Below are 227,383 nucleotides of genomic sequence, written 5' to 3' on the forward strand. Positions count from 1 at the left end.
AAATAAGTTTACGAGGCAGTAGGGCGTTTGATGTGACTACCCATTACGGCCATCCCATCATCTCATTCAAGGCCGTGACACTGGATAAGCTAAAGGTAATTTCACGTGCCTGTGGGTCGTACCACATGTGGGGCTTCCTTCCATCTCCCACCAGTGGCATTTTAGGTATTACACTGCCCCAATTTTAATTTTGATTTATTGTAGAAATTGATAGAAATGGACAATCAAAATTTTTAAGAAGATAAGGCCTTGTCATAAATTTATTTTTTTATTTAATTTTAATTCTGTATTTGAAGGCAAGAGGTTGACAAATTTCCATTTTCTCCTTGTAATTTGGTGCATTATAATGATTGGTTAGATGGGAGGCTATGTTTTGTAAATTTCTGCATCTAAAATTGTTGTATTGCCAAGTAATTGATGTGCAGTACTTTCTGTGGTCAATTATTGACATTTCCTATCTTTAAATAATTACCAAAGTTTAGGCTAATTTTTTAATATCGATTCAAAATTAAGTAATTTTATCCGAAAAAAAGAGAAAGGTATAGAATAAATTTAAGTTAGTTTAATTCATAATATCAACACGAAGGGAATAATATGTGAGGGTTCATTATTAGGACAACCAAGGAATTGAAGATAAAATATGTAATTTTCTTTTGATTCTTTACATATTTATGGCTCCACATGGAACTCATACCAAATCCTGTTTTTCTAATAGAGATGGGACAATGATGTCCTCTTCCAATCCTCAAATTTTATTGTTTTACATTTAAAGAAAAAAAAAAAAAGGTTAGAGTCGAAATTTGCCGGTCTGATTGTCCTCGCCTAACAAATTCTAATTTGTTGGATAGTTTCCGGTTTCACAATTAATAACTGTGTAACATTTATTCTAACCGATAACGTCGGTGTATGCTTGAACCTCTAGTCACGTTTGAGAGAAATGTTTTGGAACATGTGAACTAAGTAAAAATGTTGAAAACAATGTTATAACCTAAAAATGATTGACAACGATACGACTTTGATAACATATAATCCGAAGAAGTGACGATTAGTCATATCATTACACAACTGTAAGCAGGATTTTGATGATTAGTCATATACCCTCCTGCTATTGACACAACATGAAATAGTAAAAATCAATATAAGAAGAAAGCATGTAAGAACATATATGTAGTCATGGACAACACGTTCTAGACAAATATGATGAAGATGTCGAACATATGACCATAGACAATACACCTTAGACAAACATCACCTCCGAAAAGAGAAAAAGAAAAAAAATATATATATATTATTTCCTAAAATGATGCAAAGAGGTGGTGGGGGAGTCTCCAAAAAGAGAATCCGACTGGGGCGGCAGGAGGACAAGGTGATAGATAGGGCAAATGGGCGCTCAATGAATTAGTCGGCAGACCCAACAATTTTTCATTAACCAAAAATAAAAATAAATAAATAAATAAATGAGAAAAATTACAAACTTTGGTTTAAATTTTATTTGCCCGACAACCACGAGAGCAAAAATTCTGAACCTCAGAGACATCGAGCTAGCTGCTGGAACTAAAAAAAACGTTTTTCATTTCTCGATTTATTATACGTGTGTGTATATATATATATATTAATTATTATGTTTTAGACTTACTATTACCCATCAATTAAATCTAATTTATTTTTACAATACCACCTCCAAAGCCATGAGAATTTATGTTTAAAGTGGACAATATTATACTATTGTGGAGAGTCGTGTTCATCTAACATGGTATCAAGTCAGGCTCATAAACCTAGTTATGTCAATAGAATCCTCAAATGTCGAACAAATAACTCCAAAAGAAAAAGGAGTCGAGCCTCCCACCTCGAAGGCATAGTAAAAAATGACTAAGATTCCAAAAGAAAAAAGGAGTCGAGCTTCGATTAAGGGCAAGACCTCCTATCTCGAAGGCATAGTAAAAAATGACTAAGACTCCGAAAGGAAAAGGAGTTGAGCCTCGATTAAGAGGAGACATACTTTGTTCAAAGAGAGGCGTTGGATGAAAGTCTCACATCCGCTAATTTAGGGAATGATCATGAGTTTATAATCAATAAATACTATCTTCATTAGTGTGAGTCTTTTGGGGAAGACTAAAGCAAAGCCATGAAAGCTTTATATTCAAAATGGACAATGTCATACCATTGTGGAGAGTCATGTTCATCTAACAGTACGAAGAGAGTTTGCGCCAAGTGAAATGACATCACTACCCTCCAAAGCCATCAGATCAGTAAGACGTCGTCACAATCACATTGTGGAGAGTCATGTTCATCTAACAGTACGAAGAGAGTTTGTGCCAAGTGAAATGACATCACTACCCTCCAAAGCCATCATATTAGTAAGACGTCGTCGTCTCAATTCATGAGTTGTTTACAATCACAATCACATTCACTCGAACTAGAAAATTTTGATTTTTTTTTTTTAAATGGGTCTTTTGTAATAATCTTTACATTAAAAATTATATTTTAAAAATTTTATTTAAAAAGGGTTTTTTTTTTTTTTTTTGGCTGACTTAGTTTAATTAATTAGTGTTTTTAGTGAAGTGGATAAAGTTTAGAAGTGCTTGAAAATAAGGAAATTTATGATTATATATATAATTGTATATTTTGATATTGAGATGTTCATGCAGAAAACTAATGGAGCCGTTGGAAAAACCGGTGCCGAAGTCGTCGCCTCTCGCGCCATTTCCACGGGACTCAAGAGGATCGCTCGAGGTTTTTAATCCCTCCGCCACTTATACGTCACGATCCATCAATTCCATTTCACGGCCGAACTCGACGTGGTCCAATTGGGTGGAGCCACGTAGCAGTGCGGAGTCGGACTCGACTAGACTCACCGCCGTTCCGACGAGTAAGACCGGCGAGGATATCACGTCATGGATGGCCTTCAAGGATTCGAATGCTTCACCACAATCCAACTCGCCACAAGCTCAGAAGACTATTTCGGCGATTCTCAGCGACAAATCGCCGCCGAAATCAGCGGAAGAAGTGGACTCTGCCGCCTTACGTGCTGCCGAGTGGGGATTGGTACTGAAAACCGATACGGAAACTGGAAAACCGCAGGGCGTTGGAGTTCGAACTTCCGGCGGCGATGAACCGATTAACAAACTGGAGAATTCGAGAAGAACTTCGAATAACTCGGGGCGGAGTTCGGGCGACATGTCGGACGATGTTGGAAGAGAAAGAGGGTTTCCGAGAGTCTCTGAGGATTTGAAAGACGCTCTGTCGACATTTCAGCAAACATTTGTGGTTTCTGATGCTACGAAACCTGATTATCCGATTATGTACGCCAGTGCTGGATTCTTCAAGATGACTGGCTATACATCCAAGGAAGTTATCGGAAGAAATTGGTGAGTTTCTTCAAGCCATTTCCCCCAAATTTTTCTGTTTCAATTCTAATTTCAACTTTAAATATTACAAAAATTCTACACGACATTATTTCAGAAACGATTTATATGGTTGAATTCATCCTTTTACGGAATTCTTAATAAGCTTCAATTTCAAATCGCAGAAGCAGCAATTGAATTTCTATACGTTTATATTTGAATTCATCGTTTATTAACAGTTTCGAGTTCTGAACTATCTTCAATTTCAAGTAGCGAACGGAAACATAGTTCATATTATGACTAGAACTTGAACTTGGAGAATGAGATTTCATAAGAACAGCATGTTTTCTTAGATAGTTCATATTATGTTTCTTAATGAAGAATCTGTCGGTGATAGAAACTCTTAAAAACAAATCCCAGTTCGTTCTTAACCGTGGGGATTAAATTGGAGTGGCTTTTGCAGTCGATTTTTGCAGGGTGCAGATACAGACCCAGAAGATGTGGCCAAGATTCGAGAGGCTTTACAAGCTGGGACAAGTTACTGTGGGAGGTTGTTGAATTACAAGAAAGATGGGACCCCGTTTTGGAATTTGCTTACTATTTCACCTATCAAAGATGATGACGGCAAGGTTCTCAAATTTATTGGGTCAGTTCTTTATTTCTCTGTTTCTTTAGTGCTTTCAATTGGTCCCCTTGAAATTCTGCAGTTTTTTTCTTCGTCTTTTCCTTTCAATTCACTGCATTTCCTTCCTGTCTAATCTTTGATTTAGAGCTTTTCCTTGATGTCACGAATGAGTTTGTTCTGTGCTGATAATACTGGTCCAACTGCTAGTAAATTTAGATGCCTTTGAAGCCATAAACTCCAATTACTGTATTGTTTTGTTAATTAAGACGAAAAGAAAATTTAGATGTCTTTAAAGTCTCATGAGAATAGTCGAGGTGCATACAAGTGTGCTTGAATAGTGACGGATGTCGTAAAAGAAAGCTTCCGAAGTCATATAGGTCGTGTCGTACCATGTAGGTTGTAATATGTAGTATTTCGTTAATTAAGACGAACGACAAATTTAGATCTCTGTAAAGTTTCGTTTGAATAGTTGAGGTGCATACAAGCTAGCTATACCAACGGATATAGTAAAAGAAAGCTTTCGAAGTCATATAGGTCGTGTCGTACCATGTAGGTTGTAATATGTAGTATTTCGTTAATTATGACGAACGACAAATTTAGATCTCTTTAAAGTTTCGTTTGAATAGTTGAGGTGCATACAAGCTAGCTATACTGACGGATATAGTAAAAGAAAGCTTTTGAAGTTATATAGGTCGTGTCGTACCCATGTAGGTTGTGACATGTAGTATTTTGTTAATCAAGACAAACAACAAATTTAGACGTCTTTAAAGTCTCGTGAGAATAGTCGAGGTGCATACAAGCTGACTTGAATACTGACGGATATAGTATAAGAAAGCTTTCGAAGTCATATAGGTCCTATCTTACCCATGTAGATTGTGATATGTAGTGTTTTGTTAATTAAGACGAACAGCAAGTTTAGATGTCTTTTAAAGTTTCGTGAGAATAGTCGAGGTGCATACAAGCTGACTTGGATATCGTAAAAGAACTTTCGAAGTGATACAAGTCGTGTCATACGCATGTAAGTTGTGATAGTAATGAAAACAGGAAGATGAAAATTGAGATGCTTTTGATGTCACATAGCTATCATTGGTAGGACGTGATGCAGATATGAAGTCACGGGAGTGTGTTTACGGAGAGGGAGAAATGAACTCAATTATGGGAAAATAATTCCAAAGCCATGAATTAAGGAGGGGGCAGTGTGGGTAAGATCTATGTCTGAGGAAGGGAAGATTATAGCATATGGGTATGCCAAATTCAAGCAGTTTTAATGAAAGAATATGATCTGTGCTACAACTTACAAAAACATATCACATGATGCCAACCATAAATTTTCAACCAACTTTTCTTTTAATTGTCTTGCCCACTGGAGTGCTTGTCTTTGTCACTTTCCCTACTGATTCAATGGCTGATTGTGATAGAATGTGGGTCTTTGTTTCTCTGATGAAATCTTCACCCTCTGATCTTTGATGGACTGTGATTTATGATGGAAGAAGAATGTTGGTTAAGTGATTTTATGGTCGTTTTTAGCTCGAACCTCTTGGTCGAGCGTACGCTCGCTTTCGTATCTAATAAGTTCTTAATCTAATAATTTTTAAGTTTGGATGTGACAGAATGCAAGTAGAGGTGAGCAAACACACAGAGGGATTCAAAGATAAGATGGTTCGTCCTAATGGCTTGCCAGAATCGTTGATTCGTTATGATGGTATTATTGCTTCTCTTTCGTTCTTTGTCGCATTCATGGTTTGTTTTGGGACCCCACGATTCAAAAGCCTGGAGCCATCTAATTTAATTTGATGTTATTGGTAGCCCATTGTGCAAATATGTCTGGAAGAGATAAATAAATGAACTTTTTATTAGAAGAAGGTGAATTTTTACTGTTTGAATCTGAAACTTTTAAAACTTTTGTTTCTATCCCAATTAAGAGTGAAATTTAACCCACCATGGAAGCTTCCAACTTCTTGTTGATATTTTCCATGAATATGTAATATCCATTTGTCAGAAATATATTTGGCTGTTAAAATAAATTAATGTGTAACATATGAATTTGGGTCGGATTGGTTGCTGTAAAGTTTGGGTAATTTTGAGATACAATTTGGGTAATTTCATTGCAGCCCGTCAAAAAGATATGGCTACCAGTTCGGTAACGGAGCTTGTGCATGCGGTGAAAATGCCTGGGTCTGTGTCTGTAAGTGAATCTAGGCCACGGGCTCTAAGTGAATCTATGAACCGCCGGTCAGTAAGAAAATCCGGCGGCGGAGATGAGGCATATAGACATGAAGCTGCTATGGTTAGGCGAAAGTCAGAGAGTACAGCAGCTTCAACTGGACGACGTAGAAGGTCGATGCAGCGTATCAATGAGCTGCCGGAGACGAAACCCAAGAAGTATAGCCGTCGTTCATTTATGGGGTACGATTTCTTTTTCTTTATTTTTTTAGGTAAATTATAATATATATATATATATATATATATATATTTTTTTTTTTTTTTTGTTTTGTTAACAGACGAAAGTGGACATATCTGTTCACAATGAAACAATGAATTTGAGCTATTACAAATACCTGATGGAATCACAAATAATTAAAATAAGAATCACAAATAAATAATGATAGGGGTGATTTAATATGTTATTTAAATTTTACATAATTTTCAGCTCTTTTTTTTTGGACTAAATTCAAAATTTCTCATATAATGTCTTCTTATTATTAAGCATTGTGAGGAAAAGTGAATCAAATACTGAAAGCTTCAACATTGAAAATTGTTCGGACGATGATAATGAGAGCGATGATGATGAGAGACCAGATAGCGTAGACGACAAAGTAAGACAAAAGGAAATGAGGAAGGGTATTGATTTAGCGACCACCCTCGAACGTATAGAGAAGAACTTCGTCATCACTGATCCGAGGCTGCCCGACAATCCCATTGTAAGATTCTTACTTCTATTCTTACTGTAACAGCCCGAGCCCAACCCCACCGCTAGCCGATAACACTATCTGCTATAGGTGGGTTAGGCTTAAGTAACACATATGTAATGAAAGTAGGAGTTTAATGTTCATTATTCATTTCAGATATTTGCTTCTGATAGCTTCCTGGAGCTGACTGAGTACTGTAGAGAAGAAATCTTGGGAAGAAATTGCAGGCATGTTCAAGCTTCTTCCTCTTCCCAAAACCTTGCTTCCAAATTTTAGCTTACACTTTCTGTTGCTATTCTGGATGTTGTAGGTTCCTGCAAGGTCCTGAAACCGATCGAGCAACTGTCAAGAAAATAAGAGATGCAATTGACAACCAAACTGAAGTTACAGTGCAGCTTATTAACTACACCAAAACTGGTATGCTTGAATTCCTGTGATGTTTGTTTAAGTTATTTAGAACTTCTTTTTCATATTTAATCTCAATTCAGGTAAGAAGTTTTGGAATCTGTTTCATCTACAACCTATGCGTGACCAGAAGGTACTCGTTTCTGAAGACATTAACTCGTTTAACTTCTGATATCTCACTATATAGATGAGTGTGAGATTCCACATCGGTTGGGGAGGAGAACGACACATTCTTTATAAGGGTGTTGAAACCTCCCCCTGGCAGACGCGTTTTAAAAACCTTGAGAGGAAGCTCGAAAGGGAAAACCCAAAGAGGACAATATCTGTTAGAGGTGAGCTTGGGCTGTTACAAAAGGGTATCAGAGCCAGACATAGGGCAATGTGCCAATGAGGAGGCTAAGTCTCAAAGGGGGTGGACGTGTGCCAGCAAGAACGCTAGGTCCCAAAGGGCGTGGATTGGGGGGGTACCACATCGATTGGAGAATGGAACGAGTGCCAGCGAGGAGGCTGGGCCCTGAAGAGGGTGGATTGTGAGATCCCATATCAGTTGGGGAGGAGAACGAAGCATCCTTTATAAGGGTGAGAAAACTTCTCCCTAGCAGACGCATTTTAAAAACCTTAAGGGGAAGCCCGAAAGGGAAAACTCAAAGATACAATATTTGCTAGCGGTGGGCTTGAGCGGATACCATGAGATTTTTTTTTTTTTTTTTTAATGACTAACGTGACTGTACTTTTGATCTGAAAAGAAAAGTACTTTCGTGTGCAAACAGGGAGAAGTCCAGTATTTTATTGGAGTACAACTTGACGGGAGTCAGCACGTCGAACCGCTAAGCAATTGCATATCGGAAACTACTGCAAAAGAGGGCGAAAAATTGGTCAGATGTTACTTTTGCACAAGAAAAATGCTAAAGAACGACATGTATTTCATTTAACTAAGAGTGTTGTTGGGCGTTTCACTGTCTTGTGACTTGTTTACTGATTGTCCACTTGCCAGGTAAAAGAAACTGCTGAAAATGTTGATACGGCGGCTAGAGAACTTCCCGATGCCAATTTGGTACGTGAAATCCATGTATACATCTCTTTAAACAATTTGAAGTTGCAGTTTCTGACAAGAAATCTCTGCAACCTACAGACACCAGAAGATTTATGGGCAAATCATTCTAATGTGGTCCAACCAAAACCTCACAGAAAGGATAGTGCTTCTTGGAAAGCTTTCCAGAAGGTAATGTTTAGTTTATTTTCACCTCTTTGCCTGAATTTGAATTTTTACCATTGGATCGTAAATAGTTCGAGCCTTCTTGCAATAAGATGTTGAGGATTGTTAGTAGAGGAGTCCCACATCGGCCTAATTAAGGAGTTGATCATGGGCTTATAAGGAATACTATCTCCACTGGTATAAGGCCTTTTGGGGAAACCAAAAGCAAAGCCATGAGTGCTTATACTCAAAATGGACAATATCATACTATTGTGGAGCATCGTGATTTCTAACATGGTATCAGAGTCATGCTCTTAACTTAACCATGTCAATAGAATCCTCAAATGTCGAACAAAGAAGTTGTTAGTCTAGAAGGTGTAGTCAAAAGTGACTCAAGTGTCGAACAAATGGTGTACTTTGTTTGAGAGCTCCATAGAAGAAGTCGAGTCTCAATTAAGGGGAGGCTGTTTGAAGGCTCCATAGAAGGAGTCGAGCCTCGATTAAGGGGAGACTGTTTGAGGGCTCTATAGGCCTCAGGGGAGGTTCGATGGTGTACTTAATTCGAGGGGAGGATTGTTGAAAATTGTTGGGAGAGGAGTCCCACATCGGCTAATTAAAGAGTTGATTATGGGTTTATAAGTAAAGAATACTATTTCCATTCATATGATGCCTTTTGGGAAACCAAAAGCATAGCAATGAGAGCTTATGCTTCAAGTGGATAATATCATACCATTGTGGATTGTCGTGGTTTCTAACACCAGATTCTCACAAATAATTGTAACTCGGATGTAGTGTTTGTGGAATCACGTCTTCCCGTTCCTAGATTTACACATATTTTTAGGCAATATATGTACATATGCTTGTGATTTCTCTACGGGGCTCGTTGCATAATCTGTTCTTGAATTTTCGCTATTGTCATTTTCGTCGACTAATGTTAGTTATCCTCTTATGGTACAGATTTTAGACAGTGGAGAACAGATAGGACTGAAACATTTCAAGCCGGTTAAACCTTTGGGATCAGGTGATACTGGCAGGTTTGTGTTCTTTCTATCACATTTTTATCAGTCTTGTTCTTAAAGGATCGTCGATAATATTGGTTTAGTATATATTTGTGAGATCCTACATCAGTTGAAAAGGGGAACGAAACATTCCTTATAAGGGTGTGAAAACCTCTCCCTAGTAGACGCGTTTAAAAACTGTGAGGTTGACGGTGATACGTAACAGGCTAAAACAGACAATATCTACTAGCAATGGGCTTTGAGTGGGCTTGAGTGGTTACAATATTTACAAGAAGCGACCACAAGTCACTATTTCATTTGTTTACGTTGTTGGCTGCAGTGTGCATTTAGTAGAACTGTGTGGGACTGATCAGTGTTTTGCCATGAAGGCAATGGACAAGGGTGTTATGCTTAACCGCAACAAGGTTTTGAAAAATCTCTCTTTTAATGCTTCATTTGATAAGCAAAGTATTTATAACTTTGGCTATGAATTTCTTCTACTTTGTCTTAGAAAAAACTCGATTTTCTCCTCAGCAATGCCCACTCCCATGCCTTGTTTTGCTGTACAGGTGCATAGAGCTTGCGCCGAGAGGGAAATACTCGACAAGTTGGATCATCCTTTTCTTCCTGCGTTATATGCTTCATTTCAGGTTAGAAAGTTACGGACATTTTCAACATTGTCGACAGCGGGCAGAACAGAACAACTTCTTTCAGCTGTTAAAACGTCACAGACTGTTGACTTATTCTTCTTTGTTTTTTAGACAAAAACACATGTTTGTCTTATAACTGATTACTGCCCTGGTGGAGAACTCTTTCTGCTTTTGGAGAGACAACCTACAAAGGTTTTAAAGGAAGATGCTGTAAGGTAAAGTAAACCAAAGCTTGACTGTAATAATCCAAGCTCAAACCCACTACTAACTGATGTTGTCATTTTTGAGCTTTCTCTTTTGGACTTCTCTTCAAGGTTTTTAAAACGCGTCTGTTAGGGAGAGGTTTCCACACTCTTATAAAAAATGTTTCATTCTCCTCCCAAACCGACGTAAGATCTCACAATCCACTCCCTTCGAGGTCCAGCGTCTTCGTTGTTACTCGTTTTCCTCTCCAACTGACGTGAGATCTCACAATTCACCCTCTTTCAGTGCCTAGCGAGGACGCTAGTACTCGTTCCTCTCTCCAAATCTCCAATTGATGTAGTGAGGTCTCACATTGACATTCTAATGTAAACTTGAGAATCTTTTAGGCCCAATCTGATAACCTTTTTTTTTTTATTCTCTGTTTTAGAAATCGTCGCTTATAAATACTACTTCCTTCCTTCTGTGTTTCTTTGCATTATCTCAAGCCATATTTTGAACACAGATAAAAACGAAATGGTTATGAAACGGAGCCTTAGTAACGTGCGGTGAATGTGGATGGATGTAGGTTTTATGCTGCTGAAGTTCTCATTGCATTAGAGTATCTTCATTGTCAAGGGATAATTTACAGAGATCTGAAGCCTGAGAACGTTCTACTCCAGGGAGACGGACACGTGACGTTGACGGATTTTGACTTGTCATGTTTGACTGCTTCCAAACCTCAGGTTTCCCAAATACTTGTGATATAATTTAGGAACCATTTTTCATCATCAGTCATTTTGGCTATAGAACTTCTCTTGATGTGAATTCTGTCATCTGCAGCTTTTGTTTCCAACGATGAATGAGAAGAAAAAACAATCAAGATCTCAACAGGCTCCGATCTTTATGGCCGAACCTATGCGAGCATCGAACTCATTCGTCGGCACTGAAGAGTACATAGCACCGGTTTGTACTACTTGCAAATACTTTTCCATATCTAAAATAAGAAGATCAAACTACGGCTCAAAACAACAAATATTTGAACTATAAAATTTGTTCGTTTTCACCATATTAGAGTGTATGATTTGAACACGAGAATCTTTGTTCCTTTATACGTTGTGTAATCAGTGAAGTTCAACGACATTGTTATCGTCGAGGTCTAATTTTGTAGGAAATTATCACTGGGGCTGGCCATACTAGTGCAGTGGACTGGTGGGCTTTGGGTAATTTTCATGATGCTCTTATCTGATTGAAAATGTTTTGAGGATTATATTTTGATTTTGATTGCTTATATATGTTCTTGGATGGTTTAAAAATTTAGGTGTCCTCCTATATGAGATGCTCTATGGATACACACCCTTTAGGGGGAAGACAAGGCAAAAGACTTTTGCCAACGTTCTTCATAAGGATCTTAAATTTCCCAGAAGTATATCGGTAAAGACTTTTTATCCGAGCAAAATATTAGTAGATTTATAACAAGTTTCAAAGTCTTGATGTTCGATATTAGGAAACCACGAACCTCCATAATAGTATGATATTGTGCACTTTGAGTATAAGCTCTCGTGGCTTTACTTTTGATTTTTCTAAAAGGACTTGTACCAATGCAAATAGTATTCCTTACTTATAAATGCATGATCTTCCTGATTGAATATACAAATCTATAATGTGAAAATTTTGAATGTTGTGTTTCAGGCTAGTCTCAATGCAAAGCAATTAATCTTCAGGTTATTGCAAAGAGATCCCAAAACTCGATTGGGTTCTCGAGAAGGAGCTAATGAAATCAAACGACATCCGTTCTTCCGAGGCATCAATTGGGCGCTCGTTCGTTGCATGGTAAACTACTACAAACTTAATCTCAAGAGAGCTTTATTTTCTGCTCATGCTCATGAGAAGTTTCCATTTCCTAACATGTCCGGTTATATTTCAGAAACCTCCCGAGCTCGAAGCTCCTCTCTTCCCGACCACCGATGCCGAAAAAGAAGGTAATAAGGCATCAGATTTTGATGGAAAAGATGTTGAACTCAGTGTTTTCTGATAAGTTTCCTTTCTTTGTTTGATTGCTTTAGAATGTCAAATTCTTTTAGGCTTCATAGCTTTAAATATTGAAAGCTTCTTTAGTGTTTATTTAATCTCTACCCAATGTAATAAGAATATTGTAAGGTGGTGGTGATTGGCTAAATAATCTCTTAGCTCTGCTTTCTTTGTAATATATATATATATATATATCGTCTTTTAAAAATATATATAGTCAAGAAAATTAAAAAAATATTTTATAAATTTTGTTTTTATTTTGAGAATTTATCTAAGAAATGAAGTGTTTTTGAGAAAATAGGTGTAATTTCTTTTTGTCACGTATAAAACACGAGGGAATTTAATGAAACTTAAAGATAATATTGTAATTTTTGAAAAAATGTCCGTATTTTTTAAATAAAAGATAAAATTAAGAGTATTTTTTTTAGAATTTAAATCTAAATTTATTTAAAACTATACCAAACTAGTTGAGAAATATATTTAAATTAAAATGTTAAAATAAATATTTGATATATTTATTAAATGAGAAAAATATAATTATTATATTTGATATAATAAATATTAAAATAATTAATGTATATTTATATCTTAAATAAAAATACAGACAACATTCAAAACAGTTAAATTTATATTAAAATCTTTTATGATATTTAAATATAACTTAAAATAATTTTTAAAAGATTTTTCAATTTTCTAGAATTCTTCCAAATTTATTTTTTTTATAAATTAATTGATATATAAATTTAAATTTTCCAATATTTTACCGATTTTATATAAGTATTTATTTATTTATTTATTTCACTTTAAAACCCTAAAATTCGGCGGTGTATTTTTTGGTCTCCCAACTTGACTGGGGGACTGATAAATTCTTCCTTAAACCCTAAAATCGTTGGTGAGAGAGGGCGATGAAGACAATCACCGGAAATGTGGTTTCTTCGAAGCCAATCTCCCTTTCCAAAGCGGCGTCCACTCTCTCCTCCTTTCTCTCCGTCGATAACGGCGCTTCGAAAGCGCTCTGTGCCTACCTGAGACGCGCCTCCGCCTCCTTCAACGAGTTAAAGCAGCTTCATAAGGACCTCAAGTCTTCGCGGTCCGATCGGAATCCCCGATATCACGGATTCGAGGTTTCAAGTGGTTTAGAGGCTGCTGTAGATAGTTCACATCGGATTGAAAACGGTGAGAGGATCAAATCTTCTGTATCTGAGAGTAAAAGCGGGAAGAAGCGGCGGGAGAGTAGGGATCTGAATGAGGACGAGCAGGATGGGAAAACAGCAATGGCAAGCGGTGGGAATGTTGATTTTGAGAATGTAGTGGGTGAAGATGGAAAGAGAAAGAGCGACGAATTGAAGTCTGAAATTGAAGGTAAACCTAGCCGAAGAGTCGAGGTCGATTTGAAATCAAGCGATAGAGATGAGAGCGTTGTAGCAATTGAGAAGAAAAAAAAGCACAAGAAAAAGAGCAAGGATGGAGAAGATGAACGTGATGCTGAAGTCGGGCAAAGTTACGGGAAATCGCAAACTAGTGCTAATAATGGCGAGACTGAAGATTTCGTTGAGAACAATGTAGCAAGGGAAAAAGATAGAAAAAAGAGGCATAAGGACAAGAATACTTTGGGTGATGAGAAGGATGAAAAGAGGACAAAGAAGGACATTGATGATGAAACAGGTCTTGTGGAGCTGTCGACTAAGGATAAGAAGAAGAAGAAGAAAAAGAAGAAGAAGAACAGGGAAGAAGATGCGGACGTTCTTCAAAATAACAGTGGAGAGGCTATAGAGAAAGAAAATAAAAAGAGGAAAAATGGAGACTTGGAAGAAGGGGTAGATGATGGTTCAGAGGAGCAGCAGGGTACAAAGAGAAGGAAAAGAAAGTCATGAGACAAGCAAGGATGAACATGTAACTCATTATTTGTTAGGAGTTGAGGAAGTCTCTGTATTGGAAGATTCCATGTGCTCACAGCTTATTGGAAAGTCTGTTTACTAATTGCTATCAATGGTAATAGTTTTGATGCTTCATATCATCGTTCTATTTTGATTACTTATACCAATTTTATCTATCAATTTGAAGCTTACGAAAATTTGAGTTCACCCTTCTGGCCTTCGGTTTAGTTTGTCATTGATTTTCTCAGCTATTTGATTAATGAAAGCTTTCCATGTTCTTGATTGTTTTTCCATGTCTGTTGTGGGTACTAATGTTTTTGTTTCAATGAGGAGCCCATTGATCTCCGATGTTTATTGCAAGAAGCAAACAACAACTGCGTGGAAGGCAGCTGCTATATGCAAAGGAAATGTAGAAGGTACATGATTTGATGCATATTTATAGTATTGCATCAGGTAACTCCCAGCTGTTATGAACATTGTTTTGAGTTAATGATAAAAGCTAATGTATTCCTATTCGATCAAGAGATGGATCAGCCTGCATAGCCCAAATGGTTTTGTGCTTGTATCTCATTATGAAAACTGTTGTTCTTTGAGTCATCGGTCGCCGACCAACAAGTATACCATGGAGTGTTTGCCCCTCCTTTGAGAAGGGTATTGCATGCCTTGAAAAGAAACCTTTATCTACTGGTGCCCATCTGTAGCAAAGCTTGCTAGAACTTTCACCGCTTCGATAATTAGATGTAACAGCCCAAGCACTATCGCTGGTAGATATTGTCTCATTTGTTGGGCTTTTCATTTTAGGCTTTCCTTCAAGATTTTAAAATGCGTATGTTAGGAAACTTTGGGTCTCAAAATGATTCAAAAACTGATAAACCAGGGTCATTTGGTCATAGGAATAGAACTGGAAGGTCATATAAAGTTCATGTAGTCTATTGAATGTGCATACTTCCTCCCATGGGTGCTAATGAAATAACATTTTGACGGTTGGGATGGAGTAGAAGCTGTGACCTATTCCCTCGGTAAACATATTGGGTCTGCTTTCAAGTGTTCATATTCAATTCGTCAAATCCATATAGGATCCTACTTCTCTCGGAATATCTGGTTTGAAGTGTTCATAATCCATACAGGATCATACTCCTACCTTCCCAAGATTTAGGGGATTTGGGGTTGAAGTATGCAAGTTCTTTGCCTACTCATCCTCGAGACTGATTACGAACTTAACGTTCGAATCCTGGGCCTTAATCGAAGAAACAGAAGAATCGCTCATAAATTCCAAACTTTCTCGAATGGCTTCTCATAATTAGGCATCGGTTGTGGTTTGGGAGGGCGAAGAACAAATCGGGATTATTCGAAGAAGACGTCTTTTTCGGCTCTAATTGCAGCTTCTATGAATCGCCAACACTTTCTAATATAGTGTATTGATTACAAATATGTTAAAACATTTAACATTGATTGGGTTATTCAACACTTCAATATTTATCTTTTTTATAAAAAGAAATTACAATCCTCTTATGAATGTTTTCATTGAAATTGTTTATTTTTAATAATGTATATTTGATAAAGATATTTCTGTAAAAAGAAAACACTTTTAATCATTTAAAATTATTCGAGATTAATTGAATATTTTAGAGATTTAATAAGTTGTCCACTAAATTAAACCTTCCATGGTCGTGGCTTGTTGGCTTTGTGGGGGCGAACTTAGTGTTACTCCTGCAAGTCACAGGTTCGATCTATAAAGGTGCCAAGAACCAACAAATTCCACTAATTATAATGACTGATTTATGTTGAGGTATTCTAAAATACCTTTTAGGAGATTGGTCAGATTTCAAACAAATATCTCGATTATTAATTTTTTTATAATCACCTGTAAAAAAAAAAAAATAATAATAATAATAAATACTAATATTTATTTTTATTGTGAAGAAAACCCCTCAAATTGTGTTGTAAGAAATAAAAATATATAATTAATAATAAGCAATTAATAGAACCGCGTGTAATTAAAATTAATGAGAAGACGGTTAAGATATAATAACAATTTTGCTTGAAAAAATTTTAATTTAATCTAATATAAATTATAAAAAATCTATATATATAAGTTTAATTACTTAAAAGTAATTGAAAGATCACCAAAACTGATCGTAGCTTGTTGGCTTGGTGAAGGAAATAAGCTGGGCCTTATTTATCATCAACGTCTCAGGTTCGATCCGTTTGGTAAAGAGAAAAGGAAGAAAAACAATTCAAGATGTATTTGCCAAGGTATTCTAAAATACCTTTTATTTATATAATAATATTTAAAATAAAAAGTAATTTTTTATATAAAACAATATATTTAATAATTGAATTATAAATTTATGTCTATGGTGATTTAATTATAAGGTTCATTTTAATTGATTGAAATAATTTTGAAAATGTTTTTTTTATTTATAAATTTTAATAACTTAAATTGTGTATAGCCCAAATAATTTTAGAGAATTAAAGATGTTTTTGTAATAAAAAATCTTAATGCATAATTGCACGTTTAGAGAAAATTAGATTTTTTATATTTGTTTTTTGACAAAATAATCCTATAAAAATATATTTAAAATTAATAGAAACACAATTGCAGTGCGATCAAAACTAATTCGAATTTTCTTTAAAATAGAATTAAAGATTTAATAACAATTTTGCTGAAAATAATTTTTCAATTAGTGCTTCCAATTTTATAAATTTTATAAATGAAGAATGAATGCTTGTAGAATTTCTTCGCCCTTAGATCACGTAATATGTCGAATTGGAATATTTGGAACACTGTGATCCTTATCTTCTTTGGACTTTTCTTTTCGAACTTTACCTCAAGGTTTTAAAACATTACGGAGAGGTTTCCACACCCTACTTTATTCCCCTTTTCAACCAACGTGAATTGTCACATTAGAGCTTTGGGTCTCAAAATGATTCAAAAACTGAGAAACTCTTGATCCTATTGTCATTGGAATAGAATTGGAAGTTCACTTAGTGTATTGGATGTTCATACTTCCTCCACAAGGCTAAGTACTAAGATGGGAGGATGTTATCCTTAAACGGTGCTGAGCCACAATTGCAATCTTGTGGTAGAAAGACAACAATTGTGCGACACTTATTCTAACCTAGGAACAAGTCGCTGTGAGAAATTTGGATTTCATAGACAACGTCGACATATGATCAGGTCTTGGGTCATGTTTGCAATAAATGTTTTAGTAAACGTGAGCGAGGAAATATACTTGAAAACAATTTTAAAAAAATTGAAAAAAGTAATGTTATATGGCTATAACCAAATAAAGAACCATCCTGGCTTAAAAAGCATTTAACTCAAGGTACAAAAAAATTGACTGCTAATCGCATCTATCTATAGTACATTTTATGGCATTTTAACTTTGACGGGTGTAGACACGATTTTGGTGAACAGTCAGTCATACACTCCCATATTGACATAACATGAACTAGTAAAAGTCTAGACTTATCTAAGATGAAAGCACGAAAAAAGGGTTTGCAATGGACATGTGACCATGAACAAACATGACTGAGACATTCGATATGTAGACATAGACGATAGGTCTTGGACAATATGGGACTGATTTCGACCGTAACGTTCGAATCCCGCGCCTTGATCGATCAAAGAAACATTTATTGAACAAATTTAAATAAAGCTGTCCAACACTTACAACTTTCTATGGTTGTGGCTTGTTGGCTTTGTGGGGGCGAACTTGGAGCTTCTCCCCCGGCAAGGTCTCGGGTTCGATTCATGAAGGTGTAAAGAACCATTGGAAACCCAAAAAAACAAATATTGCTGGTTTATGTCAGGTATTCCAAAATACCTTTTTTTTTTTTTTTTTTTTTTTTTTTTTTTTTTTTTTTTTTTTTTTTTTTTTTTTTTTTTTGGAGATTGTCAAATTTCAAGAAAATATTTTAATAAATAATAAATATACAACATAACTCAATAATAAATATACAATATATTTAATAATTGAATTAATTAAAAAACACAATTGCTGTGCAATTAAAACTAATTGGCATTTTTTTAAAAAAAAGTTGACAAATTATTTGAAAATAACTTTTCCAAATAGTGTTTATAAACATATATGAAAAATTATTATTTATAAATTAGAAAATATTTAAAGTTACCAAGGCTCGTCGTGGCTTGTTGGCTTGGTAATGGAATTGAGAGAAGTCTTGTTTGATCGCCATGTCACAGGTTCGATCCGTCGTGTGGTACTGAGAAGGAAATAAATAAATAAATATAGGATTATTATTTATAGGTATTCCAAAATACCTTTTTTGGATATTTATTAAAAATCAAAATAATTTTCATTTTCTTTACAAATATGACATCAACATTTTTATTATTAAAAAATAAGTTTATAATAATTAAATATTTTAAAATTTAAATAGAGTACCTTTCGTGGTCGTGGCTTGTTGGCTTTGTGAGGGTATACTGTTGTAGAATCATCTATTGCAGTTCCTAATTAGTCCCGGGTTCGATCCCTAGAGGTACAGATAAAACACCAAAACCCTAATATTATTGCCAGATTTATGGTTGAGGTATTCTAAAATACCTTTTTGGAAATTAAACAAAATTTTCAATATAATAAATATAGATTGTGATTATATGACCCAACTCAATGATAATGGTATTTTTAAAGGGTTTTATTTTAATATGAGCATGACTTAATATATTTTAGTTTATATATTTAAATAAATCAAAATAATTGTTCTAATCATCAATTTTATGGGTACTTAATCTTTACTTTTGTATAAATTTGTAGAGGGATTATTTTTATTATATTATTAATTGATTTTTTTAACAAGAAAATTCTCTAATTATGTAGCAAGAAATACAAATATATTAATAATTAATAAAATCATTATGCAATTAAAATTAATTTATTTTATTTTTAAATTAAGATATAATAACGAAAATAATTTTCGAAAAAATGCTTACAAACTTAAATTTTAAATTTTGTCCAATAAAAAAAATGAACTAAAAATAAAGAGATTATATTGTTTAAAAATAAGTCAAATAACACCAAAACACTTCGTACTTCGTTGGCTTGGTGAAGTTCTTGAGTGTATGCTCAATTTTTCAACAGGTCACGGGTTCGATCTGTTTGGTATTGGAAGGTGGAAACAAAGCAATGTATGATGGTTTATATGCCCAAGGTATTCTAAAATACCTTATTTTTGTTATAATTAATTTTAAATTAAATATTGTATTAGAACTATAAGGATGTTTGAAATAATTTTTGAAAATGTAATTTTTTTTATACCTTAAAAAAACAAATAATTAGCACATAACTAATTTTAGATTATCAAAAGTTCTTTTTTTAATAAATAAAAAAAATGTTAATCAAAGGAAAATGGAATTAATTTTATTTGCTATTTTTTTTAAAAGAAGAAAATTGTAAAATTATAATATTGTTGAATATAAAAGAATAAGATTTAAATATATTTAGAAGAGGAAGAGTGGGAATTAAAAAGATGCTTTCCTCTAATGAAGAGAAATTAGGGTTTGAAAAAAAAGGGAAATGGCCAAAATCCAAGCAACTCTATCTCTGCTTCAGAATCTAATCCCCACTTTTTGATGTTCCCAAGAAAAGAATTGCCGTCGCCGCCGCCGCCGCCGCCTCTCTTTCCTTATATATACTTTCTTCTTCTTTCTTCCTCCTCCTCCCATTCCAAACATGCCGTTTTCCGGCGGAACAGCCCCGCCCTTCTGCGCCCTTCTCCTCCTCTCTCTACTCGCCGCCGGGAACTGCCTCGCTTCAACCCATGAGGTCTTTTCTTCTACTCATTTATGTTACTTTTAATTTCCATATTTATTCCAGTTACCTTAAATATCATATTTATTCTAGATATATGTCTTATCATATAATTATAGTTAAAATCTTGTATCTATTTGTTTTGTTGCTTTCTTTTCATTTATGGTTATTCTCGTATTCTTTGTAATTTATTTTTCTCAACTAAAATGCAGAAAGCTTGCATGTATGCCGTCACTGTGGAAACAACGTGCACAAAGGGCGCCGACACGTCGAACCACGTCAGCCTGAGATTCGGCGACACGAATTCGAACGACATTGTCGTCGGACACCTGAATTCCAAGCACGTGAGGAGGGTGGATTCTTTAGAACCACAAGTTCTGGATGACATGCCAAGAAAGCCGTTTCAAGCTTGCATGGTGGATCACTTCCAAGTCACTGCAAAATGTGTCACCTCGCCGATTTGTTACCTTTACCTGAAAGTCGCCGGCGCCGACGACTGGCGGCCGGGATTCGTCCATGTTCGGCTGTTGGAGAGCCCACATCTTAGCTCAAATAATTTCTATTTCCGACGTGTGTTGCCTCGCCACGTTTGGCATGGATTGGACACGTGTCGTGGTGACGTCACCCCTTTTGGCATCAAACGCAGTAGAAAAGTCTTTGCCGCTAGCAAACATTTTTTAAGGCATAAATTCAATTAAATTCCCCAAATGTAATTAAATGTCTTTTTTTTTTTTTTTACTTAAGTTGATAATAATTAATGATATATAAGCTGTTGTATATAAATTAATTTTAACCAAATTACCTAATTTAGATTTTTTAAATATAAAATTTATTTATTTTTAATTTAATTTAAAAAATAGTTGCGAAAAAGAGGAAAGACACCAAAATTACGGAATGATGACGTGGACCAAAAGGACCCCCTTCATTTTGATTAGTAGACTATACGTCGTCGTTTTCTTTTTAATTGAATTTAATTAATTTTAATGGCGTGATTTATTTTATTTTTAAATAGGTGATGCAAAAATTGAATTGGAATTTTTAATATCCAATACGTATTAATTGGTTGGTAGGAATAAAGCTTCAATTTAAATTAATTTTGCAAAAATAAACATTTTTTTTTTCTGGAGAAATTCAAGCTCTTGCTATTAAACGCGAATAAAGTCTTGTATTATTAATTTGTTTTCTAAAAATTAAATAAACAAATAAATAACATGGCATAATAAAATACTATTTTTTCCTATCCTAATTGGAAAATATACAATTACATACATGATCTAATTCAAAATAATAATAAATATAAACACTTTTAAAATTACATACACATTTTATTTACAAAATTTTCTATTTGTTTTTGCAAGATCATGACAGAGATTTTCCAAAAAAAAAAAAAAAAAAAAATGTTCAGACAAGGCGAATCAGGGATTTGGGCAGGATTGGGGTACAGTCGTGAATAGGGAATATAATCTCCTCATTGATCCCGACCCCGTTTAGCTAACGGTGAGAAATCTCTTCCCAGTCTCTTTTACACTTTATTCGTTTAAACAGGGATTCTTCCTTTGTTCGGGACAAGTCCCCTTTTTAAATTTCACCCTATATTATATGGTTAAATGTAAAGACGTCACTAAATTATATGATTGAGTGTTAAATGTCACCTCATTTGTCGAACTCGAACTCGAGGGGGGCGGGGGAGGAAAATGTAAATGTAAAAGGAAAAGGAAAAGGAACACTTTTAAGAAAGGTTGAAAGAAAATGCAAAGATGGCTTTAATGATGTGATGAAATTCAAAAAAACATAACATTGGTTGTTTTTTTCTATATGCTTTTGGTTGATATAAGTTATAGTGGAGGCTCATTTTTTGCCTTTTTTTTTTATTAAAGATAGATTCAAAAGCAAATGCATTAATCATTTAAAAGTAATTTCAATTTTTTTAGAATAAATATTTGAAGCCAAGCTATTAATTATAAATCATTTTAATATTGGGTTTCACAATGGTAAAAATTATTTAAAAAAATAATTCATATTTATTTAAATGTGATTAGAATTATCAATTAAATGAAAAATATTATTTATTTTCAATTATTTTAATACTCAATGATAAAAAGAAGAAAAAAAAAAGAGAAAAATAACTAAATACGATATATATGATAAGGAACGAACATCAATGAACCATCAATTAAAATAAATTCATTTCTTTATAATAAAGACTCCTCGTGTTTCTAGTCAAACTTTAAGTATATTTTAATATTGTTTAACTAATTAAGACAGTTGTGGATCTAGAAATGGTACGTAGTTACCTGCAAGATTTAATTACAAATTTATTCCAAAAATTTTAAATAAATTTTTGAATTTCGAATTTAATGTAAATATAATAAATTTGATTTTCAATTTTTATCATATTTAGTATTTATTAAAATTTACCCAAAATAGAAAAGTTTATAACTAATTAGATTTCAGTCATTTTTTTAAAATACTTTATTGTATATGAAAAATTATATTTACACATGTTTATTATAATTTTATTTAATTCTAAAATTATTTTTTTAATTATTTATTCTCAAACAATTCAAACCAATTCCACTTAATAATTAAGTATTAAAATAATTTACACTCAAATAATTGGATATAATCTAACAAATATCTTAACCCTCATCCAATTCATAAACACACCACAAAGATTTAATTCATTAAAGTGGAATAGGTAAATAAACAATAAAACAGAACAATTATTGCACAAAACAGAGAAAGCAGCCAAAGTTGATGGGATATTGTACGAACTACTAAGGTGGATAGTGGAATCTAAAGCATACCTCTTCCCTTTTATTGTTCATACGGGAACCCAAGCAGCTTATACTTAGTGGAGCGATCCACTTTCCATCTGGTTGGCAATGGCACACACCATCAAAAGATGACAATAACTTTAAAGCATTTGGTGGGGAGGCTTCTAAAAGTTCTCCTTGTGGAAACGGAACCTTGTTGACGTTGAACCATCGCTGAAATTTTGGCAGTGACCTCGTAATTCCTTCACCGGAGAGTATTCTCCACAGTAAAATACACCTGCAACCGCCAACAATTCACGTGGTTTTACTCAGTGGGATTTCGTTTCTCCATGCTTTTGTAATTAAGGGGTTGATTATGGGGTTATAAATAAGGAATACTATCTCTCTTGTATGAGGTTTTTTGAAAAAATCAAAAGCAAAGCTATCCGAACTTATGCTTAAAGTGGATAACATCATACTATTGATGACAGTCGTGATTTCTAACGTTTGGTATCATAGTCATACTTTTACTTTAGCCTTAGAATCCTCAAATGTTGAACAAAGAAGTTGTGAGCTTCGAAAGTGTAGTCAAAAGTGACTCAAGTATTGAATAAAGAGTGTATTTTGTTCAAGGGCTCCAGAAAAGGAGTCGAGCCTCCCCGAATCTCGCTTAAGGGGAGGTTGTTCGAGGGCTCCAAAGGAGGCGGTTGGATGTACTTTGTTTGAGGGGAGGATTGTTGGGAGAGGAGTAAGTAAGAAATACTATCTCTATTGGTATGGGGCCTTTTAGGGAATGAAACCAAAAGCAAAACATATGCTCAAAATGTTGATTTCTCACCTATTTCAGAACCTTTGTGTACAGATGCCAACCTTGCGAAAACTTTCTCCCAATCGGGTCTCCCAAAGTTGGTCCTTGTCTGTATTAAAAAACATACAACCCCATATGAGTTTCGTTTGTAAATTTTTGTTTTTGGTAAATTGTGTTCGTGATTACCCGGCTTCCAGAGAGAACGTCCACTTGTTCTCCTCTAGATTGCTGAATCTTTTGCAGCATGGTTATGAACACGGACCGCACATCCCCTTCCTTGTAAACACAGCTTAAGTGGATATGCATTTCTATTATGTTCTGCAATGATTCAAATGAGATAAGATGATTAAATGCTGGTAGATTGGGTGTAGATCTTCTTGTTTAAACTCCAAACACCGACGTACGTCTTGATTATACTCTGCAACATCATCCAAGACACCTTTGAACCAATCAAACGATGCCTGTTCCTTTGTCACCCAATAGAAATATGCTTTCTGTGGGAGCTTTTGAGCCCCGGCCTGCATTTGCTTTGACTAGTTAGTTCCCATAGTAACAGTTCTAATAATATGTATTAACAGTTTGGTTCGCTTCACTTACAGAGTGGGGATCATTTGTTTTGATGTGGTTTAATAAATCTTTCAAAATACTGATCATCGGAGTAGCCCCAATACCAAGGCCTATGAGCAACAGAACGTCATAGTCTTCATAGCTCTGTGCTGGGGCTCCATATGGTCCTTTGATGAGGATCTGTGGGTATATGTCACTGCAAATACAAAACCATTCATGGATTGAGATGCCTTGCAAAGTAACTCAGAACAAGGCGAATTTTTACTCACCTTGAATTCGAAGGAAAGTAATCAGAATGCGACTGCGTTTCCTGCCTAATAAGTCCCCCCCTTTTACTTGTACTTTCGGGCACACATATCTGTAAAAATGAATGGAAAAAGAGTATAAACTCACCCACATTCGCTAATTAAGGGAATAATCATTCATGGATTTATAAGTAAAGAATACATCTCCATTGGTATAAGGTCTTTTGGGAAAACTAAGGGCAAAGCCACGAGAGCTTATGCTTAAAGTGGACAATATCATACCATTGTGGAGGGTCGTGATTCCTAACAATGAAGAACTCTATACCAAACCCAACCGAGATAAATAAAGGGCATAAGAGTTTGACAGTAGAAATAAATGGTTACGTTTTCAAATCTCCTTCTGAGCTCTCCTGTCCAGTCTCCTAGTGCCCGTATATGAACACTTAAATAGTCATCTCCTGGAGCAGAAGTGATAGAGAATGGATGCCTGTATCCAGTGAAGAACATCCCAAATCAAGTTATCATACTTCCAAACATCCTAAAACAATCATGAGATATTACCATTCAAATTTGGATATATCCGGACACTTAACGAACAGATACATTCCACTTTTATACTTGAATCCTTCAGGTTTTTCCAAGTAAAGAGCTAGAACATTCCCATTATAAACTACTCCCTGAAAGACCCAACAAAATCAGAAGAATTTGTTTAGTTTGCTCGGCAATGCCTCCCAGAACACATAAATGGCCTGCAGATATGTTTGTACCTTTTTCACATTGACTTTATGGTTTAATTGGTTGAATTTTATAAGAAATCTCTCACACACATACAGAAGTATTGGGACTGCTAGATACATCCATGTCTGCAAATGGAGATTGAGATCGTTGTATGAATGTGTGTATTAACGTTAGATTAATCGAAATACGACGACAATAAACGTACCGTTTTCTTGTACCAGTCCTGAGTTAGGAATATGAAGTGGCCATGAAGGATGAGTAGGATATAGCACAGAAGAAGCAAATGATGTGCATACCAGAAAGCATTGAAGCCTGCCAAATGTTGAAGCAGTGGCGGCAACTTGTGTTTATGCCTCCTGAATAAAGGAGTCGCCAATGTGAAGCAAAAGAACATTATAACGATCATGAGGATTCCAGTAACACCAGGAACACTTGCAACCAAATCACCGTAAGTTGGCTTCTTGAAGTTGAAATTTGGCCCAAGAGTTGCCATGAATCTGTTCTTTGGGCATGAAATCAACCTTGGAAAATCACATGCCAAATGCATAATGGTATGCAGCAAAGTGGCCACTACAATGACAGCAGCCACAGCCATGTGGAAGTGAATATGATCATCAAAAGGGAATATGGAGTTGAGAGCGGTGGATCTAAGAGCGGTCAATGTGCCTCTACAGACAAGAAACAGAATGAGAGCCATATTGAATTTGAGAGTCTCAGCTGCTCCTTTTGCAATACTAACACAATAACCCATCACTTCAAATGATCCCTCCTCCATGAACTCTATGAACTTCCAAACAAACAGACCAATATTTATTGCTACCCACAGTGTCAAAACCCAGACTCTTTTCCAATTCCCTATGATAAACTCTTTTGTTTCCCTCGCAAATCTGCTGTTTGGAGTTTTGCATCTTCCTAGAATTGGGGCTAATGCCAGAAGTCTAGATTCTTGGCTCTGCAACTCTGCAGAGTTCCACATTTCCTTCACTAGAGCTTCCATATGCTCAATCTATTCAAAGCCACATCAATTCTTTTAGATGAACTTAAAAGTGAACAGAAAATTTTCATATTCTTTTTGAAGTACCTCAATAAATCCGTTGCCGTCTGGATCAAGCTCTTCCATGATCAGAGATGAGAGTTTTCCAGATTGTTTCTTGATGCTTCTCAATTTGTTTGTAGAAGCGCTCCACTCCAATACCGTCTTCACTTCTTCCCTTGAGATTTTCCCGTCGCCATTTTTGTCACACCTGGAAACACACAGGTTCTTCAGAATCGTCGATTCGAGTACAGAAGAATAAAGTTATAACATCTAAGAAAGTTTTTACAAGTCGAAGAATATCCGAAGCCGTGAATGTAGGTCGTCTTTTATCAAATCTTCCCAAAACGCTCTCAACTCTTGCAGTGTAATCCCTTTTTCTGCTTTTATCTGTCTTTTCCTCGCCAATACATCATACAGTTCCGCAGCAAAATCTGTTGATTCCTTTCCCGCTGACTCCTTTTTCGTCCCTAAATCAGAATAAAACGCGAAATTCCACGATATTAATATCCAAATCAAGAACAAAAAAATGGAGATTAATCAAAAAGAAACGGTAAGAATTTCACAAATGCAGGCTCCAAATTTGTCGCGGGAAAGTTTTCCATCAGGCGCTTGATGATGAAAACGCTTCTCAATCGTCTTCCACGCTTCCTCTTCTTTTCCGGCAACTGGGACTTCCAGAAACCTCAACATGTTAAATCCCTTCCGTCGTCCTCCACCTCCAACGACCGGCTGAGAAGGCTCGACGACGGTCTTCTTCACCTCGTCACTGCAATTGCTCTGCTTCGAGTCCGCCTGCTTTACATCTCTTAGTTCGTCTCTTTTCTCATCAGCCACCATGTGATCAATTTCGACGCTCTCCAGCACGCATTCTGCTGGATTTTCTTTCACCCTGTTTTCATCAGAGAACTCCATCGACTTCTCTTCAGAACAACCAAGAAAAACAACGAAGAAAGGAGTTGCAGAGTTGAAATTTGGAGTTCTAGTTTCAGGCTATGGCGACTTGAAAGATGAACAGAGTGTTAGTAAGAATGAGGAAGATCATAGCCGGCCTGAAAGTAGCGGTCGACTGAGGACGATGAAGAACACAACTATCCGGTGCGAGTTTTTTAGAACTTAAATGTCTTAATATATAGTTTTAAAATACTCGGAATTGCATTTTTCAAAATAAGAATATTAATAAAAACAATAGTCTAAATTTTAACTAAAGTGATTTATCAGGGTACTTTGTTTTCTTCATACATTGCCATAATAACGTTGTATAATACAAAGTTATAATGGTGTATAAATTTGTCTTAGAAATACAAGAATTTAAATTAAAATATATATATATATTTTAAACCTATCTAAACTAAACTAATAAAAATATAAAATTCAAATTCAAAATTAAAAAAAAAAATCCCAAATAATAAAAAAGCTAATTTATTTGAGGAAGAATAATGTACACTAGTATGGTGTTTATAACACAGTATATTTTATTAACTGACTTTTAATTAGGTAAAAAAAAAAAAAAGATTAGAAACAGATGAACCGGGTTCGCTCAGTAAGTACCTCATTTGAGGTCGACCACCAAACTTGGAATTTGATATAATTCTTTCTTATATTTAAATTTATTTGGATCCACTCCTAAATTAATAATAGAATTAGAAGGAATATATATATTATTTGAGAAGAAACGACGTCGTCCGTCGAAGGGGATGTGATGATTTATATACTAGTATTCGAGACGAAACGACGTCGTCGTAGGGGGATGTGATGATTGGAGATCCAACGGTGAGAGTGGGAAAGATGGGCTGCCCGTGCCCGTCAGTCGGAATGGCGATGCCCGAGTTGACTCAGTGGTCTCTGGTGTGTGTGTGTGTGTCTGTGCGCCCTAAGCTCTTCTTTTCTCTGATGCTATTGCTATCTTCGTCGACACCAATTCCAACTCCCTCACGCTTTCTCTTTCTTCTGCCCCTTTTCGTCTTTTCCACTCCTCCTCCTCCTCTTCTTCTTCTTCTTCTTCTTCTTCCTCGCAATCCGACGTTCCTTCTCCGTCCACGTCATCGTCGTCTTCTTCAATCCTTTTCGACCTGCTCTTCGTCTCCTTCTACACGGTTATATATATATATACACACACACACCACCGCCTTCTGGCTAGGGTTTTCATTATTATTATTATTATTATTATTTAATGTTTTCACGATTTCTTTTCTCTTTTGGTGCCTTCCGATTTCCGCTATGGCTTCTTTGGATATCATCAACAAGTTAATCTAATCGCGAATGAGGTAATTTTTTTTTTTTTTTTCTAAATTTGTGTTGCTTTTGCTTTGATGTTTGTAAATTCGATTTTTTTTTTCCTCTTTATTTTGAGCGTATAATTGCTGTTTAGGGTCTAGACTTGGTTATGTTCCGGTTTGGAGTTCTTGGAATTTGATAGTCGGAGGAGTTAATTCGGTTTTTGTTCTGTGTTGTCTTAGGATTGATTTGGGTTAAAATAAATGGTCCATGGCTATTGAGAAGAACAATTTTAAGGTTTCGAGGTTTGACTATGAGTTTTCACCTGGGAGTAAGAAGAGCATATCCAGTGACGAGGATGAGCTTCACAGACATACCTCTGCTGTGGAGTCTGATGATGATGATGATGAGATTAATGATGTAGATTCTGGGGCAGGGTCTGATGATTATGATACGCTGGAATGGGGAGAGGCAGGGGTGGAATTCTGTCATGTTGATGATCAAACTTGCAGCATTCCTCTTGAGTTGTATGATCTTTCGGGTTTGGAAGATATATTGTCTGTTGATGTGTGGAATGAATGCCTAAGCGACGAGGAGCAGTTTAACCTCTCTAAGTTCCTCCCAGATATGGACCAAGAGACGTATATGCTCACGCTAAAAGAGCTTTTTACGGGTAGCAACTTCCATTTTGGAAGCCCAATAAAGATGTTATTTAGCATGTTGAAGGGGGGTTTATGTGAGCCGAGAGTTGCGCTTTATCGTCATGGTCTGAAATTTTTCCAAAGGCGGCAACACTATCATCTTCTGAGGAAGCATCAGAACAATATGATTAGCAGACTTTGTTGGATGAGAGATGATTGGCTTAACTGTAGAGGATACAGCATGGAAGAGAGGCTCCGTATCTTAAATCTTATGAGAAGTCAGAAAAGTTTCGATTATGAGAGGATCGATGGTTTAGAAACTGACTCATCAGATAGAGTATCAGGGGAAGGATTTCGGAGAAGATTCAAGGACAAGAAAGTGGCTTCTAAATTGCACAACTTTTCTTCATATAATGCAAGTTCTGACTTAGATTTTCCTTTAGGAGGTCGGTTGACTAATCTTGAAGCACCTGAATATGGAAAGCAGAATTCCAAGGGTATATTTAAGTTGGCCGGATCCAAGTTTCCTTCTCTGATGGAACCTATGGTCAGCCTTCCATCAGCTTATCACGATTTAGATATTAACTCAACGCCCTATAGTTCTATAGGTGATCTCCCTCAACGGAGAAAGGTAGGCGGATATTACTCAGGCCCAATGCTTAGGATAAGGGACGAGACGAGGATCGGTAATGCTACTAAAGAAACGACCAACAGAAAGGGTACCCCACGGGATCTAAGGGCCCCACCCGGTGGTGGGATGGAGAAGGGGGTTCTAGAAGCTAGTAAGAGATATGAGGCTTTGAGGGGTAACATTTTTGACAATTTCATTGGACTTCCTTTGTCATCAAAAGGTGATTTATATGGCAAGAACAAGAATGTAAATTTGGTTCGAAAGAGGAGTGTTGTGGCTGAAAAGCCAGTCAGTATGAGGTCATCCTACAATCCTTCCAAAAAAGCCCAGTCAATTAGGGATCAGACAAAATCTATGAAGCCCAGCATTTCTCAGCCTCCACATAAAAGTACTAAAGTTGACTCTGAAGGTCTTGCTGGTTCACTCCGACATAACAAGACTCGAGGGAAGTCTTTTGCGACAGATCCACTGCTTAAAAATGCTGACCGGAGCATTAGGGGCAAGAACTGGAAGACTGCTATGGAGCCTACTGATCTTAACTACAAAGCGTATAGATCTCCCTCTCCTCAGATAAATGAGGGACATGTACCCTCTGAATTAAGAGCTAAACCATCACAAAAGAAAACTAAAGGAAGATTTGTCCAGAAAATGGGATCAGACCCTGCTTCCTCCAAAGGAAACAAAAAGTTCGTTAGAGGCGAAGAAACTGAATCAGAATCATCTGAACAGTTTGAAGATGATGAGGATGGCAATCCAATATTGAGGAGCAAGTTGGCCTATCCCAGTGTAATGGAAGTTTCACAGTTTTCGTCGTTGAATTCTGGTTTAGAAGCTAAAAAGGTCAAGTATGTCAAAAATGATATAAAGGAGCACATTGGTACTCTTGATCCAATATCATACTCCAAAAAGACGGTTAATAAATCTCCTCAACATGGATACGCCTTAAGTGGAGTTAACACTATGAATACAAGGCTGGGCAAGATTCAAGACTCTGGTTCTTTCCAAGACCTATCCTCTAAAGTGTCAGAAAAGAACTACCTCCCAGTTTTGGATACATTCAGTGATGATGAAGATGATGAAGTGAAGAAAAATTCCAAAATGTTTAATAATGGTCGATTGCAATCAGAATCTAGCAAAAGATCACGTAAATCCTCATCTAAGTCCTTCACTGCAGAGGGAAAACGGAAAGGCAGGGGTAATCATGATCTTTCTGCAATGCAGTCCAGAAATCTTTACGACTATGCTGTTGACGAGGAAGGTAATTCCAACGAGATGAGATTATTTGAAGATGATTATGGAGCTGATAGATTTCCACAGGCAGGTTTGCAAAGTGAATCATTTATGGGTATTTCCAGTGAAAGACCTAATGGTTCCCTACTAGGATGTAACTCAGTAAAGAAGAAAAGGAAAGTGAAGGGGAATGTGACAGAAATGGATAAAAAGGATGAAGGTGAATTGCAGAGTGACACCCTCCAACAAGTTAATGATTCCACTCCATTGAAGAAGAAGAAGAAGAAGAGGCAGAAGGCCGACGGTTGTAGTTCTGATGTGGGAAGATCTGAGCCTCCCGCTACAGAAATGGGGACACTGGATATGGAGCAGGAAATCAAGCCTCAGAGAAATTCGTTCCTGTTGATTACACCTACGGTTCACACTGGCTTTTCATTCTCCATCATGCATCTTCTTACTGCAGTTCGCCTGGCCACGATTACTCCACTTCCCGAAGATATGTTAGAACCCATTAAGGAGAAGAAGAAACGGCATGAGGGTGACTTCACGTTAGATCTTTCTCATGATAATAAGGCGGATGTAAATAACTTAGAACAGGCTGAGGAAGTAAATGTTCCTTCGCTAACAGTTCAAGAGATAGTAGATCGTGTGAAATCTAACCCTGGGGATCCTAGCATTCTCGAGACGCAAGAACCACTTTTGGATTTGGTGAGAGGGGTTCTGAAGATATTTTCATCAAAAACTGCTCCTTTGGGAGCAAAGGGCTGGAAGATGCTAGCAATTTATGAAAAATCAACAAAAACATGGTCATGGATTGGCCCAGTTTCTCGAAGTTCGTCAGATTACGAGGCCATTGAAGAGGCAGCATCACCTGAAGCTTGGGGTCTTCCTCACAAGATGCTTGTTAAGTTGGTAGACTCATTTGCCAATTGGCTTAAAAGTGGCCAAGAAACTCTTCAACTAATAGGAAGTCTTCCTGCACCACCTGCCTCTTTAATGCAGTTTAACGTAGATGAGAAAGAAAGGTTTAGGGACTTGAGGGCTCAGAAGAGTCTTAATACTATTAGCTCTAGTACTGAAGAGGTGAGGGATTATTTTCGTCGGGAAGAAGTTCTAAGGTACTCAATTCCCGATCGTGCTTTCTCTTACACAGCAGCTGATGGTAAAAAGTCTATTGTTGCTCCCTTAAGAAGGTGTGGTGGCAAGCCTACATCTAAGGCACGGGATCATTTCATGCTAAAGAAAGATCGCCCTCCACATGTCACGATTCTTTGTCTTGTGAGAGATGCTACTGCACGATTGCCAGGAAGTATTGGCACCAGAGCAGATGTGTGTACGTTGATAAGAGATTCACAATATGTTATGGAAGATGTATCTGATGCACAAGTTAATCAAGTTGTTAGTGGCGCATTGGACAGATTACATTATGAACGCGATCCTTGCGTGCAATTTGATGGTGAAAGAAAATTGTGGGTTTATTTGCATAGAGAACGCGAGGAAGAAGATTTTGAGGATGATGGTACTTCATCTACTAAGAAATGGAGGAGACCCAAAAAAGATGTCATTGACCAATCATCTGATCATGGACTTGTGACAGTAGCTTATCATGCATCTGGAGAAAACATTGGATATGACATTTGCTCCGAGCTCAACACAGATCCCCCGTGTATCGATGATGTTAAAGGAACCGAACAAATTTACAGTGACGTGAGGCAAGTTGTGGAGCATGACATAGATAACAATCATGGGTCCGATCATGACGAGATGTCTCAAAGTCCACAGGTTATGAAGGCTTCTAATCCTATGGAAGAGACCAAGTTGATATGTCAAGAAAATTCCACGAACGAAGATTTTGACGATGAAGCATTTGGGGGACAAAGCCCGGTTGGATTCCTACGTGCAAGCATATCATAATAATTACTGCAGGTAGTCGTCTGTCTGGTATTAACTTTTGGAATTCGGATGTCGTACACCCTGAATTAGAGCGTCCTTAGTATTTAATGTTATTGACTGAATATTTTCTTTCTACCTGGTATACATTGTTTTGGTAGTGGGCGTATCTGTTTTTAATTTTCCATTATAAGGTTATTTTTTCCCCTATTAGTCGAATGGATTTCTTATTTAGACGAAAGAAGATCTTTAAGGTAAATTTAGTAAATTATTGAAGTAAAAAAGAACGAAAATTTACATTGTGAAGTAGTAGATAATTCAAGTAATCTGTGTGTTGATTTACTGCATACCTGTCTTTCATGAAGAATAATAAATTATGATAGAGTAAGATGTTGTTTAGGTAGAGTTAAAATGCAAGAGTGAAGTGCCAGAAAAGATATGTTCTTAACTTGCTCGGATGCTGGGCCTCGAAGGGAGGTGGATTGTGAGATCCCACGTCGGCTGGGGAGGAGAATGAAACATTCTTTATAAAGGTGTGGAAATCTCTCCCTAGCAGACGCATTTTAAAAACCTTGAAGGGAAGTCCAAAAGGGAAAGTCCAAAGAGGCAATATCTGTTAGCGGTGGGCTTAGGTCGTTACACTTGTCACGTGTGAGCATGGAGTGGCATTAAACTTGTTGTTATCTTATTAAGCTGGCAGAAGATTATTTTGATTATGGGAAAGGTTCTTTTCTGATAAGAAGGCAGCAATGAGTTAGATATAAATGTAAAGTGTTGGAACTTGTAGATGTGCCACTGAATATGCTTACTGTTTAACTTCTAACAAAGCTTCCACTTGTTTATGTTGTGCAGAGCTAATTTGTGTTGTTCCGGTGAGGCTTGTGACACATTGAAGGCCGCATTATTTTTGCATTTTACAAGTGTGTATATTGATTGTTCTTGGTGCACGATAGCACAGAAGTGCATCTAAAGCTTAACACAATTGCCTTGACAATGTCTATCACAGGTATATTGATTTTTTTTGAAGTGTAAATGAGAAAACAGGCCAAGTTCATAAATTTGGTTGGTCTTCTACATATTTATACTAATTAGATGCAGAAAAGGAAATTCTTTTGCTCCCATGCTTGTATTGAAGCTGCAAAATGAAAGAGATATCAGAAGCTGTAGATTCTCATCGCCAGCCATTTACAAATAAAAACATGAAAAGATAGACAGGCATTTGAAAGCATGATGATCAAAGCCAAATTAGACAGGTATGATGAACTTATCTCCCTCCAAGTTTGTATGTTTTTGTGTAGTGTTGCTGTTGGTTGCTTTCATTATAAGGGTGTGGAAACTTCTCCTTAGCATACGCTTTTTAAAAACTTTGAGAGGAAATCCGAAAGGGAAAACCTAAAAAGGACAATATCTGCTAGCGGTGAGCTTGGGCTTGGGCTGTTTCATTGGATTTGATATAATTTCTGACATCGGTGTGTCTAAATCCAAAGCTAGATTCCAATTGTGTCACCAACTCAAAGGATAAAATAGAAGAATTCTATTAGATGGATTTAAAGAAAAACGCTCATAATATGTGAATATCTATATGAGTTTAGTGATTAAGGTATCTTTTAATCTCTTACCTGAGCTTAGTGATTTATTTTTGGTTGTTGAAGTTTGAGTTTAATATCTATAGGGTGATTGAATGCTTCGTAGAAGATAGTTTTAGTCTCCGAGATTGAAGGATGTTTGTGATCATTAGTTGTCTAACGAAGGGGTCGTATGGCTACTTTGTTAATTTGGGAACGTTATGATAATATTTCTTTTACTAACTAGACTTTCTCTCTATCTCTCTCCTTTCCTTTTATCTTCTAATAGTTTTACTGATACTACCATCACCAAGCTCCCTTCCATTGGACCATCGGAGGTCTTTAGTTCATGGATGATCACTGAAGGGAGGCTCTCATTTGTTCCAAACTATGGAAGTTTCAAATCTGGAATCATATGGAACAAAGTGATGATTTTTTCATGAAGGGATCCTTGGTGATTGAAGACCATCAAGGACGACGACAACGACGACAACGACAACAACGTTCATAGCTGAATGACAACAGCTTTCACTAGAGATGGGACGAGGAAAAGATAGGAAAAGTTTTAGTCAACGAAAAGATCTCAAATTGATCGCCCGATACCTTTTCGTTAGTCAACTATCAAATGAACTTTGATCACTTTAAACAATTTTTCGAACTGTATACTCAAAGATCAAATAAACAATATTGTTTCTCACTTTACGTTCAAAAATTTGATTGATTGTTGCGTATTTGTTTTGAAAAACGAAGTTTATGTTCTGAAGAGGAAAAGAAATGAAACAATAAAACAAGTTGATTGAAATTATGGTCTACAAATGGGAAAGTTTAATTCAAAGTTGTGATGATCTCCATTTTCTCCATATTCGTTGATGGGTGCCCCATGATTGATTGAAGACTGACAAAACTCCCAAAGGAAAGTGAAATATTTAGAGTTCATTCACAATATTATTTCAAAAAGCATTGAGTTCTTCTCTTTTTCATGACAATGACTCTTATTCTTCTTCCTTATCTTTTACAGGCTTCGACTCGAAATGATTCCTCAACTCACTCGGTACTCGACTCGACTTAGTTTTAAATCATACGCAATTAAATGGGTATCTATCTCAAAACGCCTTTAATTCCGACTAAAATGACCTGTGTTCTTAGTTTCCATTTCCTGATATGGGCATCTCTAAAATTGCCTTTCGAACATATTGGTTGGAGCTGCTGAACAAAGTTTTCGAAGCTTTCTTCCTCAGAGAGGCCCGCCATGGAAGTGGGCTGTACTGCTACAACTTCATTTCAAAGTTTCAATTCCAATTTTTTCTTCATAAAGAAACCTTTTTTACCTGCAAGATTCGAGCTTTGATGCATTTATGAGGACCCCACCATCCATTTTCGTCTTCCTTCCAACCCCGACCGGTTAAATAAACAAAACAAATTCAAACATCTGATCTTTTAGTTGATGATATACGTCTTATTCAATTGATTTATTTTCAAAAGGTGTATATTAATTTTTGTCTTCCTTGGTAAGACCCATTAAATAAACAAAACAAATTCAAATCTCTGATCTTTTGATTAATAATATACATTTTAACCAGTTAAATAAAAACAAATTCTTTATGAATAATTGATGTTTTAACTAATTGAATTATTTTCGGAAGGTGTATATCAATCTTTCTTTTTCTTGCAAGATCCAGTAAATAAACAAAATAAATTTAAATCTATTATCTTTTGATTAATGATATAAGTCTTAACCAGTTGAGTTGTTCTCAGAATATGATATATATATTTCTTTAAACGGAATTGGTACACAAACAAAGTTTAAATGTTAATGGTTTTGTATTGAAAAATAATTTTTCATCCAAATAACTTTCAGTTTTGTTCACAATAAAGAGTATTTTTCTGTAGTATTATATATATTCTAAATAGTTAGAAAAAAAAAAGTCAACGATATTAAAAATATGTGTTTTTTCCAAAGACGATAATAATAATAATAAATACGTGGCGTCATATTCCACGTCATCATCCGAGCTCGCGTGGTACCATAAGTAGTCCCTCAATGGCGCATTTGCAATCTCCAACTCTCTCGAGCCTCCCCTTCCCCTTCACGCACACTCTGATCTTATTCTTTCTAAAACTCACGCGCCGCCGTCCCAATGACCATCTCCCACTTTCTCTCCGCCGCCTCGCATTCCTCCACCGACACCGCCGGTGTTGATTTTGACTGGTTACCTTGTTCCTCCATCAAGCAATGGAACTCTGAACTTCCAGACAGCTGGGGCGACGGTTCACTGACTTCACCGCCGCAACCCCAAACAATTCGTCCACCAACTAACAATATTCTATTTCACCATACTTTTAGCCTCCTTAACCCTTCTCTCAAAACCAATGGCCTTCTTCAACAAACCGGTTCGTCGCCGCCGCCACCGCCGCCCTACTTCGATATCCTCCAACACAAGCTATCCCTTCCCGCCGGTGATTTTCAGGTGAGAGGTTTATCATCACTTCAAGATGACACAATTAAACACCATTCCAGAACATGAAAAAGTTGATTATTTCCAATAATACAATAATTTATTCAAGACTCGAATTTAAAATCCAAAAAATGAGCCGTCACATACCCTTTTTTCATTTAATAAATGAGTCAAAAAGTCACATTATTATTTCAGTTTTTTTCAAATAATTTCTCCTATTAATGGAAATATTCAACCATGATGCTCAACCTCCATGCAAAGGATCATTGAAAAAGCTTGGCTTTTCAAGAACCCAAAGAGTTTCTTTTTTTCTTTTTGGGTCTCGAGTATAATATTTAAATTAATATACAAATGATTAAATGGGGTTTGAGTAATAAACTTAAAAATGGGTATGGCAGAGGAATAATCAGAGAGCAGAGAGTCCAGTTTCATGTGAAAGTAGCATCGCCATTGACGGGATGAGCAGAGCTTGTAGGTACAGTCCAGAAGAGAAGAAGGAGAGAATTCAAAGGTATAGGAGCAAAAGAAACCAGAGGAACTTCAACAAGAAGATTAAGGTTTTTTTTTTTTTTTTTTTTGTTCTCTCTTATATTCTTCTTTATCTTACCCTACTTGAAATTATGAAATAATTCTAAAGAATAATTCATTTCTTATTGTACCTACATATAATTTGATAGATTCTATATGCCAACAACCATAAAGTTAGTAATTGGAAAGATAATTTCTAACCTTATAGTATAAATATAATAATTCAAATAATGTAATGGTTTGATTCTTCACTAAAATAAGTAATTTATGCAAATTTATTGAGTATTGTTCGTATAATTTTCAATCTCATCCTTCATCTTTTTGCTTTTGTCATTCAAACCACACCTTTTTATTTGGATGGTAACCATGGAAAAGGCAGATTTTAAATTTATCCCAAAATTGGTCTAAAAAGCAAAGAAAACATTTGTTGAATCACAAATGACAAAACGATCGATCAATCAATCTTCTTCATATCTTCGCACCATGATAATAATTTTGTAGGTTTTGTTCATATGGCTAAAAATTCTCATAATACTATTTGTGTTCTTTTAGTATGCTTGTAGGAAGTCATTGGCCGATAGTCGACCAAGGATTAGAGGACGATTTGCAAGGTACAACTACGACGTTGCAAAGAATTATCCAGTGCAATGGAGTCATGGGCAAGAGGAAGAACAAGGAGAAGAAGAAGAAGAGGCAAATTGTGATGATAATTGGATCAAGTACTTTGTAGATGCATATTCTACGAATCTTATTCCATGAATCTCTCAAAAGCAAAAAATAATAATGTAGCTCTAGTTGCAATCGGCCTCTTCCATTTTGACCATCTTTCAGTTGCGTGAGAGTTTTACATTGCTTATTTAGGCTTCTCTCTCTTTTCTTTTTCCATGTATGGAACCCAAAGTTTGAGTTGGCTCTAACTATATTTGTATTAATAATGGTGAAGGGTAATTGTAATATTTAATCGATTATGGAGCTCGTTTTCATCTTTTTTGTGAAAAGGATTTGACATAGGTTAGGATTGACATGGGCAGGCTGAAAGATTGGGTGAGCCGTTTGGGGGATTGATTCGAGGTGTGTTTTTAGTGCTCGGGATAAACGCCAAGATAAGTCAAAAAGGTGGAGAGAATTTCAGTCATTGTCATTTGGTAAGACAACAACAAAAGGGATTGCAACTTAGTTTGGTGACAGTCGCCATCTTCACAATATTAGGTTCTTTCCATATTCTATTCTATACGGCCCTCAATAAAAGTTGCTACCTAGCTTTTTTAAGTACTCTGTTAAAGAAACTTATAGATAAATATTTGTTGAGGATGGTAAGGAGGGAGTCCCATTCTGACTAATTTTGGGAATGATCATAGGTTTATAAGTAAAGTACATCTTCATTCGTACGAGGCATTTTGGGAAATCTCAAAGCAAAGCCACGAGAGCTTATGCTCAAAGTGGACAATATCATACCATCGTGGAGAATCATGATTCCTACCAATATTGTTAAAAAAAATGTACTGAAAAATTACTGTAATATCATAAATAGGATGATTTATTAGTTCACTATTCAAAAAAGCAATAAATACTCACATGTATGATTCCATTTCCACCAATGAAGTTCTATGATGCCTCCGTTCGGCTTCACAAGCAGTGAGGAAGATTCATGAAGTCTCAAGCCACACAGTTGGATCCCGGTGAGCCATTTGGTTTGGACTCTGTAATGAGCTCAAACTAACTTCTACACCTAAACACTCAAATATTTTTCTGAGGAGGAAAAAGGAGCAAACTTTTGAAACTCGATAGTGAAGAATAACTCATTGAGACTAATTGGAGCAAAATGTATATCCAGCTATTATAAACAAAATTGAATATATCAATCGAGTAAAACCGAAGAAAATAGTACTGCTAGCTTTTAGTTTTGCGGACCTTCTTGAAGAACAGAGGATTGATTAAGCGCTTGAATGGAAGCAGTAGCGCTGGACGATGTCTCCTCCGTTTTGATCGGTATTTCTCTGAATATGTTTCCTGAACTCTCTTGAAAACCTTAGGATTGGTTAACTGCAGAAGCTTTAATGCTGGATGATGTTGATGTCTCTTTCGTTTTGCACGACATGTCCCTGCATTTATTAGTTTCATAAGAAAAAAAAATCAAGCAATTGATGAAAACTTGACTCGGTTTTCATAGTTAACAGAATCAAACAGGACATAAACAGAGTTCAATCAAAATGGAGGTTTCAGTTAGTGTATCCCAAACTAAAAGAGTTGGGTATACGGAAAGAGTGTTAATCTGTGGAGTTTCAATATAAAAGTGAGCCTCCATGTCTTAAATCTCAGTGAAAATTAGGTACCTGTTGACATTACGCCAGATATAGACTGATCTACAGGTGGAGGTTTGATCTGAGGGTCAGCTTCTTCACTTTTTTGCTCTTCCATCAACACCTCAGATGTTTGTTGTCGAATTGAGATCAAATAATCATCTTTTATATCAATCATACAAGAACTAAGAGGAGAAACCCAATCCTCGACTGCTGCTACATCCATAGGCTCCCCAAGTCTTGCACCAACTAAACATTCTTCAGCTGTAAATGAACCATCTAATACCGTAGTCATATTCATTTGATTTTCTGAAACCAAATTAGTTGAACTTTTGTCCCTCAACACACTTTCTAAACCAGACAATGTATCAGAACTTTTTAAGCAATACTCATGCCGGTGAGAAGCAACATCCTCTGACATTGTAAAAGTTTCTTTTCCATCATTTATTGAAACAACATCTAATACATCTCTGGTAGATGTAGGATAATGCACAAACACATTTGTGGATACTACATTTAACTCGCTACTGGGTAGCGGGTTTTGCGGTTGAACATTGTCAATGTCCATTTCAATAGGTTCTTCCTGCACTGAGGCCTTGGGCTGCACAATTTCTTCAACAGTGCATTTGTCTTCATCAGAATTACTTCCAACTTTTCCTGCATCATCATGTGAACGTGAAATTTTAGGATTTTCAATTACAGAGCATTGACGATCGGATGTAGAACAATGTTTTCCATCAAGAGGACAGGACTGTTGAATTACTCCATTTACTGCAATTGGTGGCTCAATGGCATCAACAACGCACGACAAGCCTCTGTTATCATTCAACGACACTTTTGCCTCAGAGCCTGCTATTACATTCTTGATTAGAAAACCTTGTGGAGGCATGTTGTCAATGACTGAAGTGAAATCAATGGCTTTCACAATTTTTGATTTATTAGTGGCAGCAAAAGATTTTGCTATATCATCCAATAGCAAATCACCTTCGCCACTTGATATAGGATCCCATTTGAACAAATCCACTGACCAAGGGTCATTCGAATCTAACTTATCATCTGATGTTATCCTTTCAACTCGAATCGTCTCCTTGTAGAACTGCTTTCTCTTTAAAGCATTAGCTATAAGATTGCTGAAATGCAGTACATATAAAAACACGTAAATATTCATGGTATTTTTCTCAAACTACAAGGTTTATTTTTAATTCTTTTCTAAGACTCATACCGACAATTTTTTGAAACAGCAACTTTTGCTCGCTCCATAGAGACACCGAGCAAGGATGACAAGTTTGCAACATCAAAAGGTCCTCTAATTTCATTTACAGAAGAGGCAGCACTAGATAATATGAGATTCTTTCCTTTTGTCCAATCCACCAAGACCTGAAAGTTCAACAAGCTAAAGGTCAGATCATAACACAAGCTCGCTCATGATAAGAAATAAGTGTCATTCGTAAACAAAAACAAGAAAATAACACCAAGTACAATACAAAGATCTAGAGCATAACACTTCTAGAAGACCAATTGTCCACTACAGCTTTCTATGGACACCCTCTTTTTTGAGGAGCATAATATTAGAAAGATTTGTCCGAACACACTTTGGATCCGAAAATAAGCATTAATGAGCAAGTTTGACAGAGGTAGTTCAGATATGGATTTTTGCCATCTAACTTTCACGATATCGTCCCCAGAAATGAACTAGAACTTGATGCTTTATTCTAACCTTAGTAGTAGATATCATTTGCCTCCTTGCATGAACGTCTGAAAGAAGATCAGAGTACATAATTTCAAAGTAAACTCCACGCTGTGAGAAAAAAGGACATCGCCAGAACATATAAGTCAGTCGCCACTGATCAAAAGGATGATACATTTATTTATGCCATAATAATTCAAGTAAAACAAAACACGAAAGATCAATAATTGACAAACCTGAATTGCAGATTTTATGTGACCTTGCTTCAACCTGAAAGGCAGTTTCTCCGCAAAATCAATTGCAATTATGTCTATCTACGTGATGAACAACACAGTTAATATGACTAAATTGTGAAAGACAAAGGAAAGTATGATAAGTTCGAATTAGGAAAAAAAAAATGCAAATAGGATTACTAGCTTATGCAAGTATTGTCTCTCAACTCCAAACAAGATCATTGAACAATCTAAGCAAATTGCTAGATTTAACAATAACAAAACAAAATAAACACAAAAATAAATCCGACAAACCTCCAATTTCTCACAAGCCTGCTCAAAAGCATTCTGATTAAGAGGCTTCACGGCAATCAAATCGTAGGTCTTCAGAATGAGGTTGCCAGAATTGACTGCCAGAATCTCCTGCAAACTATTGATACAAATAGTAAGACGCGTGTACTGACGGAAAGGAGAGGACCGCGGGACGCCGAGAAGATTGCGGTGGAACTCCAACGAGGCAGAGAAGGTTGGAAGGATACTTTGAAGTGATGAAACATTAAGGAGAGGAATAGTACAGCGGTCCTTATCAGACATCACTCCTTTGATCGTACGGTTGTAGGCGATTCCGGAGTAGCCGAGCTCCATCAGTTTGGCCACAATCTTGATGCGATTAACCCTAATTGAAGATGAAGATGAGTGCTCGTCGTAAGGAATATTGAGATCGAAGAAACCCATGGCGATGGAGGAGAGAGAGCTTTGAACTGATGAAGCTCAGGGTTTAAGCAGGAAGAACTCAAGAAACGCTCTCCATCGTTGAGGCGCCCCGAACTGAAGGGTTTAACTGATGTGAACGAAACTCAGAAATCGGACATAATGGGACTTGGGCGGCCCGAAGCTCACAAATGGGCCGATGTATAGGCCCAATATGAATTTTAAGCCCAAAAAAAGGACGTGATATCTGTGATTGGGCTTCGAGAGATCCGACTTGCAAGAAAAATACCGACCCGAAATTCCCAATTCTAAACAAAATTTATTATTAAAAGAAAATGTTAATGACTAAGTTAGAGTCTATTACCTCTCTCAAACTTTTAATTTTATTTCTAATAAATTTTTAAATTTTTAATAAATATATAATAAATCTTTTATTTTTTCTATTTTATTAATAAATTCTTCCGATTTCAATTTTGTATATAATAGATTTTTTTATTTATTCAATAACTTTAAAATATAAAAAACCTACTCAACAAAAAATTAAAATGTAATGTATTATTAAACATAAAATTACATTTTATATTTAACAAATCAATTAATTTAAAAATAATTCTAAATATTTTAAACTCGAAAGTGTAGGGATTAAATTGTAATTTAACTTTTTTTTTTTTTTAATAAAATCTAATTAGGATGGTAAATGCCCAATTTTGTGTCCAATTATTACAATGGAAATTGAACTAATTATTAGTATTACTACGTAAAGCTTGCTCCTAATGTAACATAAGATTGGCCCATTGCCATAATTAAAATAAATAAATAAATAAATAAAGGTTGGTCCATTAGCAAACTTTACTTTTTTAACAAAATTTAATAAATCTCCTTTTTTGTGCTATCACATAATTAAAACCCTCCCATCTATAACCATTATATTAACTCTTCTTTAAATAATATGAAATTGAGTGCGTTATCAACTTACATGAGTACAATTTTAAAATTATAAATTTTCAATATTTGATAAAGATAGCTGGAAGCCTTATTTTGAGATCCCACGTCGTCTGGAGAGGGGAACGAAATATTTTTTTATAAAGACGTGAAAACTTCTTTCTAACCGAAGCGTTCTAAAATTGTGAGGTTCACGTCAATATGTAACAGGCCAAAATGGATAATATATACTACCCGTGACTTGTGTTGTTACAAATGGTATCAAATCCAGACACCAGGCGGTGTGTCAGCGAGGACAAAGGGGTGGACTATGAGATCTCACATCGGTTAAATAAGGGAATGAAACATTTCTTGTAAGGGTGTGGAAACCTCTTCCTAATAGACGCGTTCTAAAACCAAGGCTGACAATGATACGTTATGGATCAAAGCGGACAATATATGCTAACATTGCGTTTGAGTTATTACAAAACGCTCCATATAAACCATCTACTTGAGACTGTTTTTTTTTTTTTTTTTTTTTAACACAAGGTTAGAATTATAGCTCTTTCAAGGTGTTATCTCATCAATGGCTTGTTAGAAATCACGACTCCACACAATGGTATGATATTGTCCACTTTGAACATAAGCTCTCTTGACTTTGCTTTGGGCTCCCCTAAAAGGCCTCAGACCAATGGAGATAGGATTCCTTGTGTAACGACCCTAGCCCACATTGGTTGACATTGGTTGGGAGGAGAACAAAACACCATTTATAAGGGTTGACAACCTCCCCCTAACAGACACCTTTGAAAGCCTTGACGGGAAGCTCGAAAGGGAAAGCCCAAATAGGACAATATCTGGTAGCGGTGGATTTGGGCCGTTACACCATATTTATAAACTCATGATCATTTCTTAAATTACCCAATGTGAGGCTCCCAATCCTCAACATGGCTCGAGTCCCTTCTTCACCATCGGCTTAATACGGGTAGGAATGTCGTAAGTCTGAAACTTTATTGGGTCTTTGTATCTAAGTTATATATAAATATAGGAGGAAAAACATTAAAATTGATTCTGGAGGCAGGTCCAAATTTTCAACCAAACTCGATTTATTTGGCATGAAAGCTCTCTACTCTCGATTGATCCAACCCGAGCAACCCGTGTAAAATAGTGTAAAAAATTCCCAAAAAAAAAAAAAGAATAAAATAAAGCCCAAGTTGTTTGGTAGGAGTTGATTGTGAGGTTCCATAGAAGCAAAGCAATAGGTATAATTTGTAAGTATAAATGAAGAAAATGAAAGCAGAAACAGAGCATAGACACTCCCATCATGACTCCCTATGAGTACTCATTTTCCTTTGCTTAAAATGTTCGCAACTTCTTCACTTATTATTTTTTTTATTTTTTAATCTACTCCCCCTACTAAAATTATAATTTTACTTTTTAACTTTTCAACTGCTTCTAGTAAAACTTTAATTTAAGAAATTACCTTAATACTAAATTATATTAATAAATTTAGAATTAAATACAAAATAAATCACATGAAGAAGAGAGTGCCTACGTGTCAGTAAGACTAAGTCAAACTCCAAATCATGTAAATATTTGTTTCAAATTAATTTTATTTCGTAATTAATAATTACTGCTTTAAATAAATTTTATAGTTTTAGTTTGACTCAAATATCTAATTATGGTTTAATTTTTTTTAATATATTTGATAAATAATTTTAAATGGTGAGGATGAAATTAAAATAAAGTTTAAAGGGAAATGTAATTTAATGGAAATGAAATGAAATTAAGGGAAATTTTAATTAAAGGGACCACCAAATCATGCCGAATTGTAGCTCGAACCCATCCGTTTTTATTTTTATTTATTTATTTTTTTATCTATAAATAAAACCGTAACTAATTTCACAAATCCCTAAACTCTTCTTTACCTCCAAATCCGCCATGGCCTCCGTCTGCATATCGAACTGCATCAACGACGCTCGAGTCCCCGTCCGTCCGACCTACATAAACCTCTACAAGTGGCCGGAATCCGACGCCGAGTTCATCCGATCCGTCAGCTCCAAACTGAATCGAACTTCGCGCGTCGTCGACAGCATTTCTTGCCGGCAGATGTATCTCAGAAGTTACACATTCTCCAGAGAAGAGGATAACGTGGCGGAGAAGACGAACAAGTGCTTCGGCAAAGTCGGAATGCGACAGAAAGTTTCTCACCGGAGAAATAAGAAGAAGAAGAAGAAGAAGAAGGCCATGGCGGAGGAGGACGACTCTGAGAAGATCAGGAAGTGTTCGACGCTGAAGAAGGCGAAGGAGTTATCGTGCGCCGCTTTGACGTCCGTCTTCCGGCGGTTGCTATCGTGTACCGCTAAAGTCGACGTGGCCGATAATGCCAGAGAGGTCCATTAGCGATTAGTATTTTTATTTCTTTATTTTTCTCTTTTTCTTTTCTTCTTTTTGGTTCCCATTGGTCTAAATGGCATCCGATTCAGCAAAGCAGGAATGTTGTTGGTGTACGGAAAATATGTAAATTGAATTTTAAAGTTTTTTAGAGAGATAATATTTTTTATTTATAGTTTCCATATTAAAGAAAAAAAATGTGTTGCAATAATGATATATAAGCCTTTTTTTTTTTTTCTCTTCTTTCCTTAATGTAAATTTTAATATTTTCCATAATCTCATATCCCATGATATTAATATCTTTTATAAAACTTTTAAAATTAAATTATAAATCTAAAGTTTCAATTTTATATCTAATAAATCGATTTTGTAAAATAAAATAAAAATTAATATCTCGATACAAAAAACTCAAGTCAAGATATGTAAAGTATTTTTAAAAATTAATTATTTTATTAAAAAATATCTCAAAATTGGTATAAAGGTTGTGTGCTTGTTTGATTATATATATATATATATAATAAAAAAATGAATATTGGAAAATTAAAAAATCCCAAAAAAGTTGTATGCTTGTTTGATTTGAAAACATATAAATAAATAAATAATTGAATATTGGCAAATTAAAAGATTTAATTAAAAAAAAATCTCAAAATTGGTATAAAAAGTTGTATGCTTGTTTGATTTGAAAAAATAAAAAATAAAAAATAAAAAATTTGAATATTGGGAAATTAAAAGATTCCTTAAGAATATTGGCAATCAGAAAATTACATAGAAAAAGCTGACATTGGTGAGTGGCTCAATCTCTTTCGTATTGGAAAAACAGAAAAGAAAAATAATTAATTAAAAATCTGCAAAATCCCATAATTATTGTATTAAATTAGATTGATTTTTAAACCTTCAAAATTATTCTAAAATATATTTTAAATTATTTAAAAATCTGTTTAGATTTAAACTTTTAAAGCTCATTTATTCCGTCATAAATATTAAAATTTTAATGATTTTGAAAATGTTTAAATTCAAAAATCAACTTTTGACTATTTTAAAATCTTATTAAATACTTTCTTTATTTTGTCTTTACTTTTTCAAATGTTTTCAAATTTTACTCCAATTTTGAATTTTTGGAAAATCATTTATTTTTTTAAGCTTATAAACTTTTTTTTTTTTTTTTTTTTTTGTAAGAATTCAATTAGCTAAATATAAAAAAAAAATTAATTATATATTAAAATTCAGAAACTATTTGATGGGTGGCTTTTAATTTTATGTTTTTATAAATACTATTTTTACTAATGAATTTATTTATTTTCTTACCTATTTTTTATAAATGTGCTTTTAAAATTGAAGCCAAATTTTGAAAATTACCAAAATTAATTTTAGAAACTTGTCTTTTCAAATTTGGATAATGAAAGATAAGAACCCTTTTAAAAAATGGTGAGACAATAAATCCAATTTGCAAGATAAAAACCCAATAACCCTTCTAATTCTGATAATTAAAACTATGTTTTTTTTTTAATAGAAAATTTAATTAACAAAATTAGGTGAAAATAATAAATTATATTTTAAATTCTTGCAACAAACTTATCAACTCATTAGTTTCACACAACCATCAAAATTTATGAAACAAATTTATAAAATTATTGTTTATTTGTGTTAATTACAACCAGAATCAACTTTTATGTTTATATTTATTTCATCTACCAACAATAATCTGACGGGTAAGTCTTTAAACTTTCAACTCCCTAAATTTAAAATAGTGTGAGATTCCATCGGTTGAAGAAGAGAATGAAAAATTCTTTCCAAGGGTGTGGAAACTTCTTCCTAATAGACGTATTTTAAAATTACGAGGCTAACGGTCATACACAACAAGTCAAGGCAAACAATACCTATTGAGGTAGGCTTGAGTTGTTACAAATGATGTCAAAGTTAGATACTGAGCAGTTACGATGGGTCTTTAAAGAGGGTGGATTCTGAGATCTCACATCGGTTAGAGAAGAGAACCAAATATTTTTTATGAGGGTGAAAATTTCTTCGGACTAAATACGCGTAACGGGCAAAAGATTTAATCTAATTAGAAATACGATATGAATTAAAAATGGGTGTTTATTTAGGGTTTTGGGGAAGGGCATGTCGGCAAGGAATGATTTTGAAGGTCCAAGCTTTGTCTGTGGTGTCGGGCTGTGCGGTGGGGCATGGCTCCACTGGCATTCTAATGTAATTAAGCGCCTCATCGCACGCAATCTGCTATCATTTCTGGTCATGAGTTTAAAGCATCACATTAACATTATTTTTTTCTATCTCCCATCATTCATTCTCATTCCTTGCCCTTTTTATATCGTCGCAATGCACACGGTATCGATTCTATCTCAATTCTATTTCTTTGATATTAAGTTTAAATCTTACTTTGGATCGGTACTTTTCATACCTTTTTTTGTTTTTTTTTTCATTTTGTATTGTATTTAATTAAACCCTATTTGGGGATTCTGATTTTCAGAAGTGACACGTGTAGTTTAGAGTAAACAACAATTTAATCTTCCACTTTAATTTTCAAAATCTGTCGGTATCTAAATAAGATTTCCTAAAAATTTTCAATTTTTTTTATTAATAAATTTCTAAAATAAAAAAATAGAAGGTGCCCTTGTGGCCGATCGAAGGAGAGTCGTTACCCATAGAAAGGGCGTCGACCCATTGGGGACGAAGAAAAGTTACGAGAGATGACCTTATTTTATGGTTCAAATTGAGAAACGAATCTAATTTTTAGGTGAATCAATCAAATTTCTTTAGTTCTTTATTAGTTGGTAATGGGGCATGTGGGTGCCAAACATGTCTTTTTTATCACTTCATACGCCTTCAAAGCATATACAAAAGCATGCTACTCAAATTATTCTATGTACAAGTTTACAATTATTGTATAGATTCTTTGACCGACTCGGGAATCGAATGAATTCGAACGACCGATAAACAACAATTAGGAGACATTGAAACATGAAAGACAACAATGTATAGCAGTAAATGTTCAGAAACTCAAAGACAACAATATCCGGATAAAAAATGGATCTAAATTGCAGCATGTTCCATGAAAAGATTCAAAGCTAAACACAACGAAGCCTCGACACCGCTACCTACGGAGATCGGGAAGTTCAGGAAAAAACGGCACACCATGGTCATTGACGAGATGTTAGCTGACTAAAAAGAATTACAAGACTAAATGTCTAATGATTCTAGACAAACATGAAACGACGACAAAAACGAATATGTTCGATGAAGGGATGCAAATCACAATCAATCAGTAACGGAGATGCGAACTACCTTGTTCGTTGTAGTTCGTTGAAGTGGTAACAAGTTTGATATAGATATTGCAGAGACTCACCAGCACAGCCCCTTCTGTACAAGAGAAGAACCCAGTATGTTACACATGTAGTTTGGCTCCTCCCTCTGCAAGAGAAAAAATGGCTAATAAATGTGAAGAAACACAACTAGAGATTGTCCTGTTCATATCCAATGAAGCAAGGAACATTCTCTAAAAGTGTGTGCCTACGTCGTTGCCTGAAGTATACAGAACGCCAACGCCACATATTCAGCTGCATCGGCCTAATGCGGCAGCGACATCGGGTCATCGACCCTCAGATTTCACCAGCTGAGAGAACACCCTACTCATGGAGACTCCAGAAAGATCATCCACGCCTGGAACGTCGAACCGTGTAGCAGAGGCACCTGTTTCGATATCACTGAAGTTGTTAATTTGTGGAGAGAGCTCGCCGATCATATTAGTACTGTTATCTTCTGGATCGACTTCGATAATGGCTTCTTGTAGCTGAAGAGCATACTCCAAGTTCCACAAGACGTCTCCCATGGATGGCCGGTCGACTCCATAGTCAGCCAAGCATTTTTCAGCAGTTTCACCAAACTTCCTAAGAGAAGTTGCTCTAATTTTACCTACAAGAGTAGAATCAATGATTTGATCCAACTGCCCTTTCTTCTGCCATTTCATTGCCCATTCAGCTAAGTTTACCATTTCTCTAGGAAGGGTTGGATCTATGACAGGTCTTGCACAAAGAACTTCAAACAAAACAACTCCAAATGAATAAACATCTGATTTCTCTGTCAGTTGTTGCCTCCTGAAATATTCAGGATCAAGGTACCCAAAACTCCCTTTTACAGCAGTACTGACATGGGTTTGGTCTAGATCAGGACCCGTCTTCGAAAGCCCGAAGTCTGCAACCTTCGCCATGAGGTTTTCGTCGAGTAAAATATTAGCGGACTTCACGTCACGATGAATAACAGGTTTGGCATAACCAGTATGGAGGTAATGAAGTCCCCTAGCGGCTCCAATGCAGACCTCAAGTCTCTCTTTCCAGCTCAAACTAGGAAAATCAGAACCATATAGATGACTCTTCAGGGTGCCTTGTTCCATGTACTCATAAATCAGTATCATCTCATTCCTCTCATCACAGTAACCAATCAATGAAACGAGATGCCGATGACGAAACTGTGACAGCATCTCGATTTCAGTTTGAAACTCGGCCAATCCTTGTTGGGAACGCGGATTACCCCTCTTTGCAGCAATTTTGGTGCCATCATTCAAAACTCCCTTGTATACTTTCCCGAACCCGCCAATACCAATAACCCAGCTCTCATCGAAGTTATTTGTAGCCTCTTGAACTGTTGCAAAAGGTATTCGATACCCGTAGTTGGAAGCAGCACTTGTGATCGTGCCATTAGAGTATTTACTTCCCATAGTGTGTGACATTCCTCCAGCTGTGGATATCGAAATCCACGATTTCGTCGGGGCATGATGCATTCCCTTTCTTTTTCGTCTGCACAGCACGAAAAGAACGCCAACCAATATAGCTGCAACAAATGCCCCAATAACCACACCGATAATGACGCCAACATGCTTATTTGAAGAAGTCGAGCCTGGAAAACTAATTACAGAGTCTTCCCCGCTGAGACTGCCAACAGAGTTGCTCATTTTCATGATTTCCAGACCATTTAGAATGGCATTTGGATACACATTGGCTAAGTTTGCTGGGCCAATACTCACAAGAAGTATGTCATTCTTGATCAATCCTGTAACAGAGTCCATATAGTATGGAGTGCCCAGAGCATTAGAAAGTCGAACACTAAGATCCAGATCCCGAACAACCAGCCACGAGTCGACATAAACATTGAAATAAAGTTGGTGTAGAGATTTGCTCACAATGTCACAGAAGTGAAACCGAACAAGATACTGAAACTCGGGATCGACTTTAAACTTCCATGTCACATTGAAGTTACTGTTTGGATCGTCCTTCGAGTTCATCTCCATGAGAGTACCATAGACAACATTTGGAGCAATCTCCGGCGCTGCGCCTTCAGGACTGTATTTAACAGCGGGAATGTTCGAGAAACTTGTTGCAGAATTCTTATTTACTAGAAAGCTTCCATCAGAAACCCAATTCCGTGTAAGAGGATCTTTATCAGGAGCAACTTTTGGGCCACCCACATTAACTCTAGCAACAGTCTCATATGCTAGAGTAGTCAGCCCTTGAAATTTACCAGATGGTTCTAACAAAGTGGCTTCATCAACAATGAGAATGTCAGGAACAGAAACAACTTCAATGGCGTTCACATATGCAATGGAGCCATTAACAGGAGCAAAGATAACTTCAAGAGTATCTGATTTTACATCCACAGAGAATTCTTTGACTATGGGATCCTTCACTATAACCAAATCTCTCAGCAGAACAAAGTTTTGAGTTGAAACACTGAAATTTGCAGCACTCATATTGAAGCTAGAAAACACAAATGGATAGAAATAGAGGCGGATCCAATGCCTTCCGGTTTTCTTTATTGGAAACGTGAATTTTGATGTTCCAGTAAAGATTCTAGCAGTTTCGAACAGCGATGAATCGTTAGAAGAAGAGGCAGGAACTGAAGATGTATTAGCCGAAATGATTTCTGGAGTGGAAAGCAAATTTGAAGCCAAATTATCGGCCATGAAAACACGATTACCCACAGACACATTCCCCGAAGATCCACAGTCAATGAGATAATTATCTACCGGATTAAACAAACAAGAAATGTAAGGAAACAACGAAATCAACAAACCACCCCAGAAGAGTAATCCAAATCGTCTTCTACAATCCATCGCTACAAGTTTCAATAGCTAATCAAGAACAAGGACCAGAAACAGAACCTGATTCGAAGCAACTTTTGAAACTAGGGTTTACAATGGAAGAACAATCAATAGAATGCGTTTTCAATCAGAATCCAAGAAAACGACCGAGAAATTAGCACTTTGTTTATCATAAAAAATCCAAATAGTGATAGGACCAGATGTATATTCCTCAGCAGGAGGCAAATCTGAAGCAAACAGAGAAGCAACAGTGAATCAAAGTACAATAAATCTGAAAAACCACTAACTGGGTCGAAGTTGTAGGTTTAAAAGCAGATAGATACCCTTCCATTACTACTTGCGATAAGAGCAGAACAAAAACAAAAGAACAATGAAGAATCTCAGAGGAGAAAGCGAGCTAGAACGCGGAAAGAGACAGCCAAGTTCTCAGACAGCTGACTTCGTTCTGGCAAAATCCAAAGTAATGAAGTTCATCCCTGGAGGTAAGAAAGTGACAATAAAGAGGTAAAATGAACGCAGAGAAATGGAAGAAGAACAGTAGGGCTTTAATGGCGGGATTGAAAAGTAACAGAAAGATATTTAGTGATTGAAAAGACGAAGTTGCAGAAGTTGGGTGAACTGATTTCAGAAACGAACAAGAGAAATTGGCGAGAAATGAAAAGTTGAAATTAAATTAAGCTTAAAACAAGATCGGCATTTGGCAGCGTGCTAAGGTCAAGAAATTCGATCCGAAGAAATTTTGTTAAAAAATTGAGCGCTCAAGAACAGAGGTTGAGCCGTCCATCACGAGGCAGTCATTTGGTAGCACATGGATTATTCGGTTCTCTGGGTCCGAGTTCTTTCGATATTCAAGCTGTATTGATGACCACACAAGCCAAATCCTTATATTTTCGGAACAATAGGTTGGTTCTAACCCAGTGAACAAGTCAATTATTGAAAAATTTTGATTTCATGGACAATATCTACATATGCTCGAGTCTCGAGTCACGTCTCAGAAAAATGTTTTGAAAACGTGAGACAGGGAAAAGAGATTAGCCAATAACAACAGTTTTGATAGCATATAATTCGGATATGAAAAAGCGACAACTAATCATATCACTCTGTACTACAATTTTTTTTGGCATTTTTAACTATGACAATGCATACATGATTTTGATGACGGATCGTACCATCCGTATTGACACAACTTGAAATAGTAAAGACCTATCTAAAATGAAAGACGGTCATGGACGACACGTCCTAGACAAACATGGTTGAGACATCTGATATGTGGCTATAGGCAACATGTCTTGGACAAGTATGACTGTGACAATTAGCACATGTTTTTCCACTTAGTGAGAAAATACTCTTTCGAACTAAGTAGAGTTCATCGAATCTTTGACATATTTAAAAATTAGATGTTTATCATTCCAATATATCGGTAGTATAAACATGTAAGTTATACTGAATTGTTTCTCTCATATACAGGCTCGTATTGTTATTGACTGCAAATTCGAACACGCCACAATTAATCGTTTGGCTAAATAAAAGGCGAGCAGCTAGAACTCAGTCGAACATTCATACTTTAAATAAATATTTTATTTTATCCATTTATTTTTTTTCCCTATAAATGACTATTAATACGTGGAAATAAAACGCCACAAAAATTTGACAAGAATAATAAAATTATTGGACGAAACAACATGTATGCCATGTTTGGAATAACTCATTAAAAAGTTTTTTTTTTAATATAATTAAAAAAAAAACAATTTTCCTGTAGAACTATTTATTAATTTAAAATTAGTTTCTTATAATAAAGAAATCATATTTATAATTAATAATATCTTTATTATATTGTGCAATGAAATTTTTTATTAATTATTTTAATAGATTAATCATTTATTATAAGTTGGAGTAAGTTACCAACCTACCCAACTAGACCACGTAAATATTAAAATATACACGTGGCTTTTAATTTTTTTAAGCTAATTTTTACACTATTGTGTTTTTTTAATTGCATTACCACCCAACACGCTTTCTTAATATAATAAATATTAAAAGTATAATTCTTTAAAATCCTTAAAATTTCTCGTACGCTAAACTTTGCTCTGTTCATTTTATTAGCGTTTGTGTATAAATATTTCATTAATATGCACGTCGTGTTCTTCCTCAAACAAAATTTACATTTGTTGAAGATCTCGAGAAGAAAAAAAATTCTAATTATTATGGTTATTTGTAATTGTAACATACCGCTAGTAGATATTGTCTACTCTAATCTGGTTAAGATTGTAGTGAACTTCGCTTCCAACCAGACTTCTATGTCTCCATCATTTATCGTGCTATACTCGTGGGTAGCTCATGGATCCGCTCGAAAGAAAGAACGCAACGATCGTGTTTGACGACTTACGTCAAATCAACCATTTTTGGGCAGCTGGCGGGAGTTGCGCCATACATAATGTCTTTCCAAAAAAATGGCCATTTATTCTTTCTTTTGTATTTGCTTTTTTTCTTTTCTTTTTATTAATTATTCAAAGCGTAGAAAAAATATAGCGCAACTGACGGTGGTTTTAAATTATTAAATGCATGTTGAAAAAAGAAAGAAAAAAAACTAAAATCATATTTGTATAATAGAATATTTATGTGTCCATTCTTAATCGAGCTTCGAAGTTGATTGAAAGTTGCAAGGAAGAGGATCTCAAGAGAGAGGATTGTACTTGAAAATGGAAGCTCGAACGACATTCAACAAAGGGTACCTGTACCCGAAACCTTCACGTGTTAAAGAGATATACAACTCTCTTTAAAATTTTTGACAAAAGAGCTGGGTAACTTTGGGAGAAACGATGCTTCCTCGTAAAAAAAGTTGTAGTGACTATGCGGGGGCGATTGTTTACCAAATACACAAATTTTTGTAAAGTCGTAAGATCATGTATGGAAGTTGATGCTTGCCCACATCAAAAGGTCAAGGATGTTGGTGATATGATGACAGAAAAACCGACGATCAAAGCCTGGTGCACAACGATTGTAACTATAACTGTTATAAGGTAGTAAACTTTCTTGCTGAATAAGTTTCGATACACACAAAGTCATAACAATCTAAGCATTGTCTTAGAGTGAGGCTAAGTAAAATAGACATGTACGAGAAAATGCATACTATTTATACCTAAATTGGAATACCTATAAAGCTTAATTGCATTGACTTTGATAATTATATTTAAGCGGTCTCATTATATAAATGTTAAATTAATAAAAATACACTTAAATTTTATATTTACTTAAAAAACTAAATTTTCAAACAAGTCTAAAAATTTACGGTTCATCTAAAAAAAATAATATTGAAAAGTTTGAAAATAATTAATGAAGTATCGATAGACCGTTTTCATTCATATATTAACATTCTTAATTTTTTTTTATAAAGATAAACGATTTAATGTTACTTTTAAAATTTCATGGTATTTTTAATTTTTTTAAAAAAAATTAAGGTCGAGAAACTTCATTTTAAAATAAAATACTAACAATTTCGTCCAAAATTAAAAAAAAAAAAAATATATATATATATATATATATATATTTATTGTTGAAGCTTTTAAAAGTTATTTTTTTTATTAATTTAGATATATTATTCGTGGTGGGGCTGTTTTGAGCATTTTGGAGATTTGATTTGATTGGATGGTGGGTCAGCAGTTATGGTTCTTTGAGGACATTCAACAAACAGGTAGTGGGTGAGACGAGGATGTCAAACGAAGCCCCCACCACGACGGTATTTGTTGGCCTCTTGCCACTTTTAACTCACCCCGCCCCCATTGCTCACTTTTGCCAGCTGAAGTCACCTCCACCGTTCGAGTCGGAGTGATACTTCATGACATCGATCACAATCACTTAACACTCGTAAATAAATTGAATATTAACGTACAAAAATAGCATATATATTTTAAATTAAGGGGATGAATGATCCATTTGAGGTTGATTACAATTAAACCAGATAACCTAAGAAAAATATAAATACAACAAAAAATTATAATGCTAAAATTTGAACCTAATGTCACGTTGAAGAAAAACATCGATCTTCTCATAATGATGTTAGTCGTAGGTTGTAACGGCCCAAGTCTATCGTTAGCAGAGCAGATATTGTCAGGCTTCCCCTCCTAAACGAGATAACGTAAGAAAATAATAAAGACAACCAAAACATAATGCTAAAATCCTTTTTGGGTTTTCCCTTATGAGCTATGTCTTGCTCAACGAGTTCTATTGAAACAGATTTTTTTTAGAAGTCCACATTGTTAGAATTTACTGATTTTCATAATGGTATGATATCGTCCACCTTGAGCATAAGCTCTCATAGCTTTACTTTGGGTGAGTATTATTTGATTATAAACTTATGATCATTCCCTAAATTAGCGAATGTGGGACTTTCATCATCCAACACATGCAAGAATTAGAGATTAATGGGTGATACGTGATTACGAGCCACAATAGATTGTTCCTTTTTATAAATGAAATGAGGCGTCGTATAAAGAAGAACATGTCGTGACGTGCCCTAAATTACAAGTTACGAGTAATTTGGGCCATTTTATTGAGATTTCTATGGTGCATCATCTAATATTTTTAAAGATTTTACCCATGCTCATGGATTTAATTTTAATTTTAATTTTTTTTTATTATAAAAAAAATAAAAATAGTGTATTATTATGTATATAATGCCAAATTATGGATAAATGCTGAAAATAAAGGCCCAAAGAGGTTGAGGAAAGCCCTCTAGGTCTTAGGTCCACAAAATCCTCCAATCGCAAAGCGAAGGGAAAGGGCGAAGACTGCGTTTCGCTGCATCACGGTCGCAGACCGACGTTCTTTTCTTCATCCTATAAATACTGTATCACTTCCCGAATTTTGTTTCTTTCTCTCTCTTCATTCTCCTTCACATCTCTCATCTGAATTAGGGCACACAAACACGATCTTTGTTTCTGAACCAGACATCTCTCCGATCTGCTATTCAGGTTATTTCCTATCTCTGATTTTTCTTATTCAGATTTACTCATTTCGATTTGTTATGAATTCGATTCCTGATCTTCTCCTTCTCGTCACTTCTTCTTCACTGTTCGTCAAATCCTCTGTTCATCCACATTGCCGACCCTAGGGTTTCGGGATTTACTTTCAAGTTCTCGTCGGATGTGGTTCTTTTCTGATGGATTATCAAGTTTGAAGTAGTTGAAACTCGGTGTGGTTTAGAAGGACCAGTACAGAAACACTACAATATTTCTCGGTTTGTTTTTAATGTTCTTGTTTCGATAGTTGTGGGAGAAGAATTCACTGACTGAATATCTATATCTCGACCTCCCCGTGTTTCTCTTGGATTTCCTGAACAAATGCTTTTCAGTAGATGCAGTTAGTCATTTATATGTATAGATGACAATATCGTATTTGTCTATGGAGGACTCTCAAGAGTTTCGCCCGCTTTTAGACATACAATATCTTTTGAGCTACTGATAGGTTTCCTTATGGCTTGAAGTCAGTCGCACGTTACTTTTAGTAGTTACACGGGCCCTCATTCATGTTAAACCCATGTTTTTTTTTTCTTTTTTCATTTCTGTTCGACTTCTCTGGCTGCACGTCTTAGTTTTAGAAGCCGCCTAGATTCCAGTGACTGTGAGATTGCAAATCGAAACTCAGTTCTAAAAGTGGACGTACATATTTGAAGCATATGTGCACTCCTTGTTTATCATATTTTACGGACTCTACAGCTGGGTTTAGTTTTGGAATGTTTTTCTTACTTCTGGGCTTACTCTTATACTATACTGTTATTTTTCAGGGTGTCATTTGATTAGCGATAAAGCTTTACAAATAGCTTCTCTATCTTTTGGCTTCTCAAGACTGGAATGGCTGTTTCTACGAAGGAATGAAATTTTCATAATTTATATTACTATCACCTCATGCCATGTCGGGTTTACTTAATGTACTGTCTGCAATCTACATTTTTCTTTAAGATTGCATTGGAACATGTGTATTGGGTTGAGTTACATATTATTTCTTGAAGTTTATTACAGATACTGTCATGCGTTACGAGATTCTGTGCAGTGGCATTGACCTTTCAGAAACTAAGAAATCCAAACCCTAGTTATTGTTGTTGTTGTTATTTTCAAGTTCATAGTCTAGTTAGGATTTCAGTTTTAATTGGCCCAATATTTTTTTGTTAGGTAAGAACGTATCTCTTTCAATTATAGAAATTCCATTCAATCGTTTCCATTGTTCTCATTCGGTTTTTGGTTGTTCTAGGTTAATTGAATCTTATTTTTATAACAATCTGCTAAATGAGCACGTGCCTTTATTGTGTTAACTTGTTTTGACTTAGTCTTGTGCATTTTTGTTGATGTTGGTGCTGTTTCACGTGCCTTCATTCTTTATGATAAATAATCTCGTCTTCTCCCTTTTATGTTGATACATTGAAATTCTACTGTAAACTTTTGTGATTCAAGTTCAAATTTGCACAATAATACATAATTTTTAAATTTTCAAAGCTCTTGATCTTCGCAGTCATCTGTTAATGGATCAGCTTCAAATCTTCCAGATGGTTCTGGGCGATCTTTTGCTAACTCATTTTCTGGTCAGTCTGGTGCAGCTTCCCCTGTTTTTCATCACTCCGGTAGGTGCATGTGTCTTAGAGTTGTGTAGTTTTCACTCAAATTTATGAAATTGAGAGGTCTCAATTTCAGGATCTATCCAAGGGTTGCACAACATTCACGGAAACTTCAATCTTCAGAACATGTCAGGTGCACTAACTTCAAGAAATTCAACAATAAATAATGTTCCATCTGGTGGGGTGCAGCAACCTACTGGAGCAATTTCCAGTGGGCGTTTTGCATCAAACAACCTTCCTGTTGCTCTTTCTCAGGTATCTTTCAAAGTCAGGCTATTTATTCGTAATTACCATCAGTTGCCCCTGTAGTTTCTTTGAGTTGCATTTATTGTGCTCACAAAAGATTAGCTGCTGCATAATAACATATTTTAGACATTTTATCACTCTGGTAAGCAAAGACGAGCACGCTTATTTATGATTAATTCTGAAGTACTGTTGTAATTATCACTATAGAAGACATTTACCATCTAGTAACTGTGTTGAGGAAGAAATGATGGAGAGCTGCTTTACAAATCAGACATCAGATCATGATTTTTATAATTAGCATGGTATAGGGTTTTCTGGGCATGAAATGACATCTTTAATAGATCTAGAAGCAATGAAAGTGAAACCCTAATCTTATCCTCTCAAAACCCCTCATAATTATTTATTTGCTTTCACTACACTTTGACTGTTGCGTTCTCTTCTGTAGTTATCTCATGGCAGCTCTCACGGACATTCAGGAGTTGCAAATAGAGGAGGTATAAGTGTTGTAGGAAATCCTGGATTTAGTAGTAGCACAAATGCAGTTGGCGGTTCTATTCCTGGGATTCTGTCTACTTCTGCTGCTATTGGTAATCGAAATGCTGTTCCAGGATTGGGTGTATCCCCAATTTTGGGAAATGCAGGTCCTCGGATCACAAGTTCAATGGGAAATATGGTTAGTGGAGGCAACATAGGACGGAGTATAACTACTGGCGGGGGTTTGTCATTACCTGGTCTTGCTTCTCGTCTAAACCTTGGTGCGAATAGTGGATCTGGAAGCTTAACTGTGCAGGGACAGAACCGTTTAATGAGTGGTGTGCTTCCACAAGGTACAATCCCAATCCCTTGAATTTGTGCACAAATGCCTATTTTATGAGGCTATATTGAATGGAAATGCATTCATTACTATGTTTTAGTTAAAAATGTTCTATGCTACTTTTTCGTATATGACATTTTCTTGCTTCAGGATCTCAACAGGTTATTTCTATGTTAAGTAATTCTTATCCAAGTGCTGGAGGTCCACTTTCCCAAAACCACATACAGAATGTGAATAGTCTGAATTCTCTAGGGATGTTGAATGATGTGAACGCCAGTGACAATTCCCCTTTTGACATTAATGATTTTCCTCAGTTGACAAGTCGTCCAAGTTCTGCTGGAGGGCCTCAAGGACAATTGAGTTAGTAACTAGACATTGTTGGTTTTGTTGTGTGTTTTTTTTTTTCTCCCTTCGCCAATTTTGATTGTTAGAAATGTCATGTAATTGTTTCAGGTTCCCTGAGAAAGCAGGGCCTTAGTCCTATTGTTCAACAAAACCAAGAGTTCAGCATTCAGAGTGAAGACTTTCCAGCATTATCTAGATTTAAAGGTGCAAATCCCTTCTTTGCTTCTGCTAGGTTTCATTCATGTAAATCATAAGCCAAAACTTTGTTTACTGCTCTCTACCCTATGCTTCTTAAGATTAAATACAACAATTTTGGATAACTGTTGTTGGGAATTATCTCAGTTGACTATGAGCAATAACTGAAAAGATTTAGTAGAATTTCAGATTTCGTTTTTCAAGTTTTCCCTTGCAATTATTAAGCTCAAGATCATCTTCATGGAGAGTTCTATTTTTCTGTCATCTGTTTGGATTGTAAATTCATAGCACGTAGTAATGTCTTGCATACTTTGAATATGAAACAGAACACTTTCCATCATTGATTATAGTTCTAGATCTTGTGCAGGTGGCAATGTTGATTATGGCATGGACATTCATCAGAAAGATCAACATGAAAATTCTGTGCCTATCATGCAGTCTCAGCAGTTCTCTGTGGGAACTCCTACTCTCTCCTCTGCTGACTATCCTCATTTGGTGATGTGCTGCTTAACAACTTTTCCCTTGTTTTGATCTTCAGATTGGGAGATCTGCTGGATTTAACCTAGGGAGCACATACTCACATCGACCCCAGCAGCAGCAGCAACATTCTCCTGCAGTCAGCAACAGCACGGTGTCCTTTCCGCCTGCTAATAATCAGGATCTCCTCCATTTACATGGATCAGATATATTTCCATCTTCACATGCTGCATCCTATCACCAGCAGGTGTGCAATTCTATTAATGCAATTCCAAAGGAAGTAAATATTTTTACCTTGCAGGCATAATCGAACTGTTCCTTCACTTAGATATTTCCATTCTTGGTGTTTTATCAACTGAAATACAGTCTCAACCTTTTATTCTCAAGTATTAAAAAAAAACTCAATGGGTTTAAATGTTTCGTATATCAATCAGTTGCCTGTATGTCTTAATGTCTTCCCCATTGAATTTTTTCAATATCAACATTTCATTTTCATATTCAGTCTAGTGGGCCTCCGGGTATTGGTTTAAGACCTCTGAGCTCTCCTAACTCAGTGTCTGGAATGGGTTATGACCAACTTATTCAGCAATATCAGCAGCATCACAGTCAACCACAGTTCCGATTGCAACATATGTCTGGTGTTAGCCAATCATTTAGAGATCAGGGGATGAAATCTATGCAGGCAGCTCAATCTTCTCCTGACCCATTCGGTTTACTTGGTTTGTTAAGTGTAATAAGGTTGAGTGATCCTGATCTTGCATCCCTTGCACTCGGGATTGATTTGACCACGTTAGGATTAAATTTGAATTCAGCAGATAACCTTCACAAGACTTTTGGCTCCCCGTGGTCTGATGAGCCTGCTAAGGGTGATCCAGATTTCAATGTACCTCAGTGTTATCTTATTAAACCACCACCTTCTCTACATGTGAGTCTCTTCCCCTTTCCTCTCTCAGTCAACCTTCCTGCAGTTTTTATTTTTCTGAAACTGATCATTGTTTTGGTCGACTACAGCAAGGATACTTCTCAAAATTCACTTTGGAAACACTGTTTTATATATTTTTCAGGTGTGGTATATTTAAATAATTTGAACGTACTAATTTTGTAATCTTAATATATATTATTCTGATCTGTCTTGTTCTTCAGCATGCCCAAAGATGAAGCTCAGTTGTATGCTGCAAATGAACTGTAAGCTCTTATTATATACTTAACTGTGCAGTTTGTTATTTTCACCAAAGTTATATAAAGATAGTTATGGGTAGGATTTCCCCTAAGGGCGATGTTGCCAACATTTTTTTGTTTGGTAGTTATAATAGAGGCTGGTTTTATCACAAAGAACATCGATTCTGGTTCATTCGGGTCTCTAATATGGAACCGCTTGTGAAAACTAGCTCGTACGAGAGGGGATCTTATCTCTGTTTTGACCCTCACACATTTGAAACTGTCCGCAAGGTTTGGAGTTTTTATCTATATATTTTTTCATTGAAATGACTTAATAATAGACCCATCCATTGCTGATGTTGCGTTGAATTGTGTTCAGGATAATTTTGTGCTTCACTACGAGATGGTGGAAAAGAGACCAGCTCTACCGCAACATTAGCCATTTTCTTTTTCCTTTTTATTAAATGTAAAAAGGTAATTTGTGGATTTTTGTGTTATTAGCCATAGTTGTGTTTGTAGAAGTAATATTTTGTTAATTTGATAATTTTATATCCATTATGATGTGGGCCCTTGTTATTGTAATGAGCCGTTTTTGCTTCCCGGAAAAAGACAACTGTAACGAGGCACATATGTTTGATCACCCGTCGTTCTACATGAATGATGATATATTTGGTTATTAGCTTAGTTTAGTTTGTTGAACTTTATCATATTAATAATAATAATACTCAATTGATTAATTACTTTACCCTGTAAACTTTATTTTTCACATATAAATAATTGTGATTATGTGTTTATGTGCATGGATTCACTTCAATATGTATATTCTCACCACTACTCCACAAATCCCATTATGGTTTGTACATTAAATTTATTTTATTTCTAGTTATTTTCTTAATTTTACATTCCTTAGAATTAGTTGAAGAAGAATAAATGAAACGATTTTTCAAAATTCTAATTATTATTATTTTTTCTTTCCCTCTATTTACAATTTCGAAAAATCTTTTTTAAACAAATTAAAAATTCTAAACCCGATATTTGTACTAACAATATTTTAAAACTAGTATATCATAAAATTTTAAATTAAATTGTACTGTAATAAGAGCTAAAATTAAAAATCTTATTATTAATTCCTTGACGAGTTCTTTTGACAAGTCTTAGCTCGAATTAGTTCTCATTAATTAACTTTAAATAAAAATATTTAATTGTTTAATCATTCTCACAACAGAAAAATATGATTTAAGTTAATAGTTTTAACATATTTATTTCGTTGAATAATATTTAAGAGTGAAAAAAAATTAAAATTGTAGTTTTTTAGTTAAATTAAAAAAAGAAAAGTGTAATTAGTATTATCATTTTTTTTTAGAGATAATTAATTTAAAAATATTTGTAGTAATTTGGAAATTTATGAGAATCTAACGTTATTATTACAGAGCAAATAAAAAGAGAGGGAAACTGTTTTGGTGGGTAAAGTTTCCGACTTTCTCTGTGATTTTCTTTCCCTCTCTCTTCCATTAGATTTAGGGCACAGGAACACAATCTTTGTTACTCATCCACACATCTCTCCGATCATTATTCAGGTACTTTTTCATCTCTGATTTCTTTGATACAGATTTATTCCTCTCCGTTTGTCATGAATTCGATCTCCGATCTTCTCTCCTCCTCATATCTTCCACATCCCTTCTTCTTCGTCCTCACCCTTCTTCATTTATTCTGTTCATCTATCAATCTCCATCCATTCTAGGGTTCCACCACATTCTTCAAAAAGTTTCTGTTGTTTCTTGTTCTACTCTGAAGGATTCTTTGGTCCGAAGTAGTGTTGAAACTGCTTTTGGGCTAGAAGAATCAGTGCAGAAACACTGCTGCATTTCTTGGTTTATTTTATTTTTATTTTATTTTTTTGATATATCTATATCTAGAACTCCCCGTAGTTCTCTTGAAGCTCCTGAATATGCTCCTCTTAACCTATATATTTGTTTATGGAAAATTCTCAAGATCATCCGTGTCGCAGGCCGCTTCAGGCTTGCAATTTCTGTAGAGCTCTGATACCATCCTTTGGCTTCGAGTCAGTCTCATGTTACTTTTAGTAGTTCAACAGGCCTTCATTTAGGTTAAACCTATGGGTTTCTTATGGAGGTTTTGTTCTAATACTTTTCATTTCGATTCCACTTCTCTCGCTAGACATCTCAGTTTTAGAAGCTGCCTGTACTCCAGTGACTGAAATTGAATGTGAGATGACAAAAAGATACTCAGTTCTAAAAGCGGCCTTGGACTTGTAATTGTCCTTTTGAGTCTACAAGGGAATGGTAATATGTCTGGAACATATCCGTACTCCTTGGTTTACCCATTATAGGCCCTGCAGCCGCATTGGGTTTATTTTTAGTGTTTTTACCTTACTTCTGAACTAACTCTTAAGTATACTTTTATTTTCAAACAGCTTCTCTATCTTCTGGCTCCCCAAAGACTGGAACAGCACTTGTTTTTGACGAAGGAATGAAATTTGCCTAATTCTTTTTACGCCTACCTTTTGCCATGTCGGGTTTACTTAATGTATTGTCAGCTATCTATGTATCTATTTGTCTATGATTGCATTGGGACGTGAGTTGCAGATAAAAAAATTACAAATGCTTTCATTTCTTATCTGGTTCTTTGCAGTACTCATTGACCCTCACGTATAGATTGGGGACCTTGTAGGAGAAGTTCCAAATCTTGGGGTGTGCGTGTGTGTTGTTTTTCCATTTTTCTTTTCTTTTTTTTTTTGTTTTGTTTTGTTTTTTAATTTAATTTTAACTTCATGTAGGATTTTCATTGTAATTGGTTCAAGATTTTCATAGTATCCTTCTTTGTTGGGCTCTCTTTTTGTATGCCCTTGTATTTTTTCATTTTTTTCAATGAAAGTTTGGTTTCATCTAAAAAAGGTGGTTCAATATTTGCTTGTTGGATACGAATGTCATTCTTTTTATTGTCGAGATTCCATTTTAATTGAATTCCTAATTCTTACTAGATTTCCGACTGATCTTGGTTGATTTAATCTTATGTTTATAACTATCAGCCACATAAGCACGTGCCTTTGATGTGTTAGCTTGTTTTGACGTAGTAGTCTGTTTTATGTGCTGCTCTCATTCCTTGTAGTAAATGATTAATCATCCTCACGGTTTTATGTTGATGCATTATAATTCTACTGCAAAATTGTGTGTCAAGTTTAAAATTGCTCATGAAAACATGGTTTACTTATTGCCAAAGCTTTTGTTATTTGCAGTCATCTCTTAATGGGTCGGCTTCAAATCTCCCAGATGGTGCTGGGCGATCTTTTGCTACCTCATTTTCTAGTCAGTCTGGTGCAGCTTCCCCTGTTTTTCATCACTCTGGTGGGTACATATTCCTAGAGTCTCTATAGTTAGTTTTCTTTCAAATTTATGAAACTTAGAGGTCTCAATTTTCAGGAACCATTCAAGGGTTGCATAACATTCATGGAAGCTTCAATATTCAGAACATGTCAGGTGCACTAACTTCAAGAAATTCAACAATAAATAATGTTCCATCTGGTGGGGTGCAGCAACCTACTGGTACACTTTCCAGTGGGCGTTTTGCATCAAACAACCTTCCTGTTGCTCTCTCTCAGGTATTTTTTCAAGTGCAGGCTATTTATTCATAATTCAATGTCATCTTTATTAATTGAGATCCTGAGCATGAGTTTTCTCTGAAGTTTTTTTGAGTCAAGTTTATGGTGCTCAACAAGAATTAGCCGTTTGTGAAGTTTTTTATATATGATCACTCTGCCTAGAAAATACAATCACTCTTTTATGATTAATTTTGAAAGACTAGACAATTATTGTTATAAAAGAAATTGACCAGTTAATAGCTTTGTCGATGAAGGAATGATTGAGAGTTACATAGCGAATAGGATATCAGATCGTGGTGTTATGATTTGACTTGATATTGGACTTTTTGAGCATGAAGTTTATATTTAACTATGACTTGATATTGGACTTTTTTTAGTTCATAGCTTTACCCTTTTTTTTTTTTTTCTATTTACAAACTCTTGTAATTGTTTATGTGCTTTCACTCCATTTTTACTGTTTTCTTTTCTTCTTTAGTTGTCTCACAGCAGCTCTCACGGGCACTCAGGAGTTGCAAATAGAGGAGGTATGAGTGTTGTAGGAAATCCTGGATTTAGTAGCAGCACAAATGCAGTTGGTGGTTCTATTCCTGGGATTCTTTCCAGTTCTGCCGGTATTGGTAATCGAAATGCTGTCCCAGGGTTGGGTGTATCTCCAATTTTGGGAAATGTAGGTCCTCGGATCACTAGTTCAATGGGAAATATGGTAAGTGGAGGCAACATAGGAAGAAGTATAACTACTGGCGGGGGATTGTCATTACCTGGTCTTGCTTCTCGTCTTAACCTTGGTGCAAATAATGGATCTGGAAGTTTATCTGTACAAGGACAAAACCGTTTGATGAGTGGTGCCCTTCCACAAGGTACAATCCCTTGAATTTCTGTATGAATGCTTTTGTAATTATTTGTAGTAATATTATATCCTCCCTTTTGTACTACTTTTTCTCTAAAATAAAAGGAACATATTGGAAATGAATCATTTTGTTTTGTTTGAAAGAGTGATGTGTGACATGTGGAAGCTATTTACTCATTTTACTTTGTTTTCTAGTACTATTTTATTCTATGTTCATATTTATGTGTTATTATTATTATTAATATTTAAAATTTTACATAAGAAACTAGAGAACTTTATTGAACTGCCAAGCAACAAAAAACAAGGGAGATACCCTTGCTCAGCCAATGGTTACAAAATAGAAGTGCAATTTGCAGAAATATGCACTAAATGCTACAAAATTTATGTGTGATGTATATGTTATTATGATATAGCTGTGCTTGTTTACTTTAGTCTGATTAATATTTTAATTCTTATGCTATACTGAACAAATAATGGAAACGCATTAATTACTATGCTTGTATTTATATATGTATATGTATATGAGTGTATATATACATGTATGTGTATGTATGTATGTATGTATGTGCTACCTTGTATACAAGTGTTCGTTGCTATTTTGACGTAGATGACATTTCTTGCTTCAGGATCTCAACAGGTCATTTCTATGTTGGGTAATTCTTATCCTAGTGCTGGAGGTCCCCTTTCCCAAAGCCACGTGCAGAGTGTGAATAGTCTGAGCTCTCTGGGGATGTTGAATGATGTGATCTCTAATGACAATTCTCCTTTTGATATCAACGATTTCCCTCAGTTGAGTAGTCGTCCAAGTTCTGCAGGAGGTGCTCAAGGACAATTAAGTTAGTAACTAGACATTGATGAATTTCAGTTATTATTATTATTATTATTAAATAATTTCAGTTTTTAATAAATAATTTCAGTTATTATTATTATTATTATTGTATATCTCTGCACCAATTTTGACCATTAGAAATGTCATGTAAACATTTCAGGTTCGCTGAGAAAACAAGGTCTTAGTCCTATTGCCCAACAAAACCATGAGTTCAGCATTCAGAATGAAGACTTTCCGGCGTTACCTAGATTTAAAGGTGCAAATCCCTTCTTTATTTCCAGTCGGATGCATTCATGTAACTCATAAGACATAGCTTCTGTTTTTTCCTCTAATTTTTTTCAAGAATAAGTACAGTAACTTTGGAAAACTATTGCTTGTAAATATCCTAGCTGACCATGGTAGTTATAGCTGAAAAGTTTAAATAGAATTTCAAATTCATTATCCAAGTAGGCAATTGCAATTATTAAGCTCAGGTGGTACTTGGGGACTTCTGACTTGTTTTTCTTTTTTCAGCTTGAATTATCAATTCATCTCATCATAACATACACTAACCTTTTGCGTACTTTGGATTTAAAACACTTTCTTTTATTGATTATAGTTCTAGATCTTGTGCAGGTGGCAATGCTGATTATGGGATGGAAATTCATCAGACAGACCAACATGAAAGTTCTATGCCTACGATGCAGGCTCAGCAGTTCTCTGTGGGCACTCTTTTGCTCTCTCTTCTGCTGACTATCTCATACGGTCATGGGCGGGCTAGTAATTATTGTTAACATTTCTGTTTTGATCTTCAGATTGGAAGGTCTGCTGGATTTAACTTAGGGAGCTCATATGCACATCGACCCCAGCAGCAGCAACAGCATTCTCCTGCAGTTAGTAACAGCTCGGTCTCCTTTTCGCCTGCAAACAATCAGGATCTTCTTCATTTACATGGTTCTGATATGTTCCCATCTTCACATGCTGCATCCTATCACCAGCAGGTGTGCATTTTTATCACTGTAAATGAAGATTTCATAACCCCCCCCTGCATTGAAGTTTTCACTTTGCAGGCACAAGGAATTGATCAATATATTTTTATTCTTGGTGTCTTTATTAACTTAAATCTCTTTTCCAATGAAGTTTTTCAACATCAACATGCCTTTGTTTTTCTTCAGTCTATTGGGCCTCCTGGTATTGGTTTAAGACCTCTGAGCTCTCCTAGTTCGGGTTCTGGAATGGGTTATGACCAACTTATCCAGCAATATCAGCAGCATCACGGTCAATCTCAGTTCCGATTGCAACCTTTGTCTGGTGTTAGCCAGTCATTTAGGGATCAGGGCTTGAAATCTATGCAGACAGCTCAATCTTCTCCTGATCCATTCGGTTTACTTGGTTTGTTAAGTGTAATAAGGTTGAGTGATCCCGATCTTGCATCCCTTGCTCTTGGAATTGATTTGACCACGTTAGGATTAAATTTGAATTCATCAGATAACCTTCACAAGACTTTTGGCTCCCCTTGGTCTGATGAGCCGGCTAAGGGTGATCCAGATTTCAATGTACCTCAGTGTTACCTTATTAAACCACCACCTACGCTCCATGTAAGGTTCTTTACCTTTTACATCCTCCTCCTAGTCTATGTGAAACTTTCAACAGGTTCTTCTCAACTAATAACTTTTTTTGTTAACTACAGCAAGGATACTTCTCAAAATTTACTCTGGAGACACTTTTTTATATATTTTTTAGGTACGGTATATAAATACTTTTAACGCTCTTTTTCTCCTTTTTTAACTTTTGTTATATAAATCTGCTCTGTCTTGTCCTGCAGCATGCCAAAAGATGAAGCTCAGTTGTATGCTTCAAATGAACTGTAAGTCTTATTATTGACTCTGTGCAGTTTGTTATTTTCACCATAAGTAATTTATGGACGTAACTTTCCTCAATAGCTTAGACCAACCTTTTTTTGTATAGTTATAATAGAGGCTGGTTTTATCACAAAGAACAACGTTCCTGGTTCATTCGGGTCTCTCACATCGAACCACTTGTGAAGACGAACACTTACGAGAGAGGATCGTACCTCTGTTTCGACCCCCAAACATTTGAAACCGTCCGCAAGGTTTGTACTCTGTCAATACTTGTCATTGAAATGACCTATACCACTGCTGCCCCGTATTCCCATTGCTCATGTGCGTCCATTGGCTTCAGGATAATTTTGTTCTTCACTACGAGATGGTAGAAAAGAGACCAGCTCTACCACAACATTAATTTTTGTTTTTAATAAAAAATGTAAAGGTAATTCGTGGATTCTTCACATGTAAGCCTTAGTTCTATTTGTAGAATTATAGTTTGTAATTTGGTAAGCGTAATTGATCATGTAGGCCCTTGTAATTGTAATAAGCCGATTTATTGGGTTTCTTCTCTGCTGTTTTACAAGATACACTAGCTTAGTTTGAACATCGTTTATCTTATGAAGAGCTGTCACATAATTTCTATATTGATTTTAAAAAATGAGTCCAGAATAGCATTTCTAGAACTGATGCTCCTTAATTCCAATGAAGTAGGACCCTGCTGTTGCTCGTTTGAACAACCACCTGCCAATCAATGTAAGTCCATTCTTCTAGCTTGTTTTGAAACTGTTTTTTTATTTTTATTCTTTTTGTTTTTAGAACTATTTTTAAGAACTATATATTTGATGACTTGTAAATGCAGCTTTTTATGTTTGTACGTGAATAGAATAACTTTTTTTGATCTGAAAAATAGTGTATTTTTTGTTTTTTTTTTTTTTTTTACATGAACACCCTATAAGTCATTTTTAAAACACATTTAAATGTTTATCCGTACAAGTTATAGATTTGTAACAAATTTAAATATTTTGAAAGTTTTCAATTTTACCTCTAATAGATTTATGAATTATAAAATAATTTAAAACTTTCCAGAACTAAATTTGTTATTGTTTGAGGATCAATCAGACACAAATTGGGGTCGTCGGAGACATGGATGTAGACCGAGAAGACTTTTCCTTTCTCCACCCTGCCCTGTGAACGTCCCTTTTAAATGTGTCTGAAGATGTGGTTTTTATCACTGGCAGCTTGAATGTGTTTGAGATAATGTTACATTTTCGACATATAGTCTAACATCGTTGACTGGTTTAGGGTTCACTACACATGCAGCAGATGATCGAGCTTTGAGCCTCGTTTAAGTTAGTAATTGTATGAATACTAATTTACTAACAACTGACTACTAATTCAAGAGAAATAACACAGGAAATGAAAGAAAATGGACAGTGAAAACCAAAGCACCCTACCACAGAACACTGTAAATAATGGTCAGCCCGCAAAACAGAGAATTCAAAGTCATTCATATCAACTACAGTACAGATTTACAGGTGAGATTATAAAGGCAGAGCAGGAAGCAGGAAGCAGGAAGCAGGAAGCAGCCATGGCCTATGATAGGGCGGCCAATGATATCACTGTCAGGTGCCCATACTTGTGACCCATATGCATTAATCTTGCATCGTATATTTTACTATCATTTATTTTTTTCTTGGTTTAATAATGATGTTTTGCCTTTTATCATTATATAATAGCAACATTTTTTCTTAGGGTTCATGATCGACAAAACTGAAAATTTCAGTTCTAAGATGAAAATGGTGCAATCATCGCCTTAAAAAAAAAAAAAAATATATACATTTTTCTTTACCAGAGAAAATTTTTGAAAAGAACAATTTAATTTCATATTGCATACATGTTCTTGAACTCATTGTTATGAATCTCAATATCAGACATGACAGAGCGGGAACAGGATTTGGATCTGTTCCCCATTGAAGACCTCCTTATGCTCCTCAGATTTGATGCTTCAATTCTATGTTTAACCACCCAATAGCACATTGTCCCCAATGTGGTGGCCATTATGGTGGTTCCGATGAGCGTCACTCCGATCGCCAGCCACCTCTCTCGCTCTCCAACGACCACGAACGACAGCGCCAAGAACGCCACTGATATTAGTACACAGGCTAGCCACATTAGCTTGTTTATAATAGCCATCATCTGCTTCTTGGCTTGGCTTTCAATAACCACAACTGATGTTTGAACTACCACAACTGCTAGAGATAAGAACAGGGCTATTGAATCAAAGATGAAAAATATTATAAATGGAGCTCTCGATGCGATGTTTGCTTCACCGAGCGAGAAGCCTGGTGGTATGTCTTCGGGATCGTCCACATACTGACCAGGGACTGTAAATATGGCTGCAAATGCCACTGTGGCTATAAGAACAGCAACCACGGTTGTGGAATTTATGGCATTGTTTAGGCCTTCCGAATGCATTTTGTTTAGGCGTTTTTCGATGCCTTGGACTCGTCTTCGTGTTTGTCGAGTGTGTTCAAGTTGGTGATGAACTTCATGCTTTATATCACTTACGGTTTGCTTCAATTCCCTTGCTGGATTTGTCACTACTGGTTTGATTGCTTTGGCATTCTGCACACCATGCTCTTTTAGAATCAGAGCAATATCGGAGTTCCCGGTGTTCTCCGCCGTGTCAAGGGCAGTCTCTCCCGACCGGTTTATCGCCTTCGTGTTCGTTTCATTGTGCTTGAGAAGCATTTTAACAATCTACGCATAGTATACCAAAAGTAATGTCACAAAAGCATTCTAACGCTCGCTCATGCGTACACATACAAACTTTGAATCATTACCTCAGTTCTGCCCTTCCTTGCAGCTATATGCAGGGCAGTATTGCCTTTATTCTCAACCATAATCATAGACCGCGAATCCGCCTTGATCAGCTCCTCAACCACCTCAAGGTTCTGCCCTTTCACCGCCATTTGCAGCGCCGTTTGCCCCTTCTTATCGGTCCTCGTCGGGATGATCGGCTCCGTCGTGATGAGCGCTTTAACGACGTCCACATGTCCATTTCTAGCTGCAGAATGCAGAGGAGTTTTGCCATTGCTTCTAGCAATGGTCGCCAATCCGCTGCCGGCTTCCAATAGAAAATTCACAATCTCTGTGTGGCCTTGCGCTGCAGCCGTGTGCAGCGCCGTCGTGTTCGATATGTCGACCGTCATCGCCAATTCCGGATGAACCTCCATTAGAACTCTCAAAATCTCTGCAAAAAACAAACAATTGGGAACTGATTTGATCTTTCCGATTTCGATCAAACAAAGAAAATTGATGAAATTTGATGAGAAATAAAACATACCCAAATAGCCCTGTTTTGTTGCAATGTGAAAAGCATCGAACCCATTTCTTGCTTTGATCTCAGCGTCAGCCAGATCGTAATATTTCAACATTTCTCTTACCATATCGACGTAACCGTACTCGGCGGCGACGTATAAAGCCGTCTCGCCGGAATGATTTTGCTTTGCCAATAATTCCCTCAAGTCAATCTCGTCGGCTTTCGTCAGAAGTTCCATCGCCGCCGTTAGATTTCCAGCTCTCGCAGCGGTATGCAATGGAGTGTCATCCCTTTTTCCGGTCAATTGCTTCGTCATCTTCTTCCTTGGCAAGCTTTTCTCCGCCGCCCGCGGCGGAGTTCTGGCAGTTTCCAACATCAGAATCGACGAAATTTGTTTTTCCCCCAATTCCAATCACCAAATTAGCCTCTTTTCTTCCTTTTCTGAAGAACCCAGATCGGAAAACCTCATTTTTCGTCAAAGATTATCACTTTTTTGTTAGAACAAATCAAGCTCTGTTTTTTTTCTTGTTCTTCTGTGCTTCGATTGAATCCCATTCCAATCCCCACTTCTGAAAAACGTATCACGAAAAAGCCCAATCAAATTAAACCGAATTCCAAGCTTCTGTTTACCCACCAAAAAAGCCTCAAGAAACCCTTTCTTGGAATCAAAATCCCGAAGAAAAATGAAAGAAAAGAAACCCCATTACCTATTTGTAAAGAAAAAAAACAGAGGAATCGCCCAAAAACTCTCCGATGATGAACTCACATGGCTATATATACACAGAAAAACACGAAAGCTTTAGCGCCTCATTAATGGCGAAAAGGAAGAAGACGAAGAAATCAAAAAAGGAAACAAGTTCAAATTTATATTATTATTATGGAAGAGGAGGAAGACAGCGCACATGTAAGCAACCAATCGAAAAACTACTTTAAAGTTTTTGTTTTTCCTTTTAAAAATGTGAATCAAAAGAGACCTTTTTTAAGATCAAAATCGAAACGAAAAGGCTTTTGAAAAGTTGGTGATAACGAAGAAGAAGAAGACGAAAGTTGTGAGATTAAAAATTTGTGTAAAGAATCTTAAATTTTTAAATGTTAAATGGGAAAGAAATTGAAGGATGGGATTGAAATGGAGAAATGGAGCATCAAAATTAAGAATAATAATTAGGAAATTCTTTATATATATATATATTAAAAAATAAAACACAGAATTAAGATAGCCCCTCGCCAAAAGTAATCGTGTTAATCACGCGCCACACATTTTTCACAACTCCTTGTTTTTCAAACTTTTCTTATAACCAATATGAAAAATCATGGTATGGGATCTTAGACAATATTATTTATTTATATCATTTTAACTTAAATTCAAAGTTTGTTTATATTAATATATAAAACTATGGATTTTGATTAATTAAAAGTCAATAAAAGCGTTATCTATTATTAAAAGGATCGTAGGAGACTATTATATTATTATCAGAGTTTAATTCTAATTTAATTTTGGATTATTGAGTTTCTATGTTTTGATTTATAGAGTTCAAATATTTTAGTTCTATCTCGTAATGTTTTTTATTTATTTAATATTAAATTTGACGGTGCAAAATAAATACGTATATAATAGCACAAAATTCTACTTAATTAATACAAAAGGGAAGATAACAAAAATAAATATTTTGTTCGGTACATTTTTATTTTGAAGTCAAATCATAAACTAATTCATAAAAATTGAGGTTAACAAAGAACATAATATCTAAACTCAATCAATTGAAATGGATACCTCAACGGTTAGCAAAGAAATAAATTTCACCATTTATTGAACTTTGAACTAAAATAAAAATAAAAAAAAAAGAAAAGAAAAACGAGAACTGGTTGATCATAATGTAAATTCAATTATAATCTTGATTAAAACAAGAGGAGGCGCGTGAGGAATACGAGCACAATCTAGCGAGTAAGTCAACGAGGTAATTAAACTTGGTGATGAGAAGGAATGAATGGGATCCAACTTGTGGGGACACGCGGTTGACTGCGATTGGGCTTCACTAAAACAAACAAATTATCCTTGTTGGCAATTACAATTATAGCTCTAAATTAAAATTTACAAAAGAAAAAAAATAATTAATTAAGAATTTGAAATTTATTCTATTGTCTTTTTTATATTTTGAAACATGTACTCCTAATAAAAAGTTAAAATTATTATTATTTTAAATGAATTTGATAAATATAGATAATTTTATTGAAAGTAAATAACTAAATTTAGATATTTGGAAGCAAAAAAAAAAATATATATATATATATATATATATATATATATTCTCCAACTATTGCATATCAGTAAACGCCGTCGTTTTAAAAACCCAAACATAGTATATTGTATTGTATGTAGAATCCGACACAAACTGAAAAAAACATGTGGTTTATCCAAACTAATAAAATAAGAGAGTGAGAGAGAGAGATGAAGAAAAAGATGAATTTCAAGTTCCGACCAACTGTACATATAAAAACAATACAAACCACCAAAACCAACCGAATTGCCATTCAATCAAACCTCTCACACTTATTAATATAACATTTTTCTCTCTCTCTCTCTCAATCAAACCTCTCACACCAAAATTAAACACGACTCTCCACAATGATATGATATTGTCCACTTTAAGCAAATCCTACCTCACATGGTTAAGTAAGAGCGTGAATCACCTCCCTTATAATTGAATTGAATGATATTATTTCATAATACAAATATTTTGGTGTTCCACTTGTGATTTTTTTGAACACATAACCTTAATATACTGAATTTATTTGATTCTTGAACGCAAGCATATGCCAAATCACAAACTACGAGAATAAATTATAAAAGAAAGCAAATAATAGTGTGCATATATAGAGGGAGTAGCTAGCAAATGGGACCGAAAGTATTAAATACTTGGAAATAAGGTTCAAAAAGAGAATAGTGGCTACTGAAATTATTGCCAATTATTTAATTATCAAAGTTTTGCATGGATATGTTAGGTATTAAAATATTGTGCCCAAAGGGTTGATTGCCACAATATCTATATTTGTTACGATTCTGATGGGAAAGGGAACGAAGATGTCACATGGGCTGCCTTGGTGTTTGTTTGTATCCAGGTTACCCAATAATTAATTAAAAATGTTGTATTATTCTCACCAACATTTCATTTCTCCTATTACTATTAGTTTCTTTTAAATTCAAAATTAAATAAAACAAAATAATGATAATAATATTTTCATGCACCCAAAATTAACATGAATAAAGTGCAATTTATGCTATTAATTCCTATACTAAATAAAATATACAAAACTAAATGGAATTTAATACAACCTTCACTTTCAATTTTGCATACAAGAGATTGTAAATTTTAAAAATCATCAAATAAATCAGACCCATTAGGCACAAAATTGAAGGTTAAAAAACATTAGATACTAAATTTAAAGTTTAAAATCCATAAATATCAATTTGAAGCTTAAAACTCAACCACAAATCTATTTAGTAATCAAATATTAAAAAAATAAACTAATAGAAATAGACAATACAAAAAAGTAAGTCCGAACTTTTTTTAATTAGTAAAGACAAGTTATATTGTATAAAAAGGAACAAAAACAAATGGGATCCTCAATTGGTGCGTTATGCAACGTAACGCGGAAGGAATCTTTTAAAGGCAACTATCCGCACGTGTGGCATGCTTGGTCGTTCTTTGTATTTGGCCCAATTTATCTCACATGAATGTAATGCCTTGTCCATGTGGGACCCTCCATGCTCATCGATAAATAGGCATTTTGTACAATAAACAAACAAGGAAAAGAAAGTCCACATATGTCAAAAATCTAGTAATGGGTTGTTGACTGTGGACTTTCGCCAATGAATGTAGCTTTATTATACAACTATTTGTCTAATCTAAGCTCAGTGTGAGAAACCAAAATGGTGTTTCCGTACTTGGAACAGTGTAACTTTCATAGTGGTTGATTGCCTGATCAATCATTCTACCAACGAACAAAAGTTAATAACTGCTGCCATATCCTCTTCCCATCGAAGTTTTGACATTTATAACACGACTTATTTGTATGTGATATTTACTGTGGGATGGGATGAAATTATTGTCATTCAACTCAAGACATAGTCTTGATTCGGGGTGATGAAAAATGATGGGCTAAGACGAATGCTGTCATTTCCTCTATCCATCTCAATAGTCAAGGGCCTTTCGATTAGGTTCAATCGAGTTTTGACATCTATCACACGACTTATTCATATGGGATATTTACCCTGGGAAAGGGTGAAATTAATATCATTCAACTCCAGACATAGTCTTGACTCAGGGTGATGATAAATGATGGGCTCATAGGATAGTCAAATGTTTCCATTTTTTTTTTCAAGAAGAAAAACTTAATCTATCAACAGCTAATCTAGCTTGAGAATCCCTTAAATTAAGCTCAATGTTACGACTACTGTATTGACTGGCATTTCCCAAAACGATAGTATTAAATTCATAAAAAGACGTTGCTCAAGAAGCATGGAATTTAATATGAAGCTGACTAATAATGCAATAAAATAAGAGAGAAAGATCAAGAACTCAGCAGAACAAGGTACACCAGAAAAGTTTATTGAGATATGAGGCATACCTTCGTGCTTGGTTTTATCTTTATTGCCTTACTGCAAGCATCAAAACGAGATAAAAAGAATGGTTGATTAGTAAAGTCAAACCCTGCATCACAACATTATCATACTTTCCTTTAAATGGAAGCTAAAATGTTATAAGCAATCTCAAGATAAGCTCACCTTTGGATCCCAAGGCGTCCTTTGATTGTATAAGAAGATCATATGAAAAGGAACTGGAGTAACTCGAAAGTCATCTCTATTGTCGCTATTGGGGCAGAGCCCAACATTAGTTAATGATTAAATCTGCCCTTATTAAACACAATCTATCATAGAGCATTTGCTTGTAATACTATTTAGGGAAAGCTAATTTATTTGACTAATGTAAACTTTGACGAGATGGGTCTGAGTTGCATCTTTTCTAGTATGTAACTTATGTCATAGTAAATCTGGATGGCTACTAATTGAAACTTCTGAAAAAAGATCCCTGGTTGCCAGAAATTTGGCTTTAACTGCTTTCATACATGTTCTCGAGTCTATTCTTGGATAAATTCCCCAATCCATGTGAAAAGGCTGAGAACTCTAATGATCAGTAATGAACTTATCGCCCTTGGCAGCTTGTAACATCAACTTATAGAGAAAAAATCCACCATGATGGCAGCCTGGCATTCTGGACGTCATGTTCTCTATATCAATCTGAAACAGGTGACCTCATAAATCTGAAAATCTTAGTAAATAAACAAGTAAATAATGTTTGATGTGCTCATAATTCTTGCGTCTTTCTTTTATAATCCTAGCCAAAAGTTGTGCACTAAGTAATATCTATAATGTGAAAGAGAGACTGTCAAGTTATGATCCTAGCCAAAAGTTATGATCAAGGGAAAGCATCAATATATGCATCTAAATTTCAACAAGAACAATTGAATTGCACCCTATTCTAGCCTAGTACTTTCTAATCCTTGCCAAGAAATGATGCACCAAACCGAACCTTGTTTCTATGTTGTAGCGAACTATTTGAAATTCAACAACTAGCTTTGCAATCTTTTTAGATTTGACAAGGCGAATGTAGTCTTGATTGAACAATCTTTTTCACAGTTGCATCACTTATGAATTCAACCATAGCCTTTTTGGGTTGAATAGGAGAATTGTAAGCCACCTGGTAGTTTCTAGATATCAGAGCATTTTCTTAGTTTATACCAAAATGGAAGGAGGATAACCATATGAAATCAGTCAAATCTCTGTTAAGAATGGTGATGGGAGGTATACAAGACTCAGACTTGGAAAGAAGCAATGTAGTGCTCTCTTCGTTTATAGCTTGGCATGTCTCATCGTTGAAAGAATCAACTAATTAATATGTGGAGTGATTTCAAGTAGCCCTCATGTGTCCATCAAAGTATTATGAATTCAACTTCTATACGACATGTCTCCCTTCACCTCAAATCTTTCATGGTCAGTCATCTTCACTTCTATCCTTCATCAACCAATTCGTGCTGGAACGCTGAGCCATTTTGAATGATCTTCGAGTACAATTAAATGTTGAAGGGAAGTGGATTTTTAAGCTAGGGAACACGGCGTTTTCTAAACTACAACCATATTGACTTGAGATTGTCAGCTTGGTGATCCGCAAAGTTGGAATCAAGAAACTCTAGTCCTTTACTAGTTTTGGAAAGGATTGGAAACGTAGCCTTTAAACTTGCCCTACCTACAACAGCGGGGAACCAGTGCACCTTCCATGTTTCCCAGCTATAACTCACCATGGGCACCAACTTGAACCCAACACTATTAACCCTCTGCCTGTTTCAGTTCAGAGCCGTGGTCCCATGAATCTGCCACAGTGATGTTTGTATTGTGGGATAGACCGAGGAGCCTAAGATATCAGCAAGGAAGCCATTGTATTGAATTACTTAGGCTCAAAGAATGCTACGCGGGTCATTCATACAGGCAAGAATGAGTGAAGTATACGCTTTAGTAGAAGGGGTGGGAGTCTTTTCCTTAAATAAATTCTGTTAACAACAAATTGAAGCAGTAGGGACACAAGAAGGGGAAATAGGGGCATGAAGATGCCAAGAGGGTGATGTAAAGGAGAGGAGTTAGTTGTATTAGGGACTTCTAGCTTCATTTTGGAGAGCAAAAGGCCTCTCAAATGTCTGGAAGTTTTGCAATTCTTCTTTGTTAATTAAATATTGTTATTGAATTCACTTTTCAAGCTCATCACAATTCAGATGTGTTTCGGTCTCAGTAAATGGATACACTGATAGAAAAAAAATTGTACTAACCGATGGAACTGTATAAAGTTGAGTGGACTCGTAGCCATCTTGTGCATTGGTATACAAATCTTGAATTTCCACAGACTCCAGACTGCACTTCATGAAGAAAAAAGCTGCTGGTCGAACATTTAGTTCTCTGCGGGATATACCAATAAAAACTGGGTTTCTCTGCGTAAGTTATAAGAAGAGCATATTACAAAATGAAAAAAAAAAACTTCGAAAAGCAATTAATTGACTTGCGCCATCACAACAGATAGCTCCTCCCACTTGAGGTTTACAAAAAAAAAAAACAAGATTAGGAGCCTCTTAGACAAAATATATCATCTAAACTTGTAATTGAGCAGATAACATGAGTTGAGAAAGGGACTAAAATTTGGACCGCTAGACTAATAAAAACTACAGAAAGTGACGGGGCTTGTAACTATGTTATTACCATCACACATTTAAATTGATGAAATAAACTCTTATCAGCTTTTCTTATAAAAATAGAAAATTTCATAAAATATAAAACCAAAAAAGAAGGTACATGGATAACTTAAATGATAGAAGACACCAAGCACCCTACTCATCATCAGAGAGACGAAGGGATTAACATACAAGGGATTCAGGCGGTACTCCAATTTCTTCCACAACTTCACGAATAATGCTGTCAAACATCTCCTGTGAAACCTTTCCGTTAATGGTATTGGAATCTTCAAAACCCTTCACATGGTCATGAGATTCTATCCCAAGCTCTTGAGGCTGCAGATTTTGGACATTTTGTTACTGGAAAGTAGATGGGCAGGCACTGCAACAATTTTCAACGGAGGCAGAAAAAAAAGAAAAAGAAACAAATAAACAAAGATTGTGTGCATACAAATATATATACACTGCTTTGACTAATTGAATATCTTTAGTGTATGTGTAAACAAAAAATTGGACCAAATAACGAAGCCCAATGATCTGCTTGTTTTGAGGACGATGGCCATATTCAGAACTCAGCACTATAAACAATCCAAAAGATTAAAAACTATAAACATGACAATGAAACACTGAAATTACAACGGATATACCTCAGGATGACCTCCTGGAAATACAAAGTGACCTGGAAATTCACCTACATTATTACTTCTTTGCAACAGAATTATTTTCCCATCTGATGTCTCCACAATAGCACCATTACCCAGAGGACTTGAGGTGTGCTGACATCGAATACAGTCGTCTGCAGGGAAAAAATTCTGAAAGAAAATTAGTTGCAAATAATCCTACCATTTCAATGGGTTGTGAATTAATTTCCAGAGGATATGCATTCTCGATACTTGAGTTTCAAGTATCCAGTGTTTCAAGCAATGAATAAGGATATAAGCAACACTAACTCTAGCATAAACGGTTTGCAAGAACTTAGCAATGTTCAATAAATGGATCTTGTTTCAAATTATAAAATTATGGAGAGTTACCTTCTGCTGGAACAAGGAATTTTTCCCACAATGGGCTTAAGTTTGTTCCCACAAAAGTCCTAATAAAAGGAATTATGAGATAAAATTGTTAGTAGACAAAACTGACTTCAATAATCACCATGTTCAAATTAGTATCACGCCTTTTTCTACTAGCCACCATTAAAAATATATTCACATATTTGTTTGATTGATATAATTGCAAATAAATTTGCTAAAAAAATGGAAATCTAATTGTTGAAAATAACATAATTATCAATCATATAAGGAACTAAATAACTTGAGAAAGCTACTTCGATAACGGTAGGAAAATAATATTCTTGAAGGTGGAGAAAAAATATAGGTCTCAAACAAGGAAAAAAAAAGGAAAGAAAGAAGACTTCCTTTTCTAGAGAAAAGTATGGCATGAGTTCAACTTCCAATATATTAACAATGGGAATATTGCCAATGGGACATCACACTTTCCTTCCATTACAATAACTTCTGGGATACTTATCAGAAAAAACATATAGACATAATTCCTAGGAAATCAAAGCTCTTGAAGGACATCAAGCATTAATATGAAAGATAAGGGTACAAAATGAAAAGTCCAAACACATATCAAAATGTTAATACTCATCAAATCCTATAAATTTTGTGAATATATAAATGTAACAGAGATGGAGAAAGACCTATAATCTGTCAAACCTAAGTTGAGGCATACATGGGAATCTTCATTTGAACTTCCTCCTTCACTATGCAATGTTAATCCTCCATACTGAAAATCAATTGGAAAGAGTATATATAGTTGATACCCTATTACCGTAAGAAAAAAAAAAGCAAAAGAAGGTCTAATACATCTGAAAAGTGGAGATAAAATGATGAACTAATAGACTAATACTAAACATTACATCACATTCATCAGCTCAAGGATAAGTTTGAGTTCATTCACTTCCATTACAGGAATATATATTTATATATATATAAAGTTAAAAAAATGAAGACACCCGATTAAATAGGAAAAGAGACAAGACAACACAAGTAGTATTGACATTCTGAAGCAGACAGATGAAACAAAATTTAGATACAGACTAATACCGAACATGATTGAAACAAGTGTTAGTTAAGTGGTTTGCGATTACTTCTAAATAATTTCGATTAAAAAGTAGCTTCAACGCAGACAATTTCACATGTCGCAGAACAGTGATATTACATAAATTATGAATCATGTAATCTATCTAATTGTCGGAAACATATAAAAAAAAACGAGTTAAAGCACAAACAAAATAGTGCAGATAGGATTAAATCAAAATAAAAACACGTACTCTGAACTTTCTCCCATTGAATAACGATGAGTTTGTCTGAAGCCGTTGGTTCCAAATCTACGAGAAAAAAGATTAGAAACAATGTTAGGAGGAAAGGAGAACTGAAAACTATATCCACATAGTATGTTTCCAAAAATTTGAGCAACGATAAACTTCTTGGAACCTTCAAAAGAATATATAAACCATGTTTTTGATACGAACAGGATTCACTTGCCTACAAGACTAACAACTCCTAATCGACGAAACAAATGTAGCGTTTTAGAATATGTAAACACTGGAGCAGAACAACTTAGATGCTTCCAAAATCAAGATTGAAACGATTTAACAATTTCAATAGCCTTGTAAACAAATTATCTCCCTAGCAGTGGCTCAAAACGAAATTTCTAAAGCTATAGCATAAGAATATTTATAATAAAACGAACAAGAAAAAAAAATCCAGCGTCTCACCTCGGAAATGGAATCCTCCAAGCTAGAATCGGGATGCGGAATCCTATCGTACCTCTCGCCAAACGCTACAGAAACCTATCAATCGAGAATTACAAATGTGAATCAGAAATTCAATTACGACTGTGCATATGGATTAGAAAAGATATAATAATGCATGGATTCGGAGAAAGAGAGCGGTAATTAGAGGACCTGTGATGGAGGAAGACCAGATGGACATGCGATTAGAATCTTGAACGGGGAGCATGGATCATCTGCCTTCTCCATGCTAGAGGGGCACTGCAGATCACCTGCTTGATGATATTTTCAATGGAAAAGAAAACAGTGCTAGTAGTACGATGCTGGTCGACAAATACAGTCTTGGGAAATAAAGGGGCGCGGGGACGGGAACTTCTCCGCTATTGTTTCCATTTCTATTATTCCAAAATTTTGTTTAAATTAATATTAATATTTATAAATTCATAAATTTCTTTAAAAAATAATCTTAAAATTTTTAAAAGCCTGACGGATTAGTTTTTTATAAAAACAATTAGTATTTTAAACTTTAAAAAATGTTTTAAAAATTATTTGAATTTTTTAATTTTTATTAATATTTTAATTTTTTAAAAAACTTAAAAAAATATCATTAAACTGAAAAAAAAAATTAAAATATTATTATATGACGCCATTAATACTACAATTCATTATATCTATTAATATATTTCATGAGCATTTACTTGTCCTTATAAAAAAATGATTTATTTCCATTTTCTGCAGATATTATCTTTCAAAATCCACTTTTTTGAGGGCTAATGTCTTCACTAGTATATTGTTTAGTGTCTACTAGTGTACATTCAATCCGACAACCAAATCAACCCAACCCAACAAGTTAGATTAGTATTTTGGGTAGAGTTGGGGTTCATTTCTCTAAACTCGAACTGAATCAGTTCGATTTCAGATTCATGGGGAAAAAGTTCAGGTTGACCCGAGACAAATAAGATATATAAAATATATTATGAATTTTTTTGTATTAATAGGTTTGTTAGAGTGGTTCTAAGGCCAGTTCAATGACACTCACCCGAGTTTGACGTTTGTCAAGTACATGTTTACATATTTATATTATTATTATCTATTTGTTACGATATTATTATATTATAATTTTTATTTTTCGATATTTATATTATTATTATCTATTTTTTACGATATTATTATATTATAATTTTTATTTTAGATATTTATATTATTATTATCTATTTTTTACGATATTATTATATTATAATTTTTATATATTTTTATTTTTCGAGGTTATAAATAGGCCTATTTCAATTAAAATATTTTTATATATTTTCTTAAACTAATTTTTTTTTATGGTTTATTTAATTTCATGATCTTTAACCAATTATTAAGAAATGTGATACAATGTTGAACTATGTTAATATGTNACAATTTTCGTGGTTGTTTTTTATTGTTTTTTTTTTTTTTTTGTCAATAATTATAGATTGATTTGTGTTTGTTTGTAAACTTTTAATATATTTTATCTAAGATTGTATTAGAATAATTATAAATTGTAGATAAATAAAACTTAAAAAAAAAAATTGACAATGGGTTGGGTTGGGTTGTGAAAAGTTTCGAGTTGGGTTGGGTTATCAATCCAACCAACCCGAACTTTTGGGTTGGGTCAAAAAAGTCCCCCAACCTAGACCATGTATACTCCTACTAGTGTCTGACTCTAGCACTAAGTGGAACGAAGCAGTGGATATAGAAAACTCTCTCTAATATACGCGTTTTAAAATCGACGATTGACGCCTATAAGTAACTGACTAAAGTAGACCGTATCCATTAGCGGTGGGTTTATTTTTTTTAAGAAAAACATCTAAATTATTAATCAAATTCCCACTTGAGATCTTTCAAAAAACAGTGTAGAGACTAATAATATTAAAATATTATTTTACGAATTAAAATTTATAACGTAAATTAAAAGAATATTATAATTATAACTTTACCATTTTTATGTTGTGGTCCGTAGGAATTTATTTGGGGTTAGAGTAAATGCTTTTGAGATAGAATGTGAATGGCCTGATAGGATATGAACACGTACATTATTGAATTTAGCGACACCGGCTGTGACCATACTACTATCTTATTTCTAATTTTCACCCAATAATGTCTTGCCACGTTTCATCCTTTGGTTCGGCTGTTTAAATACTATGTGACCAATGGGTCACTTTTTTTCTTTTTAAACTCTTAGACTCTAGAATGGTCTCCACTAAAAAAAAAGTTCCTTTTAATTAATTATTATTGTTATTTATTTTGAAAATATTTTCTAATCAATTTCATGTGATTACAACCCAAGATACGGACAACACGTGAACAAACGTCATAATAAACACATATTTCCTTTCGTGTATTCTATAAAAGTTAGATATTTATGCATCCAAACACATGAAAGTAGTATTGTACATATGGTTGGGTCGGGTGATTGGAGAACCGAGTTGAATTTTAAGAAAATAAAAAAAAATTGGTTCAGTTCCCGAGTTGAACTTCTTTTTATTGGGTAAACTCAACCAATTCGACCAAGTAAAAGCTATGGTTTACAACCGAACTGAATTCAAACTCTAAGAATGTTATGAAAATTAAGAATATTTGACAGGTAAGTATTTGATATTATAGTTTTATGAGATCTTAGTTATTAATATAATAATTTTAAAAAATATATTTTTAAGAAAAGCAAAACTCGAGGAAGAACTCCACTAAACCTAATTTGAAAATAAAGAATTGAGTTGAGTTAGGTTTTGAATTTGTAACGGCTCAAGTTCATCGTTAGTAGATATTGTCCTCTATGACTTTCCCGTCTTCCAAATCAAAAGAAAAAGCACATGTAAGGCACAGGTTGATCACACAGCGAATCTCTATCTCTCTCTCTAGATATCTAAAGATGGAGAGAGATGTGAAAGTAATAGTCTTATGTTATGGTCGTCTTCCAACTTACGACTTTTACGCTACTACTAATATGATGTGAGAAGGCACAAACAAAACATCTGTAGAGACATCATCTTATTGTACAGCTAAAGTCATATTTGTTAGATGGTCAAGAACTTCAATGGTTAATAAGTGTTCTCAAATTGGATACGAAGAACTTTTACTTTCATGTACCGCATTGGTTATGATTCCTACATTTTAACTCGACAATTTGACTTAATATGACCTGTTCTTTCGGGGTTCCTCTTAAAATTTTAAAACACGATGATTCATTGCTCTCTAGACAGATAAAATCAAGAACTCATTGATAACAACCATTAAACACAAACTTAAATTAATTTCATAGTTAATATCTCCATTTTCACTTGACTTTAACAATCAAAGAAAACAAAACAAAATTAAAAATATAACAATTAAACACAAATAACAAATTTTGAACACAATCAAGTAGGAGGGAAACGAAGTTACCAAATTATTATTAAAAAAAAAAAAAAAAAAAAAAAAAAAAAAAAAAAAAAAAAAAAAAAAAAAAAAAAAAAAAAAAAAAAAAAAAAAAAAAATCAAACCTTATTCAGGGAGTTTGAAGGTTGCTATATCTTCATGTTGAATCCATCCATATTTTTCAAGAAATGGGTTGGCCAAAGATTCCGGTGGGTACTCATCAATACAATCATCCCAAACATTGCCGCCGTCCAAATCTCTCGCAACCTCCCACAAACAGCTATTGCATTTAAATCCAGCCCCAAAGCTTATCATCAACACCCTCTCCCCTTTCTTCAACCTCTTCTTAGCTTCCATGTACGCCAGAACATACCACAAACTACTCGCCGATGTGTTCCCAAATCGGTGCAATGTCATCCTCGCCGGCTCCAAATCGTACTTCTCCAGCCCCAAACTCACCCCAATTCCGTCGATCACCGCCTTCCCACCCGTGTGGATACAGAAATGATCCACCCCTGTTTTGAAATCCACCGCGCTGGTTTTTGCACCGCCGCTCTGTTTCCGGTTACCCTTTAGTTTTTTCATGAAACTCATGACTAAAAATTGGAGAAGCTCTCTAATGGGTAAGATTTTCGGGGCGATTTCACGGAGGTTGTCGACGAAAGCCCTGGTCGCCGCCTTGGGGAGGTTTTTCCCCAAATGAAAACCGGTGTTTCCTTTGTCGTCCTCTGTTTGGATACAACAACCGTATGATTCATCTCTAGCGCCGTGGTGGGTTCGAATCAGACACTTGAGTTTGAACATTGCTCTGTTTTTCAACGCCGTTTTGTTCGTTAAGAGAATCACACAGCCGCCGGATCGGAATAAGCAATTTGAGAGAATCATGGATTTATCGTTGCCGGAATACCAATTGGGACTTAACGATTCCGATGTTACAACGAGGGCGTTGATGTTTTTGTGAGATTTAAACACTCTGGAAACGATGTCGACGGAGATTAAACTAGCGCTGCAGCCCATTCCGGTGAGGTTGAATACCTTAACGTCGTGCCGGAGTTTGTAATGGTTGATGATTCTAGCGGAGAGAGAGGGAATTGACGACAACATGGAGACGTTGACGACAAGAACATCGATGTCGGAAGGGGAGAATCCGGATTTGTCGAATAGTTTCTGGATGGTGTCGTGGAAGAATTCGTCCATTTCGGAGATCCCATCATCGAGAGTCGGGGAATCTTCACGGGCGGCGAACATGATTCTTGGGCCGTAGGTTTGTTCGCCGATGCCGGAGCTGACGACGGCTTTAAGGAGGAATTTGTACTCGTTAAGACCGAGATTTTTGGTTCTTTTAATGACATCTCCGCTGAATTCTGTGTTTAATTTCCTGTCGTCTGTCGGCTTGTAACATTGGTAGCTCAATATGTAGCATTCTTGGTGTCGTTTTTCATCGAAGTGCTTCCAAATTGTGAAGAGGAAATACAGAAATGAGCAGAAATAGAAGAAACTCAGAAGCTCCATTGACAAACCGATTATGGGCTCTGTTCATACGATGGCTATGTGAGAGAGGAAAAACAGAGGAAGAGAGAGAATGAAACGAAGAACACAAATTATTGGGTTTGGTTTGGTTCGGTTCGGTTTGGAGTACTTTCTAAGCTGGGAAACGCCATCATTTATATAGAACAAATTTAAGTACAACAAAAAATTTGTTTTTGTGTCTAAAATGTTTGATTTTTTTTTTTTTTTTTTTTTTCCCATTTAGGAGGAGACCATGAATCTTCCTTTAAAAAGTTTGGAAAATTTCTTCCTAATAGACTGTGTTTTTAATACCGTGAGGTTGATAGTGATAAGTAATGAACCAAAGTGAACAATATTTGTTAGCAGTAAACTTGAGTTATTATAAATGGTGTTGAAGTTAGTCACCCGAAGGTGCGAGACATTGGTTGGAGTAGAGCTAGACCCTTTTTTATAGTAGACGCGTTTTAAAACTGTGAGGCTAATGACTATACGTAATGATCCAAAGTGGAAAATATGTGTTAGTGGTGGGCTTGAGAGGTTACAAATAGTGTAAGAGTTAGTCACTGGATGGTGAGAGACACTAGTGGGAGTAGGGCTAGACCCTTTTCAAATTAGACGCATTTTAAAACTGTAAGACTAACAACTATACGTAATGGTCCGAAGTGGATAGTATTTGTTAGCGGTGAACTTGAGCTGTTATAAATGGTGTTAGAGTCAGTCACCGAATGGTGCGAGACACTGATCGGAGTAGGGCTAGACTCTCTCCATAGTAGATGCGTTTTAAAACTGTGAGGCTAACGGCTATACATAACGAGTCACAATATCTGTTAGTAGTGGGCTTAGGCTGATATAAATGGTATCAAAGCTAGTCACCGGACAGTGTGAGACACTAGTTGGAGTAGGACTAGGCATTCTTCATAGTAGACACATTTTAAAGCCGCAAAAACGCTGACAATATCTATTAGCGGTGGGCTTAAATTATTACACGACTTATCTCATGAGATCAACAACAGCTTGACTTTACCAGATTTAGTTTCTAAGAAAGCTCGTAAGATACTACATATGTGACACTCATTGTCCACTAGATCAACTTACAACGACTAATAAATATTTTTTCACTCATGAAAGTAGAGGATATTCGAACTTAAGGCATGTGTCCTAACCAGTTGACATACGTTAATGTTTGTCGTGGAACAAGAAAATCAAACATTTTCCCATCCAAACACGACCCTTCTAAATTTTAAATTTTAATAAGAACGGAGTCAACGAAGCCAGGTGGTTGAAATTCAACTAAAAGGAAATTTATTAGACTAAAAATCTAAGCTTTACAGTTAAGCAGCTTACCGAATTTAGTTAGCAGCAATTAAGAAGACAAGCCAGCCGCCGTGCTTTATTTTGTAGAGGGTCGGGCAACGGGCATGGCCCAACACTCGTCTGCCCAATTGGAAAAGGTATATTAAATTATCATTCTAAAATTAAAAAAAAAAAAAAAAAAAAAAAAAAAAAAAAAAAAAAAAAAAAAAAAAAAAAAAAAAAAAAAAAAAAAAAAAAAAAAAAAATCCCTTTTATTATATGGTCTGTCACTCATTTTAGGCATAGCGTGGTCTTCGAGCAACTATATATTAAATACAATATGTAGATTTAAACCAAATTTAGAGAAGCATGTCCACTATATCATAATAATAATAATAATCATATTAATAAATGACAAAAAAGAAAAAAAAAGATGGTAATTATTGTACGAATACGAGCGAGGGCTACTAATCAATAATATTAGTGTTAATACGATATCAAAGATCATCTTAGTTTGCGTGCATCTCGCTCGAGTTGAGGGGATTAAGAGGAGAATTGAGACGTGGTTCGGAGAGGTTTGAATCGTTTGAAGGGTTAAAAAACTACCTGTCTTCGTCTTAGTAGAAGACCATTCAAAGGGGAGATTTGTTAGGGGATATTATTTATGTTAAAAATAAAGCTACGAGAGCCCGCTTAACTTAATCATGTCAATAGATTACGATTTATTAAGTAAATAAATAATTTTTAAAATATAATAATAAATAAAAATCAAGAGGGTGGACTCGTTGACTTTAAAAAGTCTAGTAAACTTATTAAAGTTGGTTTTTATTATTTATTAAGCCAGTTTGTCAAAATGGGAAAAAAAGTTACAAGAGAGGAGGGTAGTTGTGAGTTTCTATAGTCAATGGGAAAAAATTTATTACTCGAAATAAAAATATATCATTTAATAACATGTGATATTCAATATTTACTTTGAATAAAAATATTTTTTTTATTAAAATAAATTAGAATTTTGAATTTTTTTTTTTTGACCCACTTACCAGAGGTTGAATTTTGAAAGTTCAAAGTCAAACCCGAACAATTAAGTTGAAAGATATGTCAACTCCAAAATTAGTGTTTTAAAATTTTTTTTTTTTTATGAAACATCAAATCATTTCAAACAATATATCGATCCTTTGACGTGAATGCACTTGGTAGCTAAAACGTTAAATTATATTTATGCTTAATAGTTTTTTTTTTTTTCCGAATAAATTACGAATGTACTTTAGTTGATTAACTAACTTAAAATCGTTCGATTAAAAAGTTGAAGGTTCGAATTGTTTAACTCCACATATTATAACATGCACGAGTTTAACCATCTAATTCGGATCGGATAAAAATATGAATTTTCAGCATTTTTTTATTTAAATTATATTTAATTGTGGAATGAGACAAGCAAGTCTTTGTCTTGGAAATTTTTAGCCTCCAAATGGTGATATGTCATTGTACTTACAGTTAGTAGCTGGCCAAATACAAGTGCCAACATTAAAGGATATCACAAACTTGTAAGTTTTGTATTTTTGTTTTGAGATATATAATTTCCGTTCGAGGTTCATGAAATCCCGCATCAATTCGAGAAGAAAACGATTTCTAACATACTCGTTTTAAAATTGTGAGGCTGACGACGATACGTAACAAGCCAAAACAAACAATATTCACTAGCAATAAGTTTGGACCGTTACAAATGTATCAAAGTCGATCGCCAGACAGTGTGAGATACTGGTTGAAGTAGGGCTAGACCCTCTTCACAGTAGATGCTTAATGGAAAAACCCGAAAAGGATAGTACATGAATGAGTATCAGTTTCGTTATGTAACTTTGAAAGACACGTTTTATAGCTGACAGAAACATGTAACAGGGTGAAACAAACAATATTTGCTAGCACTGAACTTCGACTCTTACAAAATCTCTCCACACTTAAATAAACATCTTGAATATATAATAATATATAATATTTAAAAAACATATAAAATATTATCTCTAAGTCTATTTCTTAATTATATTTATTTTAATTATTAAATTTTAGGTCTTTAATAGATACAACTGGTGCCTTTAGGATAGACATTTACTTCAATCTAATCCACTTTAATTTTTCCAACAACAAAATCAACCATAAGTCAAACCCTAATTATTTAAGCTTTGAACGTATCATAATCCATCCCCATACGTTTTCTAATTGATATAGCTGAAAAAGGTTGAAAAATCAACGTGCTTGATAGCTACCGAGTTATACTCGTTCATAATCAAGAACTCGGGTGTAGCTCGAGCAAAAAAAGAAATTCATTAGTTATTATAAATATAAACTTATGGGATAATTATTTGATTAATTGGGGATATGGGGTTTTATCAATTTACTTATTTTTTATTAAAAAAGAAAAAAGAAAAAAGAATCCCTTAGCTATTTATGATTGTCTCGTTAAGGATAGATGAAATTTTACTGTGAGATCTTACATCGGTTGGAGAGGAAAACGAAATATTTTTATGAGTTATGGGTATTGATATATAAATTTAGGGTATCGATATCGATATCGATATGGTTCACCGACAACCTAGTTTTGGAGTCGAAAGAAAGGAATAATAAGGGACAAAAGGGAAGTCAAGTTGGGTACTGGGTAGGGAAAAATAGAAATCCAAGTTGAAGGGGGAATTAAAGGAGGGGGAACAAGAGGCAAGGGCATGCGCCAAAAAAGAGGGCTTGGCTTCGACTTAATGCACCAAAAAGCACTTGATTTTTACAATCCCTTTCTTTCTTCTCCCCCACCCACTCCATGTTTCCATCTCTATCTCCCTTCCCATAGCCAGCTGCTTCTTTGCACCCATTACCCTCCTTGCATTTACTCTCTCAGCTTCCCTTTTCTACCGCTTTTATTGTCGTGTCGGGTCTGTCATATTGCTACTGTAACGGTTCAAGTCCATGTTAACATATGTTGTTTTCTTAGGGCTTTTGTTTTTTAATTTCTCCTCAAGATTTTTAAAACGTGTCTACTAGGGAGTCGTTTCTATAACTTTATAAATGATGCTTTGAAAAATCTCATCCTCAATCGACGTGAGATCTCACAATCCAACCTCCTTCTAGACCCCGCGTCCTTTCTGACACACTGCCTCGTGTCTACCCTTCTGAACTCAACCTCCTCGCTGCCATATTGTTCGGTATCTAGCTTTGATACCATTTGTAATAACTCAAACTCATCGCTATTGTCATCTTTGGGCTTTCCCTTTCAAGCTTCCCCTCAAGGTTTTTTAAAACGTCGGCTAAGGAGAGGTTTCCATGCCCTTATAAAGAATGCTTCAAAAATCTCTTCCTCAACATATGTGGGATTTCACAATCCAACCCTCTTTAGGGCCCAACATCCTTGTTGGCACACCGCCTTGTGTCCACCCTCCGTGGTGACACATCGTTCGCTGTCTAGCTCTGATACCATTTCTAACAATCTAAGCCCATCGCTACTAGTTATTATCCTCTTTGAGCTTTTCGTTTAAGGATTTCTCTCAAGGTTTTTAAAACGCATCTCCTCCTAAGGATAAGTTTCCACTCCCTTGTAAATGATGCTTCAAAAAAATCTCCTCCCCAACCAATGTGGGATCTCACAATCCAACTTCGGGCCCAGCGTTCTTGCTAACACACTGCCCTGTGTCTGCTCCCCTTCAAGGCTCAGCCTCATGCTGGCACATCTCTCGATATTTGGCTCGGATAACATTTGTAATAGCCTAAGTGCCTACTAGCAGATGTTGTCATCTTTTGGCTTTTCCTTTCAAGTTTTCTATCAAGATTTTTAAAACGCGCATAGTAAGGAAAGGTTTCCACCCCGTTATAAAGGATGCTTCGAAAAATCTCCTCTCCAACCAATGTGAGTTTTCAGAGCTACGATGTCAAGTCGGGAAAACAAGGCAAATTACGAATTCGGATTATTTAGTCTCTATATAATTTTAAATCTTTTCAATGTAATTACATTATTATTATTATTATTTGATCTAAAAAGGTGAAAGTACAAAATAATAATGATCAAAATAAGTTAAGAGGCGTAGTTAAAGATTATACAATAATAATTGACAATAACCAGCCAATAATAAAGATTAATTAAATGATAATTATTAATGAATTATTCAAATCTATTTTAGGTAAACTAATTATGGCTAGCTTTTTTTATTGGCCAAATTGAACCTAGCTTACTTGGACATATTGACGTGTCACATTTAGGGGAAAAGCTAATGGGCTTGAATTGAGAGGCCCAGTTAAAGGTTTAACGTAGAAATGGGCTTTGTTGAACGAGGGCGGCCCATTAAGAAGGAGCTTTGGAAAAGGATGGACCAACAATTATTTGATTTCTCATTTATTGTAAAAATGGAAAGAATTTTGATGTACATGAATAAATGTATCACATCACAGCCGGCCGCCGTCCACGTCTCAACGGACAAATCTCCCTCGAGAAGACGGCGAGGAATGGGACGATGAAGAGGACGAGGACACGCTCCCTACACTTTCGGATCCGAATCCGTAAAAAAGATCCGATAAGTAATTACCCAAATCATCAGGGGAAAGTCTGACCACTGGATCCGACCCGGAAACTCGCCTCGCACGACCCCGATTCCTCGCGTAAAACTCGCCGTATAAATCCCCGAGTTCCTTCGCCAAGGAGATTTTTATTTCATCGCGAAGCTTTTGATTGGGAACGATCCAGGAGGTCTGTTTTCTGTAAGTTTCTTCAAAAGCTCTGTTGAAATTTCTGAATGATTCTCTTGCATCCTCCAGCGAGATCTCTGCTACAACGTCCGTCGGTAGCGATGAGAAGACTCCGCTCCATCCAATGCGCATGTACTTTGAGGAGTAGAGTTTGATCTTCGACTCGTGCCTCTCAATCCACTCATCGCCGAGGAGGAATCTGAGATTTGAGTTGCGGACTTTGTCGACGATGTACCGGAGATTGTTCGCTAGGAACAAGTACGAGAGAGCGACGTCGTTGTAATGCTCTGCTTTGCCGTCGAGTTTGCAGAGGAGGACGAGGATCAACCAAGCGAAATGTAAGGTAATCGGATTATCATCTTGTTTTGGCGTTCCATAGTATGATTCCGGCATTGATAATTGTGTTGGTAGAGGCGAATCGGCCATAATGTCGTTGAGTATTCCACTGTAATCCGAGAGGAACGAAATGTAGTTCATCACGTAGCGAGTGAGTGGATGAACTCCGCCTTTTGGAGCAGGCGTTTTCGATGATTCTTTCTGAATAGCCATTTCGAAGTCGGCGATTAATGTGCGAATATTCTGTCCGAGTTTGATCAGTGAATTGACGGCTTGTGACTGTACCATTGATGTTGCTGTGGATGAGAAAATATAATTGATCTCGGGCCAGAGGTCGGCTATGGCTTCGTAAAGGTCTAGGGTAATGAAAATTTTCTCGGGAGTTTTTTTGTATTTTGCCGCTAGTTCTGGGAATTCAAACAGAATCATCGCACCGTCCTTGGAAATTTGAGCGAAGCACGATTCTCTAATGGGAACAGAAGCGGAGAAAACGTGATCGCAAAGGATTCTCTCTCCTTCGAACAAAGATTTCACTGCGGTTTTCACACCTCTCAACCAGATTTTGATTTTGATCTCCAAAACCTCCCAATCCATCTTCTGAACTTTCGAGACACTCAATTTCTCAATCCCTAGATTGTAGAGACTCTCGTCAATAATCGATTTCCTCACAGTTTTATAAATCTTGACGCATTCTTTGCCATAGCCAGTGGAGATCATACAATCCGCAATTGCTTTCAAATCCGCCATGGCCGACATCGAAACTCGCTCGACCTCAGTAATTGATTCGTTAGCAAACCGGAACTCATCTTCCAATTCCACCTCAAAATCAGAAACACTGGACCTAGCCGAAACCGTCATCGGCGATTGGACGCTGGAAACCGATTCCGGATACAAATACTCTCGATTCACAGACAAAATCCGGTAAAACTCTTTCTGAAGCCTCTCCATCCCAACCCTCATCAAATCATGAGCACGCACAAGCCTCTCCGATGACGAATGCCGAGAAGCAAGGCAGTGCATGGCAGTATGTAAATTCTTAACCGCTTTAATAAACTGCCGAGCTTCCTCGCGGTCATCCCCTTGAAACAAAGAACCAGCAGCGACAAGATCAGGTCTCCACCTCGCCACAAACGACTCTGCAACTTCGATTGTCTCCTCCACCATAGAATCCGACAAAGTGGGGCGAGACGAGTGAGACGACGGCGGCGTACTCGGTATAGAAGAAGGTGGAGATTTGAAGAACACAGTCCTCATTCCCTTCTGCGGCATCGATTGTAAGTAGGAATTCAAACAAGGGAAAATCCAAAACTGATCCAATTCAGAAATGAAACGAAACCAAAGGAATCCGCGTAGAATTTTCTGGAAGTGGGTGATATTAGAGGTTTCTTGAAGGGAATTTTGATGGGGGAAATGGATAGCTGGAGGGGTACTTATAGACGAAAATAGGGAAGAAAGAGAAACCGAGTAAGGGGGATTCTTTTTTGTGGTTCCATTGTTGTTTGTAGTGTAAAAAGAGGAAAGTGGAGCAGTAGTTTCTGTTCTTGTGCTAGTGGATTCTACAAAGGCATTTATTTGTTTGTTTTCGGTTGCGTGCGGGGGTGTCAGAGTATAGGTGTAGGCCTCCTTCTTTTGCTTTTGGTCCAAATAAATGCAAAATAGGAAGAGACGGCCGACCGCCTTGCTCTTTGGACTTTTCTACTACACGCCTTTAATCCCAAGTTTTCTTCCTTCAAAGTCCACTTTTTCCAATTTTTAAACTTCCTTGTGGTTTAATTTTTAGTATTTTTTAAGATGCACGAACTGGTCTCTCAACTTTTAGTTCAATTCCTTAACCATTAAACTCTGTTAGAATAACAAAATCGCCATAGATCCCACCTCGGTTGCATAGAAAAATGAAACATTGTTTACTAGGGTGTGAAAATCTCTCCCTAACATTTGCATTTTAAAACTTGGAGACTAATGACGATACGTAATGGGTCAAAACAAACAATATTTCATAGTAGTGGGCTTGAATTGTTACAAACACGAGCCTCCACGAGGGAGGTGAAGGGTGAGATACCACATTTTTATTAATTGATATCTTATAGAAGGAAAAGTGTTGAAATTGGAAAGTAATATGAACCAAAGCTCAAAAGTGAATTTTAGTATAATTCAATAAATGAATAATAATCCGCAAAATTCAAATTTCTTGCCCATAAGGTTATTATAAAAATTGACGTTTATGGAAAGATTAATTTCTTATTATTCTAATTGTATATATTAAAATTATGGAAATTTAAATTATATTATAATTGAATCTAAAAAAAATGACAAATAAAAATGATTTAATTCCTAATATATGATTTTGCTCACAGCCTCGCATTCCACAAAGAAGGGCTTGGACCTAATTATGAGTTTGAATAATTATTATTTAAATGATTTGAATGACATTAAAATATTTTACAAAGAAAATTTCACGTGCAAAAGAATTGGATATTAAAGATAATAATTAAATTATTATTTTCAACTTCTATAATTGGAAAGTCCAATCATAAAATGAATAAAAAATAAAAAAAAAATAAAAAAATGTTACGCCTCCTTCTTTTGCCACCCTTTTTGGGCTCTTTGTTCTTGAACTTTTTAATAAAGTCAAATTATTATTGTTTAATTTGGTTTAATATTTTTAATCCAATTTGAAAATTCAACATTTTCCTCTCCTCTTCCTAAAATATAATCTAACTTAAATGTTGGCCTTTGTCTGTTTACAGTTAGACACACTCAAACCGTTTGAGACTCATTCCCTGTTTTTTATTCCATGTCCTATGCTTCCTTAATTAAACTAATAAACCCATTTTTTTATTTTTATTTTTTAAATTATTAAGCCTATTTTCCCGCCATATTTTAATCTTTTTTTTAATATTAATACAATTTTGAAACGTTTAAACACTTTTTAAAATTTTAACGTAAATATTTTTATTAATTAAAAAAAAGAGATTTTAATTAATTTTCTGATTTTATAATCATAAATGTATTCAGTGTGCATATGAGCCAAAAATTGACCAATTCCTATAAATGCGCGTTTTATTTGAAATTTAAAATTTTGGATAATTTTTAATTTAAAATTTTGTTTATGAGATGCAAATATTATTTCTTTTTATTTGCATCGAAATTGAATATCTATTCCCTCGAAACTATAAATAATTGAATCCCAAATTATATATAAAAATATAATTCAACTTTTAATGTCAACTAAACTATATATATATATTAAAGTTTCACAATTATATTCAAAATTTACCTCGTGAATAATATATATATAAATTACATGATATCTTGTAAGATTTTATATTGGTTGGAGAAAGAACGAAACATTTCTTATAAAAGTGTGAAAACTTCTCTCGAAGTTAAAGTGAACAATATCTGTTAGCTGTGGACTTAAATTGTTATCTAATATTAATAGTTAATTTCTAATCTGAAAATGTCACATTTACCCTCGTTGAAGGGATGAAAATTTAATATTTTAATGATGAATGAAGAACAAAAAAGATAAATAATTTGAACTATAAAAAAAAAAAAAACAAATTCAAATAAGAGTGGCCCTGAACACAAGCCACGTGGCAATCATTTGGGGTACTTGAAAACTGGATGTCACAAATTGACTAATTAAAATTAATTAATTGTATTGATACTATATTTATTAAACTTAATTAATTTATTATTTGTAAATTTTATATACTTAATATTTTATAATACCATAGAAATTTTAATTTAAATATATTGAAAAGATTATAAAAAAATCATTATTTGAATTAGAAAATCCAATAATATATTGAAAAGATTGGAGTCGGGATGAATCTATTTAGAGATGTACACAAGGTAGAACCGAGAGATAAAAGTCTTCTCCATCTCTATCATCACAAAACTTTCCATTTATTTTTAAGAGATTAAGATTTTATTTACCGTTTATTATTCCTTTAAAAATAGTTATTTTATAATTTTCATTTTTCGATACCACTTATTACAATTGCATTTTTGGTAGCAGCGAACTTGCGATTGTGCGGCACTCACTTTCCAACGACAAGTGAGTTAAGTCAATTCGTTCTTATGTCGCCTATACTCAAACTTCTGACCTCGATTTAAGAAAATGAGGGTAGAGAGAGATTTTTGAAAGAAACGTTACATATGCAAGCAAGAGAGTAACAACAACGGCTCACAGTATATAACTATTTATATGGAGAAGTTGATAAGTCGTACTATCATAGTTTTTAAAAAATTAAATTTTAATACTACAACATAGTATTTATTTTAAATGAGTTTTAAAATTAACCGATTTATTTTTTTATTTTATCAATTATATATATATATATATATATAGGTGTGATCGAACAAAGATGGAAAATATAATTTCATCTCCCGTCTCATTTATCTAAAGGGAAAAAATGTTGATGGTTGTATTTGGGACGGTATGTAACAAGTTTTAGACCCGAATCTCTAATAGATGTATTATAAACTCTTTATTCTATTTTAATTGGTCCACGTAAGAATCAATGCCAACGCTTTTACTTCATTTTACCATGACTTTCAACCAATAATGTGCTGTATATGTGCTTAAACTTTAATTAATTTAATTAATTACCACATTTAATATGAAAGCATGATTAGTGACAGCTTTACGTTTTTTCTCCTTTTTTTTTTCTTAAAAAAAAAAAACAAGGAAATTAGATTTATGGTATTGTTTGTTTTTGGCGTGTATTTATTTTTGGTATGTTTTTTTAAAAATTAAAATCAATCCAATTACGAAACACACCAACAATAATACTTAAAAAGTTAAAATAATATTTTAATGTTTGTACTTTTAATAAATTTTAAAATAAATTAATTTTTGGAGTTAAATAATAATAATTTGAATGGGATAAAAGACTTTCAAAATTTATAAAGAAAAAACTAATATAATCTAATTTTTTTTAAAATTAATAATAAATTTATTCTCGGAATAATTTTAATTAATCATAGTTTTTTTTTAAGTGTGGGAATCAAAGTGTTATTTTGATTTTTTTTTTTTTTTTTTTTTTTTGAAATGAGATCCTCCATTTTTTTTTAAAAAAAAGTCAATTATTTAAAGTTAATATAAATTGAACTATGAACCCTCCTAACATTTATAAAAAAATACTTATAAATCATTTTTAAATTTTTTATTTTTTTCAACTTTTTAAACACGTTGAAAGTTATGTATTTTTAAAATACTTTTAAAAAAATTTGATATGAATTTAGAAGAAAAAAAGTTTAAAATACTTTTAATTTTTTTTTTATAAATATAAGAGTATTAATACACATTATACTTTTGTGAGGGTAAAGTTTTTATTAATTTAGCCGCAAGAAACTAAAATATAAATAATTCATATATTTGACAAATAGTAATTCTTCAATAATAAAATAATTTTCTAGAGAGAGAATATGAAAAGTTGGATTTGTAGAGAGAGAAAATTTTGTCAAAAAGCAGAGATGGCAGTGATTCGCAGACCGACTGACTACGCGCATCAAACTCTACAAATCAAGAAAAAAAAAATACAGAACAATAGGAACATGTATGATCAAACTACCGCCATTACTCTCCTTGAACCGACGAACCACAACCAACTCCAAGCCCGAAGACAATCAATCAACGTACACAAATTCTCATTTCTCATCACAAAAAGAACAAAATATCAAACGATACTTTACGGATTCGTTAATTATAAANATTTTAGAAAAAGAAAAAAAGAAAAAGAAAAAGGAAATACCTAATTTTACATATTAATAAACGTGGCCACCACCACGTAGACTTTGTCAAAGCGAACCAATAAATAAATAAATATATAAACTTTGTCACACGTCAGCAATTAGGGATTAATGTGATAAATAAATAAATAGATAAACTTTGTCACACGTCAGCAATGAGGGATTAATGTGATGAAACGATGGGCCCAGATGGCCGCCCAAATGAGTAGCCTCATTGACTTTCCATATCAACATTTTTTTTTTTTAATTTGCTCTAAATTATGAGGTTTTAATTTAATCTATTAATCTCATACATTTTATTAAGCATTTTTAATTACTCCCTTGTATTAATTGACAAAGTGCAACGAGTTAATCGATCATATTCAAATTTTAGGAGCGTAATTGTAATAACGCTCGTAGTTAATGGGTATTTTTGTAATTTTATTTTAAATATAGATTTCGTTTAGTTTTTAGATATTTATATTTTAATCAATTTAAACATAGTTTAACCGATTAAAATTCGACAATTATGTGCATAAGAGTTGAGTTAAGTCTATATTTAATGATCGATTAATTCGGGCTTTTAAAGATGTTAATAGGCTGGGCTTCAAAAATGGGTCTGTCAAGATATTTATTAAGAAAAAAGTGAGAAAAATAAACGCAAAAAGTCCACCAGAAGCGAGTCGAACCCAGGACATCTCGGTTGCTATGCGGTCATTTCCCTAGTGATGTAAAAATTAAATAATAATAATAATAGTTGTTTTTACTAAATTTAATTATTATTGTATTTTGGAATAAATGAATTACACCAAAAACTTCCCTCATTTTGCTTTGTCCATAATTAACTTCTTACTAACACTTATTAGTTAAAGGTTAATTTTGTTTTAAAAAAGAAAAATTGTGCACGTTGGCGGGATGCTTTTACATCGATTTTAGTTCTTAAATTACTACATAGAATTTAGGTCGATAAGAGATTTAAGAATGATGAAGAATTTACCCTCTCAAACTCGAGAAAAACAACCAGATTGAGATGAATCATGATCACACGAACTGGGGGAGTGTAGGGCGCATGTTCTTTACGAGGACAATCATGTGAATTCAAGCTTCAACCTAAATTTCTCTAGTCTCCTTCGGTTTGGTTTTTTTATTGTCCAATTTTAACTATAATATTAAATCTTAACCTTAGTCTTTCGATTATGTTCAATGATCTAGTTTCATTATGTATATGACATTTTTCCAACTTATTTACCTTTTGATTTTTTTCGCAATTTAAGTTTGTGTCCGTGTTCAATTTTATTGTCATGAACAACAAAATTGAATATAAGAAATAAATAATAAAAAAAAAAAACAACAAACAAAATTAAATAATAAAAAAAAAGTTGGCAACCAGACACAATTATTCAAGAGAGAATAAAGTAGGTAAAACAAGTCAACATATTGACTAAATTTTGACCTAATGACAGTTAAGATTGACTATTAGTTTTTTTTTTTCCTTCAAAATTATTAATTTTTAAATTCCACACTTGGGATTAGAAAGAAAAACAATACCCACAAGAAAAATGTCATTATTTAATAACAAAAATGCATTATGTTCCAAAAATAATACCATATAATAAAACATAACTCCATGTTCTTCATGTTCTTAGGAGTGGTAGTAATCATGTCACATCAAAAATAAAATAAAATTTTATTATCTCCAAACCTACCTCCCAAACAATATAATTATATTAAAATATATGTATGTATGTATATATATATATATATTTCTCATGGGTCCCTCCTCCTTCCTTCTCCGTTTCTCTCTTTGCTTAAAAGCAATTTTTTAGCTCTCATTTTCATATCAACACATTTAATTACTCTAAATTTCTGAGACAGTGTTCATTCTTTCAATCCCCAAGATGAAAAGATTTGACCTTTTCTGCAAATCCAGAGCTTCCACGGCGGTTCGTTCAAGCTTTGGCTGCCGTCCGGTCGCCGGAGATGTCAATTCTGACGATTGGAGAAAAGGGCAGCTTCATTTTGAAAAGCCCAGAAAGAGTACGAGTTTTTCCTCTGTGAATCGAAAGGATCATATCGATTTACGAAGAAAAAGCTGTGCGGATATGGATGATTTGAAGAACAGCTCTGTTTCTGGTTCTTCTTCTCGTTATCTGTTGGGCGATTCGCCGTTCATTAACTGGCTTCCGGCAACCGCCGTTGAGGTTTTTTCTCAGGCGCCGGCCATGATGAGCCATGGTTCTAAGAAAGATTCTTCGTTGAGTCGTTCGTTAAGTGTCCATGAATCTCCTTCCTCTGTTCTTGAATCCCCTGTTCTGAAAACTTCTTCTTCAGCATACTCTCGTGTATGAACAATTCTTTTTCTTTTGATCTTTCTTCATATCTTTATGAACAATGCTTATAAACCCTTTGTTGTTGGGCTTATTTTTGTGTTGTTCATGTTGGAAAGGTGGTGGTTTTGAAGGTGTCACTCAACTGCAAAGGCTGCGAAAAGAAGGTGAGAAGGCATATCTCCAAGATGGAAGGTAATTTTACAAGGATTTTGTGTGGATTTCAAACTAGAATGTGTTGGATGAGAGTGATCGACTAATTTAGGGAATGATCCTGAGTGTATAATAAAAAAAATACTATATCCATTGATAATGATGCCTTTTGAGTAAGCCCAAAGCAAAATCACAAGAGCTTATGCTCAAAGGGGACAATATCATTCCATTGTGGAGAGTCGTGTTCATCTAACCGGTAGATAGTTGATTAAATTTTGGATTTGAATGAGTAGTGTTGATAATGATGCAGGAGTGATATCATTTAGTGTGGATTTCACGACAAAGAAAGTGACCATTATTGGAGATGTGAGGCCTGTGGATGTGCTGGCCAGTGTGTCCAAAGTTAAACATGCTGAGCTCTGGCCATCGCCAAGTTTTTCTTCTTCATCTTCGTCTTCGACGCCACAATGTTCATCATCATCAACAACAAGAACATTCTAATTAATCAAAGCAAAAATCCCATCTGGGGTTCGTTTGTATGTAAATTTTATTGTTTTTTCTGTGATGAAGTTGTTTCTGTACTCTTGCATGTCCCTGTTTAGATTTGAGAATAAAGAAAAAGTATGACCGGCTGTTTTGAGATTAAATCTTTGTTGTGTTTATACTCGATCGATACAGGTTGGTTATGTTTTCATTCATATGGAATCGGAGCTCTTCTACGTCATTTTTATTTCTTTTTTACTACATTCGATCCTTTCTCAAGTCCCATAGGTTTTTTACTACGTCATTTTTCATTGAGACAGGTACAAAATAGATCAGATTGATTTTTTGATCAAAAGTACTAGGTCAAATCCTCGTTTTTTCCTCTTTATCTATCCCTATCTCGCAGTACAGTGTTTGAATCAATCCCTATCTTGCGGTACAGTGTTTGAAGCAATAGAGATTTTTTTTTCCCCTGTATGTGTGAATCAATATTATTACATCCCAATTCCTTCCTGATGCCTCCCAAAAAAAATTTCGAATTGGATCCAAAATTGATGGATTAGTGTGAGCTTATCCATGTGGTTTATGCACTATTCGAATAGGAATCCATTTTCTGAAAGACTCCGACTTTTGTGTTTTGGTGGGCGTCAAGATGCTTTCAATGATTTATGTTGTGTTGAAGGAAAATCTATATAATTCATTGATTGCATAGACCCCACTATAGCAACGGAACTAGAGAAACTATATAGAAAATACATTTCTTTTTCATTCTATTAGTATTAGTTAGTGATCTTGACTCATTGAGTCGTTTCTTTCGTGATGAACTGTTGGCACCAATCCTCCATTTTATCTCTGTGAATCAAGGAGAAAGGGAGTCATCTCATGTGTATCGAATAGTATAAGCATTAAGATATAATTAACGACCGTTTGATATAAGTTCGAAATACAATTTTTAAATCGAGTGGTGGATTGAAGATTGTTGGTGATGATTATGTTTGAGAAGAGATTGTAGTGGGAAAGAACATGGAGTAGGAGACGTGGAAGAGAAAAGATGATCAAAAGCTTCCAAATAGTGAGAAATGAATGGCATGCGGAAGCAATCGTTCGTGGGTGGGCACTCAAACAAAATACTTCTCTTTTCTTTTGCTTCTGTTCTTCTTGTCTGCAGCTGGATGGATCATTTCACGCTTTTAACTAACAACATTCTGAATATCACTGTCTCTAAACAGCCATTTTTGGACAAAAAAACACCCAACTTGGGTACACACTCCCACCCCTGGTGAAGATGACCCACAGCCATGGTGAACCAGACAAGGACAACAAGGTGTTGCTATTGCTCCAAAGTCGGTTTCAACTTTCACAATGGTGGGTCATCTTCTTCCCTATTGGGTTTTCAGTACTATCTTTGCTTCAAACTTTATGATAATCTTCCACACAGACACGACAAGAGTTTCTTTTAATCTTACTAATCTCTTTCTTCCTATGAACTCTTTAAACTCATAGCCTAAATCTTAGGCGGCAAAAATAAGAAAAATAGAACAGAAGAGGTTAATAACAGTGCATGGCTTTTGGATTGTATATTTGTTTGGTTTGAGGAATATCGTCATATTTAGTTCGGCGCAATTTCTGAAATTGTGAGATCTCACATCGGTTGGAGAGGGGAATGAAACATTCCTTATAAGAGTGTGGAAACTTCTCCTAGTAGACGCGTTTTAAAAACCTTGAGGGGAAGCCCAAAAGGGAAAGCCCAAAGAAGACAATATATGCAACGTGGGATTGGGCCATTACAAATGGTATCAGAGCCAGGCATCGAACGGTGTGCTAGCGAGGATGCTGGGCCACAAGGGACATGGATTGTAAGATCCCACATCTGTTGGAGAGGGAAACGAAACATTCCTTATAAGAGTGTGGAAACCTCTCCCTAATAGAAACTTTGTAAGATCCCACATCTGTTGGAGAGGGGAACGAAACATTTCTTATAAGAGTGTGGAAACCTCTCCCTAATAAAAACTTTCTAAAAATTTTGAGGGGAAACTCAAAAGGGAAGGCCCAAAGAGACAATATTTGCTAGTGGTGGGATTTACTAATCTATTATGCCTTTTTTTTTTTTCCCCTGGGTAAGTAAAAATAAACAAGAACCAAATTGCAAATTAATATTTGAATTCATCATCATTGTCTACAAAACTGTCCTACGCATACAGAGAGTTCACAGAGAAGCAACCAGAAACAACTAGCAAAATTCCAGTTTTTGTACATACCTTCATATCCCATTTGAGTAAAGAGACCCAGTTGGGTTGCCATTTTCTAGTTCATTGTACGAGAAGTTCCTTCTTTTCATTCATAAATTACGAATCTTGCAGTCATACCAGATGCCTGAGGTAATGGAATTATACAAGTTATTCAGTTTTTATGATCAATGAATCAAATCATTACTAAAAAAGATCCAAAGCTCTATTGTTACATAACCCTAAGAAGAATGTAAGCAGAAAAACTTTGCAGATGTGCACAGTGATGCGTGTGCCTAAAGGAACATACCATGGATGAGTGTTTTAATATTGAAGCTTGGCAGACATTGCTCCCTGGATCTCGGGAAAGCTGAAGCCTCACGTGTGGAACACTCTTCCAACTCTGTCCTAAGGCAGGTTTTGAAGTACCTCTATCTCCACCCACCGTGTGGTTTATTACCTTTGGCATTACACTTACATGTTACTGGAAGTCGACACAAAACAAGTGCTTAATTCATTCTCTATTAGATAAATTAAAAATCTCGTAACAGAAGCAATTTCAAGTGAAAACTTACTAGTACTGCAATATTATATTCATGAGCTATTTTCTTCAATAGCGATCCAGCAGATACCATCAAAGCATGTCCTGTACATACGCATCAAGGATGAACCTTCTTTCCTTGTGTATTTAAGTCTTACATATAAAATTCTTTTTAATGCATCTACTTCAGCAACATTAAATTAATAACCATCCTGTTAAAACCATAGAATTGTACGTACAAGTGAATAAACTCTGAAATGACAACCCAAGCGAACAAAGAAACAAATGTTCAAGATCGAATCACTACACATATGACAACTATTATCATAGTCATGAATAAACCATCAGAAATATCTTGCCTAAGCACATATATATGTAATACACAGAATTCCTTTGCTGAGTAACATTGCCATGTCTTTGTATTGTCTAAAGAACCTAAAAAATTGCACATGTACTTTCAATCAAGCTTGACAAATTATGCATATACAAAGGATGTACAGTGATCTACATCCAATCATGCGTACCCTGTGAACTACTTCCACCAAGGATAGGTGTAATTAGTGAAGAAATCGAATCTACTATCAGTAACTGCACTCTTCGATCCCCTTTGCACGTCTGATATGATTGTAGTTTGTTAATTGGCATTGAAAAAGTTACACTGTGGTTAAATTCATCAACTAATGCATGCTAATGTGAACCTGGGATCTCAAATTGAATTCAAGCTGATGCAGAACATCAAAGAATGCGAAAATGTCGTACACAGAGTGGCATGAAATGCTGCTCATTACTTGTTGAAGCATGTTCTGCCCAGTCTACGAAATGGATTTAAGAGCCAAATAGAATACTAAATGAAGTTGGAGCTTCCACAAAATATAAACTTGGAAGTTAGAACTGTAAATCTTAATCTAATCCATAGATAATATCTGAATAAGTTCCAAAAAGAAGGGAAATGAAGGCAATCTTTAACCTCTAGCCATTGTTATGGAGAATCTCACAGAACGTTGGCGGAAAATCAGCCAGAGCCATCAACAACTCAAGCAATCCCGGCGGGCAGTGTTAGAAATCATGACTCTCCACAATGGTATGATATTGTTCACTTTGAGCATAAGTTCTCATGACTTTGCTTTTGGTTTCTCCCAAAGGTCTCATACCAATGGAGATGTATTCCTTACTTATAAACTCATAATCATCTCCTTAACTAGCCGATGTGGGACTCCCCACCAACAATCCTCCCCTTGAACAAAGTATACCATAGAGCCTTGTCTGAGGCCTATGGAGCCCTCAAACAGCCTCTCCTTAGTTGAGGCTCAACTCCTTTCTTTGGTGCCCTCGAACAAAGTACACCATTTGTTCGACATTTGAGTCACTTTTTTACTACACCTTCAAGGCTCACAACTTCTTTGTTCGACATTTGAGGATGTCAATAGTTGTTCGACATTTGAGGATTCTATTGACATGACTAAGTTAATGGCAGGACTCTGATACCATGTTAGGAATCACGACCCTCCACAATGGTATGATATTGTCCATTTTAAGCATAAGCTCTCATGGCTTTACTTTTGGTTTCCCCAAAAGGCCTCATACCAATGGAGATGTATTCCTTACTTATAAACCCATGATCATCTCCGTAATTAGCCGATGTGGGACTCCTCACCAACAATCCTCAATAAGCAGAAACTCAGAAATTCAGCAACATATCAATATAGAATGTCAAACAAATCAGTACAATATCTGATTCTTCTCAGCTTTCAGCAATCTCAAAATATTTGGATACCTTACTACCTACACCATAACATTATAAGATTGTTTAAGGTTTAGAAGAATCGAATATCGTAAAGAATTGTTTGGTTTGTTGAACAGCTTAAGTTGCTACCAGCCAGAACTACTTGAGTTGTTGCCATGTTCTATAACAATGGTGGAAGGTATATGATTGGAATTTTGGGTGGCTAAAGTGGATATTCTCTGTCCTATAATCCTTAAACCACAATGACTCGAAGATATCGGTTATTTTCCGATCTTAAAGGAAAAACAAGTCCAACAGGAGCACTTATTTTAGTTACCCGAGCTATGGAAGGTCCGGATTTCCAATTAACAAAGCCTGAGATGCGTTGGGGTGAAAAGGAATTCCCTGTGTCCAAGTAGAAAACCTTTGCATTGTAGTTCGTTGCCACATTTGAAGCAGCTCGCAGGCAAACCTTACCATAATAAAAAAGTTAAAGCATATCATATACAAAGCAAACTAATGAAGTACCAGTGGCATGTTAAACAGGCTGAGAGAAATAATTGAAGTACCCAATTGTAGAAATTAGGAACCAAATTTCTAACCCAAAAATCCAACAGTTCCATAACAAAATTCAGGAAGAAACATTTCAATCACGTTCAAATGGACCTCACCTGAGTTTTACCAGAAGAAGATGGCCCAACAATTTCCGTCAACTGTCCCTCACGTAACCCACCTCCAAGCAAAGTATCAACCCTAGTATTTCGCGACGAAAACTTTTTTATCAACCATCCAAAAGAAATAGAATCGGCATTCATGGCAGTCAAACAAAACACAAGTAATTGAGCCTAAAAGTAAAAATACCCTTCAAAACCAGTGGATAGAAAATGCTTATTTTCTCGAGCATCTTCCAAAAGTTCCAAACCGTTCATCCATGGCTGTCGCTCAGCATTAATTACAGAAAGGATTTGGGTAATCCCCTGTTTACTCAGACAAATCAGTACAACACAAGCGTAAAAAAGATCAACGTGACAATTGATTAACCTGCTTCAATTTCTCTGACTCGGGCTGTTGCTCGGCGAAAGCAGCTAAAACGTAGAGGTCATGGATGAGGAAATCCTCCACTAGCGGCAAAAAAAAACACAAAACGGAACCACTCCATCAGAAATGATGGGGTTCTTCATACGGAATCGGAATCATATCGAAGTAAGTAGACAATACCAGTGAAAATGCCGTGTGAAGCACAAAAGCTCTGAAAAGTAGTGTCTATGATTGGGTGAAGCTGCTCCAGAGATTTTAATGGCGCCATTTTTCTTCTTCGTGCTCTGCCTTTCCACTTTTAAGTTTCCTGTTTTAGGGCACAGGGAAAACCATTTACACGTCACGGTTCCATTAACCTTCATTAAAAAAAAAATTCTCAAATTTATTTTAAGAATAGGTAAAGTACTAAAACTGTGGCGGCTGGGATTCGAGCCAAGGTCTCCAATGCTGTGGAATTCTCGCCACTAAACTACAGCCACTTTATTATTGCAATCAATTTTACGGAAAAAACTATTAATATATCTAATTAGTATAATACTTCGATTAATAATAAATAGGTAATATACTAAAATTTGTGGCTGCTGGGATTCGAGCCCAGGTCTCCACGGCCACAACGTGGAATTCTCACCACTAAACTACAGCCACTTAGTTGATGTACGGTTTAGTAGTAAATATGCTAAAATTAACTAATTACAATTTGATTAAAAAATTGCATAAGCTAATTTTTGTGGCTGCTGGGATTCGAGCCCAGGTCTCCATGGCCACAACGTGGAATTCTCACCACTAAACTACAGCCACGTAGTTGATGTACGGTTTAGTAGTAAATATGCTAAAATTAACTAATTACAATTTGATTAAAAAATTGCATAAGCTAATTTTTGTGGCTGCTGGGATTCGAGCCCAGGTCTCCATGGCCACAACGTGGAATTCTCACCACTAAACTACAGCCACGTAGTTGATGTACGGTTTAGTAGTAAATATGCTAAAATTAACTAATTACAATTTGATTAAAAAATTGCATAAACAAATTTTTGTGGCTGCTGGGATTCGAGCCCAGGTCTCCACGGCCACAACGTGGAATTCTCACCACTAAACTACAGCCACTTAGTTGATGTACGGTTTAGTAGTAAATATGCTAAAATTAACTAATTACAATTTGATTAAAAAATTGCATAAGCTAATTTTTGTGGCTGCTGGGATTCGAGCCCAGGTCTCCATGGCCACAACGTGGAATTCTCACCACTAAACTACAGCCACGTAGTTGATGTACGGTTTAGTAGTAAATATGGTAAAATTAACTAATTACAATTTGATTAAAAAATTGCATAAGCTAATTTATGTGGCTGCTGGGATTCGAGCCCAGGTCTCCACGGCCACAACGTGGAATTCTCACCACTAAACTACAGCCACCTTGTTCATTTGCGTTTTTCATTTTTTTATTTTGATTAAAGAGAAGTTAGGGTTCGACAGTGAATTTCTTCTTCCAGCGTTTCAGGGGAGCCCTAAGAAGACATGTTCCCAAGCGAGCTGATTGATGCGACCAGACCTTATGTCAGCCTTTCTGTCTGAATGCATTCAAAAGGACCCGCTTTATAGATAATCCCTATACAAGAGGAGATTATAACAATCTTTCCATTTCATTCTCGTCAGGTGAAGGAGCGAATTATTTATATAAATTAATCTAATGGAAAAAATTTTAAAAACGAAAAATGTCATTGAAGAGAGGATAGTGTTAATTTCTCACTAAAAAAAAAAAAATTAATATACTGATAAAAAATTTTAATTTTTTTTCCTACCCTCTAAAGTTTTACCAAATCATTGAATGTATATTTATGTAACTTTTATCATCAACCAAAAATTGGCAAAGATAAAGGACTAAATTGAAAATTTTAAAATAATAAAATTAAAATTAAAAAAAAAAAAACTTATCTTGAAGTTTTAACAATGATAATCATATTTCTTAGAGTATTAAGTAATTGTTTCCCATTCAATAGTATTATTTTTCATAAGAGTCATACATGTTAGTAAAGTGAATTGTTAGATCTCAAATAAATTAGAGAAGGGAACGAGACATTTCTTATAGGATTTGAAATCTTCTTCGCATTTTAAAAAAACGTGAGACGGTGATATGTAATAGGCCAAAATAGACAATATTTGCTAGAGATGAGCTTGAACTGATACAGTTTCGAAAATACATATAGAAGCATACATATTCCACGTTATGAATGCATTTGTACTTGCACTATCATGCTCAGAAATCCAAAATATAACGTTACACCCATATAAATTGAAACTTTACTATCTTTTAATTTAAGAAAAATTAGGAACAATGGTCTCCCCCTCCTTTTCCTTGTCGTAAAATTTAATCTACTCCCATCCTGCAAAGGAAACATGTGGTCTGTTTATAATGATTTAGCAAGTGCTTAAAACCGGTTTTTAAGCACTTGAAAAGTCATTACAGACAGATATGTTTTATCGTATCGAACGTAATCAACACGGAAATGAAAACTGGCTTCAGCATGTATCCATCAACAATTTTTCAGGAGGGGAACCTACAAATCTATACTAATTCTACTTGTCTTTGGCTTTTGAAATGTGCAACAAAAGGCATAAAAGTGAGGACCAGTCCAGACCAGAACTTATGAACGACTATCACATGGTAAATGCACCACAAAACCAACCAATCATGGACCCTCCTTCATGGGGCTTGACGATCGATTCCCGGGGCTTGACAATTGGGTCGTGGGGCTTGAAGATCGGCTCTCTACCGTTTCGGAAGTTGATGGTTTCTGAGGTGCATTTCTCAGGAAGCTTCTAGCATATATCGAACCAAAGACCAAAACCTGAACATGATTTTTGAAAAAAAAAAACACACGCAAGTTGTCATTGAGAGAGTCAAAAAGGTCCAATAAAACGTTGACGAAGACGAATACGAAGACAAAGGGTTGAAACTATGACTTACAGCTCCAATACACTGTTCCCAGCTAAGAGGATGAGAAAACCATACACAAGATAGCATGATGCTGACCAACTTCAACCAAAAAAAAGAGTATGGTTCAGCATGATAAGAAACATGACAAGTTCATAGGATTTAAGAGCTAACCTGTCTTGTTGTCATTATGGTGGCAAAGGTCAGAGCTCCGAAAGTGCGAATTGTGTAAGAAATAAAAAACTGACTAGCAGTTGCTACCTGGGAGACAACATTAGTAATGCTCATGATCCACGTATTCGAGCTAAGACTCTTTAACAATCAAATGAAATGAGTATGAATGCGAAGAGGAACAACATAAAATCGAACAGGTTACTCACAGTGGAGAGAAATGCTATGTCAAAGAAACAATCCTTGTGAACATAAACAAAATCAATTGCAGGAAGTAGATGGCCTTGTATTATAAGACCTAATTACAAAGCAAAGGACTGAAATGAGTATCAATTAAGTAGAAATCAAGGAGCAAAAAATGGAACTTTTGCAGTTTATATACTACACAGTACTATGCAGGTTAGAAAAGAATAGATTTGATCAATTAAGCCAAATCTCCTTCACAGCAGAGAATTTCGATCTCAGAATGAAATAATCCAACGTCCAACGGCCTAACATCGCTTCCCCAACGTCCATTTCCTAGTATACGTGTTGCTTTGGACCCCCATTATCTCATAATCTGAAGGTGAGAGTTCCAATTTTGTGAAACAAGTTCTGATTGTCAATCTTATATGAACGCTCAACATAACTAATGCTCTTTTCTCCCTCTCCTAAACGTTATTCTTTTTCCTCTTTTTCATATCATAAGTAGGGCTACGCAATACTCAACTAAACTCATGGAAACACCCCTCGTGGCAAAATATGGGGATGACTTGTGGCTAGGGGTGAAAGGTCAACCAAGATCGGACATAGCTGGTTTTCAGCGAAATCTATTTCAATAGAGCGTAAGATGTCGATGGCCTGAGGTAAAGCACTCAATGGGCTAGGGTGGCCCCATTTCGCCTTACCAACCTCAGGGAAACTTCAAATACAAGCCTAGATCATTTGTACAAACAGACTTTTGGGGTGCTCAGATTTAAAGTCGAGAGGGAACCAGCCCACCTTCGAGCTGTCTAGGTTATCATGGGACAAATAGGATTACAATATCATAGGCATAACATCCTTATTCCTAAATCACCCAGGGAACCGAACCCAAAATTTTTACCCTTTTTTACCTCTTGACCACTAGGTAGCCCCATGAAGTTTCTTCTAAACATTCAACCACAGTAAGCAAAATACGAAGCATTGCAATCCACAAAGTATCCTCCAAATCAATTGGAATGAATCATTAAAGGAAAAAGTGAGTTTTTACCGGGTATATAATAAGAATAGGGACGGACCTGTCAAACTAAGAATGCACGAACACAAAGTTGTATAGAAAATTTGGTTGTGTATGTCCATATTATAGCCTTTGAAAAGTTTATCTTGGAATGTGCTTGTAAAGCCATCAAACCTGTTAAATGCATTGGGTATTAGAAATCTTTTGAAGCCAATAAATACTTTCTGTATGCTTATTTTCTCGAGCGTTAAAGTTTTTCTGTAGTGTTCTACCATTTTCCATGATAGTTTTAAACGTAAAATGCAAAATTAAAGGAAAAATAATCTATCATCCTTCGACAACAATACAATGAGTTACAAATTATTACCCAAGATAACCAACCATAAGTGAGACACCCCAAACCGTGCTTTCCCTTCCGTTATCGTATGGACTAAGATCAGCTGAAGCCTACAATTGGGGAGAAAAAGTAACGAATCGTCTGTTAATGGATTCAGGGTTTCAGGATTAACAACAGAGAAACAAAAACATAATTCATAAGTATTATAATTGCTCATTCACAACGTAGTTGATCGTCATATCTGATCCACTATATAAGAACCTTCAACACTAGCTGCCATATATGTAGTAAGTGGTTTAATCCATGAGTTAGTACCAAAAGTCGAGGCAGGATGCGACCAATTCATTCCCCATCTCATACAAATTCTTAAAAGAACCAAAAAAGCTGGTGACAACAACGAGAGCATTACCGGATAGAGAACAAATATCGAGCAACCCAGGGTCACAAGAACAGCCAGCAAATAATCATGACTCTTATATTTCTTTTGCATAATGATGGTGCCCCACACCTGTATAACAATGGATACCATTAAAACAATTAGTCAGTCTAGAATCCATTGCCCAATTCAATCAACAAAGATGCCCCTCCACTACAAACTGAAGGAAAATCAAATACTCTCACCATGACAGGTATCATTTTAGCACACTTTGCCAGAGTCTGAACTGGAAAACTGACATACTTAAGCGCCTATAGAAAACCACGAACAAATCACCAATATGACTGGATAATATATCAACTAACAATGATTAACAGTTTAGACAGTAGAAGATGAATATATAGATATACACATTCATATCTAACAAGTCAGATTACCTCGTACTGACACGTGGTTGTCAGTATATTTGTTATCGAAACAAGGCAGTACGTATAAACTGGAGCGACAGGGTCCACTGTCTTTTTACTTGCCTATATATACATCAAGAGAATCAATAGAAACTCCAGAAAAGGAAGTACTATGAATCTAATAGCAATGTTCGAGTCCTTGACATGATAACCAATTGCAGGAAGTATCCAATTATAAGCTCTTACCAGTAAAACACCTGCAGAAACTGCAGAAGTAGTGATACGATTACAAAAAACAAGAAACAAGGAGTGCTTGAAATAATCTTTATGCTCCCCATATGGAACTCTCATGATCTTTTCCTGCAAATCCCGGCCAAAGAGAGCTTGAAATCACTTACCAATTCAAGTGTCACAAAAGAAAATCAGGCATTAACGTCTGACATTACTATGATATTAATCGAAAAGGTTTCTGTGTTCATACTCTCTTGTTTCTCTACAAATTTCCCTATTTACATTACTGTTAAAACCAGAATAGATACAGCGAAATCATGCATCAACAACCGATAAAGGCAAAACGAAAGGCGATTGAATGTAAACAATACCCACAAACGCCCAAAATCTTGAGCTAATCTATGAATTAAAACATTCAAAAGTGTTGATTCGATCCAATATCAAACTGGGATGATACCATAAACACAAATTTTCCGACGGATAGATAACAGAAGATTCTACAAGAACAGCGAAAAAGCAAAGAGACAAAAACATGAAATAATCTTGTAAAAGTAACCTGTAAGACTCCATAGGTGACAAGGGTAGTCATGATTCCAGCTACTGCAACTACCCCTTTCCATAGCTTATGATCTTTATCGCTAGGTTCGGCCATAACCGAACAATAATTTACTGCTACTTACTTTACTTTATTTTCCGATTCTCGACGAACATCGATTCCATTCCTCCAAAATCAAGAGGAACAGCAGCAGAAGAAGAAGAACAACAAGAAGAAACCCATTACAGCCGTAAAGCTCAGAGATGCAGAGCTGAACCTGTGAGCAAAGTGTCGACGCGGCGAAGAATGGGTAGAGGTTGAAGATGACCGGTTAATGCAACGGACGACGATTTCGGATCACAGAGATTCGAGGGGAACTGCGTGTAGGAAAAAAAAGGCCCAAAAAGGTCATTACAGAAAATCGTTTCTCCGGCGTCTTTCTCTCGCTCTGTTATTTGCTTCTGTGTTCAATGTTTTTTCTTTTTTTCTTTTTTGGGGTTAAAATTTAATAATAATTTTAAAAACTTTTAAATAATTACATTTTTTAAAATGCCTTTGTGGGACCCATCACTGATCTTCAGAATAAAACTGAAACAATAGGGTTTTATGGCACGCATTTCCTAGTTTGACCTTTTAATTAAATATTTTTTAAATTTGTGTTTTATGAACTTCAAATAAAAAATAAATAAATGTATAGAATTAAAATTTCTAATTAAAAATACTTTTTTTTTAATTTAAATAAAGATTATAAAATATTATAAACGAGTAAATTTCAATTTGTATTTAAAATATTATGATCGGCCAATTAGAATTAGAGTTATATAGTTAAAAGAAGAACATTTTTAAAAGTCAGATTAAATTATAATAAAACATATAAAAACGAACCTGCCTTAAAAAACTAAATTCCAAAGGTCATTTTTGTACTTTTATATCGTATTAATTTGGTAGGTTAATTTAATAGGTAAATAATTAGTGTTGTTTGATATTGGTAGAATTTTAATATTTATAAAAATTTATTATTAAAATTCAACAAATTTCCTTATTTGGGAATGGATAAACTAATTAAAAAACTAAGACTAAATCAATAATTAAAAATATAACAATTAACTTTTAAAGTGTTTAAAAAATACTTTTAAATTTACTTTAGAAAAAACTTTTAAACTTTTAAAATATAAATATCAAATTTAAAAAATACTTGTAAATTTTCAAAAATAACATTAAAAATTTTATAATAATTTCCAAGGTATCAATATACATTTTTTTGAAAAAAATTGAACATGTTAATATTATTTTTATAATTTTATAATTTTATATGCATATTTTAAACAATAATACTAAGGAATTTTTTAATTTTTAAAAAAAAGTTAAAAAAAAAATATTAATAAATTTTTAAAAAGTTTATTTTTAGAAAAAAATATCCGTTTTTCCTTTTTTTTTAATTAATTTATCAACTTCGAAGGTTGAGACGTGAATACTGTATTTTTAGCGACAGATCTTCATTGGACAAATGATATGGGATCGGTAGATGAAAGACTTAGAATAAAATCACCGTCGACTCTGCTGCATCACAGATGGTGCCTTCTATCAATTTAAACTGGCTTCTTCAAATGATTCAAAAATCGGCTTGCAAATGATCTGTTCATCAGTTTCGTTGATCTCCTCCATGAACTGATGATGCATCTCTTCTCGATTACGAGCTCTGCAGAATTTGAGTACCAAGTGTTTGATAATGCACTACTCTTTCTCGTATAACGCCTTCCCTTTCGAGCGTCTACAGCATTGCCGACGAAGAATCAGAATTAGGGCAATCGTCAGAGAAACTCAAGACGCGTGATCTGCAGTGAGAGCAAATCGAATGGTCACGGAATCAGGCGCCAATTCAATAACTATGAAACGAATGATTGCAATTCGGTTAGTGTTTAATTAATTTTCATTATTGGAATTCGTCATAACAAACAGCGCATTCCGTATTGATACTTGGCGTTGATTTGGGTTCGTCATTCTTTTTTAACTGCGATATAGGAAGCAAACGAATCGTCGAGGCCTTCAATCCATGGCTATGGATTGGCGGAGAAGGATTGTTAGGTTTTTTCCACAAATTGGACCTAGGCCGATCGGAAATCAAACCATAAAGGACAAGGTAACGTCGTTTCAATTTTCTCTAGGTGTTCAACAGTTGAAAGACGAGATATACGGTGGCGAGCATCGAAATTGACCACGGACTCCAGCTAGAGTAATCAGGCGCCGGAATTGGTGGCGGTGAACTCGATGCGTAAGACTACAAACTCGTAGATGAAACGAAAGCACTTGAAGGTAATAAAGGTTAGCGAAGGATTTCAATGATTATTCTTTTGGTCAATAAATAAGAAGAAAGGGGAATCTTGCACCTGAATTTCTCCATCTACAAGCAGATCAAAATTATATTTAGATGATATTCAAGCAGAAAACGAACAAAGATATTGAATGCTAGACATAATATTCAGATAACAATGCAAGAAGTTAGAGTTTCTTGTCAATCAAATTAACGAGCCCTGCTCCCACGTTTAACTTTTTTTCCTTGTTTCTTGTCATTTCCTTCTACTGTGGAAAAAAATTGAAGTTTAGATTGATTAGCATGAGAGGATCGGTGAAGTTAACTTTAATGTAATTGAAACTTCAAATCACGTCAATAAGACTACTAAGTCATTTTTTACACTGCCAACTCCAGATATTGATTTGTACAATGGTGGTCATTGAATTTTCTGTCTCTTTGCTGCTAGAATCTGAGTGTTAACATTTGGAGCCATCAGAAAGGCACTGTTGAAGCTAAACATGGAAGAAGCTGAACAAATTTGAGAAGATCCACGAAACATTTCAGTGTGTAAAAGAGAATGCAGTGGCTTTGGGGAAGGGCTACTGGGTTTTGAAGGAAGGTTTTGATTGATGTTCTTAGTGTTGCAGCCATTCACTAGAAGAGAGGGAATCTTAAAGGCTTGCAATGGCGGAGGATTACGCCATTGGGGAAGCGGTCCAGCAACCAGAAGCGTCTGAAGTAAAGGTCCTGCTTCTGTAACAGCTTGCAGAAGCTTGCCTTTCTGAGGTAACGCTTTTCCCTTTACAAGATTATCAATCACTGCAGAAAATGGATCGGGCTTTTCTGTTTTGGGAGTGTCCACGCCTGTGGCCAGAGGCTGCGGGGCATTATACTCCGTGACATATGGCTGATTTACAAAGCTCATTTTGCATGAATCAGCCATGTTTGCAGTAGAGAAATCTGGTGATGAAACTCCATCAAAGAAAGAATCTGCAGGTGAAGAACCATAAGATTGGTGATTATAAGTTTCATAGAGACTGTTTGATTCTGTGATGCTTGAATTTGCTTTGGTGGGTATGTTGAGAGGGCTTTCAGGTTGGAAAAGAAGCAGGGCTGGTAATTCAGTTGCAGTAGTACTTGGCACAAATTTGCTCATCAGTTTCTGCAGCTGATCTCTTGCTTCGTCTCTTTCTTCATATGCTGCCTGCAGGAGAAGAAGTAAGCTCTTCACTTTCTCTTTGTTCTTTATACTTTCTTCATTTGCTTCCATTTTTAAGGACTCTAGTTCGAAAGTCGTCTGCATGAGTTTCTGCTTCAACTCCTCCACGTTCTGCAAATTCAAACTAGATTTGTCAGTATCAGCAGAAAAAAAGTTTCTTCTAAATAGAGAGAGAATCCCCATTACAGGCTCATTGACAAGATAAGAGAGAGAAAGAGTGGGTAGATAGTGATACACTATTGGGGAATCAGGTTGGAATTCAAAGTCCGTTGTCAATTAATGCTGCAAATTAGGCACCATTAATCAATCCTTAGGAATAACATAAGGAATTATTCTCATCAATACCGACATATTCTTTTCCATTTGCAACCAAACATGCTTAGATCAAAAAGGTCAGCACACACATGTGAACAGCACAAACACTGTTACTCCCCACCCCTGCTGCTACTTGGAACAAGACAAATAGAGCATTTGTAGTTCTTTTCCCCCGCAAGAGAATAGAGAGGAAAAAAAAACCTTTGTGTTGTAGTAAATCATTATGGCATCTAAGTTGGATGACCTTAGACGATCATTTTGCATTGAAAACAGAAAACAGAGTGAGGGAGGGAGAGAGGAAGATCAAACAAACAATGATTGCAAAGTAAAGGCCTTCAAAAATTGAGAAAACCCAGAAGAAGAAATGAACTGAACCAACTGTTAGCACATGAAGAGAGAGAGAGAGAGAGAGAGAGACCCACCTCCTGAAATCTCCACAAACTGCTCAAGTCCTCCATGGTTTCTCCTGGTTGCTCAAGAGGGAGTGAGAAGGGAGGAAGATATAGGGGGTGTTTAAGAAAGAAAGTTGGACCTTGAGACATTTATAAATTGATGAGAATGATAGGACAGGACAAGCTAGAGAGAGAGAGAGAGAAAAATGGTTTTTTTTTTTTTTTTCCACAAAGTTGCAGAGAAAGGTAGTCGGCGTCAAGAAAGAAAAATAATAGAGAACAAAAGAAAGGAAAAGAAAAGAGGGTCATGTATAGAAAGAAATGAAAATTCCAAATTCTACGCCCAAGAACAGGGGCGTATTGAATTCCATTATAAACCCCTTCATCTCTGTGCCTACTCTCTCTCCTTGCTCAAAAAATGGAAACACCTCTCTCTCTCTCTCTCTCTCACATGCAGGTCAAGCAGTAAAGACCGGTTAGATTTTCCTTGTATAAATTCCCCTCCGAAACCCACCTTTCTAGATTATTTCCTTTGAAATTTTATTTCCCTCCCACAGATCTCTCTGTCTCTCTCTTATCTACTGTGATATTTTTTACGTGTAGAAAGGGGTTGGTACTTGTTAAAGAAATGGGCCCATTAAAAGCCCTTATTGTCTTCCATTTCTATGGTCCTAGTTCTTGATACCACTTTAAACTGATTTTATGTTTTATAGATTTCTATTTCTTTTTTGTCTCTACAAGAATTTTGAGCAAGAAATTGTGATGCAGATATGTTCATTGGAAAGGGCTTCTGTAGAAACTCGTTGCTAGAGGTTATATCAACGCCAAAATTTACCATATTCATCAAAAGCTCTTACCAAAATTTACCAAATAACCCAGAAACAATGTCAAAACCGCCACAATATCGCCTCCTTCAATCCAATCGCACCACCTCCAGCGACTATGTTTTTACGACGAAAGTTACCTAGGTTACAGCAGTGAACGTGAAAGCCAGCGGCAATGAGCGGTAAGCCCTTAAAGTTGGCAGAGGCAGAGTGTGAAAGAATTGGAATCTTTGAGCAAATGGGATTGAAAACGGCGGCTGAAAAGTAAAGGGATAGGGATTTTTCAAAGCAACACCGTTAACAGTGTCGAGAGAGTTACCTTCTCCTCATGCGCCACCTAAACGGCGGAGAAAAAAGTGACGATCCTTCTCGCCTGACAATAGTATCGCTATGTCGGGAGAAGGGGGCGATGACGATGAGAGAAAATGAATTGAGACTAACTACTTTTTGTTTAAGTTTCTTCTCGATCACTTCTTTTTTCTTTGTCATAGGTCCGAGATCCACATCTATGAACTAAAATGTTCAAATGATCAATCCATGCATGTTTTTATGGTGTTTTAGATGATCCACTATCTACTCAATCACATCATGACACTCGTCTTGTCTCGGTCTTCCCATTGTTTGTTGGACACTATTGCTGTGTCACCATCTTATCTCATTGGCACATAAGGGGTCACTCACGACTTACTCTCTTCACAGTAAGATTGTAACATTCTTTTCTACTTAAATTAGTTATCGTTTTCAATGACTTTCTAATTAATGTTTATTTTATGTTATTGTAATATTGTAAAGAGAAGATTGACCTTCAAAAAAAATAAAAAATAAAGTGGGATTCTTTGTAATTTTACGTTACATGAGAGAACTGTCCAAAAAAGAGGAGACCAAATTCGCTTTTACCTCCCTAGCTTCCTAACAGCAACGACTTTACCTGTCGACCAATCCATGGAATATCGCAAAAATTATCAAACTTTAAATATATTATATGTACACATGGAACCTTATAATGTGCATCAATATTAAACTAACCTATGCTTTTTTTTCTTCATGATCATGACGTGTGTCAAGACGTCAACCACATATGACCTCCCAGTCTAGAAACATAGCGTTACGTATAATAATTTAATTTAAATATTAAATAATCTTTGGAAAATATGTCCAAATCATAATAAGGGTGGGATTAGGGGGGTTAATTAGCAGAGACGTCTATAGAATTGGAAGGGGATTGTCGTGGACTGCAAATTCACATGGGAAGTTCGGTATGTGTCTGAGAGGGGCCATTGGGAAGTTGACACCTGGACAAAGGTCCAAGCTGGCGTCGTCGTCCTGCATACGTGGCGCTGGGTTTTCTGCATGATTCGGTGAACCTTTTTTTTCTCTCTACACCGTGTGATGTGGCACATGCAACTGCCAATTAATCGTGCTACGTACGTGGCTATTTCTAGCTTGCACGTGCCTGCCCCCCCCCCCCCCCCCCCCCAAAATTATATATATATTTTTAATTTAATTTAAATTAGTGGTGATAAGTATGAGTTCATCTATGTCCTATTCTAATTCTCAAACAACCGTACGGTAAAATATGCTTTTCTTTTCTTACTTTATATTGATGTTTTTTCTGATATAAATAATTTGTTTTTTTAATTATCCCATTTGTTTTTGTATTTTAAATATTTATAAACATCATTCTCGATTTTGTTTTTTAGTTGAAACGTTCATATGATCCAATAACTTAAACAATATGTATTAACCAACTTGGGTTCGGTTCAAACACAATTAATTTTTTTTTAAATTACCATTAAAAAAAGTAATTTTTTCTTTATCAATTTTCTTAATTTTAGATTTTATTTTTTTCCATTGCAAGAGTGTTCTAAGACCGGATAACTCGAGCAACTCGTTTTACCTAACTTGGGTTAAATTTTTTTTCTCAATTAAATCTTTAAAAATTAAAAAATTTTAGTTTAGTAGCAGGTTATAATTTTTTTAGGCCGGTCAACTCGATCAATGAAAAACTATAGTTCACAACCCAATCCAAATCTACTCTTAAGATTGTTATAAATATTATGAATGTATAACGTTTGTAACAAATCTTCATAATGAGTTGTTGCTTGTTGCTCGTGAATATTAGATATTTAAGTTATACAATACTTTAGTTATTAACGCAACATGTATTATGAATAAATAAGATATATTAAATATAAATTAAAAAAAAAAAAACGAACAATCCAACCTGACCCTCTCTAAATTAGATATCTCGATATTAAGTCATATTCAAGTCACCAACTCAGCCCGCTCCAAAAAAAAAAAAAAAATCAAACCAATCTACCTATGCTCGTACTCACTCGACATTCCTTTAAATTGAATTTAAGTGAGTTGATGGGATGGGACAATAAGTTAAATAAATGTTATAAGCCAAATAAAAAGTTCCCTCCTTGAAAAAACTAATATATATTTTTAATTATTAAAAGTGAAATTGATTGGACTTAATTTAATTTAATTTTTTATCACAAAAATAATTCTCTTATCAATTGAGTTTCCTTTTTCATTTTTAAGCAAACATTGAATTTGATGACCCAACTTAAAAGAAATTGATAATTTGAATCATAATTATTTCTATGAATACTTTTCCTCTTTGTAATATAATATTATTGAGTCATAAATACAATTAAAATATATTTAAATTTAATTCAATACTAATTGGGGTAACTTCATAAAGCCACTTTAACACATATGTTTACAATTTTAGCAAAATGATTAAAATAATTTTAAAATAGGAAAAAAAAACTGAATAATGATGGGAGTTATTATCTATCAATTAAAATTTGATGATTACTGATAGAATAATCAAGGGAAAAAGGGTTTTCATTTTTTGAGAGAGAGAGAGAGTGTTCAAAAAATGGAAGGAAGATGATTGCGACAAATGGTGGTCATAATTTAACCGACGAAGATATTCCAGCAAAATTCTTGGACGGGAAATTCACTGGGAATAATCATTTTGGAGCTCGGGTTAATTGGGTTTGTCGAGACGGAAAGTGTTTTTCGCAGGGGAAGGAAGAAGAATTCGACAGGTAAATTTCTGAATACTTTTGAGTTAGGTTGTTATTAGAGTGATTAAAACTTAGAAATGTTGGTTCATAGTTATGATTGCCATGATTATAACCAAAAAGCAACACCCAATGTGCTTGAAAAACTCAATTCTGTGTCATAGGATTCTTAATTCCAGCTACCCAAGTAATCAAACCCCTTCCTGGGCCTTTTGATTGGTCGTTGTTGTTACTGTATTGTTAGCATTTAGATTGGCTGTATAGCAAAGGGGGAGAGTGCCCACTGAGGGGTATGAAATTTGGGGAGGTAAAGGATTGCCCGCCAAATGTTTGATAAAAGTCCTCAATGAATTTTTAGTATAGGAGAAGGGTTGTTATTGCCATTTGTCAATGCGTAGGGGGGTAGCATGGTATAATGTAGTGTATGAAGACTGACGGCAGAGGGAGAGACGAGTGGTGGTGGTGGTGGTGGTGGGCTGCATATTTTTGTGACTGTCTGTCTGTCTCTGCATATAAACTAACACGTTCAAAGCTCAAAAAGTCAATACATACTTTCATTCTGCTTTTACGAAATGATTAGATTTGGTGGGTGTCTCGGGAAAATATAAAAGAAAAAGGGTGGAGGGGAGAAAGGGGTAATAAAGAGTGGATATTTTTTAGACATAAAAGCTTGGTGAAGGAGACCACCGAACCGAAAAGACAGATGCAAAAGCAATCAATAGATTAGTGGACACAGAAAGTCAAAAACATCTTTTTTTTTTCCTTGGAATAAAATCATGGCCCTTGCAATCATATATTTGAATGCTTAGTATTTGCCAAGGGGAAATATGTTCTTTCCCCTCCATTTATTTCAATCTCCTCCTTCAATTTCTAAGTTTATATCCCATTTCATACGTCAAAAAGCTTAAATTATTCCATCTAGTTTATTGTTGTAATAATGTCATTAGTCTTATCTCTGTTAAAAAAACATGATTGATAGTAGTATTCACACGGTCAATTGTAATTGGCATGCATTTATCAACATAAACATGTTTACACATTCCTTCATTGTTTAAGTCTTAGACTTTTAGAACTTTAATCTAGTGCTTACAGTTTGAAAACTCTTAGTTATAAGCTAATAAAAATGAAACATAAAACCATTAGTGGTCCATATGTCTTATATCATATCCTGTGCTGTGACTTCTACAACAGAGACTAAGGGAAGAGTTCAAAGAAGATTGAATGTTTAAATTAAAAGTCACGGACGGAAACAAAAGTTTAAAATGTTCTAGGATAAAAAAAAAAGATTCAGTTTATTTGTTTAGAAACCGCATTTTTAAATCTTGAACTATTTTTGGTATATATATTAATGAACAGATCTATAGATGTTAAATTGTCCTTTAAAGTGAGGCAGCTATATAATATATTATAGTAATCCTTTTTCTGGTTAAGTCAAAATTATTTACTCTTTGTTTTTTTAACCTTTTATGGAGTTCTTTTAAGAGTTATTATATTTTTTAAAAACAAATATTTTACAAAAGACTAGTTCTCAGAATAATTTGCATAAAACAAAGGTAATTTTGACTACCAAACATGCAAGCATGTCAAACAAGAAGCAAAAAGATGAATTTCTTTTCATCTATGTTACTGCAGTGTTGCTTGATTTACAATCTTTCTCTCTTTTCTTGTGGTTAACGAGGAATTAGATGGGTATGAGGAGTTTTCTGTAATAACAAATGAGTTTCTTAGTACACATTGTTCCCCACTTGAATATAATTTTCGAGAAACAAGTTGATTAGACAACTTTATATCAAGATGAAATCATATCTCAAGTCACAATGTTTCAAGCTAGCATAACTGATAGGCACCCTTTAACAAGAAAATATATATCTATACATGTGCCAGACAGTTTGTTGATGATAATATATTTTAAAGAAACTACTTGCTGAGACAATATCTTATTTTAATAAGCAAATTAGATTTCAATTCAGCCGCTTCTGCGTCAGATAGCATAAACTCATTGTTAATTAAAAGTGTTCTTGACGGTGGGTTGGTTGGTAGTATCTAGAAAGAAGTTCAATTGAACGTGGAAAAATCAACCAATAGAAACATAATTCAGTGTCACCAGTCCTGATAAATACCATGTATGGCTCATAACTTTATATTCTTCTGCTTTTCCTCGTTTCTGGTCACTGGAAAAATCATTGTAGATTGTGCTTTTCTGGTATCTGTTGGTGAAAGAGAAAAAAAGTGGTAATAAAGACAGAACAAAAAGATGGTATTGATTCCAAACATTATAACCTTTTCCTTTGTTTATCTGCCGACTAACAATCTAGCACTAGATACTATTGAATCAAATTCACCCACTTATGATGATCAAATATATATCGTGATGCCTTCTAATTAAATGAATCAATCAACCATCTCAATTCACCCCACCAGAGTTTGGTTCCTTTCTCTAAACACAAACTGAGACGGGGAGAGTACACCCTCATTCCACCATATTCAATGGGGATGTCATGATTATGTACACGTACCTTCAGAGGAGATCGATACTAAGAGCATCTCTTGCTCGGGGAGTCTTCCTTATAGTATTTAATAGACTTTAGAATCTCGAGATTAAGCAAATCTTAGAGAGTCGGGATATTCACTTTATAGAGATAGAAAATATTTCTTCGTTACTGAGAGCTCAGGCCAGGAGGATCAGTGAACAGGACTTTCAGATAAATATTACTCTACGAAACTTCTAAGAATAAGTTGTCTACCGGAGATTATACCAGATTGGACTAACCTTCAGTTTCTCTTCTTCTTGTGCTGCTTACCCAATTTTGATTTCCTTTGCTTGAACAGATGTAGGTATAGTTTCAAGAAAAATAATGGGTACACGAAAAGCAGAACCTGAACAACGATATTAGATTTGAGGATAAGTTTTACATCTGGAGTGGTCTCATTTTCAGGTAAAAAGAATAATTTCCTAGAATGATCTCCCGAGTGTTTGAACATACCTTGATGGCATTGTAATAGCTGAAGGGAAGGTAACTGAAGGCATCTGCATAGAGGTTGTTCTTTATCATAAAAGGAATTGCTTGGTACATGAGCCACACTGCACAAATGCTTCTAATAAGTTTACCCATGAACTTTTCCTTGATAAAATAGAACATTAGTTTTTGTTCTGTGAATCACTCACAGTAAACTATACAAGTAAAAACATAATCTTGGTAATGAGAAGAGGGGATGTTCAGCTCATGGTTTCGATAAGTACGGGAAGCTCGGGTTATGTACCGGTATTTAGATTGCATAGAGGAATAAAATCTAGAAACCAAGGTTTAGTGTAGCATATATTTCGTTCCTTGGCTTGTGATATCTAAAAATATATGGTTTCTGATTGTATTTAAGAAGTTTGGGTTATATAGCTAGTAGAAAAGATAGCACACCTTTGCCCAGCTCCACAAACACTAGACTGTACAACCCAACCTGTGAACTAAGCACTCCCTTGGATATCAAGTTATAGAAATCAAGATAAATTGAATATTGTGTACTCACTTTCACCAATTGTCACTCCAATTGGATAGAGAATTATGAAGGCGGTGTACCTAGAAGAAACAATAACACAAATTTAAGAATTATAAGTATTTTTCTAATTTTGAGTACATGAAGAACTTTGGAAGAACATTCCGGCAGTACCTAAGATATGTAAGCCAAAATAGGCCAACTCCCAAGCAATTCAAAGCATGATGAGAATATCTGATGACCTGAATCCATTTCATCACAGTAAAAATCCAGAAACCCAATTGGAAAACAAATCTTGAAGGAAAAAGGAAAGAATTTACCTCAGATAAGCTCCAAGCCAGGAAAGTGATGAAAACAGAAGGCAACTGTTGAACCTGTCAAACAAAAAGAAAGAATTATGAAGAACTCCAACAAGAAACTGCGTCTTTCTAGGATAAAAAAATGCAACAAAATGAGGAGAGAAAACCTCATGAAGTTGACGAACAACTGCAACCAGAAAATGAACCCTCCCGCCCCATTGCATTAGAGGAAGCAACACTCCAGTTGGTACCAGGCCTGAAATTTAAAGGGGAAAACACTACCTTATCAAAATTTAGATACCAAACAAGAGAATGATACCAAAGTTCGTTTAAATTACCAATAGCTCCATGAATAATTTCCAAGAATGCAGCAGTCTGCAGGAAACCTTTGAAGAAAAAGGAAAGCTTTCAACATTTTCTATCAGATTCTACGAACTTTTCAAGGAACCAAACAAATGGGTTGAAACTTACAGATAAGTTCTCCCACAGAAGAGTAAGCACCACTAGTAGATTTGGTGGCTACAAAATTGTCTAGAAGTCTGTAAAGAGAAATCGTCCTGCCAACAAGAAACACAGATCCATGGCGACAAAAAAAAATTAAAAGATAAGGCGAGAAAAATGAAACATACCAGCCAAAAGCTTGGACGGAGTTGTAAGTTAGCAGATAGAAGTTGGATAGGCGAGACATTCTGTTGTCGGCAGCTTGAACAGTAACCTCCGTCAAATGGAAATGGAAATAGAAATAGAAAGTCGATGAATTTCAATGGAGGATTTGAGTTGGAATTAATGTGGGTTTTGTTTTGATAATTTCTGGACTAGAAAGTCGATAAATTCCCAGACTTTCTGGGTGATTATTCATTCATTCATTTATTCATTCATTTATTCATCCAATGGCGTAACAAAGCACGTTAAAGTCTAGGCATTTTTACGAGACGTTCATCATGAGATTTGGGTAAAATTTTATCCGATGGGTAACAGAATTGAATGATATAAAATTTTGTTGCGTAGGATTCATCCGACGGTAAAACCCAGCCGCCCGTTTCCCCGTTGTGCTCTGGAGGGCGTGAAGGTCTGTCTGAGTACTCATTTATGTGTTTGCCTCTGCCCTATTCTGGCGCATGGGCTGCCCAGAGGTACTCTCTCTCTATCTCTCTCTTGCCCGATGGAAATCCCAGCCCCAACTTGTTCTCCCCCTTATGAATGTGGCTGAGAATCATCGGCTCTTGTAGAAGTGATTACTATCACATCCTGCACCAATTGCGTCAAGCATCAAAGTGTGGCAAACTATTGTGGCCCAAAAGGAGATATATACCGTAAACTGTAAGACACGTTGAGCATAAGGTTACATAGGGAATCAATTTTATTCACCAAAATTGGATACGCTGACCCAATGCTCCATTGAGGGCTACTAGTGTTTGCTATCGTTCTTGTGTTGCATTAACATTTTTCACATGGATGACTTCTAGGTCCTCCTTGAATGTTCGATTGACGACACCAATCTCGTTGGTGGCTAATCGAGTGGGGAAAGATCAGAGTTTGATTATAAGTGGCTTTTTGGTGAGCTAAGGCTATAGTCAACCCATCTATAGAGCTAGCAAGGCTTTGTAAGACGTAGCAATGTTCGTGTAAAAGTCAAAGTTCACCGTTAGTAGATATTGTCCATTTTGTCCATTACGCATGGTTGTCAGTCTCACGATTTTAACACACGTTTACTAGGGAGAGATTTCCAAACCCTTATAAGAAAGTTCGTTTCCCTTTCCAACCGATATGGGATCTCACAATTCACCTCTCTTAGGGACCAGCGTCCTTGTTGGCACACCACAGTGTCGGGCTCTCATGTCATTTTGTAACAGCCCAAGTCCACTGCTAGCAGTTTTTGTCCGACTTGACCCATTACGTATGACCTATAGCCTCATAATTTTAAAATGCGTCTACTAAAGAGATGTTTCCACATCCTTATAATGAATGTTTCGTTCCCCTCTCCTATCGATAAACGATCTCACAACTCGATGTCCACATTGATGGGTTATATATATATATATATATAAGAAAAAAGGATAAAAATTAACTCACAACATCAATTAATATTTTTTTTCTATTTAATAAATTTGAGAAGGATGATAGGATACTATTTGCCATTGTATCATAATTATTTTTCTTTTGACAAATTGTAGGAGGGATGGCTTTTGGAAGGGCATCAAGTGTATCATACTGTTGAATATGCTCTTCCACTTATCAAAATTTCGTGAAAATTGTAAGTCATTCCCTATCCTCTCTCTTACTTCTCCATTTGAAGATTAGGTGAGGTTTGATCTTTATATTTGAAAAGGTTAGATACAAAAATCGTGCTTATCATATGCAAAAATCTTAAAATAAAAATAAAATCATGTAGACCAAATCAAAATTTTAAAATCACGAGAATTAAATTATAATTATCATTTGTAATTTAAAGGATAGGATTGAATCGATAACGTTAATGGAACTCTACTACTAAGAAGATATAATTTAGACTCGGTTAATAAATAAATAATTTTGAACTTTTGAAAGTTTTAGGGACTCTCTGTATTTAAACTTGGACTAATCTCCCCGTTTGTCTGTTGTTAATTTCATTGCTTATCCGGAGAAGATTTAAACAAGCAGCCATTAAAACACCTAAGATCATCACAGCCAACAAGAAGGAAATGGATATAAATCCATTATTTTCTTGTGCGAACAAACTGTTCAACAAAAACACAGCTAAACATAAACTCCTTACAATATGCATTAGAGAACTACATCACAAGAACTTAGACGACAACAACTACATATACACAAAATTCAATAGAAAAAATTCTGATTAGCTTGAGCAAGGCGTGGCCTCCCGTTATGATCATCATACCCAGAGAAAATTAGCTTACTCTCTTCCTCCTCCATCTTCCACGAAGAATCCCCACAGTAATACTCCCATGAAGGAGGATTCAAAGCAGGGCAAGAATAGTTGCTGTCTTGGTTTATAATCAACCCCTCATGATCATCGCACATATCAATATCTTTCCATATATCATCCATTGAGTATCCATTTGGGTCACCCACTCCTTGATTTTCCTCCCCCTTCTTCTTGGTTGATGATGAAGCCGAGATTTCAGACCCCCCTGAGTCAAAGAACTTCACTGGTCCAGAAGAAGAAGAACAAGAAGAAGAGGAGGAGGAGGAAGATGAAGAACACAAAGCCCTTCTCTTCTCCTGTGCCTTCTTCCTCATGTGGGTTCTCCAGTAGTTCTTGATTTCGTTATCTGTGCGGCCTGGTAATTTGCGAGCAATCTTGGACCATCTGAAATGAACAAAAGTGATAAGAGATAAAGAATAAGGAAGGGGAGTGAAAGGGTATGGTGTTTTGTAGACCTGTTTCCCCATTTGGCGTGAAGTTCAAGCACGAGTCGTTCTTCTTGAGTACTCATCTTGCCTCTTTTGAGACCAGGATGAAGGTAATTAACCCATCTCAGCCTGCAACTTTTGCCTGTTCTGTTCAGTCCTACAAATCCAAACCCAAATCCCAAATCCCAAATCCCCAAAGAGGAGTTAAAACAGAGGCTTTCATAAGAACAACCAATCATGAGTTTAGCCTACCTAGGAACTGTCTCCCGCCACCTTCAAACCTGAAACTTTGGCAATGAAATCCCATCTTCGATCGCCAAACAAGCCCACAAAGCAAATCAGTTGGATGTCCTCTTGCTCTGTCCATGGACCCTTTCTGATTCCCTGTCCCTCTTCCATTTTTCTTCTCTCACCAACTCATGGAGATTTTAATGGATTCTACCAATATTTATAGCAGCCAAATACTAACCAAGTGATGTAGTGGCAGGGCCAGGGCCTCCATTGGGGGTGGGTTTTAGTGATAAGCAACCTTGTGCATATGATGTAAGCCATTATCGCCAAAATAATCAATGCTGGCGATTGATATGTCGATGTAGCTTTCAAAAACGCCTCCTCCTTTAAACCCAAGGGTCGATGAACTCTTCCTGTCTTTAGTGTATTGTATATACATATTTTAATCGTTTTCAACAAACCGCACTATGGGGATTTTGGTTGATAAAAAATTATGAAATCCCACGTCGGGATCTGTTGGAATTTCAAATAATGTGGTGATTGGGACAACTGGGGGAAGAGGAAGGAAGGCAGGCAAAGTGTTCGACAAAATGCCCCAGAGAGTTCCAATGTGGAAAATGTTAGTGTCTGCAGTAGAAGAAAGTTAGAAGCTGGTCAGTGGCATCCCTTTCTGAAAATGCGTGTCAAAATCATTTGTAATTCGAAAAGACATCATCTAAATTCCACCAACAACAGCATGAAAGGAGACTAGGAACCCAATTTGTAGCGAGATTTGATCAAACAAGCTGCCCAAGAAGATGCCTGCAAATCATGTTAGCTCCAAATCAAAATTTGCAGCCCTGTTCTTAGTAATTTTATAGTTAGGTTTATTTTGTTGAAGGATTAAAAAAACGTAGATGAAATTATAGGGTACTCACAAAAAGTGGGGGAAATGGTAGAATTCAATCGAAACCCCATTAAAAATAAGACATTGATTTCACCCAAAAATCCTATCCATACCCTTATCTTATCATATTAACTCCATCTCAATCTTGTCAATCCAACCACAAAATGAAGCATCCCACCATTTCAACTATAGTACTAACAACAACTTTAATTTATATATATATATTAACCTGTCAGATCCTACATGAGTTGGAGAGAGGAACAAAGCTAAGGGTGTGGAAACCTCTTCCTATCCATTAAAATCATAGACAATATTTGTTAGCAGTTGACTTGAGTTGTTATAAATGGTATCAAAGCAAGATATTGGGTGGTGTGCCAATGTGGACGTTGGCTCCCAACAGAGATGGATTGTGAAATCTCATATCGATTGGAGAGAAGAACGAAACATTCATTTATAAGGGTGTGGAAACCTCTCCCTAGCAGTTAGAACCGTAGACAATATATTGTTAGCGGTGGGCTTAGGCCGTTACAAATGGTATCAAAGCCCGACATCGGGCGATGTACAAGTAAGGATGTTGGCTCCAAGGTTGCATATCAATTGGAAAGGAGAACGAAACATTTCTTATAAGGGTGTGGAAATCTCACCCTAACAACAAACGTGGTTTAAAACCGTGAAGGTGAAGCTAAGCAGATACCGTGTTGGTGTAAAAAGGAAATCGAAAAAATAAATAAAAGAGAGTTTGGGTTGGTAAAATGAGATGACAGCACTACGAAAACATATGATAAGGTGGAAGAGGAATATGGTATCACCAAAATTCAAATACAAGCGAAAGGGCCAATAAAAATTTAATATTATTTGTAAGAAAATAAAATAAAATAATAATAATAAACTAATAATGTGGGTGGCTATAAATATTATATTGCCTTTTTTGTCCACCCTCCCCCTTCAATTCTTCCATTCTATGACCTTTTAAGTGCCAACATTTTTTTTCCAAAAAAAGAAGAGATAAACCACTTGTGACGTGGAAATCACCACTTTCAACCTTCCCCATTTATTATTATTATTATTATTATTATTATTATTATTATTATTTTCATTTGATTCGAGTAACTTTTTGGATTCGTTAATCGAGAGGTTGTCTAATTCATAAAAACATTTTAAAAAGTCGATCTTCAAAATTATAATTATTATTTTTTATTTTCTACAAAATTATAATATTACTCTTAATATTTTCATAAAGCTCACTTATAAAAAAATATTAAATATAAATATTTTTGTTTTTGGTTATTATAGTTTATTCCCTCTGATTTACTTTACTTTATAATCTAAATATATATTCTCCCAAATAAATTAAATATAAATACTTTCTTGACATTGTCATCTATATTCTTGCATTAACCAACGTCAATATGAATTCTTTTAACCTTAATTCGCTTAAAATTAAAAATTGATTTTTCAGATTTATTATTATAATTGTTATGGCTGATGGCAATACATAATGAATTAAAATAAACAATATTTGCTAACGTTAGGCTTGGGCTACTATAATAATCTGGTCTAACCAATAAGATATAAAATAGAGTTGTTTGTTATCTTCGTATTACTACGAGTCAATTTGCATTAAATAAATCATTAAATTTATTTAAATTAGATGAATTTACTAGTTATGCCACGTCACATGATTTTACATAAGCATAAATGGGCAATGATTTGTATGATAAATAAAATATTAAATTTATAAGATAATTAAAACTATGTGAAGAGATAAGGTAATGTATTATATCTATATGCATATGATGCACAATAAAACAAGATTTGAATTTTATTTTCATTAGGTATATTGGTTGATGATCAAATCATATTATAATGGAGACATCATTAATTTAATTAAATCTCAAACTTTGGTTTTAGTGGGTTTTTCTTTTCCTATCTAGAAACTTGTAACCATCTTTTAATTAAATATTTTTTTTACTATAATGTCTCGCTTTAACTATACATTGCTCTATAATGGACCGGTTCGAAGATTTAATTGCTTTTCACCCCTTTATTTATAAAAAATTAGAATATGGTTTTTATTATTATTATTATTATTATTATTACCATTTGATTCAGGATATTATGAGGTAAAATTACAAAATTAAAAAATAGTTGTGGGTCATCGTGAAATTAGCTTAAAGATAATACGAATGGAATTGAGGAGCTTTTTACAATTTTCGGTTTTTGGTCACGGTCGATAAATGGGCCGTTGACTGGGCTTGACTGTGGGCAAGCGATGAAAAGCCCATATATGATTGAAAGTAATTGCCAGCCCAATTCAACCCAATAACTATCTCTGCCAAACTTTTTTTCTTTTTTAATTTCAAATTTTCTTATTTTAAATGGGAAATAAATGTAATACCACCAACATTCTTTGGTGACGATTTAAATAATTCTTTTTTTTCCAATTAAATATTATATATAATCAATAATCTAAAAGGTATATATATATAAGGTTGGGTGCCTATTTTGTAATAATTACCCGAAAGACGTCACAAAATATTTAATATATTTTTATAAATTTATTAATTAAAAAGATTAATATTTCACAAGATAATCATATGAGCTCATGTCTACGAGGATTCGTCGTTTAGCAATCGTTGAAGAAACCAATATAATTATAAAATTTTCTAACGTGTAGACAAAGAAATATTTTATCCACGACGTAAATTTAAGATTTAATTAATATAAATGTTAATTTAAGAAAATGTTATTTAAAAAATGATGACCATTAATAATAAAGAATTGAACAAAAAAAAAAAAGGGAAAGATTCCAGAAATGTTGGGGTGGCAGAAGAGTTTGAAATTCTCAAACCACATATTCATTACTAAGAAACTTCCTTTACAATTACATCAAATCAACTCCAAACTTTATTTTATTTTATTTTTATTTTATTTTTTAATTAATAATAATAAACTTTAAACTTAGTTTATTTATTTTTGTAAATTCTGTGTATTTTCCAAATTATGTGCTGAGATCTTTCTCTCTGAACTACTAGCTAACCTTTTTATTTATTTATATATTTTTAATTTTCTTGGTGGTCAGACTTAACTTAAAAGTCTTTTATTATTATTATATATATATATATATATATATATATATATAAATGTAATTTGACTACAATAAAACAAATTAAAAAAAACAGATTTTAATTATGTTAATTTTAGGCTACAATATATGGTTTTTAAATATAAAAGCTTTTGTTATAGGAATTTACTTAAATTTTTATGAGTATTTTTCTAAGAATAAAGACAATATGTTGAAAAATTGTTAAGTAAACTAACCAAATTTTAGGTTCAAAAGTAAACTATTTTCGTGTGATTTTTGACCAAATGCGACCAATATATGAATTAATTATTAGTCATTAATTATCAACACGTTACTTATAGTTGCTATTACATTTACAAATATATATTTTTCCACACGATTTAAAGGAAGTTGTAGACGAACTTGACCAAGGTAGAGTACTAGAAACATTGACTAATCAACCTATTCAATTTTTTTTTTTTTTTTTCGTGGAAATATTGTAATTTTTTTTACCATTATGATCATGGCTCATTATTAGCAATCACCATTCCTTACGAAGGAATTGAAAATTTATAAATCTCAATTATTTAATTAATCTCAGAGAATATTGTTAAATAAAATGATAATACGTACTTAGAATAATACAATTTAAATTCTAAAAAAAATTAGAATAAATTTTTACGAATTAATTATAATATTATTGTATAATACATCAAAAAATTGTAGAAGAAAAAATACTAAGCTTGTTAGTTAATCCATAAATTATCTAATTCAGGGATTATTTAAATTCACTAATTAAATAAATACAAAATCTTTCCTAAAATTTTAATTATTTAACAGGCTAAAAATGTGCAACATTTAAAAATCAATTATACCTATCATTTAATTATAAAAAACCATATTTACAATTTTTTTTTTTAAAAAAAAATAATTAATTAATTAATTGGAAAATTGTTTACAAAGATATGATGAATTTTCAGGTTAGTTTCCATTATATTCAAGTCAAGCCTGTAAAGTGTGTTTAATAAGAATTATAACAATATTAATTACATAATAAATCCCACTAATTATTTTGGTAGCCACGCGCTTTGACACTAAATAATCCAATAAATATTTAAAAAAATAAATAAAAATGAAAAAACTGCTGTGAACAGAATCAGAAACGTCACGGCACCTTCCGGCCACGTTCTGCTTCTTCACCTTACGCGCTCCCTTCTTCAACCCAATTCCTCCGCCGCATCCACGCGCCCAACAGATTTAGCCGACATTGTTCCAAATATATAATATTTGCATTCGCTTCCATTTCCGATATCCAAACCGATCCGATCCGATCCGATCCGATGAAGAGAGTGAGATTTGAATCTGAAATTGACTCATTACTGATGGCTGATTGCTTGATTTCCTTGTCCAAATCCAAAACGGAGTCATTTCGCCGCCGAGTTTTTGTCTGCAAGACTTGTAATCGGGAGTTTTCCTCGTTTCAAGCTCTCGGCGGCCACAGAGCTTCTCACCGGAAACCGAAATTTCCAAGCGATACTTCACACAATAACGCGATTAAGTCCAAGACTCATGAGTGCTCCATTTGTGGACTTGAGTTTCCGGTCGGTCAGGCGCTCGGAGGCCATATGCGCCGACATCGGAATTCTTCTCCCGTCCCTGTTAGTTTGACGCCGGCCCAACCTGTCTCCGATGACTCTGATTGCGACAGTGGCAACGGAGTCGTCGGAATGGATTTGAATTTGACGCCGTTGGAGAATGATCTTGTCCGGTTGCAGTTGATGGCTCCGCCGGTCGGTTGCTTGACGTAATTCCTCTGTTTCTTGCAGATAGATAGACTACATTTTTTTTATTGCCACGTGGCCTTGTATTTATGCCACGTGTCCGATTCATTTATGTTAAGACTACTAAAATAATAAGGTTAAATTACAGCGTGTCCTCCTACTTTTTATTTTCTTTAAAATTTTATTTGTTTCTTAATATGTTGAAGAAATCATTATTAAATTTAAAAACCAAATCAAAAGAAAATTTTAATAAATTAATAAAGACCTTCACATAATTAAAATTAATTTAAATTATTATATCAAATTTATATAGATGAAAATTATGATGGAACAAAATAATTAATATTATTAGTTTAAAATTCAAAGATGGGTTAAATATTGTAAATGTAGTTTTTTTTTTTAATTAGCATTTAATTCAAATTAGAAAAATAAATAAATAATATATATTTTTTATTGTAAAACGTGTGAGATCTGAAGTAGAGTGAGAAAGTGAAAGAAAGTGAATGAAACGTTTATTATAAGGATGTGGAAACACTTATGTAAATATGTAATGAATCAAAGTTGACAATATTCATTATTATTTCGAAACTCTCAACTGATAGATCAAAATAAAACTGGCAGGTTGCCTATCCTTCATTCAAGATTTAGTTGACGATACATAACTAACAAAACTACCTAAAAAGAGTCGTTTTCTTTTCAAATGGTTCTCGAATCAAACGGTAGTTTTATGATGATGATATTTGTATCTCGATGTTGGATGAGGGTGAGATACGGGTATTCAACTCTCGGAATCCCTGCCACTCATCCTTCTGTAAAGATCCTGTTTAAAAAAATATATATATTTAAGGATCAAATTTGAGGATGAAAAAAGAAAAGAAATAGAAATCACCTAATCCTCGCTAAAGAATGAATCTGGTGATTGAAAAACCATGCGATCGTTTCCTCTTGCATTCTCACTATCTTGTGGTGAATTAGGGTTCCAATTCCACGGCGAAAAGAACGAACGATCCACTTCGAGAAACGACGTGAGGCCATTATAATCTATTTCAAACTCTTGGTGCGGAGGAGGCGGCGGTGGTGGTGGCGGTGGCGGTGGTGGTGGTGGCAGCAACAACTGCTGCTCCTCCAGCCATTCTAGAGCGAACATATGTTGAAACCATGCCCATTGGAATTGAAGTTGCTGCCATAATTCTTCTTCTTCCTCAAAAATAATGTATACCGGTTGAAACATTGCTCGTGATGACTGATCCTCCATTATACGATTAACGTGTTATTAAGATCACTAAATATCGATAAAGTGTGAGATTTAAATGAAATTAAGAACTTAAATAGAGGAAAGATTTATCTTAGATTTCTTCTTGTCCAACAAGGAAACGGAATTCAAATTAAGTCTTCACTTTTTCAAATTAGTTTCAATAAATAAAATCTTTTATGTAATCTCACTTCATTAGAATCTTTGGGATATGATATATAATCTATTTTAAATATTTTTAACTTCCACTTTTATCTTAAAAATATTTTTAAATATTTTTAAATTTAAATAATACCTATAATTTTTTTTTAAAAAAAAAATTAAAAATATCTTTCCACTTATAAGAAAAGATAAATAAATTTTTAATCCATTTTTCGAAAAAATTAAAGATATTAATTTACTCTCGAAAGTTATCTATATATTAACATTTTTTAATTTTTAAAGTTTATTTAAAAAAAATGTATTTTTTTAAAAGTTTAATCCTAATTACGTAAGGTTTAATTTGTGTTTGTTTCTAATTAATTCTTATTTAGTTTAATTTTTGGTTGTCACATCACTTAACTCCTCGGTTCATGATTTTTGAACGATCAATTTCATTGAAGATCGTACTTCGCCAAACGGAGTATTTCATTCATCATAGTTTCCCGAACTGCATTTTACCCGATTGGATTGGTCTCTCCTTCATGAAGCCATCATTTTCGTCCAATTTCGTCGCGCGGAGTAGCCTCGCCGGAACCCTGCTGTGTCGAAATCCAGTAATCAACTGACGGTATGTTCTGCGTTCTACACTGGAATGGTAAAATGAAGTTGAAATTTGTGTTTACGCGTCCATTTCTAGGTTTTTCTCCTGTTTGAAAAATTGCACAATCGTTGTTGTTTCGTTATGTGTGCCAAAGAAAAGTAACGCCTCCTTTTCTTAAACTGTGTGTATTTTTTGAAAATATGAGTTGGGTTTTCTCATTGATTCTGGTGCAGAGGAGTGGAGAGGTTGAAGAAATTTGGTAGATGGTTCGTTCTAGAAGGAACCTCCGTCTTTAGTCAAAATTTCTATGAGTTTTGAAGCTTCTCCGCGAGTACTTCGAACTAGAAGAAGAATCGAAATGGTATGCTTTCAATTCTCCAAATATGAATTTCTTGGTTTCGTCGCGTTTGAGCAAAATCTCATGAAACAATCCAATTGAATTGAATTCGTGAATAGAAATAGTTCCCTATCTTAATTTGAAATAGTTTGAATCACTCATATTCAAAACCAAATCCAGGGCATCTTTTAAGGTTTATTTCAGTGCTGTGGTCTTGAATGTTTCTGTTGTCTTTAAAGTTATGAAATAGGCTTTGGTGATGTTGATGTCTTGGATATATAACTCTAATGATAAGTGTCTGTGATTGCGATATAAACTAGATGCTTTTAGGACTCGAGACTCGCACGATTGTTCTTATATATAACTGGAACATAAATCCATCTGTTTCACCTCGCAAAAGACCTTTTGGAAGATAAAAGCCTTATAAAAACTCAAAAGAAAAGTGATGAAAACCAAAAGTGTGACTGTTGTTAGTCTTTTGGCATTAATTCCTTTCCCATTTCTCTTCTTTGAATTTCGATTATTTGCGATGTTCTGTCCAGAACAAAGGATTTTGGATTATGAAGGGTCCGGGGCATGAAAATGATGCAAATTCAACTTTCGACAGCCCTTCGTTATCAGACAGAAAGCGAGCACGTTGCTGGTTTATCGATGGTTGTGAGACGCAGGTTTTCCCGAACAAGAAGCAAGCAATTCAAGCTCCAAATAGTAAAATGACAGGAATTCTGTCAAATGTGAATGTTCTTCATTGGGAGCAGCATACTGATAATTATCAATCTGTTTCACATCAACTTATTGGTCGCGTATTCGGACCCGAATCACTAAGGTCTGCTGACTTGCATCTAACAAAAACATCTTCTGTAATTCCTGATCATTTTGATCTCAGGAGAAAAGGTATGGAAGACCAATATGGAGATGATGCATCTATATCTCATGGGTTGGAGGATCAGGTTAAAGATAATGTACATGATCTGCAACCATGTCCAAGAAGTAATTCTAATAGGGAGGATGGCAGCCAACTATCCATAGAAGGTCGTCACTACAAGGAAATTGAAACGGGTCTCGTATCGATGGGATTGGCCTATATTCAGGAGGATGACAGTTTCAGTTTGATAAACCAAACTGCCAATGATGGGGATCACCATTTTGGGTTACTAGATCATAGAGTTCCGATAGACGACAATGTTGTCTCCATCGATGATGATTACAGTAAGCGGGATCCAAATATAATCTCGTTTGGTGGATTCCCTGATGAGCAAGATATCATCTCCTTAGGCAGGTCTCTTGGAAGCCACGACCCGACATTCTACGAATCTTCATTCCAACCATCTGAAGTTGTTGGTGTCACTGATTTGGAATCATCAAATTTTGATGTAGCTGTAAGCAGTCCTCAGATAGCTAAGCAAAAGCCTGATAGGACAGCAAAGAGTAGACCAGACTACAAAACGAGGAAAGAAGCTCCAAACAGCTTCCCTTCAAACGTTCGGAGTTTGATATCGACTGGTATGCTCGATGGCGTTCCAGTGAAGTATGTTTCTGTAGCTAGAGAGGTAACTTTCTTTTCTTCTTCACACTATTTACACTTTAAGTTAGGCTTGCCATGTCGTTAGCTCGTACTCTTCGCTGATTTTATCAGTGGCTTCGTGGAATTATAAGGCGATCTGGGTATCTTTGTGGATGCCAATCTTGCAACTTTTCCAAGGTAAGTCATCAAAATTTGTCCTTGATGCAAGAGTTGAAAATGATTTCAGCCAGACCTAACAAATGGTTTGTCATACGAACCAAGGGATATCAATCATACAATATGCTTCAATGAAGATGTGAAGAAAATATTGTTGAAATTATCAAAAAATATTTCAATTCATGCCACATCACATTGAAGAAGAATGAAGTTTCATGTGAAAAATTTTGGGTGGATTACAATTTAGAGTTATTGTATTTCATTAATGTATTTTAAGAGTTTTTATTTACTTTAAGTTACAATTACATAATGGTAAATTATGATTATTAAGTATGAATGTAACAACTCTTTGAATGTCTTTAGTAGTATCATTTTGAAGCTATATTAAGCCATGTATGTTGTATTTGTAAGCAGACTTGGGAAATATAGTAAAAGAAGCATTTATGTTCTTCTTTAGCCAATGACTAAGTTTCTTTGCAATTCTATGTAGTTTAGGTTGCCTTTAGAATCATTCAAGCTCGACATGATCAATCTTGCTTGTGGAGTGATTCGAATCTCAAGCAAGTGTTCTTGCCTTGAGATATTTGATCAACAAGAATCATTCAAGCTAGACATGATCGATCTTATTTGTGGAGTGATTCGAATCTCAAACAATGTTCTTGCCTTGAGATATTCGATCAACAAAGTAATCCGAATCTTACTCTCCTTATAGTGGTTCCTTATCTTATCACTTTGTGTTTCCTTGGAAGATACTTAATGCGTATGAGTTTGAGCGGCATGCTGGCTGCAAAACGAAACACCCAAATAATCATATATACTTTGAGAATGGAAAACTATTTACCAGATAGTACAAGAACTAAGAAGCACTCCGGAGAGCTTGTTGTTTGATACAATTCAATCCATCTTCGGTGCACCGATCAATCAGAAATCTTTTCGGATTTGGAAAGGTAAAGATGCAACTCTTACTCTTTCCCCTTTTAAGTCTTTAAAAATATGTGTTGTGTTCATTTTTTTCAGAATCCTTTCAAGCAGCTACGCGTGAGCTTCAGCGCATATATGGGAAGGATGAACTTAGCCTTCAGTAGAGTTCATTGCCAGTTCTGTAAATGTAGGACGAGATTAGGTGGATACTGTTCAGAGAATCAGGTTTTACTTCCTAACTGATTTATTGGTTTGGTGGTTTAAATTCGCTTTGTGGATGGAGGAGTTCCAAAGACAGGAGACAATTTAACCTCTGTCGTTAATAGATATTGTCTTCTTTGGACTTTCCCTTTCAGGCTTCTATGATATTGTCTTCTTTGGGCTTTCCCTTTCAGGCTTCTATGATATTATCACCACCGCTAGTAGATATTGTCTTCTTTGGGCTTTCCCTTTCAGGCTTCTATGATATTGTCACCACCGCTAGTAGATATTGTCTTTGGGCTTTCCCTTTCAGGCTTCTATGATATTATCACCACCGCTAGTAGATATTGTCTTCTTTGGGCTTTCCCTTTCAGGCTTCCATGATATTGTCACCACTGCTAGTAGATATTGTCTTTGGGCTTTCCCTTTCAGGCTTCTATGATATTATCACCACCGCTAGTAGATATTGTCTTCTTTGGGCTTTCCCTTTCAGGCTTTCACTTTGGGCTTTCCCTTTCAGGCTTCTATGATATTGTCACCACCGCTAGTAGATATTGTCTTCTTTAGACTTTCCCTTTCAAGCTTTCACCCGCTAGTAGATATTATCTTACCACCGCGAGTAGATATTGTCTTATTTGAGTTTCACCTTTCAGGCTTTCACCGCTGAAGTTTCCACATCATTATAAGGAAGGTTTGTTTAGTCTAAGGCACCATTAGCAAAAAAGAGATGAAAGGCATTAATTTAAATACATGTCGAAATTGGCTAGTGTAAAGATGATCATTGATACAAGGAGTTCAGGTATCATAGCATCTACTGAGATGATAGATCAATTATAGTAGCCACCCTTTTAAAAGGATATCATTGATGCTGCTGGGAGTTCGAATTGTGAGAACATGAGTAACATTACGAAGATACGCTCATCATCTTAAAAGTCAAAATAGTTGAATATATACAAACCATCCGGTGGCAAACAAATAATTGGGATAACATTGTTTCTGAAAAAAGCCAAAATGAAAAGGAAACAAATAAATCTCTTTATAATATAGACATTATCACAAATGAAATTCTAAACATGAAAAGTACCTATCTATCTATTACACACTAAATGAAGTTCAAAAGAATCACAAAATAGCTAATAGATGCGCCCATCAATGAAGTATGACAACTTCAATATATGACTACTTCAAAGGGTTTGACCATCTTAAGAACCACAGCAGGATGATTTTTGTGCAGCCTGACCAGCATTGGCTCCCTGGTCTTGATTGATCTTGATCGTCGAAGGCTGCAACGTAACAAAAACCACACGTCTTCGGTTCATTAATCAAGAATAATTATAATACACAATGAACAAATAAAAAGCTCGAGCTTTAGTTATTTCTTGTTTTTTGGGTGAACTATAGCAGAAGAATTATAAAATACCTCAGACTTTGAATCGGTATCAGAGAGACGTTGCTTAATATCCCTTCCTATTGAAAAGAAAACTTCTTCCACATTAAGATTTGTCTTCGCACTCTGTAATGCAAATACCAAATATTTTTCAGCTTACACTTCACAAACTATTATGGAAAAATTACACAGGAAGAAGAACAAGCACTCACAGTTTCAAAGAATTTGATCCCATACTCATCAGCAAGCGCTTGTCCTTTGGATGTAGGCACAGCCTGTAATACAAGGATGTTAAAAGAAATGATAACAGGCATGGCTTGAGAGAAAGGTAATCTTAGTCAAGAACTTGGAAGCTAGATTTTTTAACAAAGATACCCCTAGATATCAGTTTGGTAATATTATCGGAGGTTCAAAGCATTTATCAACAACAGTTTTCTAATGTGCTACAAGGTTAGTAGCACAACTATTTAAAGTTGATGCCTTTCTTTTCAGTTTTCATAAGCAGAATGGAAGTAATAACATACCCTTTTGCTTTCGTCCATGTCGGCCTTGTTTCCTACCAGTATCTTGTTGACATTATCAGAAGCATGTTGTTCAATATTACGAATCCAATTTCGAATATCTGAAAAGCATTAGAGAATAAGGAGTGAGAAGGCAAAATGATAGAGAAATGGAAGGAGCTATGAAACATCCATAGGACAAGGCATCATAAATGAAAAGATTAAATCATATTTTGGATCAAATGCAAATATACAAGAACGAATATAATTTGACAAAAGAAAAATCTGCAAAAAGAAATGGCAAAATGGTACTTACTGTTGAAAGATGATTCATCTGTTACATCGTAGACCAGCAAAATGCCCATGGCACCGCGGTAGTACGCTGAAAAAACAAACAGGTAGCAGAACTATTGAGAAACTCTGCTCATTGACAATAAATGCTACAGAAAAACAAAAATCCTGATAAAGAAAATACTACGAACATCTTGGAGCAAAGAAAAGAGAATCAATATCAGGACACTGAACTCCAAGTTCAAACAGCAAAAGTAAAACAGTTAGCCATTCCACGAAAGATGTACAATTTAGGAAGAAATCCAGTAATGAATAGCCACAAATCAAATTTCATTCAAATATAACATATTCCATCATGATTCTAGCTCCTAGCAATAGACAAGTCCATGATCATGGAGGTAAGAAAAGAATACCTGTGGTGATTGTACGGAACCGCTCCTGACCAGCGGTGTCCCAAATTTGGAGCTTGATCCGTTTTCCATCAAGCTCAATGGTTCTGATTTTAAAATCAATACTACAGGAGGGGAAAATGTTGTTGTTAGTTCAGAAGGAACTTTTGAAGTGCATAAATCCATGTCATAATCCCACAAGACATGGGTATTTACATTCATATAGAAAATTGTACACACCCAATGGTAGTAATAAAACTAGTGGTGAAGGAACCATCTGAGAAACGTAAGAGAAGGCAACTCTTACCAACTCCTGCAAAAATGGCCAACAAAAATGAACAGAAACAAAGGAAATCGTTAGGTAACATTGCAATGTGAACCAAATCTGTTAAACAGATACGAAAACAGCACATCGATATAATAGAGATGTTCAAATTTACATCATGGAATACACCAAATCAACCAACACGCGTCCTCAATCACCAAATCAAATTCAGCGTAACTGAAATTATCGTCCACAAAAACTGAGAGATTCGAGAGAGCAGTCCAGATCCAAGAAAAACAAGCATTCTCAATCAATAATTATCGCATTTTTCCAATCAACAGACCATAATAGGATAACCTCAAAGAAGAAACTAGAAAATGAGGTTCTATTTAAATCCGAAATGAAAATTACGCACCGCTATCGCCGATTAATAGAAGCTTTATGAGATAATCATAATCCGCCCTAGCTCTTGCAGGTAGAGCAGCCATAACAATTCCAATCAAATCGATTCAACAGAAATCCCCTCTGCAATAACCTAGAACATCAATGAAACAAAAAACCTCAACGAAAAAGAGACAGAACGGCCGAAAAATCGCAAATGCTAGAGAAATGTACCGATTCCGAGACAGAAAACGAGAGAACAGCCGTCAACCGAGTCACCGACGAGGCGGTTGCGGTGGCGCGTGGGAGGTTAGAGAAAGATTGATAGCGATTTTAGCCGAAATAGGAAAAAAAAAATCGAGCGGCTCTCCACCTGTAAAGAAACCTTCTTTTTCTCGGACTTTATTCCCTTTCCCAAGCGGAAGGCATAAAATGACGGAATTACCCCTTAACCAAATGAAATGGTTATTAAACTTCTTTGACCAATCATTTACAGACAGCTGTCTTACGTGGTCCTTAAACTTTCTTTTATGCCACGTGGGTAGCTGGTTTTGTGACCGCGTCGGATTCCCAAGCATAATTGATACCGAAAGGAAAAATTAGTTGTCAATGCGCTGGCCACCTCAGCAAATTGGGTGACGTGGGCTCCTTCCCTATTTGAATATCCTTGTACTAATACCAAATAAAATAACGCTAGTATATTTATTTATTTCCCTATATTAATATTAAAACTACTAATATATTATTTTGTTTTATATTCTTTAAATCATTATTGAAATTAAAAAAAAAAAAAAAAAAAAAAACTAATTGTACCTGGTCAAATGAATTTAGATATCTAGAAGGATTCCAGAATATTTTAACTAATTTGAGAATCAGGGAATTACTGAGTTTGAGTTTGGATCGGTGTTTTAACAGTGGAACATGGTTGAGATACGGTTGTACTTTTTGCCGAAACCCTTAATTTTCCTATTGAATTCTAGATCCTACTTCTCATGGATCCCTCCCTCCCCTCGATTGAGTGCTACTTTTTTTCCTAATCTTCACTCGAGTTCCTAAATTTCTCATTAGACATGACACTGAAGGTTTCAGTACATCGCTCTGCAATCAAAGAGAAAAAGAACCAACAAGTAGGTTGTGGCGACCCATTTGTATCTATTTAGTAATAAGCCTCCCAGTTCTTTGATCCCGACTCTCATAACTTACCCAACAAATGTCAAAACTTAATTAATATAAAATAAAAATAACATATTTGATATTATGTATATATAAGTGGGGGGGTTGTATGAAGCCTAATTAATTAGTGGTGTTTGAGGGAATTGAAATGGGGAGGCTATTTCTTGTTGAACACGATCCAAGTGAAGAAGTTCTAAAGGCCTGCAAATTTTGCAACACTTACATCGCCTTGCACCAAAATATAACCGAGGATACCTTCGTAATTTTCCTTTTCTTTTATTTTCTTTATTTCTTTTCACAGTTCTTGAAGAAGCCCTAACAATGGCGGCCTCTTTCTTTTCCTCATTTTCTCTAGCCTTTCTGGCCACCCTCCCAAGGCTCCATCTTCTCTTCTACGTAAGTCACCACTAATTATGCATTAATTCTCATTAATTTTACGCTAATCATACTTAATATTATTTTTATTTATTTAGGGTGAATTTGGTGGAAAATGCCGGTGCACCCAATCAAGATCTTCCTTCTCCTGCACGTTTTGTACAGCTTTACTGTGTCAAATGTGGCGCTTTCATTGGGTTCCGACAATACGTTAGTTTTTTCTTTTAAATTTTAAATCCATTTGTTACATAATTTTCAATTAAAATGGTTTTAACTTTTTAATCTCTGTATTATATTTTCAGTATCTAGTCGACAACACCAGACATCAAGGATTTAGTTTCATCTATCACGAGTAAAGACTATCCCTCTTCCTTGTTATATCTAACTTTTATAAAATTTTATTAAATTTAATTGTGTAATTAAAAAATTAATGATTCAACATATTAATTGTAAATTATATACCAATCTAAGTTATTATTAAAGGTCATGAATTATTAACCTGTAATATCTTAGGAATGTGGTCGATATTTTTACAAATGGAGCTTAAATGATGAGTTTCTGCAATACGGAGGTTTGTGAATTTAATCTTTTCTGGAATTTTTTTTTTTTCAAATATATTTTACTGCTAAAATGAATATAAATTTTGCAACAGGTACATTTCTCAAGGGTTGATCAAGAACAACATTGAAGATTGAAGATTAGTTTACTTAAACCGATATTTGAAATTTGTTTTGTTCTTGATCAATGAATTCCATGAATATTTCGCCTCGGTCGATCTTGATTTGTTTAAAGTAAATCCAACCATAATTATTCTAGAGAAGTAAGAACAGAACAAGTCATCAGGTTGATTCCTCGCCGGTAAATTGGTAAATTAAACATATCGATTACATTAATCTCTAGATCTTCGTCTACGCTTACCACAAAACATAGAACCCTAAATTACAGATTAATTCACCGTTTAAGACGACTTGCTCGGCGACTTTCCGCCCTTTGATGGAGATTTCGGCTCTTTCACAGCCTTATCTGTCTTCTTCGGCAACAGAATCGGATTAATATTTGGAAGAACTCCACCACTAGCAATAGTTACGCCGGCGAGCAATTTTCCGAGTTCCTCGTCGTTCCTGATCGCCAATAGCACATGCCTAGGAATGATCCTGTTCTTCTTGTTGTCTCTAGCAGCGTTTCCAGCCAATTCAAGAACCTGTAAATCGGAGAAATACAAGATCAGTACAGTGGCGATTCTATTGCTCGGATGAAGAGGAATCAGAAAAGAACGACTCGTTTACTTCAGCGGCTAGATACTCCATCACGGCTGCCAAGTAGACTGGAGCGCCGGTGCCAACACGTTGAGAGTAGCGCCCTTTCTTCAGATAACGAGCGATACGGCCGACGGGGAATTGAAGACCGGCCTTGACGGATCGAGAAACCGACTTCTTCTTCTCGCCTCCTCTTCTTCCTCCTGCTCCTTTCTTTGCCTTTGCGCTAGCCTCCATTGGATTGTAGTTGAAGGATTTACGGCGGCTGGAGAACTATTGGTGTTCTAATCGACCGTGGTGTAGAGAATGAGCGGATTTGGTTCGGTGGGACAAGGGAAGTTGTTAGAGCTTTTATACCGCAGTGGGAACCGGCCAATGCGTTGGGCGGATACGAGCTATACTTGATCGACGGTTGTGAATGATTTCTTTTCGCGATCCGTGGCGTTTTAAGATGGACCAATGAGAAACGAGTATAGAGATTTGAATCCTTTGGGGTTTTCATCGAAAATTTTCAAATTTCCCGCTCAATTTAGAATTTGACGTCTTTCATTATTTGTTAGGGTAATTTCATTTGTTTCTGTTTTTTATTACTTACCTTATTAATGATAAAAATAAATTCATCATCTTCTTTAAATAAACACTAATTTTGCGACTTTTTTTAGATAGTGTTCTATTCATGGGGTTAATACACGTGTCTGAGAAAATCGAACAACCTATGTATTCTAGCTCTTAGCTCTAGTATATACTTGCCATCGATCGAAAAAGCTCGGGCACCACTTGAAAAGACGGAGTATTACGAAAAAAGTATAAAAATATACTTGGTAAGTACTCAAATCAAAGGTTATTTGTCATAAATAATACTCGGTTAACTCCTATGAACTATAAACACATTGAAAAGTCTTACGTTTGGTTTAACTTAACTCAACTGAGTTCGTGATAGGATTTTCATTATCGAATATGAAATAAATGAACTATTCGTTCTTGCAACAAAAACGTTTAAGATGATAATAACTCAACCTTCCAGAATCTTCCTTATAATGACTTTTAACGCCAATAAATTGGCTTGTGGGAGCCTCTTTTAAGATCGGGAGATTTTTGTGTAGAGAATTTGTCAGGGATAACTATATGGCTCGACCCTCAAATTCTATTAATATGACTTACGGGAATATATGTCTGGTTTGAAATAATATACTCGAACGTACAATATATTAAAAGAATTATTAAATAATTATCATAGTATATCACTCGAGATTAAGATAAAGTCATCGAACCCTTGCGCAATATTAGTTTGGTTTTATATAGACTATTTTATTGCATACCTCGTTCACGTGCTTTCATTTAAATGATTTATATCAAATTATTTATAACGATTATAAATGTGCAGTATTGATAGTTATATCAAGAGTAAACACCTAACTTTATTCGTATACTATAAACCTTCTAAATCGTTATCTAAACACGATTTTCGTATATGTCAACGACATAATGTTTTATTTGTCAAAATTAACTTTGAATTTTGCATAACATGGATTTAATGTTATACATAACATGTGGTTGACGTATTTTATTGATGGGCGAACGACGGGAATTGAAACCGCGCATGGTGGATTCACAATCCATTGCCTTGATCCACTTGGCTACATTCGCCCCTACCCCCCACAGGTTTCAGTCTCGAGATACAATCAGATCTTTACCTTATGACCACTATCAAAGAGAAGCTTTTTCCTATACAAGAGTTGCAAGTCTACTGTCGTGTTTTGGAATTAGGGGAAGCAAAGCTTCAACAAGTCGGCCGCTTCGTGACAAAGCTTCAGACAATGAGGTTAGACACTAAACTTGATTTAAGATTAAAAAAGATAGAGGCCGGGTGGATGAGTAACATATTAAAATAATACCTAAAGATTCTAAATTCTTTAGGTTACGTTCCGTTCCGTAATTTATCATATTAAAACTATTAATATAACTCATTTTAGGTTATTATTAATAATTTTATTCAAATTATAGAGACGTGTGAGTGGTAGTATTTTATTATAGTACCCAAAAAAAATAATAATAATATATATATAATCTCTTTTAAAATAATTTCATAACTGAAAAATTTCGTGACAAGTCACCCATCCGCAACATTCCAAGAATAACCAATGGAAGACGCCCACGTCGAATTCCGACTTGGCTTCAAGTCCACCCTTCCCACGCCTTCTCTCGATCGTTGATTCATCACCAAACCCTAACGCTATCCGACGCATTCCATTTAGCCACATCAGCAATCTGTGGCTCAAACCATCAGCCAATCAGAAATCAAATAGATGAGATATAAATATCCATCAACGATCGAAACACTGTATTGATTTGTTTTCAATTCCGATTGCTTAAGCTTTCGACTGAATTTATCTAAGCATCCAATGGCGCCAAAAGCCGAGAAGAAACCCGCCGAGAAGAAGCCGGTGGAAGAGAAGAAGGCCGTAGTCGAGAAAGCCCCAGCGGAGAAGAAGCCAAAGGCTGGGAAGAAGTTGCCGAAGGAAGGTGTTGCGGCTGCCGTTGACAAGAAGAAGAAGAGATCGAAGAAAAGTATTGAGACATACAAGATCTACATCTTCAAGGTGCTGAAGCAAGTTCATCCAGACATCGGAATCTCCAGCAAGGCCATGGGAATCATGAACAGCTTCATCAACGACATTTTCGAGAAACTGGCTCAGGAGTCTTCTAAGTTGGCTCGCTACAACAAGAAGCCGACCATCACTTCCAGGGAGATTCAGACTGCTGTGCGACTTGTTCTTCCTGGTGAATTGGCCAAGCACGCCGTTTCTGAAGGTACCAAGGCGGTTACGAAATTCACTAGTTCCTAATTGCTCTGTAGTTCATGTGAGGCGTTTTGATTTCGCCGTTTATGGAGGATTTACTTGAAATTGAAAATTGAGGAATTAGGGCTAGGGATTCGGTTTGTTCTCTTGATTTTTCATTTGATTCAGTGAATTATTAACAGTTAGATGAGTATGATATGTATATGCCGATCCTTTATCTGGTTTATTACGATGAACTTCTTTCCATTAACGAAATGTGTAAGACTATTAAGTTTCGAAAACAAGTAAAATCTGAATCTAACTTAAAAGAGAGCATTCGAACTTAGGTATCATTTGTAAAGAAAAGAACATTACAAGTATACTTAGTAAGTAATTCTCTCTTAATGATGATGTGAATCAACTTTCAAATTTTAGGCCTTCTCTAACGATGCTGATCTTATTTAACTTAATTGATAGGTTTTGACAAACAAATTAAATCTATCATCATTAGATCCTAAGTCTTAGTCTAAGCTAGTGTGCATGTGTGTATCATCACTAGCCCAATAATAAGATGGAGTGTATGTTGTATATTTATCTAAAATGATTTAGATATTTTATAAATAAAAATATCTTAATATTATCTAAATATTTTAAAAAAGGAAAAAGATTTAGATATTTTAAGAGTAGAATGTCTCCACCCTATCTACGTTTTCATCTAAAGAAATACTAAGTATAGAGATCAATAGTAATTACTATGGAGTGTGTCGTAATCTTTTCTTAATTGATATTAATAAAAAGTATAATAGTAGTTTCTACGGATGTTTTGTAATATTTTTATTAATTGGTGTTAAGAAAAGTGTAAATATTTATTACAAAGAGTTGTATTCAATATAGGTATGTCGTTGACGACTTGTAGTATTCAAATGTTAGTTGATCATCGGTTCATGGAACAAAACTATCCCAATATAGAACCTCTTGTAAACCATTCATAAAGGGCATATAATAATCAACCCATATTAATTATATGCATTAACATGTAGATATATGGGGAAAACATTTAACACTAATAACCACATAAATTAGGACAAGTATGCCGTTTCTGAGGGTACAAAGGCGGTGGTAGCTTTGAATCCCTATTCATTAAGGTACCTCGAGGATTATTGAAATTAATCCGAGTTGAGTTGTCCAAACCCAACCATCCTTAACATGTGAGGAAGCCCATGGTAGCTTTGAATCCCTATTCATTAACGTACCTCGAGGATTATTGAAATTAATAGTCATGCATTAATTAATTAAGAGAAAAATCATCCGTTTATAAAAAAAAAGATTAATTAATTAAGAGAAAGGCATGAGTTTATAAAAAAAAGAACACTATCTGTATAATGTTGAAACTAATAATAGTTAATAATAAAATTTGAATTAGTTACGGAAGAGGAAGAGAAGGAGGAGGTGAATTCAAATTCATTCACAAAATCATCCACAAAAATCTCAACCAATTCCGAGAATCCCCTAAAAGTACCTCCCTCCCCCTCACTCAAATCACTCCTCCTCTCAATCTCAATTCAGTTTTCTGTTGTCACCAACATATAAAAGGCGTTTTGGGTAATAATTTTTGCTAACATATTGCAAACTTATAAGACTAAACATCAATTTTATTTTTAAAAGTAAAAATGGCTACCCTGAAATTGACAAATATGGCGTCATAATCGTTTAAAACAGAGCAATATTTGGTTACAGCTCAGCAATCCGCAACAAATCTGAGTATCCAATAAGATTCTACCACGTGGCTCTCTGTATGGACGACGAGGTGGCTTTTTCTTAAGTCATCGCTAATCATAGACCGTCGATTTATTACCCATCCTAAACCCCATCTAACGTACTATTTAAAGCCAGGTCAGCAATCTGTGCCGAAAGTCATCAGCCAATAAGGACTAATCGACAAAAGATATAAAAACATAAGCCCAAGCGAAAGTATCAGAGCGAACAACTTGCTGAACTTGTACGATTTCTCAACTTTCCACCGCCTTTTCTTCAACCAAGCAAATTCCGATGGCACCCAAGGCCGAGAAGAAGCCCGCCGAGAAGAAACCGGCGGCGGAGAAGCCAGCCGAGGAAAAGAAATCCGTCGCCGAGAAAGCACCGGCGGAGAAAAAGCCCAAAGCTGGGAAGAAGCTTCCGAAGGAAGGCAGCGCCGCTGCCGTAGACAAGAAGAAGAAGAGATCGAAGAAGAGCGTAGAGACTTACAAGATCTACATCTTCAAGGTGCTGAAACAGGTTCATCCAGACATAGGAATTTCCAGCAAGGCCATGGGTATCATGAATAGCTTCATCAACGATATCTTCGAAAAACTTGCTCAAGAATCGTCCAAATTGGCTCGCTACAACAAGAAACCCACCATCACCTCCCGGGAGATCCAGACCGCCGTTAGGCTTGTTCTTCCCGGTGAACTGGCCAAGCACGCCGTTTCTGAGGGTACAAAGGCGGTGACTAAGTTCACAAGTTCTTAAAACCCTAATTAGGCGAAAGAAATTGAAAACGGAAACGAAGTAGAGTAGAACGCTGTTTTAATTATTACGATGTGTTGATGTATTTGTGATCTTTTGGGTTTCTCAATTTCTTCAAATATAGTTGCTTATGATTTGTAAATGCTTCTTTGATGCTTTATTGGCTATCTGATGCTCTTATCATGAACAATTTCCCATTTGAATTTGATGGGTTTGGTTAATCTGCTGCCGTTTGATCTTATAAACGAGTATCTGAATTCTAATTATTGTCTTGATCACCTTCCTATAATATGTTGGGTTGTAATTGTTAGCCATTTCCAATGAATCTGACTTGGTATTGTGAGTGTTCTTGTTTTGATCGTCATATGTTGATGTTCTTTACTCGAATGGCACTGCTTGACGTTCTTGGACTGATCATATTGCTTAATAGTCTTGTCTTTGACTGCAATTTATCTGGTGATGGTGTTGTATGAGTTATGGCGGCTGTGTGATATCAAGCCAAAATGAATAGCACTTGGGTAATTGGGTGCGCCCATTTTTCCGTCTTTCTGTGTTCTATTGCTACATCAGGATCCCGCTGGACATTCCCGAAGGTGTCTTGTGCTTGCTGGTCAAAATGGTGGAACATTCTCGTTTTGATTTCTTCGTTCCTACTGTTTCTATTGAGAGCCGAAGGCGGAACAAATGTACTCACAACACCAAAATCACTCAACACATACAATATTGCACTCAATATTGCACTCAAAAACTTGATTTTTCAACCGCAGAAAGAATGACCTTAGATAGCTTCTGCTAAACTTAAAGATAAACTAACAAGCCTAAAAATATTAGCAAGACCAAGAGAATAGGGCTTATGACAGTGTTTAACAATCTCTACCTTGTCATAAGATCTCCAAGTTGATAGAGAATTTGGTTGTTACCACGTCAACACACTACTCCTTCCTTCCGACGTTGATGAGATCCAAACAATGGCAAAACTTTTCACGAGCGATCACCTTTGTCAACATATCAGCAGGGTTATCAGCAGTTCCAATTTTTAGTAAACGAATATCCCCTTTGCTAATAATTTCTCGAATAAAGTGAAAACGGACGTCAATGTGTTTTGTACGAGCATGATGGATTTGATTTTTTTGACAAGCAAATAGCGCTCTGACTATCACAAAATACATCTATATGTCCCTGCAAAATACCCAAGTCATTGATCAAACCATGCATCCAAATAGCTTCTTTAAAAACTTCTGTTACTGCCATATACTCTGCTTCAGTGGTAGACAATGCAACAGTAGACTGCAATGTTGAACGCCAACAAACAGGTCCACCAGCCATAGTAAATAAGTATCCCGTAGTAGATCGTCGCTTATCCAAATCACTAGCATAATCAGAATCCACAAAACCAGCTACACGATTGTCAAGATTAAACATTTCTTGTTTTTGAAACTTAATACCAACATCAATAGTGTCAAGAATGTACCTAAGAATCCATTTTACAGTCTGCCAATGCTCTTTACCGGGATTATGCATATATGGACTCACCATGCTTACTGCGTGTGAAAGATCAGGTCGAGTACACACCATAGCATACATCAACGCACCAACAGCATTTGTATAAGGAATGTTCTCCATATACCTTTTGTCATCGTCAGAACTTGGACACATGGAAGCACTAAGCTTGAAATGAGGATGGATCCTAGAGCAAAAAAAGCCAAGTCTATGGGCTTTAGCAAAGGTGTGAAGGGCTATAGGTTATGGTGTCCAGAAACAAGTAAGATTGCTAATAGTCGAGATGTGACGTTCGATGAGTCTGGAATGTTTTTGCAGAAAATTGAAAATAATGACGAGGTATTGAAGCAGGTGGAGAAGGTGGTGTTCTCTCCTGATGTGGTTGCTCTTACTGAAGAACATATTGATCAGGTAAATAATAACTTTGATGTCTTAGAACAGTAAGAGCAAAGTCTTGAGGAGCAAAGCCTAGTAAATGAAAGAGTGGAGGAACCTGAGTCAATCGCCAAGAATAGACCACGAAGGGTAATTCGAAAACCTGCAAGGTTTGATGATACGATAGCATATGCTTTCTCTTTGATTGATGAAGTTCCTAACAGTTACAAAGATGCTATTCAGAGCCCAGATAGCTTACACTGGCAAGAGGCCGTGAATCAGGAGATAACATCATTGGAGATAAATCAAACTTGGGATTTGGTACAAGTTCCAAAAGGTAAGAAGGAAATTGGTTGTAAATGAGTTTTTGCTAAAAAGGAAGACCCTTTTGGTACACGTTATAAGGCTTGACTTGTGGCTAAAGGCTACGCACAAAAAGAAGGTATTGATTACAATGAAATTTTCTCACCTGTGGTAAAACATTATTCGATTCAAATTTTGTTGGCTTTGGTTGCTCAATTTAATCTTGAGCTTGCACAACTCGATGTAAAAACTGCCTTTTTGCATGGAGATTTGGAAGAAGAAATATATATGGCGCAACCAGTTGGTTTTTGAGTAGTTGGACAACAACGTTTAGTATGCAGATTGAAGAAATCTTTGTATGGGCTGAAGCAATCCCCTCGCCAATGGTATAAAAGGTTTGATCATTTCATGGTAGAGCATATGTATACTCATAGTCAATTTGACCATTGTGTGTATTATCGATGTCTCGATGATGGATCGTTTATTTACTTGCTCTTATATGTTGATGATATGTTAATTGCTTCAAAGAGACAGGTGGAGATTGATAATCTCAAAGATGAGTTTTATAAAACATTTGAAATGAAAGACTTAGGCAATGCAAAGAAAATACTTGGAATAAAGATAGAGCGAGATCGAAAAAAAGATACAGTCTGGTTGACTCAGTCTCAATGTCTACGCAAGGTATTGTCAAGATTTAGTTTGAATGATTCAACCAAACCGGTTAGTACTCCACTTGCTCCTCATTTCAAGCTTAGTGCTTCCATGTGTCCAAGTTCTGACGATGACAAAAGGTATATGGAGAACATTCCTTATACAAATGCTGTTGGTGCGTTGATGTATGCTATGGTGTGTACTCGACCTAATCTTTCACACGCAGTAAGCATGGTGAGTCCATATATGCATAATCCCGGTAAAGAGCATTGGCAGATTGTAAAATGGATTCTTAGGTACATTCTTGGCACTATTGATGTTGGTATTAAATTTCAAAAACAAGAAATGTTTAATCTTGACAATCGTGTAGCTGGTTTTGTGGATTCTTATTATGCTGGTGATTTGGATAAGCGACGATCTACTACGGGATATTTATTTACTATGGCTGGTGGACCTGTTTGTTGGCGTTCAACATTGCAGTCTACTGTTGCATTGTCTACCACTGAAGCAGAGTATATGGCAGTAACGGAAGCTTTTAAAGAAGCTATTTGGATGCATGGTTTGATCAATGACTTGGGTATTTTGCAGGGACATATAGATGTATTTGTGATAGCCAGAGCGCTATTTGCTTGTCAAAAAATCAAGTCCATCATGCTCGTACAAAACACATTGACGTCCGTTTTCACTTTATTCGAGAAATTATTAGCAAAGGGGATATTCGTTTACTAAAAATTGGAACTGCTGATAACCCTGCTGATATGTTGACAAAGGTGATCGCTCGTGAAAAGTTCTGTCATTGTTTGGATCTCATCAACGTCGGAAGGAAGGAGTAGTGTGTTGACGTGGTAACAACCAAATTCGCTATCAACTTGGAGATCTTATGACAAGGTGGAGATTGTTAAACACTGTCATAAGCCCTATTCTCTAGGACCAAGACCTATTCTCAAGGTCTTGCTAATATTAGGCTATATAATGTCATTCTTTCTGCTGTTTAAAAATCAAGTTTTTGAGTGCAATATTGTATGTGTTGAGTGATTTTGGTGTTGTGAGTACATTTGTTCCGCTTTCGGCTCTCAACAAGTGGTATCAGAGTCTTATTGTGGTATTTTGGGGTATTGTGAAAGCTTGGGCCTCATCGACCATTAGACGTGCTCACAATCGTGTTTATTCTCTTGAAATTCAATTTTCAAGAACACATTTTTTTGTTTATCAAATATACAATGTTCACAGAAATCAATTCTTCCAGTTGTGGCACCCTTAAGGACTACTTGGTTCACCAGTGTCTGAAGCGCCTTCTCACCAGCATGCCCGAGTCGCATGTGCCATAATTTCAATATGTCTTGTTCTTTCGAACTTGCCACAGCAGCATGCCCAATTATTGTGGTTCCGTTGAGGTAGTATATGCTACCTCTTCTAGTTCTTGTAATTGCCACCAAAGCTCCATGAGCTACTTTCAAATTCCCTCCTTCCAAAATGATGCGATAACCACTCGCATCCAAAATGCCAAGTGAGATCAAATTTTTCTTCAAGTCAGGGACATACCTCACCTCTTTGATTTTTCGTATAACCCCATCAAACATCTTGATTTGTACTGAGCCGATTCCCATTATCTTACAAGTACTATCATTGCCCATATAGACAACTCCACCATTGAACTTTTTGAAGTCCAAAAACATCTCTTTGTTGGGACACATATGATAGGAGCATCCAGAATCAAGAATCCATTCACTGGTTTGGCTGACTGATAGGGAGATTGTCAAGGCATCATCTGTATCAGTGTCGTCATCTCTAACCACATTGGACTTCGACCCCTTCTCTTTTAAGATCGAACAATCCTTTTTTCAATGGTCATTCTGTCGACAATATGCACACTCATTTTTATCAAGTTTTCTCCAATTGTCAGATCTACCTCTCGACTTTAATCGAGACTCTCCACATTCGTTCTTTTTCCAATTAGAAGTCCTTCCATGAGCAGTGAGAACATTTGAGCTAGAGCTTTGATACGTCTCCTTTTCCTTTTTCCGCATCTCATTGTTTATTAATGCATTTGAAACATCTTCAAAATCAATATTAGTGATTCCATGTAGTAGGGTCGTTACTAAAAACTCGTATGATTCCGGCAAAGAGTTTAATAACAACAACGCCTTATCCTCGTCATCAATCTTAACATCAAGATTGAGCAAATCAGTGATGATTTTGTTATAATCATCCAAATGCTCAGCCATTGAGATGCCTTCCTTGTAGTCAAAACGGAAGAGTTTCTTGTTCAAATAGAGTTTATTTTCCACACTCTTCTTCATATATTTCGCTTCAAGCTTGTCCCATAATTCTTTCGCCATGGTAACCTTCATAAATGGATATTTCTGATCCTTGCCAAGACAGGATCGAATAATTCCACAGGATTATCGATTTAATTTCGTCCATTCTGCTTCTGTCATGTCTTAAGGCATTTCCTTTTGGAGAGAAACATCGAGGTCTTGCATGACCAGCAAATCGCTAACTTCGCCTCGCCAAACACCAAAATTATTGGTTCCATCAAATTTCTCTACTTCGAGATTGGAACTCCACACTTTCGATCCACGTTGTGATGGTTCTGCCATTTGCAATAATTAATCTGGATGAAACTCAAAAACACAATTCTTGAAAATTGAATTTCAAGAGAATAAACACGATTGTGAGCACGTCTAATGGTCGATGAGGCCCAAGCTTTCACAATACCTTAAAATACCACAATAAGGCTCTGATACCACTTGTTGAGAGCCGAAAGCGGAACAAATGTACTCACAACACCAAAACCACTCAAGACATACAATATTTCACTCAAAAACTTGATTTTTCAACAGCAGAAAGAATGACATTATATAGCCTTCTGCTAAACCTAAAGATAAACTAACAAGTCTAAAGGTCTTGAGAATAGGTCTTGGTCCTAGAGAATAGGGCTTATGACAGTGTTTAACAGTTTCTGCAGGTTTAGAGACCACGAGACCACGACCCTCCACGATAGCATGCTATTGTCTGTTCATGTTTACATTTTGTTCTACACTTGAGTCATTTTGATTATACATTTGAGACTCGCAACTTCTTTACTCGATACTTTAGGATTGGATTCTATTGACATGGCTAAGTAATGACTTAATGCTCACAACGTCTAGATTGTTCGACACTTGAGAATTGGATTCTATTGACATGACTAAGTAAGGGTTTGACTACACCTCGAAGCTCTCAACTTTTTTATTCGACACTTTAGGATGAGATTCTATTGACACGACTTAGTAAGAGCATGATTTTGATACTATGTTAGAGACCACAATAGTATTATATTATCTATCTTGAGTGTAAACTCTATCTTAAAATGTCTCATACCAATACGTTTACATTGTCTCGTTGGCGAATGTTTGGGCATCTCTCTAATTCAATCGAAGATAATGACAATTGCTCATAGCCTTTTGTTTGGCTTGTTTTTCTTGATGGAAAGGGGGAGAAATTATGTGCTACAAAGCAAAAGTGTAGGGAATTTCCATGGGCCTTGAGAGATTAATGGGCCATTGGAAATGGGCCGGTCCATGATTTTGAGCCCAATTGGAAGAGTTAAATGTTATTTTTATTAATTTAGGCTTTGACCATTGGGATCGATCTTTATTAATGTTTACAACGATCTAAATAGGATACAAACTATCAACTAATACCTAAAAATGAGAGAAAATATATAACTAACTAAGTCTGGTAGATAAGATAAAATATACTGCTTATCAAATCCTAAGATAAAATATACTACTGACCACTCCAAAAAAAAATATAAAAAAAAAATATTAATATTTAAAATATATTCTCCAAATATAATATGTTATTAAAATTAAATTCGAAATGTACCGTCCATATCTTTATTTGTTAGGTTCACAGAACAAATCTATTAGTTGTGAGTTGAATAAAAGAGGTAATCAATACGGCGTCGTAGCGGGCAAACTACGCGTAGAAACCACGACGCGGTCCTCTGAAGTCTTTATATCTTCAGAAAAAAATCGGCATCAGCCCTCAATTTTCTCCCAAACCCTTCACTCTCGACGAAACTGCGAAACCCTAATTTTCTCCTCTCTCTTACTCCCTCTTTCGACTGCTCCTTCAGTGTTTCTGTTAAATTTCTCTTTGAAGATGGCCGCTCCTTTGGATATGAGTCTCGATGATATCATAAAGAACAACAAAAAATCCAGATCCGGAATTTCTAGAGGTCGCGGTAGAGGGTCCGGACCGGGTCCTGTCCGTCGAATCCCCAATCGCGCCGCTAATCGCACACCTTATTCCGCTCCCAAGGTATAGCTTTGAGGATTAGTTTCTTGCTGCCGGTTTTCCTCTCTCGAATTCTGGGTTGAAGTTTTGATTTGTGATTTTGGTGTTAGGCGCCGGAGACGACCTGGCAGCATGATATGTTTGTCGATCAGGGCGCGGGGTTCCCCGTGCAAGCTGGACGTGCCTCTAGCATTCAGACTGGAACTAAGCTCTACATATCTAATTTAGATTATGGTGTCTCTAACGAAGATATTAAGGTATTTATACTTCTTGCTGATAGGTTAAATTATAGTATAGGTTTCCTTTTTTTGTTTTTGTTTTTGCTGAAAGTGATGATTTTCGCAGGAACTTTTTTCTGAGGTCGGAGATATGAAACGCTACGGTATCCATTATGACAAAAGTGGCAGATCCAAGGTATTCTACGAGGCTTGGCGCAATACTGGGTTTAGACTTCTAGTGAATTTTGTATCTTGGTCGAAGTTTAGAAATTCTCTTTTCCATAGGGAACGGCGGAAGTAGTTTTCTCACGACGAGGAGATGCTGCTGCGGCTGTCAAGAAGTACAACAACGTGCAGCTAGATGGAAAACCGATGAAGATAGAGATCGTTGGAACTAATATTGCCACTCATGCTGTTGGTCCTCCCGCTGCTGTGAACCCTTTCGAAAATTTTAATGGGGTTCCTAGAAGGTATTTATCAGTATACGATATTTCTGCTCTGATCCTTGGTTAGGTTTATAATTGGATGCAACAATTGGCTGCAACTTGTTTTTTCGAAACATATTTCGAATTTCAATTTGTATTTGAATGTCAGCTAATTTTCTATAAGAGCTACTTTTATTTTTAGGAATCCTATACGTATATATATAAGCTCGATAAATCTTAGAGTTTTATTTTCCTTTTATTAATGATTTTAGTTTCTGTTTATAAAGAACTCTTACTGCAGTTTGCTTATATCTGTTGGATTTGTGAACTTAATGTTTATTTTAGGTTTTGATATGCTTGTAATACTCATTGTCTAGAATTATAATTTTATTTATCGGGTACTTTATTGCAGAACAGTTTTCCATGTGGGTTTTCACTTGAATCAATTTTTTTAACCTTTTCTATATATGTACTTATGTGAGCCATCGATTTTCTATTGTATGCACTTGTATCTGAATCTCCTTATTATTTTTAGGCGAGTTTGTTTGGCTTTGGTGCCATTCATTTTATAAGTAAGGCTACCATGCTCTCAGTCATTCTACATCAAATTGACATTTTTTTTTCCTGTTAAACAGGCAACAAGGTAGGGGTGGTCTGCCATCACGTCAACGTGGTGGTCGTGGTTCTGGAAGGGGGCGTGGGCGGGGAAGAGGCCCAAGTGAAAAAGTATCTGCCGAAGATCTTGATGCCGACTTGGAAAAGTATCATGCTGAGTCGATGCAGATAAATTAGTGGATTCATACATTATTTGGTTCTGTCACCTTCAGTTGTTCTCTGTATCACAACCATTGTCTAGACTTCGCAGAAAAGGGCTATGGTTATCCTTAGAGTTGGTTTGAATTTCTTACAGCTTTTGGGCTTTCTTTTATTTAGATTTCATATGACTTCAGCATGGTAATGTAATTGACGAACAGTAGTCAGTGTGTACTCTGCTTTCATTCATTAAGTCCTTTCTGTTTCATTTAATGAGTTGGGAATCAAAGTGGATCTATTTCCCACCCTTTGCCCGATCACATCTGCGTGGATGATGTTGGTTTGATAAAATACCACTCCCAGATTGCACAACAAATGAGTTGCAGCTCCTTATTGAGGTAGATATCTACATCTATATTCTTGTCAGTTGATTATCTTTCTTTCTCCATTGTATCTAACAAATTTACAATTTCCCTTTTAATGTTTTTTCAGGGAACTTCAACTCCACAAAACTAATATGTAGGCACTAAAAGATGAACACACTTCATAGCATGCTATGGGATCCTACTCTGAGTCAAATTATTCTAAGAAACTACCAAGATGATTTTGTTGCCTTTTTGGACTACGGAATTCTGCCTGCATTTTATGGTAAAAAGACCTGCTTAACAGGTGATATCCTTATCTTAAGTAATTGTTGGTCGAACACGTGCAAAGTGGTGGTATACTACTGCTGTGCTCATGGTGACAATCCGCAGATCCGTGAATACATGAGAGCAGGCAGGCATATTTGAGGTACCGTACCATCACTGTTGAGGACAGCTCCAAGTTCTGTTCTTTTTCTTCTTTCTTGAATTTCTGCCTAGTGCTAGCATATGATCTTCTCTCCTTAGATGATTGATTGATGGCATTATGAGATTTTGGCGGATGATCAATGAGCGCGGTAGAAACTTCGTCTCTTGGCATCATTTAAATACCCATATTTTCATTTATTTTTTTTGAAGTTAAAACCAACGTGCCGTGTGGAAATGTTTTGCGGTGTGTTATTTATTGATGATACTGGTACCTGAGTGGATTTTTTAACATCACTGCATTTAGAACCCAAAAGTGGCCGGCTGTAAAGTTTGGATTTCAGCTTCTTCATGCTCCCTATTGATGGATTGACAGGAATTGTCTTACCTCAAGCTTGTGCCTGCATTGATGATGCCTTAATATCTGTAATTTGTTAGTTGGTTCACAATTTGTAGTGTGATTTATGGATATATTAGAGGTATGTTAAGTGGTGTTGTTTGTGGCATTAATTTCCTCCTCCATTATGGTAGCTGGTTATAATGAAGTCATTTGACATTCTAATTTTTTTCCAAATTTCGTAGGATGTATACCACTTGTGACATTTATTGTGTTCTATATATTATTGGAGATGGGTTTTGTTTTGTTCCAATTATTAATTAAAATATCAAATTGGATAGTAATTATGTGGGCCCATTAATGGTTTATCTACTTAAGAACAGCGAAACTTGTCGAGAGCCCCACTTGTGTGAAGGCACATGTGATTGCATGGTGGTGACAGCGATAATCAATTTTGCCATTTCTATGGCCTAACTTCCAACTTGTCTATTTGATTTCGACTCAATAAAAAAATACTTTAAATCAGTCGAACAGGAAGGTAATTGAACAGATCCACTCGTATTGGGGCTGAACCAGTAAGAAAGGCGCTGAATCGGTCGAATTGGCTGGCGCCGGGCGGTGGTGTTAGGCCTGGTCCAAAGAAGCCCATAGTTGAGGCCCAATAAGAATGGATTGGACCGAAATTAGTGGGCAGAGTTGGTCCAAAGAAGCCCATAGATGAGGCCCAATAATAGTCTGGACTGGATCGAAATTAGTGTGCAGAGTTGGTCCAAAGAAGCCCATAGTTGAGGCCCAATAAAACTATGGATTGGGTCGAAATCCGTGGAGAAGGTGGTAGAAGCTTACAGAAAATCCAGGAAAGGAAGAGGAGAGAAGATACTAGAAAAGCCCTCGAAACCATTGCCATATTCTGTTGCTTCCTATTTAAATGCCTTTCATCCCAGCGGTGGAAGAGCATCGACAAACCACAGCAAAGCAAACACAACTCCAATTCTATCAATCTTAAATATCAGTTTCACCAATTCTATCTACTAATTCACCAACAACAATGTCGCTGATTCCAACCATTTTCGATCCCTTCTCCTTAAACGTTTGGGACCCATTCGAAGGCTTCCCATTTTCAAGCTCACTGGCCAATGTGCCTTCCTCTGCTGCTGGTGAGACCTCTGCTTTCGCCAACACCCGCATCGACTGGAAGGAGACCCCAGAAGCCCACATCTTCAAGGCGGATCTTCCCGGGATCAAAAAGGAGGAGGTCAAAGTCGAAGTTGAAGAGGGCGGTGTTCTGCAGATCAGCGGAGAGAGAATGAAAGAAGAGGAGGAGAATAACGAAAAATGGCATAGAATTGAACGGAGCAGTGGGAAGTTCATGAGGAGATTCAGGCTGCCGGAGAACGCAAAAGTGGATGAGGTGAAGGCGGGCATGGAGAATGGGGTGCTGACGGTGACGGTGCCTAAGATGGAAGTGAAGAAGCCGGAGATCAAGACCATTGACATTGGAAGGTCTTAAGAACAGAGAGGTCGGTCTGGTCGAATACTGAACACAGTGTTGCACATTTAGTCGTTGATGTATAAGAGACGAATATCTAATTTACTTGAACTGATTAATGTATCGGTTAATTCACATTTAGTCGTATACGAATATCTAATTCATAAAAGCTCTAACAATCCACAACAATCTCTCCTCATAAGAGTTCTACCTCCATTCGAAACTCAGTATCTGGAAATTTCTAAATCAAGTAGCCTACAGATTCAGGACAGAACAAATTGGTCTATGTTGCAAAAGAGATAAGAAAAGATTATGGAAACTGTAAGCACAATTCTTCATTTCATTATCGGAAAATTAGAGAACAAAGTAGGCAAAATGTATAGCAACAACAGAGACAGGAAAACCAGTTCAATATCCAAGATCTATTAACCTAGCCTCCAAAACCGTACAGAGTCCTTCCCTGCCTCTTCAAAGCATAAACCACATCCATGGCGGTCACCGTCTTCCTCCTAGCATGCTCGGTGTAGGTCACAGCATCGCGAATCACATTCTCCAAGAAGATCTTCAAAACACCTCTGGTTTCTTCATAGATCAATCCACTGATACGCTTGACGCCTCCTCTACGAGCCAAACGGCGAATTGCAGGCTTAGTAATTCCCTGAATATTATCTCTCAAGACCTTCCTGTGTCGCTTTGCTCCTCCCTTTCCCAAACCCTTGCCTCCCTTACCACGTCCAGACATTTTCGGAGAGAACTGAAGAACCGAGGATTGATTGGCAATTTTGAATTTGATCGTAATGAATGAAGAAGAACAGGTGGGGAGTATTTATATGAGTGCAAGTTGAGCACGGAATTATGTTGTTCGTTGGATCGTTTGTTAATCGACGGCTAGAAAGGTCGATCCACGTGAAGCTTCCGCGGATTTGGAATTTGAAATGTGATTTTTGGCGGGTAGAAGAGAAATTTGTAATTGCCGGGAAATAACCAAAACCTATGCGCGCCTTTTCTTGTTGTGAATTTTAAAACACCAAAATAATTCTAAGGTGGTTTTGTAAAGTTGTTTAAAAATTAATGAGAGATCTCTGAAATAATTAAATTAATTTATCATCAATTATTTGATGATATGTCACACTATTTTGTTACAAATTATAGTATTGTAAATTTTAGTTTAGAATTTTTAATTAAAATTTCAAAATTATTTTCTACAACATTTTATCACTTTCATTTTTTCAATTTATGAATCATTTCATCAATCTCGAAAGAACGCATGAACTAAGTACACATCAATCATATCAAATCACATTATGAAACATAATCATTTCATCAATCTCGAAAGAACTAATGAACTAAATACGCATCAATCATATCAAATCACATTATGAAATTGTGGTGCCAAGCGAGAGAAATATATATACATATACTATAATATAGTTGAGCTCCGCTACCACTCTCACGAGTATGTTGCCCCATGCACTCCAACTGTTACCACCTCTCTTATTTGTTCTTTTCTTCTTCCTCCTCGACACGATTTCATCAGTTGTTCACTTGACTACATTACCCACCCGTTATTGTTGCCTGACCTTACTCCGTCGTTGCTTGTCCACTTCATATCACTTTGTCGTAGGCCAAACTCAGTGAAGGAACTCCCAAAAGCTACCATTTGCATGCGTGCTGTTGCCCCTCTACTCATCCACTTTGATGCTCGTCCAGGTCACCCCATCAATGAGTATCCATCGAAGCTGCCATTTGAATGAAAATTATCGCCAGTCTTGCAAGCGTTGTTATTTCATACTCAATTTCGACTTCGAGTTGTGACTTGCCAATCACATTCACTTATGAATATTCGGTATAACAATCTGCTTATCGACCTAATCCTTGCGTAGGAGAACAATGGGAATCCTTATGGTTCCTCGGTCATGCCAAAGGGTTGAAGGGCGTAAGCCAGAGTCAAGTAAGCCAGGATGCATAGTAGTGGGGTTGAAGTGTTTTGACTTTGAAAACAAGACAGAAAAAGGATAACAGGACGGTGAGAACTGGGAGAAAATTGCCTCAAATTTACAACCCTAAGAAGGTAAGCTAGCTGGATTTTGAGTAGTTATAAAGAACCTGAAAAGGGTTTGAATCATGAATATTCATATCTATTCCCAGTATACAATATAGCAAAAATTTACTGAAAAAAAAGAAAAGATGCGTGTGATGTAAGATCCCACAACGATTGGAGAGTAAAACAAAGCATTCCTCATAAGGGCGTGAAAACCTCTCTCTGGCAAACCTGTTCTAAAACTTTGACTAGAAGCTTAAAAAGAAAAACTCAAAGAGAATAGCAGTGAGCTTGGACTATTATAAATAGTATTAGAGTCAGACATCAGGTTGGGCGGTATACTAGTGAAGACATTGACCCTAAAGAAGGTGGTGAATTGTGAGATCCCACATCAGTTGGAGAGGGGTTATAACGATGTGGGAACCTCTCACTACCAGAGCATTACAAAACCTTAGAGGAAATACTCGAAAAGAAAGGTGGAAAGAGTCAAATACACAAATAAAAAAAACAATCTCTCAATTATGTTCCTTATCGGTGACTTAAAGCTGGTGCCAATCAATCATTGAAGCTGTGAACAATGTTCATTGAAGAAGAAGGAAAATCAGACAGGCATTTCAATTAGGCATGTAAACTTGAATTAAAATCGTTGTTTTGATTTACAGGCAGCATATGACACACCATAGCGGAAGCTAAACTTAACGGGTCATGAACACTTGACTGAAAAAAGCTAGAGAAGAAGAAACAAAATCAGAATCTTTCAGGATTTCACAAATAAGGAGACTATGCAAACGCACCATAGAAACAAACAGCAAAATAACAATGAAATCCGTCCGTACATAAATATATAGAAGTTACCTGGTAACTGAGCTTTCAAACATCTCCATGAAAAGCACAGCAGCATGCAGGGCAGCTTTACTAGAAGTTATCATCCTCAAACAACGAAAAAGACAGTCCCGGGAGAGCTTTGAAGACGGCAAGCACCCTAATATGGCTTTTCACCTAAACTGCTTTTCTTGATTTTCTATGAATGTTTCATAAACATGAACTGGTTACAAGTTTCAGGTTCTGAGTCTAAAAACAATCATTCAGAGAAAGGATGAGGAAATTTGAAACTTACAACATTGAATCAGACGAATAGATGTTCCATTCAACCAATGCTTCAAAAGATATTCAACTTTCACATAAACTAATAGTTAAAATTAATGACGAAACTGATAGCATGTGATGAATATCTGGAATTCGCATACGGATACGAGCATTCCACGAAATTCAAGAAAGTTGGATCGTAAACTTCAGAGTTAATTCGAAGAAATTAGCTAAATGTCAATTAAACGAGGAAATGGATGAAGCCAACTCGAAATTTTATAGAACATCTCTTCAATAGAGTAAACATTTCATTGCTTCCCGACTAATGAGGAATTAAATTACAGAAAAACCTATAAATGCGCCTACGAGATACTAGATCAAAAGAAATGATCGACAGTCATTCTACAAATTAAACCCTAAATCTAACCTCCAAAACCATATAAAGTCCTTCCTTGCCTTTTCAAGGCATAAACCACATCCATGGCGGTCACCGTCTTCCTCCTGGCGTGCTCGGTGTAGGTCACAGCATCGCGAATCACATTCTCCAAGAAGATCTTCAAAACACCTCTGGTTTCTTCATAGATCAATCCACTGATACGCTTAACGCCTCCTCTACGAGCCAAACGGCGAATTGCAGGCTTAGTAATGCCCTGGATATTATCTCTCAAAACCTTCCTGTGACGCTTTGCTCCTCCCTTTCCCAATCCCTTGCCTCCCTTTCCTCGTCCAGACATTTTCACAGAGAACTTTGGAGAACGAACAGAATCGAGTTGGTTAGAGGTTTTGAATATGATGTATGAATGGTACCGATTCCGGGTATTTATGGAAGTGCAAATTCGAGGCCAAATTTTAGAGCTAAGCTGGGAATACTTTCGCCCGTTGGATCTTTTGTAGATCGACGGTTGTGAAGATCGATCCGCGTGAAACCTCTCGGGATTGGGCTTTGGAAATGTAAATTTGTGTTTTATTCTTTTTAATGTTGGCGGGCAACGGGAAATTCCTTGATCCGGGCAGCGGGAAGGCACAAATTTTGGTAAAAATCGAATTTCAATTTACAATTACATTAAATTAATTTGTGGCACCATTATATTTTTAATCGTAAAAAATAAATAATCAATTTAAATCAAATATTAGCATAACTACTACAATTAACTCCACTAATTTTAGTTTTAAGTGAGTAGGATTATTTAATTTTTATAAATATTTCAAAATTATTTTTTAATAAAAAATTTGTGGTCTTTTACATTGTCTTTAATAATTTCTACTTTTTAATTTTAAATTTTTAAATAATAAAGGTTTAAGGGAGACTTTATGCTACATTTGTATGGTATTGATATTGATACACCATTTAGAAAAATTAACAGGAATCACATCCGCTACCCATGAACCAATATGACTATTTGTGCTTAACAGAATTATGCATGTAACAGTTCAAGCCCACTGCTAATAAATATGGTTCGATTAGACCCTTTATGTATTGTCATCAGCCTTCATAGTTAATAAATATTGTTCGATTAGACTCTTATGTATTGTCATCAGCCTTCATAGTTTTAAAACGTGTCTGTTAGGAAGAAGTTTCCACACCCTTATAATAAATATTTTGTTTTTCTCTCTAACCAATGTGGCCACCCTCTTGAGAGCTCAACATCCTTACTAGCACACGGTCTAATACTATTTGTAACAGTCAAAGTCTATTAAATATTGTCCACTTTAGCCCGTTACAAATCGCCGTTAGCCTCACAGTTTTAATACATGTCTATTAGGGAGAGGTTTCCAAACTTGATTTGAGTTAAGAAGCAGCAGATTCTAGTTTTGTATTTCATGCAAACTGGCATAAATCTCCACTTCCACATTTCAACTAATTTCAAGATGGATAAATCTGGAATATTTGCAGACCTGATAATACTAATAATAACCTCCTCTTATAAGATAAGGAAAGAGGTTATTATCGGAAGAGCCCGCATACTGGCAGTACTTTGGCAGTACTTTAGTTGACAGTGAAAGTTATCCAAGTCAGATTTTAAATGAGTATCTCCAGCGGTTCCGTTTTGGGCAGGCTTGTTTGTGCCCGTCCCCGGATGGTTTAAGTCCTTTTCTGAACCTTGTCCAATTGAGGATTGGATCTGGATATGGTCTCTAACAAAAACTAAACTGGACTAAGTTGAGATGAAAATCAGGAACAAATGATGGCAATAAATGAAGAAGTCAAAGATCACAGACCTGCACGCATGCCCTTGACCGCTTGAGAGAATCCCACCTCTATACCCACTTCAATGCTGGATAGCAAAAAACCTGCAAAGCCTTCAGGTCTCACTTACAAAAATGTTATAGTAGACTTTCCGAACTTTCTGAGTTATAACAAATCTCTAGCCTATGTTAGGATTATTGGGAGTGAGTCCCAACTTAGCTAATTTAGGGGAATGATCATGGATTTATAAGTGAGAAATATTATCTTCATTAGTATGAGGCTTTTTGGGGAAGCCCAAAGCAAAGTCACGAGAGCTATTTCAAAGTGGATAATATCATACCATTGTGGAGAGTCGTGATTCTTAACATGGTATCAGAGTCATGCCCTAAACTTAGTCATGTCAATAGAATCCTCAAATATCAAAAAAAGAATTGTGAGCTTCGAAGATGTAGTCAAAAGTGACTAAAGTGTCGAACAAAGAGTGTACTTTGTTCGAGAGCTCCAAAGAAAGGAGTCGAGCCTCGATTAAGGGGAGGCTATGTGAGAGCTCCATAAGCCTCAAGGGAAGCTTATAGTGAACTTTGTTCGAGGGGAGGATGGTTGAGGATTATTGGGAGTGAGTCCCACATTGGCTAATTTAGGGAATGATCATGGGTTTATAAGCAAGGAATACTATCTCCATTGGTATGAGGCCTCTTCGACAAAGCTATGCTCAAAATGAACCATATCATACTATTGTAGAGAGTTGTGATTCCTAACCGTATATTCGAGTTGAAGCAAGAAAAATATGAATTATCAAACTGCAACAAAGCATTTCTACGGTGGTTAAGAGAATTGGATCCTGAATAACATTCTTTCAAATTGATTTGCAGCAAGAAGCACCCACGAAGCAACTTAATATATATACACAACAAACATCAACTTCAGGAGTCATACCCGACCTTGAACTAGAAGAAGCGACTCCAGTTGAGAAAATTTGAACATCTGTACGCTGCTCTTACACATACAGCACCATTTGAAAGAGACAATGGCTTAACATCACTTTGAACAAAGTTGCTGCTAGATTCTGGATCGAACAGATCTATAAAAAAGGAGTGTTCCAAAACGCTTCATAAGAATAGTAACCGGAACTCCATAGGCTTGTCAACCTGCAAAATCGTTAACTAAATTACTACATACCCACATGATCAAAAGCAAAATAAATGCTTCAACAGTGATGAAATAAGCAAATTTATGAAGTACATCTATCACTGGATATGAACAGAAGAGTTTTTCAAATTCTAAACTAAGAATTGCATAATGCCTGAAATCCATACCAGCCAGAAGCAAAGAAACTAAAAATTGTTTCTTCTTGATGCCAACAAAGTTCTGTAAGAGATGTTTTTTTCCAGGAGGTTCACATGCAGATTCCTAGAGCATATAAAGTTGATCCAACTAGAGAGTCAAGGTGGAAGAGTCATCTGGTGGTAATAGAGCAATTCAATCCGATGAACTTCACATGAATCCAAACAACGGTTCGGGGTCATCTTAGTTCATATCAAACATGATTAAATAATATCGTATTTTCACAACTCCATAAATATATGGGGCTACAATTATTCTTGAATTTCCGTATTGGCATACATTGCAATTATCAAGAATCTCTTACATTTGGAAGATACACGTTCAAACAATCCGTATTGGCTCATTGCAAAAAATTCGTGATGTAGCTGGTTCATTCGTTCAACAATTCGAATTTCATCAATTATATTTAACGCCATAATGCCTTAAGTTTATCGATTGAAAAGGAAACATTAAACGTGTGATGGCGAGACCGATCTGTAGTTTCTTGTAAAAGATCAGACGTTTAAGATCAGATTACAGATTCAATTTTCTGGTTGACGAATCAGATAAACAGAGGAAGGAGTGAGACAAACGATTAGTAAATAAGAAGCATAATTTGAAAATAAACCAGTGTCTTCTCCAATGCAAAACAACTCGCAGAAACAAAGATAACTAGCATTTCTGAGACATACTATACAATCATTCTTAAAATCAAGCCATAACCTAACCTCCGAAACCATACAAAGTCCTCCCCTGCCTTTTCAAGGCATAAACCACATCCATAGCAGTCACAGTCTTCCTCCTCGCATGCTCAGTGTAGGTAACAGCATCACGAATCACATTCTCAAGGAAGATCTTCAAAACACCTCTGGTTTCTTCATAGATCAATCCACTGATACGCTTAACGCCACCTCTACGAGCCAAACGGCGAATAGCAGGCTTGGTGATTCCCTGAATGTTGTCTCTCAAAACCTTCCTGTGACGCTTTGCTCCTCCCTTCCCCAAGCCCTTGCCTCCCTTACCGCGTCCAGACATTTTCACGAACGATTAAGGAGAACTAACAGTAAGAGACTAGACTCGAAATTCTGAGTTTAACTACGAAAATTTGGTTTAGGGTATTTATAATATGAAAGCGCAATTCTGGACTGGCTTTCAAATTCGGAAAAGAATCGCGTCACCCGTTGGATTCTTTGTGAAATCGACGGCTGAAAAAAGAGCGATCCGCGTGAAACCTATGCGGATCAAGATTGGCGGGCAGTGGGAAATTTCTGAACCGCCCAAAAAATTAATTTTATCAGGAAACAAAATATGTAAAACGATATATAAGTAAGAAATATAAATATAATGCAAATATTCAATATTATTTACGTAATTAGAGATGGAATATTTAATTAATTAATATATTTCTTTAAACAAAACAAAATCTTTAGCGTCAAATATTGTTTAATTTTATTTATTTTAATAAGTTTCTTTATTACTATGTAATAAACATTTAGCCATTGTTATCGTTTAGTGTTGTTGCTAAGGAAATTAATATATACGAACGAGGGCTCGTCCTAACTAGTATAATCTCGAACATTATACCATTAACATACAAAGGAATATTACTCGAGTAAGTAAGAATCTAAAGGGAATATAGTATACGAATAATGTTCCGACAATGCATAATTTTATTCAAATTATTTATATGGAGGCATACAAATATTAATATTTTATAAGATAGCCATTTAAGTTTATAATACGTGAAAAAGAAATTAAATATATTATATAAAAGAAGAAATTATATCTATTGAGTCAAATTAAAATAAAATATATTATTATATATATTTTATAATGTTTAAATATGATTTAAGTAAAACATATATTTTAGATATTAAAATATATTATTTCATCCGCCAAAATTTCGTGAAAAAGTTTCAACGTTCGAAAAGCTTGAGCGAGATCTACCAAAACTTCCATCACATTTCTTCGAAGTGAGTTAGTTTAATGATAACAATGATCGATGAATGAGAAATCAACGGCACGGCGCTGCTAATCTTTTGACACATTTGAAGAAGTTCATATCCGAATTCATGCACAGTAGCGAAGAACCTGACAAGGCTCGAAGACCTCTCCAATGAAAAAAGGAGATATCTATCGCAATGGAATTAGTATTCATCTCTAAGCTCAAGAACGCACCACCATTCATTTAAACATGTTCATCCTACAAATAATATGTTCGAACACTCATTCTTCTCAACAAACAATCTAAAAATTCGATCTAAGCGTAATACACGTTCATAGTTTTAGTGGGGACAGACAATAATCACACAACGAACTATAATTTCATTGCCAGAACAACGATGAACAGCGATGAACAGCTTCAGAGAAAGACTAACAGAAATCTCAATGACTAGGAAATTAAATCCTAGATATACAATCATTCGTGAAATTAAACTCTAAACCTAACCTCCAAAGCCATACAGAGTTCTTCCTTGCCTTTTCAAGGCATAGACCACATCCATGGCGGTCACCGTCTTCCTCCTGGCGTGCTCGGTGTAGGTCACAGCATCGCGAATCACATTCTCCAAGAAGATCTTCAAAACACCTCTGGTTTCTTCGTAGATCAATCCACTGATACGCTTGACGCCTCCTCTACGAGCCAGACGGCGAATTGCAGGCTTGGTAATGCCCTGAATGTTATCTCTGAGTACCTTTCTGTGACGCTTTGCTCCTCCCTTCCCCAATCCCTTGCCTCCCTTTCCACGTCCAGACATCTTTTCGACTGAAGATTGAAGAACGAACTGCTAAGGAGATGGTTTCGGATTTTGATTTTGGTTCCGAACTGTGGCGATTTGGGGAATTTATGGGAGTGCAAATTCCGCGCCTAATCTTTTTGAGGTTCGTCTGGAAAGCGCGTTGTCCGTTGGATTTTAGGTCAATCGACGGTCTTGAATGTCGGTCCGCGTGATACTTTGTGGATTGTGCTTTGGAAGTGTAAAGTGATTTTTGTTTTGGCGGGCCCAAAAATATGGGGGAATAAAACCCCCCATTTTAAAAAAAATTCTTTTTGGAAATTACAATTTTAGACTTCGTTTTGAAACTGATGTTTAGAATTTTACTCTACCAATTGTAATTTGAAATTTTATTCACACTTAAAAATCTTAAATTAATAATTACATCAAGGACCATGTATGCATAAATGACCAGAGTTTGATAGATGTTTTTACCGGTGAAAATGAGTTGTGTCGTTCCACGTTCCATCCTCGCAGCGGCAAAGAATTCATTACCGTTTCGGCTGTACTACCAAAAGCTCTGGAGAAGTCTAGGAGAGAACTCATCTTGAGGTGAGCTTACTACTTAAAAGCTTTTAGTAGTTATCCACGCACTAGAGGTGCGTCCTTCCCAGTCCTCTCGTACTAGGAAAAGGTCATCTCAATGCTCTAACACCCACACCGAATATGGACCAAATTGTCTCAGACATTCTGAACCCAGCTCACGTACAGATAAATTTTAGATCAACAAAAAAATTCAAATTGGTTGGATTGATAACCTATCACCATCCAAATCTAAAATTTTGAGTTGGGTTATTAGATTATAAAAAAAAAAAAAAAATTAAAATTAAAATTTTAGTAAGAAGATAAAAATGTTGAGATTCGAATAATTAAAATCAAATAATAATGCCAACTTCGTCACTCTTATGATTGGAATAATTGAGTAAAAACGCTTTCTTTGAAAGTCCAATACTGCTAGTCTGCTACAAACAAATTCACGTACTAAAACTGATACCAGATATTATTATTAATAATAACATGAATAATAATACCATGCATTTTCCTATCTGCAAAATGCAGAACTAAGCATCATTTATAGATAAAATTCAAGCTCCCAACAGTCGAAGCAGGCGGACTCAGTCCTTTCCTTTCCGATCAGGACGACGGGAAGAAGATTCGATAATCAGGATCATATGCACTGACAATAACAGCAAAGAAAGCCCATATCATAAGGATGCTTATCACTCCAGTCCTTATCATCTGATCGAAGTTTCCATGCAAGTGATTATCAAACTCAAACATCTGAGACCGTAAAATCGAATCGTCCCCATGAATTCCCTCAGTAATCAACTCTCTGTTCACCGTCTCATTTGTATCCAGTCGCTGTATATCATGAAAATCTACTTTTGAACAATTCGTGCAGGAGCATTTGCCACCAAGATATCTGGGCAGTGTTTGCAGGTACTCAGATAGAACCTTTTCATATGTAGTCTCCCCCTCAATTTTCAACTTTTTCCGGGTAACAGGTTTCAAGATCTAAAATAAATAAATCATACTTTATGTTAAGGAGAACTGAAGATTGTACTTTGATTCATAATCAAATAATCAGCAAGGAGAAACAATCTTACTTGAATGAAAGTTTGAGCAAGAAGACGAACGACGGGAGGAAGCCGAATGACGAACAAACAGCCGAGAAGGTTTGGGAAGTGATCTTGCAGAAGGGAAGAACAATATCTCATCATTTGCATGGGAACTCTAAAGGGAGTTAATCCTTCACAATCCACTAAGACTGTGATTTGGGAATTTTCTGCATCAACTAACTCAACGACCCCATGTTCTACCTGAGATACTGCGATTATAGCATTTAAAGTTATACTAGAAGAAAAGAAACAGCGTTCCTTTAAGATAAAAGTAAAGAAAACACTAAAAAAAGCGTATTATACAGTCAACACGCTGAAAAACGACCATAACAAGGAAAGCAAATCATATTATTAACAATGTAAGGGTGGTGCCTGATGCTAAACATGTTAAAATCAGAAATAGTCTTTTCCAGTAATCTGGATATTGATCACACAAATTTATCATAATCAAGATTCTTGTTAGAAATTAAAAGATCAATATACCTTTAGTAATAATGAAAATAGGTAAATTAATTGCACACTATCAGCACCTAAAAGTTTTTTGTCACAATTAGGAAAATCAAGAAAAAGTTCACCCTCAAAATTAACAAACGGCACCTATTGAGTAAGAAAGGGAGAACTAGATTTCTAAGTAGTTAAATATTGATAAAATTAAGAGACATACTGATGGCTTGGGTAAAACGGGGTTTATCTTCAGACGACAAGCTCATGCAAGCCAGCCCAAGCCGTACGATGAGGCAAGGCCTGCCCGTCAGATCAAATCCATGCCAATAGACCATATGTGACCACATATCAAGCTCTGAAGATGAAAGTATTTTGTAATTTTCTCTCCAGCGAATTGTCTTCTTAATTGAAGATAACAAAGATGTAAAGTCACCATTTGCAACTGTATAGAATCTTTGAAGCTCATTTTCATTAAATCTGAATGAAATAAAAATGTGGTAATTAGCTGCAAAAAGGGAAGCCTATGAAGTCATGGACAATCCCACTAATAACAACCACCTATAAACACACAAAGTCAAGTTAGACCAAGCAGACACATAAAGGAGGAGATACTGAGAGTAATTAATAGGAGGTAGACAGAACTTTTAAGTTCAATAATACTTGGTACCTCATACGATAAAATTCCATCAGAACTTTTAAGGCTAAACTTTCAGTCTTGCATCTTCAGTCAACAACAGCTATAAGATCTACAGCAATTCAAATTAGAAATTACCTTTCTGGCAAACTAAAACCCTGACTTTCCAGCTCTTTAGAAAGGGAAACCAACCAACTTTCAGGTTCAGTACTTTGTGGAGCCTCATCACAGGCCCTGCAAATTATGTGAACTATTTAAAATTTAATAGAGTGCAGAGATTACAGAAAACACCCAAAAGTCCCGAGCAGAAGTTAAACAAACGATACTTTAAAAAACCATCAACATTGAAACAGAGAGAACATTCACAAAATGTTGGAAAATGGTGAATAGATTATTACAATCGAATTTTAATATAGACATTGAAAATGTCAAGGGTTGATTTTCCAAAAAGTGTCAATAGAATGTAGAAGAAAACATTGATACATATAAGGGAGAATGAAGAGGTGTGGGTTGTGTATCCCCCATTGAAAAACAAAAAGAAGATGGGAATCTGCTACGAGCTTTTAGCTTAACAGTAAGTGGAAGTAAAAATAAATAAATAGCTGTCCATTGATGGGGTAGTGATTAAATCGGTTGACATATCCTAAGTCATTTATGTTTTGTGGAAGTAAACAACCTGCCATTAACGTTGAGGAAGAACTAACTATCCCATATAGATATATAACACACATTGAATACTGAAATGTGGACTTATCAACTGACTTTTTATTCCTTAATTCTACTTCTAGACTACAGTAAAAATAACAAAGGTCCTTTCAGAATTTTGATCTAAAGCGTAAAAGTTAAGCCCTCTAGTGCCATTTCAATACAGTACCTTGCATCTGTGGGAGATTTTTCAGAAGATAGTTCTGAGATCATTTCAGAATATGAAGGGGAATCATTGATGTCATCTGAGTTACCACCCACAGTCTCTGTCTCTGTCTGATCAGGGAGTGATGTTGCTATTGATAGTACAAGTAATGGCTTTGACAACATCTGGAAAAATAAAGGTAATATATAATGCACTGAAGAAACAAAGCATATTAAAAATTTAAGATGGGAAGAACAGGAATCATCGGTCTCCAAAGTTCAGGAGACTGCATCTGCAATTCTTCCCATCTTGACTAAAGCAACTGAAGGATGTAGATCGCGCACATGTTTGCACAAGTAACATTGGTAAGGAAATGAAGTTTGAGTTAAAGAGCAACTAAGTTTTAGCATATTTCAGGAATTAGCTTAACATCCAGTTCCACGTGATTTAAGACGAACCAATTAAGGCAAGCACTCCACATTATCATGTGCAATGCAGAATAGGGTCTGCATAATTAACTACCATTGTGCAGGTTATGGCCATTATCAAGACATAAAAGGGAACATGCTTAATAAACACGTTGCACATACAAATAAACATAAACCAACAACTTACACTCAACAAAATAATGTGAGAACCATAATAAGCAGATAAGGCCAATGAACATTTCATCAAAGACTAGATCATATGGGTGACTTGCCCGTCTAAATTATGATGTGAAGGTCATAATTAACAAAGTTAACAGAACAGACCTGCATGCCTTTGACTAAACCTCTGAATGGAGTCCATCTCTGAATCCACTTAAATGGTGGATAGCAAAGAACCTGCAAAGCTTGAAGACCTCGCCAAGCAAAAGGACACCTAAACTTTGAGAACCTTCTAACTGTCTCTAGCGCAGCAACTTTGAGCAAGAAAAGTGTCACCTGACCAACTGCACCATTCACAATTCTGCTCTGTCTAAATGAAGTTACACTCCGTATAGCATTATTTGAATATGCTTTTGAGTGAGAAACGCCAATTGAGCATCCTCGTGGTTTTCTACTTCCACCAACACCAACTATACCTGATCCTGAACTAGGTAGCGTGTCTTCCATTGAAAAATCTTATTAATTTGCAACCTGATCTTCTACTAACAGCACAACTTGAAGAGGGAAAATGATCGTCTGTCCTTAATAAAATTGCTACAAACTACCGGGATCCTACGCAAAATAACTAAATACATAGTACTACGAAAAGCACTTTTTTAGGATGATAGAGGCACAGAAAGTTTCCTCATGCATCATCCATACAAAAACAACGAACAGGCCAAGACTGTAAAGATTTCAGAAATGAAGATTGCCGAGTATTGTCAACCTGCAAAATCGTAAATCAAATTACCATAAGTCAACCTATCCCCAAGAGACGATCAAATGCATAAAAACCGTTAAATTAAAGAAGAAAAAGACAAAGGAATTAAAGTCCAAAAAATCAAAACGTGGATTTCAAAGAGCAAACAGACACCACGCATAAACCTATTTCCGCACACGAACAAACTGAAACCACACATAAACAATACAACCTCTGACGTTTAGATCTCCGAATCGGAAAATCAATCGCCAACAACATAAGCATGGTTTGCAAACAAAAATCATCATTATTCGTTCAGCAAAGCATCCGGATCATTCAATTATCACAATTGATGCAAAGAAAACACGAAATTAAGGAAAATAGTACCAGGAGTTGATTTGAGGCGAAGTGTTGGCGTAGTATCTAAGCGGAGAACGGCATTTGTGTGTAGGATCAGCACGAAGACGCGGGAGGGTTAAAGGTCAGCACGAGGGCTGTAGGCGCCTTATTTTTCCGTTGGGTTCAGGAGAGAAAGGTGCGAATTTGTAGAATCAGAAGGATGCTGTCTTACACGCTCCATTCATTGCCCTTTTTAACTGCACTTTAACACTTGTGTTCACTCTAACCTTCACTCGGATTTCGTGGAGTCTACTTTGAATGGATCGGAGAGAGATTACTTACTGAGAGATAAATTGAGTAAATTTCTATTGTTCTGTTACAAATATGTATATATTTATTTATTTTTATCTTACCATTATATTTCAGTATATTATAATTTATTTATTTTTATTTCAATATATTATAATTCATGTTGGCTAATAACTCAAAATACTTTTATTTCAATATATTATAATTTATTTATTTTGGCTAATAACTCAAATGAAATTATGGGGCAAAACAATCAACCCTTATAAATATTATACTTATATATTAAAACATTAAAAGTTTTTAAGATAATGATTTTAATATTTAAGTTAAATTGTTATTTTTTATTTAGAAATTAGGTTGGTAAACATATATATATATATATATATATATATATATATATATATATATATATATATTTACATTTCTAACAAAAAAAAATGAAAATTATGGGTTACATTATAAATTAAATATAGTATACCCAACCTGACCCAAAAATGTGTTCCTCGTCGTTAATATGTGTACAAGTATTGGTAGAATAGTGTTCCTTGTCCTTAATATGCTTGCTTGCTCGAGTTGATTTATTTAAAAAAGAGAGAAAAATCCTTATATAATCCCAAAAAAATCCTAAGGATTCCGCCTACAGGGATGAATAAAAACAGGACCGAAGAGGAAGGACTCGGCCAACTCGTGAACATCTCTGGTTATGAGAAGAATTTGAAATATTGCTAATTGACAACTTCGTTTTAAAATTCTTATGGGAGAGGCGTTTGATGAAGATGGTGCAGATTACGATTAGTCTCGACCGGGAACGTGGATGTCGGAACCAAGGAGGTTAATGTTGGGTCGTTGGAGCAGAGGAGGCAAGGAACAGAACCGAATTTACATACTCATCTTCTCAATCTCCTCAACTTTTCATTAACGAACATCAATAATCTGTTCTATAAATAGCACAACATGTTCTAATCGCCATTTCACAAAGAACAGGGCAATGCGAGAATCAGAGTTGAATCATCAATCGAGGAAGCAAGGGTAGCTAAGAACACATAGAACCAAAACAAAGCTAGTTTCAGGAGATGAAACTAATATGTATTATTGGTTCAAAAAGAAAGGGAAACATAATGATCAAGTAGCAGTTAATCCAAATCAATGCATTTACAATCTTATTGTATAAATAAGATTAAATCTGGCAGTTAAGCTAAGCTTGGTGTAAGGTGTTATCTATTCATGATGAACAGCACAAACATTTCTCAGCAACAACTGTGTGCCCGCCGCCATTCTGAAAGAAACCATAATGTTCCAATCAGATAAACTTGGGCAGTAGAAGATGGTATTTAAGATCAAAGGAAAAAAATAGATTAAAACATATTTCCCCTTTTAATTTCATAAACACCAGCAGTTCTTTTGCTACCCCCTTGCGAAATCACACCGATAAACACCCTTTATATCCCTCCGATCGGTGCCTCCTTCAAGATAACACCAGCTCGTTTGCTCCGAGATGAGGGCGAAGGCAAACACGAACTTCATGTTCTTCTGGACCAACGCGATGTTTAGGCACCATTATCTCTAGACCAGTACCTGTCTCATCTCCATATGCTTCTAGCTTTGCATCGTCTGGGATCCTGGTTGGTAACGGAATTTCCCTTATGAACTCTCCTGGAGGGCAGTGCTCGGGTGATGGATCGGTGAGCTTGAATGTTCTGTCGTTTCTTTTCACAAAGGGCATGCATCCTGTGCTCACTGATGTTATCTTTACAACCCCATGAGTGAGGTTGTTCCACCAAGTCACTTTAACTCGTTTTAGATCAGCTAAAGGCAAGCTGACGATTATTAAGTATCCTTGCTCGTCCTCGTAGATCGTTTTTGCAGCTGTAACAGGACCGTAAACGTTCCTCATTGCCCCACTGAAATCATTTAACCATGGAGGTTCAACTGGATGGATTTCTATATCCTGAACTCTCTCATTATGTTGGCTAATGAGCAAACAACAGTCTTCATCATTCCCATGAAGAAACAAATCCTTCTTCCGCTTGTTGCCTTTTGGTGACAGATCCATCCCTCCGCCATTTACATGGTTCGTTGGTCGGGTTGACAGGTTAAGACTAGCCCCATTTAACAATTTTCTCGGAGGAGGATGCGAGTTGGTCTTCAAGGGAGGAAGGGGTCTTTCCAGCTCAAATTCTGTGCTGGGAAGGTTCCTCCACGAACAAAACTCACTTGCTTCTGGTGGGATAGAGAAGTTAAGATCCCTCCCTGTAAGTTCTATCCACCTTTTCTGCTCCTCCTCGTCAAGACCTATGAGGTTAGGCGATGGAAGTAAATCGATGCCATGCACACATTGAGGATTCGATAAGCCCCTGTAATGCTTTCGCTGCATCTTATGAGACCGAACAAACCCCCTGTCAACGCTATAAGGGAAAGTGCGTTCACCTTGCCGAGAGTGTCCATTCATATAACTCCTGAGCTGCATTTTACCGAGTGCATTCTCTGGCCTTTCCTTAAAAACCCACATATATATATTCTCCATATCATGTTGAACCATGAACCACTCAAGGTCTAGATCAGACTTGTCAAACCCAGAAACCCCATTACTGTCCCGAACGATTTTGCACTTCGATTTCTCATTCAACACTGGCTTAAAATAATAAGTAAAGAAAAACCAGGCACCCCACACACTGTCTAGTCTCTTTGAGAACTTACGTCCAGTCTTAGGCAGATTAAGAAGAGCATCAGTTTCATTAATTTGGGTTCCAAGACTAACATCCAACATGTCAAAAGGGTCTGAATTCCAGGGCTGTGGAGGAGGACTGCGCTCAGCTGAAAGCGGAAGATTGATATCGGGCGGTCGGGAAAGAACAACAGGTCGATTCAACTCTCGCTCAAGTTCTTCATGAGACATAGAACTTGAATCCATTGACAATAGTGTAGATGGGTGATGATTTTCCATAGACAAACTCGTTAGCAAATCCTCTCCCATGTCCTTTCAGCGCTCAACCCAGAATCAGTCCTTATTTACTCACAGTTCCAATAGGAAGAAACTAACACCTCCTAACACGTCCAGACAAATCCAGCTTCCCATATAAAATCAAACCCCATACTCAACAACAATCAACAATTTTCACCACCAAATTTCACCTCAACATTCAAAATCATCGTCTACTTCAACAATCAAAATTGAAACTCCCAAACAAAACCCACGAAAACGATTGGGGAAAAAAAAAATCCCAAAATAACACAATAATCAAGAAGAAAACAAAACCCTAGATGGATATAAACAATAAATTCGCATACAGCAGAGTTCCAAAAACAAAAAGAAAACGAACCTATCCAAGATTTGTGTAAGCCAATAATTCCGAGAAACATAGAACAAAGAAACGAAACAACTTACAATTAGTATTAGAGAAATTAGGGAAATCAAAAGAGATTCGAATTTCGCGATGGATATCCAATTGCGGAGAATTACAGAGCCCTTTTACAGACCGCAAGAACAACGCTCATCTCCTCCTCCAAATCCAAAGCCCTCCGGAGTCCAGAAAGAGAGAAGTGACGAAGAGTTTGAGAAGAACAACAACGATAACGGTGTCCGTTAATCAGACCGCTTAACTTCGACGGAGTTATTATGAAGTAGGTTAAAGAACAACGACGGCGCTTACTAGCGGTGACGGCGCTTATTTTAATTTTTCCCTTTTCTGCCCTTTTCCATTTATTAGCCAAGGCCGTGAATGTGATGTAACATATGGGCCATGGGCTCATTTATAGTATGGGCCCAATATAATCATAGTCCATATTATTGGGCTAAAACTCGCGTAATCCAAGGCCCATCTTATATTACAGTATTCGGGCCAATATTCCTGGTCCATCCTATATTTACAATATATTTTTATATTTTCCAAAAAGGAAAAATCGAATTATTATAAAATTATAAACTATGCTAATAATGAACATATGAAATGATGCCATTATGGGAAATTTTGTGTTGGGTAATTAGTTCAAATTAAAGAAAAAAAAAAGGTGAAATTTGTTATACGAATGTTAGACGAACACGACTCTCTACAATGTGGTATGATATTATCCACTCTTATGGTTTTGTTTTGGGTCTTCCCTAAAAGGTCTCATACAAATAGAGAGAGTATTATTTGATTATAAATCCATGATCATTCCCTAAATTAGTCGATGTGGGACTTTTATCATCCAACAACGAAGACTCGCTCCTCGTAGAATAGAAACACATGAAGGAGTGAAAAAAACTCTTTGTAAGCTAAATCGGGAAGAGGATGAGAAAGGCTCGTCCTCGCCCTAGTTTCAAATAACTTTAATGAAGTTGAGTTAAAAAAAAAAAAAAAAAAATAGAAATATATAAAAGATGGTTTTAAAAATATTCCTACCTTTCTTTAGTTTCAATAAAATTATTAAATTTTTATAAATATTTTTAAAATTATATTTTTTGGTATAAAAACCGTTATATTTCTTTTAAGTTGATTTAAAATGTTTATGAAATGTGAAATGGATTACATTAATTATGTCTTTTAATAATCTTATCTGGTGTAAAAATAAAAATAAATAAAATAAGACGTGAGTAATTATAATTTCAAATTAATTTAATGTTTAATTTTATACATGAGTTATATAATAATTTTAAAATAAAATAAATGTTAAAAATTATTTTTGAAATAAATTATTTTATGGAAGGTGAAAAAGAGAACGGAGGAGGATTCTCCTGTTTTGCATTCAAAGGCAATCAATGGGGAAAGAAAGAAAATAGTATAAAAATTGGTTTTACACGCATTTGGCTAACCCACCCATGTGAGCTGCCATCCAAGCAACCCCCACATACCACTCTTTCATTCCACTCTCTTCCAAAATTCCCCTAATTCTCTTAGTTTAATCTCTGTGGGCTTCGTTTCTTCTTCATCTTTTGGATGATTTCTTTCTGAAATTAATATGAATCGGAGTTTTGTTCGCATCTGTTGATCGTGCCTGCTCCTTCATTCGTTCCGCTTTTTAAAGGTAACTTCCTTTTCATTACGCCTTATTCTCTCTCAAGAACATTTCTGGAATTGCTTTTGCGTATGTTTCAGGCAACAATCTTACTGATTCTGAAGCGTTGTTTTGTTCTGTTCACTGTTCTTGAGGCTGTTTGGTTATTATTGCGCTGAATTTGAGGGTTTCGTCGATTTCTTGTCCTGTTTTTATGAGGTTTTAGATTGTGGAGTTCTATTTCTCTTTTGGAAAGCTTGGGAGTGATTTTCATTACGCGTTATTCTCTCTCAAGAACATTTCTGGAATTGCTGTTGCGTATGTTTCAGGCAATAATCTGAATTTACTCCTCCTTTCATTACACGTTCTGAAGTGTTCTTTTGTTCTGTTTTGTTCTGTTCACTGTTCTTGAGACTATTTGGTTATTATTGTGCTGAATTTGAGGGTTTCGTCGATTTCTTGTCCTGTTTTTATGAGGTTTTAGATTGTGGAGTTCCATTTCTCTTTTGGAAAGCTTGGGAGTGATTTTCATTACGCGTTATTCTCTCTCAGGAACATTTCTGGAATTGCGATTGCGTATGTTTCAGGCAACAATCTGAATCTACTCCTCCTTCCATCACACTGAAGCGTTCTTTTGTTCTGTTCTGTTCTGTTCTGTTCACTGTTCTTGAGGCTCTTCGGTTATTATTGCGCTGAATTTAGGGATTTCGTCGATTTCTTGTCCTGTTCTTATGAGGTTTTAGATTGTGGAGTTCCATTTCCCTTTCGGGAGATTTGGATTTGAGGTTTTGATTGTTAATGGCGGCGATGTGAGATTCTTCCCAATTTAGGGGATATGATTTCTTTCAGTGGATTAGGAATCGGATTGAGTTTGGTTTTCGGGTGCCTTCTGTTTGCTCTTGTTGCTGAGCTTTACTATCTGTTATGGTGGAAGAAGAGAAGCTTTAATTCAGAGGTTGAAGATGAATTCACCAGTTATGCTAAGGAGTTCTTCCATCTAATTTGCTGGAGAAGGAGTTCCTCTTCTTCTTCTTCAATTCAAGCCAACAATTCCCTAAGAAATCCAGAAATTAGAAACCAAGAACCCGACATTGAAATCGGTTCTAGCAAGGATTTGTTATTGAAATCATCTGGAGGAGAAGATGGAGTGGAGTTAGAGCTGATGAGGCTGCATAATCTTGCAGGCCCTCCAAGATTTCTCTTCACCATTAAAGAGGAAACCAAAGAAGATTTAGAATCAGAAGATCGAAGCAGAAAGGGATCAAGAACAAGAAGCTTAAGTGATCTTATCTTAGCTCTTGATACTCCATTTCTCACTCCTTTGCCTTCTCCTCCATTCAATCCACCCTCTCCCTTCAGTTCTTTCAAACACCATGGATTCAATATAAACCCACTCTTTGAATCATCAACAGATTTCGATTTAAACAGGCTCATATCTTCACCTCCCCCAAAATTTAGATTCTTAAGGGAAGCAGAAGAGAAACTGTACAGAAGATTGATGGAAGAATCTCAGAAAAAAGCTTGTAAAAATGGTGGGTCGATTCAAAATCCTGAAACTCCAGCCATTTCCAACCCCATAGCTGCAGCTGAAGATGAAGAAGATGATGAGTTTTGTTGTAGAAAAGAGAAAGAGCTTCAAAACCATTATGTCTCACAGTATTCTTCAAGTTCTTCACAGATTCTTCCTTTAGCTTCTTCTCCTCCTTCAGGCCGTAGAATTGATCATGTTTCCATTACATAGGTCTTTAAGATTGAATTTGATGGTTCCTTTCAAGTTCTTCAAGGTCTTCAAGTTCTTCACAGGTTTGATTGAAATTTAGTGAATTAATTGTTGAAATTTTGGAAATCTGACACTCTCTTTCGAATATCGACAAAACCCAATTATCATTAATTTGTCTTGTTCAACACCCAAGATAATATTGATGAAATTTAGTGAATTAATTGTAATTTTGAAAGGCTTGTCCTTTTTGGTAATTTCACACTCTTGTTCTTACCTAGATTTAAATTCCCCCCAGTTCTTGTAGTGAGAGAACACTTGCATTTATTGTTAAATTACAATTTAAACCCGTTATTTTCCTGAAATAATAAAATCTCTCTCTTTAATTTCTCTCATTACTGTTGGACACACATGAAATCAGAATCTACTTTCATTTTCAAACTAATAATAAAAAAATAAAAAATCTTGAACTTTCATTTTCATAGAATTAAATTCTAACATAATAAATTTAGAATTTAATTCCAATCCTTGAACTAATGGATAAATAACACAACTTTTTCTAAATAGATAATAATTTAGACTCATTTAATTTGTAGTTTTCAAAAAGCAAGCTTATAATTATTAATTTTTGTTTATTTGTTAACTACGTTTTACCTATGTTATTTAAAAACAATATTGAAAAATAAAAATAATGTGGTTTTCAAATATTATAGACTTTGATTATTATTATTATTATTATTATTATTATTTTAAGAAATACGATACTTGTAATAGAAAAATGATGAGAAAATAATTATAGTTTTTTAGAAATAAAAAGTAAATAATTATCATATTTTAAATTTTATCGTCAATTTTTATTATTTTAACATATAAACACATTTCATTTTTCATCACTTTATCAATGTCTATGCAAGAAATTCCACTAATCTTTTAATAAATTCTATTGAATTTTAACAATTGTTTTGATTACGAAATATAAAAAAATTAAATTGTTTGAAAATAATATAAAACATTAAATGCTGACGTGGTAAATAAAAACTTCACAATTAATGTAAACATCAGTCATTTTGGCGTATATGAAATTCAAAATTGAATGACAAACAGTTAAAAAAAAAGGACAGAGACCGTTTTAATTGAAAGGAAAAAAAAAACAAACATGTATCTTTCTTTACCATAAATAACGTTGCAATTTGAAACTTTTTGAAAAAATAAAAGAAAAATCAATTTCTACTCTTAAACTTAATATATATCAATTTAAACTACAATTATTTGTAACTCCATTAATTTATACTATTTATTAGGTTCTAAAAAAATATTGATTTGTGTGTGGGCAAATTGGTAAATATATTTTAGAAAAATATAATATCAAAAATATTTATGTTAATAAAACCCAATTTTTTTTAAATATAATTGTTTTTTTTCGTAACAATAAGGTAATCTAGCGTGGTTTTTAAATAAAATAATAATGTATTAACTTTAGTTAAAAAATTTAAAAATAAAAAAAGTTTAATGTTTACAACCATTCAAGTTAGACATAATCGATTTTACTAGTAAAGCAGTTCGAATCTCAAACAAGTATTCTTGCCTTCATATTACATTTTACCCTTATTGATTAAGAATCGTATCCATTGCTATTAAAGTTTTACCGATTTGCCTTAATTATCACTGACCACTCCCAATATAAATCATTGAATCAATAGCAATAAGTCCTATTATCTTGAAATAATATCAAAAGCGGGAGATTCAATTTAACCAATAATTTGAAGCTGAAATTTCACCACGACGATCAGTCAGTTTAACAATATTCAATCAACAAATTTGACGAAGTAATTTAAATTTAATTTAATGAATCAATAAATAAATAAATAAAAATGTGGAAACAAAAATAATCAAAGAACAGAGTGATTAGACTAAAGAAAAAAAGAATAATAATAAAAAGAATGGGATTGTTTGCCAACAGAATCCTTTTGACAATAAATGTTGCAATTTAAAAAATATTTGGACCCAAAAATAATAATAATAATAATAATATATATATTTTAAAAATAAAGTAATTAAAATAGAGAAAGAATGTTATTGTGGAAGCGTTGAAATGAAGGACATCGAGTTAGCTGTCTCTGAGGGTTATTTGATTGAAAAGGCCAATAATAATAATAATAATAAAAAATAATAATAATAAAAAAATAATAATAGTAACAATAAAAGAGGGGGAGACCGAGACAGAACATGGTTACATGTTGGAACAAAATGTGGGGCCCAATTTAAGGTGGTCCAATGTAAAGGGTCAATTAATTGGTTCATTGGGCTGACCCCATTTCTATTATTTTTCCATCCCCCCTCCTTAATTAAATATTTTGTTTTACATATTAATGGTTTAATTTTATTAAAAACTTTTGAATAAACCATCTCAAAAAAATTTATGGTTGAATTTATTATTTAATAAAGGCAACTCAATTCACGAACACTCCTATTTTCAATTGTTTTTTTTAAAATATAAATGCAAAAAAGGAAAAAATGTGTGAATCTAATTATGCGATGAATAGCAACACAACATCATGACAATGAAACACAGCCATGATTAACAATTATTAAAGCAGCGATCGTACGATGAATCGAAGGTTTCATGAACAAAACTGGGCTCCGCTTGTTGCCTGTCGGTCCACGAAAACGGCCCATGTTTTTAGAGAAGTTTTTGGGCTCAAGCCCAATAGAGAATTGGATCAGCCTCCCAAAATGGAATCAGTTGAGATAAATGGGCCGGAAACATCAGGCCCATATTTTTTTCTTTCAATAAAATTACTTACATATATATATTTTAATTATTCATTTATAGTAAAGTTACGTATAATTATATTCTAAATTTTGCCCATTTAATATGGATTTAGTTTGTTATTTGTCCCAAAAATCGAGACCACGAACACTCCTTAAGTAGCTACGTTAGACTTTTGATACCATATAAGGACCTACCTTCTAAGAGTCCTCGAAAATGAACCATGTTGAATATTTTGTTCATTAACTCCATAGAGTGCAGAATCAATCCATTTAAGGGTAATACTGTAAATTCACCGTGTCTGTATAGACTTTTGATAACTATTACCGTAAGAAAATTCCATCAATGAAAATCATCACGAATCTTCCTTACAAAATTCATGAATTTTGGATTCCCGTGCTCCTCACGAAATTTGCTCAATTCCAACCAGCTCACCCCTTGTCTACTTCTATCGAGGTATGGTAAATGGTTGCAAAGGTCGGATAGCCACGACTATCTTAGAAAAACAATTTTGTGGTCAAAACATCTATGATCATTTGGGTCTTCTTCTATGATTAATGTCGTGATTGAAGGTTCATTCATGGTAACGATTCTTTCTATCCAATCTTTAGTTAATTTTTATGTGATTAACGATGTCGTCAAATTGTCTTATGATATATGCGATCGATTAAAAAAATGAAACTAACTCCAATCATACAAATAAAAACGATAACTTTTAAAACCATACGGGACCCTAACGAGATTTGAGTGTTGGTGGGATGGTCAAAGAAAATATGAAAGATGGACCGCACTCCACCACTACTCTTTTTTTATTTGGTACCTCATCCCCACCCCATGCATTACGTGATGAACCAAAACTTATTATTTCTCTCTCTTACTTTCGTTCATATAACTATTTTATTATCGGCACTTTTATCTAAGGATGAAACAAGTGAACCCGATAGGCTCCGCCCTGCCCCTGCCATGAAATTATGTTGACGATGCTAGTAATCGTAATGGCGAGAGTAAGAAAAATTGTCTTTTTCCTTTACGAAATACACTTAGTAATGTACAGACATAATAAATCTACACATATTTTCTCGTATCATTGTGATAGGCTTTTTGTTTATTATAGAGTTGAAATTATTACATATAAATGATTAATGGGTAAGGACCTACTATGTCTCGTTTTCTTTTATCGATTCTCCAAATCGTGCCATCCCGAGATCTTTTGTAGAGGCAGCTACATGCTCATGCTCCCTACGAAGCTAGGGTTTTTTATCCTTCTCTCTCGTTTCGTTAAAAAAACGCTTTTTTTTCCTTCTTTCTTAAGAAACAAACAAATAATTGAACAAATTGTATCCTCCACATTCAAAATGTTTGGACCATAAAAAGCAATTTTTTCCTCTCAACTACCTACCCAAATGGGATTTGGACTATATATATATATATATATATATATATATATATATATATATATTATAAGTAAATTTATTTATTATTATTAAAATAAAAGGTTGAAAAATATGGATAATCTTGGGTGCAATTATTCTCCATGAAATTAATTGAGGTAGGAACCAAAGCATCTGCGCTCCACAATTTTAAAGTGACATTTTGTAATGGGTCTAAAAGACAGCTACAAGACAAATAAGCCCCACATTTATTTATTTATTTATTATTACTTTTTTATTTTTATATAAAATCCCACATCGAATGGAGAAGAGAGAGTGTTAGTGAGCATACTGAGTCTGGAAGGGGTGGATTGTGAGATCTTACATCAAATGGAGAGGGAAGTTAAAAAGAAAACTCTGAAGAAGACAATATCTACTAGCGGTGTAATTGAACGATTATTATATATATATATATAAACTTTAGTTAAAACTACAATCTACTATCAATAATTAGGGTTTACCTACTGAAAGGAGGATAAAATGTTACCGTTTAGGTTTTGCAAGCTGACCCCACTTAGCATCTACCATTATATATCTAAATTAGGTCAAGACCGTCATAGATAAAAACAACTTTTTTTAAGGATCTTTTTACTCATTGTGTCTCGAATTAATTTGAGCCAGCTGAATCTACCATGCTTCACGTGGGATTGTTATCAACTAGTGACGTAATCTAAGTTAAAGTCTACACGAATCATTCGAGAATGACTACTAATTTGTATCTTCACTGCACTTTCACGAAACTTCCTCCGCTCACAAACCCTAATTTTTTTTTTCTCACAAAGAAAACAAAAAGATATCAAAAGAAAATTGTGAGAGATTAAAGGGTTTCCCCTCTTCCCCCTCTTGCCTTTGTCTTTAATTTCCCTTTTCCTCTTCCCTTTAGCTCTCAAAGATTTATTCTTTTTCATAAATTTTTATTGAAAATGGCTCATTCTTCTCTTCCAATCTTCTTAGATCCGCCAAATTGGTCACCGGTAACCTTTCAATTCTTTTAAGTCTTTCGTGTTCGTATGTTTTTCGGGTTCAATTCGGAGTTTAGTGATCAATTTGCTTAATGGGTTTTGTTTTTTTTTTTGGGTTTCTATTCATGAATCAGTCAAATCAACCACAAGGAAATGATCAGCATCAACTTCCGGCGTTCATGCTACCGCCTCAGCCTACGGAGGCTCGGGGCAACAGAGCCCGACCGGGTTCTATGGCGTACCGAGCACGGCTGGCGATGGTACCACAGCCGGAGATGGCACTAAAATGCCCACGTTGTGATTCTACAAACACCAAATTCTGTTATTTCAATAATTACAGCCTTACTCAGCCGAGACACTTTTGTAAAACCTGCCGGCGGTACTGGACCCGCGGCGGCGCTCTTAGAAATGTGCCCGTCGGTGGAGGGTTTCGTAAGAACAAGAAGAAGAAGAAATCTAACCGATCTAAGTCTCCAATTGCTACTCAAATTGAAATGGGTAAGGTCAAATTCATCTCTTTTGATTTAAATTTTTTGAATTTTGAATAAAAAAAATGTTTTTGAATTATTTATTCAAGGAAATTCAAGAACAATTGAGAGCCATTTCCCATCACAATCTTTTCAATTACCTTCAATTCCATCTCTCTCTCGTTTTGGAGCAAACAACTCAGCCCTAAACTTCTCTGGAATTCACATCGGAAACACAAATTCCGGCAGGGAACCGGAGCAATGGCAGCGTTCTCAGCAACAACTGCCGTTCATCATCGCCGGACTCGAACCACCGACTCTCGCCGCTGCATACCCACAAAACCTTCAAACCGAAGTCGACAACTTTGGTTTCCACCAACAACTTCAGAATTCGACGCCCTTTTCAAGGATTCCGATGAAAAACAAAGAACAAGAACAAGGAATTTTATCGAACTTCTTACGACCAGCGGATCAAAACAGCCACTTTTGGGGATGTGATCATCAAAATTCATGGACGGATTTATCAGCTATCAGTTCATCTTCAAGCAGCCATCTTTTGTAAGAATTTATGTTAATGAATGTAACCTTAAAAAAAAAACAAAAATAAATGTAGAGAGTCAATATCGTGATGTTCTAAATTTGGTTTGTCATGTTCTTATTTGAAGAAAAACCCCTCCTTTTTCTTTGGGTATCAAATTAATTGTTTAATGTCACATATTTTAATACAATGTTATATCATATGTTATGAAAAAATAGGTTCATGGGTAATATCTTTATCATTAAGGTTTCGATAGGAACCGATAAAGTTTGGTTTCATCAATATCCTTAAACTTTCAAAAACTTCGAACCAACAATGGATGATATGAAACTAATTGGTAAATGGGAAAGATAAAAAAAAGGTCCCTTAAGTTGTGGTGAATGCTTTTGCTTTTTTAGTCTTTAAGGGTGGTTCCCATATAACAATATTGATGGGTAAAGAAAATAAGTCTCCTTTTACCCCACTTTTTCATCATCAATTTTACAGCTTTACCCTTAAGAAATAAGAATCTGGCAATGGTTCTTGAGAGTAAGAGGATTTAGTAAGCATTTTATTTATAATATAAACTCTTTTAAGTTGGTTACAAAATCTTTGTATTGGGTTATTTTGATGCGAGAGATGTCTATCGGGTAAACCTTTTTCGTCGCTTATTTCAATCGTCATCTTTGCAAAAATTTCATGTATTTTTGTAGAGATTGAAGTTCCTTTAAGTGTATACATACACATACCTACCCACATAATATTCATTTGAAAGAACTTTTAATTAACAATTTATATCTTTTAAAATAATTTATATTAAATAATATAAAAACATCTTAATATATCCATATTTTATAAATAAAAATATAATATAATATTCACCGTAATTTCTAAAATATAAAATTTCAAATTATCAATGTCCTTAAAAAAAATATATATATAAAAGAATGGTAGGATGAGGATTTGGGAGAGGTCCTGTTGGAGACGGAAATATAATATTATCCCCAATACCATTTAATCTAACGGAAAAAAATCTCCTTATTTCGTCTCTCATTTTCGTTTAAACAAAGATTTTTCAGCTTATTTAAAATGAATTTCTGCAAGACTTCGATCAAACAAGTTAAATGAACATTTATATATATATATAAAATAAAAGTGTAGGATGAAATTAAAGGTACTTGATTACCAAAAAGAACACAAATAAAAGTAGCCTCCCTCAGTTAAGTTTAATTAGGAGATTTATTAATGGTTAGTTATTCCATTATATACTCTAATGAATGCATGGTCATATATATATATATATATATATATAAAAGAGAGTAAGGTTTTTGATATGGGGGGTTTTGGGAGGGAGTTGGAAGGGGTGTTCCAAAGAGCAGAAAAAAAAAGAAAAGAAGAAAAGGTGGGAAGACAAAGGAAGGGAATAAAGTGGGAAAGTAAAAGAAGGTAAAGAGAAGGGAGGGTGGCAGAATATAGAAGAGGAGAGTGTGTGTATAGAAATGGGTGACAGCCAAAACTAAGGAAAGCACGCAGACTCAAACTGCACACACCACCCCCAATCAACCCCAATTATGGCACAGAATTTTATGTGCTTTTCTCCACTTTCAAACTGCCCATGAACATGTAGACTAGCTTTTCTTCCATGTGTATAATGAGAGAAAGAAACTAACCCATTAATGGAAACCCAAGCTTGGTTACAAATATGAACTCATATTTCCATAATGGTATGAAGCATAAACTATAACCCTTACTTGTAAACCTATAAACATCATCTTAATTAGCCAATACTGAGAGGCCTCTTCTAAGAGGTATGAAGTCCTCTTAATGAGCTAATGTGGGACTCCATCCCAACAATCCTCGACAAACTTCCTACGTTGAGAATTGTGGAAGGTGGTGGCAGCAACTGGGGTGTCAGAGTTTGAGACCGAGACAAAGATTGTGACTTAGCCTCTTTCTACTGCTATGTAAACCTGTTTATTTGGTCGAGCAATTGTGCTGCTTTCCACTTACCTCTGTCTGTGACATATTATGCCAAATCTATTAGCAAACTAGTCACTCCGGGCTTCTTTGCTTCCACGAGATGTCGCTTGTCTCCTGCACAAAGATTCACCAAAACTGCAGCTGCATTCTCCCTCTTCCTAGGGGATCCTGTTGCAATGAAATCGACTAAAACGGGGACGTCCTTCAGAATTGCTGGCCAGTATGGCTAAAATTTCCAGGGCCTCATCTATCATCTCTATTCTAGATTCTGTCAACAGCTGCATCAGTGTGGAAACAATGTGGGACTCCTGACTGCCTTTACCTTCTCCCCTTGGTAGTAGAAACACAAGTTGAAAAGAGCAGTTGCAGCATCCTTCTTCCCCCTTTGAGTAGCATCATTGAGCAGAGTAATACGTGGCGGATGTTAGGAATCACGACTCTCCAAAATAGTATGATATTGTCCACTTTGAGCGTAAGCTCTCATGGCTTTGCTTTGGGCTTCCCCAAAAGGCTTCATACCAATCGAGATAGTATTCCCCACTTATAAACCCATGATCTTCCACTAAATTAACCAATGTGGGACACACTCCCAATAATCCTCAAGAGCAGAATGGCTCACGATGCACCAATTATTGTTTTATATTCGTCGACAACAGAAAGGCTGAAAAGAGTGGCTGCAGCATTTTCACGTTCTTCCATACTCCCCGACTTCAGCTCATGGACTATGCCAGGTGCTGTCCTGCAGGACATGATACTTCTCTTATTATTGTCACAGCCTGTTCTTGAGTGAGGAGGTTCGTTGTTGAAAGGAGGCCAACAAGGGGAGGGATTGCACCAGCTTCAGCAAAGGCCCCACACGATTTCTTCAATAGAATTGACATTTTCTCAAATTTCTCCCCTGGATCTCCATTGCTAGCTGAAACGGTTCCATGTAAAGCGAGAGACTCTCGAGTAAGATCAGCTATATCCATTAGCTCCAACTTCTCAGCCAATCCCATAAAGACAGAAGGTTCAGTACAGACGCTTTGCTGTTGTTATAGAGAGAGTGGTGGTTAACATACAGCACGGCATCTTGTGTATCAAACCTTCCTTTAGCTCTTTTGAATTGAGAGAGAACAACCTCAACCTGGACTCGGGAAGACTTAGATATGCAAACAACGGTATAAAACATTAATAGCTTATTCAAACCTCAGAATACTTTAAACTATCAGGTCTCTTGATAGAAAGTCTGAAGCTATACCCTAATACCCTAATTCTTTACCTTCTACTTCCATGGCACAGAATTCAATCGATAAAGATTTCTAAGTTATAATCTTTCAACAGTCGAGAGCAGCTAGAAAACCATTTCAAAGATATTAAGAACAAAAAGCGCAATGATAAAATCCTTTACCTGCTCCTTAACTTCATCAGATATATCAAGATCTTCATGTGAAATTTCATTCAGAGCTTTCTCTAGTCTTGCTGTCATCCTGTGAAATTGATTCAAATTTTGCTCTTTCTCCAAGGCCTGAAGTTCGAATAAAAAAAAAAGATTAGAACAAAAACAATATATAGAGCATAAAAAGAGAAATAATCTGATCGGCTGCCGAGATTTGTCTCACATTCATTTTCCCAATCCAAAATCATGATGATCAATTGAGAATAAAGGCAGAAATTTAGACAGAACCTAATTCATATCATCACACAAAACAAAATTCCAAGTTTAGATTACATACGAGTAAAATCTAGAGAAATCGTGAATCACATTGTAATCGGCATCATACGTAAACTAATACAAGGTGCAAGTACGAGATAACAGCTGCAATGCGAATGTCGTCTAATCGAATTGAAGGCGTCAGCAAAGTGTGTTGAACCGGAGGATGTCCATCGAAACATTGTTTATAGCCTAAGCAAAATGTTTTGTTGCGGATACAAATGGAAGCGAAAGTAGGCTCTGAAAATCACAATAGCCGATAATCTGCGATAATTTTTTTTTTAATTTTCCACTTTGCCAAATAGACATCCGAAACAATTAAAGATTCAACACGGAATCGGAACGAAATTCATCAATTCACAACATTGCAAGGCAGAACAGACAGCGTTTAAACAGAAAGCACACAAACAATGGAGTAAACGCACCAGACAAATCTAGCTCCCCTCGCTCCCAAGTCTAAGCAACTCCTTGGTCGAATCCAGAGCTTCCTTAAACGACGCGAGAGCTCTCACGGTATCATTCGGCAGCGCCTGATTCATATCCCACATTGAAAATTGTTATAAAACAAAAAAAATTATTTGCCATATTAAACGGAGAATTTATAGATTAATTTACTGTCTTCTTTATCCCTCTTACATTAACTTAATTACAACCGTACCCTTTATTTAAAATTAAGTTTTTTTTTTAAATGAAATATTAAAATAAAATTTTCCTTGCTTTTACTAGAATAAATAAAAGTTCGTATTATGAGTATTATTTTAAATTTATTTCATTATTTTGAAATTTATAATCATAGATTGAATAATATAATTTACACTTAATTTATTTCATTAATTAAATAATGCTATGTCTTAGAAATAAAATGAATAAAAGGTGACTTGGATAGCTTTGGTGGATATTTTTGGCTAATTTTTTTTTTACCAATTTACCCTTCTAGTTAAGTTTCTCACACCACATTCATGATTTTATTTTAATTTATTTGGTTCCCTAATTAATTGTGCAATTAATTATATAACAATAATATAATTAAGAATAATATATTATATTCCAATTTATGCAAACGTTACGTTTAATTATTATCCAAAATTCACATTTTTTGAGTTTATTTATTTAATTATTTTCTCAATATAGCGTAGGGTGCAGATCGGTAAATGTACCATGTTTTTGGGCGTCTACCTGCTTGAAGCTTAGTGGGCTAATGGGCCGATAATAATGGGCCAAAATGCGATGTAAAGCCCAAATTGTCCTTCTTCCTCGGGCGGCATCGGCTATCTTCTCTCAGCGAATCACAATCAAGTGCAAAGAATTTTTGATTTGAAAACAAATGGTTGAATTACTTGATCGGAAGAAATCGGCGAATTGGCCGGAGCTGATCGGCCGTTGTGTAGTCTCTTTCATACTTGTTTTACTAACTCAATGCAGTCAATTTCTCGTTCCTCAGTTCTTCTTCGATTTGCCCGTGTTCATTCAACTTCTACTTTCAGGTATTTCTCTATTTCTTGCGTTCTTCCTTGAAGCTGATTTGATTGTTGCCATTCACTGAGAGGTTGTCTTGATATTGCAGCTCTATTACTTCTAGCTGTTGTAGGGGTAGTAGGATGGTGCAGGCGGCTTCTTCGAGTTCGAGCGTCAGCTCCGGCGTTCGTTTTCTGCAGTGTACTTTTTGTTTGGGTGGTTTACATAGCTATTGTTCGACAAGGTTCTTTTCTCAAGATTCTATTTGCTTCTTGTGTTTCTACTTCAGAACTTGATTGATCTGAATGTTGGAAGACGTAAAACTTTGGAATAACGTGATAGTTTACTAGTAAATTTGAGCTGAAATGTCATTTTAGGAGTACAAGCTGCTATTTAGATTCGAAGACTAACGAATAATTAGTGTTCAATTTATTTTTTCCTATTCGACTGGCGGGAATTTAGTTGGCTTCCCCACTTTCTAATTGCGTTTTCTTCAATTGGATTTGAGGGATGAGAGTTTACCCTCCTTCTACTCTCCCGCCAATGTATTTGAATTTGCACGAAAAAAGTGTTAGACGAACACGACTCTCCACAATGATATGATATTGTCTACTTTGAGATAAACTCTCATGGCTTTGCTTTGGGATTCCTCAAAAGGCCTCATAACAATGGAGTTAGTATTTCTCACTTATAAACCCAGGATCATTCCCTAAATTAGCTTTGCTTTGGGATTCCCCAAAAGGCCTCATAACAATGGAGTTAGTATTCCTCACTTATAAACCCATGATCATTCCCTAAATTAGCCGATGTGGGACTTTCATCATCCAACACCTCCCCTCGAACAAAGCACGCCTCCCCTTAATCGAGGCTCGACTCCTTTGGAGTCTTATACCAATGGAGTTAGTATTTCTCACTTATAAACCCATGATCATTCCCTAAATTAGCCGATGTGGGACTTTCATCATCCAACACCTCCCCTCGAACAAAGCACGCCTCCCCTTAATCGAGGCTCGACTCCTTTGGAGTCTTATACCAATGGAGTTAGTATTTCTCACTTATAAACCCATGATCATTCCCTAAATTAGCCGATGTGGGACTTTCATCATCCAACACCTCCCCTCGAACAAAGCACGCCTCCCCTTAATCGAGGCTCGACTCCTTTGGAGTCTTATACCAATGGAGTTAGTATTCCTCACTTATAAACCCATGATCATTCCCTAAATTAGCCGATGTGGGACTTTCATCATCCAACAAAAAGAAATATAACAGAGCTATCTATTCTGCGTAGTCTAAATAACAATACCTTGTGTGCTTTGCAGCTGCTACACATTTGATGGATCTTCTGTTTAATGGGCAGATAATCTTGCTCATTTTTGGCCTTTGTAGGTCTGTTTCCCAACTTTTCTGTTGATTCTTCAGAATTCCTTTTCTCCATAACTAACGGAGGCAAGGTTTTGTAGTTGATTTTTTTTCATATTTCGCGGGAAATATCTTATGTTATTACCTCATGATGCCTGCTTGTCTGGTGTTCTATTTCTTATTCTAACAGACAGGTTTATAATGGCAGGATGTTATCCAGTGATCCTGGTTTGGTATCATATAGTCCATCCCCTTCGGATTTAATTGCCCAAAGTTCAAGTTCAGAAATTGACACTTACCATCAGGTTGAAATTTAATTGAGCTTATTATGTTACAGTGTCTTGAAATATCAACGAGTAGTCCTTATCTCAGGCGTTCAACTGAAGCAGTAGATTCTCTCCCTCTCTCTCTCTCTCTCTCTCTCTCTCTCTCTCATGTTTAGGAAAATAACAAATATTTTGCCATCATACAAAATTTCATATTACCTGCCCATCTTGTTTCTGTTTTTGTGTTTGTTTTAAGTGATTCCTGATTAGAACTTTGCGAAATTTATCCTGTTCTTAACCTTTAACTTGAATATTATCCAACGTTTCCTGCATCAAGGCCATGTTAAGTATAATGGGTATTGCTTAAGTTGTAGGTACTTCTGTTACCATGGAAGTTCTTGTTCTTTTCTTTCAGTAATTGACTGATATAACTTTTGGTTAATGTTCTTCTTCCAAGGATACTGAATTGGGTGATAGGGTGAGATGCTGTCAGATCTGCAAAGCATATGTTAAAGGCTTTGACCACCATTGTCCTGCATTTGGAAACTGTATTGGTAAATAGTACATGATGGCAATGATGGAGATTTAGTTAAATCTTTTATAGGAAAAACTGTTATTTAATTTATCTACTTAGGTTAGCATCGTCTCATTTTGTAATTTCAAGTCAATTAGAATCTTCACTTGGGCTGAAATAGCGTAACTTGCTTGTGATTGTAGTGCAGGGCATAAAAATTATCTCCTCTTCATGGTTCTACTAATTGGATTTCTCTGGACTGAAGCAACTTACTTGGTGTGTTTATCTCAATGTAAGTCTATCTTTAGCTGAACCCATCTTAAGTTTCATCGTACAGTACTTAACCGATTTTTCAGATGCAGCGCAGTTTGTGGTTCCTGATGGCGATGGAACTAGGCTAGAGGTGTGCCTCTGCATACTTTTCCTTGGTCGCTGTCGCGATTTGTATTATAATCCATATGAGTTGTTTAGAACCTGCGCCACTGCTGCTAACACCGTTTGAATCAATTGTTCAGATTAGTCTCTCAAGGAAAGTGGCCAGCAGCACCATGCTATTCTCCATTCTACAATTAGTATGGCAGGTGTATTTCTTTCGCTTATTTGTATTGCATATAGGAGGCTTAATTCCAGTTGACACAGGACATTAAGAATCCAAAACCTGTCAAGATTTTGTTTTACTTGAAATGTGATAGATCTTTTACAACTTTTAGGTGCTGTTCTTACTGTGGCACATGTATTGTATCTGCTTCAATATCAGAACAGATGAATGGGTAAGTTCCTAACTGCTATGGGGCACTAAACTTTTTACGATCTCGTCTTGCTTTGTTAAAATTTTTCCTTTTAGTGATTCGTTCAATTCACCTCATGAATCACCTCCATTTCAGATTCACTGGAAGAGGTACCCGGAATTTCAAATTTTTATCCAGTCTTCGCATGGTAAGAATACCTTGCAAAAATATTCTCTACGACTTTAATCATGGGAATATATATATGTTTATACAACTAGTTGCAACTCGGTGGTCTGCAGGTGAAAAGTCCAGTGAAGTGAGGTTCAAAAACCCTTATGACAAAGGAGTTTTACAGAATTTGAAGGAGTTTATGGCGTCAAAACGTTGAGACTAGTGTTTGAGTATTGATCTTGGCATTCTTCGGCAATGAGTTTTTACTGGTTTCAATAATTATCCATGCTCTTAACTTGTATATTTTTTAACACAACAAATGTGGAGTGGATGAGTGAGCCTTTAACCTCTAAAAATATTATAGGTGCCTTTAATGACTATGCTCTAACGGACTCGAATCTTGTATATTCTTAAAATATATGTATAGGAAAGGAAATATTGATCATATTTTGCTCTGTACTTGCTCATAACCACTCTAATCAGTTCCAAACTTTGTAGTTTGATTAGCCTAGACCCAGCTTCGAAATCAAAGGAGCAACTTTCTATCTCACACTAACAAAGGAAATCAAATTGACTGAAGTATCCAGGTTAATTCACCTCTCTCCTTGTTTATTCTCTTATAGTTTTTGTTATTTGGTATCTATGTATTGAGATGACCTGCATAAGAAAATGAAGAATATACGTTATCTTTTCAGATTAGTGGTCTGAGAAATAGATTAGGGGAGTCATACAATATCTAAGGGGGGTGGAAATGGGCAATTAGGATAGAGATTAGGGAGTGGGTTGGTGATAGCCCAAGCCCACTGCTAATAGATATTATTCGCTTTGACCCGTTATGTATCGCTGTCAGCCTCACGGTTTTAAAACGCGTCTACTAGGGAGGTTTCCACAACCTTATAAGAAATGTTTCGTTCCCCTCTGCAACCGATGTGGGAGCTCACAATCTACTCCCGTTTGGGGGCCTAGCGTCTTCGCTAGCACATCGCCCAATATCTAGTTTTGATATCATTTGTAAGAGTCCAAGCCCATCACTAGTAGATATTGTCTGATTTGGCCTGTTATGTATTGTCGTTTGCCTCACGGTTTTAAACGCGTCTACTAGGGAGAGGTTTTCACACTCTTATAAGTAATGTTTCACTCCCCTCTTCAACCGATGTGGGATCTCACATAACTAATTGTGTTAGAGAGTAATAGTATGAGATTAACAAAATATTTAGGGGGCTAAGTATGCGATTACAAGGAGATCAGGAAAAGAAAAAGATATAGCAGACAAAAATGATGATAACATAATGTTATTTCTCAAGAACACAGTAAAAAGTTGGATACTTTAAGAGAGTTAAAAATTAAAAGAGACATTGTGTTTGCTTTACTTAGACCTCATTATCAAATGTTTATTATCTCTCTTAATCAATGTTTGCTTTACTTAAACCTCATTATCAGGCTCTATAATCTCCTCCAATTTATAGATGGAGGGAGAGAAGACTTTGGGTGTTGGAAGTAGGGAAGGGAATCAGAAAAATTAAATGCCATCATTAAGAGAAAAAACGAATTTTATAGGCTCTAGACTTGTTTCCTTACTCCGCTATATTCATATATTTTGAGCTAAATTGTGAGATCCCACCTCGGTTGAAGAGAGCAGCGAACCATTTTTTATAAGAGTGTAGAAACCTTATCTGTAGTAGACACGTTTTAAAACTGTAAGATTGATAGCGATACGTAACGTGACAAAGTGGATAATATTTGTTAGTGGTGGGTTTGAGTTGTTATAAATGATATCAGAGCTAGACACCGATCGATGTGTCAACGAGGACACTGAGTCCTTGGAGTAGATTGTGAGATACCACATCACTTGGAGAGAGGAATAAATCATTCCTTATAAAGGTGTGGAAATCTCTCTCTATTAGATGTGATTTAAAATCATGAGACTGATGACAATATGTAATGGGTCAAAACAGACAATAAGATTGTGAGATACCACACCAGTTGGAGAGAGGAACAAATCATTCCTTATAAGGGTGTGCAAATCTCTCTCTACTAGATGTGCTTTAAAACTATGAGGCTGACGACAATATTTAATGGGTCAAAGCGGATAATATCTACTGACGATGGACTGGAGCTATTACATAAATGAACTGTATTTGATGGTTGTCAATTTGAGCGTATATCAAAGATGTATATTTAGTGGAAGAGATTGGAGTTTGAATTTTCTTGTATTAAATATTATTGAATTAAAAGAAGTCATATTATTAAGTAAAAAAATAAAATAATAAAAATATATTCTTAAATTACTAAAATTATTATTTAAATGAAATGAAAAACAGCATCAAGTAATTTAATCAAACAAATTACTAAAATTAAAAAGAAAAGAAGTTTTCGAGAAATTAATTAATGAACATTTATTCCCTAAACAAATTAATAAATGAACATTAGTGTATGGCTTGTTGGTCAATCGCGCAACATTAGGAATCTAACTGCCCGAAAAATATCCGATCTCTGCCCGCAGTCAGTATTACAACTTTCCGTACTGGCACGTTCAGCTTCTCTCTGTTTTCCCGATTTCAGGCTTCTCCATTTCCCCCTTTTGGGACCCGATAGTATATAGTGATGGACCTGATGGACCTCTTTGTATTCTGTGGCAGTGGCCTCAATTTCTGATTGAAGAGCGTCTTTAATGGAGGTCAGAGGCTGCGGCAGGGACCTCTGCTGAGTTGCTTCTGCTCTCTACTGAGCGATTTCAACAGAGGAAGAACATGGGTCAGGGGCTGAGTTGCAGTGCGAGTCATGAGAATGGATTGTTTAGTGCTGTCCAGTGCGGAGATTTGGAAATCGTTCAAGTTTTGCTGAAGAACGAACCGTCTCTGTTGCATAATACCACTCTCTATGATCGTCAGTCTCCGCTTCATATTGCCGCTGCTAATGGCCAGATCGAGGTGTGTTCTTGTGTTTTTCTTGTTGTTTGATTTCGATTTTGTTTGATTTCGATTTCGTTTGATTTTGTTTCGTTTTGGTGCATATGTTGAGAGATTAGGGGGTATTGAATGTGGTTGATTGAGCTGTTTCTGATGAGGACTCTGTTTTTTGTGTGTTTTGTTTTATCATTATTAGATCCTCTCTTTGCTCTTGGAACGATTTTCCAATCCGGATTTGTTGAATCGTCACAAGCAGGTGGGGTTTCTTATTCTAATTTGAATTTTTCAGTTACTTTCAAATGATTTCTTCTCAGTTCTCAGTGGATTTTGATTCTTGAATGCGAACGTTTCTTTCAGACTCCGCTCATGTTGGCAGCAATGCATGGAAAGATCTCCTGTGTGAAGAAGCTCCTTGAAGTTGGAGCAAATGTATAAATTCCCATTTCTTTTGCTGTTTACAAAAGCTTGATTCGAAACACTAATTTGGATATGAATCTTCTCAGATTTTAAAGTTTGACTCCCTTCACGGGCGGACTTGCTTGCATTATGCTGCTCATTATGGCCATTTTGATTGCTTAGGAGCCATTCTTTCTGCTGCTCAATCAAGCCCTGTTTCTGCTTCTTGGTATTTGTCCATCTCTTTAAAGTACCCATTAGCTTTTCAGGTGAACTCATCGATTAACTTATTGTGAAATAGGGGATTTGTACGATTTGTGAATATTAGAGATGGCAAGGGAGCAACCCCTTTGCATTTGGCAGCTCGTCAAAGACGACCTGAATGCATTCATATTCTGTTGGATAATGGAGCTCTTGTTAGTGCTTCAACTGGTGGCTATGGGTATGTTTCTAAATCAAGTAGTTTTTTAGCTTCCTTTCGTGTAAAGATGGATTTGAAAAGAAAAAAAATTCTATGAACAGATGCCAAGGAAGCACACCCCTTCATTTAGCAGCTCGTGGAGGGTCCTTGGATTGCATCAGGGAGTTGTTGGCTTGGGGGGCCGATCGCCTTCAGAGAGATTCCACTGGGTATCATCAAAATACCAATTTACATCATAACCTTGTTTTAGCTGCACATAATCAACGAAACACCCTTTATAACGGTGTCAAAACCTTTCTCTAGCAGACGCGTTTTGAAGCCTTGAGGGGAAAGCCCAAAGAGGACAATATCTGTTAGCGGTGAGCTTAGGCCGTTACAGATTAAGCTAATTAATGTGTCTTTCTCTCTGTTTACAGGAGAATTCCTTATGTAATTGCTATGAAGCACAGACATGGAACCTGTGCAGCCTTGCTGAATCCTTCATCCACTGAGCCACTTGTTTGGCCATCGCCCTTGAAGTTTATCAATGAGCTTCATCAAGAAGCAAAGGCTTTATTAGAACAGGCATTAATGGAGGCCAACAGGGAGAGGGAGAAGAGCATCTTGAAGGCAACTCCTGACACAGTGGTTGACAATTTGTCTGAGGTAATCAAGAATTCCTTTAACTTTTAGAGTAGATTTTAAACACGGCAGCCATCGGGCATTCGAAACGTCGTGGGCTACTTTGATTCGCACTATAAAGTTGAGTTTAAATCGAAGATTTTCGAGTAAGTATCATGATTCAAAGTTTTCATGGTGATTGATTGTTATGGTTTTGAAGCTTTTGGAACTCCCCATCTGCTTGTCACTATTAGTGGCATTGCATTCCTAATTTGGCAGAATTCACTTTATTTCTGAAAGCATCTCTGATGTAATGTAGACTTCTCATTTGTTTCTTGGAGAGCTTTTTCAACTTACACTCTTAGGAGACACGTGATGAATGGTCCCATTATCTGCACCTTCAATTATCAGTTCTCTTCACTTACTGAGCTTTTGAACAATTATTAGCATTGCTTTGCTTGCTATGGTTCTTGCAGATCAGTGATGGAGATGCAGAGCTATGCACCATTTGCTTTGAACAAGCTCCCAAAATTGAAGTTCAAAGCTGTGGCCATGTCATGTGTGCTCAATGCACCCTTTCCCTTTGCTGCCACAGCAAGCCAAATCCGTCCACAGCCTGCATAACACCCCCAGTTTGCCCGTTTTGCCGAAGCAACATTATTCGTTTGGTCATCGCCAAGACGAAAACAATGGAGGAAGTTGATGATCATGAAACTAATAGCCCATCCAAGCAGAGAAAGGGAAGGAAGGGTGTGAACTTGAGTGAGGGTGATAGTAGCAGCTTGAAAGGGTTGTCGTCGATAACTGCTTTCGGGAAGATGAATGGTGGCCGTGGCTCTGGACGGATAGCTGCCGCAGACGATGATCAATCAGTTGATAAGATAAGCTTGGTTAGTAGGTGAAAATGGCAAATCATACCATCTTTTTGATCAATCAAGCTCCCTTTTACCCTTTCTCGCATTGCATAAAGATCAAAGTATTCAATGACTTGAATTTGGTGTTGGGTCCCATCAATAAATAATATAAGAAGGAAAAAATAATAAATAAATAAATAAAGTCCATGTTTTCTTATAGAATAGGGAAAAGGAGAGATATTAAGCAAAGAAGTTGGTGGTGAGTATTGTCTTTGTGGGTCAAGTTTTTGTAATTTGATTTCTTTATTTATTATTTATTTAAAAGAATGAAAAATATCCAAATTCTTGAATGGATGGAAGGAGTGAAGGCACGTGGCTTAGGGGGGGTCACGTGATGATGTCTCTCATTAAATAAATAATTTGGATAAGTTTTATTATATTTATGACGTCTGACTTCGACACGTGGAGGAGGTGGAGGAAAGGCTTTGAGATCAAGACGTTCAACTCTGACTTGTAATTTTTTTCCGCGATTTGTTTATCAGAGCAATTACGAATTTTTTTCATTTACTATTAAAATAAAATATTATTATTATTATTATTTAAACTATATATGCATGAAAAGCCGGATCCAGTTTTGGGTGATTGATTGGTTTATTTATTTATTGAATTATTAGCATATTAATTATACTAATAATTTGTCAATACGTTAAAATATTTTAAAAAATAATTATATATATATATACACGAAATTAATGAGAATTATTAAGAGTATTAATGCTAATTTTTAAAATTTCAAAAAGGTTTAACTATAGTTTTTTAAAAAAACACTCTTAAAATTAGGTTTATTAAGTGTAAAACGTGATTAGGACTTGACAACCAAAACATTTTTTTTTTAATTTTTTTTGTTTTTTTTTTTAATATCATTTATTTAGACCATTTTAAAAAGAAACAGTTGCTTAGACAACGTCACGTCCCAATTCTAATTCTAATTGCGTTTTCAACCAAAAAAGGGTTTAATTCAATTTTAAATTGACAAAAACCTAATCTAATTTGACTATATATATATATATATATATATATATATATATATATATATATATATATATATATATATATATATATATGATTATTGCATTTTACTCTATATTTTAAGATATCCTTAGCTATCGAGAAACGTCCCTTCTTTCGGTATGATTGTCCTGTCAAATTAAAGACCAAATGATCGAACCCAACCTAACGTCATGTCTAATAATTTAATACATTTATCCATTGAATTATGCTTATGTTTGTATCTGGTGGTTAGACGGAGTGTACACAACGATTAGTAAGAAGATATAACGAACGCTTAACGAATTCCACGAGAAATTGAAGAAAGAAAGAAAGGCTCACTGTAAATTGAGATCATTATTTGTTTCAAAAGGCAAGAAATTCAATCAATATCAAAGCAAGTTCAGTGTCCACAAACCCAAGAACAAAGCAAAGCAATTCCATGGTCATTTGGTGGTTCAGTTCCGCCGTTTCTCCCAGTTTGAGCATCTGAACCAAGGCTAGGTTGAGGAGGAGCCACACAGCCATTGATGAATAAGGAGTTTGGTTCTGGAGCATACTGAGCTAATTCCATTTCATCTCCTCCATACATCATTACACTTTGATTTCTCCTGTTTTCGTCTGCTGCTCTTCTTTCTTCTTCTAAGAATTGGCCTAACGACGGGCCGTTGTAGACGCTATCTGCGTCGGTGTTGTCCCTCGAGCATAACGAGAAAAGCCATGTTCTTGATCTGGTATTGCTCCTCTTGTTCTTTGTGCTCTCTGTTCTTCTTCCTCTGATTGATCTTCTTGAGAGCTCCAAAATGTTTGAAACTCCTATTAGACTCCCTAGTGTGATGCTTTTGTCATGGAAGAATGATCCTGTCGACTGCAACATTAACGAATGGCACGACGATGTAAGATCGATAGTCACGAGTCATAATCGTGGCTATTCAAATTTGGTAACAAAATTGTTGACCTCTTTCGACAATCAGATGTTGAGTTAAGGACATAAAATGTTAGGAACCACGACCTTCTACTATGGTATGATATTGTCTACCCACCCTGAGGTCTATAGAGCCCTCGAACAGCCTCCCCTTAAATCAAGGCTCGACTCCTTCTCTGGAGTTGTCAAACAAAGTACACTGTTTGTTCGACAATTGAATCACTTTTGACTACACTTTAAGGCTCACAACCTCTTTGTTCAACATTTGAGGATTCTATTGACATAACTAAGTTAAGACCATAACTCTGATACCATGTTAGGAACCACGACCCTCCACAATAGTATGATATTGTCTAGTCACCCTAAAGTATATGGAGCCCTTGAACAACCTCCCTTAAACGAGGCTCGACTCCTTCTCTAGAGCCCTCTGAACAAAGTACACAATTTTTTCGACACTTGAGTCACTTTTGACTATACCTTTGAGACTCACAGCCTCTTTGTTCGACATTTGAGGATTCTATTGACATGACTAAGTTAAGAGCATGACTCTAATACCATGTTAGGAACTAAACCCGTAACCCATGATCAACCTCTTAATTAACCGACGTAAGACTCCTCTCCCAACAATCCTCACCACATGGGATGCCTCTGCTACTACCATAAACAACTTTGAATCACTTAACTCAGCATTATGGCTTCACAAAAACAGGACCCAATGAACTAAACAAGCAATCAAAAGATCAACAATCACTTATTTGCTACTCCATCCACATTACTTTCAAAGACTTTCATGCATTAAGAGATATAAACACAAAGAACAAGACTAAACAGTAACATTCCCAGATCTGATAATCACTGTTCTGAAAACACAAGAACAGTAAGAAATACACTGACCTCAGTGTCCAAATCAGATGAAGAATCAGTGAATGAAATAGGAGAAGCCGTGATCAAAGTGTTGAAAGACAGTGATCCCAAATAGTCCCTGTTTCCAGGTACCCCAACTCTTAGATTCAAAGGCTGTAAACCAAGAGGCCATCCCTCTCCCTTCAATCAACATCAACAACAAATCATTCCAAAACTACAAAACCAATCCGATCAAACAAAACCCCATAACAGAGAGATCCACATGAAGAATCCAAATGAAATACCTGTTGAGCCATACTCGGACTTGATTATTGAAGAATCCGATATCATTTCAGACACAGAGGCCTTGTCATTTCCTTCTCTACTGATGAATTAGCGAAGAAATCAATATGAGATTTGGATGAACAGAGACGAAATCGGGTTGGTTTCATGGATTAGGGGATTTTGGAGGCGGTTAGAGAAAGCAAGTTCAAATGGGTCAAAAGGGAAGGAAAGGGCTTAGGATTATTACCCATTTGGAAGCATTTTTCTGTTGCTTTTCTTTTGATTCGCTTTCGCTTTCTTTTTCTTTTTCCTCGTCTCTTGGTTTTGTAGGAATCGTTTCTTTTGGCATAATATTATCGAAGAAAGCAAAGCCCCAATTTCAGAAACTGTCTCCCTGGATTTTACGGTTTTGCCCCTCATGATTTGGTAGAAGGTGGACGGTACAGGGGTAGATTAGGAAAGAAAATTTGGCGTCGCTTTACCCCATGATGATCGGGCAGATTAGAGAAGGGTACTCACTGTAATTGAGTTCACTTTTAAAACTTTTCATTTTATTAAATTCAACCCTAATCTTATGCAAATTATGAAATTAACCCCACCAATATTTTTTAATTATTTATTTATATTTTAAAAATAAATTATGTCATTTCAGACAAAATATATATATATAAACTTTAATGTCAATATAAACGTAAGTTTAACAACAAAATACCTATATTAATAATAATTACAATAATGAAATCAAAATTTTAAAGATAATGATGAATAATTGTATTTTTTTTTTTTGAAAATTACGTAAATTTGTGTTTATTTTTTTCAACAATTTAAAATTGGAATAATTAAATTTGTGACTTGCAAAATAAAAAAAAAAATTATATATTTTTATGGTACTTGTCACATCATCTCCGAATGAATAATAGATGAAATCATATATTTTTACGAGAACTTTTTAATATTTCTTATAAATTAGGTTAAAGATGAATCAAACCAGATGGAACTAAGATGTCATGAGTTGTGGACACATCTTCAATTAGTCTCTCAATCATGCTGACTCTTAGCCTATTGAGCTTCAATTCCTTGACCCGGGTCCTTATACGATGACCCAAATTTTGTTAGGCTTCTTCCAATAAGTTTTAGTTTTGAATGGGTTCATTTCGTCTAAAATTATCCCATTGTTAAATTAATAAGGTAAATAATTGCAAATATAGTATTTGAATTTTAATTCATTGTTTTTTCTGACAATAATAAGATCATCTTTTACCTTTTTGTAATAACTTTTTATTTAATTAACTGATGATTATCTGAAAATTAATTTAAATTGTACTGTGGGCTTTTACAAGATTTGCAAGGCCCAAGTTACTCATATACTGGGCCAAGGTCCAATGGATCGAATGTCGGAGCCCATTAACAGTTGAATTTTAAAATATTTCCTTATTAACAACTTTTTAAATTACAATCCACTAAATTTGCTTATGTATTGAATTTTAAAATATTTAAAATCAGTTTTTATATCTGAACATCACGTTTAGCAATATAAAACCATATATTAATTAATGTTTTAAAATTAATTTAAATCCGACAAAGATAATTTTAATTATATCTAAAATATTTGTTATCCACACATTATCTTAAAACAATGAAGATTTAGAATATTTAATGGAAAATTTAAAAAAAAAAATGCTAATGGAATTGAAAACCCATGCAGTTTGCATTAAATAATAAAATTACAGGAACAACTACACGACAACAAATTCAAAAGAAACGTCGTCGTTTCACCTTCTTAACAATCCTACCGCCATAAAGCTGATTCGAAGGAAACAGCAGCTCCAAATCAACCTCCATTTCGCGGAAGAGACAATTATGCGACATAAAGATCGACCGGCCAACACCGGCCTTCCGTTTCGCCGACGGCAACCTCCTGGGTTTTCTCGGTGGCGGAGGACACTGAAGAACCACTGCAGGCTCCAAAGATCTCGGAGTCTTGACGAAATCATCCCGACAATCTTCTTCTTCTTCCTCGTCCTCGTGTCGAAAACAAGAACTCTGCAACTTTAGCTCCAAAGTGGAGAGTAAAATCTCAAACTTGTCTTCCTTTTGGGGATGATGCTCCATTATGGGTCTAATCAAAATTTTAAAATCAGACTATTTTATGATAATGATTTTGATTAGTGCTTAATTGGATATTTATAGAGAGAGGAAGGGTAGAAGGTTCGGAGGTTGAAATCACCCACCAAAATCATGTGAAGAATCCAAACCAAAATACAACCAATTATAAACTAATTCACCACTTATTTAATTATTATTTCTTTTCTTGAAAATGATAGTAATGAACACTTTTCAATTAATAAGGTTGGTTCGGTCTCTACCACATTAGGTAGGTCGACATACGTCTTCTCTGTTCCTTAAACCTTCGTGGGCATTGTTGTATTTGTTGGATGATGAAAGTCTCACATCGGTTAATTTAAGGAATGGTCATGGGTTTATAATCTAAGAATACACTCTCCATTGGCATGAGGCCTTTTGGGAAGCCCAAAGCAAAACCATGAAAGCTTATGCTCAAAGTGGACAATATCATACCATTGTGGAGAGTCGTGTTCGTCTAACAGTATTTTCCTTGGATCTTCCCTCTTTTAGAAGAATATCATACCATTGTAGAGAGTCGTGTTCGTCTAACAGTATCTTCCCTCTTTTAGAAGAATATCATACCATTGTAGAGAGTCGTGTTCGTCTAACAGTATTTGCCTTGGATCTTCCCTCTTTTAGAAGAAGGTGAAGCGAGCTTGCCTAACAAGGACTATATACCCTAAAATAGTCCGAGGTTTTATTAATACATCTTAATTTTTAAAATTTTAAAAATTTTAAAATAGCATCAAAACAATTAACCAGCATAAAATAAAAAGTTATTGTCTGCCCCTCATTGATTATCTATGCTCGGATAGATATATTATTTTATTAATTTAATTTTTAAAAAAATGGTAAATAATATAATACACGAGGAGAGGGACCCACAGAAATCCTAATTGGGATTGCTTCAGTTTCACTAAAAGCAATAAGAACAATCAGCAGCGAAGAATTTGGCCAAAATTTGGCGCTGCCTTTTTTTTTCTTTTTTTTTTTTTTTCATTTATTTTCGGATAATTTTTATTTTTTTAAAATATTTATGGAGGCCCCCTTAGGCCTCAAATTTCCGGATTATTAATTAAACGGTCCTGTTAAAGTGGATTAGTTGGCTAATCAAATCGCCCTTTCCATTTTACTTACCTACCCTTAATTTTTTTTATTATTATTATTATTTATTTATCCCTCACTTTCTTAAAATAGAAAAATCCAATATTTTCAAATAAAATAATAGCCATATAATTTAAGCGGTTAAGATTTATTAATGTTATCTAATTTTAGTTAGTGTGTTTTTAACTGTTTTTAATTTTCAAAATATTTATTTATTTATTTTTAAATTAAAATGAATGATTAACATAATAATATCATACTTAATTAGGTCCAATTATTTATTTATTGAGATAGTGACGTGGCACCCAACATGTACCTTTTAGAATTTGGAAATAATTATGAATAATCATTTCAGTATTGAAAAAACTTTTCAAATAATATATATAGAAAATAAATTATTATTATTTTTACAAGTTGAATCAAAATTCACGGAAAAGATACTTTATAAAAAAATATATATAATATAATATTTCAAGTCGTTTCGAAATTTAATGCACATTTTTAGTTTCAATATTTCTGAAAATATATAGATTAAATTTAAATATTTAAAAATATAGAGATTAAAATGAAATGAGTTTTAATTTTTATTTTTTAATTTTTTTTTGTTTTAAAAATTATAATGGAATAATTTGGGAAAAATATAGAAATTTATCTTGAATTTAAAGTATGGGCCAAAATGGGCTTTTTTTTTTAATCAGGCGGGTCCGAAATAATCGCGGAGAATAATGGGCCGGGCCTTGCTGTTGAATGGAGCAAGTCCACTCGTATCGATGAAAGCACTACAAAACAGCCTGTATTATCGGGAATCCATATCTTCATGACACGTGTCATTTGTCAGCTTTGATCGCGTCAATGATCATCATCTTATTAACGGCACAGATCTGTCTTCAGCTGAGTGTTTATTTAAATCCGCATTTCCATTTTGCATTGCTTCATATTTCTGCGTTTACCGTCTTCGAACGTAAAGGAGTGCAGCTCGGATCACAGCCACTTTCTTTCTCACCTTATTAGCGCTTTCGTTAATCTTTCCGGTACGATGCGATTTTCTTCCGCTTTCTGTTGTTTTTCTGAGAAAAATGCCTGTAATGTGATTCTTTGTAGCGCTAAGTGGCATTGTTTTGATGATGGTGATGTTGTTGTTGTTGCTTATTCTTAGATTGTTGTTCGGATCACATTGTATGAAGGATCAGTAAATCAAACTCTGATTCCTATCTATTATAATGTACAAATCCATGCAGTTGCAAATTTTGTTGTTCTTCCGATTTTGATTTTGGTCTTCTTTGTCTTTACGATTGTTTATATGAGCGTTTTCTTTCATTTTCATTTGGAGATGAAAGTAGGAGAGTGTTTCTGTTTTTTTTTTTTTTTTAATCATTGCATTTGTTTCGATTAGACCGAAAATTACTGTGAATCAGTTTCATCATCGTTCTTTTGTATACATTTTTTTCGAAAAAAGGAAGATAAAAGGTTATCTATGGGAAAATTTAGCAGATCGTGATCTTTCTGGCTGATTAATGATGTGTTTGACATGTTTAATTATTTTGTGCTTAAATTTTTAATGGCAAATAAATCGTTTAGTCCTGATTTTCCTCTCTCTTTCTAAGTCTAGTTTATTGTTCTGAATGTTTTTTTTAATGTTTAATCGAAGATGGCAGAAGGAGAGGATATCCAGCCACTCGTCTGTGACAACGGAACTGGAATGGTTAAGGTATGTCTCTGCACACTTCATATATTCTGATGTATGTCCGTCTGTTAGGGAGATCTTTGATTTTCAATTGATATGGTCAATTTTAGGCTGGCTTTGCTGGAGATGATGCTCCAAGGGCCGTGTTCCCTAGTATAGTAGGTCGACCAAGGCATACTGGTGTGATGGTTGGTATGGGCCAAAAGGATGCGTATGTTGGGGATGAGGCTCAGTCCAAACGAGGTATATTGACTTTGAAATATCCTATAGAGCATGGTATCGTGAGCAATTGGGATGACATGGAGAAAATTTGGCATCATACCTTCTACAATGAACTCCGAGTGGCTCCTGAAGAGCACCCTGTCCTACTCACTGAAGCCCCTCTGAATCCTAAGGCAAATCGTGAAAAAATGACCCAAATCATGTTCGAGACCTTCAACGCTCCTGCCATGTATGTTGCCATTCAGGCTGTTCTTTCGCTCTATGCTAGTGGACGCACAACTGGTAAGCAGATTGATTAGACGAGCTTTGATTTCATCGAGCGAATTTACAGAATAATTTTTAACTTTTTTCCATTATCTGGTTCAAATTTCCTCCAGGTATTGTTATGGATTCTGGTGATGGTGTCAGTCATACTGTCCCAATTTATGAGGGATATGCTCTCCCCCATGCCATTCTTCGTCTCGACCTTGCTGGCCGTGATCTCACTGATGCCCTTATGAAAATCTTGACTGAACGTGGGTACTCCTTCACCACCTCAGCAGAGCGCGAAATTGTGAGAGATGTGAAGGAAAAACTAGCATACATTGCCCTCGATTACGAGCAAGAACTTGAAACTTCCAAAACTGGTTCATCTGTTGAGAAGAGTTATGAACTTCCAGATGGGCAGATTATCACAATCGGTGCAGAACGTTTCCGATGCCCTGAAGTTCTTTTCCAGCCTTCAATGATTGGAATGGAAGCTGCAGGCATCCACGAAACAACCTATAACTCCATCATGAAATGCGACGTTGATATCAGAAAGGATCTGTATGGAAACATTGTTCTTAGTGGAGGAACAACCATGTTCCCAGGCATTGCTGATCGAATGAGCAAAGAAATAACTGCATTAGCCCCAAGCAGCATGAAAATTAAGGTGGTAGCTCCTCCTGAAAGAAAGTACAGTGTCTGGATTGGTGGCTCCATTCTAGCCTCACTCAGCACGTTTCAGCAGGTATGTCTAGCGTTGATCATCATTGATAAACACATTTACTTACTATATCATATCAAATCAGTTAATCATTTAAAAACGGACTGCAGATGTGGATTGCAAAGGCCGAGTATGATGAGTCTGGCCCATCCATTGTGCACAGGAAATGCTTCTGATTTTCCCAGCCAAACCTGCTGCAACCAACCAGTACGACTGCATTTTGTTTTGTTTTCCTAAATTTTTTCGGTATTTATTTATTTATTTAAACTCATCACTTCATAAAAGCGATATGATATCGCTTATTGATATAGAATTTTCCGGCCGCTGTGCCGTTATGCAGCCTTGGTTTTTTTTTTTTTTTTGTCTCTCTCTTGAATTATTAGTTGAAAATAATAGAAATTAATCAAATTAATTTTAATAACATATAGTATCAATTAATGAAAAAAAAATAATAAATTTATAAATATTCGATGGGCATAAGCGTAAGCAGTTTGGTCTGACAGCGACATCTGCATGCAATCCATTGGGTGCCAAATATATTTAAAATAATAAAATAACATTTAAATCCTAAAGAATTATCCTCGAATATTCTTCCCTTTTTCTTTTATTATATTCCACACCCAATTCACGTACTCATCAAAAAAAATTTAAAAATTATATATATAAGATGCAAAATAATTATTAATTTGTGTTTGATATCTAAAAATAATTATTTTATAATGAATTTGTTATTTTATAATATAAACTCAAAATTAATAAATATTTTTGTGCTTTAATTTTTTTTTAGCTTGAATAATGGATAATAAATTAAAGATAATTTTCATCTCCACAAATTGCATTATGATCCAACAGTTGGCTAATTTGACTATGAATTTCCACGTTTATTTTCCTAATCAATCATTAGTGTTTCTAATCCAATCAGAACAGTCAGATTCTTTTTTTTTTCTTCTAAATATTTATTTTAAATAAGTTGTTACCTCTGGACCAATAGCAGAAAAGTGTATTTTATTTTATTTTATTTTATTTTATTTTGTAGTTTATGGCAATTGGTAAACATAAAAAAAATAATTTCTCGCTCCATTTCCATTAATGTTCATCCATCTCCCTTTTTTAATTATTTATTGTAAAAATAATTATTAAACAAAATTTTATCCCATTTATATATAACTTCTACTAATAAGTAGTAAAAATAAATAAATAAATAAATAAAACTACCCAAGATATATATATTTATAGAAAATATGATAAAATTATATTTTTTAGACAAAAAGTTCTAAAAAAAAAAGTTTCACCACTTTATCTTTCTTATGTGTTTGACGGGAAGAACTGCAAGATTCCAACAATAATGGAGGAAGGGAAGATCATTGATTCTGTGGCTAATTTTTTGCACTGCGTCTCAGATTCAAATCCCATCAAAATCACTGGTTAAAGAGATTCTTGCAGTGACCTTAAGTAGCCTCAATTCTGTCTTCTTCCATGGAGACGGCAACGAAAGGGCCAGAAGAAGAAGAAGAAGAAGAAGAAGAGTCTGCAATTGGCGAGGAGCGTTAATGGCGGACTGATTTTCAGACGAAAACGAAGAAGAATAGAAAAAGCCCTAAATTCTTATGGTTGGGTCGATGTCAAGTCTGCGCAAAAGTCAAGGGTTGTTTGGAATAAAGCAGCAGAAAAGGAATTATTCCCTTCAGAGAGTATAAAGAAAGGCGTAAGGCAAATCTCAGTTATAGGTGTTTCGGAGAGATAAACGCGCCACATGCCTTCCTTTTCCCCCACATCCCGTCGTTTGCCTCTGTTTTCGCCTCTGGCTTCTGATCGGAGTTGATGGAGCTCTTGAATCCGCCATATCCTCCTCATCTTCCTTCTTCTCTTAACGCCTTTCATGGCTTCTATTCGTCTTCGTCTTTGCTTCTTCCGATGGTGATCCCTCGTTTGCGTGGCGTCGTCGAAGAAGCTTCTTGCGACGACGACGACGGCGCTGATTTTGTTTATGTGGCTATTGGCAAATCAGTTGAGAAGTCTGCAAGTTTGCTTCGTTGGACATTCCGTCGCTTTCGTGATAAACAAATTCGTCTCCTCCATGTTCATCAGCTCTCTTCTGTCATTCCCACGCTACGTGAGTTTCTTCTTGATTCTATGTTATTTCTTCAGAACTTGCTAATTCCGGATCCAAATCGTTGCCCAATTGCAGTTTCCTTGTGATTCAAATCGTAATTGGGATTTGAAATGATTTGTTCATTTACTCTAGGCTTGCCATTGTATAACCATGGTGCGTTAATTTCAATGCAGTAGGGAAGCTACCTGCAAGCCAGGCGAATACAGATGTGGTGGCTGCATACAGGAAGAAGGAGTGGGAACAAACTTCTCGGGTTCTTGAAAACTACTTGGGATTTTGCCATAGAACCAAGGTCTGATTTAAACGTTTTTGCTTTATTTTATGTGGAATTGCGAAGCTGAAAGACTTCTAGTTCTTAAATATTAGTTCAAAATGGCTAAATCTTAAGCTATTTAGCTTCCATGTCTTCTGGTGCTCTCCATTGACTATGCTTTAAGATACATAATAACATCCTAGCTTCCACATGCTTGTGCATACCATAATCTATATGTGCATATGAGTTTTAGAAGGTATCATCTTTGTGCTTTTTTATTTCTTCATACAACGATTGGCTCAAACCTCATTGTATGTAGCCACTTATTCGAGATTTTAAAATCTTCTGAATTTCGTAATACTCATGTTAGTTGAACACGACTCTCCACAATGGTATGTTATTGTCCACTTTGAGCATAAGCTCTCATGGTTTTGCTTTGGGCTTCCCCAAAATGCCTCATACCAATGGAGATAGTATTTCTTGATTATAAACCCATGATCATTCCCTAAATTAGCCGATGTGGGACTTTCATCCAACAATGTTATAGGGTTGAGTTGTGCATAAGCTAGCTTGGCTACTTAGGGTATTAAAAGAAAGAAATCATAAAAATGATCTATGTTCATCCATCATAGTTTTTGAGTTATACAAATCTCCTAATTGTATGCTTCAAAGGCTGATACCTTACCTCAATTGTGAGTGAGAATCCCAATTTTGATGAGATTATCTTTCCTTTTGTCTTAATGGGTAGGAGTATTTCTTGTGTTCTTAGGACTTTCAATGTCGTCATTCATACCTCCAACTGAGACAGCAACTTGGAAAAACATAATTGAACATACTAGTTGGCATCATGGAACTAAATTACTTCGTTCTCATTTATTCTTTACTGGGTTATCTCATTTAGGAGTTACCTTTACAGGTCAAAGCTGGTATTGTTCTAATGGAAGCTGAACAAGTTCACACAGGGATAGTAGATTTGGTTAACAAATTCAAAGTTAGGAAGCTTGTCATGGGGACCATGGCGGATAGGTAAGTTGAGCATTGATCATTTGTTTTCACCCGATTCGGCCTTTTTTCTTAGAATTCATACTATATTGCTCTAGATCATCTGTTCTTCGTTAATGTTTAATGCAGTTGTGTGAAAGTGAAAGTAAAGAAGAGCTCTAGTAAAGCAGATTATGCTGCCAGAAATATCCCCTTTCCATGTGAGATATGGTTTGTCAACAAAGGGAAGCATGTATGGACCAGAGAAGCTGTTGAAGGCTCAAGTTCTGCTTCATCATTGTTTCTTCCCGAGCTGGCTATCACAGAAAACTTTCCTGCTCAGTCATCTCTGAATGATGAGAGTCACTCATTCAACCTGGAAGATTCTCAATCTAGTTCTGCTAATGCTATAATTGAAGGCTTAAACTGCATTAACAAGGAACCCTTTGATGTAGAAGGCGTTGTGTCGAGTTCTTCGGATAGATACTTTCCCTGCCCTCTGCAGATTTCTTCCAGTCCTGCTAGCTCAAGCTCTGATTCAGGACATTCATCAGTTGAAGGGAGAGAGTCAACAAGCTCTGATTCAAGGGTTGAGGAAAGGGGTTTATATGGTGAACTTAAAGATGCCGTTATAGAAGCAGAGGCATCAAGGAATGAAGCAATTGAGATGCATTGGATGTGTAGAAAGATGGAACAAAGTGCTGCAGAATCCATAAAAAAGGTAACCATAATTTTTATGCATTGTGTATGAACTTACTTCTAGGATGCCCTGTCATAAGAATTTAGTTACTCTATCAATCTAAGATAATCTTTTGTTTACTTTTAGTTCAAGGTCTTCAAATGTGTCAATGAACATGAAATTGATCTTAGGAAAGAGATTGAGAGAATGTTGAGGACTACCATTGAGAAGAAAGAAACTCTCTCAGAAGAAAGAACTGAAATACTTGAGGAGCTAGAGAGGACATTGAAAACTCTTACTCTTCTTGACACTCAGACACGGCAAGTAACTCGAAAGCATGAAGAAGCCATTACAGAACTCAAAATTATACAAGCTTCCATTGCAGCTCTCAGGAAGGAAAAGCAGACGATTCAAAGCCAAAAGATAGATGCTCTGAATTGGCTGTCCAAATGGAAACATGAGAAGGCTGCTTCTGCAAATTATAACAGATCGATCGGATTTGTGGAGAATCAAACTCAGCTGGCTGAATTTTCATTGTTGGAACTACAAACAGCCACATGTGGCTTCTCTGAAAGCTTCAAGATTGCTCAGGGAGGATATGGTTGTCTTTACAAGGGTGAAATGTTGGGTAAGACTGTTGCCATAAGGAAGCTGCATCCACATTATGTATTGGGTCCAGCTGAGTTTCAAAATGAGGTCAAATTTCTAAACCAGATATTAAAAGATCTATTCTTCTTTGTGTTTAAGGCTGATGATTCAAATTAGCCTCTCTTCTGCTTGCAGGTTGAAGTATTGGGTAAACTACAACATCCTCATTTGGTGACTTTGCTTGGTGTATGCACGGAAGCCTGCTCTTTGGTATACGAGTATTTTCCCCATGGGAACCTCCAAAATCACCTTTTCCCTAAAGGCAATACTCCTCCGCTGACATGGAAGACTCGAGCACGGATAATCGCTGAAATTGCAAGTGCCCTTTGCTTCTTGCACTCTTCAAAACCTGAAAACACTGTCCATGGGGATCTGAAGCCTGAAAACATTCTTTTGGATTCTGAATTCATCTCCAAGATCTGTGATTTTGGTATTTACAGGCTGATATCTGAAGACACACTGTACTGCCCAAGTTTTAGGAGAAGCACTGAACCAAAGGGTGCCTTTTCATATACAGATCCAGAGTGTCAGCGAGATGGAGTTCTCACGCCCAAGTCTGACGTTTATTCCTTTGGGCTGATCATTTTGCAGTTGCTCACAGGGAAACCAATAGTTGGATTAGTAGGTGAGTTGCGCAAGGCCATTTCATTTGGTCAACTCGAGTCCGTTTTAGACTTGTCTGCGGGAGAGTGGCCTATTGATGTTGCTAAGCGGTTCCTAGACATTGGTCTACAATGTTGTGAACTGAAGGGGAGTGATCGACCTGAGCTGACACCTAGTCTCGTGAGAGAATTAAAGCAACTGCATGTCTCAGAAGAGAGACCTGTGCCATCTTATTTCTTGTGCCCCATTCTTCAGGTTAGTGGTTTCTTATCTTTTTTCAAATGTGTGTATTTGTTTACCAATGATTTACAACATGCTAGAAAGTTCTTTCATGTTAAAATGGTTTTGAAATTTACTTTGGTAGTGAAAGCTAAAGCTAGTGCCCTTCATGTTTGAATCTCTTAGGAACAAAATCATGATTTTATGGGCTCACATATTGTAACAGCCCAAGCCTACTGCTAGTAGATATTGTCTTTTTGGGCATCCCTTTCTGGGCTTCCCCTCAATGTTTTAAAACTCGTATGCTAGGGAGAGGTTTCCACACCTTTGTAAGGAATGGTTTGCTCCCCTGTCCAACTAATGTGGAATTTCACAATCCACCCTCCTTGGGTCCCAGTGTTCTCGCTGGCACACCGCCCCATAACCTATCTCTGAAACCATTTGTAACAGCCCAAGCCTACTGCCAACAAATATTTTTCTCTTTGGATTTTTCCTTTGGGCTTCCCCTCACGGGTATAAAACGCGTATGCTAGGGAGAGATTTTCACACCCTTATAAGGAATGTTTCGTTTTCTTCTCTAACTCCACGTATATACTGGATTTGTTTCAGGAGATCATGCTGGATCCCCAAGTGGCTGCAGATGGTTTCACGTACGAAGGAGAAGCTATACGTGAATGGTTAAGCAATGGCCGGGAAACTTCTCCAATGACCAATTTGAAACTCAGCCACCCGCAGCTTACTCCAAATCATGCTGTGCGTCTTGCCATTCAAGATTGGCTTTCCAGAGTTTGACAATCCCACCTATCTAACAGGTCTGATTGGTGTATAATATGTTGTTTATATTATCACAAAGCTATGTCTATGTTCCTATGCCATCCTTCGTCAGTGTAGATACTTGAAATTTTGCAGAAATAAAATACATCTTTGCTCTGGTTTTTCCCCCTAAATTCTGGAGTATTACTTCCCAACCAAACAAGAATCATAAATAAGAGAGTCCGAAGGTTAAGGTGTCCTACAGCTGAGGTGCAAAGGAATCAGTAGACAGCTGAGTGCAGTTCAAAGGGCACTCAATCTCCTATATGTCAAAATTTAATGTCCCAAAATGAGAGAGAATGGAGGGTCTGCCCTTCACTCTTCATCTTCCCAACTGATATTTCCTTTGCATTTACTGATAGAATTCCAGAGGAGATAACAGTTGGGAGAATCATAACTAATCCATTTCCTATCTCAATCTCTACCTTACATTCTCATTTCCCCACGTGTCCTGTTGTACCTCGTTTGGGACCCACTGTTCTGTCGGACGGTGGCTGCCACTGTCTTGAGTTTTAATTGGTGGGTCTGTCTCTTCTTCACTCTGTTTTGGTCAACTTTGTCTGATTTATTACTCCAACTACATCAACGCATCCAACTCTATTAAATAAGTCAGTTGAGCTGATCAGCTCATATTTACTCTCTTCCTTTTTTGGGGTTCGAATTAAATTCCATACAAAATTTTCAAACTGCAACTACTCTGGTTGAAATGCAAAGGGAATTGATTGTTCTAAGCATTGTTTAACAGGTCAATTCCTTGAAAACATTGAATGTATTGATGTTTCAATGTTTCTTGATGAAATATGTTTCTGTAAATCATTGATCGGGAACGGTCTTTCGACTGGAACCCCTACGAACCGTCAGCTCATGCCATCGGAGATGGCCAGAAACAAATACTGAGAGATGACTGAGAGAAGACCCAGAAAGAGAACAGGAAGAAGAAGAAGAGAGGAGAGACCATTGTTCAAAAAGGAATATAAGATCAATTATTCAGAAATTACAAATTTTTCCTTCTTTGACAGTTTTTTCTTTTCTTTTTTTTATTAAAAAAGAACAAGCTTTTGCACTTTACATCTCCTTGCCACCAAGTAAACTGCAGAATTAAGTTCATGAGGCAATTCCAAGAACCTTAATCGCCGTTTCTTACAATGGTGATCAGGGAAAAAAGAGAAAAATGAACATAAAGAAAAAAGCCTGACCTTTTACTGAGTTCTTCTCTATATCATCTACCTGCTTCTTTCCACTATTTTATACACAGGATCTCCAGATCCTCCCTTCTAATGAAATTACAATGATCGATACATCGTCGTGGTACTTCCTCCGGTCACCCTGTGGTATTTTGAGTAACTCGTGGAAATCCATACCTGTATATAACCATATAGCCAAGTTCAGCATAGTGTTCATATTTTGAAAAGACGACAAGAGAGAAGCATTTAGGGTGGGTGTTGTTTTGTACCAGCTCTCTTTGCAGCCCGAAACAGCAGTAGTTCAACCAGATGTTGTGCCGGGTCTCCTTCGGGTTGCAAGGTGATGAAAAGTTCGACTTCCGAAACAGCTTCCTCGTTCGTGAAGTACTGGTAGAGTCCATCAGATGATAGTATCAAAAACCTGTCTTTTGGTCCCAATCTGTGGTGGTAGAGAGATGGTAGACAATTGATATATGGCGATCCCCCGACGTAGTTGATTCTGAACATTTCCAACAGTGCATTGTTCCATTTAGGCTGCTCATAAGAACAAAAATGACCAATGTTAATGCACAACTTTGCATCAGTCCAGGGTGAAGAAGATGATTCAGTTCTCAGTCCCTATGGCAAAGCAGCCAGTTCATTTAACAAGCATAACTCATGGGATCGACAGGCTGAATCGAGTCGAGATATTAAGATGCTTATCACTTTCATCAATGAATCAGTGGATAAGAATGATGAGACAAGTTCCATGCCTTGATTAAATGATAACAACTCGAACGAGTATAATCAACCAGGACGAAAAATGGTAGAGATACGAACATTCGCGGTCGAGATTAATGCAATTCAATTCATAACGAGCCAGACCAATTACGCATTCAAAAGTGCTTGAAAGGAACAATTCATATAAGAGCAAGGCATGGTATTTTGAAAAGATCACCAACCTGTTTGAGGAACCCAGCACCGAACGCCCGAGTAACCTTCAACGAGCCTTTCACACGGTCGTTCATCACGGCACCAGCATCATCAGGATGTTCATTTTTTATTCTCTGAACTTCCTGTAAACCAAATCACAAAAGAATTAAATCTTTCACATCATTTCAGAACAAAGCCTAAAGAACACTCAATCACCTCATCAACACTGGTGCTGTGATCCATGGAAAGCTGAAAAGCAGCAAGGTTAGCTGATGTGAATTGTCTATCTCCATCTAATGCTTCAATGTCATGAACTGGCTCTTCATTAATCCTCTCCAAATCCTGTTGAATCTTCCCGAGCCAATAATCGGGCTCCGCCTTCTGCGCTAAAACAGCTCGGCTATCGCCAACGTTCATCACATAAACATCATCTCCCTTCATAAGCATCACGAGCACACAAGAACCCATCAAAGCCAGTTCAGGATTTTCATCGAGCATCTTGTCTGCAATATCCAAATAGGCCTCCTCTGTTTTCTTCAATGCCTGGGACAAAGCTTTCAAAACATCCGAATGATTAATCGACCTCGAACCGTTCGACGACGCAGATCGATTCAACTGCTCCTTTAACCTCCGATCGAGCTCTAATCGTTCCTGATCCCATTCGCACTTCCATTTCCGCTGATTATCCTCCCATTTCTCAGAAGCTCCTTTGAACTTTCCTCTTGAATTCTTACCTTTTTTTCTCCTCGAATTTGATCCAGAATTCGCATCGCCACTAGCACAAGGATGATTCTCTTGTTCAACACACTGAGAACAAGCGTTAACCTGCGAACAATCTCTTGTTTCTGGACAAGGATGATTCTCAGATCGAACAGGGGAAGTTGCCGGAGCGGCGACTCCGGCAGAATCGAGCTTTTCATCCCATAACAAACCTTTAAGTTCCTTATGAACAAAGGAGTATAGATTCGATAAAAGGTAATCAGGAGCATCAGGACCGTTAAATCCATCGTAAATCCCGACGAAAACCCAACCATGTTCTTCCGAAACCACCACATGAACACGATCTTCCCCTGCTTTTCCTTGAGCCCACTGCAGATTTTGGCTCTCCATTGAATCATCGTCTTCCAAACTTCCCTCACTACTGAAATTTAAACTACTCACAGTCAAATTCTCATTATGTTTCTCGGGCATGACGATCCAATCGGGTTCTTTTACCGCTTTAATTGGAGCCACAATGGAATTTTGCCCTCGATAAATCGACTTCGAAATTACGCTTCTCAAAATCCGAATTAGCCGGCCTTTTCTCGATCCAGATCTGGAATTAAATCCTCCACCATGAGAGAAACTTCTCTGAAATTCGCAAGATGTAGAATTATCAAGAGGACCCGAAAAAATCCCCCGATCCAATGGACCCGACATAAACCCTCGTTCAATTGGACCCGATAAAAACCCTCTTTCCAAAGGACCCGAACTAGGGATTCCACTGAAATTACCCGGAATCGGACCCGAATTAATCATGTTTTTAGGGATCGGCTGCAAAGGAATTGAAGCGAAAGAAGTCGAACTCTCAAAAGCCGCCGCTCGATCAATGCTATTGTACGAATACAGATCAACAAGAGCCGTAGAAAGAGGCGTCGATGTATTGGCACTTACAGAGGCGCCGGAAATTGATCGGAAAGTGGTGGTTTCATCGGAATGAACTTTTGAAGACGACAGCCTCAAAGGATCCGGCCGGACATAGCAGAACGAGTGTCCAAGCCCTTCATCGAGTGGATTCGATAACAGAACAGAAATATCCGGCCGCCGCCTACCGTCGCTAATTCCGGTGAAGCAAACGCCGAGCTTCCCAATCCCGTTGCCCATCGGGATTTCTTTTATATAAAAAAAAAAAAAAATTGAAAACTTTAGAAACAAAATCGAATTTTTCAGTGACCAAAACAGCTAATGATATGGATATTTCATAGTGTCCACAGAGAGAAAAATGGAGAACAAACGGAAGACGAGTGGAAGATGAAGAAGAAGACGAGGCAGAAGAGAGAGAAAGAGAGACAAAGGCGTTGACTTTAGAGTAGCGATTGTTTGAAATAAGAAAAACGCCGTCTTGGTTTCAAATCTATAAAAATTAAAAATTAAAAATTTTAAAAAATAAAATAAAGTTTAAATTTCATTATTTTCCGTAGGGTGGGGCGTTGACTATAGTTGGTTGTTTAACTCGGACTCAAATATAGACAGCTTTCTTTAATTTAGCGTTGATAAATATAAATATAAATATATATTTTTTTAAATCCTTAACCTTCTCAAGTGGACAAGTGTTACACTCACGCGCGGGTGAAGTGGGCCCCATTTTAAAATCGACGACCCGAGTTTAATCCGCAGGAAACGTTTAGCACGCGTATAAATCGGCGAGTTGGATGAGGTGGCAATACAACAAGAAAGTAAAAAGTCAAACGGGAAAAATGAAATGAATACAAGTTTGCATGGAGAACCACGTCACCATCACCGTTGGATCAAAAACAATGGTTTGATGAAAATACTGGTTGACTGACACCTGTCAAGTTCCCACAGCATTCTTGTCTACGCCTTCTTCTCTGCCCCCTCCTGCAGCTAAATTTGACTTTTTTTTTCCTAATTAATTAAATCTGAAAATTGCAAATTATTAATTACTCTTATAAGTAAATAAAAATTTTAAAAATACTTTGCCTGTTTATTTTATTATTTTATTATTTTATTATTTATTATTTATTATTTATTATTTTGGAGTGTGTGTTGGGTTTGATTATTTATTGAATTTGGTGTGGTGGAGTGGTTGCCGGTTAGTAATTGCGTTGCATTTACTACAATTTGAGAGTATTAGGTAGCCTTGACTTAGCTTTTTTTTTCCTCCTAATTTTATTTTGAATTCCTATATTTTCCCATGTTTTTTATTATTTGTAATTTAAACGCAAATTTCATTTTGATTTCTAAATTTTATTTAAAAAAATCAAAATTTACCATTAAAAAGAAGAAATGAATAATGTGTAGGTTTGAATACCATAATTATAAAAAACTATTACGAGAGTGTATCACTATTGAATCGAACGGATTCTTGTTTGGTCTTTGGTGTTTAGCCTTTAACCATGGTTGAAGTCTATCGACTTTAGTCTTTAGTTGACTCTTACAGGGATTGACCTCAATAACCTTAGTTGACACCAAAAGAGTCGACCTCTGGGGTCAGTCGCTTAACCCTTTTGTTTATGTTTGATTTCTAAATTTTTTATTGAGCTTATGATCGATACTAAAAGAAAATACGATGTCATTTTAAAAGGAAAAAAAATCAATATATTTTAGATAAAATTATACAAAAATTTATTTGAATTTTAGAAATTAAATTTGTGTAATTTTTAAAGGGCATAAATAGTCCACTTTTTTTATTACTATTATTCCGTTCATATTTATATTAAACTTCGCGTTTTTCTTCGTTGAATTTTTGTGTTAACAGAAAAATAATTTTCAACTCAGAGCAGATTAAAAAAAGTCTAAATAAATTTATTATTTTCATTTAATATTCAAAACTTCATTATTATTTTAAAAAATTCCTCTTTTACCATTTCCATTTTCCGCCCATCAACTCATTCAATCTATTATTAGAAATAAAAACATTTTAAAATAAAAATTAATTTCATTTATAAAAAAATAGAAATAAATAATTGTCCGTTCAAGTTGCATAAAATTGGCATTGTGGAGGTCAATTAGGCGTTAAATCAATTAATATAAAATGACCCATAAGGGTATATATCTCTCCACTTCCATTTCATTTTCGACGTGGTCCAATTACAACCATCCACGTGGAAAATAAAAGCATTATGTGGACTATTGTGAGACAAATCCAAATGGTTTTTAGGTACATGCTGACATCCAACACCACCAATACTGGAGAAAAATAAAATTAAAAAATTAGAAAAATTAGAGAAAAATAAAATTAATCCAATTCTCACGATTTTTTTTTTTTAAAAAAAAAACAAGTTAAAATTATAATTAAATGCTTGAATTAGTCAAATTTGAAATAAATAAAAATAATAAAATAAGTCATAAATATTTCAAGTGGGGAAAGCTTACGAAACCACCATCTCCACAAACTCCCCCCATTTGTTTTATATCCCTTGTCTTTTTCACACACTTTTATTTTTAGAAATATAAAATAATAATTAATTTTCTAATTAAATCTGGCTCCAATCAGGTGTCTCCGTCCAAATCCATCCCTTTAAGGTGAGCGTTCTTATCAGGACATTGCCTCATGTCAACCTACTTCGAGGAACAGCCGTTGAGAACGGGTTGTGATGGCCAACAACATCTCGAGATTCGTGATTGCTTCAAGACATATGAACCATGTCGATGGGAATCGTGATGACAAGATGAGATGCAACGTTGACAAACCTTGGTCCGAGCAGAGGCAAGGTCGAGCCGAATGGCTTGGCCTAGTGTAGAGACAAGTCGGATGTGTCGCTAAAAGAAACTTGGATTCCGCACAAGCGATGTTCGTTTGATTGGCGAAAACAAACCTCACCTAAGGTCCGACGAGCCAGGGTAAAAAACAAACCTCACTTAAGGTTGATCGTGAGCGTGTCAAGATTACGACACCACATGTAGATATTGTCCTCTTTGGACAATCCTTCAAGCTTTCCCTTAAGACTTTAAGACGCGTCTGTTAAAAGAAGGTTTCTACACCCTTATAAAGGGTGTTTTATTATCCTCCCCAACTAACGTGGGACATCACAAATATAAATAATTATTATATATTTAATTGAATATAACATTTTATCAACCTATATAAATCACATCACTTCTTTTTTTCAATTTTAAATAATATTATTATAGAGAAGTAATTATATTTTGAACATTAAATTATGATTTAAAAAAATAGTTTAATCGAATATAATCTAAAATGTATTTTATTCACAAAATTATAATTTTATTTTATTTTAGATTAATGAGATTAATATTAGGAATTTAGGATAAAAAACAGAATAATTTAATTATTTAAAAAAAATATAATAAATATGAATAATATAATTATTAACACGTTGAAAGTTTGAATATGGTTGGGAAGTGGGGCACTATATAAGCAAGTGATTAAGAAAAAATTAGTAGTCAAACCAAATGAGTTTGTCGTCCTAATCTTACCCATAATTATTATTTAATTAACCAACTTGATATATTTTTTTATATATAAAAAGATTTGAAAATAATGGATGAAATTACACTTCTATAATATCACGTATATATATTAAAAAAAACTGAAAAGGAAATAAATTAAAATATATAAAACTTATTGGAATAATTAATGATTCCCAACTACATAAAGATTATGATTAATGCATATAATTTTGGTTAATTAAATGCATGATTCATCTAGAAGGAAAGATCCGCAGCCTCGTCCATTGACTAATCTTTGTTTAAATATTAATCTCTATAAATAATATGATATAAGTTTAGATCTTGAATATTTGACTTGTGTTTATGTAATTTTGATTGGATTTCTTTGTAGATTTGTACCAATTTGAGGGAGATAAATGTAATTTGAAGTAAATTTCACTCCATTTCTATATTTTATTTTATTTTATTTTATTTTTAAATTATCTACCTGTTTCCAGCTTTCCCTCTGGGCTTTATAACTCCTCAATCTTTGGGGCCTAGTGTTCTTATTGGCACATCGCGTGTGCTAGGAGAAGGTTTCCACACCCTTATAAAGGGTGTTCTGTTCTCTTCCCGAACAAATGTGGGGCATCATAGCACAAGTTATGAAGGGTTAAAAGGGTTTTTTTAGGTCCTAATCAAAATTCGTGAACTTAATTGATATTTATGGGATGAATTCACCAATTCAGTGCAAAATGTAATAGTTGTTCGGGATATTAGTTCATAATTAGGAATTTTAGGGTTTTGAAGCTCGTGGAGTTGATTATTAAATAAATAATAAAAAAAGACGTGAGATTTTTGAAACGTGTATTTCAAAAATTAAGTTACATCGAGTTCGATTAATCAATTTTTTAGGATATATATATATATATATATATATATATATATATATATATATATATATATAGTTTTTAATTTTATTATTTAATATTTTATTTTTTTTTTATTGTGTATCAGTATTTTGACCAATTTTATGTGAAGCAATTGTCTCAATTATATCCAAATTAAAATTATATGTTTAGTTTCTCGAGAAATAAAGTAATATTATGGGACTATTAAAATTTTCAAGTATTTTTTAGAATTTAATTTTAAAATATAATACTTGAAAGAAGGATGATTAAATCT

General features: G+C 35.5%; 44 protein-coding genes, 2 long non-coding RNA genes, 8 other non-coding genes and 2 pseudogenes across 83 annotated transcripts; 23 read left to right on the forward strand and 33 right to left on the reverse strand.

Annotated features, from left to right (window-relative positions):
* The first annotated feature begins 2,551 nt into the window (after positions 1–2,551).
* Positions 2,552–12,513, forward strand: LOC111499923 (phototropin-1-like). Its single transcript, XM_023151654.1, has 21 exons — positions 2,552–3,368; positions 3,808–3,990; positions 5,580–5,671; positions 6,081–6,375; positions 6,677–6,890; positions 7,035–7,105; positions 7,189–7,295; positions 7,367–7,416; positions 8,054–8,158; positions 8,278–8,337; positions 8,416–8,505; positions 9,436–9,512; positions 9,817–9,901; positions 10,046–10,126; positions 10,238–10,341; positions 10,896–11,052; positions 11,150–11,272; positions 11,478–11,529; positions 11,628–11,740; positions 11,999–12,139; positions 12,234–12,513. Exons 1-21 carry the CDS (start codon positions 2,656–2,658, stop codon positions 12,339–12,341), a joined length of 3,021 nt encoding a protein of 1,006 aa, XP_023007422.1. The 5' UTR covers positions 2,552–2,655; the 3' UTR covers positions 12,342–12,513.
* A 624-nt stretch (positions 12,514–13,137) lies between these two features.
* LOC111499847 (nipped-B-like protein B) lies at positions 13,138–14,763 on the forward strand. Of its 2 annotated transcripts, none has more exons than XM_023151543.1 (2): positions 13,138–14,329; positions 14,548–14,763. In XM_023151543.1, exon 1 carries the CDS (start codon positions 13,243–13,245, stop codon positions 14,209–14,211), a length of 969 nt encoding a protein of 322 aa, XP_023007311.1. In that variant the 5' UTR covers positions 13,138–13,242; the 3' UTR covers positions 14,212–14,329; positions 14,548–14,763. The 2 variants fall into 2 exon arrangements, with proteins under 2 accessions (XP_023007311.1, XP_023007312.1); XM_023151544.1 differs by having other exon boundaries at positions 14,579–14,763.
* A 5,111-nt stretch (positions 14,764–19,874) lies between these two features.
* On the forward strand, positions 19,875–20,731 carry LOC111499859 (embryo-specific protein ATS3A-like). The gene is made up of 2 exons (XM_023151562.1): positions 19,875–20,000; positions 20,198–20,731. The coding sequence occupies exons 1-2, from the start codon at positions 19,908–19,910 to the stop codon at positions 20,681–20,683; spliced, it is 579 nt and encodes a 192-aa protein (XP_023007330.1). The 5' UTR covers positions 19,875–19,907; the 3' UTR covers positions 20,684–20,731.
* A 1,870-nt stretch (positions 20,732–22,601) lies between these two features.
* On the reverse strand, positions 22,602–27,247 carry LOC111499855 (putative respiratory burst oxidase homolog protein H). Its single transcript, XM_023151555.1, has 13 exons — positions 26,699–27,247; positions 26,422–26,602; positions 26,181–26,343; positions 25,305–26,105; positions 25,129–25,224; positions 24,923–25,038; positions 24,746–24,848; positions 24,386–24,474; positions 24,147–24,312; positions 23,954–24,067; positions 23,736–23,867; positions 23,580–23,658; positions 22,602–23,039 (listed from the first exon to the last, which is right to left on the reverse strand). The coding sequence occupies exons 1-13, from the start codon at positions 27,045–27,047 to the stop codon at positions 22,927–22,929; spliced, it is 2,502 nt and encodes an 833-aa protein (XP_023007323.1). The 5' UTR covers positions 27,048–27,247; the 3' UTR covers positions 22,602–22,926.
* Positions 27,248–27,828: 581 nt separating this feature from the next.
* On the forward strand, positions 27,829–35,030 carry LOC111499854. Of its 3 annotated transcripts, none has more exons than XM_023151553.1 (5): positions 27,829–28,399; positions 28,592–32,777; positions 33,594–33,747; positions 33,834–33,994; positions 34,596–35,030. In XM_023151553.1, the coding sequence occupies exon 2, from the start codon at positions 28,620–28,622 to the stop codon at positions 32,763–32,765; it is 4,146 nt and encodes a 1,381-aa protein (XP_023007321.1). In that variant the 5' UTR covers positions 27,829–28,399; positions 28,592–28,619; the 3' UTR covers positions 32,766–32,777; positions 33,594–33,747; positions 33,834–33,994; positions 34,596–35,030. The 3 variants fall into 3 exon arrangements, with proteins under 3 accessions (XP_023007321.1, XP_023007322.1, XP_023007320.1); XM_023151554.1 differs by having other exon boundaries at positions 33,840–33,994; XM_023151552.1 differs by having other exon boundaries at positions 33,594–33,994; positions 34,596–35,020.
* Positions 35,031–36,176: 1,146 nt separating this feature from the next.
* Positions 36,177–42,317, reverse strand: LOC111499856. 5 transcript variants are annotated; one of them, XM_023151557.1, is made up of 8 exons: positions 41,805–42,317; positions 41,514–41,591; positions 41,308–41,388; positions 40,813–40,967; positions 39,624–40,720; positions 39,202–39,392; positions 38,866–39,019; positions 36,177–36,792 (listed from the first exon to the last, which is right to left on the reverse strand). In XM_023151557.1, the coding sequence occupies exons 1-7, from the start codon at positions 42,222–42,224 to the stop codon at positions 39,014–39,016; spliced, it is 2,028 nt and encodes a 675-aa protein (XP_023007325.1). In that variant the 5' UTR covers positions 42,225–42,317; the 3' UTR covers positions 36,177–36,792; positions 38,866–39,013. The 5 variants fall into 5 exon arrangements, with proteins under 5 accessions (XP_023007325.1, XP_023007326.1, XP_023007327.1 ...); XM_023151558.1 differs by lacking the exons at positions 36,177–36,792; positions 38,866–39,019 and having other exon boundaries at positions 39,054–39,392; positions 39,624–40,257; positions 40,291–40,720; XM_023151559.1 differs by lacking the exons at positions 36,177–36,792; positions 38,866–39,019 and having other exon boundaries at positions 39,054–39,392; positions 41,308–41,345; positions 41,514–41,547.
* Positions 36,413–38,256, forward strand: LOC111499858 (two-component response regulator-like PRR1). Its single transcript, XM_023151561.1, has 3 exons — positions 36,413–36,774; positions 37,161–37,319; positions 37,843–38,256. The coding sequence occupies exons 1-3, from the start codon at positions 36,445–36,447 to the stop codon at positions 38,047–38,049; spliced, it is 696 nt and encodes a 231-aa protein (XP_023007329.1). The 5' UTR covers positions 36,413–36,444; the 3' UTR covers positions 38,050–38,256.
* Positions 42,318–44,996: 2,679 nt separating the features above from the next.
* Positions 44,997–45,681, forward strand: LOC111499579. The gene has a single exon (XM_023151171.1). It carries the CDS (start codon positions 45,060–45,062, stop codon positions 45,519–45,521), a length of 462 nt encoding a protein of 153 aa, XP_023006939.1. The 5' UTR covers positions 44,997–45,059; the 3' UTR covers positions 45,522–45,681.
* A 2,800-nt stretch (positions 45,682–48,481) lies between these two features.
* Positions 48,482–52,439, reverse strand: LOC111499578 (receptor-like protein kinase HERK 1). 2 transcript variants are annotated; one of them, XR_002720973.1, is made up of 2 exons: positions 49,042–52,439; positions 48,482–48,938 (listed from the first exon to the last, which is right to left on the reverse strand). XR_002720973.1 is itself a non-coding variant. In XM_023151170.1 (2 exons), the coding sequence occupies exon 2, from the start codon at positions 51,631–51,633 to the stop codon at positions 49,117–49,119; it is 2,517 nt and encodes an 838-aa protein (XP_023006938.1). In that variant the 5' UTR covers positions 51,634–51,848; positions 51,945–52,439; the 3' UTR covers positions 48,482–49,116. The 2 variants fall into 2 exon arrangements, 1 of the variants encoding a protein (XP_023006938.1); XM_023151170.1 differs by having other exon boundaries at positions 48,482–51,848; positions 51,945–52,439.
* A 4,014-nt stretch (positions 52,440–56,453) lies between these two features.
* Positions 56,454–62,200, forward strand: LOC111499941 (probable NOT transcription complex subunit VIP2). 4 transcript variants are annotated; one of them, XM_023151674.1, is made up of 15 exons: positions 56,457–56,591; positions 57,404–57,547; positions 58,126–58,234; positions 58,305–58,483; positions 58,920–58,968; positions 59,083–59,301; positions 59,439–59,648; positions 59,742–59,837; positions 60,196–60,281; positions 60,367–60,552; positions 60,808–61,230; positions 61,317–61,369; positions 61,449–61,490; positions 61,610–61,754; positions 61,843–62,200. In XM_023151674.1, the coding sequence occupies exons 2-15, from the start codon at positions 57,530–57,532 to the stop codon at positions 61,900–61,902; spliced, it is 1,875 nt and encodes a 624-aa protein (XP_023007442.1). In that variant the 5' UTR covers positions 56,457–56,591; positions 57,404–57,529; the 3' UTR covers positions 61,903–62,200. The 4 variants fall into 4 exon arrangements, with proteins under 4 accessions (XP_023007440.1, XP_023007439.1, XP_023007441.1 ...); XM_023151672.1 differs by having other exon boundaries at positions 56,454–56,591; positions 58,317–58,483; positions 58,920–59,301; XM_023151671.1 differs by having other exon boundaries at positions 56,455–56,591; positions 58,920–59,301.
* On the reverse strand, positions 58,154–58,234 carry LOC111500032. The gene has a single exon (XR_002721046.1). It is a non-coding gene; the product is annotated as a small nucleolar RNA snoR35 (small nucleolar RNA).
* A 715-nt stretch (positions 62,201–62,915) lies between the features above and the next one.
* On the forward strand, positions 62,916–69,232 carry LOC111499942 (probable NOT transcription complex subunit VIP2). Of its 2 annotated transcripts, XM_023151676.1 has the most exons (14): positions 63,047–63,766; positions 63,898–64,010; positions 64,720–64,828; positions 64,904–65,082; positions 65,558–65,939; positions 66,556–66,765; positions 66,919–67,014; positions 67,374–67,459; positions 67,553–67,738; positions 67,913–68,335; positions 68,428–68,480; positions 68,563–68,604; positions 68,706–68,850; positions 68,940–69,232. In XM_023151676.1, the coding sequence occupies exons 2-14, from the start codon at positions 63,993–63,995 to the stop codon at positions 68,997–68,999; spliced, it is 1,989 nt and encodes a 662-aa protein (XP_023007444.1). In that variant the 5' UTR covers positions 63,047–63,766; positions 63,898–63,992; the 3' UTR covers positions 69,000–69,232. The 2 variants fall into 2 exon arrangements, with proteins under 2 accessions (XP_023007445.1, XP_023007444.1); XM_023151677.1 differs by lacking the exons at positions 63,047–63,766; positions 63,898–64,010 and adding an exon at positions 62,916–63,040.
* LOC111500031 lies at positions 64,748–64,828 on the reverse strand. The gene has a single exon (XR_002721045.1). It is a non-coding gene; the product is annotated as a small nucleolar RNA snoR35 (small nucleolar RNA).
* Positions 69,233–70,453: 1,221 nt separating the features above from the next.
* LOC111499943 (ankyrin repeat-containing protein At5g02620-like) lies at positions 70,454–72,387 on the reverse strand. Its single transcript, XM_023151678.1, has 3 exons — positions 71,931–72,387; positions 71,428–71,837; positions 70,454–71,344 (listed from the first exon to the last, which is right to left on the reverse strand). The coding sequence occupies exons 1-3, from the start codon at positions 72,280–72,282 to the stop codon at positions 70,466–70,468; spliced, it is 1,641 nt and encodes a 546-aa protein (XP_023007446.1). The 5' UTR covers positions 72,283–72,387; the 3' UTR covers positions 70,454–70,465.
* A 4,042-nt stretch (positions 72,388–76,429) lies between these two features.
* LOC111499944 (nudix hydrolase 9) lies at positions 76,430–82,352 on the reverse strand. Of its 2 annotated transcripts, XR_002721026.1 has the most exons (10): positions 82,147–82,352; positions 81,958–82,032; positions 81,511–81,567; positions 80,878–80,963; positions 80,210–80,268; positions 79,826–79,974; positions 79,371–79,514; positions 78,783–78,941; positions 76,690–77,202; positions 76,430–76,563 (listed from the first exon to the last, which is right to left on the reverse strand). XR_002721026.1 is itself a non-coding variant. In XM_023151679.1 (9 exons), exons 1-9 carry the CDS (start codon positions 82,219–82,221, stop codon positions 77,089–77,091), a joined length of 918 nt encoding a protein of 305 aa, XP_023007447.1. In that variant the 5' UTR covers positions 82,222–82,352; the 3' UTR covers positions 76,430–77,088. The 2 variants fall into 2 exon arrangements, 1 of the variants encoding a protein (XP_023007447.1); XM_023151679.1 differs by having other exon boundaries at positions 76,430–77,202.
* Positions 82,353–85,431: 3,079 nt separating this feature from the next.
* Positions 85,432–86,978, reverse strand: LOC111499896 (3-ketoacyl-CoA synthase 12-like). The gene has a single exon (XM_023151619.1). It carries the CDS (start codon positions 86,863–86,865, stop codon positions 85,480–85,482), a length of 1,386 nt encoding a protein of 461 aa, XP_023007387.1. The 5' UTR covers positions 86,866–86,978; the 3' UTR covers positions 85,432–85,479.
* Positions 86,979–92,497: 5,519 nt separating this feature from the next.
* On the reverse strand, positions 92,498–94,882 carry LOC111499914 (exocyst complex component EXO70H1-like). The gene has a single exon (XM_023151640.1). The coding sequence runs from the start codon at positions 94,477–94,479 to the stop codon at positions 92,599–92,601; it is 1,881 nt and encodes a 626-aa protein (XP_023007408.1). The 5' UTR covers positions 94,480–94,882; the 3' UTR covers positions 92,498–92,598.
* Positions 94,883–100,739: 5,857 nt separating this feature from the next.
* LOC111499586 (protein SODIUM POTASSIUM ROOT DEFECTIVE 2-like) lies at positions 100,740–102,073 on the forward strand. The gene is made up of 3 exons (XM_023151178.1): positions 100,740–101,288; positions 101,393–101,468; positions 101,737–102,073. The coding sequence occupies exons 1-3, from the start codon at positions 100,845–100,847 to the stop codon at positions 101,925–101,927; spliced, it is 711 nt and encodes a 236-aa protein (XP_023006946.1). The 5' UTR covers positions 100,740–100,844; the 3' UTR covers positions 101,928–102,073.
* A 1,956-nt stretch (positions 102,074–104,029) lies between these two features.
* LOC111499870 (DNA repair protein RAD51 homolog 4) lies at positions 104,030–107,769 on the reverse strand. 3 transcript variants are annotated; one of them, XR_002721020.1, is made up of 10 exons: positions 107,617–107,769; positions 107,440–107,519; positions 107,260–107,375; positions 107,070–107,151; positions 106,736–106,870; positions 105,374–105,487; positions 105,200–105,290; positions 104,710–104,780; positions 104,445–104,618; positions 104,030–104,282 (listed from the first exon to the last, which is right to left on the reverse strand). XR_002721020.1 is itself a non-coding variant. In XM_023151580.1 (10 exons), exons 1-10 carry the CDS (start codon positions 107,702–107,704, stop codon positions 104,244–104,246), a joined length of 966 nt encoding a protein of 321 aa, XP_023007348.1. In that variant the 5' UTR covers positions 107,705–107,769; the 3' UTR covers positions 104,030–104,243. The 3 variants fall into 3 exon arrangements, 1 of the variants encoding a protein (XP_023007348.1); XM_023151580.1 differs by having other exon boundaries at positions 104,445–104,594; XR_002721021.1 differs by lacking the exons at positions 105,200–105,290; positions 105,374–105,487; positions 106,736–106,870; positions 107,260–107,375 and having other exon boundaries at positions 107,617–107,724.
* Positions 107,770–108,009: 240 nt separating this feature from the next.
* TRNAH-GUG lies at positions 108,010–108,081 on the reverse strand. The gene has a single exon. It is a non-coding gene; the product is annotated as a tRNA-His (tRNA).
* An 81-nt stretch (positions 108,082–108,162) lies between these two features.
* On the reverse strand, positions 108,163–108,234 carry TRNAH-GUG. Its single transcript has one exon. It is a non-coding gene; the product is annotated as a tRNA-His (tRNA).
* Positions 108,235–108,315: 81 nt separating this feature from the next.
* TRNAH-GUG lies at positions 108,316–108,387 on the reverse strand. Its single transcript has one exon. It is a non-coding gene; the product is annotated as a tRNA-His (tRNA).
* An 81-nt stretch (positions 108,388–108,468) lies between these two features.
* Positions 108,469–108,540, reverse strand: TRNAH-GUG. The gene has a single exon. It is a non-coding gene; the product is annotated as a tRNA-His (tRNA).
* Positions 108,541–108,621: 81 nt separating this feature from the next.
* TRNAH-GUG lies at positions 108,622–108,693 on the reverse strand. Its single transcript has one exon. It is a non-coding gene; the product is annotated as a tRNA-His (tRNA).
* Positions 108,694–108,774: 81 nt separating this feature from the next.
* TRNAH-GUG lies at positions 108,775–108,846 on the reverse strand. Its single transcript has one exon. It is a non-coding gene; the product is annotated as a tRNA-His (tRNA).
* Positions 108,847–109,703: 857 nt separating this feature from the next.
* On the reverse strand, positions 109,704–114,099 carry LOC111499825 (UDP-galactose/UDP-glucose transporter 5B). Its single transcript, XM_023151515.1, has 11 exons — positions 113,642–114,099; positions 113,101–113,214; positions 112,885–112,977; positions 112,693–112,758; positions 112,481–112,579; positions 112,102–112,181; positions 111,796–111,908; positions 110,746–110,834; positions 110,540–110,626; positions 110,399–110,467; positions 109,704–110,279 (listed from the first exon to the last, which is right to left on the reverse strand). Exons 1-11 carry the CDS (start codon positions 113,735–113,737, stop codon positions 110,121–110,123), a joined length of 1,065 nt encoding a protein of 354 aa, XP_023007283.1. The 5' UTR covers positions 113,738–114,099; the 3' UTR covers positions 109,704–110,120.
* Positions 114,100–115,104: 1,005 nt separating this feature from the next.
* On the forward strand, positions 115,105–119,452 carry LOC111499861. Of its 3 annotated transcripts, none has more exons than XR_002721017.1 (4): positions 115,105–115,531; positions 115,643–115,933; positions 116,380–117,131; positions 119,155–119,452. It is a non-coding gene; the product is annotated as an uncharacterized LOC111499861 (long non-coding RNA). The 3 variants fall into 3 exon arrangements; XR_002721018.1 differs by lacking the exon at positions 119,155–119,452 and adding an exon at positions 118,608–119,110; XR_002721019.1 differs by lacking the exon at positions 119,155–119,452 and adding an exon at positions 117,721–117,871.
* On the reverse strand, positions 116,251–118,013 carry LOC111499860. 2 transcript variants are annotated; one of them, XM_023151564.1, is made up of 2 exons: positions 117,870–118,013; positions 116,251–117,243 (listed from the first exon to the last, which is right to left on the reverse strand). In XM_023151564.1, exons 1-2 carry the CDS (start codon positions 117,987–117,989, stop codon positions 116,350–116,352), a joined length of 1,014 nt encoding a protein of 337 aa, XP_023007332.1. In that variant the 5' UTR covers positions 117,990–118,013; the 3' UTR covers positions 116,251–116,349. The 2 variants fall into 2 exon arrangements, with proteins under 2 accessions (XP_023007332.1, XP_023007333.1); XM_023151565.1 differs by lacking the exon at positions 117,870–118,013 and adding an exon at positions 117,368–117,709.
* A 2,012-nt stretch (positions 119,453–121,464) lies between the features above and the next one.
* On the forward strand, positions 121,465–127,804 carry LOC111499643. 3 transcript variants are annotated; one of them, XM_023151260.1, is made up of 4 exons: positions 121,465–121,725; positions 126,498–126,622; positions 126,719–126,809; positions 127,664–127,804. In XM_023151260.1, the coding sequence occupies exons 1-4, from the start codon at positions 121,565–121,567 to the stop codon at positions 127,788–127,790; spliced, it is 504 nt and encodes a 167-aa protein (XP_023007028.1). In that variant the 5' UTR covers positions 121,465–121,564; the 3' UTR covers positions 127,791–127,804. The 3 variants fall into 3 exon arrangements, 2 of the variants coding, with proteins under 2 accessions (XP_023007028.1, XP_023007029.1); XR_002720980.1 differs by lacking the exon at positions 126,719–126,809 and adding an exon at positions 124,537–124,637 and having other exon boundaries at positions 121,469–121,725; XM_023151261.1 differs by lacking the exon at positions 126,719–126,809 and having other exon boundaries at positions 121,473–121,725.
* On the reverse strand, positions 123,462–126,486 carry LOC111499642 (very-long-chain (3R)-3-hydroxyacyl-CoA dehydratase 2). Of its 2 annotated transcripts, XM_023151259.1 has the most exons (10): positions 126,119–126,486; positions 125,961–126,046; positions 125,828–125,875; positions 125,657–125,745; positions 125,511–125,564; positions 125,365–125,432; positions 125,224–125,273; positions 124,686–124,783; positions 124,472–124,578; positions 123,462–123,908 (listed from the first exon to the last, which is right to left on the reverse strand). In XM_023151259.1, exons 1-9 carry the CDS (start codon positions 126,175–126,177, stop codon positions 124,474–124,476), a joined length of 657 nt encoding a protein of 218 aa, XP_023007027.1. In that variant the 5' UTR covers positions 126,178–126,486; the 3' UTR covers positions 123,462–123,908; positions 124,472–124,473. The 2 variants fall into 2 exon arrangements, with proteins under 2 accessions (XP_023007027.1, XP_023007026.1); XM_023151258.1 differs by having other exon boundaries at positions 125,961–126,486.
* Positions 127,805–128,115: 311 nt separating the features above from the next.
* LOC111499641 (transcription factor MYB59-like) lies at positions 128,116–129,253 on the reverse strand. 2 transcript variants are annotated; one of them, XM_023151256.1, is made up of 3 exons: positions 129,125–129,253; positions 128,871–129,000; positions 128,116–128,799 (listed from the first exon to the last, which is right to left on the reverse strand). In XM_023151256.1, exons 1-3 carry the CDS (start codon positions 129,240–129,242, stop codon positions 128,307–128,309), a joined length of 741 nt encoding a protein of 246 aa, XP_023007024.1. In that variant the 5' UTR covers positions 129,243–129,253; the 3' UTR covers positions 128,116–128,306. The 2 variants fall into 2 exon arrangements, with proteins under 2 accessions (XP_023007024.1, XP_023007025.1); XM_023151257.1 differs by having other exon boundaries at positions 129,096–129,253.
* A 4,984-nt stretch (positions 129,254–134,237) lies between these two features.
* On the forward strand, positions 134,238–134,955 carry LOC111499637 (zinc finger protein ZAT11-like). The gene has a single exon (XM_023151249.1). The coding sequence runs from the start codon at positions 134,365–134,367 to the stop codon at positions 134,830–134,832; it is 468 nt and encodes a 155-aa protein (XP_023007017.1). The 5' UTR covers positions 134,238–134,364; the 3' UTR covers positions 134,833–134,955.
* A 1,685-nt stretch (positions 134,956–136,640) lies between these two features.
* Positions 136,641–140,036, forward strand: LOC111499592 (annotated as a pseudogene).
* Positions 140,037–140,865: 829 nt separating this feature from the next.
* Positions 140,866–143,559, reverse strand: LOC111499594 (ras-related protein RABE1c-like). Of its 2 annotated transcripts, none has more exons than XM_023151189.1 (9): positions 143,387–143,559; positions 143,187–143,296; positions 142,747–142,819; positions 142,531–142,631; positions 142,143–142,208; positions 141,851–141,948; positions 141,539–141,601; positions 141,360–141,452; positions 140,866–141,222 (listed from the first exon to the last, which is right to left on the reverse strand). In XM_023151189.1, the coding sequence occupies exons 2-9, from the start codon at positions 143,257–143,259 to the stop codon at positions 141,142–141,144; spliced, it is 648 nt and encodes a 215-aa protein (XP_023006957.1). In that variant the 5' UTR covers positions 143,260–143,296; positions 143,387–143,559; the 3' UTR covers positions 140,866–141,141. The 2 variants fall into 2 exon arrangements, with proteins under 2 accessions (XP_023006957.1, XP_023006956.1); XM_023151188.1 differs by having other exon boundaries at positions 143,187–143,306; positions 143,387–143,558.
* An 898-nt stretch (positions 143,560–144,457) lies between these two features.
* Positions 144,458–145,468, forward strand: LOC111499597 (protein yippee-like At3g11230). Its single transcript, XM_023151193.1, has 6 exons — positions 144,458–144,584; positions 144,681–144,721; positions 144,799–144,910; positions 145,003–145,052; positions 145,214–145,271; positions 145,353–145,468. The coding sequence occupies exons 1-5, from the start codon at positions 144,474–144,476 to the stop codon at positions 145,245–145,247; spliced, it is 348 nt and encodes a 115-aa protein (XP_023006961.1). The 5' UTR covers positions 144,458–144,473; the 3' UTR covers positions 145,248–145,271; positions 145,353–145,468.
* Positions 145,469–145,517: 49 nt separating this feature from the next.
* Positions 145,518–146,280, reverse strand: LOC111499596 (histone H2A-like). Its single transcript, XM_023151192.1, has 2 exons — positions 145,987–146,280; positions 145,518–145,901 (listed from the first exon to the last, which is right to left on the reverse strand). Exons 1-2 carry the CDS (start codon positions 146,191–146,193, stop codon positions 145,659–145,661), a joined length of 450 nt encoding a protein of 149 aa, XP_023006960.1. The 5' UTR covers positions 146,194–146,280; the 3' UTR covers positions 145,518–145,658.
* Positions 146,281–148,308: 2,028 nt separating this feature from the next.
* On the forward strand, positions 148,309–151,465 carry LOC111499602 (histone H2B-like). Its single transcript, XM_023151199.1, has 3 exons — positions 148,309–148,794; positions 149,820–149,824; positions 150,819–151,465. Exons 1-3 carry the CDS (start codon positions 148,359–148,361, stop codon positions 151,242–151,244), a joined length of 867 nt encoding a protein of 288 aa, XP_023006967.1. The 5' UTR covers positions 148,309–148,358; the 3' UTR covers positions 151,245–151,465.
* A 6,608-nt stretch (positions 151,466–158,073) lies between these two features.
* On the forward strand, positions 158,074–160,349 carry LOC111499593 (THO complex subunit 4A-like). The gene is made up of 6 exons (XM_023151187.1): positions 158,074–158,378; positions 158,465–158,611; positions 158,700–158,768; positions 158,858–159,042; positions 159,633–160,148; positions 160,243–160,349. The coding sequence occupies exons 1-5, from the start codon at positions 158,220–158,222 to the stop codon at positions 159,787–159,789; spliced, it is 717 nt and encodes a 238-aa protein (XP_023006955.1). The 5' UTR covers positions 158,074–158,219; the 3' UTR covers positions 159,790–160,148; positions 160,243–160,349.
* A 1,495-nt stretch (positions 160,350–161,844) lies between these two features.
* On the forward strand, positions 161,845–162,499 carry LOC111499595 (18.1 kDa class I heat shock protein-like). The gene has a single exon (XM_023151191.1). It carries the CDS (start codon positions 161,924–161,926, stop codon positions 162,383–162,385), a length of 462 nt encoding a protein of 153 aa, XP_023006959.1. The 5' UTR covers positions 161,845–161,923; the 3' UTR covers positions 162,386–162,499.
* Positions 162,500–162,559: 60 nt separating this feature from the next.
* On the reverse strand, positions 162,560–163,169 carry LOC111499600 (histone H4). The gene has a single exon (XM_023151196.1). It carries the CDS (start codon positions 163,104–163,106, stop codon positions 162,795–162,797), a length of 312 nt encoding a protein of 103 aa, XP_023006964.1. The 5' UTR covers positions 163,107–163,169; the 3' UTR covers positions 162,560–162,794.
* A 2,576-nt stretch (positions 163,170–165,745) lies between these two features.
* On the reverse strand, positions 165,746–166,282 carry LOC111499601 (histone H4). The gene has a single exon (XM_023151198.1). The coding sequence runs from the start codon at positions 166,223–166,225 to the stop codon at positions 165,914–165,916; it is 312 nt and encodes a 103-aa protein (XP_023006966.1). The 5' UTR covers positions 166,226–166,282; the 3' UTR covers positions 165,746–165,913.
* A 2,163-nt stretch (positions 166,283–168,445) lies between these two features.
* LOC111499598 (histone H4) lies at positions 168,446–170,103 on the reverse strand. 3 transcript variants are annotated; one of them, XR_002720975.1, is made up of 3 exons: positions 169,731–170,103; positions 168,722–168,827; positions 168,589–168,600 (listed from the first exon to the last, which is right to left on the reverse strand). XR_002720975.1 is itself a non-coding variant. In XM_023151194.1 (2 exons), exons 1-2 carry the CDS (start codon positions 170,035–170,037, stop codon positions 168,823–168,825), a joined length of 312 nt encoding a protein of 103 aa, XP_023006962.1. In that variant the 5' UTR covers positions 170,038–170,103; the 3' UTR covers positions 168,446–168,822. The 3 variants fall into 3 exon arrangements, 1 of the variants encoding a protein (XP_023006962.1); XR_002720974.1 differs by having other exon boundaries at positions 168,717–168,827; XM_023151194.1 differs by having other exon boundaries at positions 168,446–168,827.
* A 1,060-nt stretch (positions 170,104–171,163) lies between these two features.
* Positions 171,164–171,835, reverse strand: LOC111499599 (histone H4). Its single transcript, XM_023151195.1, has one exon. It carries the CDS (start codon positions 171,756–171,758, stop codon positions 171,447–171,449), a length of 312 nt encoding a protein of 103 aa, XP_023006963.1. The 5' UTR covers positions 171,759–171,835; the 3' UTR covers positions 171,164–171,446.
* An 821-nt stretch (positions 171,836–172,656) lies between these two features.
* Positions 172,657–177,210, reverse strand: LOC111499657 (CRAL-TRIO domain-containing protein T23G5.2-like). The gene is made up of 7 exons (XM_023151285.1): positions 177,037–177,210; positions 176,076–176,676; positions 175,348–175,508; positions 174,612–174,707; positions 174,060–174,316; positions 173,384–173,604; positions 172,657–173,291 (listed from the first exon to the last, which is right to left on the reverse strand). Exons 2-7 carry the CDS (start codon positions 176,415–176,417, stop codon positions 172,911–172,913), a joined length of 1,458 nt encoding a protein of 485 aa, XP_023007053.1. The 5' UTR covers positions 176,418–176,676; positions 177,037–177,210; the 3' UTR covers positions 172,657–172,910.
* A 1,133-nt stretch (positions 177,211–178,343) lies between these two features.
* On the reverse strand, positions 178,344–180,941 carry LOC111499620. The gene is made up of 2 exons (XR_002720978.1): positions 180,683–180,941; positions 178,344–178,573 (listed from the first exon to the last, which is right to left on the reverse strand). It is a non-coding gene; the product is annotated as an uncharacterized LOC111499620 (long non-coding RNA).
* On the reverse strand, positions 178,425–180,684 carry LOC111499619. The gene has a single exon (XM_023151226.1). It carries the CDS (start codon positions 180,269–180,271, stop codon positions 178,763–178,765), a length of 1,509 nt encoding a protein of 502 aa, XP_023006994.1. The 5' UTR covers positions 180,272–180,684; the 3' UTR covers positions 178,425–178,762.
* A 1,027-nt stretch (positions 180,942–181,968) lies between the features above and the next one.
* On the forward strand, positions 181,969–184,268 carry LOC111499670. 2 transcript variants are annotated; one of them, XM_023151299.1, is made up of 3 exons: positions 181,969–182,301; positions 182,824–183,955; positions 184,057–184,268. In XM_023151299.1, the coding sequence occupies exons 2-3, from the start codon at positions 183,107–183,109 to the stop codon at positions 184,078–184,080; spliced, it is 873 nt and encodes a 290-aa protein (XP_023007067.1). In that variant the 5' UTR covers positions 181,969–182,301; positions 182,824–183,106; the 3' UTR covers positions 184,081–184,268. The 2 variants fall into 2 exon arrangements, with proteins under 2 accessions (XP_023007067.1, XP_023007066.1); XM_023151298.1 differs by having other exon boundaries at positions 182,824–184,245.
* Positions 184,269–188,902: 4,634 nt separating this feature from the next.
* Positions 188,903–190,364, forward strand: LOC111499929 (dof zinc finger protein DOF3.6-like). The gene is made up of 3 exons (XM_023151659.1): positions 188,903–189,162; positions 189,285–189,648; positions 189,728–190,364. Exons 1-3 carry the CDS (start codon positions 189,112–189,114, stop codon positions 190,177–190,179), a joined length of 867 nt encoding a protein of 288 aa, XP_023007427.1. The 5' UTR covers positions 188,903–189,111; the 3' UTR covers positions 190,180–190,364.
* A 2,122-nt stretch (positions 190,365–192,486) lies between these two features.
* On the reverse strand, positions 192,487–194,355 carry LOC111499464 (annotated as a pseudogene).
* Positions 194,356–195,094: 739 nt separating this feature from the next.
* On the forward strand, positions 195,095–198,747 carry LOC111499547 (probable protein S-acyltransferase 15). Of its 2 annotated transcripts, none has more exons than XM_023151122.1 (11): positions 195,095–195,291; positions 195,372–195,506; positions 196,582–196,648; positions 196,830–196,926; positions 197,345–197,441; positions 197,610–197,693; positions 197,758–197,804; positions 197,917–197,982; positions 198,112–198,171; positions 198,286–198,337; positions 198,429–198,747. In XM_023151122.1, exons 1-11 carry the CDS (start codon positions 195,132–195,134, stop codon positions 198,515–198,517), a joined length of 954 nt encoding a protein of 317 aa, XP_023006890.1. In that variant the 5' UTR covers positions 195,095–195,131; the 3' UTR covers positions 198,518–198,747. The 2 variants fall into 2 exon arrangements, with proteins under 2 accessions (XP_023006890.1, XP_023006891.1); XM_023151123.1 differs by having other exon boundaries at positions 197,764–197,804.
* Positions 198,748–198,798: 51 nt separating this feature from the next.
* Positions 198,799–203,814, forward strand: LOC111499545 (putative E3 ubiquitin-protein ligase XBAT31). Its single transcript, XM_023151119.1, has 9 exons — positions 198,799–198,887; positions 200,863–201,230; positions 201,406–201,465; positions 201,567–201,638; positions 201,713–201,834; positions 201,907–202,047; positions 202,128–202,235; positions 202,443–202,671; positions 203,103–203,814. Exons 2-9 carry the CDS (start codon positions 201,051–201,053, stop codon positions 203,526–203,528), a joined length of 1,338 nt encoding a protein of 445 aa, XP_023006887.1. The 5' UTR covers positions 198,799–198,887; positions 200,863–201,050; the 3' UTR covers positions 203,529–203,814.
* A 1,031-nt stretch (positions 203,815–204,845) lies between these two features.
* LOC111499548 (uncharacterized protein At3g17950-like) lies at positions 204,846–206,896 on the reverse strand. Its single transcript, XM_023151124.1, has 3 exons — positions 206,601–206,896; positions 206,347–206,496; positions 204,846–205,395 (listed from the first exon to the last, which is right to left on the reverse strand). The coding sequence occupies exons 1-3, from the start codon at positions 206,610–206,612 to the stop codon at positions 204,931–204,933; spliced, it is 627 nt and encodes a 208-aa protein (XP_023006892.1). The 5' UTR covers positions 206,613–206,896; the 3' UTR covers positions 204,846–204,930.
* A 1,436-nt stretch (positions 206,897–208,332) lies between these two features.
* Positions 208,333–208,692, reverse strand: LOC111499465 (cyclin-dependent protein kinase inhibitor SMR14-like). Its single transcript, XM_023151033.1, has one exon. The coding sequence runs from the start codon at positions 208,690–208,692 to the stop codon at positions 208,333–208,335; it is 360 nt and encodes a 119-aa protein (XP_023006801.1).
* A 2,064-nt stretch (positions 208,693–210,756) lies between these two features.
* LOC111499546 (actin) lies at positions 210,757–213,023 on the forward strand. Of its 2 annotated transcripts, none has more exons than XM_023151120.1 (5): positions 210,757–210,839; positions 211,444–211,516; positions 211,603–211,996; positions 212,092–212,705; positions 212,792–213,023. In XM_023151120.1, the coding sequence occupies exons 2-5, from the start codon at positions 211,457–211,459 to the stop codon at positions 212,855–212,857; spliced, it is 1,134 nt and encodes a 377-aa protein (XP_023006888.1). In that variant the 5' UTR covers positions 210,757–210,839; positions 211,444–211,456; the 3' UTR covers positions 212,858–213,023. The 2 variants fall into 2 exon arrangements, with proteins under 2 accessions (XP_023006888.1, XP_023006889.1); XM_023151121.1 differs by having other exon boundaries at positions 210,760–210,839; positions 211,457–211,516.
* A 958-nt stretch (positions 213,024–213,981) lies between these two features.
* On the forward strand, positions 213,982–219,120 carry LOC111499915 (U-box domain-containing protein 33-like). Its single transcript, XM_023151642.1, has 7 exons — positions 213,982–214,794; positions 214,968–215,086; positions 215,964–216,073; positions 216,179–216,749; positions 216,855–217,403; positions 217,491–218,213; positions 218,787–219,120. Exons 1-7 carry the CDS (start codon positions 214,503–214,505, stop codon positions 218,967–218,969), a joined length of 2,547 nt encoding a protein of 848 aa, XP_023007410.1. The 5' UTR covers positions 213,982–214,502; the 3' UTR covers positions 218,970–219,120.
* Positions 219,121–219,943: 823 nt separating this feature from the next.
* Positions 219,944–223,157, reverse strand: LOC111499916 (probable protein phosphatase 2C 4). 2 transcript variants are annotated; one of them, XM_023151643.1, is made up of 4 exons: positions 221,303–223,154; positions 221,116–221,229; positions 220,444–220,708; positions 219,944–220,351 (listed from the first exon to the last, which is right to left on the reverse strand). In XM_023151643.1, the coding sequence occupies exons 1-4, from the start codon at positions 222,947–222,949 to the stop codon at positions 220,236–220,238; spliced, it is 2,142 nt and encodes a 713-aa protein (XP_023007411.1). In that variant the 5' UTR covers positions 222,950–223,154; the 3' UTR covers positions 219,944–220,235. The 2 variants fall into 2 exon arrangements, with proteins under 2 accessions (XP_023007411.1, XP_023007412.1); XM_023151644.1 differs by lacking the exons at positions 219,944–220,351; positions 220,444–220,708 and adding an exon at positions 220,728–221,057 and having other exon boundaries at positions 221,096–221,229; positions 221,303–223,157.
* Positions 223,158–227,383: the final 4,226 nt, after the last annotated feature.

Source organism: Cucurbita maxima, unplaced genomic scaffold (genome assembly GCF_002738345.1).
Source record: "Cucurbita maxima cultivar Rimu unplaced genomic scaffold, Cmax_1.0 Cma_Scf00027, whole genome shotgun sequence".
Taxonomy (NCBI): Eukaryota; Viridiplantae; Streptophyta; class Magnoliopsida; order Cucurbitales; family Cucurbitaceae; genus Cucurbita; species Cucurbita maxima.

Excerpts from the sequence above, each read along its gene's own strand:
- LOC111499923 (XM_023151654.1), top strand. The coding sequence starts at position 2,656 with ATGGAGCCGTTGGAAAAACCGGTGCCGAAGTCGTCGCCTCTCGCGCCA. Across the intron at positions 6,891-7,034 it reads GGCTGCCCGACAATCCCATT|ATATTTGCTTCTGATAGCTT; the intron begins GTAAGATTCTTA and ends TATTCATTTCAG. Across the intron at positions 9,902-10,045 it reads TTATGCTTAACCGCAACAAG|GTGCATAGAGCTTGCGCCGA; the intron begins GTTTTGAAAAAT and ends TTTGCTGTACAG.
- LOC111499847 (XM_023151543.1), top strand. The coding sequence starts at position 13,243 with ATGAAGACAATCACCGGAAATGTGGTTTCTTCGAAGCCAATCTCCCTT.
- LOC111499859 (XM_023151562.1), top strand. The coding sequence starts at position 19,908 with ATGCCGTTTTCCGGCGGAACAGCCCCGCCCTTCTGCGCCCTTCTCCTC. Across the intron at positions 20,001-20,197 it reads GCCTCGCTTCAACCCATGAG|AAAGCTTGCATGTATGCCGT; the intron begins GTCTTTTCTTCT and ends ACTAAAATGCAG.
- LOC111499855 (XM_023151555.1), bottom strand. The coding sequence starts at position 27,047 with ATGGAGTTCTCTGATGAAAACAGGGTGAAAGAAAATCCAGCAGAATGC. Across the intron at positions 24,313-24,385 it reads TACTTTCCTTCGAATTCAAG|TGACATATACCCACAGATCC; the intron begins GTGAGTAAAAAT and ends TTGTATTTGCAG. Across the intron at positions 24,068-24,146 it reads AAACAAATGATCCCCACTCT|GCCGGGGCTCAAAAGCTCCC; the intron begins GTAAGTGAAGCG and ends AAGCAAATGCAG.
- LOC111499854 (XM_023151553.1), top strand. The coding sequence starts at position 28,620 with ATGGCTATTGAGAAGAACAATTTTAAGGTTTCGAGGTTTGACTATGAG.
- LOC111499858 (XM_023151561.1), top strand. The coding sequence starts at position 36,445 with ATGACCATCTCCCACTTTCTCTCCGCCGCCTCGCATTCCTCCACCGAC. Across the intron at positions 36,775-37,160 it reads TTCCCGCCGGTGATTTTCAG|AGGAATAATCAGAGAGCAGA; the intron begins GTGAGAGGTTTA and ends TGGGTATGGCAG. Across the intron at positions 37,320-37,842 it reads ACTTCAACAAGAAGATTAAG|TATGCTTGTAGGAAGTCATT; the intron begins GTTTTTTTTTTT and ends GTGTTCTTTTAG.
- LOC111499856 (XM_023151556.1), bottom strand. The coding sequence starts at position 42,224 with ATGGGTTTCTTCGATCTCAATATTCCTTACGACGAGCACTCATCTTCA. Across the intron at positions 40,968-41,307 it reads AAATGATATCTACTACTAAG|GTCTTGGTGGATTGGACAAA; the intron begins GTTAGAATAAAG and ends TTGAACTTTCAG. Across the intron at positions 40,721-40,812 it reads GCTGTTTCAAAAAATTGTCG|CAATCTTATAGCTAATGCTT; the intron begins GTATGAGTCTTA and ends ACTGCATTTCAG.
- LOC111499579 (XM_023151171.1), top strand. The coding sequence starts at position 45,060 with ATGGCCTCCGTCTGCATATCGAACTGCATCAACGACGCTCGAGTCCCC.
- LOC111499578 (XM_023151170.1), bottom strand. The coding sequence starts at position 51,633 with ATGGATTGTAGAAGACGATTTGGATTACTCTTCTGGGGTGGTTTGTTG.
- LOC111499941 (XM_023151671.1), top strand. Across the intron at positions 61,231-61,316 it reads AACCACCACCTTCTCTACAT|CAAGGATACTTCTCAAAATT; the intron begins GTGAGTCTCTTC and ends GGTCGACTACAG. Across the intron at positions 61,755-61,842 it reads CATTTGAAACTGTCCGCAAG|GATAATTTTGTGCTTCACTA; the intron begins GTTTGGAGTTTT and ends AATTGTGTTCAG.
- LOC111499942 (XM_023151676.1), top strand. Across the intron at positions 65,083-65,557 it reads TTCCTGTTGCTCTCTCTCAG|TTGTCTCACAGCAGCTCTCA; the intron begins GTATTTTTTCAA and ends TTTCTTCTTTAG. Across the intron at positions 68,481-68,562 it reads CTTTTTTATATATTTTTTAG|CATGCCAAAAGATGAAGCTC; the intron begins GTACGGTATATA and ends CTTGTCCTGCAG.
- LOC111499943 (XM_023151678.1), bottom strand. The coding sequence starts at position 72,282 with ATGTTGGAAACTGCCAGAACTCCGCCGCGGGCGGCGGAGAAAAGCTTG. Across the intron at positions 71,838-71,930 it reads AACAAAACAGGGCTATTTGG|AGATTTTGAGAGTTCTAATG; the intron begins GTATGTTTTATT and ends TGTTTTTTGCAG. Across the intron at positions 71,345-71,427 it reads CAAGGAAGGGCAGAACTGAG|ATTGTTAAAATGCTTCTCAA; the intron begins GTAATGATTCAA and ends TACTATGCGTAG.
- LOC111499944 (XM_023151679.1), bottom strand. The coding sequence starts at position 82,221 with ATGGAGAAGGCAGATGATCCATGCTCCCCGTTCAAGATTCTAATCGCA. Across the intron at positions 80,269-80,877 it reads TTAGGTTTGACAGATTATAG|GACTTTTGTGGGAACAAACT; the intron begins GTCTTTCTCCAT and ends TCCTTTTATTAG. Across the intron at positions 78,942-79,370 it reads GAGTACCGCCTGAATCCCTT|AGAAACCCAGTTTTTATTGG; the intron begins GTATGTTAATCC and ends TAACTTACGCAG.
- LOC111499896 (XM_023151619.1), bottom strand. The coding sequence starts at position 86,865 with ATGGAGCTTCTGAGTTTCTTCTATTTCTGCTCATTTCTGTATTTCCTC.
- LOC111499914 (XM_023151640.1), bottom strand. The coding sequence starts at position 94,479 with ATGCCGCAGAAGGGAATGAGGACTGTGTTCTTCAAATCTCCACCTTCT.
- LOC111499586 (XM_023151178.1), top strand. The coding sequence starts at position 100,845 with ATGAAAAGATTTGACCTTTTCTGCAAATCCAGAGCTTCCACGGCGGTT. Across the intron at positions 101,289-101,392 it reads CTTCTTCAGCATACTCTCGT|GTGGTGGTTTTGAAGGTGTC; the intron begins GTATGAACAATT and ends CATGTTGGAAAG. Across the intron at positions 101,469-101,736 it reads GCATATCTCCAAGATGGAAG|GAGTGATATCATTTAGTGTG; the intron begins GTAATTTTACAA and ends ATAATGATGCAG.
- LOC111499870 (XM_023151580.1), bottom strand. The coding sequence starts at position 107,704 with ATGGCGCCATTAAAATCTCTGGAGCAGCTTCACCCAATCATAGACACT. Across the intron at positions 107,520-107,616 it reads TTCACACGGCATTTTCACTG|TGGAGGATTTCCTCATCCAT; the intron begins GTATTGTCTACT and ends TTTTGCCGCTAG. Across the intron at positions 104,595-104,709 it reads AATATAATATTGCAGTACTA|GTAATAAACCACACGGTGGG; the intron begins GTAAGTTTTCAC and ends GTAATGCCAAAG.
- LOC111499825 (XM_023151515.1), bottom strand. The coding sequence starts at position 113,737 with ATGGCCGAACCTAGCGATAAAGATCATAAGCTATGGAAAGGGGTAGTT. Across the intron at positions 113,215-113,641 it reads TCACCTATGGAGTCTTACAG|GAAAAGATCATGAGAGTTCC; the intron begins GTTACTTTTACA and ends CGGGATTTGCAG. Across the intron at positions 110,835-111,795 it reads GTGCATTCTTAGTTTGACAG|GTCTTATAATACAAGGCCAT; the intron begins GTCCGTCCCTAT and ends CTTTGTAATTAG.
- LOC111499860 (XM_023151564.1), bottom strand. The coding sequence starts at position 117,989 with ATGTCTCAAGGTCCAACTTTCTTTCTTAAACACCCCCTATATCTTCCT. Across the intron at positions 117,244-117,869 it reads GTTTGTGGAGATTTCAGGAG|AACGTGGAGGAGTTGAAGCA; the intron begins GTGGGTCTCTCT and ends TTGAATTTGCAG.
- LOC111499643 (XM_023151260.1), top strand. The coding sequence starts at position 121,565 with ATGATTGCGACAAATGGTGGTCATAATTTAACCGACGAAGATATTCCA. Across the intron at positions 121,726-126,497 it reads AAGGAAGAAGAATTCGACAG|GATTCATCCGACGGTAAAAC; the intron begins GTAAATTTCTGA and ends TTTGTTGCGTAG. Across the intron at positions 126,810-127,663 it reads GGAGATATATACCGTAAACT|GAGGGATGGCTTTTGGAAGG; the intron begins GTAAGACACGTT and ends GACAAATTGTAG.
- LOC111499642 (XM_023151258.1), bottom strand. The coding sequence starts at position 126,177 with ATGTCTCGCCTATCCAACTTCTATCTGCTAACTTACAACTCCGTCCAA. Across the intron at positions 125,876-125,960 it reads TTCTGTGGGAGAACTTATCT|GTTTCCTGCAGACTGCTGCA; the intron begins GTAAGTTTCAAC and ends TTTTCTTCAAAG. Across the intron at positions 125,433-125,510 it reads TGGCTTGGAGCTTATCTGAG|GTCATCAGATATTCTCATCA; the intron begins GTAAATTCTTTC and ends AAATGGATTCAG.
- LOC111499641 (XM_023151256.1), bottom strand. The coding sequence starts at position 129,242 with ATGGAAGAGGGACAGGGAATCAGAAAGGGTCCATGGACAGAGCAAGAG. Across the intron at positions 129,001-129,124 it reads TTTCATTGCCAAAGTTTCAG|GACTGAACAGAACAGGCAAA; the intron begins GTTTGAAGGTGG and ends TTGGATTTGTAG. Across the intron at positions 128,800-128,870 it reads CACGCCAAATGGGGAAACAG|ATGGTCCAAGATTGCTCGCA; the intron begins GTCTACAAAACA and ends TGTTCATTTCAG.
- LOC111499637 (XM_023151249.1), top strand. The coding sequence starts at position 134,365 with ATGAAGAGAGTGAGATTTGAATCTGAAATTGACTCATTACTGATGGCT.
- LOC111499594 (XM_023151189.1), bottom strand. The coding sequence starts at position 143,259 with ATGGCTGCTCTACCTGCAAGAGCTAGGGCGGATTATGATTATCTCATA. Across the intron at positions 141,949-142,142 it reads AGATGAATCATCTTTCAACA|ATATTCGAAATTGGATTCGT; the intron begins GTAAGTACCATT and ends AATGCTTTTCAG. Across the intron at positions 141,602-141,850 it reads ACATGGACGAAAGCAAAAGG|GCTGTGCCTACATCCAAAGG; the intron begins GTATGTTATTAC and ends CTTGTATTACAG.
- LOC111499597 (XM_023151193.1), top strand. The coding sequence starts at position 144,474 with ATGGGGAGGCTATTTCTTGTTGAACACGATCCAAGTGAAGAAGTTCTA. Across the intron at positions 144,911-145,002 it reads TCATTGGGTTCCGACAATAC|TATCTAGTCGACAACACCAG; the intron begins GTTAGTTTTTTC and ends TTATATTTTCAG. Across the intron at positions 145,053-145,213 it reads TTTAGTTTCATCTATCACGA|GAATGTGGTCGATATTTTTA; the intron begins GTAAAGACTATC and ends GTAATATCTTAG.
- LOC111499596 (XM_023151192.1), bottom strand. The coding sequence starts at position 146,193 with ATGGAGGCTAGCGCAAAGGCAAAGAAAGGAGCAGGAGGAAGAAGAGGA. Across the intron at positions 145,902-145,986 it reads TGGAGTATCTAGCCGCTGAA|GTTCTTGAATTGGCTGGAAA; the intron begins GTAAACGAGTCG and ends TCCGATTTACAG.
- LOC111499602 (XM_023151199.1), top strand. The coding sequence starts at position 148,359 with ATGGCGCCAAAAGCCGAGAAGAAACCCGCCGAGAAGAAGCCGGTGGAA.
- LOC111499593 (XM_023151187.1), top strand. The coding sequence starts at position 158,220 with ATGGCCGCTCCTTTGGATATGAGTCTCGATGATATCATAAAGAACAAC. Across the intron at positions 158,379-158,464 it reads CACCTTATTCCGCTCCCAAG|GCGCCGGAGACGACCTGGCA; the intron begins GTATAGCTTTGA and ends TTTTGGTGTTAG. Across the intron at positions 158,769-158,857 it reads ACAAAAGTGGCAGATCCAAG|GGAACGGCGGAAGTAGTTTT; the intron begins GTATTCTACGAG and ends TCTTTTCCATAG.
- LOC111499595 (XM_023151191.1), top strand. The coding sequence starts at position 161,924 with ATGTCGCTGATTCCAACCATTTTCGATCCCTTCTCCTTAAACGTTTGG.
- LOC111499600 (XM_023151196.1), bottom strand. The coding sequence starts at position 163,106 with ATGTCTGGACGTGGTAAGGGAGGCAAGGGTTTGGGAAAGGGAGGAGCA.
- LOC111499601 (XM_023151198.1), bottom strand. The coding sequence starts at position 166,225 with ATGTCTGGACGAGGAAAGGGAGGCAAGGGATTGGGAAAGGGAGGAGCA.
- LOC111499598 (XM_023151194.1), bottom strand. The coding sequence starts at position 170,037 with ATGTCTGGACGCGGTAAGGGAGGCAAGGGCTTGGGGAAGGGAGGAGCA.
- LOC111499599 (XM_023151195.1), bottom strand. The coding sequence starts at position 171,758 with ATGTCTGGACGTGGAAAGGGAGGCAAGGGATTGGGGAAGGGAGGAGCA.
- LOC111499657 (XM_023151285.1), bottom strand. The coding sequence starts at position 176,417 with ATGGAAGACACGCTACCTAGTTCAGGATCAGGTATAGTTGGTGTTGGT. Across the intron at positions 174,708-175,347 it reads AAATCTCCCACAGATGCAAG|GGCCTGTGATGAGGCTCCAC; the intron begins GTACTGTATTGA and ends CATAATTTGCAG. Across the intron at positions 174,317-174,611 it reads GGTTTTAGTTTGCCAGAAAG|ATTTAATGAAAATGAGCTTC; the intron begins GTAATTTCTAAT and ends TATTTCATTCAG.
- LOC111499619 (XM_023151226.1), bottom strand. The coding sequence starts at position 180,271 with ATGGGAGAGGATTTGCTAACGAGTTTGTCTATGGAAAATCATCACCCA.
- LOC111499670 (XM_023151298.1), top strand. The coding sequence starts at position 183,107 with ATGATTTCTTTCAGTGGATTAGGAATCGGATTGAGTTTGGTTTTCGGG.
- LOC111499929 (XM_023151659.1), top strand. The coding sequence starts at position 189,112 with ATGGCTCATTCTTCTCTTCCAATCTTCTTAGATCCGCCAAATTGGTCA. Across the intron at positions 189,163-189,284 it reads ATCCGCCAAATTGGTCACCG|TCAAATCAACCACAAGGAAA; the intron begins GTAACCTTTCAA and ends TTCATGAATCAG. Across the intron at positions 189,649-189,727 it reads TGCTACTCAAATTGAAATGG|GAAATTCAAGAACAATTGAG; the intron begins GTAAGGTCAAAT and ends TATTTATTCAAG.
- LOC111499547 (XM_023151122.1), top strand. The coding sequence starts at position 195,132 with ATGGTTGAATTACTTGATCGGAAGAAATCGGCGAATTGGCCGGAGCTG. Across the intron at positions 197,983-198,111 it reads TTCTACAATTAGTATGGCAG|GTGCTGTTCTTACTGTGGCA; the intron begins GTGTATTTCTTT and ends TACAACTTTTAG. Across the intron at positions 198,338-198,428 it reads TTTTATCCAGTCTTCGCATG|GTGAAAAGTCCAGTGAAGTG; the intron begins GTAAGAATACCT and ends GGTGGTCTGCAG.
- LOC111499545 (XM_023151119.1), top strand. The coding sequence starts at position 201,051 with ATGGGTCAGGGGCTGAGTTGCAGTGCGAGTCATGAGAATGGATTGTTT. Across the intron at positions 201,466-201,566 it reads TGTTGAATCGTCACAAGCAG|ACTCCGCTCATGTTGGCAGC; the intron begins GTGGGGTTTCTT and ends CGTTTCTTTCAG. Across the intron at positions 202,236-202,442 it reads CTTCAGAGAGATTCCACTGG|GAGAATTCCTTATGTAATTG; the intron begins GTATCATCAAAA and ends CTCTGTTTACAG.
- LOC111499548 (XM_023151124.1), bottom strand. Across the intron at positions 205,396-206,346 it reads CATCTGATTTGGACACTGAG|TCGACAGGATCATTCTTCCA; the intron begins GTCAGTGTATTT and ends TTAATGTTGCAG.
- LOC111499465 (XM_023151033.1), bottom strand. The coding sequence starts at position 208,692 with ATGGAGCATCATCCCCAAAAGGAAGACAAGTTTGAGATTTTACTCTCC.
- LOC111499546 (XM_023151120.1), top strand. The coding sequence starts at position 211,457 with ATGGCAGAAGGAGAGGATATCCAGCCACTCGTCTGTGACAACGGAACT. Across the intron at positions 211,517-211,602 it reads ACGGAACTGGAATGGTTAAG|GCTGGCTTTGCTGGAGATGA; the intron begins GTATGTCTCTGC and ends GGTCAATTTTAG. Across the intron at positions 211,997-212,091 it reads TGCTAGTGGACGCACAACTG|GTATTGTTATGGATTCTGGT; the intron begins GTAAGCAGATTG and ends AATTTCCTCCAG.
- LOC111499915 (XM_023151642.1), top strand. The coding sequence starts at position 214,503 with ATGGAGCTCTTGAATCCGCCATATCCTCCTCATCTTCCTTCTTCTCTT. Across the intron at positions 216,750-216,854 it reads CTGCAGAATCCATAAAAAAG|TTCAAGGTCTTCAAATGTGT; the intron begins GTAACCATAATT and ends GTTTACTTTTAG. Across the intron at positions 217,404-217,490 it reads CAGCTGAGTTTCAAAATGAG|GTTGAAGTATTGGGTAAACT; the intron begins GTCAAATTTCTA and ends TTCTGCTTGCAG.
- LOC111499916 (XM_023151643.1), bottom strand. The coding sequence starts at position 222,949 with ATGGGCAACGGGATTGGGAAGCTCGGCGTTTGCTTCACCGGAATTAGC. Across the intron at positions 220,709-221,115 it reads GTGCTGGGTTCCTCAAACAG|CCTAAATGGAACAATGCACT; the intron begins GTTGGTGATCTT and ends TCTTATGAGCAG. Across the intron at positions 220,352-220,443 it reads TCGGGCTGCAAAGAGAGCTG|GTATGGATTTCCACGAGTTA; the intron begins GTACAAAACAAC and ends GGTTATATACAG.